General features: G+C 42.7%; 5 protein-coding genes and 1 long non-coding RNA gene across 17 annotated transcripts; 3 read left to right on the top strand and 3 right to left on the bottom strand.

The window, feature by feature from the left end:
- Positions 1-18,675: 18,675 nt before the first annotated feature.
- Positions 18,676-25,577, bottom strand: FOXD1 (forkhead box D1). The gene is made up of 2 exons (XM_085213184.1): positions 19,333-25,577; positions 18,676-19,032 (listed from the first exon to the last, which is right to left on the bottom strand). The coding sequence occupies exon 1, from the start codon at positions 24,454-24,456 to the stop codon at positions 23,152-23,154; it is 1,305 nt and encodes a 434-aa protein (XP_085069310.1). The 5' UTR covers positions 24,457-25,577; the 3' UTR covers positions 18,676-19,032; positions 19,333-23,151.
- Positions 25,578-30,524: 4,947 nt separating this feature from the next.
- Positions 30,525-35,958, bottom strand: LOC146542171 (uncharacterized). The gene is made up of 2 exons (XR_014880383.1): positions 34,139-35,958; positions 30,525-33,487 (listed from the first exon to the last, which is right to left on the bottom strand). It is a non-coding gene; the product is annotated as an uncharacterized LOC146542171 (long non-coding RNA).
- Positions 35,959-36,077: 119 nt separating this feature from the next.
- BTF3 (basic transcription factor 3) lies at positions 36,078-42,732 on the top strand. Its single transcript, XM_085213185.1, has 6 exons — positions 36,078-36,232; positions 36,427-36,495; positions 38,762-38,875; positions 39,074-39,275; positions 41,776-41,832; positions 42,368-42,732. Exons 1-6 carry the CDS (start codon positions 36,089-36,091, stop codon positions 42,412-42,414), a joined length of 633 nt encoding a protein of 210 aa, XP_085069311.1. The 5' UTR covers positions 36,078-36,088; the 3' UTR covers positions 42,415-42,732.
- Positions 42,733-54,377: 11,645 nt separating this feature from the next.
- On the bottom strand, positions 54,378-62,963 carry ANKRA2 (ankyrin repeat family A member 2). The gene is made up of 9 exons (XM_010726642.3): positions 62,623-62,963; positions 61,968-62,349; positions 60,099-60,257; positions 58,666-58,731; positions 57,240-57,337; positions 56,951-57,076; positions 56,354-56,420; positions 56,177-56,257; positions 54,378-55,168 (listed from the first exon to the last, which is right to left on the bottom strand). Exons 2-9 carry the CDS (start codon positions 62,254-62,256, stop codon positions 55,113-55,115), a joined length of 942 nt encoding a protein of 313 aa, XP_010724944.2. The 5' UTR covers positions 62,257-62,349; positions 62,623-62,963; the 3' UTR covers positions 54,378-55,112.
- Positions 62,964-63,000: 37 nt separating this feature from the next.
- Positions 63,001-72,177, top strand: UTP15 (UTP15 small subunit processome component). Its single transcript, XM_085213196.1, has 12 exons — positions 63,001-63,302; positions 63,800-63,892; positions 63,975-64,159; positions 65,218-65,396; positions 66,083-66,208; positions 66,834-66,969; positions 67,951-68,035; positions 69,728-69,877; positions 70,055-70,156; positions 70,385-70,518; positions 71,004-71,062; positions 71,574-72,177. The coding sequence occupies exons 1-12, from the start codon at positions 63,213-63,215 to the stop codon at positions 71,795-71,797; spliced, it is 1,563 nt and encodes a 520-aa protein (XP_085069322.1). The 5' UTR covers positions 63,001-63,212; the 3' UTR covers positions 71,798-72,177.
- A 5,940-nt stretch (positions 72,178-78,117) lies between these two features.
- ARHGEF28 (Rho guanine nucleotide exchange factor 28) lies at positions 78,118-216,076 on the top strand. 12 transcript variants are annotated; one of them, XM_085212830.1, is made up of 37 exons: positions 78,123-78,291; positions 86,168-86,211; positions 116,985-117,132; positions 118,901-119,194; positions 129,335-129,518; positions 132,732-132,912; positions 135,178-135,250; positions 139,621-139,667; positions 141,123-141,183; positions 161,175-161,305; positions 163,165-163,466; positions 166,914-167,097; positions 168,381-168,492; positions 169,954-170,034; positions 170,980-171,019; positions 171,611-171,734; positions 173,063-173,195; positions 173,565-173,620; positions 175,561-175,612; positions 176,201-176,348; positions 176,479-176,597; positions 177,492-177,632; positions 178,052-178,302; positions 179,106-179,228; positions 179,581-179,698; positions 180,558-180,812; positions 181,748-181,824; positions 183,158-183,336; positions 183,910-184,004; positions 188,146-188,328; positions 190,787-190,918; positions 191,624-191,718; positions 195,386-195,424; positions 195,507-195,554; positions 197,309-197,788; positions 199,008-199,308; positions 213,147-216,076. In XM_085212830.1, the coding sequence occupies exons 2-37, from the start codon at positions 86,179-86,181 to the stop codon at positions 213,305-213,307; spliced, it is 5,181 nt and encodes a 1,726-aa protein (XP_085068956.1). In that variant the 5' UTR covers positions 78,123-78,291; positions 86,168-86,178; the 3' UTR covers positions 213,308-216,076. The 12 variants fall into 12 exon arrangements, 11 of the variants coding, with proteins under 11 accessions (XP_085068964.1, XP_085068963.1, XP_085068965.1 ...); XM_085212829.1 differs by having other exon boundaries at positions 78,124-78,291; positions 176,476-176,597; XM_085212831.1 differs by lacking the exon at positions 195,386-195,424 and having other exon boundaries at positions 176,476-176,597.
- Positions 216,077-287,733: the final 71,657 nt, after the last annotated feature.

Raw genomic sequence — 287,733 nt, 5'->3', positions numbered from 1 at the left:
AGAACACCCTTTCTCTTCTTTTTCAGCTTGCTCAGAATTCAACAAAATACATCCTTCAGCCTGTATCTGCTTACATCTGGCTGAAGTCCAAATGATTTGTCCATGTGCAAGTGTAGATGTGTGTGCATAAAATGGCACATGTGCACAAAAGCTGGCAGAAGGAACACCTCCGTAAAAAAAAATAAAATAAAATAAAATAAAATAAAATAAATTATATTATCTCCATGTAGAATTAATAATCACTTCTGAATATAAAACCAACACTTTGTGACAAAAGATAAAGGTCCTATGTGATAGGACAAGGGGGAATGGTTTTAAACAAAAGGAAAGGAGATTTGGATTAGATGTAAGGGGGAAGTTTTTCACTGAGAGAGCGGGGAGGTGCTGGCACAGGCTGCCCAGAGATGCTGTGGGTGCCCCATCCCTGGAGGTGTTTAAGGCCAGGCTGGATGGGACCTGGGCAGCCTGAGCTGGTACTTGATCTAGTGGATAGCAGCCCTGCCTGTGGCAGGGGGTTTGGAACTGGATGATCCATTAAGTCCCTTACAACCCAAACCATTCTATGATTCTATGATTCTGTGATTCTGTGATTCATATAGCCCAGACTAAACTGATTGTGAAGCAATCTGTTCTGAAACTGATTGTGAAGTAATTTGTGCAGTTGTCTAAATGTAGATTTAGGTGTTCATAGTTAACCTTATCAATGGAAATGGTTGCTGTTAGCGATCTATTCTGCTGCCCAGCATTGTTTCCTGTATTTGACTTCTGACTCCTTTCTTGCAAAACTTTTACATGCAAAATGGTTCAAGTTGCATAATAACTCTGATTAGACTCCTCTTTGCAGCTAACAGCAATGCATATACAACATTCCACTAAGTCCTCACAGTATCATGCTATTTTCACAAACAAGAGGGACTTTATAATGAAAAACACTGACAGTTCTGTTTCAAAGGCAGCAGAGGAAAATACAAGGTGTGTGTGCTGACATTATAATGTATATTGTCATGTCTGAGCAGTGGAAGAATTATAACCAAGTAACCAGGATCCCTCACTGAGATCTGCTTGGCCATTGCATCCCGATCTGTGGGGAAAAAGAAAGAATGATTTCAAAAATGTGACAATTAGGAACAGAAGAGGGACTCCATCCGATGAACAGCCAAATCAATGCAAGCCTGAACAAAGATGTCCCCACATGGAAAGGAAGGTCATACAGACACTGTAACAGCTTGTAGTTACCTTAAAAAAAAGAAAAAGGGAAAGTGGAATAGGGGAGCAGAAAGAATTCCCAAGGGAAGGTAGGATACTATAGGTACTACTCTGTGTCAGGAGTGTCTTGGGACCCTGACTGCCTCTTTGGTGGTCTGATGGCCCAGTGATGACCACCTCCAAATGCTTCCCAAACTGTGACATGTTTCTGTAGATCTACAGCTCAAAATGAAAGGTTGCTTACTCACCAACAGTAACTCCAGAGAAAACAAACAGCAGCACTAGCAGTACCACTGAAACTTTTGATTTCAACCAACTGATAGGTGGGCTGTTCTTGTTATGTCCTGTTCTCCAGAAGATGACCCAACAAAACTCCAAATTTTTAAATGTTATTATTGTCAAGAGATTCTACTAAATGTAATTGCACAGACACATCTTCACATATTTACATATAGACAGATATATATATACACATCTATATTATATAATATAGATATAACATATGTACATATCATAAGGATATTATGTATAGATTATATAGATAGATACTTACTATACAATACTTCAAATGCTTTCCAAGCACAGTATACTTACTATTTATTATAATACATCTGTATATATTTATGTAAAATAAATAGATAAACAGATAAATAAAGTGTGCTTAGAAAGCACTTATAGTTAGCATAGACTCATGTAGAGTATACCAAAATAATAGCAATTTGTAACAATTGGTTACAGGATTTATAAAAACCAATTCATTCTAAGCCAGCCTCAGCATCTGTTTGGACTTGTTACTCTATCTGAAGGAACTTTGTGAGATCTCCTGCAAGACTATCAATGCAGTCTTAGCTATCCACAACTGTCTGACTGAGGGACAGCTGCTTCACACTGTACTATGTTGTTTTACCAGTCAAATGCCCCAGTCCTTGAAATGAATTCATTGTGCTCTGCATAAATTAAAAAGTAGAAAAGTAGCAAAAGTAGAAGATTTGGTTCAAAGATTTGCAGCATGTCAGATTTTTTTTTTAACAATTAAGCAATCTCATTTTGAAGTTAGTTCTGTGCCAGAAAAACAAAATAGTGATTAAATGCAGGACGGTGGGAGGAGGCTGGATCCATCCCTCTGCAATCCTTGCAGGGGAAGGAGCACCCTGAAGGCCAAGGGCTTGGGGAAATGGGGATCCTGTACTGACACATGCTCTGGATCATCACGTTTAGTTTAGCATGTTTAGCATCTGGGTTTAGTTTTACAGAGCACGAGGGAAAAGTTTTTCCCCTTTATTTTAACACAAAGTAACAGGTGGCTCAGCAGTTTGCCTGATATTTTCTTCAAATATAAACAGCCATAACTTCCTGTTACTTAAAACAAAAAGAAAGAAAATAAACAACTGAGAAAAAAAGAACATTTCTGTACACTGTGTGTCTACCATACCTATTGGTTTGCCCTTGCTGTCAATCAGAGGAGAAAAAAAGGCAGAGAAACAGATGCTGGGTACCCCACCAACCACATCTAATAGGCTCTGCTGGAAGCTTTAGAAGCTGGTGGTCTGATTCATCCCCTACTGCTCAGAGCAGAACTCAAACATGCTGCTGTGCCCTTTGCAGTGTCAGCGTGGAAAAAGGCTGATGACACACCACGATTCCCTGCTGCTGCTCTTATGCTACACCGTCTGAGGAGAGATCCCATGGAAACCAGAAGTCCCAGCAGGAATCTGTGCAGCCCCTGATGCTCCGGTTCAAGGGCTTCATCCCTACCTGCTCTGCAAACACCATCCAGGAAGCAAGCCCAGATCAGGTCTTTGACTCACAGTGCGCAATGGCACATTAGCAGTGCTCTGTGCCTCTACCCTGATGGCACAGGCCACAAGAGGAAGACATATGGAGGCCAACAGGGATGTGTTGAGGAAGCTCAGAGTTTCCTCCCATCTTCCCTAGTCCTGGAGCCTACACTAGTTCTTTTCTGTTGGCAGGTATTCAAAAAGCTTGGACACAAAGCAGATTTGAATTCAAGAGCAGAATGATTCGTGCATTCATGCATTCATGTAGCAAGCTAGAGGCAGGGAAGTAGCCAAGGCATCCCACAAGAATGAAATGAAGGATGAGTGACATTACTAGTGAATCTAGTTATGACCTCATATAAAATCACTTAATCACAAAATTAGGATGTTTTATTTCATTTTGTTTTAGTATTTAAGACTAAAAATAGTTTTTTGGAGGAAAAAATGAAACGGGTTGAATTTTAAAGTGAAGTAGCAGCTTCTTTGTAGGAAAAAGGAGTAGGCCCTGCTGATTGCTTCTGCTGTCCCAGTAACCAGATAAGGAGACACCACTCCCAGACTGCCTTGCCTACTACCTGAGGAGGCTGAGCAGAACTGGTAGATTTTCTTACTGCCTGTGCCTAGGTGTTCGGCTGAGGTAAAGCCTCATTTCTCCTTGTGTGGATAGAGTTGAATTTACTCTGACCTCTGCCACAGAAATGCTGTAGAGGCTAAGTGCTGTTCTGAACAGCACCATCCAAGATTCAAGCAGGAGCCATTAAGAGGAGCCAACAGTGAAGATAGCAGTGAGAGTCAGGCCAGACTTGCAAACTGCTGGATGCAAAAGACACTATCCCGTGAGGTTCACCACACGTATGCTCTTTCCATTTCATCTGCAGTCCCGGTGCCCTATTCCTGCAGTTTTCAGAGACTGGGATTCCTTTCAATAGTTTTAACTGGGCCACTGCTTGTTCTCAGTTTCCTGTTTCTTTGATCACTGGTTTCCAGCTCTCCTGGAGCAAGTTGTATCCTCCAAGGTGGATTTTCTCCTTTCCTGTGCTGGGCCAAAGCATCCAAGTGACCTTTGATTTTTTTTCTTTTTCTCTCCTCTTTTTTTTTCCCCTTTGGCCTTTTTTGTTTTGTTTTGTTTTGTTTTGTTTTGTTTTGTTTCTGACTTGCCATATGTGAGATAATTGTGCCCACAGGAATTCCTTTCAGAGTACCTAAGCACAAAAGAAAAACACCCGGCCAACTCTTTTTCTAGAACAGTACAAACATTTCTTTTAACCTAAGTGTCTCAGGAGAAGCATTGACAGAAGACTCCTTTCACCCAGAAAGCCCACTTCGCGCCAAGCTGCCGTTGAACCCTCAGCCACCTCTTGCATTTCCACGTCACAGTTGGAGTGAAAGTTTTGCCAATAAAAGCAGTCACATTCTTTGATTTCAGCTTTATGACAATGGAAATACGGCCAGCGCCAGTCGCTCCATGGTGGGTTTTATTAATGGAAAAGGGTGGTGGGAGCCAGTAACTGTTTGGCAGCTTTGCTCCTTCGACTGCTATTGGCCTTCATTGTGCTTGGTGGATGGAGAGCTGCAGGGTCTCTTGAGCAGTGACAGCTTTTCTGTGCTAATAAGCTCCTCAGAAAGAAGCCCTACATTAACACCAGGAACTTGCACAGCTTGGGGATGACAAAGTAGATCTTAAAATCATCATTCATGTGGTTTGATGGTTGCAAGAGGCCATGCTAAGAAGATATCCCTGCAAACAGAACTCATCTTATTAAGGGAATAAATCTGATTTTGTCTTCGAGCTCTCCTCTCCTTGCCTTGGGTTATAATGGATGAGTTACATCCCTGGACAATGAGAAACACCATTTAGTTCTACCTTCAGGAGTTTCCAACAGAATGAAGTATGCTCTCTCTTCAGCATAGGTGCACTTCAGGTTGCCACTGTCTATCACTGTGCCATAACAATAGTGATTAGGGGACACCCTCTGTATCATTGGCCAAGATGGCTTTATGAAGGAGCAAAGGAGCAAGAAATCCCGGAACTTTTCTGGTAGATGAAGAATAAGAGGGAGATGCTATCTCCTTGGGAAATGAGCTAGGAGAAGTGTTCAGTGGCTTCACCAGGTATGACAGCACAGTTTGGATGCTCAGAAGTCCTGAGAGCCTCTTCCTGCTTCACATTGGAGTGGGCAGCTCAGCATCAGGCACTCTCAGCAATCGGTCACCAAAGTGATCGGTTGCTCACAGACCTTTGGTTGTCACAGAAAGGAGGTAAACACGTAATGGATGTCCTGAGCAGCACTTACAACTCTCCCAAAGGGAGGCTGAGGCCATATGACGTTCCTGCACAGAAGACAGTAGTAGCATGCATAAGTCAATATCAATAACAACTTGAAAGAGCCCAGCTCTGCAGGAGTTGTTGCATTATTATTTGTTAATTGATAAGGTCCTGCAGCAGAACAACAATGAGAATGAGAGGGAATTTCACACAAACAACGCCAAGGGGCCAGCTTCCTAACCACTACTCTGCTCCTTTGGTCACTGCTCCAGGCTTCTCCCCACAATGATCTCCTCACACAGGAGTGCCCTGAAGCTGCTCCATCTCCAAGCCTGGTATTCATTCTGTCTAGAACGGAGCCTGCAGTCACAGTAAAGAAATCTGACTTAATTAAAAATACATATTCCTTTAATCCACTGGCACGGCACCATGAAAACAAAACAAACATGAAAGGCCTGGTAAATAAAACCAGGGTGCATCTGGTACTGTGCACAAGCACAGTAACTCTGTGAATGCTGGGGACTCTGGCTGTGTTCAAGCACCACAGCTCACCTCGAGCTCCTCGTCTTCTGCAGGGCACCACGGCACAGTAGGGCTGAGTGGCTGAGGCAGATCCAGAGCCAAGTCTCTGTTATTCTTTGACACCAAACCAAGTTAATTAAGTGATTGTAGGATTAGCAACCAGAATATTTAATTTGGCAAGATCTTTGTCAAACTGCCTAGTTGAAATTAGCCCTAGGACTTTTCTTGTTCTCAAAACTCATCTGGATTGTGTAAGAGGCCTTCCTGCCTGGCATGGTTCACAAAATTTGTAACTTGCTGTATCTACAGTAACTCCATGAGCTTTTGTACTTTCTGTATTATCTGGAGTACTATTTTACTTCAGTGACTGCACCTCTCCCCATACACTTTTATTAACAACCTATCTCTATGTGCAAAACATGAAAGATGTCGTTTGATTTCAAGGTTCCCAGTCACTGCAATTGTAGAAGGCAGATTTTAGAATAATTTGGGGCATGGGAGGGAAAGAGTACTTTCAAATAAGAAACAACAATTTACTCTTCTCTTTATCTGGGAAGGAATAAAACACCTCTTCCTGAAAGCATAGCAATTTAGATAACAAAATCTACTCCCGTAGCCCATCCCCAAAAGAAGGCAAAGAAAATCATCTGCATTAAAATATGATTTATAAATTGATATCTGTAGGAGTGAAGGGCAGCTTGCATGTCCAGAGATATGGAACTATCATGACATGGAGCCAGGTCCATACAGATAAGTTTGATGTCTTTTTTTTTTTTTTCCTAAATCTAATATCCCCAGTGTGTCATTCAAATTACGTATTGCAACTCGAGACTGGAATGTATAAAGTGCTACTAAAATGTCTGGCTTATGTAGGATCTTGATTGCAGCTGGATTCACCCTTATTTTTACATTATTTCTTATAGATGGAGAAAGAAATGTGGCTGTGCATCCCAGCTTGTGAGCAAGTTTATCAAGCAAGGGGCAGCAGCCGGAACAACAGGAAATCACATTAAAGAGTCCAACTTCTGGTTGGCAGAAGCACGTTAACCTCTCATTCATGTCACTGGGTTTAATACTCTAACTCTGTAGTAAAAGCATCTTCCCCGAGCTTGGGTTCATAAAAGTGTTAGTGGTCCTTGATGTTCTCAGCAGAGGATAGTAAGGAAAACACAGCCCTGAATAGCTCACATTGATTGCAGCAAATACAGAGCAGGAGGGTCAGCACCATTTCCCAGCCCGGAGCCAGGGTTGCAGAACTGAGCAGCTATTCATAGCCACTGGACCCTCTCCAAGTCGTGAGTGTAAATTTACTTGTATCATCTTTGCAAAGAGGAACTGCAGTCCCCAGTGCCTCTCGCTTGATTCGGATGGACTATTTATTTGTTTAGTCCTGTAATGATATTATCCACAGGACTAGAGCCACACAGGGAGGATTAGGAATTCCTGGAGGAGAAACTGTGTGTTTATTACCATGACAGCCCCATGTGACACAAGCCAACAGTTACTCCTATTTGCTCTTGCCTTTCCTGAACGCTCGGAGCCTGCGGCCGAGGGGCAGGGGTGTGGGATCGATCCTCAAAGCCTGAAGGCGAAGAGGCTGCTGGAGGGAAAGTGGTGGGATTAGAGTGCTGAAACCCCTTCCCTGGCTGTCTGCGAACAGCTCTATCTCAAGGCGCTTTCACGTGTAAATCACGGGGAGAAATAGCGGCACGGCAGTGCAGCCGCTGAAGTCCTAGTAGCAACGCTGACACCCCAAACCGCTGCCTTTAACCTGCTGTGCATGAAAGTCTAACAAGCCTCGTAGCTCAGATTTTAACCTCCCCAAAGGAAGCCCGGCCTCTTTAAATATAAGAATAAAAGCTCTTGTACAAAAAGCTCTTGTGGATGTGTGCACAAGCCCAGCAAAAGAGGAACATGGTTAAGGAGGAAGAAGCTTTTCCCTTTTTTTTTTGCCCTTCCTCCCCTTTCCCCCCCCAACCCTTTATTTCCTATTTTAATGAGTATTGAATCATAAAAAGAGACGGAAAGGCCAAAAGTAACAAAGAACTGTAGATTGTTTAGATTGCTTGGGAACTCCCTCTTTGCAGCTGACCATTGCTACATATAGGTTAATTTCCACATGGAGCTGAAGAAACTCTATCCCTGGTTTGTGAAGCATGGGTCAGCCGAAGCACGTTAATCTGTTTAGCATGTGTGCTTCGTGGAGGTGCCAGACCACCACCGTGCAAGAGCAGAAGTAGCAGCAGCCATGATCCTTGGGGGTAGTTAATAAAGACTTTAAGGGAAATAAACTTATAAAGGTTTCGGTTTGTGCACCGGGCAGGCGTTGGACATTTAAGGCTTCCAGACCAGAAAGCTGAGAAGTCTCCGGGTAGATCGCAGCAGCCCTGGAAGGCAACTGTCGGTGCCGCGGTCTTCTCGCAGGGCCGAGGGCAGCACCGGCCGAGCCCACAGAGCTTCTCCGGGGCTCCTCGGGCCACCGAGGCTCAGCAGGAGGCTTTTGGGGCCCTTGGTTTTAATCCGTGCCCTTCCCGACGCGCAGCCTCGAGCCTGAATGGAGACCGGGGCATCGTGAGATCCGCTAGTTGAGATGTCAGCAAATAAAACTTCTATTCCTGTAGCCTCACACAATGCACTCATCAGCGTCCCATTTCCCACTCAGGGATGAGCCGCGGGGCATGTGGCTCTCGGGCTGATTCTTCACTTCTTTCTCATGATCTTTTGAAACGCTTGACACTAACAAAAGCATTTTTAAATGACCGAGATATTTAATGATGAGTATTTATTTTGACAAGGGCTTTGGTTTGGCTTTCGACTTGCTGTTCAACTCTAGAGACAGCAGCATCAATTTGCTATAGAACCAAATGTGGTTGCGATTATTCTCGCTGGGCTCTGGCGATCAGTCATTCAGGGAAAGTTTATCTGATAGATGTCACTGCGCATCCCTGCCATTCCTCCGGCATGCCTCACCACGTGCTCCTCAAAGACAAGGAAGCCGAGCATCAATAGGGAGGAAGAAACGTGACGCGCTCACCCGCAGTATATAGCCATCATCCAGAAAGTGGGCACTCAGCCCTATTTCCTGCTCCTTGCCACATTTTAAGATCGAGGATCAGAAACATGTACCTCGATGTCCATCACTAGAGAAGTCCTCCTTTTAGGTCATCTGTCCTTTTGTGCGTAGGCAGCTTTTCCTTGCAGTGTATTTTGTTTGTTTTCTGTACCATTTGTATCTTTAATGAAAGAAAGAAAGGAGGAAAGGAAGGAGGAAAGGAAGGAGGAAAGGAAGGAAGGAAGGAAGGAAAGAAGGAAGGAAGGAAGGAAGGAAGGAAGGAAGAGAGAGAGAAGGAAAGGAAGAGAAGAAAGAAAAAAAAGAAAGAAAGAAAGAAAGAAAGAAAGAAAGAAAGAAGAAGAAGAAAGAAAGAAAGAAAAGAAAGAAAGAAAGAAAGAAAGAAAGAAAGAAAGAAAGAAAGAAAAAGAAAGAAAGAAAGAAAGAAGAGAAAGAAGAGAAAGAAGAAAGAAAGAAAGAAAGAAAGAAAAGAAAGAAAGAAAGAAAGAAAGAAAAGAAAGAAAGAAGAAGAGAGAGAGAAAGAAAGAAAGAAAGAAAGAAAGAAAGAAAGAAGAAAGAAGAGAAAGAAAGAAAGAAAGAAAGAAAGAAAGGAAAGAGAGAAAGAAAGGAAAAAAAGAAAGAAAGAAAAAAGAAAAGAAAGAAAGAAAAGAAAGAAGAAAGAAAGAAAGAAAGAAAGAAAGAAAGAAAGAAAGAAAGAAAGAAAGAAGAAGAAAGAAAGAAAAAGAAAGAAAGAAAGAAAGAAAGAAAAGAAAGAAAGAAGAAAGAAAGAAAGAAAGAAAGAAGAAAGAAAGAAAGAAAGAAAGAAAGAAAGAAAGAAAAGAAAGAAAGAAAGAAAAGAAAGAAAGAAAGAAGAAAGAAAGAAGAAGAAAGAAAAGAAAGAAAGAAAGAAAGAAAGAAAGAAGAAAGAAAGAAGAAAGAAAGAAAGAAAGAAAGAAGAAAGAGAAGAAAGAAAGAAAGAAGAAAGAAAGAAAGAAAGAAAGAAAAGAAAGAAAGAAAGAAAGAAAGAAAAAGAAAGAAAGAAAGAAAGAAAGAAAGAAAGAAAGAAAGAAAGAAAAGAGAAAGAGGAAGGAAGGAAGAAGGAAGGAAGGAAGGAAGGAAGGAAGGAAGGAAGGAAGGAAGGAAGGAAGGAAGAGAGAGAGAGAGAGAAAAAAAAAAAAGGAGTGGGGAATTGAGGCGGATTGCTCGTACGCTGCTGAGCACGTGCTGACGCTCATGACGCTGGATGAGGACGGGGCATAAAACGGGCGCTAGGTACCTTCTGCCACCACGAAATCACGGCCGACCGCAGCGAAACGTGCCAGGACAGCGCCCTCGGGGCGGGCTGTGTGTGGGGCAATACCAGGACGGGATCTCCCTTCCGTTGTGCTCATGAGGGGCTGCTATACGCACACCCACAAGAAAACTTTACTGGAGGGGAAAAAAAAAAAAAATGGAAAAGGAAAAGTGTGTAAGAGCTATGAAGCTCCCCACAGCGAACTTCGCTGCACTCTTCCTCGTAAGAAGCATGCAGTGTTATATGCTCGGACAGCTGTACCTCTGGTTCAGCATCGTCCCGAGGTGCGTTAAGACATTTCTCATCCCCGGGGTGTTCAGTCTTCAGAGAACAGTCCCGTGCGCTCTGTGCCGAGGAGCTGCAGAGACCCTCTGTGCTGCAGCAGTGACACTGCGCCCACTCAGAGCCCCCCGATGTCCTCGGGCAGGCATAGAGCTCCGTTGGGGCGAGACCCCGTGGGCTCGGGCAGACAGAGCCCCGCCCGGGTAGAACCTGCCTTAATGGCCTGCAGCCTGTTTTCTTTTCCAGCAGAATGCTGTCGGAGCTATTGCATTTGAAGAAACCGCCGCGTAGCCGGACCGCACGTCAAGCGAGAGAGAAGTTGGACGAGGAGCTTCGGGAAAATGCGCGTTCTTTGCCTCAGATGCGCTCCCAGTCAGAGGCCGGGGCATCCGTTACCGGCAGCTCCGCTCCCGAGTACCTCCGCTTCTTTTGGAGCAAGTCACCGTCACTTTCACTTCAGTCGGCAATGCCAAACCGGGAAAATGAGGCGTTGCCCTGTCTGCTTCGTGCATACCCGCAGCAGTTTAACTACAACTCGACCCCGTGCTGCGGTGCGGCAGGGAGGGCCCGGTGCTCCCGGCGCGGACACAGAGTCCCAGCGGCGGCTTCGGGTGTCGGCAGAAGACGCGTCGAAAGGAAAAAATATATATCTATCACACGTTTAGGATGAAATTAGGGATCGGACGTCAGGCTGAGCCTTTCACAGGCGGAGAGCTTCAGCGCCGAGGAGCGCCGAGGGACAAACCGCGTGGCTGCGGGGACACGCAAGGGGCGGGCGCCGGGCACAGCAGCACTTGCTGTGACTGCTGGGGGCAGGGAGGGCAAACGGCGTCGGGAAAAAACCCCGGGGCCAAGGCGTTCTCCCGTCAGAGCGCGGGGTTGGCTTCCCACTTCGCGAATTCTATTCATGTAAAGAGGTACTTGCGTTGCCTCCGAAATAATAAATCCCAACAGCAGACAATAAAATTTACTATCACAGGAGTAACAGAAGCCTAAAATATTCCGACCATGTTCCTTGAACAAATAACATAATCCCTGGCACACTGGAACACATGGTTTGCTTCAAACATGTTTCATTTTGTCATCGCATTGAGTGTACAGTATTTCTCTTTGGGTGCAAGAGTGATTGATATCTTTGGAAGAATTGTTTGTAAGAACATGAAAGTTGCCAAAGCAAACACGGTGGAGGGAAGTGTGCAGAAGGGGGAGCAGAAGTATTTGGAGTAGATCTGGGTTTGGGGAGTTCACACAGAGGTGAGACAGCTAGATGGAGAACAAATAAAAACATTCTGCACACTTCATCTAAATAAATTATATACAGAAATTGCCCTTTTGTAGACGGTAACAGCACAGTTACCACGCTTCCCTCATGCCCCTATAGAATGTGGGCTGAAAGCCAACTTTCTTCAGCTAATGATTTGTAACTTTTGCTCCACTTGAATGACTCTATTAATATTTAGGTCTCTCCAATTCTGCTCCATAAGAGCTGTCAACATTATTAAACAAAATAATCTGTTTACCTTCTGTTATACTTGTCCAGCAGTGGCGTGCGTGGCTCGATGATGTATGTTAATAGTTTTTTCTTACGCTCCACTGCATCGGCCCAAGGCAAAACTTCACATATTTTGATCTTTCCTTTCAAAAAATAATGTTTGACAAAACTCATTAGAAAGCGTGAACTTTCGGGCGTTAATTTAATAACTTCCATTCCTGAAGGACAAATATTTATTCTATCTCCCCTTTTGTCTTTTTCTGTTATCAACATCTGGGGAAAGTCGCTCCCGCTGTTGAGGTAGTCGGATCACACTCTGCTTCCCAGCAGATCGCGAGGGGTTCCGGACCCCTGAGGTCCCTCTTTGGGCGGAGCTCTCTGACCCTCCACATCCCACGGCGGCAGCTGTGAGGTTCTGCGCACCCCCGGCGTGGTATTTTCAGAGAAAATAGGATTTTTCCTCAACATCCTCCCCGCCAGAAAGAAAGAAAGAGAGAAAGAGAGAAGAGAGAGAAAGAGAGAAGAAAGAGAGAAAGAAAGAGAGAAAGAGAGAGAGAGAGAGAGAAGAGAAAGAGAGAGAGAAGAGAGAAAGAAAGAGAGAAGAAGAAGAAAGAAAGAAGAAAGAAAGAAAGAAAGAAAGAAAGAAAGAAAGAAAAGAAGAAAGAAAGAAAGAAAGAAAAAGAAGAAAGAAAGAAAGAAAGAAAGAAAGAAAGAAAGAAAGAAAGAAAGGAAGAAAGAAAGAAAGAAAAGCACTACTTCTCCCCCACACTCTCCCCCCACCCCCCCGCCCCCCCAAATCTTTGCCTTCCTGCCTGGCCCGACCAGCGCAAGGGACCCGTGAGACCCCCATTTGCATGATTTTAAGAGCACAGGTTTCAGCTAAATCTCTCGGCCCAGAGCGTTGACCCCTATGTTCATGCTACTTGTGGGAATTTCCCTTTCGGATAGAAGAAAATGTTCCCAGCACTAGCAAGAAAACTTCTCGTATTAACGCCCACGAGGAGAACAATGGGAAACATGTGAAATGTAGACACACTGCTCAGCTACCTGCTGACTGCGGCGACTACCAGGCACACAGCTGCAGCCGCCCCTGGGTCTGGACACGGAGCATCCTCTGTCCTCATCTACTTGTTTTGAGAAGAGAAAGGTCAGCAGAACCAAGGCTTCCCCTGGGGCTTCAGAAATGCAGATACTAGCCCTGGGAAGATCCAGAACTCTTCAAAATCAAATAAACTCTGAAACTGAGTCAACTTCTGCAAACTCACATCTAGCCCTCGCACCCTCCCTCGGTCCCGAAGGGCAGGCAATGCTCCTGAATGGCTCTGGACATCTCCGGAGGAGCTTCGCTGTGTGGGGCCGCGGCAGTCTGCGCTGGGAGTGTGCGGGCAGCAGTGCATCCTGTGAGCAGGGCCGGGGCGGCTGTACCCCTGAGTCAGCACAGTGCTGGGGGAGGAGGGGGGGAGAGGGCAGGGAGGGGAGAGTCTCTGGGAGCACTCGGCGATGGGGCAATCCATGCTCAGACATCCGGCTTCTGCAGCCGAGCAGGTCTGTCGTGTGTGCCGAGTGTGCTTTATAAGGGAAAAATGAGATGGAAAAGGAAAAGGAGAAGGAGGAGGAGGAGGAGGAGGAAGAGGAGAAGGAGAAGGAGGAGGAAAATGAAAAGGAAAAGGAAAATAAGGAAAAGGAAAATAAGGAAAAGGAAAAGGAAAAGGAAAAGGAAAAGGAAAAGGAAAAGGAAAAGGAAAAGGAAAAGGAAAAGGGAAAGGAAAAGGAAAAGGGAAAGGAAAAGGTGTGTCCCTAAGGTAAATATTTGATCGGCTTGTCCTTTGGACTCGTCCTACTGAGCTCACTGGGACCAGAGGATACGAAGCAGCACCGTGTGGCCAGGGCAGTCCGTGGAATGACCCTCCTTCTCCCACCTGCTGCCCACCCGCGGCTCAGAGCTGGTTCTTTTCCTGTCACTTTCCCCGCGGACAAAGAGCGGGTCAGCCACTAGACCACCCCAATTCTCTCCCCAAAAGAGGAGAATTGAAGGAGGGCGTTCTGTAGGTAGCAATACTAGAGAAGACCCCACGTATTTTTCTCTGCTTGCCTGTTCCCGGGCATCTCTCATCTTCCTCCCACGAGATCGCATCTGTCAGCGGCAATAAGGGGCCGCAGTGAGCCTCTTCTTAGGAAAGGCGAGAACAACGGGACGCAATTATAACTTTCCTGGCAGATACGAATGAGAAGGGATCAAATCGCTCTTTAAAGTCGAAAACTATATCACTAACCCTACCCCAGCCTCACCCTGCCCTGCTGCCGAGGGTGTGCTGTGAACACCGAACTCATGCAGCCCTGCTCACTCTTCGCCCCTCGGTGCCGGCGGTCTCTGCGGACCTCTTCGTGCCGCTGTTTGCGGGCATCGCGGGGCTGTGGCCCCCGAGAGAGCGTCCGGCTCCGATTTTCGCGGATTCGAGGCCTGCCAAGCCATGAGAACACTTGTCGGGCACTTTCGTCGTGTCTGGCCTGTAAGTCGGACCTCTGGGTGTAGCAAGACGGGTGGTAATTAAGAACTTTTTTTCTCCTCCCTTCCCCCCGTCAGTTCCAGACTTTCATTCACGTTTATGAGGACGCAATCCCCATGTAGCACGCGGAAGAGGCGGTGCTGCGGGTTTATGCGGTGCGCCGGGGCCAAGCGGCTGGGCTCGGGCTGCGCACCTCCCGCGGGCGGCGCGGCAGGAGAGCGGAGTCTGCTGCTCGGAGGGCCCTGGCCAGGTCCGCGGACCTCTCTCCAGGTCCTCCTGCCTTTTTTCTTCCAACCAGTGCCGTCCGAGTGCGCGCCGACCTCTGCACCTGTGGCAGGACCCGTCTCGGGGGCTCTCAGCGAGGGGTGAGAGGCGGCGGCTTTCCGCTTCCTCCGAGCCCCCCCGGCTGGCAGAACCAGCGGAGCAGGAGCAGGGAAGTTAATCCGGGATGCGGCACAGACCGACTGCTGCCAACTCCCTGCGGCCCCGGGGGCTCCAGCCGCCAGCCCCACGTCGAGGCCCCCGCGCACTCCACTAAGTGCGCACCTGCGCACTCAGGGGCTCGGCGCAGCGCCTAGGGAAGCTAGGGCCTCAGGTACCCACTGCCTCTCTGGGAAACCTCAGAGTCAAGGAAAGTCGGAGTCAAAAACTGTTAGGAAGGAGAAGTTCGGCCCAGCGCCATTTTCCTCCTCTCTTCAGCTTTTCTGGCGGTTATCTCTTTCTCTCCTTTTTTTTTCTTTCTCTTTTCGAGGAGGGGGCGGGGTGGAGTGAAGTAATTTTGCTGAACAGAAAGCTCAGGCTCTGGAAGGAGCTTCTTTTGACTGATCGGGGTGATCTATCTAGGCCCTCTAATTAGAGAGGGATCCAGGGTGGCATTAGTTTCCAAACATTTTAATCGAGCTTTAAGCGGAGCTCTTTTCAATGGCAGGAGATAAATGTAGCAACTGTTACTGTCCCCCTGAATGGCCACCTCCCATGGCGGGCATTCAGCCCTCCTTTCACAAGCCCTAAGCAGTTTAGTCTATGGGCCCAACAACAGTCCACACATCTTCTAATTAGTCTAATTAGAAAGGTGGATTGATAGATGCAAGGAAGACAGAGTTAAGTTAGGAAGATGCTCAATGCTGCCAATCTACTCCGGGTAGCGGCTTATTCTCTGTGAGGGAAAATGAAATAAAGGAGTAACAAAAAAAAAAAAAAAAAAAAAAAAAAAGGGGGGGGGGGAGGGAAAGAAAAAAGAAGAAAGAGAGAAAGAAAGAAAGAAAGGAAACTCCGGACTTCAGCACGAAGGACACGTCCCGAGGGATCCGAGGGACAGAAGCTGCTGTCTCCCAGCTGGGGGCTGACAGAACAACGGAGGTGGAATTGCGCTTTCTGGCCTTTTTTTTTTTTTTTTTTTTTTTCCCTCCCTCGGTGGATTTGGCCCGGGCCGCCGTTTGTCGCTCCGGCTCCGGCTCTGTAGAACCGCGCTGTGCCTCCAGCCCCTCTCCGCACCGGGCCGTGCCGTCGGCCGATCCCCGAAGTCACACCGCGCAAAGGAAAGGAAGGGGAAGAGGATGGTGGGGCAAGACGAACGACCACCTGAGTTGCCACCTGCTCCGCCCTCCTGACTGGGCTATGAAAGCAGACCCGGCCGGAGTGCGGGGCCGGGCGGGGGTCAGCGGACGGCCCTCGTCGCACATTCCGGCACGCCGCCACAGTGTTGCAGAGAGGATGGTGCGGAGGGATGCAGCGCGGGTGGCTCGAGGAACACTGAACCTTTAATTGGGCAATAAATCAGGGAAAGGAGCACGGGGCAGCGTGCGCAGGTGTCAAAACAGGGAAAGTCCGCCGGCAGCGCGGCGGGGCAGGGCCTCAAGGCTCCCTCCCCATGTCTTCCCCGCTGTGTCTCCGGCCGGGTCGGCCGGGAGGCGGCCGCCGGAGCGCCGCCGGGCGCGGGTGGGTGCGGGCAGTGCGTGAGGCCCCGGGCTGCATGCCCTCCGACGAGCTCTGCTCTCCTCTGCTTCCTTTGCTCTCTGGCGGGCTGACACAAAGGCCTCCGGGAGAAGCATGGCGGAGGGAAACCTCCCTCGTTTCGGGCCCCTCCGGTCACGAATCCCCCCTCTCCCCTTTCAGTCTCCTCTCTCCTCTCTCCCCTACCTGGTGCCTTCCCCCCGACCGCCCGCTCTCCGACAGATGGGCCTTGCAGAGATTTCAAACTTCGTGCGGGAAAGGAGGGGGAGAAAATTAGACCCACCCCGTCAAAGTCCCTAATCAAACTGCTGGCGAAAGGGGATTCGCAGACAAAGGCGAACAATGGCAGTCTAGTTAGATCATTTTTCTGGACATTGTTTATGGTCTGGAAGGGATCAATCGTTTCAAAATGTTACCAGTAAAAATGATCCCGTGTGGAATGCAGCTAATCCTTTTAGATTCCTGTCAACTGTTTCCACTCAAGGAACCCGATTTTTCAAATCAAAGGTGCAGAACTCAATTGCCGAGGGATTTATACCGCCGGGTCCGGGCTCCCCGCCCCCAGCGCCCCGCGGTGTCTCCGAACGGCCCGTGCAGATTCCGAGCTCCAGCTTCTCCGTCTGCAGCCCCCGACGAGGCTGACTCGGGGAGCGGAGCAGCCCGCACCCTGGCCCAGATCGTGGGGCCCTCCTGACGCCCCCAGTGATGAGGGCAGCCCTGGCCCGAACTTTCTCCGCTGCAGGAGTCGCAAGAGCCATTTTACAGTCCGCTTCGATGCCGAGATGGATACGGCCCTGCACAACGCCGATGGCGGTGAGCCCCAACGGGGGCTCCGGGCTCGGCTCGCATTCTTTATCTTGAATCATCCGGCATCATCCCGCATCATCCCGCACCATTACTCATCGCAAACTCTTATACGTGTTCAGCTGAATTTTGGCTCCTGTCCCACTCCCTCGACGGGAGCTCGAGCCAGCTCTGGTCCCTGGCGGACAGCCTGGCGCTGCGGCAATGTGCCCGGCCGGGAGCGGGCTTGGGGCTTCCGCCGCACCCCGTCCCCGTCCCGCCCAGCGTGGCCACGGGGCTCTGCGCGCTGCCCTCAGCCGCGCTGCCCTGCAATCACAAGTGCAGCGGAGGCAGCTCCCGGTCGGGGCTGCGTAGCTCTTGCTGGAGCGCTGGCCTTGGCTAACTTTGCGTTAGCAAGTTGTTGCGGACTTCTTCTGAGGAGGCTGCAGGGGAAAGCGTCGGCTTAAAAGCAGGCGCCTGTCCCGGCGTGCGGCTGAAGTCTGTTGCGGGCGGCCCGGGACATCCCCGCGAACCGCGTCCGTGGCTCGGGAGGACAGAGTTTTCAGAACCTGGGGAAGTGCCCTCGCGAGGGGAGTCGTGCTGAAAACGATCTGTAGGGGGTAATCCCCAGAGAAGGGCCGCATTTGGCTCCACGCGCACAGCGAGGAAGCAGCGGGAAGAGGTCTGAGCTCTGGGTTTACCGGCGCCGCAGCTGCCGAGTGCCTGCTGGACTGGGAAAGGACGCACACTCGTGTGCTCGAAGGAGGGCTTACGGACTTCCAACTGGTGGAGGGGAGCTCGGCAGAACGCACTCAGCTTCCCCCGGCGAGATTTCGTGAAATCGGTGTCAGGCTGGAAGGTGTATTATGAGTTATTTTTCATGGCCCCGTAATTTTTTTTTATCTCGTCCGGTTTCAGAGAGGACAGTCACCTGTCCTTCGCCTGCTCCTCCGCTTCTCACCTAAATTGGTTTTTCACCAATCGTTCATTTAAACATGAACTATTGATCCGAAGAGACCGCTTGGCTTCAGGCCTCCTTCGAGTGGCCGACAGGTGGAATTCCACTGTAAACACGTACATTAGAAAACGATCAATTCTGCCCGGCGATGGCTGAATAAGCAGACGTGGCAGTGTTTATTTTAAGAAGAGAAAACCTGGGGAAGACACCTCATTTATCTTGATTGTGTGTATTTAATGTCTTTGCCGCGTACAGGTGTGCGTGCGCGCTCCCGGGGGGAGCAGAGTGAGGTGCGAAGGGCCGTGGCCCCGTTGCTGCGGTACTGGCCCCCGACTACACCGCATTTCGAAGTATGCAGATGGTATTCTGTTGCCCTACGGGAGAGAAATACCTCCTGACTGATGGTGGGTAGGGTTACCCCAGCTTCAGAGGACGAGTTATCGCAACAACCGAAATCGTTATTTATCCTTTTGCTCCCAACATGAATTGCATAATTTATCATCTAAATATGGGGCCCTGCAGACTTCTGCACGCCGTTTTGCTCCGTCGGCGAAAGGGAAATTTAGAATCAATTCAACAAGTCTCTTGCGGTTTGGAGAAAGGGCTAGTTTAATAATTTTTCTTTGAAAAAAAAAAAAATTTCTTCTACGATTTTCCCAATGATTTCAGTGGTATCGTTCCTAAAATCGTATAGATCTTAAATTAAATTAAATAATAATCGATAATGCGTATAACCCAATCTATAACCCGTTCTACTTTCTGGGCATGCCGAGGCCCAGCTCCAACTCTCCGCGGGTGCGTAGGGGCCGGAGTCATCCGCGGGGCCGCAGCAAGGTTCGCCACGGGGCTACCCATCTCGCAGCGCCAGCCTTTGCCTCTCCTCTCTTTTAGGTCGAACCCGAACCTCGGCGGAGAGTCGGGCCGGGCGGCGGTTCTTCTCTTCTGTGAATGGAAAGAAACAAAACAAGACAAAAAGGAACAAGTGGTTTAGGGAGCAGAGGCTGTGCTGCAGGTTTCCTCCTCCTCCCAGACAGACGGGCGGCCATCTGTGCAGATCGCAGCTCGTTAACATCGGGAGCGCCGTTTTCCCGCAAATACGGCCACACGTCCGCGTATGCGCACACAGGCAGGGGAAGCCCCGCGCGGAGCGGGCACGGTGGGGTGGCGGAGGGGCGAGGATGTGCGGAGAAGGCAGGGAGAGGAGAGGTGAGTGGGAGCGGCGGGGATCCGACACCTACATACCTGCCGAGAGGCAGCTCCGCTGGGATGCGGACGGCACTTCTCTGCGGCCCGGGCCAGCCGAGGAGCGGATCTGCTTTGGTTAGCAAGTTCCCGTGCAGGGAGCATTTGGCCATGATCATAATTTCCACGATTTCTGTCAAATACAGTGTTATCAGAGCCTACTGAAGTACTTACTGTGAGTAATAAAGGAAAGTATTGCACACAGAGCAGAGTCTCCGGGCCGTGCCAAGGGGCTATTAAACCAGAACTGATTTCCAGCAGATCTCCCGCCCAGGCCTCCACCGCGGGGGCGGCCGTGCGCGCTCCCCTTTGACACCGGCACTGCAGCGAAGAGAGCAGCCGAGAGCAGGTGAGGCCACCGCCGCCCCAACCCGTCCCCAGGCTCAGGGACAGTGCTGCTTGAATCCTTGAATGCAAGGATGCGGGATGAGCCAGAGTACCCCCCGCTGCCGACAGTGTCTTTCGCTGCGGCAGGAAAGGGAACGGGAGAAGTGTGCGGCCCAAAGGAGACGCGGATGGGGAAGCTACGGGGCCGAGGACCGGCGTGCAGACTCCCTCCCGCCTGGCCCAGCCCCCGCGCCCACAGCGGTGCCGTCGGAGCCGTCGCGGTGTCGGCCCCGGGGGGAGCTCTCTGAGGGACGGGCGCAGCGTGCGGACGTGCAAAGTCATAAGATCCCAAACGGGGAAGGGCGGGGGAAAAGTATAGGGGATGTGGGAAGCGACCTAACGCAGTCCTGCTTGGGAGGAATGTTGTACAAGGCGGCTGAGATGAAATAATCAAAGAAAAACTAATTAAAAATATATAAATCACCCAACAGAAACAAAGAAATATGTGGAAGGAAACGTTTCTGGATAGAGTCACTGTGTGTGGCATAAAGCGCAATTGAATACATAAGGGCTTCATTAAATTCCCAATAGATAACATTTGGCTAAATCTATCCTTAGATTAAAACGCTGCATAATAGCACCATAAACCAAAAAGTTTCTTTTTGTGTGGTCCTTCAGGAGGAACTGATTGAAACATTCGCCCCCATATAGAGCAATCCCCTCCCGATTCAGCCCCAGCAATTCGTCTCTCAGTCCCGTGGAGATACGATGAGAAAAGGAGACGAGTTAATGAACCCATACTCTGTGGCTGGGAGGAGGAGGAGGCGACAGCGCCGTGTCTGTCCCACCGCCGCGTTTGTGAGGCCCGGCTGTGTCGGAGGAAGGGCTCGGCCCCGGCCTCTGCCCTGCTGCGGGGGCACCGAGGGACACTTTCACGGCAGCGGGTGACGGCGGCACCTGCTGCGAAGAACCGGGGGGGGAACAGCGCGGGGAGCCCCGTTCCCAGACCCCTTCCTTGGCGCTTGAAAAATAAATCTATAGCACCAACCGCAAGTCCTCCTGCCGGCTGCCTACGACTTCTAGATGGAGGGAGGCCCTGTCCACGCACGACGTAAAATACCGGAGGAACAGCTGGTGCAGCGGTTTCACCGCACAGACATACCCGCGAACCCGGCTTGCCGGGCCGTGCACCTCGCCGCTGCCTCCCGCCTCAGCCCGGAGCGACCCGTGAGCAGCCCGCGCAGGGTAGCGTCCCACCGGGCATATCACCACTCCAAAAACTCTCTCCTCCCGGACTCCCTCTGTGTGGTTTTGCCGCAGCCCCGAAGGACGCCGTGAATGCGGGCCCGGCCGGGTCTGGTGGCGGCGAGCTGCCGGCTCCCTCGGCAATAAGCATCGGTTCACCCCGAAGAGAACGGACGCGGCTACTCCGGGCTCTCCTCCCTTACGCTTTAAAAACTAAACGGGACAGAACGTAGCTCTCCTCCAAGGACCCGGGACCCGCAGGACGGCCTTGCAGCCGCATGCTACGAACGGAACGCCGCAGATCTCGCATCCGAACTTCCACTCATTGATAACAGGGGCTTTTACCCTGCGATGGTTACCAACAAAACAGGAAAGCACCGTTCTTCGATCCGCAAGAGTTCTGAAAACTAAGGTGACAGGGCATTTCGAGACGTAAATGCACGTAACCACGGCGGCTTTCTTTCCCCACAACAATAAATAACTTTCTTTCTTTCTTTCCTTTTTTTTTTTCCCCTAGAAAATTTACATTATCCCCCTATCTACAAAATCGTTATTGAAAATCGCTGTCCCGATTCCATAGGCTGGCGGCCAAGTCCACAACAAAACTGCACGCCTGTTCCTTTTCAATTCCTTTTTTTTCTTTTTTCTTTTTTTTTTTCTTTTTCTTTTCTTTTCTTTTTCTTTTTCTTTTTTTTTTTCTTTTTTTTCTTTTTTTTTTTTTTCACGCTAAAACTCCGAATATTGGAAGTAGGCGTTTTGGTTAAGAAGGAAACACATCTATATCTCTGTGCCCAAACCAGAGACCAAAACCAACAACGCTCGCTACGCGGCTCACTCTGAGCACCCCTTCATTCCCGTCTCAGTGGCTCACGCATTCAATCAGCTCATCACTCAGCCCTGTCCCCGCGCTCATTTTATATTATATGAATCGAAAAGTAGAAACACATGTCCGCATTATCGTCACAGAAATGTAAGAGGCTCTGACAAATCTCGGAAGCTCTGTGCGTGCCCCTCATTACTATTTTCCTTTGGGCCTCCGGGAGGCCCAGACCCGATGCCGTTCTGCTTTAGAATTCACCTCTAAGTGTAAAATAGTTTCGAACCGTCTTTTTGATCATCGCTCCGCTTGGCGCTGTGCGGAGTGGGCTCCGTTCCCCGAGAGAGACCTGCTCCTATTTATTCCCTCTTTTGTCCCGGATCTCTATTACTGCATCCCTTCATTTATTTATTTCTCTCTCCCCTCCTCCCCACCCCCTCCCGCCCCCAACTCTCTGCTGGGACCGTCGGTGGGTCTGTGAAGATAGTACTTAGACCCTCTTCTCTGCAGTCAGGTCCAGTTATAAGAAATATCAAACTAAAAATCATTTGAACACTGCGATATTTCCCCAGGAAAAAACACCAGGATTTCTCTGCACAGAGACAGGGAGAGAGATGTCCTGGGGACGGGAGAAGTACTGCGGAGGAAAGGGCTTGAAACAAATTGCCTGGCATGGCTTCTTTGGTCTTTTGCTTTAGTTCTCCAATTATTATTGTTATTGTTGTTATTATTGTCATTATTTTGAAAATTAAAAATTTTATTTTGGAAAATGTGTAAAAATTTTACATTAAAATGGTACAATAATACTTGCCAGTAATTTTTAACAATATTCCTTGTAAAGAATACGCATAAAGTACAAAATAAAAACTCCGTAAGCCTATTATAATACAAAACACAGGTTAAAATAAGAAATGATAATCTTGATTTTCTTCTGTGTAAACATGTTAATCTTTTCTTTTATAAAAGTACATGAGACAAGTGTACTAAAATGAAAAAGTATTGCTTTGCTGTCCTCCCTCAAGCCTTCTCTGTTTCTGTAAATCACTGTTTTTAAGCTCCTAGACCTGAGAATCTCTGAACTTTGACGGTTTAGAGACATTATTTATTATTATTACTTTTTTTTTTCCTTTCTTTCTCTCTCTCTCTCTCTCTCTCTCTTTTTTTTTTTTTTTTTTTTTTTTAAAGGAGTAACGAGTAACTTTCCAACAGCGTGACCGCCCGTCCGTGCAGTACACCGACCTGGCTGTGCATCGGACCAGTCCCGGGCAACCCGCCGGCCACAGAGAACGACCTCATATATCCCCAACGCGCAAACCGCGCGCAAATCCCGCGCAAATCCCGCGCAAAGCCGCTCCTCCGTGCGTCCGCCGGGCATCCGAGCGGCGAAGAAAAAGAGCCCAGATCCTACCTTCGGAAAGACTCCGAACCCCTTAACAGTTAGAGATGCGGGCCGCCAGGCCCGGCGCGGCGGGCAGCGCGGCGGCGGGTGCCAGGCCGCTCCCCAGCGAGCGGGACAGCCCCGGCGCTGCGCCCGACTGCGAGGCGCAGCTGCTGCCCGCACCGGGAGCGGGGCCGGCACCCAGGCCGGGGCCGGGCCCCCCCCCGATGATGCTCTCGATGGAGAAGGGTGAGCGGGCCACCGCCGCGCCGCTGCCGGGCTTGGCGGCGTGCAGCGAGGCCGCCAGCGCCGGGCCCAGCGGGTGCGCGTAGCCGAAGGGCGTCCGTGCCAGCTCCGCCGCCGGCAGCAAGGGGCCCGGCGGCGCGGCGGCGGCGGCGGCGGGCAGCGCCGCGGCGGGGGCGCCGGCGGGGGCGGCAGGGGGCTGCCGGGGCGGCGGGGAGGGGTGGTGGAAGGCGAAGAGGGCGGAGTGGGGGTGGTAGGGCTGCAGCTGGAGGCCGTAGCCGCAGCCGTAGGGTCCGTAGGCGCAGGGCGGCTGCTGCGGGGGCTGGGGTGGGGGCTGCGGGAGGAAGGCGGCGGGGTCCACGGCGCGCAGCAGCAGCTCCGGAGCCGGGAGCTGCTGACGCTTGAAGCGCTTTCGGCGGCGCAGGAAGCTCCCGTTGTCGAACATGTCGGCGGACTCGGGGTCTAGCGTCCAGTAGTTGCCCTTGCCCGGGTTGCCGGGCTCCCGGGGGATCTTCACGAAGCAGTCGTTGAGAGAGAGGTTGTGGCGGATGCTGTTCTGCCAGGCGGGGAACTTCTCCCGGTAGTAGGGGAAGCGCCCGCTGATGAACTCGCAGATCTCGCTCAGCGTCAGCCGCTTCTTGGGGCTCTGCAGGATGGCCATGGTGATGAGCGCGATGTATGAGTAGGGCGGCTTTACCAAGCTGTTCTTGCCTCCGCCGCCGCCGCCGCCGCCGCCGCCCGCCCCGCCGCCGCCGCCGCCGCCGCCCGCCCCGCCGCCGCCCGCCGCCACCGCCTTCTGCGGGCCGCCCCGGGAGGGGGGCCGCGAGCCGCCGGGCCCGTCCCCGCCGCCCGCCCCGCCGCCGCCGCCGCCGCCGCCGCCGCCGCCGCCCGCGTGCACTGGCGACCGCGGCAGCAGGGCGTCGTCGTGAAGGTCGCCCGCATCCTCCTCTTCCTCCTCCTCCTCCTCCTCCTCGTCCTCGGCGTAGGAGCGGCGGCGGCGGCGGTGGGGCTGCGGCTCCTCCTCGTCCTCGTCGTCGTCCTCCTCGCCCACCACATCGATGTCGGTCTCCTCAGCCAGCGCCGACGCCTCGGACATCTCCGAGCTCAGGGTCATGGCGAGGCGGCGGGACAGCGCATCGGCGGCGGGCGGCGCGGCGCGGCGGGCGGGCGGCCGCTCTCCCCGCCGGGCCCCCGCGGCGCTCCGCCGAGAGCCGCCCCGCCGCCGCCGCGGGCAGGAGGGCCGGGCCCCAGCGCCGCCGCGCTGCGAGAGCGCTGCTGCCGCCCGCTCGGAGACGGCGGTGCCTTATGGTTTGGCGTATTTTTTGCTGCTTTTTTCAAGATTTTTCTCTCTCGCTTTTTTTTTTTTTTCCCCTCTCTCCCCTCCCCCCTCTTTTTCTTTTTCTTTTTTTTTTTTTGGTCTTTTGCTTTTGTTTGGGGCTGGGGTTTGGGGGTGGGGGGCCGTGCCGCCGCGCTGGGAGCCCGTTCCCTCTTCTTTCTCCTCACCTCAGCCCCCAGACATTAATGGATGCGGGGCAGAGGGAGCGCGCCTAGTCCTGGGAGGAGGAGAGAGAGGGGAAGAAGGAGGGAGGGAGGAAGAGAGAAGAGGGCGGGCGGAGGGGGCGGCTCGCCGGCCCATTAAGAGAGACGGTGCGGAGGTCGGGGCCGAGTCCCAAAGAGGGCGGCCTTCCTCCCCTCCTTATAGCGAGGGGGCCCTCACATGGCTCTCGGCGTCAGTGCGCGGCGGGGCGAGCTACGATGCCGTGCCCTCCTTGGAGTGGAGGGCGTGGGGGGAGGGGTCTGTCCACAGTGTGGAGGGGGGACGCACTCCGAGAAAGAAAGGGAAAAAAAAGTGAGTCTGTCCCAGAGCGCTGAAGCATCTTTGCGAGAACAGTGCCGGGATCTCTGAATCCCACTGCTCTGCCCCGGGACCGCGCCCTCCTGCCTGCGGGAAGGGGGGAAAAGTGTCTTCTCTAAGGGATTCCCTTTCCCGGAGACCCGCGTGGGGGGGCGGCCCCAAGTGGGTGCTGAGGGAGATCCCCGCTGCCAAGGGACGGCCTCTGGGAGGGGGCTGCGCCGCAGCTCGGGGAGGGGAACGACCGAGAGGAGCTGACCGGAGGGGGCTGGGGGTTCTCCTTCTACGGAGGTATTCCAAACCCGTCTGGATGTGACCCTGCGCAGTGCGATCCCAATGGTCCCTTCCCACTTCAAACATCCTGTGGTTCTGTGTGACATATTTCAAAGCCCTCTAAAATAAAGTTTTCCACCCAAAGCCCCCTCCCCAACCGCTAAGCGAGAGAGGCGGTAAGCTAATAAACTTCAGATGAAGAGTTCTGTCCTTGGGATGGTTTCTGAAACTTCTGTTCCCCCTTCTTCCTCCTTCAGAGTTTAATTCATTTAAGAATGAAGTCAAACATTTCTGGATGTCGATCTCTCGAAGAATCGCTTCCAAAGCGCAACACTCATCTCGTGGTTTATTTGTGAGGCTGTTGTTTTTATGGGCAGGGAAGCAGATCCCTCCATTATGGGAAACACTAACAGAGAATTAGTTATACCCCTTTCTCCTGCAAAGGAAAGCAGTTCACCGGCCTTTAAAATGCCACTTCTGCTTTGAGAGCAGGAGCAACCCAAAGAAAGTGACACAAAGGATTGGTCCCTAATTAAATCCCTCGTTCCCAGTTTCAGGTGATAGACGATGCGAGGACAGCAGAAGAGCGGATGCCCTTTACGTGAGGACTCGCAAGGAAAAAAATAACAGAAACGCCTCAAAAATGTACAGCAGCCCCATCTCCGCCAGAACGACCCAAGGCTGAAATCCGATTAGAGTCGAAGCAGCGCGAGACCATTCCGTGCTCCAAAAGAGATGGTAGGGCGAGTGTTTGCTTCCTCTCTTCTCACTTCTCGAACGGCTCAAACGCACCATTTTCCTTCAGTGCGTTGTCTGCATATTGTTCTAATTCAAAGCTTAAAACCACCCTGTTTCAAATTCAGTTTCGTGGATTTACAGCGTAATCCTTTCTACAATTTCCGAATAATCCTATTTGCATTTCGTTCACTAGTAAGCAGGCGGCAGGAGAATGCCATCAGAAGAGAGAGAGGAAAGGAATAGAAAGTTAAAAAAAAAAAAAAAAGGAAGGAAAAGGACTTTCAAGAGCGGCGATGAAGTGTTGACAAATATTTTTTTCCTCTGTAAAAAACTGATAATGCTACTCTAGAATAGGAAATTAGATGACTTCTTTTGGAGTCACTTTTGAGGTCTCAGGACAAATTACTAGAAGGAATACAGCTAGAAAACTTTTCTTCTCGGCGAGAATTTTCCTCTTCAATTTTTTTTTTTTTTCCCTTATCCTTGCTCCTCTTTTGCTACTTGATGTGTTCAGTCCAGGTGGAAGGAAGGAAGGAAGGAAGGAAGGAAGGAAGGAAGGAAGGAAGAAGGAAGGAAAGGAAGGAAGAGAAGAAGAAGAAAGAAAGAAAGAAGAAGAAGAAAGAAAGAAGAAGAAGAAAGAAAGAAGAAGAAAGAAAGAGAGAAAGAAGAAAGAAAGAAAGAAAGAAAGAAAGAAAGAAAGAAAGGAAGAGAGAAGAAAGAAGAAAGAAGAAAAGAAGAAAAGAAAGAAAGAAAAGAAAGAAAGAAAGAAAAGAAAGAAAGAAGAAGAAAGAAAGAAGAAAGAAAGAAAGAAAGAAAGAAAGAAAAGAAAGAAGAAAAGAAAGAAAGAAAGAAAGAAAGAAGAAGAAAGAAAGAAGAGAAGAAGGAAGAAGAAGGAAGGAAGGAAGGAAGGAAGGAAGGAAGGAAGGAAGGAAGGAAGGAAGGAAGGAAGGAAGGAAGGAAGGAAGGAAGGAGAGGAAGGAAGGGAGGGAGGGAGGGAGGGAGGGAGGGAGGGAGGGAGGAAGGAACGAAGGAGAAGAAAGAGTGAAGGAAAAAAAAGAAAGAGTGAAGGAAGAAAAAGAAAGAAGGAAGGAAGGAAACCCGCGGAAGACCGCTGTGGCACCGACGCGGAGCAGGCTGCCCGACCCTGCCCGCAATGTGCCTCCAGGAGAGTGACACGGGCATCTCCGGCCGCACCGAATCCCTCCCGCACCCCGACCCCGCAGTGCCAGGGGCGCTCCGGCTTTTCCCGGATCGCGGCTCTCGCGGCGCTGGGGACCCCTCGCAGGCTGGGACAACGCTGTCAGCCCTCTCCCGTCTCCAGCGGATGTCCGAGGGGCCGGCTGTCCGGAGGGCAGCAGGCTCAGCCCTCGGGCGGACGCTTGAGGTCTGGCAGTCCCCGCGCGTCCCTGTTAGCCACGGCTTCTCCTCGTTCTGCCGCTCCTCTCGCACTTGTTTCCCTCCTAGCTTGGCAGATGCTGTTTAAAGCGGAAAGGAGGGAAGGGAAGGCGAGCGGCGGCGGCACGTCGGGGCAAGACGTGAAACCATTCTCCACATAGCTCGTCCGTCCTCGTACCGCAGGCAGCCTGGCGGCTCCCGCTCCGCTCAGTCCCGAGGCGGGCGGTGCGCTCCGCGGGCGGGGGATGCCACCTATCGGCAGCGAGAGCCGGGTCCGGGCGGCTCCGAAGCGGCGGTGCTGAGCTGGGGCAGGACGCAACGCCCTGGGACAGGGGCGACCATAAAGAACAGCAGGAGATCGGTGGGACTCGACATCCCGTAATGCAGCTTCTAAACGAGAGGTAAATAGACTTTTTTTTTTTTTTTCCCCACGGGTAGATAGCGATAGGACTAAACTAAAAGAGGGGAGATTTAGGTTAGATGTCAGGCAGAAAAATTTTCACAAGGTGGATAGTGAGGCCCTGGCACAGGCTGACCAGAGAAGCTATGGGTGTCCCATCCCTGGAGGTGTCCAAGGCCAGGCTAGATGGGGCTCTGAGTAGCCTGAGCTGGTCGGTGGCAGCCCTGCTCACGGCAGGGCATTGGAAGGGTAAGGATCTTTAAGGTTCATTCCATCTCAAGCCATTCTATGTTTCTGTGAAAATTCGGGAGAGCTGCCAGGATATCAGCTCCCACAAAGGCTGAAGCTGCTCCGACCCCTGCATGCCCTGAGCTCCACCGCCAGAGGAGAGGGGCTGCAAAAGGGTGAGCCCGGGACACCGGGAGCTGCCGTCAATGATTTCCTGCTGGTTGTGAATGACATAGCATAAAACACAACTGAGACAACAGTAGCACAGAGCCAAGATCTGAAATGCAGGCATGCAGGCAGGGTTATATTCATTGCTCGGGTTTCTTTTTTATTAAAAGAAAAAAATATATTTAAATACTACTCTTTTAATTATCAAAAGTAAGCAAAATAGCAAATGTATATAATTAATATAAATAAAAAGTAATCATAATTCAGAAAATTCCTATGTGCACGGATATGAGCACCCCCACATTTTATCAGTGTGGTGCATGTGTTGGATCAAACTGCTCCAGCAATTTGCAAAGGAAGTCTGGGTGACTCCTGCTCTTTACCTGGGCAGGGGGCCTGCATCCACAGCTCCTGCAGAAGCAGCAAGGATGGAGCATCACAGAGCCCCCCAGCCATGGTCTGGGGTGCAGTCATGCTTTGTGCTGGCTGGGGCACTCCGGGTTTTTTGCAGCAACTCCCAGTCGTGCAGCAGGATGGCAGAGCCCTCCCAAGCATTGCATGGGCAATGTCAATCCCTGGGTGCTTGCTGAGTGTTTGGCTACCTGCAGTTGAGCCAGCACAGCCTGCACATAGCGAGGCTGACTCTGGCCTCCAGCTACCCCTGCTGGAGCTGAAGAGCCCATCCTGGCACTGCTGCAACTTGCAACTCCTGCCCCAAATGTGTTGCTGTTTTGGCACATCCGTATACTTCTCCACATCCAGATTTAAGTCCTTCCTGCAGAACCCCACTTTACATTATTAAAATAAAAATTTTCCTGGAAAACATGCAATTTGTACCAACATAACCCCCTGAGCCAAAAATTGGAGTGTATACTGTGTTGCTCGCCTTATGGAAAGAAAACATTCTCCACCAGTGATGCTGCAACAGGACGGTGCTGCCTGACAGGGACTGTTGCAGATATAGCTGTGGTCTTCATTTCCCAGTGTCACAGAAACTACCAGCATGGCCCCACTTCCCCCCCCCCCCTTTTTTTTTTTTTTTTTTTTTTTTTTTTTTTTTTTTACTGCATTCTCCCACTCTTCCAATGCTGGTTTAGAGCTGTGCAGTTCTGGGTGAAAGTAATGCAACCATTAGGAGATCTGCAGGTGCTGCAATTACAGCCAGGTCTGTCTGGCCATGCAAAAAGGCAATGCATCAGACCTGAAAAGCTGAAGAAGGCTGAAGGAAAATGTGGGGCTTCCTACCATACTGGCTATTGGAAAGGAGTTTTTCACCCTTGGAGATGGCCCTACCATCCACCCCCTATCACATTCCACTTTTTTTTTTTTTCTTCTTCTTTCCTTCTTCTTGTTTTTCCTTTGCTCTATAATTCCTAGAGGGCAAGTACTTCTGCTGTGATTTGTGAAATTCATTTTTTGTAAGACTCTTTTGGGCCTTTAATTCCTGTAAAATTTGATTAAAATCTCCCAAAAATACAAGCAGAATTTGTATCAAGTTAAATGACCCATCTAACACCAAATCAGTCTGCAACAGTAGCCAACATCAGATGTTTAGGGAAGAATAAAGGACAAGAAAAATGTGTAGAATTGTTCTGTATCAGCCAGAAATCTTGGCATTATTATTTCTTTTAAGCCAAAGATGGCCCCTGAATTTAATAGCCTATGATGGGTTTTCCACTGTGAATTTGTTCAGACAGCTTATAACATCATGTACATCTGTACCACTGAGCATGTTCAGCGGTGAAATGTTTCCCAGCTTTAACCACACATGATATGAAGTGTCTCCATCAGTTTGCTTTAAGCCAGTTACCTGCTCATTTAAGCCAACAATCCCTCATTTTCTTACCAGAAGAGGCAGTGAACAATTAATTATTTTCAGCCAAACTCTCCCTGCCATTCATACTTCTTGTTATCACGTCTTGTTTGGTGGTCTCATTTTCATTCTGAAGTGTTCTGCCTCAGAAGCACTGAATTAGTGCAGAAATAACAGCACTGCTGATAACCTTGGCCATCCATCTCTCCACACCTTTTCTATCTCAGCCCATTTGGTAGCTGTTCACAAGTGTCTGTAATTGCAATAAAAACGATGTCTAAACAATCACTTAGAAGAACACAAAATGTCTAAATCTGCTTTTCCAATTTTCATTTGAATGTACTACTTAAAATAATAATAATAATAAAAAAAAATAAGCAAGAATCTATTCCCATTACTAGCAGGAGGATATTTGACATTCAGAATGGAGCACCAGTAGATCTAGTTGATACAGCAGGGTACTTATCACAGGAACTAGTTACGTTTGCTTAGATTACCTTTGATTTCACATCTCTGCTTGATACTTCTCTAACATTTTCCCTGACATTCTTTCTAACATCACCCCTGGGTTATTTGTTGCAGACAGGCAAATTAAGAGAGAGATTCCATAATTAATGGATCAGATATTTCAGGTATTTTCTATTTAATTCTGTAGTGATGCGAGTAAGCCATGAAGGAGTACAAACCCATTCATGAAATTGGTGAGTACTGGCAGGTATACTTTCCTTCCATTTACGAGTCCTTGGGGATTAGCTACACTGCAGTAAAAGATGGAGGAGATCGATTTTCCATCTAAAATTAAGGGGGTGGTGGGCTCCTGCCAGGGCTGAAGCAGAATTAACAGCTTGCTGCTGTGGAGGGAGGACAGTCCTTGTTCCCTCCCCGCCTCTGGCCACCTGCGCCCATCACTTACCTCCTGCTGAGCACCGAGCTGACCCCAGAGGCCGGACAGCCAAAGGCAAAACCCAGAATGAATCACACCCACACAGCTGTCAAGGCATTAGTATGCTGAGCACGTCCACGGCGGCATGTTGAGAGCTGCACATCTGAAAGCAGGGCAGATTTAGTCCCGATTCACCCTAGGCTAAATGTGCCATCCTTGGGAGAGGCAGTGCTGTGTTGGGGTCACGTTATACCAACTTCTCTGATGTGTAACCTGTTGTCTTACTGAGGGCCAAAGCTCTTCTGTGCCTTAAATGAATGAATTCCCTCAAATTCCGCATACAGGATGCCTACAGGATCCATCTGCTCAATTCTCTGTCACCTGTGCATAAACATTAGGTACTGTTTATTCCACATACAGCCAGTGAGGAATATAGCAACTTCTGGCTGTTCTCTATGCTGCAGCAAGATGAAACCTTTTCTAGGCAAGTCTTTGCCAGTCTGTTTAACACCAACTGTAAGCATCCATTAATGCTCTTCCTAGACAATGAAGTTCGTTACGGATTTCTCCATACAAATCAACAGCACTTAATATAGCATCTTAGTACCTGAGATGGAAACAGTGCTGTACTTAAGTTCAGATTTCCTGGGCTTCCCGTTCAGTGTTCATACCTTTAGTATCTGTACAAAACTTGTGAGCTCCTAATTCATGAACGATATCAGGGCTTTTGGAGATGGTTTATTTTTGATCCATCTCTCTCATAATACTGCTGACATGCCATGTACTTTGGCCCTCCTGAGTGCTGAGCAGAGCATTCTTTTGAACAAACACATTCTAAAGAGACATGGAATGTCAGATGGATTCCCTTTACTGTCAGAAAATGCACTTAATATGTGCTCTTTGTGTTCACTGGCAATCAGGACAAATATTACCGCATTTCAGCCTTACTACTTAAGGTTACAATGTGAGATTAATTTCCAGAATACGATACTAAATTAACACCTCTTCTCAGTATACCCTGTTATAACTTACACAGCACTGGCCACATCTTCCAGCACAACTTTCCCTCTGGCACTATGACAGGAACTTTTGCCATTCTTACGCCTTTCATCTTGCACACAAATCAGGAGACGATTTTCAGGTCCAACCATTTAACTCCCTTTTTTCATTCCTATGCTTCTGTGTAGCTAGCGAACATTTATTTAGTAATTGATACTCTTTGATGATTTTGAGATTCTAAGTTTCAGCCCTTTTTGAGAACTCATAATGTGCTCCCCAAGCTCATGCTTTGTTTCAGTACTACTGATTTTGGATCTGTTTTGGCCTTTACAGAAGTTGTTCAAGTACAAGTAAATCCAGGCTTAAGTTTATGTTTCTCATTAGGCAATTACACAAATAGGAATGGAGAAAACAAGCCAGTGCTATTTTAGACTTCTAAAATACTTTTTCTCTGATGTAAAGTTTATTTTCTGAAGGTCTGCTGTTTGCTCCAGGAAATGTAACCAAATCTAACAGAATTTCTCAAATTCAGTTCTTGAACTGCTTCAGTTGATTCCTGATATGACTCAGTGATGTGGTTTTAGGCATAATTTGTCTTCCAAATCTCTCATAGGGGACTGTGAGATCATACCTCCATCCCAGTTAATCCTAGGCTGACAGCTGGGGCTGCATTTTCTGCAGCTTCTATCTTGGAACAATCTTTCTGTGATCCATTTTCACTTCAGTATGTCAGCCTATTAATACATTCTGCATATTTGTAATCATCAATTGGCCTCGTAATTCTGAAATCTTTCTTACATATTGATGGCTGGCTGTGATAAATCTGAAGGTGCAATTCGTTGCTTTTACTTTCAATCTTCCTGCAGTCTTGCAGTTACTTTTTTTTCCCTATTTTTTTTTCTATCCCGGCTACAATCCATTTTTGCTGCAGGTACACTGTCAATGTCATCTTGCAATCAATTCATAACCTTTCTTTTCCTTTCAGAATGAACTCTGTCCTCCTGAAATTTCTCCCCAGTTCCCACTCCTCCTGAGTTCAGTTTCTTCCTTTCCTTCTGAATTAGCTCAAGGGTTTGCTTGTTCAGATCTGGTAATATGGTCTTTTTCTCATTCTTCTCCTAGAAAACTGTTTTGCTGTTCCAATTTTTAGATATCCTGCAAGGAATTTCTGTATTCCTTTCCCACAGCTGTCTCACTTTCCTCTAATTTTCAGAAGCGGTAGAAGCCTTACAGGAGGTACTGGTTGCACACCGTCAGCACCTTCGGAACAGCACAGCTTTGTCACCCCTTACCACCACTAGATGGAGCGGACGTGGGTTTTTCATTCATTCTCATTAGGGCATTGGTGTCCAAACCTCCGGCTAGCCTGGGCCATAGTAAGAGAAGAGGAATTGTCCTAGGTGGCATATAAAATATATGATATATGATATAGCTAATGCATATAAGTAACAAAACTTTATATATATACATGCATACATATATATATATATTTGATTAAAACATAAAAAGGAGGGCAGCAAAACCATAACACTAATGAGATATTTGATCATGTTTTTGTGAAACTAATTCATCGGGCTGGCTTGATGGAAGTAGTTGCAATTCTCTGTGAGTTCTCAAGGTATTTGTCTGAGATTTTTTATGAAATTTTACTTTCTGGACTTCATCCTTGAAAACAGTTGTTCACAAATGTATGTACTGCCAAAAAGTGATGACATGAATAAGGCATCATTGTGAGGCAGGGGATATTTCTCTTTGCTAAGATGATGCTTATAGAAGTCTGATAAAGAGACATGATCTTTTTTTTTTTTTTTTTTTTTTTGCTGATTGCAACTCTATACATTGCACTTGACAATTCTCAGGTAATATATTTATGTCAGCTGAAAAAGGAGTTGTAAATATATTTAAAAAAAAAGGGGGGGGGTTGGTGCAATCATGAAAACTATTATCAAATCCCTTTATCAAAACTGAAAGCATGACTGCATATTTTTCACTGTTTGCAGAACTGTGTTTACCCAGTGTATCACAATGCATACGATTATTTGCTTACCCTGAGTTTGTACTTGCACTGCACTTTGTCCTCCCCATGTCCCAGTTTCAGTCCAGACTGTGCTGACTGCACAATGAAGTTTGGTTGCTGTTGAATGATGAGGGCTGGGCCACATAGCAGGGCAGAGCTGCCACCATGATGGTGCGGGACAGGGAAGAGCTGCAGGATGGGTTGGGCTGTGCCTCATTCAGCACATGGGATGTGTGTTGGACATACCTGCTGTAGTTACAGAAGTAAGAAGTTCATTCTTTGACAACAAAAAAAGTTTTCTGTGCTTGGCAACTTGCTTCCAAATCAATACCCAGCTCTGAAACAGCAAGGAGAGATCATCAGAGCAAATTAAGTCTGCACACTCATTTGGAGCCTGGATATGGACTCACAATGGTCATTTGCTTGGTTGCACTGTACAGGTTGTGGGAAACATGGGGACTGTCCTCAGAGCCAGGCAAACCTGCCAGGTGTGTCGCACCCCAGAGGCAAGTCCAGGGAGAAGTGCGACAGGCTGAAATAAAGACATGGTCATAGGAGATAAACATATGTAAACAGGTCTGAAAGTATAACATCTAAACATTTTCAAAGAATCATAGAAATGTTTCACTTGGAAGAGACCTTTAAAGGTCATCAAGTTTAACTTCCCTGCACTGAACAAGGACACGTACAGATAGATCAGGTTGCTCAGAGCCATATTCAGTCTGACCTAGAATGCTACAGGTACAGGGCACCTATCACCTCTTCAGTGGGCAATATTCTTCAGTGCTTCGCTACCCTTACTGTAAAAAACTTCTTCATTACACCCAGCCTCAGTCTCTCCTCTTTTAGTTTGAGATCATTTCCCCTTTTCCTATCACAACAGGTCCTGCTGAAGAGTCCATCCCCTTCCTTCTTACAGTCCTCCTTTAGATACTGAAAGGCTGATTATGGTTCACCTCGGAGCCTTCTCTTGTGAAGGCTGAACAGCCCCAGCTCTCTTAGCCCATCTTTGTAGAAGAGGTGTTCCATCCCTTGGGTAACTTTTTCGGCCCTCTTTTGGACACACTGCAACAAGGCCATGCCTCTCCTGCACTGAAGACTCCACGTCTGTATGCAGTACTCCAGGTGAGGCCTCACCAGCGCAGAGCAGAGGCACAGGATTACCTTCCTCGCTCTGCTGGCCACACTTCTTCTGATGCAGCCCAGGACACAGTTGGCTTTCTGGCTGTGATAGCACATTGCTGGCTCATCTCCAGTTTCCATCCACTAGTTGCTTGAAGTCCTTTTCATCAGGGCTGTGCTCCATTCTTACATCCCTCAGTTCGTATGGATAGTTGAGGTTGCCAGGACCCAGGAGCAAGACCTTGCATTTGGCCTTGTTAAACCTCAAGAGGTCCTCCAGGACCCACTGCATGAACCTGTCTAGGTCTCCCTGGACAGTGTCCTGTCTCTCAGGTTTGCCAAGTGCACCCCACAGCGTGGAGTCTTCAGCAAACTAATCGAGGGTGCACTCTGTCGATGTCACCGATGAAAATGTTTGGGTGCATCAGACCCAGTACAGACCCCTGACCCCTGACACCACTTGTCACTGACCTCCCTCTGGCCATTGTGCCATTGACCATCAATCTCTGGGCACAGTCTTGCAACCACTTCCTTGTCCATCAAACAGTCCACCCATCAAATCCTCTCCTTTCCAATGTGGAGAGAAGGATATTATGGAGGATCGTATCAAAAGCCTTACTGAAGTCCAGACAGATGATATCAGTGGCTCTTCCCTCGTCCATTGGTGCAGTTACAACACCACTGCAGGACACTGAGCTGTTCAAGTAGTGCCCGCCCAGGCCCTTTTTCACTCCCCCTGCCGTGGCCGCGGTCCCCCGGCCGCCGCCCCGCCCTCTGAGCGGAGGGGACGGAGCCTGCCTCGCCGCTCACCCTCCCGGCCCCGCCACGCGTTAGGGCGCCCCCTGCCGGGGCCGATGGATGCTACAGCGACGCATGCGCAGCTGGCGGCGGTGTGCCTCCCTTCCGGCCGCCATCTCGCTCCCGGCCGCGTGCTGTGCCCGGACCCGCGCCCCGCCCGCTCCGATCCCTCAGCTCCGGCAGCGCTACGCCCGCCCCGGGAAGGTAATGGGGGGCGGTCAGGAGCTGCGCAGGGGGCTGCCCTCCTGCTGCGGGTAGCGGGCCGGCTGGCTGAAGGCGGGGAGGACGGGGCGGGCGGGCGGGCGGACGGGCGGGTTGACCCGTCTCCCCGACGCGGCGGAGGCGCCTGCGGTGAGCGCTCCGAGCGCCGCTTCACCGACCTCTCGTTGCTCCCTCAGATGAAAGAAACCATCATGAACCAGGAGAAGCTCGCCAAGCTCCAAGCCCAAGTGCGCATCGGCGGCAAGGTGGGTGCCGCGCCGGGCCGGCGCTGGGGGGGCAGGGCAGGGCACGGCCGGGGTGGCACAGCCCTGCTGCTGCTGCTGCTGCTGCTGCTGCTGCTGCTGCGGGGAAGGGGATCCCGCTCCCCTACTTGAGGGGAATGCTGATTGCTCGGCGCGGCTCACAGCGGCGGATTCCACGAGGCTTTGTTTGGCGTTTGCCGGAGATCGGGGCAGCGTGAAGTCAGGGTGAAATGGGGATCTGCGGTCCGGGTGGCTCCGCGTATGCGTTGTGTGGGTTACTGGGGAGCTGCTGTGCTGTTAATGGTGTGTCCGTCCTGAGGTGTGTGTGTGCTGGTCGCATAGGCGTTCGGCGTTTGGCTGAAGAGTGTGCGTTCAGCTTGCAGCTCTTTTACGTCTGCAAGCTACTCGTCCGGCAGGAACGTGGAGCTTAGGATGTGCTGGTGATGTTGTCGTTCATTGTTCAGACCGGTCTGTGAAAATAATTTGAAGGTGTGAGCCGGGCTTTTGATTTTGTTTTACTACTGGAAAGTGGAGTGGTTAGTGGAACTCATCACGACAGAATTGCAGTGTGAGTGGAGGTGGCTGATTACCGTGAGTGTGGAGGAGGCAAAGGGAAAAGTAACTTCTTGTTAGAAAGGGCTGCACATTGCCTCTGCTGGCAGGCTTTCACCACACTGTGCGGCTGTAGACCTGCGAAATCACTGAAACGTACTGTGATCCCTTATATGAAACTTACAGCTCTTCCGTGTGGTATCAGTGTGGCTGAATGCCATTTGTTCCAAACTGTTTTAGAGGCTTAGTAGGTGAATGTGTATTTGAGTGAATTGAGGGTTACTGTACCCATTCTTCTTTAATGTACAGATGGTAGAGGTACGTGTCTTGGCATGATTGTGGCAGAACTTGCTTACTGAAGACCTGTAGAAGCTTAAATCTGTGAAGATGAAAGCAACAGCTTTTAATTTAAATGATGAGATTGTCTGAAGTTTGGTGTTGGTACTTAATGCACGTAAAAGTGTGCTGGCAACATGTTCCTGCGTAGCCTTTCATTCAAGGCATAATATTTTAAGATTGACTGCAATGTCTTTTGTCCAGAGAAATGTAATATAGGCCTTATCTTATCCTGTAACTGTATCTCAGTTACAGGTTAGTTAAGGTACTAAAATGAAACCATTTCTCACGTTGCTTTTTGTTCCAGATTGACAGGAGCAGAGAATGAAGATCAGGCTTTCTAGACAAATGACCAAACTCTTGAGCTGTGTTCTTCAAAGCTGTATTTTCAGATGAATTTTTTCTATTGTCGTCTTTTATTATTTGTAATTGGATTATGCTAGAATTACTAGCATCAGCCAGATTTCTAACTTCAGCCATTTCATTCAAAAAGCAGTGCAGGAATTGATTTAGACAGAGAAGCTGCAACACATTTTCTTCTTGGATTAGTATGAAAAGGGAATGCAATTTCACACACTCTTGGTCATTTTCTGTCAGGTCTTATGGAAGCCTTGTGATGGTGCAAGGAAGTATAGATGATGCGTCCTTTCTCGTGGGTATAGGTATCTTCATATAGACTTCCCCATGGAAGTAATTGTCCCATATTACAGCTCTGTGTTTCTGGGGATTTAAACCCCGCTTTTGCTTTCTGAACTGAGGTAGTCTGAAATACCGTGTGAAAATATGTATTTTTAAATGTATCTGTAAATATTTTGACAAAATGAATGTGTTCTTTAATATATGAGTAGGCCTATCAGATGAAGGTGTTGCTTTGGAATAAAACAGTTTTGGGGCGTTTTCATTTATTAATGATACAGATAACTATGGTTTCTGACTTCATTATCAAAATTTGTCTACAACTTCAGAATAATGAACTAAAGAAGAATTCATAAGCCTTAAAAACTACTGAAGGCTGTGCTCCGTCTTCAGTATTATGCCAAAGACAACAAAGATAAGTATGCAGTTTTTCTTTAAGTGGGATACTGGAAAATCTGAGTTGTGGAGTACAGCGTCTCTGGTAATTGCTTCCTAAAACCTCACATTTCTCACAGGCATTCAAAGGTTGCCTTATCACAAGGGGAAGATGGCAGCAATGCAGTTGGAAGAGAGTGCACTGTAACTCAGGAATTGAACTTTGTGTATTAATTTGATTTATACATGACCAGAGTAATTACATGAATTAGGATTAGAGTTTGTGAAGAACTATTTAAATATTAATTTGTAACTTCTGGTTTTTTTTTTTTTTGTTTGTTTGTTTGTTTGTTTTGTTTTTTTTGGAAAGGGTACTGCCCGCAGAAAGAAGAAGGTTGTCCATAGAACAGCCACAGCAGATGATAAGAAACTTCAGTTTTCTTTAAAGAAACTTGGAGTCAACAATATTTCTGGCATTGAAGAGGTAACTGTTTCAAAGGAGGAAGTACTCTTCTAAATAGATATGTAAAATATATCAGCGTTAGAATTCTGGTAAATTACATTTTCAACTTGTCTGTAAATCAGTAAGTCTTCATCGAGCTTTAGGAACTACAGCTGTTTTCCTGCTAAATTAAAAAAAAAAAATTATGCTAAACTACTTGAATTATTTATTATCTTGCAGGTAAATATGTTTACCAACCAAGGAACAGTTATTCACTTCAATAACCCTAAAGTTCAGGCATCTCTGGCTGCTAACACTTTCACTATCACTGGCCATGCTGAAACAAAGCAGCTGACAGAAATGCTTCCTAGTATCTTAAATCAGCTTGGAGCTGACAGTCTGACCAGCCTGAGGAGATTGGCAGAAGCCTTACCCAAGCAATGTAAGTTGAAACTTTAATGCATTTGATTCTGGCAGCTAACATGGACTTACTTGTATAACTGCAGTGAAGTTCAGTGCACTCTGTGTGCAGGCGTATTATGGCAAAAAGAAACAGAGCTCTGAGGTCTTATTTATAGGTCAATTCCAGCGAAGAGCACAACCGAAATAAAGCAGAGTCATAGCTGGTCTTGGTCTAGGGTGTTGTAGCCAGACTTGATTTTGTGATGGTTTCTTTCTGTGCATGGCTACCATATTTTCACATACATAGTTCTTTAAAGCCAATGAGTTTTCCAAAACTCATTGGAAAGAGTTAGGATTTAAACAGATAAACTTCAGGTATTTATTTTGACAAATTGAATGGAAACATAAATATGGGGTGTGGGGTGGGGAGAGTCAGGTACAGATACCTTGCTACTGTTTTGTACCCTCAAGAATGTGGTGAGGATATTTTTTGGGCTTTTTGGTTGGTAAGGGGAAATCACACTACTTGGAAGAAAAGATGTTCTATTTCCTGTGTATATAGGAGGATGTAGAACTGGTTTGAACATTAAATTACATATACCAACTTCCTTCTCCATCTTTAAATTAGTGAAACAGGCTAAGCACTTGTTCCTTCTGAAATTGTGGATTAGTAGAGGAGAGACTTTAGTATTTGGTATTCAGAAAAGATTTGAAAATTTTTAGGTTTGAAAGTTTGGAAATTTTTAGGGAAAGACAAGCTTGTTGACCCTGAGAATGTTCCTCATTTTATGCTTGCATGGTCTTCCTGCTTCTCAAACAAGAATGTTAATTCCATTGCTTACAAAGTAGAGAACATGCTAAAGGGAGGAAATGAAGAAAGGTTATAATGTGTGCAGTTTCAGGCAGTAGTGAAGTTGTGTTTCTTCTTTCTGTGCTTTGCCGCAAGGAAGGAGAGGTTGTCTTTGCATTCATCAGGTCAATTTCCCAGACAAAAAATCCTGCTATGACTAGCTTTTGGGAGGAAGTAAACTGCTTATTTCCCTGTGGAGCTCAATTTCCTTCTTCCTAACATGATTTTTATCTTCTGTCTGATAGTGATGGGGCTTAGAAAAAGGAAAGCTTGAATTGAAGCTTGATGGATATGTTCTGGATAAGCTAAACTGCACAGTTTTAATACTAGAGAAGCCTGTTTTTAAACTGCTTGCTTTGCATGACTTGTTAAATGGTTGTTTCTACTTTGGGTGAATGCCAAAGTAGTTGCACAAAACTAGGTTTTGGTATTGTCTATGGGTTTGGAAACCTGACATCAAAGAGCGAAGTGTCTGCAATGACTGAATTTGCAGGTGTTGAAGTAAATTTAGTCTGGTCTCAGAGTTAAGTGAATATGAAGACAATTTAGGAGAAAATAATATGGTTTGCATTTAAAATGTCGTATTCAGCACTTGAGATGCTCTTATGTTGTATCAGCTTTCTGCTGTTAGAAACAAAAGAATTAGCATTGCCCTTGTCGCAAGCTATTTCTGACCAAATTTCAAGTACTCATCTGCTTCTCAGATATCAGTGTAAAGTGATTTCAGGTATCTGGTGTAAATGTCTTCATGCTTTTCTTGAAATCAGAAGGATTAATTAGAATAAACGGAGGTATTAAAAAGTTTTGTGCAGCTTAACCTAGGTAGTACAGCCAAGAATAGCAGTAAAAGTAGTGGCACAGGCACCTAGGGACCTTAGGTACCTATTCTTAGCATTATCACAGAATGTGGGGGTTGGAAGAGACCTCTGGAGTTCAACGAGTTCAACTCTCTGCTAAAGAAGGTTCCCTACAGTATTTTGCACAGGAAAGTATCTGGACAGATTTTGAGTGTCTCCAGAGAAGGAGACTCTGCAACATCTGGGTAGCTTGTTCCAGTACTACTGCAGTTTCACCTATGCTTGCTTATCTGTGGAGATGAGCATGGTTAAATCACAGTAGCTCTGGCAAATATAGTAGAGCTGAAGTCTGTATCGGTAGAGATGTGGGCCAGAACACATTGTTACTTTGACCTATTAGGTGTAAAATTGTGCATCTGGTTCACTGTTCCTCTGAATTCTTCAGAGAACAGCAGTATCTTTTAATGTCTCTAATTGTCTGCTCAGCGTTCCACAGGTGTGCTGTATTTTTTTTTTCTTGAATGTCTAGGATCATAAAGACTCAGATATATTTTTTTTTCCTTGTAAGTTAATAATGCTTTGAAAAAGATGAACTTTGAGAGCCACAGATTACTCTGTAGACAAAGATACTTTCAAGAGAAACTGACAGAACAGTACTATCATGCAAAAAACGTGATATCTAGATACAAGATATTGACTAATAAACTTTATATAGTATGTGGGCAATGGGAACTGCTTGGCTAGTTTTAGATTTTTATTTGGCAGGAAAGTTTTGCACAGCGCTGCAGCTTAGCTTAGACTCTTAGATAATGCTCACCAAAAAAAAAAGCACAAATTTATCAAAGTACCTGTGGTGAGCTGAAATAATGCTTTTGAACTACTTGCTTTTGCAGCTGTGGATGGAAAAGCACCTCTTGCTACTGGTGAAGATGATGATGACGAAGTTCCAGGTAAAAACAAACATGAAACCTAAGAAAGAGGAATTTTGCTTAGAGATGGCATATGTAACATAACATTTGGCTAAGGAGAGTGAGAGTCCTTGGCCTAGACTGGTCATAGACTGTTGCACAATTGCTACAGGCAGATTATTTCATTGTTTTCAGATGCCATGCTAGATTAATTGAATAATTGGTTTGAAATAGTTGTTACTCTTACACAGGTCAGAAATGCTAGGGCTAGGATAACTGTTTAATCTTCAGTAACAGGGCTGGGAAGAAACTGCATTTTCAGTATCATTTTGCATAGGTATGGTTATAGGAAAGCTGAATTATATTAGAATTCTGGTTTATAATGAACCACCTAGAACTTATTTCTTTAAACAAGGATGGTGAATTCTGAAAGCTCTTACATGTTATTCAGTCTGTGTTTCGTAAGGCTTTTTTTTTTAATGTCTTAAGCACTTGATAAGAAGTAGAACTTCAGAAAAATATACTTGGCAAAGCAGAAGTAGATCCAATTCACATTTCAATGTCTTTCTTTTTCTAGATCTTGTTGAAAACTTTGATGAAGCTTCAAAGAACGAAGCAAACTGAAATAAATGTCACTTTCTGAATAAACTTAAAACTTGAAAAAGCTACGTGGAGCTGCTATTTTATATTGTGACTGCTTTTTTTTTCTTTTTCTTCTGAGATCTTGGGATCTGTAACATTTGGAAATTCCTTAAACCTGCAGCTCCTTCTAGTTATTGCTTGTACACTATATTGTTTTTGTGGCCTGGTTGAACAAACCTCTGCTTTGAAATATGATTGCTAATAAATTTCTTCCTAGACACAATTTTTGAGTAACTTGTATACAAGCAAAACCGTATCTTTAATGAACTTTGACATACAATAAAAAATATATATAGTAAAGTTCCTGGTGTGGCTTTTTGTCAGAAAAAGCAGAAAGAATATTGGTTGTAAGTATTAAACAATTGTAAGAAGTCTTGCTTTTCTGCGGAGCATCTTCCTTTTGCAGCAACAGAAAACTGGCTTTAAGAAAAAAAATTCTCTGCACAAGTGAGCATTTTGGGTTTGAAGTGTGAATCTCCAGTGCTTACATCTCAGACTACCTGCACTGAGTTTCAGTTGCTTAATAATCTACTGAATTTAAGAAATGTATGTATTCTTGAAACACTTCCTGGTGTTTTAGTATAGTGGCACACTGTTAACATTGACATCTTGGGGGTACTCAGATTCTGTGCTTTGTCTTCAGGGAGTTTTTAACAGGTTTTCCAGAGTAGAGCTACCTAATGATGCTCATATGTCTCTGCGTTGCAGTTTAACCTAGCAGGCAACTAAGCACCATGCAGCTATTTGTACCCTCCCATGGTAGGATTGGAAAGTGAGAGGGGGGAAAATGGAATATATATGTGTATAAAAACATGAAATTTGTGGTGCATTTGCTCGCCGCCTGGCCAGTTGCTTCCTCCCCTCACTCTAACTCCTGCAGTTTTATTATTCCTCAGGGTACTGCATTAGTAGTATGTAATACTTTGAACAGTTTAGGTCATCTGTCCTGGTTCTGTCTGTTCCAGACTCCTTGTGTCCCAGCCCCTTGCAAGCAGGGCCGTGTGAGAAGCTGAAAAGTTGGCTTTTGTGAGAACTACTCAGTAACAATTAAAACTTTGGTGTGTTAATTATTTTTGTTCTAAATTGAAAACAGAGCACCATATCGGCTGCTGAGACAATTATGCTAGCCAGGTAGTATTTTCATTTTACTTATTTATGCAAGTCAATTAGGTAGGGGTGTGAGATACTGGAAGGAGCAAAAAGTGCAAAAAGCCTTTATAGAATTGATTATCATTCTTAAGTTTATGTTTAGCAAATAATGTTTGGGGTATGTTCTATAATGATAGACTGATGTTTGGGATATGTTCTTTACATTGCTTTTGTGTGTTTGGGAGAAAGAGAACTGGTTTCCTGGATACAAGGAAAACTTCTTAAGTTCCAGTGTAACTTTTGTCTTATCTGGTGCTCCCAGAGTGAGCTATTTAGATTTGTGAGTCTTTGCTGCTGATCATAGGTCAGACAGCTTCCATAATAAAACCAAAGCTTTGTATGGAGGGCTGGTGGTTGAGTGCTCTTACAAGGTTGTCTCTTTAGTGCAAATACTGCTGAAGTGAGAGTTCATCCTGTCCTGCGAAGGATAAAATCCAGGGCAAAACTTCGGTCAGGAGATAACCATAATATGAGGTTTGCTTTGTACCCAGGGAAGGGCGGGGATTGTCTGACCTGCTAGGCATGTTTGATATGATGTAAGTGAGCTATTGGGAAAGAGTGAAGGAACTTGTTCCAAGCCAGGCAGCTCCTGTGGTTTCAGGCAGTTGGACGTGTGTGTAACACCACCAAGGTCAGGTGGAAGAATTTACAGTAACAATTTCAGTTTACTTGTCTCAGTTTGCAAGTTCTTTATCAGTAGACTATTTTTTTGTTTGTTTGTTTCAAATTAATTCAAGTAAGAAGGTGTTCATTGAGTTTTGACAGCCCCACAAAAGATGAAAAACTGTTTCTGTTGGTGGTGGTGATGGTTGTTTTTGAGAAATCAGTAAATGAGCCTTGTCTGTAACTCAGAAATTCTCTATTGAGGCACTGCAGTCCATAATTCTAAAATATTTCATAGCAAGTCTTGTCTTGTGCTGTAACTTAGTGGCTTGTTTTGATATTCTAGACTGTGTTACCCTTTTTCCTACTATCTGATACACATGGTTTTAAAACAAAAAAACAGACACAGAGCTTGGTGAAACAACAACTCTTGACATGCAAAATAATACGAATCAGGTGATAAGCAGTTACATGATACATCTGTGGAAGGTACATTTCCAGCCAGGAAATACTGGTGTATCTTGAGCATCCGTAGGTTGTGAACAAGGATCAAGATTTGTTCAGAGTGTGTTCTTGATTATAGAAGATTCTAAATGGAATTAATTCGTTTCTTAATAGCAGTCTTTGTTTCTAACACTTAAATGCTCTGCTTTGTATGGCACTGTCATTATTTCCTCTCAGCAAGGACTTTGGTTAAAGTCTTCCTCATCTGTCATTAATTGCCATTACGGATTCACGTATATTCTTTCTCAAGAAAAACAGCTTCATATTGCTGTTCCAAGTATTTTGGACAACAGAAATGCAGGCCTTTGGTTTTGGGTCACTGTTGAAAATGGTTTATTTAAATATTCCTAAGGGAGCATTCAGATTCTGTCCTGTTCAACTTAGTGACAACTTGTTTTGGTGCAGTAGTGAATCTAACAAAATTCTTCATCAATTTTTTCAGTGGATATTTATGAATGACTTCATAATCTCATGCCTTAAAGGCTTTGAAGTAACACTGAAGTACTTGGGTGGATGCAGTATGTGCCGTGGTAATCAACGAAAATGATGTGATCAAACTAGGGCTAGTAGTAAGTATGTGTGTGTTAAAGGTGGAAGGTGCATGGTGGAGGCTAATATTTTTCAAGGCTGGGGGAAAAAAGCTGTCCTTGAGAAGCCAGAACATGGAAATGTTCAATCATCCCATTTGTAAGGATGGATTCCAGTATTTTATAAAACAAGAGAGTTGATGTTCAATGCAGGTAGAAAAGACATGGTACACAGTGAGGTTTATAATGACAATGGCTAGCTTGCAGCCTTCAGTAATTGGCAAGATTGTTGAATGTGTCAAGAAGAGAGATTCTTGAGAGTCTTTAAAACATTGAGAAGTACTGTAACATATCATGGGCTTGTAGAAACATGTGGAATTTGGCTCTCGATTTTCCTAAGCTAATTCATTTTCATCAAACAGTTTGTGGGTTGCTGAAAAGGTTTTCCATTTGATGTGATCCTACCACACACCAAACAGCTCTGAGGTGAACTCTCCTTACAGACAAGGAACCAACAGTGCAGTTGAGCCAATCTTGTATTGCTTAGGTGATCACAGCATGTGGGAGTGTCCTGGTTAGTTTGACTGTGAACTGACCTCCAGAACTCTAAGAACTCTGCATGAAAAATGGGTATATGCAGAAGCTCTGAGAGCCAAGAGTATGACTATTCCTCTGTATTCTAGTTATCTTTCTTAGTAGCAAAAGCCACTATCACCGTCATCACACAAGTATTAATTGCTTTGTTAATACTGTACTTTTTGTCACTTAATGCATGGATTATAGTAAAGAAAATGGTACTCTAAAGGAGAGTTTATGTAATACAGTGCTGTGTTCCTAGAATCTGTCTTTTTTGTTGAGACAGGCTTCACTGGTATAGTTCGTACATTTCCTCTACATTACTGTAAAGGTAACTTGGCAATGATAAGCCATTCTAACAAAAACAGGTATTAGTAACGCCTTTGCAGAGGGTTACAACTCAGCCTTTTGCATTACTAATGGATCTGAAAAAATCATAGGCAATTAGCAATGTAAGCAGTAATCACCAATCATGCGACACACAGTGCCTTTGCTTCACATATCCAGTAACTAATATCTGCAACACTTTTCTTACTCAGGGATTTTCTGTGCTGTGGAAGATACTAACAGATACTGGTGGAAGTATCTGCTGCACTTGAACCCCCAGTTCTGCATTTCTGTTGATTTAAGTACGAGTAATGTTGTAGGGTTTCTTAGGTACTGGCTCTATGAATTCTTAGGAGATGCCTGAAGTTGAGTTTTATTTTCTCTGGTAGAACCATGCAGTTCATGGTGCTGCACCTGGGCTAATGCTTGCTGGGCTCAAGCAGGAATCTGAACAATCTCAGCTATGTCTGACTGAGCAGAGTCCTGCTGAAAAAGCAGCGTGCAACTTGTGGCAAATGTTTGCACCTGCTTTTCTTAATGCTTTTAAATGCAGAAATTCAAATTGTTTGAAGTCACGGATTTAAGCCCAGCTCCAGGAACTGTGGCTAGTGCTGCTATACTTCTTTGCTGTTACTTCCATCAGGCAGTTGTAAAGGCCGGATACTCTCTCAGCATTTTGTTGGCTGCTGGTTTGCACTGAGCTCCACTGAGCTCCTTTTTAATACATACAAGAATGCCACCTTTAAGGACATAAATGAGGTCCAGGAGAGCATTGTGCACTCCTAGCAGCTTGGAGCTCTGTGGGACAAAGGTAATGTGAGTTTGGTGGTGTGGGCCCAAAGCAGTGTTAGCTCTGTGAAATTAGCATCTTGTCTTGGCTCTGGTGGTGGTATGTGCTTGTTCAGTGCACCTGGCAGTCACTGTACAGTGGTGCTGGCAGTACATGTGATGAATTAAGATCTTCCTTGTGTGTTGAATTAAAATCTGCCTTCTATCTCAGGTGTTGCTCAGGAGTTAAAAGCAGTGATGCCTTCTCAGAGCCACTTCTGAGTGGGTGGGAATTGTTTTTACAAGATGTATTACTATCAGCTACATTTTAATCACTTTTTATCAGTTGTGCTGTCTTTTTTCTTCTTTTGTTCCCATCTGTAGAGATCAGTCCTTTGACATTTTGTTCTGTGACTTTGGGATTTCTCAGCCCCTGCTTGATTTGAGCCTTGCATAAAAATGTGGTGAGAGACAGCGTCTGGTTCTGCAAAGGCAAGTGAGCGCAAGGACTGTGCTAACTCAAAAATGGGAAGAAATGAGAACTGCACAGCTGTGGCAGTAGAGTGGCAGGCACATCGGTTTGAGGTGTCTGTTACAAGTTTCTGTCCCTGGGACAGCTGGCATCCAGAGCAGCAGGAAGCAATTAATGTGAAAATTCATTTGCCCCTGTGGATGCATTGCACCACTTGTGTTAGGAATCAGGAGATGCTGCAGCTCTCCGTGATTTAGGGAGGTTCCTGGGTAGAGGGAAACCAGCACGGCCAGCTCATGCACCCAGTGTTAGCCTTCAGCATATGTTGGGGGCAGCGTTTGGATAAACAATCCTCATGCACATTTGCAGCATTTCATGCTCCAGTAATTTCTGTCTGGGGGTGATGATCTTCAAGAATTCTATTATTTTTACTATTGGTAGAAGTAAGAGTGTAGCCTGGAGGTTTCAGGGCTCACTGAGTCATCCTTTTCTACCAGCATACAAAATCCACGTTTGCTGAGGTGTGCAGCCCTGCACGCATCCCCACTCACATCCAAACTGACCTCTGTCAGCAGCTGCAGAACGGATGGGATGCCATAGAAATGTGTCAGCCCTCTCGTGTTCATAGAACAGGCCCTCTACTGCTATGTTATATGCCTCTCACATTTTAGCATGTTTTAAATATTTGTACCTAGAAAAGAAAGCACTGTTTCAAAGCATGCAGTTGTTTTTACCTTCCTTTTCGTTTATGTTCAATCTCTGTGGCTCTCTGGTCTCATTAGGAAATATGATGTGTTTGACAGACTGCATCAGCAGGCTCTAAGTTTAACTCCAAGGGGAATTTGAGCCTCCAAAATATAGCTACTAATGTAGAGAAACACAAGTGTAAGTTTTCTTCTATGTGAGTAGGCAAACCCTAAACCCTTTTTGAAAACAGTGGCAATGTTGCTAGGCTTATGATCTTACCCAGTATTCGTGATAGATCTTGTAACACAGATAGAGGAAAGTGAAGCAAGCTGATTTTATTATGTATTTTTGGAAGCAACTGTTTTTTGAGTCTGTAGGTTATAATGCTGAAGACAATCTAGGTGCATCCAGGTGGGAACAAATTGAGGGTGCAGATATTTATAGGGTTTAGCCAGACCTTGCCCATTTTTCAGCTGTTCTAGAAGCCTGGCTGAGGGTTGGCACATCAACTTGCCTACAGCAACATCCAGAGTTCTCTTATTGATGGCAATTCAAAAGTGTTGAGTAATTAGATGGTTTAATGAGTCTTCCTGAAGTACTTCTGAGTATTCTGATCACATACTGTGATTTGTGTGAAGATGGCACTGGACTGTTAGCTGTGTTTGCTCTTTATGAAACAAATGCTGATGGCACTAGGAAAACTTCAGGGCTATGAAGAGTCATACAGCTGTATTTGCCATGTTTTGGTTTAAGTGCTTTAAAAAGAAAGAAAAAGGGCACATGAAGTAATGAATCAAAGCAATATTACCCACTGCAAGTCAGGATATTCAATCTATTGTGTTTTTAAGGGATTATTTGGGGATTATGTGTCTGCTGCTTGCATGGAAAGGATGAACAAAGAATGAACTATGCAGTGCAGCCCCGGAGTCATAGCTCACCTTGTTGCCATGCAGTTTGCATTCTCTCTTTCTGTTGTGTTCTGAGAACTTCCTCAGTGTGCTGATGTTTGTGTGCATGGCTGGCTCCATCAGAGTGCATCTGCTGAAAACGGATGTGCTCTGCTGTGCTGCATGCTTTAAGAACTGCTGGCTTCATGTGGTGACAGATCAGCCTCATCAGAAAAATCTATTCAGACACTGTTCCTAGATCTAACCCCACACAACATCTCTGATCTTCAGAGCTCCTGGTGACCAGGTATCTCCTTCACCCTGCTGTACTTTCATTGCCAGACAGAGCTGAGTACTTCCTGAAAGCATGTGTGATGCACAGTGGGAGGTGCAAGTGAGCAGAATGGCTGTGACAGTGCTACTGATGATCTGCCTAGTGACAGCCCTGTCTGCACTGCAGTGATTTATACCATTGTTCTTAAGGAAAAAAATATGGCCCACATTGCTCAGGAAAATCTCTGCTGGTTTGCCTCTCTTGCTCAGCTTTCTCTTGCAAAACGCGCTGCAAATTTTATTCTATTACAGTGACTACGAATAAACTTTCTCCTTCCCAAATACGTATGTCTGTTGAATAAGTTCTAATTAGCATGTCAGCATTGTTAGCCCTAGCCCTAGTAGGGTACAGTTACCTCCTCATGGCTTGTGGGATGTTGAAACTGCTTTGAAGCTTCAGACATCCTGCTTTTCTGGGAGCAACAACCTTCCCTGGACAGAATGCTGTTTTGCTGAAGAGTTTGAAGTAATGACTGAAAGCTCTGCATTTAGTGCCAGGTAGCAGGAGTGTGTCCTGCAGGAGTATCCTCATAGTACCACCTGTCGTGTTCTGTCTGAAGGAGAGTGACACAGAAAAAAAGGCCCTGTATCACAGGCAGTGTTTGTCCCTGGGAGCAGAGCAGGCAATCGCTGTCACATGGTCCATCCTGCCCTGCCCTCAGCTCCTCACTGGGGCCACCAGCTCTGCAGGTATGTGAGGACAGTGTGGGATGCTGACGGCCTTTTAAACCAAGGGAGAACCTATGGGAGGAAGAAGGGAGATGAGGCCTCACTCTGGGAAGGTCTGGCAGAGGGTTGCCGCTTTCTGCAACGGTCATCTCAAAACTTCAAGTGGGGAATACAGGGGGCAAGGTGAACAAAGAGAGCAACAGCGTGGAACTGGCGACTGGTCTTGGAGAAAAACAGGGCGGGGCGGGCAAGGAGGAGCATTACAAAGTGCTCATCAAATTCACATGCAAATATTAATGCTGGTGTTGTACTCAATTAGCTGCGTGGATGGAGGTGTGTAGATCTAAATTTGTGTTCCTTTATAAATCACCTTAGAGATATAGTCTTAGCTTCTTTTAATCAAACATTAACAATTTGCTTATGTTCTTTGCTCTCTTTGTTGGTTGTTCTTCAGTATCTGTCTTGACTATTGCTTGCGAGAAAGCAGTTTCCCTGAGCTCTGATGTGTAAAGTTCTGTTTTCTCCTTGGCAGGAGAGATTCCCATTTGTAGCTCTAACAGAGCTGCTTTCTTCTTTGGCTCTCATTTACTTCCATGCCAGACAGATAAAGGTGGTCTGCCTTCACTGTGTGGTTTCCAATCTACTTGAGACAGAAGCAGCTGTAAATGAATGTTAATTGTGATAAGCATCCTACCCACTGCATTGCAGGCTGGAGTTCATCTGTTGCGTACGCTCTCTATGTAACAGACCACAGTAATCTGCAACATCACGTGTGTGAATGAGACAAGGACTTTGTGCAGCTCTGAAGTATTTGGCTATTATTACTACATTAAACCGTGCTAAGGAATTTGCTTTGGGAGGCACAATTCTTTACCTCAGTGGTCACATACTGCACATTGAATGTAGCAAAAAATAATTTCCTTACTCAGAAAAGACAACTTGTTTGTCTTTTCAGTAATTTGAAATGCAGCTCGCTATCATTCACCTTCAATTGCAGATATTTTAATATTCCCATAAGAAATCACCGTGGGGAATGAGTTTGAGCAAGAGGCTTGCAGAGAATCAGATTTAGATCTCAGAAGTTTCTAGTTCCTCAGGTATTGTGGCATGCTGCAGTGAGGAAATGCTGAGCAGCACCTGGACCCAAGGGTTCCGGTGGTTCCAAGGTAACTTCTGGTGTTCTCTCCCTGCACCATCAGCTGTGGCAATTGCTCACTGAGAACCAGCAGTCTGATACTTCAAAATTCGGTTATGAAATACTGTCAGTTGTTCTGCATAAGATCCTCACAGGGGCCCCAGGAAAAAGTTCACTTTGATGTTCACTGCTTTAGCAGCACAAGTTTATGCTATAGAAAGGGCTCTTAATGCAGGAAAAGAGCTTCTGAAGAGACAACCATCTTCACCCTTGCACCCATTTTCTGTGAGATTATCTGATACCAATGCTTGAAATTCTACATTAAAAAAAAATATATATATATTTTACTATCTTAATCCACATCCCTCTATTTTTCCATTTTATCTGAAAAAAAAAATTTCTAGGATACATTTTCAAGATATAGATAACTATTAGTCAATTTATTTCATATAAACTCAATACTGACTGAAGTTTAAGACAAAATACAAACCAGAAATTGGCTTGTTCATCATTTAGGACAATTACTTTCCCTTAACACAAATGATGAAGAAGAAGGAAGTTTTATTCCTTATGGATACTTAAATACCATGATTTTACAAAGGATGTCTTAGAAATAGGTTGAATTATGATACTTAAGAAATAGTTTGCATTTTATCATCTCAACAAATATTGAAGTTCAACATTTATTTTTACACAGACCATTAAATCTCAGTATTTCCAATGTGCAACTTTGCAATATTTGCCACTTCATATTATCTTAGAATTACTTATACAGCAAGGCTGCTCCAAAAGTAATGCTTCCTATTTTATTATGGTGGTTTCTGAAGCAAAGGTGAATTCTTCCATGCAGAAAAAGTGGCACCCACCGACATTCATTGACACTTACTGAATATTTCTGGAGACCAAACAGAGCATGTGAGCACACTGAGGTGTGGGTGGTGTGTTTCAGTAGTGATGACAGTGACAGTGGTCATCTCCACTGGTGCAGATTTTTATGAGCACAGTATGGAGGCTCTTGTTTGTCACCGGTGAAAATGCATAGCTCATGGTGGTTACTATGTTAAAAAGTAGTGTTTTATAGCTGAGAATTTATTCCGTGATAGTGTTATTGTTCTCTTTCTTGTAGTTTCTGTGGAAACGTTGCTTTCAGAGCAACCTATGTTTTTAATTTTTTTTTTCTTCTAGATTTCAATTACGAAACAATCTTTCTCTTTGCTTTCAAGCCACATCAGATTAACAGTATTTAATTTGATTAAATCATACTTTAAAGTGCAATACGATAGAACTGCTAACAACCCTACATAAAAAAGGGAAGAGTATACATGTAGCAAATGTTTCACCAACACCTCCAAGATCAGTTACATTTTCTTGCTTCAAAATATTTGTGTTTCTTTGCATTTAAGATTTCAGCTTTAGGGAAGAAATGGATCCCCTGACTGGCTCTCACAAAAAAACACAATTCAGAGGTTAATTCTGAATTATTCTCATATACACCTTATGTACACCACACAAGTCTCATTACAAAGAGAAACTAGGCCACAAATTAATTCACGTTGTTTTCCCTATATTTTCTTCTACTGTATATTCAGTCATCATAAAATCATTAAGGTTGGAAAAGACCTCTATGATCCTCCATTCCAACCATCCACCTGCCACAAATATTGCCCGCTAAGCCATGTCCCTGAGTACAACATCTACCCTTTCCTTAAACAGCTCCAGGGATGCTGACTCTTACCACCTCCCTGGACAGCCTGTTTCAGTACCTTGCTGCTCTTTCTGAGAAGAATTTTCCCTAATGTCCAACCCGAATCTCCACTGGTGCAATTTAAGGCCATTAAATCTGTCACTGTTCTACTAATGTTACCTGGGAGAAGAGACTGACCTCCACCTCATCACAACCACAACTGGGTCACTGTAGAGAGCAATAAGGTCTCCTCTGAGCCCTCTCTTCTCCAGACTAAACAATCCCTGTTTCCTCAGCCACTCCCTGTAAAACTTGTGCTCCAGACCCCTCACCAGCTTCATTGCTCTTCTCTGGACATAACTCCAGGGTGAAAACTGAACACAGTTCTCCAGGTGCAGCCTCACCAGGGGCTGAGTATAGAGGGTCGATTACCTCCCTGTTCCTGTTCCTGTTGACAATGTTATTTTTGATAGAAGCCAGGATGTGGTTGGCCTTCTTGCCATCTGGGCACACTGCTGGCTTTTGCTCAACCAAGCACTGACCAACACTCGTAGATGCTTTCCATCCATGCAATTTTCCAGCCACTCTGGCCCAAGACTGTAGCATTGCATGGAGCTGCTGTGAACAAAGTGCAGGACCCAGCACTTGGTCTTGTTTAACTTCATCCCATTGGCCTCAGCCCATCATTCCAGATCCCTTTGTAGGGCCTTCCACTCAGCTTGATGTCATCTGCAGACATGGTGAGGGTGCACTCCATTCCCTCATCCAAATTATCAAGACACTAATCAGGATGGGCTCCAATACTGGCCCCTAGGAAACATGTTGAAATAACAAATGAAATAAAAAATTCCAGCATCCAGTCCCAAAGAACCCAGCTGGACGATCCTCAGCCTTCCAGTACTTCGCTTGGGATCACAGTGCTGTAAACAGTATGGATTCCATTTGTGTATGGAATGAGTTTCAAATGGAAAAATCAAACAACACTAGAAACACAGTTAATAAATTTCCTGGATCCACTCATGTTTTTTGAGCTGCTTCTGGAAGGCAAATTTTAAATTTGGTTTATTGCAATTGACTGAAAAAGAAAGGAGGGGCTCAGAGGTGTATTTATGTGTACAGATGACAGACCTCTAGTGGACACAATTACTAAGTGCTTATGTAAACACTGCATAAGGGATGCGTACGTACCGTCAGAGGGAAAACAAACTTCTGAAGTCTATTTAAAACATTTTTTTCATTATATGTGTAAAAATATAACGTGTTCATCACTCTAGTGTAGTTCTGACTAAGTGTGGGGGGGTCTCAGGAAATCATTTAACATTGCCTACTATTTCAATTGTTCGAAACCATAGTGCTGCTCTAGCTCAAGCAGCTACATCAGGACAAGGAAAGTACCACACATCAGCTGAAGGCAGCTCGACTTCAGTAAGTTCTGGCTTCTTTTCCCACACTGTTGATATCTTCTGCTCAGCCAGTGCAGGGAGGATATTTAGGAGCTAAATATTCTGCGCTTGGACTTTCTTATACCAGGTAAGTTTATATGAAGAACACTTTGGTCCAGTTGTTTCATGAATACAAGAGGAAGGCAGAAGGACATGGAAATAAATCAGCCAAGAATCAGAACTACCACCAAGGCCATTAAATTTATTATCTTCTTAAAAATCATACAAAGACAATAGTTGACACAATAATATCAGCTGAAGATCTTGAAAACAATCACACATGGCACACATTTGGATACTACTAACAGTAAAAACATCTTTTTCTATGGTGACATACCTCAGTATCTAAACAATCATCTTCCTGTGAATATGGATCAGTGATAGGAACAAGGAGAACACTTGGCACTGTGCCATCCAGTGCACTATGTGAACACTTACACGGTGAAAACAGGTTCTATTCAGTTTTTCATGCATGACAACAGACCTTTTCTTTCAAGGTTATATAAAATACATTTAAGAAAAGGATGACATCACATATTTCTATGAAAGAGAGAGCATATTTAAAAGCTTAAGTCATGGGTGTCCAACCTGTTGGTTTGTGCTGGTCAAACTGGGTGAATAGGAATTATCTTGAGACACAAATATGTAGGCTGTTTCAAAAGTACTGTATCCTATTTATTTCCATGGAGACTACAACTGGTACATAGAGCACAGTAATACTGTTCGACAGAGCCACTGACATGACGGTGTGGGGCAGGGGGCAGGCCACAGGTTGGACATGCCTGGCTTAAGTAAAACCAGCAAATAGCTGAACTGAGGTAAACTTACAAAACAAATACCTCTTTTCAGTGATTACAGGGCTGAAATGGAGTCAAAACCTCCAAGACGAGAACTGACAGCCATGAAAGAGCCAGCCGTTATTCCTTGATACTTTGAAGTAGCTTTAATAAATGAGACTCAATAACCTGTTGAACTAAAGCCAAGAAATGATCTGGGTTAATCAGGGTTCAATGTTTTTTCAAGTCTTTAAGGTCTGTACTATTTTTTCTGGCAGATACTGACAGGCAGGAATTAATTCACTCTGAGAAGGCAGTTTACATTCCTTCAGAAAAGAAGCACCTCATATAATCAAAAACAACATAAATGGTTTGAAGGCAGATGGGATGATGATCTGTTATCTGGTTTGAATAGGCATATGCCAAGCAAATCTTAAAATGTATAAATGGCTTATTAGAAACTACATCTCTTAAGCATTTTGAGATTGAGCTCTTGAAGGAGTCCTACATCTAAATACCTCTGAAGTTACTGGCTCCCCCACATGTGTATTAGGACTCTGCTTGTAGGAGCAACATGTGCAGTTCTGGCTTGTTTTAGATTCAGTTCCAGATTCTGTAACAACAGATACTTCACACCTTTCAAACTGAAGGCAGCATGAGGGGAAAAAAACAGCAGTAAAGAATCCAATCTTTGCCTTTTTGTCCTCCAGGCCAAATAGGGTAGCCTACTTCACTAATCTCTGCATTCTTTATGTCTGCCCCCAAGGCAAACCAGAGCTAGTACAAGCAAGAAGTTTTGCCAACTGCATCACATGGCAACAAAACAGCACACTGGGTTGAGTGGTTGGAAGGGCTGGATGCACTGTTATTTTTGCCCAGTACAACTCACAGTCCTTGCACAGGGCTGGGGAGCAGCTCATCTATCCCTGCCTGGATCATGACTGCAACAGACCTACACACTCCCTTAACGTGCCCACAGATGCAGATCCATGCTAGTGCCATTTTCTCACCAGGGACTTGGCTTTCTGAACCAATAAGGAAAAATACTAATTTTGTACTGATATATTTAGGTGTGTTAAGGCTCTGAGAATAGGGATCTTCTTTCAGCTTTATAACTAATAAAACTCTACTAGGCCATTACAGCAGCTGCATGAACAAGGAGCAGCAAAAACAAAAATCAAAGAATGTACATTTGCAATACCTACCACTCCGATAGCCCAAGGCTACAGCCAAATCCATTGAATTATAGCCAGCATCTGTTTCGATAGTTGGATCAGCACCACTTTCTATGCAAAACATGAAAAGAAAATCGAGTCAGATTTTTGACAGTAAGAACTGGAAACACATCCATACAGGTAATTCATTTTGGATAGGCTGCTTACCAAGAAGAATTTTTACACATTTCACATGGTTCCCATGCACTGCATACAGTAGAGGTGTACCTCCATTCTGCAAAAGCAGTAAAAAGCCTTAGACACTTAGCAATTGAGTGGCCTGGAATTTTAAGTCCTTAGCATACCAGTATAGTTCCATATATCACACATTCATCCCTGGAGGCATTCAAGGCCAGGCTGGATGTGGCTCTGGGCAGCCTGGTCTAGTGGCTGGCAACCCTGCCCACAGCAGGGAGGTTGAAACTAGATGATCTTTGATGTCGTTTTCAACCCAGGCCATGCTATGATATCAGAACAAGACTTCATGAGTTTTACACAAAAATCAGGTTATCAGTTTTAGTTCTCTATAACTTCCATCTTTTTTCAGCTAACATTGACATTAAGTGACATATACTCTCACTTCTAAACAGACTCAGCATTAGTTTCATTTTCTTTTTTACCAAAAAGTCAGAATTAGCAGCACCAACTTTTATGTTATCACAGAACACCCTATGTAAGTTTGGGAGAACAATTTTAAAATCCTGTGCTCTGCTTCAAAGTTATGACCACGGCATACACTGATGTAAATTCAAGCTAGAGACTTACCCAGTCATACTCATTGACATCAACTCCACAGTCAAGCAGCATTTTCACAATATCTGTGTACCCTTTGCTGCAAGCCAGTGAGAGGGCACTTTCTCGCCCTTTCCCCAAAATCTGAGGATCCGCACCCTGAGATAATGGGAAAAAAAAAAAAGTAACCAATTTGTTTTGAAGTGAGATTTTACAGAGAACTTTGCAAGTTTTAAATATATAGTGGAACTGACAACACTTAGGAAAATAAACTACAAAGTAAGTTAAGAAATTTAAAATGAAGTGTGCTCTTTTTCCTTACATTCTGGAGGAGAAATTCCACTACTGCTATCTGCCCATGAGCTGCAGCCCACATCAGAGGGGTAAATCCTTCTTCATCCTTATGATTGATTACATTTTCTGTTCAAAGCAAAATATAGCACTTATTAATCCCTTTCATAATGTATGGTGTGAGCTGGTAGAATGAATGCTTAGGCATATCCATTGTGAATGAACTGAGGTAGGAGCATGTTCTAAAGTCACTCAAATTTTAACTTTAAAAATAATTTTTTTTTTAACAGTGGTGGTGAAAATAGCCTTGTCCAAGAAAAAAAAAAAAAAAAAAAAGACTAAAGTAAAATTTAGTAGCTGAGTTTTTGTTTTTAGGTTCTATAAACCCAACTCTGTTTTTACTCAGAAAAAAAGTTTTAAGTTGCCTATAATATGGGCTTTGTATTTGGAGAGAAGTCCTGCTTGAAAAGTAAAGAAATACACTCTGCATTACTCTTTAGGCACTTTTTCAACAGTGAGCCACAGACTTGTAGTATAACCCCCTAGTTCATGTAACCAACAGGTTGCTACATGGAAACAATTAAAGTCTACATAAAGAAAAAAAGGAAAACTTTTTTTTAAACAAGCAGCCAACTGAATTAGTTGGATTTTTTCTGTGATTTTGTATCTAAATCCTTTAAATTTCCATTCTTATCGTAGCACCATAATAAGCATTTTTATTGATTACTAACATTTCAAAAAACTCCGGATAGACAACTCACTGAGAAGGTATACACACTCAGATATTCACTTCTTGCTTTCTATGAAAGTTTTAACAGAAGGACTGAAAACAAGGCCGGTTATTATTAACAGCATAAGCATATACTGTGAACAGTACTCAATTCAATATAATACAGATGTACAGGTTGAAATTTTCTATATGTACCATAGACACAACTAACATGCTGAAGAATACAATACAACTTGCAATGAGTGCTCTTATATAGCAAGCATGATCCATAGCTTAAATTCCCAACATATAGTTCTCTATGATGATCAATTAAATAGAATCAGAAAGTTTCAATTAATAGTATGCATTTAAATGATAAATAACAACAGCAACAACAAAAATCAAGAAAACCAAGCCAACTTTACCTCTTTTGATAGAACTAACATTCTCTTAAAAGTTTACGGATCACCCATATAGTGCGGGAAGCAGTGAGAATAACAGATTTCCCAACCTCCATCAATATTACTGTTTCATTTTAAGTGCAAATCAAAGCACTGAGTGAATTAAGAGTCATAGAGAAAAACAATTCACCTGCAGAGAACAGGTGTCTCAAAAGTCAAAAGTTGGAAGGGACTCTCAATCATATCAGATTTGGAGATCTCTTTAATGCATCTTCAGGGAAAAAGTTGAGTGTAGCAGAATATGCACGAGATAAAGAGGGAGGTATTTAATCTTTCCTCAGACTCACCCTGTTCAATACGTGTGGCCAGATACAACATTTCTCCCTGAGCAGCCAGCTGGTGAACTGATAAAGCTGCAGAAATGAAAGCAAGAAGATGTGATACGGACATCAGTTTTCATTCTGATGTTTGGAGGAGGGCATAGAACATCCGTTGGCTTGAGCTACACAGAGTCCAGACATGACAGTGTACATATATGTCACTTTTTACTCTGAATCATTATCATAAAATGTGAGACCTTTCCAAAGAATTTCATAGGTTTCCATAGTTTTTTAATTAATGTAGAAATTATGCTAAAAGGTGCTTCTTACATCGACTTCTCAGAAGGCAACCCTTTCCCATTTTTGGTCAGCAACCCAAGAGCATATTAAGAACATTTATCAAATTAGAACAAATTTATTTTGATATTTTACAATTGTGTAATTTACAAATACTATTTATTGCGTGAAGAGATCACAAAATATCTGGAAACTCCAAATGTGACTCTTATTCACTACAAGGTGGGACAGAACAGACATTACAGAGCTATGTACAACATGACATCTACCAAGGAAGAATAAAGTGGTGAGTTTTTTTAATTTTTAATCAAAAGTACCAAGCCATAGAGACAGTAGAACTCTTTAAGGAGTTACAAAAGAGAACTCTCTGATCCCACAGTAAATACTGCACAGGTGGATGGTTCTGACAATCACAACCTGGGGCAAATCTGAAAGATGCTCAGGAAGAAATATATATAATAAACGATCTCGGATCTACACAATAAGAAAATAAGCTAACAATTACATATGTATATGTAAATATACCATGTCCACTTTTTTTTTTTTTTTTTTTTTTTTTTTTTTTGTTCAGTGCAAAGAAGCTTGATTTCTTTTTCTTAAAGACTGCCTATTTTGGTCAGGCTGAGGTCTACGTCAAGATCTACTTTTCTCAATTTATTTAACACTGGCCTTACTCAGTTTAAGAAAGATGCACACTCAAGATTTAAAAGTTATTTAAAAAGAGAGTAGTTCATAGGAGGCAAAGTAAATCTTAAAGAAGTTGTCTATAGAGAAAAAGCTTGAAACTAAGAATTAAAAAACCCTTGAATAATAGTGTCATCTTGATTTTCAAGATGCATGATAGCTATGACATTTGCAGCAGTTTGGAGCAATTAAGCTTCGTAAGTTCTGAAAATAATTACATCAAGCACAAAAGCTTAAAACTCCAAAGGATCAGAAAAATCACTGTCTCTGCTTTTTAAATCAAGAACTGGACCCTCTTCTGGAAAATACACTTCAGTCATGCACTCAAAACAGGCTGGAACACTGTGGCATTAAACAATGTTTTCTTCCTACATTAAAGTCTATTAAAGTGGGGGGAAAAAAAATGAAAAAACTCGGCAAGCCAAGTGAACTGGCAGTTCACAACAGAATTATTAGCTGAAGGGCAGAAGGATACTTACAGTTTACAAGCAGAGGTGTTGTAGAGACTTCATTTCCCCTATGTTTGTTAGTTAGAGTAGTTGATTGTTTTATTGGTGAGAAATGCTTAGTAGTTGATGGAGTATAAACATGTCTTACTTGGATACCAGGTGAAGGAGAAGTACGGATGTTGCATTCAGCTACATTAGAGAAAACAGACATAACTTTAGTATCAGGAAGAGAATTAAATCAAAGCCACAGATTCTGATCAAGTTAGAAAGCACCAATAACAGTAAGATCTTTCAAACACACACCACATGATCTGTGTAGCATGTGCTTTTTCTACTGTGTACTACATGAGTTGAACAAAGAGCTGTTTTCAACATAAAACATAAAACAATGCTAGTTGCCCACATGTTACCCAGAGACAACTTGCTGTCTAAGTGAGGAAACTCTCTGCCTAGATCTCCAATGTATCTGGCATGGATTTATCAAGTATTCCTTGGCATTCAATACTCTTGCTAGCACTCTCCAGTGCAAAGAATATGATGCAGCTCTGGTCTTCACCAGGACTTCTTCCACTCCTGTTGGATAAAATTATAACCGCATTACTGATGTCTTAGAAATGTTTATCCAGCAGGAACAGAGATATTCTAAACCAGCTTACAGAAAATGCAGCAGAAGTGGCCGTGAAGCCAATTATTAAAGCATTAAACTCCATTATTGGCTAAACTGATTTAAAACCAGGGTGCACTAGTAATTAGTGACAGGAAATTAACTGACATGCACATAGAATTCACTGTATAGAGAACCTTGTGGTCATAAATCCAAGTTCAAATTTCCTAAGAGAACCAGTAAGAACAGGGTAACAGAATGAACACAAAATTCCACTTTGTTTGGCAAACAGCTACAGCAAAAGTTATCAAATTAAGGGACCTACCAGGGATTTTTGACCCTGGACCCGCAGGATTATTTCTAAAAAGTTCACAGTTGTTATTTAAGAAAAACAACTCTATTGCTGACAGGTCTAAATTTCTCATACAAGTCTGCAGCTCCACTAAAAAGCATTCAGGGCCTTTAAACACAGATCAGGGAAATCATGAAAACCCATAGTAGGTCTGTGTATTCGTTATAGAAAAAGTGTAAAACTAAACATAATGAAATGACAAACTACTCAGAGTCCAAAATATTGAATCGAACACTGAAAAAACCCACACTTTTTAAGGATGAATAGAATTCTTAAATTATTTTTCCCATCAATACGCTCTGCCATTAAAGAGCACAGATAAATTCTTATGAAGCTGGACAGAAGTGGTTAGAGAACAGCTGCAGGGAACAATTTACAGAATGGTAGCAGCATTCACTTTCAAACTGAATCAGCAAAATGATCATTAGAGTGATTACAGGCTTTGTACAGCTGAATGGATATGACAAAGTCAACTGCACAACTGACGTTACTCTGTCATCGTAGTAGTGGAAAGATAAAACATGGTCCAGAATGCTACTGAAGTTGAAATGACCACATGATGCTTTCAGCAAGGTTTTGTAAAGACATATACATTCAACATGTTATAGCTCAACTTAGACTTTCATTTAAGAGAGCTTGCTACCAGAAATAACCTTGTTTTTAAAATCCGCATCAGCTCTTTATAAATTAAAAACTTTTTGTGCAGTTACTTTTTCAACTTTTTTGATTAAAAAAACAAACCAACAAACCTAAAAGTGAGATAAAAAAATCCTGGGGAAAATGAATTATACAGGAATAAACCATCAAGCTTATTAAAAAAATGCTAGCAGAAAATATCTCAGAAACTATTACTGATTAACACACATACATGGCACAGGCTTTTTAAAAAGCAGAGCGTGATGAGACAATCTGGTCATAACAACTTGTACCATAAAAGTTCAACCTTTAAACAAGACAGATGCCACTTCCAGGTCAGAGTTAACTTGGTCTTGGATATTTTTACTGTCCTCCTCATTCAGAGACTTCACAAATCGTGAGCAGACGTTCATATCAAACCTATTGGGTAAAATGAACTTCATGCCCATAGCCACACTCTGGGATGGGCCCTCCTCTGTGCTGGAGTCAAGCTGGTGCTCCACCTTGATGTCTGGCATGGGTAGAAGGCTGTAACTAGTGGTACACTCTTCCACAATTAGCTGGGCCCTGGAGTCTAAGTCAGCTGATAATGCCATAGCTTTGGTTGCGTGACACTTCTATGGAAAGAATTTCCTCATGGTTTCCAGCCAAGAGCAGCTCTGGTCAGCCAAGCTCCAAGGAGATTCAACCTGCAGTCAAACACAGATAAGATACTGGTGAAGTGACACATAAAAATACATAGTGCAAGCATCATTTGGGCTTATCACCTTTGTTTTAGGTAGTTAAACCCGTAAGAAATCTCAACGCTACTACAGCCAAAAGCTTTGAACCAAGTGGATGTTCCAGCCGAATTCCTCAGTGTGGGTGGTGAGAGCTTCGTTTTTGGATATCAGTCTGCCCATAATAAAAACAAGACAAAACGGGCAAAGAACAAAGCGTATCCCCCCTCCCCCCCCACTCACCCTAAGCAAAGAAAGGCGTCGAGCGGAGAACTTGGTTTTGTCTTCTCAGCGTTAGACCTGAAGGAGAACACAAACGACTGCCCCTTCGCGATACACCACCGAAGCGAACCGTAAAGAAACAAAGGCGTCCTAGCGCACGCCTCAGGAGACGACGGGCCCTTTTCGGCAGGGAAGCAGCCGACGGGCAGAGGAAAGCCCTGAGGAAAACTGCGGCAGGACCCCAGCGAGGCCGTGACCGTGCTCCCCGAGCAACCCCCCCGCGATGAGGAGAAAGCGGCGTTTTACCACCCCCAGGGAGTGTGAGGCATCACTTCCGCCTTCTTGGGTGGGGGTAAGATGTCACTTCCGCCTCACAGCGTTGCGATTGGCCAGGTGGCGGCGCCCGCTGATGACGCAGTCGCCCGCTGGAGTGCAGTCTGTCCGCGAGGTGCTGCAAGGCTATGGCGGCGTGGCGCGGCCTGCTCCTTGCGCTCTGAGGTGGCGCGTTCCACATTTCCCGGCGCGTTCCGCTCCGCTCCTCTCCTCCGTAGCACCTCGACCGTACGCTCGGAGACCTCCCTTCTTCTCCCGGCTCCTCCTCCGGCTCAGCCATGGCATCCTACAAACCCGTCACGATCCCGGCGACCCCGAAGCTCGGGGAGAAGATCACGCAGGACACGCTGTACTGGCAGGGATACAAGGTGGGAAGGGCCCCGGTGCCAGGGCAGCGCCGGTCGCGTTCCGTCGGCGCGGGGCTGCAGCTGACTCCGCCTGCCCCGCGTGCTGGCCGGGCCGCGCTCGTGGCGCAGGGGAACTCGGCGCGGCCGTGTGCGGCTGGGGCGGTCTGTATCACGGGCTGGGGCTGCGGGAGTCCTGGCTGTCCTAAAGTGTTTCCTACTGCTTCTGTTGGAGTAAGCGGGGTACTATGAGTGAATAGAACTTTTTTTTTTCTTTTTTTTTTTTCTTTTTTTTCCCCTTTGAGACAAAGTGTGTAATTAATGGCTTGGTTGTAGTGTGTGAAGAGCACGGAAGCAAAAACAGCCTGGGGAAAAAGAAACCTAACGGGACGGTGCTTCAGAGATAATTTTGTTCCAAATAGCATTTTAAGCTCAGCAGCAAGAAAAGATTTTTTTACGCTTTTGTCATTTTTGATAGTGTGCCTATGTGTATTTAATTGTCTTTATTTTGATTCTTTTAGACACCTGTTCAGATTAAGGAGTTTGGTGCAATAAATAAAATAGACTTCTCTCCAGTTCCTCCGTATAACTACGCTGTCACAGCCTCCTCAAGGGTGAGTGGCTGTTTGTGAGGTTGTTATGTTGCTGCTTTTCAACTGATACCCCTTGAGTGAAGATAATGTCTTCTTTTGCTAGGTCCACATTTATGGACACTATTCTCAGGAGCCAATTAAGACATTTTCTCGCTTCAAAGATGCCGCCTATTGTGCGACGTACAGGGATGATGGCAAATTGCTTGTTGCTGGCAGCGAGGAAGGCAGCATTCGCCTCTTTGATATTAGTGGAAGGGCACCCCTGAGGCAATTTGACGGTCATACAAAGTAAGTCTTGCTCTTTGCGTGTATAAGCTTATTTTGTGTGTTTACAAACGTCTGCTTTGCGTGTTGCAAAAAGTCTGAGCACTGTTAATCAGATGCTTGCAACTGTTGCATGTATTACTGAAAAGTAGGTTTTAAAATTGAGTTATGAATTGCAGTGACAGTGTTGTTTTTTATTCTAAGTATGACTTGAGTACATGGAAGAATAAGTGCGTATTCAAATTCAGGGCGATGTATGTTAATGTGTTGCATAGACATAGTTTCATGCCTGCATGTCCTGACAGACAAATTTTATTTGTTGCTAGGAGGAGCAGTTACAAAAAGTTCACTTTTTTCACTTAAAAGCAAAATAGCAAAAAAACAAACAAACAAACAAAAAAACCTAACACATCTGGAAGAGGAGTTCTGATGTTCCAGATAGAAAAGAGTGGTAATACTTTGATTTGAGAAATTGCTGCCTTTTCAAAACCTGTGAGTGACTTATCTTTATGGAAAGTACTATCATCCTCCCTCAGGAGAGCACCCACAGAGAACTTGAGACTGTTTTTCCATTTGAGCTCTCTGCTTTTAGATAAGGTATTACCTTATGTTGTGACTCTTAGGTTAACCTAACTATAATTAAATTTACGATATGTGTTTTATGTGTAAAAATCATTCTCTGTTGCATGTTATACTAGTAATTTCAATAGTGATTTTAAGGGCCACAAAGTGTCTAACCTTGTCTTACTTAAAGCTGAATATTGTAAATATGGTCTAAAGGATTAAGCTAGCTCACAGATCTCTAAGTAACAAATATAGGATTTACATCTCTCGAGTAAGCAGCCAGTAGTCCTCTAAAACTTTTCATGTACATCTAGTGAGATCCAAGAGGAAAGATCCTTTCTGGCTGAAACTATAAAACCTAAACTGTTAACTTCTGAAGTGAGGGTCTGTAGCTTCCAATAGCGAATGTTTTGTGCTTTCAGGCTATAGAGAATGCCTTCCTTTAACAAACTTTTGATGCAGTGTTATGGAAATGACAGAATATTTTAACTTTGGCTGTTATGGACTTTGGTTTCTAGAGCTGTGCACGTGGTGGGCTTCCTGTCTGATAAGTACCGAATATTTTCTGGTGGCGATGATTATTCATCGAGTCTGTGGGATATTCCAAGTGCTACAGAAATAGTGTCCTACAGTGAGCATAATGACTATGTGAGATGTGGCTGTGCAAGTAAAGTGAATGGAGATGTCTTTATAACAGGTTTGGTTTTCTTTTTTCAAATATGTTTCTTCTGGGTAGAACTGAAGAAAAACACAGGAAGCTTCTAATACAGTAGCATCGTGTTTATTTTATTTTAAACATGAAGAATGTGTTTTCCTGCTCAGGGCCTAGTGTGTTCTTTTGCTTGCTTTTCAAGCCAAATACTGATGTTTGTAGGGGAACTGTAGGTGTTAAACACCTTGCTATACCCTGCTAAGGTTAATGGGACTGTTCTGACTTGATTCTGAAAGTTTAAAAAAAAACTGTGAATGTGTGCTTCTACTGGATCTGGTGTTTCATGATGTTTCAGAAGAACATTAGTTCTTCTGAAGTTTTAAGTGCACCTTAAAACTTGCAGACTCAGAAATGAAATGTCCTGTGAGGAGTATTTAAAATCAGTTGCTTTTGGTTTTCCTACCAGCAACTTTTTATTATAAATTTGTACTGAAATTGTAAATTAAAGTAGTATAAAAAAATCTAGCTTTTCTGACTTTAGAGGTCACAAGGCACTAGGTTTCAGCAGTTTTTCTGGTATATTAAGTTGAGTAAACCACTAGAATTTTTAAATACATGGTTTAAAGCTGTTTCCATTTGGCAAGAGTTCCTTTAAATTGTAGCATGTGGCTGTTTTAGTTCCTGAAATAATTTAAATTATGTAACTGAAACAAGCTATGGTGTTGTTTCAGGTTCCTATGATCACATGGTGAAGGTATTTGATGCACGAACAAAGAGCAGTGTCATGACGATAGAACATGGCCATCCTGTGGAGAGTGTGCTTCTCTTCCCTTCTGGAGGTCTTCTAGTGTCTGCAGGTACTTAAATAAAATTAACTAAGTTTTCTGTGTGCTCTAACTTGAGGACTCCAGTTGGTTCCTTCTTGTGTAGTGCTTTCATTTGGGCATGTATTGCTAAGTATGTATCAGCTGGAATTCTCAGAAATCTTCCATGGGAGTCTGTATTGATCTTCAGGGTGAAGCTAGGGTCTTCTTGTCTCTGATTTGCTTTTCTTGTAATTAGTCAAAAAACAATTGTACGTCTTTAATGAAAAGGTACAGACTTAATTCATCCAGTGCTAAAGTGAAGGGATGAACATAATTAAGAAGTGTTCTGTAAAGGTGTGACAGTACTGTTCTCTTAATCACACACAGCAAGGCTTTTATTCTCTTCTTCCTGTTGCATGAGAGGTCTTATGATCCAGTGGCATATAAATCCATTTTGTAGAGAGTATGTTGAATCATTCAGTTGTGTCTGCAAAATGACCTAAAAAAAAAAAAGGCAGACATACATGTCTTGTCCCAGAGGATAGTCAGGAATGGACTGGGAGAGTGAATAGAAACCTCTGCTGCAAAGGTGGCACTGTATCACTGTGTGAAAACTTCAGACAAGCATAAATTTGTGTGTGTCTGCCTAGCTCTTCTGTGTGCTTCTTTCTTATAGGAGGTCGATACGTCAAAGTCTGGGATGTACTGAAAGGTGGACAATTACTAGTTTCACTTAAAAATCATCATAAGACCGTAACTTGCTTGTGCCTGAACAGCTCTGGGCAAAGGTTACTGTCAGGATCCCTGGACAGGTCAGTATGTTTTGTGACTTTTTTGTGATTTGAATTTTTTAGATTTTTTTTTTTCCCATTTGGAAGTAATTCTACATCAGCATGAAGCTGTGTACATGTTTAAGCTTAAACCCTTTTAGCTGCTAGGGATGCAATTTGTTTAAAAACATATATTGTGTACCCCTTGAAATGAGACTGTCAACAGGAGTGTATCCAAGGTGCAGAGGTGCATTATGTTCTTTGTTGCAAGGCTGTTTTTTTTGTTTTTTTCTTCTGTTTTTTTAAATTCTGTTGCTGAGTTCAGATACTCAACCTGTTGTCTCTGACGCATCAGAAATATGAAGTGCTCTGCAATGACAGTGGTCTGTTAGCGTGCTTCTCTACTGCACTCCCTGTTGTACTTCCTAGGTTTCCTCAAGCCATGCAGTCGCGAAGCACGAGGTATGAAGGATCACACCAGCCATGTAGCTGTTGGTCATCCAGTGATCCTAACAGCAGAGCTCATACTTATTTCAGAATCATTGTTTGTTGTTTGTCTTTTTCCCAATTTGTGGATTTCTCCTCACCGTCAACCAAATCACTAAAGGGCAGATGGATGCAAGAGTATGCATGGATTTACTTCCAGAAATTGTCAATAAATCCTAAATTTAAAATTTAAGAACATTTTGGAGGAAATATTGTCCTACTGCTCTCTAATAAACATTACTGAAGTCGGATTGTGACTACATCTCCCTTCAGTTTGTTTTTCTGTCCTTGCGTTGCTTTCATCTTTTTGGCATAAGGTAAAACTGTCTTGTCTTTTCTGGATCTTTTTTTTGGAGCCTTTCTGTCATTGCAGGAGAGATTAAAGGTAAGATGCTTTCTGGTTACGTGGAAAAAACTTTATTTATGTATTAAGTTTTCTTAAATGATCTCCTAAAAGGTGAGAATGTAAACACTTCACAGAATTTTCATCAATAAAGCATTAGTAACAAATTTTTTAATCATTACTGCTTTATATAGGCATGTGAAGATCTACAGTACAACTTCCTACAAAGTAGTCCACAGCTTTAACTATGCAACATCCATCCTTAGTCTTGCATTGTCGGTAAGTGCTTCAGAAATTGTTTTAGGCAAGGTAATTGTTAATAGCAGCTAAGTCACTGGAGTGATTTCATTTTACTTTCATTGCTATCAGATGTTTCACAGTAATACTGTACTTGAGAACTAGGATCAGCGAATATATTTCTTCTGAGTAAGATTGCATGAAAGGGTAACAGGTTAATATCCCAGATGTTACTTGATTAGATCTGTACAAAATTTTGTGTTTATCAGGGAGTGTATATAGCATGGAGGAAGTCTGTAGGGAAGTCCTTCTGATTTTTCAAGAGAGTGTTACTCATTGCTTGCTTTTCAGGACCTGTGTGTATCTTCTTCTATGGGATGATAAATTGAAAAAGTAGTTAAAATGTTGTTTGAAATGTCTAGAATAGGGTGAATCTGTCATAGAACTTGTTGGTATTAAATCCATCTGACGAAAAGGAAAAGGCCAGGGATATGAGCATAAACAAATACATTTGCTGAGGCACATGTATCTTCCTTTTGGAAAAGGAAAACAAAGATACTTATTACTCTGAAGCATTTGAGTGTTGATAGATAATCAATCAGTTTGATAAAATTGTGAAGGTGGGCACCACTTTCTAGATCAGTTTTGTCATGATGTAGCCTCTGGAAGCTATATAAGAGGAACAGTGAAGATTGTTTACTGTCTTTGCTACTTTAATGTCCTGCTTTTCTGAAACTGAGCGTAGAGGGCTGTGGAGGTCAAGGAATCTTCCTTCATGTATTTCCCACTTTGTTCTTCCTCAGAGTACTGGAGTTAATTGGGTTTTGAATGAAGACTGTCACGGGGTGTATTTTTCACAGAACCACAAAATCCATATGCTTTGGACTGGTGCTGCAGCTGCAAAATATGTGCAGTACTTGTGGTTTGGCATTTGCGTGGCTGTGTATGTATATTCTGAGACATAATTTTTTTGTTTCTGGTTGACACCTGGAAATCGTAAGATCAAATCAGAACATAGAACTGATTCTGCTAGGTCAAACCAAAGGTTGGTCTGTCCAAGATTCTGCTTTCAGCTCTAGCCGTTAGCAGATGGTTATGTTAAACTGAAAGCAAGAAAACTGTGTATGATAAATCTCCCAATGTTCTCCCAAACTGCATGGACATTTTTAAATGAAAAATTTGCTGGTTAGAATGCAGTTTCTGTGTAACTCACTCAAATAATTTCTCTTACATAAACCTATTCAGTTCAACTGTAGGATCTCATAGAAATACTTTCCAACTAGATAGATAATTGTATTATTTTTTGACTAGGGCTTTATTGTCAAGCATAAAAATTGAGAAATCTGCACAATAATATGTCGAAATACAAGAAAGACTATTCAGGGCAGAAGCTGCTGAGCAAGAGCAACATGAGAAGACAAGGCTGAGAACTAAGGGCATCTCCGTAATACACAGGAGAAAGAAACTACACTTTAGCAACAATTGTCAGGGAATTCTAACTGTTTATGTCCGACATGATTGTGAATTGCTTGCTCTGCATATGCAGCTTTGGGGTGCAAAGAATAGTGGAAAATTACCAGGTTAAGCTAGCATAGGTATGAAAGTCCGTGGATGCAGATAATAAGAGATTTCATTATGCAACTGCAGCAGAGTCCATGACCTCATGGCCACAATAATAAGGCATGCATCATCAGATAAAACACTAAGTTCCTAACTGTGATTTTTACATTTTAGCCTGAAGATGAAACTATAATTGTAGGCATGACCAATGGGGTGCTGAATGTTAAACACAGAAAACCTGAAGAAAAGAAAGAAAAGTCTCAAAAGAAGAGACAGCCAGCATATAGAACCTATGTGAAAGGAAGAAATTACATGCCAAAACAGGTACGACGTAGTGAGCAAATGTTTACTGAAGCAATCAAGATTTCTTGTTTCATATGTTAAGTTGAAGGGAGGGGAGATACAAAGACGTTTAAGCTTGTCTGTAGTAAAATGTTTGTGTTATGCTATCTAATTGTGTAGGTGCATGTGTATTACTCAGAACTTGTCTTTCAATTCCAGGACGATTTCTACGTCAGTAAGCCTGGAAGATGTATTTTGAGGAAATATGACAAGCTGCTTAAGAGCTTTCAGTCATCCAAGGCCCTAGATGCTGTACTGGAAGTAAGGCTTTGTTTTTGTCTGAGCAAATCTGTATGGTGTCATCTAAAGTAGATTTTTTTGTATCTCAAATTAACTTCAGTGTATGACTAAAATGGAATCAAATCTGTCTGGGTTCCTTGTACGTTTTTTTGTTCATTTTGGTTTTTTTTTTTTGCAAATTGATACCAACTGCTGTTTGCTGTACAAGGAAGCTGCCTTTGGTACTAAACTCTTCTCATATATGTCCAGCCACACATTAGGCTTTATACTCCTGAAGTTACGGTTGCAGTTATGCAGGAACTAAATCGCAGAGGAACACTAAGGAGCGCGATTGCAGGCCGAGATGAGAAGCAAATTAGTCTCCTCCTTACCTTCGTGACAAGGTACTATTTTGTCTTAAGTTCTCTCTGACAACTTGAGACTTGTATTTCTTAAAGGCCTTTGCCATAGAGGACATCGTGGTTGGAACTCTAGTTGCAGTCTCACTTACACTCTGCTTTCTAAAGTGAAGGTCTGGGATTTCAGCTGCAGCACTGAAATAGTTTGTATTAGCATAAAATGATTTTGCTGATGCTATGAGAGCCATAGAGATTACCTTGCCCTTTGACAGACATTTTATCCATAGCCCCTTATTTTCTGTTCCCTCAATGCAACTCATGTCTTCATCTACCTAAGGCTTTTGCCAGTCCTCTAAGCCACACTGCCCTTTTGAAAATTGAAACTTATTTGCCACAGATAACTCTTTTGACTCGTATCCCTGAGTGCAGTATCATCAAGGGGAAAAAATCTGTCTGCATTCCAGCATGATAAAACTGCTTGAAACTTGCTTTTTAAAAAACAGAAAAATATGGATGTTTTAATTTTACAGGCGTGTAATTGAACCTAGGTTTACTCCAGTACTGATAACTGTTGCAGATATGATCACTGGTAAGTACGAAAGTACAACACAAAAAAGAATCTCAGAGCCCAACAGCCAGCTTGAATATAAGATGAAAAGTGTTATGCTTTTAATAAACTAAACTTTTATAAGCTTGTGTATAAGTATAAACTCAGTGGCAAGAAAATGACCCAAAATGAAATTTTGCTAGATAACTTTGACCACAGTAAGTACCTAATTTGCATTATATAGGAAGCTTCTCATAATCTCCACATTTTTTTGATTCTTCATGTTTCTACACTTGCATAGTACAAGTGACTTCAGTTTCTCCAGTGAGATAAAAATAGCATTTGAGATAATGAAAACTTCTTTTTCTGTTAGTTTGTACTTGATGTGACTATGCATCAATAATTTATGCTGTTTTCAGAACGCCAGCAAAGTTGTCTTATTTGCACATAGGATTGGGCTAGTGCCAAATTCCTTAAATGTATGTTTAAGTAGCCAGTACAGTTATTATGTTTTTAGTAGATGTAAGGGTCCTAAATACTCTTATCTTTACAGACATTTATCAGCCTGTGGTTGGACAGTCAGCGCTTGTTGATAAACAGTTCTTGAGACTTCAGGAAACCATAGGAAGAGAAATTGACTATCAAGAGGAACTGTTAGAAGTTTTAGGAATGATGGATGCACTCTTTGCTACTTTGACTGAAAAAAGAGCTACTTACCTGGAAGAGGACAAAAGTAATGGCCTTACAAAGACTCTGGACCAGGACATAAGTATCTGAATGTCATCTGACACACAGATAATTACAAAAACTATGTGGACTGTATGCTGAAGTTCTTTCTTCCTGGGTGCAATTTTGGAAAGGCTGAAATATTTAAGACAGGAAGAAGAACTTGTTCAAGATTTTCCATGTAATATTTTTTGAAAAACAGGATTTTAAAATTTAATTCCAAAGCTATTTAACTTTTAAAACGTGCTTTGTGCATCCAGTACTAAATCATTGTTCAATTAAAAGAGCCGGTCAACAATTTTTACTTTTTATTCACCAGAAAATAATTCAGGTTTGTGTAATTTGAACATGTAATCATTCTTATTTAAGGTTAATCTCCCATGTCAGGTACTTGGAGACCAAGAAATATAAACCAAATGTGTGTTTGATAATACTTGACTGTGTTGTGTTTTTTCTTCCTGCTTTGACTCAACATCCAGAAATTCGTATGAAACAAACAAAGTATCAAACAAAAGAGTACATGTAGTCTTCTTGTTTTTTTTTAGTGCAATAGAAGAAATGGGCATTTTTGAATTTCAAATTTCAAGAAAAATCTTGCATCTAGAGGAACACAAATGCAAAACAAATTTATGTAGTGAGTAAATAGAACACCAGTGAAGATCATTTACATGAAAACCAAGAGATTTTATTTCTATGATTTTCACTGTACATTAAGAGTCTAAAGTTTTTCATAGAACAGAAACATTTCAGGTTAGAAAAGACCCCTAAGATCATAAAGTCCAACCATCAACCTAGTCACTTAAATAAGTTCACCAGTAAACCACGTCACTAAGTGCTTCATGTACACAAATCCTGTATCCCCCCTCTGAATGCTGGGGTGATTGTGTATTTTTAACTCCAGACAGCGTTGAGGTAAAATGGTATACTGTGCAAAGAAGGATGTACCAAAACCCACCAATGTGTCCATTCATAATATGGTTTTGTATTTTTACACGGAGTTGAAACTTAGTAGAGATTCAACATGAATTTCCTTCAAAAGGAGTTTATGTCATGTCTGACAGCGAAAGGTAGTTAGTGGTATAACTTAGTAGAAGATTGTTCCATCTTTGACTGATAGATATTCCTGGCTACTGAGATTTGCTAGTTATATTTTGAAGACACAAGACGATAATAGGTAATAGTGAAGAGAATGTCTGTTCAAGCATTAAACATGTATGTTCTCAATGCTTACTTCACTTTTTTTTTTAATACTTAAGAGAAAATGAAGGTTTTAGAGTGAGAAGCTCTTTCATGAGCTGCCTCATTTCATAGTTGCTCAGTAGTAGTTGTTGGAGGCGACGTTTCTGTTTGCAGCCTGGTGTTCCATGAGCTGAGGATTACATACGAAGAGTTCTTATGGATTATTTTTTGCACCTGAAGTATGCAACCACTGTACTGCCTTGAAATTTCATGTGTGCAGGAAGAAGTTACCTTAAGTTAGCAGCTTATTTTGATTTTTTAATAGTTTGTTTTATTGTGTGGTTTGCAATTGATTATACCAAGAGAACTGGCCATGGTGTGAGGTGCCGTCTACACAAACAGAAATCTGTTCAAAAGGTGAAGAAAAAAAGTGCTATTTAAGATCTTGATTTCTAAGAAATGCTACCAAAATGAATTTTTGTAGGTTTTTACCATGCTGGCCAACTGTTTTCTGCTATTTCAGTAAAAGTACCAAACTGTATAATGAATTCTGCTGGGAATTTATGATCCCTCTGATGGAAACTTGTATTTGTTCAGGTGAAAACTAATCTGCTTGTGAAACTTGTCTGTTGTTTGTGATCCTGTTCTTGTCTGTTACATAAATATTTTCATTTAGTAAGATTTTTTTTTTCAGTAGGCAAGTTTTTTTGTTACCTATGCTGTTAAGTTACAGAGGAGCCAAAATAAGGCATTACTACCACCAACAGTGAAACTGTTTTTATATTACTACTTTAATTTTGATATTAAAGTAAAACTTCAAAGAAGATAGGAAAGTTATTGCAGGTGGCTTTTTTTGCAGTGGTTTCTGTTAGCTGATGTTTAATAGAATGCATTGATGGTGCACCAATCAGGAATATTTTTGTTCTAAATATGAACTTAGGGCTTTCAGTGTAATTACTTTCCTAGCAGTGCATCACTTTATAACTCAGAATCTAATATTTTGAAGCATTAAGATTAAATGTCATTAACTGAAATGTTTGAAATAACTAATTGTTTGTTGAGTTGGAAAGAGTGTTACATTAGTTTTCCTATTCAGAAAAGGAGTTCTGCCTGTATGGAAAGCTGGGTATTGCTTGAAGACAGCATTTTCCTAGACTTCTAGATCATTTGAGAGTTGATTTGGCTTTGAAGTATGGTTAACATATTTTTTTTCCCAGAGCAGCAAATTTTAGACAGATAGCAATCTTTTACTTCTTTTAAGTCCTGGCATCTGGTTATTTGAAAGGGGGAGGCAGGAAACATGATAACTTTCCCTCCCATTTAATGTGGACAATTGCCAGAAAAAAAAAATGCTTCTTGAGTCCAATAACCAGAAATAGGTTGGTTTTCCAAAAGAAGAGTAAATTTTGCACCTTCCTATCTTTTGTCAGCTGAATTACAGGGGATTAAAGGAGAATGAGCTGGTTAGTTGTTCTTACCAAGACTTAACACTAAGCATTTCTCAGGAAAGCCATTGATCTCTCTTTCCTAGATGCCTGTGCTGCGTAGTGACACAATAAATAGCTGGGCTATTTAAGTATTCAGCCTTCCTGAAGGTGAAAACCTTTCTTTTTCAACAGATGTGCTTCAAAGTACATGCTGCTAGTTTACTAAATTGAATTACTCAAGTTGTTCAAATCTGAATAATCATGAGAATATACATAGGTTGCTCCGAAACTAATGCCTCCTGGCATTAGTTTCCAGTTTCCCTGGAAACTAAAAAAGCTACAAAAAGCACAGTAACACTATTTGATAGAGCAAATTCTCAGCTACAAAAGGCTATTTTTCAACATAGTCACCACTGTTAGTTATACATTTCTAACAGCCATGAACAAGAGCCTGCATACCACGCTCATTAAAATCTGCACCAGTGGAGGTGACCACAGTCATTGTTACCACTCCTGAGAAGCAACACTGTTTTGCCAATGAACAGGGTCAGTACAGAGGACACAGACACCAAGTAAAAGAAGTGAGTTAATCTTTACTTATGTTTAAAGCAAAGGGATAATAAGAATAAAACAGAACAGGGTAACACACCTGTTAATCTTTGGTTAATTGAAGGATGGGTTAATCCCTCTTTACAGAAAAGGTTGTTAAGCACTGGAATAGGCTCCCCAGGGAGGTGGTTGAGTCACCATCCCTGGGTGTGTTCAAAAACAGTTTGGATGTGGTGCTCAGGGACATGATTTAGTGGAGGGTTGTTAGTTAGGGCTGTATGGTTGTGTTGCGGTTGGACTCGATGATCTTTAAGGTCTTTTCCAACCTGAGCGATTCTATGATTTTATGATATGTAAGATTAATTGATGGAGACCAGTGCTTGAAGCTGCAAATGAAAACCCTCCTTGCCTTAGGTGAGGACACCACTGATTTTTTTGACAATGAATTAGCCTACATGGTATCGGGTTTGAGAGCACCACATGGGGGCTCTCCTTTCTCAAAGGGTAAGAGGGCTCATTGGGAAGGCTGTAAACTGGGTGTGAGGGGGGGAGGGGGAACAGTGAGCTGAGACAATGCAAATCAGACCACATGCTTAAATCTGTTATCAAGATTGCACACCTAAAATCTGAGGTTATGGGAGAGAATAGATTTCTCTGCACTTTCTGGTCATTTAACCTTCTGCCAGACATTTTCTGTTTTAGATTTGAAACCTCATGGGTTTGGTAACACCAAACAAGGATGGACTATATCAGGAAAAGTTTTGAGCAGAATAAAGGCTAAAATTTTGAGCAACATGAGGAAAAACTCACCTCTGTGTGGTCGCCAAAACTGTTCCTTGGCCTTGTTTTGTGGAGGTGACCTCTTTGTACTGCAGAAGTCCATCTAGATGGCAAATTTCTCACCGCTATTGCCAGCAAATAAAAGTCATTAGTCTCCAGGCTGTTTCATGTCTCTGCATTTAATCACAAAAAGCTCTTAATGGCTCTAAAAATTCGTGTGTAACACAAGCAGATCTTGCCAAATTCTTGATTTAGATTTGTATGCATACTTGAATTCGAATTGCGTGAAGGTTACGGCCGTGAAGCTGAGCAGGGATGCTTTCAGGATGCCCACCATAGTTGTCCACCATTTACTGACATTCCTTGGTTGGAACCTGTAACCCACTTTAGAGAAAAACTGCAAAATGAGTAAGTCAGAGATTTTATAAGAAAACAGCAACAACAATACCAGATCTTATCAGATATTATATTTTACTGTTTAAAACACAAGTTTCCTAGCTGCAGATCACATTTTTGGGAATGAGCTCATGCATTTTACCCTTGAAAGGCAATGCTAAAGAAACAATAGCCCTGTATTCAATCTTTTACGCTTTCTCTTTTACCATCACCCTTAAAAATGAAGAGAGAGATGTTTAGAACAATATGTTTTAAAAGGGTACTAGTCTAAGTTTTGGTTTTAATTGCCGTCTGCATAGCTTTTTATAGCTGCTATGTCACATTCTTTCAAGAAATGCTTGTGAGATCATCACACGTTTAGCTGGGGGAAAGCAAGCGGTAGGAGTATAACTGCATTAAGGCATAAAGGAAAACAAAAACTGAGAAGCTTGATTTTTTTATTATGAAACTTGAGTCTGGAGCTTTGATCGTTTGGATGCAACTTCTCAATTAGTTGGATATGCAGCATGTGGGCCTTCCAGTGTCCAGTAAGGAAAATGTCAGCCCAAATTGTGCTGCTGTGTGTGTATATGCATATATATACATATATATATATTTAAAATACCAATTTGTGTTGTCAGTTTAACGTACCTATTACTCCTATGTAAGTGCCTTAAAGGGAGGCCAAATCAATGGAGACACTCATCCGGGGGGACTCCATGGAGGTGTGTGTGTGGGGTGTGTCATTGCTTCACCCAGTGCAGAGAAGCAGGAGTCAGTCTGCGTATCTGATCAAACTTTTTCTTCAAAGGAGAGGAATGTCTTTTTGCTTCATACTTAAGAGCATCTTGGGGAACAAATCAATGTTTGCTGTTGTCTTTTCCTAGTATTCAACCTGTTGAAAGGCCTTGTTTCCTCCTCTGAAGAACAGCATATCATGTTTGTTTGTTTATTTTTAATTGTTGCTGCTTTTTATCCCTTTTTTTTTTTTTTTTTCCTTTTTATCTCTGCTCATATTTTGCATTGTTTTACTTTGGTTTTCCTTTTTTTTTTTTTTCTTTTTATTTGTGCTCACATTGCTACTTTGGGTCATAGAGAGTTCAGAAGTCAGGACCTGCAATTATCCCTGTATTTATGGGAAAAGAGAATACAGGAAACAAGAAACAAGCATACCAGGAGTGTGCTTTCATCTCAGATAATCCTCCCAGAGGACGTGGATAACTCTTTGGAGCTATTGGCCAAGTTCATTTTAACCAGTAACATTGCTCAATAAGGCAAAAATTAGAAGCTAGCTAAGCTCTACCTCTGTACTGGACAGATCCTTGTATTTTCCTCTGGTTGCCTTTGTTTCTCTTCCTTTCCCAGATACTTAACGTACTAAAGAAATACAGAGCTACACTATCTTACATATGATGCTTCTAAGTCAAGCAGTAATTCTCTCATGCACTGCTTAACAGCACTTGAATCAAAGAACCATAGAATGGTGTGGGTTGGAAAGGAAACAGAGCCCCAGTCCCCTGCCGTGCTCTGATTGCCACCTGCCAGATGTGGCTGCCCAGGGCCCCATCAACCTGGCTTCGAATGCCTCCAGGAACGGGGCATCCACTGCTTTCTCTGGAAGCTGTGCCAGCATCTCACTGTCCCCTCAGTGGAAAACTTCCCCCTGAAATCTAATCTACATCTCCTTCAGTTTAAATCCATTTCCTCTTGTCCTATCACGGTCTACCTGCGCATTAACTTTTTTTTTTTTATTCCCACACATTGTCAGAAAGAAAGTATAGTGTCTATCTACAACAAGCAGGACACAAACTATATCTGCATCCCATACCCGACCCTACATCTCCCCTCCTCCACTATCTTCGCTCATGAAATACGTTGTCCAAATGGGCTTGGGAATCAACACCATGTAATTGAGAACAGCTAAAGAAGCCGCAGCAGCCGGGAGCAGGCCCGTCGCTCCCGTCCCCGACGCACTCCGGAGCGGCGATGCAGGGCTGGGCTGCTGCCGACCCGTCCCCGCGCGCCGCGGCCGGGAGAGGGCAGCGCAGCGCTCCGAGAGCCGCCCGGGGCCGCGCGGGGCTCCCCGCGGTGCCGCCGCCCTCCTGAGATCGGGGGCGGGCTGCCTCCCGCGGCCGCCCCGTCCCGGAGGGGCAACGGCCTCCGTGCGCGGGGCAGCGGCAGCGCCGCTTCGTTCGGTCGCCCCGCGGGCAGGCGCGGCTCGGGGCGGCTCAACAGGTAAGCGCACCGCGGCACCTGCTGCCCGGCGGCACGCGGCCCGGCGGGGCTGTGCTGTGCTGCGCTGTGCTGCGCTGTGCTGCGCTGCTGCGGGGCTCCGTTGGCGGCCGCGTCTTGGGAATCACAGAATCACAGAATTGTAGGGGTTGGAAGGGACCTCTAGAGAAAGCTGCGGCGTTCGGCTTCTGGAGTCCCGCAGTGGAGCGGCAAAGAGTGTATATGTAACTGTATACTTATGTATCTATAGATATATAATTTTTATATGTAGAGAACTCTACCTATGTCTCTGTTTCTTTTTGTTGCTTATTTTGCCCTCTTATGCTGCTGTAGTCTCACTTCTCGTCTCTAACAAGGCATCTCGTTTTACAAGCGTTAGCCTTTCTGAGTCAAAAGAGATTTAAAATTGTTTCAGTTGAAGGATGTAAAAGAGAAGTTTTTTAGCGGTGCAGTTCCAAGCAAGCAGATCCTGAGTGCTTCTTTGCACTGTTTTGTTCCATGGCACTGTTGTGTGCAGCTTGGAGCTAGGCAAGTTTTCAAACTGGGACTGTGTTTTTATGCTGAAAAAGAAGACAGTGAAAGCCTTCATTTTTCTGATTTGCTCCTGCCTTTGCATTTGATGCGATGCAGGAATGGAGGCATGGCGAGACACACAGATGCGATAAGAAGCTAGCAGATGACAAATATTATTTATTTTCTCTTTTGTAATTTTCTTTCTACTGTGCTTTGAAGAAATACGATTTCAGGAGGCGTTTGAGTACAAGAGATTTTCCCACCTAGCTGGAAAATGATTTGTGTTCTGAGAATTTAGTGTGAAAACTCACACTAGGAAATCGAGTGAAAAAACCAAGTAGTTTGGAGTTTTTCTAAAGCAGGATTTGAATACTGAATGCAATGAAGAAAGAGCTCATGTAAGTAATATCTGCTGTGATACTCCTCTGGCCCTCTCAGTTGATGTCTAAATTGGACATTTCTGCCAAGATCTGGTTATGTAACGTCACACGGAAGTATTCTTTTTCTCAGTCTGAAGCTGCTGCTGTTATTCAGGAGAAGTTCCTATTGTTCCCCCAAGAATAGTTGCTTTGTGGGGCTGCTTGGGAAGGAGATGGTGTGTGAAATAGCTCACCATGCTTCCGATCTCAATAACACGCCGAACAAGAATTTGTACCAGGACATAGGAAGGATGGCCTATGAGTAACATAGTGACTCAGAGGATGCAATTTGAATCGTTGGCTCTGCCAGCTGAAAGCCTGCTCTGCACGGCCTCACACTGGGCAGACAGCACAGTTTATGGATGGGGAATATGATAAACTTGAGGCAGGTGTGTTTTCTATGTGTCCCTCCTGCAGTGCTCCAAGTGCTCACATACTGCCCAGAACGGCAGACTGCAGGTGTGTCACAGTGGAAGTTTGTGCCTGAGTTTCTCTGCTGTGTTAGCTTGAGTATCACTGCACCTGCAGCATCTTGTCACCTCTCAGGGATACTTCTTGGAATTTTCCTCAAAGCTGTCAGTGAAGTTCTTCAGAAGTTACAGATTTTTGATTAACATCCCACTGACAGCTAAGCTGTGTGTTTTGGTTGTATCTTTCAGGCTCAGCATCATTACAGTGGATGCTGTTAATAAGCAGTACTGGTCAGGGGGAAGGGGTCACCCTTCAGACTGGAAGCTGCTTCCATAAATATCAGAGTGATTTCTAATTCTTTTTAGTTTCAAAGAATATATTTCTTAACAACGGTAGAGTTTGTCGTGCCTTGCACATTCAGCAACATAACAATGGGATGCAGTTTCACTAGCAGAGTTGTTCACACACTGCTTACAATATGATCCAAGTACCAAGAAATGGTCCTGGGGAGCTCAGTCTCTGTTAGTGTGGTGGCAGCTTGAGAGGAGGCTGTGTGACAATACGTGGGGTACATTTGGCTGGAAAAGAGTCAGTGAACAGAGAGCTGAACCGTGGCAGTTCTGTGCATCATCTCTTGTGTGACTGTGCCCCAGCTGAATCAGATTCAGCATTGCTGTTGTGCTTCTGGTTTATGCACAGCTGATACTGGAGGGGGAGTGGAACTCATCTGCTGCAGCTTCAGGCTCTCACACACTTTGAAAGGTTAAAGAAGACTTTTCTACAGGCAAGCTTTGTAGGAGGAAATGAGTTACTGAAGAGTTGTGAATTTGAATAAACCCATTAAAATTTTCAGACAATGTTCTCTTTCACTTTCAATTTTCAGTTTGAACAAGGGGGAGAGAAGTGTGCAGTTTCCAGCAAATACATCTAAACAGTCTGGCAGTGTTTAGTGTTACAGAGTGCTTCAAGTAGCTGAATACATGAAGGTCACCCAAACTGCCTTAATTCTGCTCTGCTGCCACCCTTGGAATAATCAGAAACCGAGAGAGTCTTGTCTCTACAGAGCAAGCTGAGATGTACTTTGGCTGCTCCTGATTTAAATAAACAGTGCTCTCAGGGCACTAATTCTGGCTGTTGATGAATGTGGAGTGGAAATTACAGAGGTATCATTGTACACACCATATGTCCCCGAGCTCTTTTCCTTAGTTGCAGCACTGCGGTGATGGTCGGGTCTGAGCAGTGATGAAGCATCACCAGTAGCACTGGAACATGTTTAAATGCATGTGTAAAGCCCACATTTCTGGTTGACTTCGTTGCTCCCTTCCTAGTGAGTAGTGCACCTACCCCGTATAAATCCTTTAATGAGTTCCTTTTTCCTTTCAAGCATTACGGCTTCACAGCACAGAAAGGAGTGGCTTTTAAGCCATTGAAAAGCGATTTTCTCTGTCAAAACTGACATTAGAGGGAGGTGAGAGATATCTGGCAGTGGTATCAAACAGATTCTAGTTTGTTTTAGAGGCCCTACAAGTACCTTTGCTTTTCCTTTCGTATAAGACAAATATTCTAAGGCTTCTCGGGTTTCTAAAACCTGGCACTCTGTTTCGGCTTTAGCTAAAATGAAAATGCTGCATTGAGAAGTTAATAGAAGAATGCATAAAGAGCACGTTTTGCCAACCTCAGAGAGGCACTTTTATAGAGAAGTTCCTATTGTAAAATTCAAACTTTTAAAAGTTTAAAAAAACTGTGAACTTCTGCAGAGAATCTTAATATGTTTTCTGTGCTAATGGAAAATATGGTTAAAAAAAAAAAAAGGGTAGTATGACAGTCATGAATCAGGTGATGTTTTTGGAAGATTTAAGATTTTTTAAAGCCTCAAATAGTTGGAAAGGGAACTATTAAGAAAGGTGTTTAATTGCATTTCTTCCGTTCATTTGTTTCAAGAGCAACTAATGTTTGGTGAAGTAATCAACACTAATGCAAGCAGCTTCATTAAAAATGTAGTAGGCGAGGGTTTCTTTTACTTGTCAATTTGAACACTGTTAGAAGGAAGTAAAAGTGCTTGCAAAGTGCTGGCTGAGGGTTTTGCTTTGTCCCCTCCCTGTCCCCATCATGCTATAGATCTTCAATAAAGCTAAGTGTAAGATCCAGGCCAAAAAACTTGACTGTAGATGCAAATCTCTGTATTTTGGAACGTAGCTCTTAGTATGGGTACAGTTAAGCTCTCTACTTTTTTCCTTTTGTTTAAGTCTTCCAGGGCCTTTTAATCAGGCCCAGAGCAAGGATCATTCTGTACTAAATCAGATCTGATCTCCGTGCAGCAGCACATTTGTTGGTCCTTAGGAAGAAGTGGGTGAGCCTTGAGGTATACACATGCATAACATAACTCAGAAGGAACCTATAAATCTGAAAATACATTGGATTCGTTTGATTGCTGTATTTCTTGAGAGGAAGCAGTGCGAATGAATATTATTAGTGAAACTGGCTAGCTTCTTGAGCACCATACTGGAGTATCGAAAAGTATTAAGCTGTGAGATGTATAAACACATGTACAATAGTTTGTATTCATCTTAGAGGCTATCTTGGGGGATGATATAGCATCAAGGCTCCTATGAACTGCAATGGTGATGTGTGATGGACATCCAATGGAAGAGGGGTAGATGGAAACTTTCTTACAATGCTTATGCTTCCAGACTCAATAAGTTGCATGTTTTGCTTAGAAGACAATGCTGGATTGTCCAGCATTGCAGATGATCCTCAGGGAATTCCTGTTTGTCTTCCAGTGGACTCTGTGTGTCTTTTGTGTTGCTCCTGTTGATGAGAAGATGATTTGCTATCTTTGAACTCCCAGCCCTTGTAGATGTTGAAAGCCATTTTGGATGGGGTCCTGGGTAGCCTGATCTGGTAGGTGGCAGCCCTGCCATGGCAGGGGGTTGGGGTTGGATGACTTTTAAGTCTTTTCCAACCCAAGCCATTCTATGATCCTGTGATTCTGTGATAAGTGTTACATGGAAGAGAATTATGGAGTGCAAACTGCTGCTTATGCTTTGCAGCACTTCTCTATGCTTACCACAGGGTTTTCACAGCAGCAGCTGAGCCCGTAGTTCAGTGAGGTCCATACCAGAGCTGGATTACAGGGCAGCATCGAGGCCTGAGCCCAGTCTTCGCCTTCTCTGTGTATTTTTTCCACAGTTAGATGCCTTCTTTGAAGGGAAAAGAAGATGATGAAATTCCGAGTGGGAAAATATATTGCTGTAGGATCAAGAAGTGTCATCTTCTGCTTAGGAAAAAACTGATGATGATACACAGTAAGTGCCAGGACAGCCAAATAGCAGTAATGGTGGTGGCTGAAGGGTCACCTTTTCAGCAAGCAGAAATGCCTTTCCACTGAGGTTTAGATAATACTTCTCTGTATGTAATTTCTTTGATGTGTAAAAGAAAAAAAAAGAGAGTGAGCAATTTGATAATGAGAATCTTTACCATTAAAGTGCAGTTAAGTTGGAATACAGATGGAAAACAGAAATGTCAGGAACTTTTTTCTTCTAGACTTTCTAATATGTCTTGATAACTGGGAATACTGTGATCTATAATCCTGAAATTAGTAATGTGTGATATATGAGAGTCCCACAGTTAGCAGCAAATAAAGAAAATATTGGGAAAGCACAGGAGGGATTATTTATGCATTTTTGGAAAAACAAACAGATAAAATCACAAAACTTGCTGATACCCATCACAACAACCCTGTGCTTATCAGGAGACCAGAAATAGCATTTGACGCTAGACTTACGGAGAGACTGTAGATTTAAAAAATAAAATAAAATAAAAGGTTGTTAATTTTATTTTCTAGATCTTTTGTTCTGTCTTGCATACTTACTTCTACTGGGATGAAATGCACACCACAAAAAATGCTTTCATTAAATTTACTGCTAATTAGAATCAACTTGGAAGCTGACAAAGTATTGTTCTTTGTTTGGCTGAATCCTGCTTCTGCTGCAGTAGATGTGAGGCTGACATCTATGTGCAGTGCCTGAAATTGGACCTGCCTGTCGGCTCTGTCAGAGGAACAAGTCAGGTTGTGTGCTGTGCAACACTGTGTATCCAGTGTTTCCAGTTTGGCTTGGGGTCTGAGCCTGCTGCTCAGGTTCAGGCTTCTCCTCAGCACCCTGGAACAGCTGTGACACTGGTGAAAGTGCTACAGGAGGAGCTGAGCAGCCCTTCACTGTACAGGCAGGGTGCACACAAGTCCCATTCAGCTCCTCTCCTGAAATGGATTGCACAAGAGCAGCTCCATAGCCAGAGCTGAATATTTCCTCCCTACGTGCATCCTCCTCTTCTTCCTGCCCCTCCCAGCCACTTCCAGTAACCACAGCAAGTTACAGCAAGCCCCAGGCAGAGGAAAGATGTGAGGCACTTGTATAAAACCTTTTCTCAACAGCTGGCACTCTGAAGAGTGAGAGGAGAGCAGACAAATTTTGTATGGACGCAGGAAGCAAAACAAGCGTTAGGTATGCTTTTGTCTCCAGTAAAAGCCATAATAAGATGACTAGTATTAAAAACACTGATATTTATTATACTGATTATATTATATACTGATAAAATATTTCAGAGTGGTTCTTGTCAGTGTTCAGTATCTCATGTTTTCAAAGAGTGCAGTACCGATTGCATCATATGATGTAAATCTTAGGTCTGCTCATCCACTCAGTACTGAGCTACATACCTGGTGCTTCAGGATGACCTACACCCAGAGGGTTCACAGGATGACTTAAGTGAAGAATGGAGGGAACTGGAGTCAGGACGGCATCAGATCTGTGAATTCTGTTTGCAATATCCAGTAAAAAAGGAGCCTGTGGCACTGCTGATAATGGTAATACATCGAGGGAAGGGTGAAATTAAGTCTTCCCAGGCATGCTTGCAGCACAACGGGCGAACTGGACTGGGTGCTTGCCTTGCTCATCCTTTGCAGAGAAGGATGCAGTGCACATCTGTTGATGCTGTGGAGGTCCAGCAGGTCATATGAATGAAGGAACCTGCAGCAGGTCTGCTCCTGCTTTCGTGGCATAACGATTTGATTGTGTTCACGTTTTCTTAACAGAGGAGATGGTAAAGAGTAGTTTGGATGTGCGCCTTGAAAGAGGGACAGCATTACAGGTGGAGGGATTTTATACAGCATGCTGGAGCAGTGGTGTACACACAGCTGGCTAGCATATCTCCCACTTCATCCTGCCATTAAACGATGCTCTCTCTGTCTGTAATCTGTGTGTCGCAGTAGTTGTGAGTTGGTGACAGGTGTGGGATGGTAGTCAGAGAGATTCATCAGCCCTGTAACATGACACTTGAGAAAAGCTCCACCTTAAAACACTCTTTGCAGCCGTAGTGCTGTGGTTCCTTAGTTTCACTTGTAGCTGTGTTTCCTTCTGTGGAAACAGAGCTGTGCTTCCTAAGGCTGCATTCAGGATGCTGGTACTGGAAACTGCTCAGCTTTGTCTATGCCTGTTAAAGCGAGACACACTGGAGTCTGTTGCGGGGTTCCTCCTTCGGCTGCCGAACATAAGAGCCCCTCTGTCTGCAGCTTGCTGTTAGCTGGGCTGGGGTTTGTTGAGACCCTTTTTCTCGCTATATTAGAGTTTCATTTTCTCTCTCTTTTTCCTCCTTTTTCATGTATATATATTTTTTTCCTGGTGGCCAAATGTTTGTGGCCAAGCATTTCTCTTTTAAAACTATTTAATTTTTGCAGCATGTCGGAAGGGAACTTCTGAAATCCTATCTGGCTCAGAGCAGGCCGTACCTATGTGCTAACCAGCAGCGTGCTGCACAACCGTGAACCCTGCTGTTCTTAGAAACTGTTCAGCTGTGAAAACAAGGCCACATCTGAGCAGCAGCCTCCTCCTGAGTGAGACAGGAGCTTCTTGGGACCTTGAGTGGAAGAAGACTTGTGTGTAGTTGCTGGGGCCACCTTGCTGTTTTAGAGACATGGTGTTGCTTCTGGTACACTTTCGTTGTTTGCTAGGAATGCTGTGCATAGGGTATGAATGCTGAGGGTGTAGCAAGTTTGAAAACATGTCAGTATTTTGCTGTTTGGGGTATTAAAGGCAACCTGCCTTGGGGATATCTGTTGTGAAGCTGCTGAAATACCTGCCCCCGTTGCTTGGGATACTGGTGTAGAGTAAAAGACTGCTACAGCTGCAGATCAGCCTTTCAATTCCTGTCTTTACCTCTGGAGATAAGGAGTGCTGCAATCTCCCGCTCCTCACTTGCTGGCACTAGGAATATCTCCACCATCAGGCTCTGCTATCTGTGACCTGTTTTGTGTACTGTGCCCATAGTGTGAGCAGCACACTGCCTCCTCCTCCAGCATCATCCCTCTGGCCTTTCACTCTGCTGGGGAGCCTATGGCAGCAGGACATTGAGCAGAGCATTGTGCTTTCTTTCACTAACTCTGGAAAGACGTCGACTTAGTTCACAGCAGTAAATGGGATTCAGTGGTGTTGATGCCTCCTGATTTGGTGTGTAATAATTCCACTGGTTTATTCTCTTTCTAGGTGCTGTGACAATGGAGCTAAGCTGCACTGAAGTTCCTCTTTATGTAAGTCCTGCAACATCTGTCCTGGGGGGCATTTTCCTTGGCTCATTCTAACATAGCAAAAGAAACCAAAAACCGCTTTCTGGCTGTCTGCGACCTTCGGCTGCTAAACGTTGCTGACAAAAGCAAGCATGTGGGGGGATGGTGGTTTTCAATATTGCAGATACATTCTCTGAAATAAAATTATTGTCTCTCTTGGATAATATTTTCCTTCTTCGGTGTTCTCAATTGCAGTTTGCAGAAACTGTTACTGTCTGTGGAGAGTAGCACTTCCTGGTTACAGCTTACAACTTACAGATGCTTTTTCCCCTATAAAATTTCAAATTATCATTCTTTCCATTTCCTCAAAGCAGAAAAATATATATAGAAAAAAAAAACCTAATAGGTTGAAATTGGTAATAAAAAGGATTTGTTTTTCCCATGGAATGTGAAGTGACTGGACATAACAAGTGAACAAGAAGAGTTCAAAATTGTTAAAAGATGTGAGGATGTGCAGTAGTTAAACTTAATTTACTGAGATAGCATAGTGAGCATTGAAACTTGGGCAACTTAATGACTATTACTAATAAACTAAAATTTATCTTTTTTTAGCTTGATCTGCCTTACTTTCAATGAGAATGGTAGCAGGGGTACATGAAAATCCGTGTGTAGGACAGTAGTGGAAAAGTGTGAAGCAGTGGAACAGGTTGCCCAGTGTGGTTGATGCCCTATCCCTGGAGACATTCAAGGTCAGGCTGAATGAGGTTCTGAGCAGCCTAATCTAGCTGCAGGTGTCCCTATCGCAGTCCAATTCCATCGAGTTGGACTAGATGGCCTTTAAGGGTCCCTTCCAACTCAAACAGTTCTATGATGGATACTGGGTACTGACTGGGGTGGATGAAAAGTTTAGTATAAGATGAAAGACAGAAATTAAACAACTAACTGCTTATTGTGATAAGGATGGAAATGAAGCTGTGCAAATAATTTGTACCCTGCAGTACTGAAAGAACAGTTTGCTAATTCATCCTGAAGAATTTGCATTGTGTTTGGCCATTTGGGAGTGGGAACCTCAAGCTGGAGAAAATTAAGTGCAGCATCTGTAAAGGTGGGAGGGAGATTTGTGAGACCTGCTTACACATTGTCAATACTGAATTTGCACATCTAATATTTTGTGTAATCTGGTCATCTGAATGATGACTGTCTATTTTTTTTTGTTGTGTAAGACTGAATGTATCCAGAAAGCTCAAAGACTTTGCTGAATAATATGATTTTTTGGGGGTAACGTAATTTAAAAATGCTCTATGAAATTATTCCAGTTCAAAAATGCATTATTTTGATACACCTTTTCTTATATATAATTTTTGTGGCAGCAATACAGTTAAAATCTAATTAAAGCACGCATAAATGTCATGATTTAAAAAACAAATGGTAGTGAAACGGAAAATTAAATATTTCAAGCACATGTTTTTCAGTTAATTTGAGGAGCTTGCTTCCGGCTTCTAGACAGCGAAACACTAGTAAATACATCCAAAAATTACTCTTTATAAACCCATCTAATTTTCAGGATTGACTAGCCAAGCAGAAACTGATACTGATATCTCTTCTTTCAAGGCTAATAATATGTTGCTTTGAGAAGTAAAACTTAAATTTTAAATTATGTTTATCCAGTTCAGTCTGCAAGGGCAACAGCAAACTCAGTCTCTTCATTTTATAGCATAGTAAACAGAGTATATAAAATAAGACTGAATTGCCTTCAGGCAGCTGATGACTTCGTTATAGATGGCAGAAAGCATATCTGTAAACTATAAAAATATTTGATGGAATACTTTTCAGATATCACAGGTGTTAAATGTAGTTGTTGCTGCTGTTGAAAGTGATTGCTCATGAGTAAACATGAAAATCCTTCCTTCTTACTTACTGGTAGATGTCAGTTAACATTACTGCTATATTTATTTTTTTTTAAAGAAGTATTGTTGATCATCAGCACTGATCTTTGACATTGGCAAAGAAATGTTTTGCTGCCATGGGGTAAGCAGACTGTGGGAGCAGTCAACTCTGGAAAAGTTTGTGAATTACTTTTTACTAAGAGCTTGATAAATGTTTCCCTTGGGAGCAGCAGAGGCAAATAAAGAGATGCAGAGTTTTGTAGGGTAGTCACATCAGTTCCCTGTGGACGCAAAGGGGCCTCATCTCCCAAGAAGTTTCTGGAGACTGTGTTTCAATTCTGTTTTCAAAGGAGTATTTGGACGTTAATACTGCAGGAAGGAGCAGAGGCATGGTCTCCCAGCTGCAAGTCTCAAGAAAATAAAACTTCCATTTGGCTCTGTAGAGTATGTTGTTTCCTAGTTCCCAGAATTAATTTAGGTCCTAAGATATCTAGTGCTCTTGCCTACGGCCTCTGGAGTCAATTAAAAGAGCACAAGGGCAAAGCATAGTTAACTTCCCTTATGTTCTGCTGTACCCAGTTTGTCCCTCCAATTGATTCAGAATCCCAGAGTGGCTGAGGCTGTTGGGCTTCTGTGTCCCTGTGGCCCAACGCTTGCCCAAGCAGAGACACCCAGAGCAGGGTGCTGAGGGCCTCGTCCAGGCAGATTTTGAAGATCTCCAGGGAGGAGATCCCACTGTCTCTGGGCAGCCTGTGCCAGGGTTCAGTCACCTACACTGCATAGAAGTGCTGCCTGAAGTTCAGGCGGAATGTCCTGTGTTCCAGTTTGTGCCCTTTCCCTCTTGTCCTGGCACTGGGCAGGTGCCATCCTCTTTGCATCCTCCCTTCAGGCATTTATACACCTTGATGAGTTCTCCCGGAGCCTGCTCTTCACTCAGCTGAACAGTCAGCCTCTCATCATAGCAGAGCTGCTCCAGTCCCTTCATCATCTTGCTGACCCTCCATTGGACTCTTTCATGTATGTCCATGTCTCTCTTGTACTTGGGGGCCCAGAACTGGACACAGCACTCCAAGTGCGTACTGTGGCTTCACCACTGGAATCACCAGTGCTTGAGTAGAGTGGTAAGAATCAGTTTTGTTACATGTTGGCAGTGTTTTGGCTAATACAGCCCCAGATAGCATAGTCTACTTTGCAGCGTAGGCACCCCTCAGTGCTGCGTTGTACTTGTTTCTGGCTGAGGTTTCATTTTCACACTGTTAGAGCTTCTTCAATGAAGTGTACGTTGCAAGGAGAGAGGAGTGTTTATATATTCACTGATAGTGCAAAACACTCTTACAGATCTTGAGGGTCCATAGGGTTTTCCTCTGGGTGGATCAGGGATAGCTGAGGTTAGGACTTAGCACTAAACTGCTTGAAGCTACAGAGCAAATCAGTGCCTTCAGACTGTCCCACCTTAGAGTGTGTCAGTGCTTCTCATTGCCTGGCCTGTGTTTCAGAGTGCCAACTGTATGAAGCTTTCTAGGCTTCTTTCCACCCCTGATGCTTTCCTCTCTAGTGTTTTTCCTTGTCTTTAGAGTTCACACAGTCCAACCTGTTCTTTGCTTGTCCTGCTCTTTACTTGTTTGGATTGAAGATTTGCTCTGAGTGGTGTGACACCTGCTTAATTCCTTCTGTTTTAGGAGCTTATGTTCTCTATTACTGCCATAATGTCAGTAATGCCTGATGATCTTTGTAGTGCACATGGTGTAGTTCCTCACAATGCCCTTTTGTAGCCAAGAAATGTTTAAGTTCATCACCTCAGACCTCCTTTGGAAAGGCAAGTGCAGCCAAGTGCCTAAAAGCCAACACAAGTATGGTGAAGTATGCTCTGGTCCAGGTTTCTCAGACCCTCACCTAGTGCTTGGATGAGGCAGCATTTTTCCCCTGTAGCTTTCAACTTTTAGCCTTTAGAAGTTAAGTATGCCTGTAGGAAGAGCATTATTATGTGTGGTGGTTGGCTTTGTTTTGACAAGTGAAAACTGCTTTTAATGCAAATTGCACGTGGCATACCATAGCTCAGGTGCATCCCTTCTTATGTAAGGTACAAAAAACACAAGCTCAGCTGCTTTGGGTGGAGAGAGACAGGAGTACATCAAGTATCTGCTTTAGACCATGGCTTGGCAGAACTGTGTGTTGACAGCTGATCGTAAGAGAGGTCCTCAGGAGCTGTGCCTCCAGCTCTGTCCTCTGGTGTGTGTGGTTCCACAGGGGAGAGCTAGGTACCCAGGTCTTGGTGGCAGCAAGGGTGGAAAAGTGAGTAAGGTGGCTTTAACTGGTCTTCCAGCTGGGTGTGCTGTGAGCAGGAGGAGATGGTCATGTGGCTTGCTTGCCTCACAACAGCCTCCCTGCATTAACTGCTGATCTGGAGCTTGGCTTCCTTCAGAGATGAGTGCAAAACTGGAATTTAAATACTGTTCTGGGCAAGACAGAGGCTGGCTGCTCTTTTATCACATGTAAATACTTGTAACCTGTCCCTACAAAGGCACATCTGATTACAGCCTACCTCATTTGATTAGCTCTTGGATCCGTGCTGTTTTATTTCCTTGGTATTGCATCACAGTTTTAAAGCTCTTTTAATCTTACGATGCCTTTTGTGTAGGAACGTTTGTGCAAACACTTGGCCTACAGCCTGGTTTGTTAGCATCTTTATCATTCATCTGCAGTGTTTTTATTCCTCGAGGATAACCTGAGGCTCAAGTGAAATCACAGCTGCTTATTCACAGACAGCTTGGCAGTCAAAAGTATCTAAATACAGAAAAGAGAAGATAAAGTGAAGGAGGGGGCCTACTTCATATTGGGGCCCAGAGAACAGCAATGTTGAATTCCTGAACTAGATTTTAAGGTTCTTCAAAGCAAAAGCTTACATACAACAAATTAATGACTTGGTTTTGTGAGGGAAGGAAACATGGTGAGACAGAATTAATTACAAATAAGTTCATTTCATAATCCATTAAGAAAAGATGGAAACCAGCAGGTTCTGGCCAAGGAACGAAGCAGGGAAGCTCTCTCCAGCCAGCAACTGGTGTTCATCCTGCATTTCACCCCAGCTGGCTTTTTTTAAAGTAACACCAGTACCATGTGCACAGCAGTAGTGTGAAGGGGAAGAGTAATTACAGATTTTCATATTGTGTATGTAACATAAAATACTTCCAGGTCAGTTTCAGAGCATGAATGCCTGTTGTACAGAAGAGTAAATTAAAGACAAAAGTTTTAGGTTAGGAGTCAAAGTCTTCTTGAATGGTTAAAAAGCAGAGTAGTTGAAAGTACAGTTTGAAAAGAGGGTTTTAATGTAGATCTAGGAATTGGATTAATTTTGTATTCTCTCAGGAACTTCTATTTGTCTCTGCTGGTTTTACCTCAAAATTGAGATTTTTCCAAAGTGCTGGGTGTTAGATAATGTTGCCTTAGTTGAAGGCAATGGTAAAGTGCACTCCGATATTCACACAACCTGAACACATCTGAAATTTTTCAGCTCTGCAGTGAGCTCCATGCAAAAAGCAATAAAATAAAAAAGATTTTATTTGTAATCTGGTAGTTTGTCTAGGAATAATTTGAGTATATGTATCTTCTGCTGGAAAATGATCAGAAGTCCTTAGGTAGAGGGAATTTGAAAACACTTAGTAAGGCAGTTAAAAAATTGTGAATCGTCTTATTTGGCAGGAAGAAATTCCAAATAGTTTTCTAACATACAGTAATTGCATATCTAACTACAGCCAGAGGGACAGATGAGCTGTAAGCATTATCTTTACAAATGCATGGGTTTCATCTATGTGAGAACAGGGAAACAAAATTAACAGAAATAATTCAACAGTGTCTTCTGTTTTCTAAATGTGATTGGCATGAAGTTCAAACTGGTCTGGGAATCCTCTGTGGAGTTGCTTGTTGGAAGTAGAAGGTGGCTGCTGGGCCTGTAGCATTGCTTCCGAAGTGAGCAACTGATGGTCTGTTTTGCTAAACTCTGCCTTCCCTGTGCTTCCAAGCTGAACTTAGAAGAGCTGAGTGGGAAGGAGGGGTTAGTTTCCCTCAGTGGAATATAGCATTTTGGTTTTTCTGCTTTGCAATATGCTCAGTCTCTTCTGGCCAGGAATGTAGAGAAAGAAGCCAGCTTCTGCCCACCTTACTGTCCTGTCCTTTCTTTTCTGTGGGAACAGAAAAGCTTTGTGCTGCAGCAGTGTTGGCTGTATCTGGGTCACACTCTGTGTTCAGCCAGCCTGAAATCACTGTTCTACTAGACAGTGACTTTGTAACACAACAGAGAAGTGTAGTTTAAAATTTAAACGTTGGGCTTCCAGTATGTGTTTGCTTGTGCACAGGGCTGTGTTAGCTGGCCTGGTCCAGCACTGACCTGATTCAATGAGTGCTTTGCGGTTTGACCCATGTAGCATGGTCAGGTCTTCTGTGGGCAGCTTGGTTGGAATGCACACAAAAGGAGGTGCACACAGGTTGGTCTCTGCTTCGATGTGTAGCTGCTGCCACAGTGGGACTCATGAAATACATGTGAAACAATGGGGTCTATTTTCAAATGTGTGGAAGAATAGATTGGGTATTTCAAAGCATGTTCATCAGCAGTCAAGAGTGTTTTTTTGCACCCAGAGTGTATTTTTTTCCCTCTATTTTTTCGTCTATGTGCAATCCTTAGATGATGACAAAGATGTTGAGGAGAGCTGGCTACTCTTCTAGGATGCCTTTCTGAGAGCACAAGAGCTCTCCATCTCTCTGAATAAGAAAGCAGGCAGAGGAGGTAGGAGATGAGCAAGGACCTGCTGGGCATACTGAGGGCAAAGAAAGGTGCGTACAAGCTCTGGAAACAAGGGTGTGTCACCTGGGAAGAAACAGGGATGCTATCCATACTTGCAGATGTGGGATCAGGAAAGCCAAGGTGCAGGCAGAACTGAAATTGGCAAGGGACGTGAAAAACAATATGAAGATATTCTACAGGTACACTGACCAGAAGAGACAAGCCAAAATGAGTGTACCTCCTTTGATAAATGTAAAAGGAGAACTGGCTTCAATGGATGGAGAGAAGGCTGAGGTACTCAATGAGTTCTTTGCCTTGGTCTTCACTGGCAGCCAAGATTATAAGATTTCTCACATCCCCGAGCCCTGCATCCCTAATCCTCTTTGTGGGAACTGGGGCGGTAAATTCTCCCCCACTATAAGGGCAGAGCAAGTCCGAGACCACCTCATGAGACTGAATATGTACAAGTGTACGGGGCCAGATGGCGTGCATCCCAGGGTTCTGAAGGAGCTGGCTGAGGTGGTTGCTGAGCTGCTCTCCATCATATTTGGAAAGTTGTGACTGTCAGGTGAGGTCCCAGGTGACTGGAGGAAGGGTCACATCACTCCCATTTACAAGAAAGGGAGCAAGGAGGAGCCGGGGAACTATAGGCCGGTGAGTCTCATCTCTGTGCCTGGGAAGATCATGGAACAGATCATCCTAGATGACATGCTTGATCACATGAGGAATGAGCATGTGATTCGAGACAGCCAGCACGGCTTCAACGGGGAAGGCCATGCTCAACTAATCTGGTGACCTTCTATGATGCAGTGGCAGCATTGGTGGATAGGGGAAGGTGACTGATGTCATTTACCTGGACTTGAGCAAGGCCTTTGACATGGTCCCCTACCACATCCTTATCTCCAAATTGGAGGGATGTGGATTTGATGGGAGGACTATCTGATGGATAAGAAACTGGTTGAAAGGCCGCAAACAGAGAGTAGTGATTAACGGTTCTGTGTCCAGGTGGAGGTCGGTAACGAGTGCCATCCCCAGGGATCTGTCTTGGCACCAGTGCTCTTTAACATCTTTATCAATGACACTCATGACAGAATCGAGTGCACCTCAACAAGTTTGCTGATGACACCAAGTTTGCTGATGACACCAAGCTGAGTGGTGCGATTGACATGATGGAAGGAAGGGATGCCATTCAGAGTGGAAAGGTTGGAAAGGTGGACCCAGGTGAACCTAATGAAGTTCACCTTGCACCCCAAGTGCAAGGTTTTGCATTTGGGTGAGAGGAATCCCAGGCGTTTATATAGACTGGAAGGAGCAGTCCTTGAAAGCAGCCCTGCAGAAAAGGACCTAGGAGTCCTGATGAATGAAAAGCTTAACATGAGCCAGCAGTGTGCTCTTGCAGCTTGGAAAGCAAATGGTATCCTGGGCTCCATCAGAAGAGGGGTGGCCAGCAGGGACAGGGGGGTCACTGTCCCTCTCTGCCCTCATGAGGCCCCATCTGGAATATTGTGTCCAGGTCTGGAGCCCCCAGTACACAAAAGACAGAGAGCTGTTGGAAAGAGTCCAGAGGAGGGCCACAAAGATGATCAGGGGGCTGGAGCACCTCCCCTATGAAGACAGACTGAGGGAGCTGGGCTTGTTCAGCTTGGAGAAAAGAAAGCTGTGGGGTGACCTTATTGCAGCCTTTCCATGTCTAAAGGGAGCCTATAAACAGGAGGGGAGTCAACTCTTTGAAAGGGTAGGTAACAGCAGGATAAGGGGAAATGGTTTGAAGTTGAGAGAGGGAAGATTTAGGTTGAATGTCAGGGGGAAGTTCTTTACTATGAGGGTGGTAAGGTGCTGGAACAGGCTGCCCGGAGAGGTTGTGGATGCCCCATCCCTAGAGGTGTTCAGATTGGATGGGGCTCTGGGCAACCTGCTCTAGTATTAAATGTGGAGATTGGTGGCCCTGCTTATGGCAGGGGGGTTCAGGAGCTTCATGATCCCTGAAGGCCTTTCCAACACAGGCCATTCTGTGATAGCGTACAAGTACATGCTCATATAGTGTCAGCAAGAATAGAGTTCTAATGTCAAACAAAACATGAGAATATTTGTTTACTTTGAATTTAGGTTTATGTGTCTATATTTTTATATTTTAACTTATTTTATGTTAGTCATAAAATCATAGAATCATATGAATTGGAAGGCACCCTTAAAGGCCATCTAGTCCATCTCTCCTGCAGTGAACAGGGAGGCCTACAGCTAGGTCAGGTAGTTCAGAACCCTGTCCAGCCTGACCTTGAGCAGCTCCAGGGACAGGGCATCCACCACCTCTCTGTGCCACTTCTTCACCACCCTTGTTGTAAAAAACTTCTTCCTCAGATTCAATCTAAATCTTTCATCCTTCAGTTTGAAACCATTTCCCCTTGTCCTGTCACAACAGACCCTGCTAAAGAGCCTGTCCTCTTTTTACTTGCAGCCCTTCTTTAGGATTTATTTATTTTGAATTGTCAAATGAAAAAGGTGACTCCTTTATTTTAATTAATGGATGCAAGTCAGAATGAGAGTTAATTTCTTTATTAATGTACCTTGTGGAATTCTTCTGACCTCTGTATGTAAAAAAGTTCATTTCCAGGCTTCTTAATTCCTGCATGTGTTTTTATACACCAACATAAATTGTGTAGTCAGTGACAGCAAAATACTGAATGGTATCTCCAAGACAAATCAGTAAGAATGTTAATGTGTAATATGAATGGCACTGTAATTCTAGAGAAACTTTTTATTTTTCTCTTTTTTTTTTTGTACTTCCAGTAAAGGCATACAGCCTATTTTTATTTGTATCCAGCAGTTTCCAGATGATGATGCGTTCTCTACATATACTGTTTACTTTGCTGTATTGGAGGCTGTATGGGAGGCTGAAGACATTTCTCCACTTTACCTATTTGGTTGTGATGTTGCACTAAACACAACTGTAAGGTTGCTAATGACAGGTTAAAAAAATCATAGCCATATGATGCAAAGTGCCGATTTGGTATAAACTTGCTCTGCTGATTCAGATTATTTAAACATGTGTGTAGGTTAGTTCTGTGCCAGCAGTCACATTAGGTGTTGTCTCTTTTCCTGCTGCTGCTGACATACAGTGGGCATAAAAAGCAAAGTGTAAACTGTGTATTCTGTGCTCTCAGTACACAACCAAATGAGATTGTGTGCCCATGCCTGTTACTGATGTGGCGTGATGCATGGTGACTTGCAAATGGTCTTGCTGCCAACTCTGTATTTAAATAAGAGATTACTGTCCTTTCAGGCTTGTCTTTTAAATAGACTGAAAAAAGCAGCTTATCGCTCACTAAGCTACACTGAAGGAAAAATTAGTGGATGCTTTTTCTTTTGACTCATTCTGTTCATTTTTACTATTTGCAGTCATTTGGGGACTTTCTTGCTTTTGGCTGAATTTTGAGTTCCAGCAGCCAAGCCATAGGGGAAACCATCTGCTTACTTGTGATGATATAAAGTGTCTGAACTTCTCAGTTTGGCATAGAATATAGTTCTGCAGTGGATCATTGTTTGATTTATAGTTATGTGCCTCTTGATCTTCTTTTATGAGTTCAGTAACCTCATACTGAACTACCATCACTTTATAGAACAGTGCAGCAGCATAGCATGGAAGTCTTAGGAGATACCTGCACACCAGGCTTACGCATTTATGCCTGCATTTTTGCTGCATGGCATAACGCATATTGTGCTCAGCTTCTCTTCCAACCTTGTTGAAATGCAGGCTCTTACTACTTTTGTTCTTGACGTCTTTGTTTCAGATAGCACTTTGCAGCGGGGTTGAAAGCAATGCAAACAGGAGTATCTGACAAAAATGAAGAGGCTGAGGAGAGCATTTTGTTGTAATGAGATGATGTCACAGAAAATAAGGAACTGAGGAGCACCTTGGTTTTTTTTACATGAATCAAATTAATTGCACCCATAAGTCTAAAAACATGGTTTTTTTCAATGTGGAAAATGTGAGAGATCATTTAGCAGTGCAGAACAGCATAGAGATGTGCAGACAGATAAATGACATAACCTGCTACCACATTTGTTCATTTTAGTGAAATTGCAGCTTACATGTAAACTTGGGAGGAAGCAGAGGATGTGAATAATTTTGCAGCACCAGCTATAGGAAAATGCCTTTTCCTGCAGGTTCAGAGACTCCCATGACAGCCAACATACTCCAGTTTGCAATTAAGGGAGGAACATTGCAATGAGTCTGACTGAAAAGCCATGTAGTTTAAGGCTTGATCTCCTATTAAAACCTGACAGAACAAAACACTACCCTTTACCTCCTCTCCTATTCAAAATAAATAAAAAGCATCCAGCCCAAGGGGCATTAACCTCTGTTAGAGATCAACTTGTGTGTGAGAACACTGGTACAGAAGCAGAGACTGCACTGAATTATTTAGTATAGCCCTCTGGCATGTCCCTGGCCATTACATTTCGCCCTGTTATTGTGTGCCAAGGCCAAGAACTTATGAGACCAGACATTTCAGCTCCTTGAAAGGCTGAAGCACTGCCAGCTGTGGAGCAGGGAGAGACCAAGCAGGAACTGCCTTGGTCGAAAGAAGTTCCAAGGAGTGTGCATGGGGTGAGGGCCTGCAAGGAGCTGGATGGCAGGTGAGACAAAACCTTTGTTAGGGAATATCTCCAGTAGTACGCTTCCCCTGACCTTGCATTTTCCCTTGAAGGAGTAAACTTCTGTCATCTGTTAGGACATAACTGAATGCTTTATTTTTTGCAGTTTATTTGGCCAAGTGAACTAGTTGATATTCCGTATTAAAAGAGGTCTGTGTGTTGATCATCATTAAGGAATTTCTCTGTTAGGGCTTCTGTTCTCAGGGTTGTGCTGGGACCTTGCTAGAAGCATCCTACAGTCAGAGACCTCAGTCAGCCCCTTTTTTTATAGCTTTTCTGGCAAGAGCTGAGAGCAGTCAGCAGGACTCACTCCTGCTGTCCTACCCTGAGGAATGCTGCTGGGAATGAGTGAGGTTCTCATGGTGTTGCTCGAATTTTCCCACTGTATGTCAGTTGAGGATCTGGCTGTTCTCAAAGCACCAATATGTGCATATTTGCCTTGAATACAAATGCCTACAATGCCTACAATGTACACTTCTGGGCAATGCGTAACACTGTTTTAAATATTAGTGTACCATTGTGTGCTGTGTCTCCACTCTCTGTGGAGTTGCAAGTGTTGTTATTATAGATAAAAAATAAATGAATTACTTCTGTTCCTCCTTATTCTCAGTAGTTCAAGTGGGAGAAATGATTTTTCTTTTGTTTACTATGTTATTAGATATACAGATAAAGAGTTATGTTAGATATAAAGAGTTAATGCCTACAAAGAAATTTTTGGCCCTTATCTCCCATTTTATTTTCAATTTGCTCTTCCTCTGCAGCCTTGAATTCTATTGCACTGGTTTAAAATAGGTCTTAGACTTTCTCCAGTAAGTCAGTCGTATTTACAGCAGTCTGCTACAAGACCTACCTGGTGAATGTTACAGAAACACCACTGAACATTAGGAAAGGCACACTTTCTACTTTGCCCATGTGATTTATGACTTAGGTAATTTCTTCTGTGTTAAACAACCACTGTTGTATTAAGAGTTTCCCTATTGCTGCTTTGTCATCTTATCATCATCACAGAATAATAGAATGGCCAGGGTTGAAAAGGACCACAATGATCATCTAGTTTCAACCCCCCAGCTATGTGCAGGGTCACCAACCACCAGACCAGGCTGGCTTTGAATGCCTCCAGGGATGGGGCATCCACAACCTCCTTGGGCAACCTGTTCCAGTGCGTCACCACCCTCCATGTGAAAATCTTCCTTTTAATATCTAACCTCAATCTCCCCTGTCTCAGTTTAAGACTATTCCCCCTTGTCCTACCACTGCCCACCCTCATAAACAGCCATTCCCCCTCCTCTTTATACGCTCCCTTCAAGTACTGGAAGGCCACAGTGAGGGTCTCCCCCTCTTGGAGCCTTCTCTTCTCCAAGCTAAACAAGCCCATTTCCCTCAACCTTTCTTCATAGGAGAGGGGCTCCAGCCCTCTGATCATCTTAGTGGCCCTCCCCTGGACCCACTCCAAGAGGTTGACTTGTTATTAGACAGTGCTTTAACATCTACTAAAACAAAACAAAACAAAAGAAACAAAGAAAATGAAAAAAAACCCACTCAATTAGTTGTCTCTGAAATTTTGTTATGGCGAGGATCTGCCCCAGCACGGTCTTGACAAACCAAGCATAACCAAAGACTTATTATTTATTTTATTTATTTTATTTATTTTATTTATTTATTTATTTTTTATTTTGCCTCCCGGCTGGCGTCACAGCCCCAGCCTGCTGACCTTGGCTGGCTGGCTGGAGTCGTGGCCCCTGTCTGCCCATCTTGGCTGGAAGGCTGGAGTCGTGGCCCCTGCCTGCCGGCCTTGGATGGACAGCCTGAGTCGTGGCCCCTGTCTGCCTGCCTTGGCTGGCTGGCTGGCTGGAGTTGTGGCTCCTGGCTGCCCTGGATGGATGGCTGGCTGAAGTCGTGGCTCCTGCCTCCCTGCCATGGCTGGATGTCTGGAGTCGTGGCCCCTGCCTGCCCGCCCTGGCTGGCTGGCTGGAGTCGTGGCTCCTGCCTGCCTGCCCTGGCTGGCTGGCTGGAGTCATGGCTCCTGCCTGACTGCCCTGGCTGTCTGGCTGAAGTCGTGGCTCCTGCCTGCCTGCCTTGCTGGCTGGCTGGAGTCATGGCTCCTGCCTGACTGCCCTGGCTGTCTGGCTGAAGTCGTGGCTCCTGCCTGCCTGCCCTGGCTGGCTGGCTGGAGTTGTGGCCCCTGCCTGCCTGCCCTGCCTTGGCTGGCTGGAGTCGTGGCTCAAACCTCCCTGCCCTGGCTGGCTGGCTGGAGTCATGGCCCCTGCCTGCCAGCCCTGCTTGGCTGGCTGGAGTCGTGGCTCAAACCTCCCTGCCCTGCCTGGCTGGCTGGAGTCGTGGCCCCTGCCTGCCTGCCATGGAGTGCTGGCTGGTCGTGTCCCCTGCCTGCCTGCCATGGCTGGCTGGCTGGAGTCGTGTCCCCTGCCTGCCTGCCTTGGCTGGCTGGCTGAAGTCCTGGCCCCTGCCTGCCTGCCATGGCTGGCTGGCTGGAGTCATGTCCCCTGCCTGCCTGCCTTGGCTGGCTGGCTGAAGTCCTGGCCCCTGACTGCCTGCCTTGGCTGGCTGGCTGGAGTCCCGGCTCCTGCCTGCCTGCCTTGGCTGGAAGGCTGGAGTCTTGGCTCCTGCCTGCCTGCCTTGGCCGGCTGGCTGGAGTCGTGTCCCCTGCCTGCCTGCCTTGGCTGGCTGTCTGGAGTTGTGACCCCTACCTGCCTGCCTTTATTGGCTGGCTGCCTTGCATCACAGCTAGTGTTCTGTTGTCAGGGTTCCCGTTTTGATAGCTGTTGGCAGGGAGATTGCTCATGACATCGTAAAGCCATGGCAGTGTGTCCCTAAGAATGTCCCTTGAGAACCAAAACATGGCTGTATTGGGTGACTGGTTTCTTTGTCCAGACAGTTGCCGTTTGTCACCAGTGGGATTCTGCGGGGCTCCATTGTAAGGCCATTTCTCCTTACTGCTTTTACTGTTGATTCCAATAAAGATCTGGAAATAGTATCAGTCAATTTGTGGATGATGCTAAGCTGGGAGGAGTGTTGACCTCCTTGAGGATAGAGAGGCCTTGCACTGAGATCTGGACAAAATGAGGGTGGTCCCCATCTGCACAAAGAAGAGCGAGCGCTGGGTTCTGCACCTGGGATGGGGTGCCCCTGGCTCTGTGTGCAGACATTGGTGGTGAGGGGCTGGAGCGCAGCCTGGCAAAAAGGGATCTGGGTTGATGGCAAATGGAATCTGAGCCGGCAGTGCGCCCTGGCAGTCAGAAGGGTCAACCATACCCCGGGGTGCGTCAGGCCCAGCACTGCCAGGCGAGGGAAGCGGCTGTCCCGCTCTGCTCTGCGCTGTGCGGCCTCACCTCCAGCGCTGGGTGTAGGCTTGGGTGCCACTACATAAGCTGCTATTCGAGTGTCCAAAGGAGGGCTACAGAGGTGGAGAAGGATCTGAGGGCACAGTGTTTGAGGAGCAGCTGAGGTTCCTGGGTGTGCTCAGCCCAGAGCAGGGCAGGTTGAGGGCAGCACTCATGGCGGCTGCAGCTCCTCACAGGGAGCGGAGGGCAGCGCTGAGCTGTGCTGCCTGGTGACAGCGACAGGGCCCGAGGGAACGGCATGGAGCTGTGCCAGGGGAGGGGCAGCTGGGGGTTAGGGAAAGGGTCTGCACAAGAAAGAGGTGTGTATGGAAGGGCTTCCCAGAGCAGTGGGCACGGCCCCGAGCTGCTGCAGATGGAGGACTGTCTGCATTTGGGTGGTCCTCTGTGGAGCGAGGGGTTGGACTTGATAATCCTTGTGGGTCCTTCCAACTTGAGATATTCATACAATCATAGAATCATAGAATGGCCTGGGTTGAAAAGGACCACAATGATCATCTAGTTTCAACCCCCCAGCTATGTGCAGGGTCACCAACCACCAGACCAGGCTGGCTTTGAATGCCTCCAGGGATGGGGCATCCACAACCTCCTTGGGCAACCTGTTCCAGTGCGTCACCACTCTCCATGTGAAAATCTTCCTTTTAATATCTAACCTCAATCTCCCCTGTCTCAGTTTAAGACTATTCCCCCTTGTCCTACCACTGCCCACCCTCATAAACAGCCATTCCCCCTCCTCTTTATACGCTCCCTTCAAGTACTGGAAGGCCACAGTGAGGGTCTCCCCCTCTTGGAGCCTTCTCTTCTCCAAGCTAAACAAGCCCATTTCCCTCAACCTTTCTTCATAGGAGAGGGGCTCCAGCCCTCTGATCATCTTAGTGGCCCTCCCCTGGACCCACTCCAAGAGGTTGACTTGTTATTAGACAGTGCTTTAACATCTACTAAAACAAAACAAAACAAAAGAAACAAAGAAAATGAAAAAAAACCACTCAATTAGTTGTCTCTGAAATTTTGTTATGGCGAGGATCTGCCCCAGCACGGTCTTGACAAACCAAGCATAACCAAAGACTTATTTATTTATTTATTTATTTATTTATTTATTTATTTATTTATTTATTTATTTATTTAGCCTCCCGGCTGGCGTCACAGCCCCAGCCTGCTGGCCTTGGCTGGCTGGCTGGAGTCGTGGCCCCTGTCTGCCCATCTTGGCTGGAAGGCTGGAGTCGTGGCCCCTGCCTGCCGGCCTTGGATGGACAGCCTGAGTCGTGGCCCCTGTCTGCCTGCCTTGGCTGGCTGGCTGGCTGGAGTTGTGGCTCCTGGCTGCCCTGGATGGATGGCTGGCTGAAGTCGTGGCTCCTGCCTCCCTGCCATGGCTGGATGTCTGGAGTCGTGGCCCCTGCCTGCCCGCCCTGGCTGGCTGGCTGGAGTCGTGGCTCCTGCCTGCCTGCCCTGGCTGGCTGGCTGGAGTCATGGCTCCTGCCTGACTGCCCTGGCTGTCTGGCTGAAGTCGTGGCTCCTGCCTGCCTGCCTTGGCTGGCTGGCTGGAGTCATGGCTCCTGCCTGACTGCCCTGGCTGTCTGGCTGAAGTCGTGGCTCCTGCCTGCCTGCCCTGGCTGGCTGGCTGGAGTTGTGGCCCCTGCCTGCCTGCCCTGCCTTGGCTGGCTGGAGTCGTGGCTCAAACCTCCCTGCCCTGGCTGGCTGGCTGGAGTCATGGCCCCTGCCTGCCAGCCCTGCTTGGCTGGCTGGAGTCGTGGCTCAAACCTCCCTGCCCTGGCTGGCTGGCTGGAGTCGTGTCCCCTGCCTGCCTGCCATGGCTGGCTGGCTGGAGTCGTGTCCCCTGCCTGCCTGCCATGGCTGGCTGGCGCTGAGTCCTGGCCCCTGACTGCCTGCCTTGGCTGGCTGGCTGGAGTCCCGGCTCCTGCCTGCCTGCCTTGGCTGGAAGGCTGGAGTCTTTGCTCCTGCCTGCCTGCCTTGGCCGGCTGGCTGGAGTCGTGTCCCCTGCCTGCCTGCCTTGGCTGGCTGTCTGGAGTTGTGACCCCTACCTGCCTGCCTTTATTGGCTGGCTGCCTTGCATCACAGCTAGTGTTCTGTTGTCAGGGTTCCCGTTTTGATAGCTGTTGGCAGGGAGATTGCTCATGACATCGTAAAGCCATGGCAGTGTGTCCCTAAGAATGTCCCTTGAGAACCAAAACATGGCTGTATTGGGTGACTGGTTTCTTTGTCCAGACAGTTGCCGTTTGTCACCAGTGGGATTCTGCGGGGCTCCATTGTAAGGCCATTTCTCCTTACTGCTTTTACTGTTGATTCCAATAAAGATCTGGAAATAGTATCAGTCAATTTGTGGATGATGCTAAGCTGGGAGGAGTGTTGACCTCCTTGAGGATAGAGAGGCCTTGCATTGAGATCTGGACAAAATGAGGGTGGTCCCCATCTGCACAAAGAAGAGCGAGCGCTGGGTTCTGCACCTGGGATGGGGTGCCCCTGGCTCTGTGTGCAGACATTGGTGGTGAGGGGCTGGAGCGCAGCCTGGCAAAAAGGGATCTGGGTTGATGGCAAATGGAATCTGAGCCGGCAGTGCGCCCTGGCAGTCAGAAGGGTCAACCATACCCCGGGGTGCGTCAGGCCCAGCACTGCCAGGCGAGGGAAGCGGCTGTCCCGCTCTGCTCTGCGCTGTGCGGCCTCACCTCCAGCGCTGGGTGTAGGCTTGGGTGCCACTACATAAGCTGCTATTCGAGTGTCCAAAGGAGGGCTACAGAGGTGGAGAAGGATCTGAGGGCACAGTGTTTGAGGAGCAGCTGAGGTTCCTGGGTGTGCTCAGCCCAGAGCAGGGCAGGTTGAGGGCAGCACTCATGGCGGCTGCAGCTCCTCACAGGGAGCGGAGGGCAGCGCTGAGCTGTGCTGCCTGGTGACAGCGACAGGGCCCGAGGGAACGGCATGGAGCTGTGCCAGGGGAGGGGCAGCTGGGGGTTAGGGAAAGGGTCTGCACAAGAAAGAGGTGTGTATGGAAGGGCTTCCCAGAGCAGTGGGCACGGCCCCGAGCTGCTGCAGATGGAGGACTGTCTGCATTTGGGTGGTCCTCTGTGGAGCGAGGGGTTGGACTTGATAATCCTTGTGGGTCCTTCCAACTTGAGATATTCATACAATCATAGAATCATAGAATGGCCTGGGTTGAAAAGGACCACAATGATCATCTAGTTTCAACCCCCCAGCTATGTGCAGGGTCACCAACCACCAGACCAGGCTGGCTTTGAATGCCTCCAGGGATGGGGCATCCACAACCTCCTTGGGCAACCTGTTCCAGTGCGTCACCACCCTCCATGTGAAAATCTTCCTTTTAATATCTAACCTCAATCTCCCCTGTCTCAGTTTAAGACTATTCCCCCTTGTCCTACCACTGCCCACCCTCATAAACAGCCATTCCCCCTCCTCTTTATACGCTCCCTTCAAGTACTGGAAGGCCACAGTGAGGGTCTCCCCCTCTTGGAGCCTTCTCTTCTCCAAGCTAAACAAGCCCATTTCCCTCAACCTTTCTTCATAGGAGAGGGGCTCCAGCCCTCTGATCATCTTAGTGGCCCTCCCCTGGACCCACTCCAAGAGGTTGACTTGTTATTAGACAGTGCTTTAACATCTACTAAAACAAAACAAAACAAAAGAAACAAAGAAAATGAAAAAAAAACACTCAATTAGTTGTCTCTGAAATTTTGTTATGGCGAGGATCTGCCCCAGCACGGTCTTGACAAACCAAGCATAACCAAAGACTTATTTATTTTTTATTTATTTATTTATTTATTTATTTATTTATTTATTTTTTATTTAGCCTCCCGGCTGGCGTCACAGCCCCAGCCTGCTGGCCTTGGCTGGCTGGCTGGAGTCGTGGCCCCTGTCTGCCCATCTTGGCTGGAAGGCTGGAGTCGTGGCCCCTGCCTGCCGGCCTTGGATGGACAGCCTGAGTCGTGGCCCCTGTCTGCCTGCCTTGGCTGGCTGGCTGGCTGGAGTTGTGGCTCCTGGCTGCCCTGGATGGATGGCTGGCTGAAGTCGTGGCTCCTGCCTCCCTGCCATGGCTGGATGTCTGGAGTCGTGGCCCCTGCCTGCCCGCCCTGGCTGGCTGGCTGGAGTCGTGGCTCCTGCCTGCCTGCCCTGGCTGGCTGGCTGGAGTCATGGCTCCTGCCTGACTGCCCTGGCTGTCTGGCTGAAGTCGTGGCTCCTGCCTGCCTGCCTTGGCTGGCTGGCTGGAGTCATGGCTCCTGCCTGACTGCCCTGGCTGTCTGGCTGAAGTCGTGGCTCCTGCCTGCCTGCCCTGGCTGGCTGGCTGGAGTCATGGCCCCTGCCTGCCAGCCCTGCTTGGCTGGCTGGAGTCGTGGCTCAAACCTCCCTGCCCTGGCTGGCTGGCTGGAGTCGTGTCCCCTGCCTGCCTGCCATGGCTGGCTGGCTGGAGTCGTGTCCCCTGCCTGCCTGCCATGGCTGGCTGGCTGGAGTCATGTCCCCTGCCTGCCTGCCTTGGCTGGCTGGCTGAAGTCCTGGCCCCTGCCTGCCTGCCATGGCTGGCTGGCTGGAGTCCTGGCCCCTGACTGCCTGCCTTGGCTGGCTGGCTGGAGTCCCGGCTCCTGCCTGCCTGCCTTGGCTGGAAGGCTGGAGTCTTTGCTCCTGCCTGCCTGCCTTGGCCGGCTGGCTGGAGTCGTGTCCCCTGCCTGCCTGCCTTGGCTGGCTGTCTGGAGTTGTGACCCCTACCTGCCTGCCTTTATTGGCTGGCTGCCTTGCATCACAGCTAGTGTTCTGTTGTCAGGGTTCCCGTTTTGATAGCTGTTGGCAGGGAGATTGCTCATGACATCGTAAAGCCATGGCAGTGTGTCCCTAAGAATGTCCCTTGAGAACCAAAACATGGCTGTATTGGGTGACTGGTTTCTTTGTCCAGACAGTTGCCGTTTGTCACCAGTGGGATTCTGCGGGGCTCCATTGTAAGGCCATTTCTCCTTACTGCTTTTACTGTTGATTCCAATAAAGATCTGGAAATAGTATCAGTCAATTTGTGGATGATGCTAAGCTGGGAGGAGTGTTGACCTCCTTGAGGATAGAGAGGCCTTGCACTGAGATCTGGACAAAATGAGGGTGGTCCCCATCTGCACAAAGAAGAGCGAGCGCTGGGTTCTGCACCTGGGATGGGGTGCCCCTGGCTCTGTGTGCAGACATTGGTGGTGAGGGGCTGGAGCGCAGCCTGGCAAAAAGGGATCTGGGTTGATGGCAAATGGAATCTGAGCCGGCAGTGCGCCCTGGCAGTCAGAAGGGTCAACCATACCCCGGGGTGCGTCAGGCCCAGCACTGCCAGGCGAGGGAAGCGGCTGTCCCGCTCTGCTCTGCGCTGTGCGGCCTCACCTCCAGCGCTGGGTGTAGGCTTGGGTGCCACTACATAAACTGCTATTTGAGTGTCCAAAGGAGGGCTACAGAGGTGGAGAAGGATCTGAGGGCACAGTGTTTGAGGAGCAGCTGAGGTTCCTGGGTGTGCTCAGCCCAGAGCAGGGCAGGTTGAGGGCAGCACTCATGGCGGCTGCAGCTCCTCACAGGGAGCGGAGGGCAGCGCTGAGCTGTGCTGCCTGGTGACAGCGACAGGGCCCGAGGGAACGGCATGGAGCTGTGCCAGGGGAGGGGCAGCTGGGGGTTAGGGAAAGGGTCTGCACAAGAAAGAGGTGTGTATGGAAGGGCTTCCCAGAGCAGTGGGCACGGCCCCGAGCTGCTGCAGATGGAGGACTGTCTGCATTTGGGTGGTCCTCTGTGGAGCGAGGGGTTGGACTTGATAATCCTTGTGGGTCCTTCCAACTTGAGATATTCATACAATCATAGAATCATAGAATGGCCTGGGTTGAAAAGGACCACAATGATCATCTAGTTTCAACCCCCCAGCTATGTGCAGGGTCACCAACCACCAGACCAGGCTGGCTTTGAATGCCTCCAGGGATGGGGCATCCACAACCTCCTTGGGCAACCTGTTCCAGTGCGTCACCACCCTCCATGTGAAAATCTTCCTTTTAATATCTAACCTCAATCTCCCCTGTCTCAGTTTAAGACTATTCCCCCTTGTCCTACCACTGCCCACCCTCATAAACAGCCATTCCCCCTCCTCTTTATACGCTCCCTTCAAGTACTGGAAGGCCACAGTGAGGGTCTCCCCCTCTTGGAGCCTTCTCTTCTCCAAGCTAAACAAGCCCATTTCCCTCAACCTTTCTTCATAGGAGAGGGGCTCCAGCCCTCTGATCATCTTAGTGGCCCTCCCCTGGACCCACTCCAAGAGGTTGACTTGTTATTAGACAGTGCTTTAACATCTACTAAAACAAAACAAAACAAAAGAAACAAAGAAAATGAAAAAAAACCACTCAATTAGTTGTCTCTGAAATTTTGTTATGGTGAGGATCTGCCCCAGCACGGTCTTGACAAACCAAGCATAACCAAAGACTTATTTATTTATTTATTTATTTATTTATTTATTTATTTATTTATTTATTTATTTATTTTGCCTCCCGGCTGGCGTCACAGCCCCAGCCTGCTGGCCTTGGCTGGCTGGCTGGAGTCGTGGCCCCTGTCTGCCCATCTTGGCTGGAAGGCTGGAGTCGTGGCCCCTGCCTGCCGGCCTTGGATGGACAGCCTGAGTCGTGGCCCCTGTCTGCCTGCCTTGGCTGGCTGGCTGGCTGGAGTTGTGGCTCCTGGCTGCCCTGGATGGATGGCTGGCTGAAGTCGTGGCTCCTGCCTCCCTGCCATGGCTGGATGTCTGGAGTCGTGGCCCCTGCCTGCCCGCCCTGGCTGGCTGGCTGGAGTCGTGGCTCCTGCCTGCCTGCCCTGGCTGGCTGGCTGGAGTCATGGCTCCTGCCTGACTGCCCTGGCTGTCTGGCTGAAGTCGTGGCTCCTGCCTGCCTGCCTTGGCTGGCTGGCTGGAGTCATGGCTCCTGCCTGACTGCCCTGGCTGTCTGGCTGAAGTCGTGGCTCCTGCCTGCCTGCCCTGGCTGGCTGGCTGGAGTTGTGGCCCCTGCCTGCCTGCCCTGCCTTGGCTGGCTGGAGTCGTGGCTCAAACCTCCCTGCCCTGGCTGGCTGGCTGGAGTCATGGCCCCTGCCTGCCAGCCCTGCTTGGCTGGCTGGAGTCGTGGCTCAAACCTCCCTGCCCTGGCTGGCTGGCTGGAGTCGTGTCCCCTGCCTGCCTGCCATGGCTGGCTGGCTGGAGTCGTGTCCCCTGCCTGCCTGCCATGGCTGGCTGGCTGGAGTCATGTCCCCTGCCTGCCTGCCTTGGCTGGCTGGCTGAAGTCCTGGCCCCTGCCTGCCTGCCTTGGCCGGCTGGCTGGAGTCGTGTCCCCTGCCTGCCTGCCTTGGCTGGCTGTCTGGAGTTGTGACCCCTACCTGCCTGCCTTTATTGGCTGGCTGCCTTGCATCACAGCTAGTGTTCTGTTGTCAGGGTTCCCGTTTTGATAGCTGTTGGCAGGGAGATTGCTCATGACATCGTAAAGCCATGGCAGTGTGTCCCTAAGAATGTCCCTTGAGAACCAAAACATGGCTGTATTGGGTGACTGGTTTCTTTGTCCAGACAGTTGCCGTTTGTCACCAGTGGGATTCTGCGGGGCTCCATTGTAAGGCCATTTCTCCTTACTGCTTTTACTGTTGATTCCAATAAAGATCTGGAAATAGTATCAGTCAATTTGTGGATGATGCTAAGCTGGGAGGAGTGTTGACTTCCTTGAGGATAGAGAGGCCTTGCACTGAGATCTGGACAAAATGAGGGTGGTCCCCATCTGCACAAAGAAGAGCGAGCGCTGGGTTCTGCACGTGGGATGGGGTGCCCCTGGCCCTGTGTGCAGACATTGGTGGTGAGGGGCTGTAGCGCAGCCTGGCAAAAAGGGATCTGGGTTGATGGCAAATGGAATCTGAGCCGGCAGTGCGCCCTGGCAGTCAGAAGGGTCAACCATACCCGGGGTGCGTCAGGCCCAGCACTGCCAGGCAAGGGAAGCGGCTGTCCCGCTCTGCTCTGCGCTGTGCGGCCTCACCTCCAGCGCTGGGTGTAGGCTTGGGTGCCACTACATAAACTGCTATTTGAGTGTCCAAAGGAGGGCTACAGAGGTGGAGAAGGATCTGAGGGCACAGTGTTTGAGGAGCAGCTGAGGTTCCTGGGTGTGCTCAGCCCAGAGCAGGGCAGGTTGAGGGCAGCACTCATGGCGGCTGCAGCTCCTCACAGGGAGCGGAGGGCAGCGCTGAGCTGTGCTGCCTGGTGACAGCGACAGGGCCCGAGGGAACGGCATGGAGCTGTGCCAGGGGAGGGGCAGCTGGGGGTTAGGGAAAGGGTCTGCACAAGAAAGAGGTGTGTATGGAAGGGCTTCCCAGAGCAGTGGGCACGGCCCCGAGCTGCTGCAGATGGAGGACTGTCTGCATTTGGGTGGTCCTCTGTGGAGCGAGGGGTTGGACTTGATAATCCTTGTGGGTCCTTCCAACTTGAGATATTCATACAATCATAGAATCATAGAATGGCCTGGGTTGAAAAGGACCACAATGATCATCTAGTTTCAACCCCCCAGCTATGTGCAGGGTCACCAACCACCAGACCAGGCTGGCTTTGAATGCCTCCAGGGATGGGGCATCCACAACCTCCTTGGGCAACCTGTTCCAGTGCGTCACCACCCTCCATGTGAAAATCTTCCTTTTAATATCTAACCTCAATCTCCCCTGTCTCAGTTTAAGACTATTCCCCCTTGTCCTACCACTGCCCACCCTCATAAACAGCCATTCCCCCTCCTCTTTATACGCTCCCTTCAAGTACTGGAAGGCCACAGTGAGGGTCTCCCCCTCTTGGAGCCTTCTCTTCTCCAAGCTAAACAAGCCCATTTCCCTCAACCTTTCTTCATAGGAGAGGGGCTCCAGCCCTCTGATCATCTTAGTGGCCCTCCCCTGGACCCACTCCAAGAGGTTGACTTGTTATTAGACAGTGCTTTAACATCTACTAAAACAAAACAAAACAAAAGAAACAAAGAAAATGAAAAAAAAACACTCAATTAGTTGTCTCTGAAATTTTGTTATGGCGAGGATCTGCCCCAGCACGGTCTTGACAAACCAAGCATAACCAAAGACTTATTTATTTATTTATTTATTTATTTATTTATTTATTTATTTATTTATTTATTTATTTATTTTTTATTTTGCCTCCCGGCTGGCGTCACAGCCCCAGCCTGCTGGCCTTGGCTGGCTGGCTGGAGTCGTGGCCCCTGTCTGCCCATCTTGGCTGGAAGGCTGGAGTCGTGGCCCCTGCCTGCCGGCCTTGGATGGACAGCCTGAGTCGTGGCCCCTGTCTGCCTGCCTTGGCTGGCTGGCTGGCTGGAGTTGTGGCTCCTGGCTGCCCTGGATGGATGGCTGGCTGAAGTCGTGGCTCCTGCCTCCCTGCCATGGCTGGATGTCTGGAGTCGTGGCCCCTGCCTGCCCGCCCTGGCTGGCTGGCTGGTGTCGTGGCTCCTGCCTGCCTGCCTTGGCTGGCTGGCTGGAGTCATGGCTCCTGCCTGACTGCCCTGGCTGTCTGGCTGAAGTCGTGGCTCCTGCCTGCCTGCCTTGGCTGGCTGGCTGGAGTCATGGCTCCTGCCTGACTGCCCTGGCTGTCTGGCTGAAGTCGTGGCTCCTGCCTGCCTGCCCTGGCTGGCTGGCTGGAGTTGTGGCCCCTGCCTGCCTGCCCTGCCTTGGCTGGCTGGAGTCGTGGCTCAAACCTCCCTGCCCTGGCTGGCTGGCTGGAGTCATGGCCCCTGCCTGCCAGCCCTGCTTGGCTGGCTGGAGTCGTGGCTCAAACCTCCCTGCCCTGGCTGGCTGGCTGGAGTCGTGTCCCCTGCCTGCCTGCCATGGCTGGCTGGCTGGAGTCGTGTCCCCTGCCTGCCTGCCATGGCTGGCTGGCTGGAGTCGTGTCCCCTGCCTGCCTGCCTTGGCTGGCTGGCTGAAGTCCTGGCCCCTGCCTGCCTGCCATGGCTGGCTGGCTGGAGTCGTGTCCCCTGCCTGCCTGCCATGGCTGGCTGGCTGGAGTCATGTCCCCTGCCTGCCTGCCTTGGCTGGCTGGCTGAAGTCCTGGCCCCTGACTGCCTGCCTTGGCTGGCTGGCTGGAGTCCCGGCTCCTGCCTGCCTGCCTTGGCTGGAAGGCTGGAGTCTTTGCTCCTGCCTGCCTGCCTTGGCCGGCTGGCTGGAGTCGTGTCCCCTGCCTGCCTGCCTTGGCTGGCTGTCTGGAGTTGTGACCCCTACCTGCCTGCCTTTATTGGCTGGCTGCCTTGCATCACAGCTAGTGTTCTGTTGTCAGGGTTCCCGTTTTGATAGCTGTTGGCAGGGAGATTGCTCATGACATCGTAAAGCCATGGCAGTGTGTCCCTAAGAATGTCCCTTGAGAACCAAAACATGGCTGTATTGGGTGACTGGTTTCTTTGTCCAGACAGTTGCCGTTTGTCACCAGTGGGATTCTGCGGGGCTCCATTGTAAGGCCATTTCTCCTTACTGCTTTTACTGTTGATTCCAATAAAGATCTGGAAATAGTATCAGTCAATTTGTGGATGATGCTAAGCTGGGAGGAGTGTTGACCTCCTTGAGGATAGAGAGGCCTTGCACTGAGATCTGGACAAAATGAGGGTGGTCCCCATCTGCACAAAGAAGAGCGAGCGCTGGGTTCTGCACCTGGGATGGGGTGCCCCTGGCTCTGTGTGCAGACATTGGTGGTGAGGGGCTGGAGCGCAGCCTGGCAAAAAGGGATCTGGGTTGATGGCAAATGGAATCTGAGCCGGCAGTGCGCCCTGGCAGTCAGAAGGGTCAACCATACCCGGGGGTGCGTCAGGCCCAGCACTGCCAGGCAAGGGAAGCGGCTGTCCCGCTCTGCTCTGCGCTGTGCGGCCTCACCTCCAGCGCTGGGTGTAGGCTTGGGTGCCACTACATAAACTGCTATTTGAGTGTCCAAAGGAGGGCTACAGAGGTGGAGAAGGATCTGAGGGCACAGTGTTTGAGGAGCAGCTGAGGTTCCTGGGTGTGCTCAGCCCAGAGCAGGGCAGGTTGAGGGCAGCACTCATGGCGGCTGCAGCTCCTCACAGGGAGCGGAGGGCAGCGCTGAGCTGTGCTGCCTGGTGACAGCGACAGGGCCCGAGGGAACGGCATGGAGCTGTGCCAGGGGAGGGGCAGCTGGGGGTTAGGGAAAGGGTCTGCACAAGAAAGAGGTGTGTATGGAAGGGCTTCCCAGAGCAGTGGGCACGGCCCCGAGCTGCTGCAGATGGAGGACTGTCTGCATTTGGGTGGTCCTCTGTGGAGCGAGGGGTTGGACTTGATAATCCTTGTGGGTCCTTCCAACTTGAGATATTCATACAATCATAGAATCATAGAATGGCCTGGGTTGAAAAGGACCACAATGATCATCTAGTTTCAACCCCCCAGCTATGTGCAGGGTCACCAACCACCAGACCAGGCTGGCTTTGAATGCCTCCAGGGATGGGGCATCCACAACCTCCTTGGGCAACCTGTTCCAGTGCGTCACCACCCTCCATGTGAAAATCTTCCTTTTAATATCTAACCTCAATCTCCCCTGTCTCAGTTTAAGACTATTCCCCCTTGTCCTACCACTGCCCACCCTCATAAACAGCCATTCCCCCTCCTCTTTATACGCTCCCTTCAAGTACTGGAAGGCCACAGTGAGGGTCTCCCCCTCTTGGAGCCTTCTCTTCTCCAAGCTAAACAAGCCCATTTCCCTCAACCTTTCTTCATAGGAGAGGGGCTCCAGCCCTCTGATCATCTTAGTGGCCCTCCCCTGGACCCACTCCAAGAGGTTGACTTCTTATTAGACCCCAGGCCTGGAAGGAGTACTCCAGATGGGGCCTCACAGGAGCCGAGTAGAGGGGGACAATCATATTCTTTCCCCTGCTGGCCATCCCTTTTTTAGTGCTGGCCAGTATATAGCTGGCCTTCCAGTTGGTCTGCACACTAAAAATGGCTGCTCTTTGATCATACGTTACAATATAGGGTGGGAAGCACGGGCGCAAGTGCTTTTACAGAATTCAGTAGTAATGCAACTGAATGAATATTTTCCAAGAATTCTGGAGTTTCTTGTGGAGCTACTGGTGTTGTGCTGTGCTGTTGCTTACTTAGGAAAGATATTAAAGGGTAGTGTGAGGGTTCTGGGTTTTTGCTTACTTGAGCTTATGCTGTATGTGCTGCGAAGTATAAAAAAATCAAGTTGGTGCATCTCTTTGAAGCTCTTTGTATCTTTCTAGTGCTTTAACATCTACTAAAACAAAACAAAACAAAACAAAAGAAACAAAGAAAAAAAAAAAAGGCAAAAACACCAAGTAGTTGTGGCTCTGGAATTCTGTTTTACTTACAATGTATTTATATTGGTAATCCTTTCAGGTTTTTTTTTATTTGGCTTACGATACCCTATCTAAGCGTTCTTTTTTTTTTTTCTCCTGAAAAAGTTGTCTGCTAACCAGTAGCTTCCCGAGAAGTGACCAGTGCCGGTACTTGTCATCCTCGGGGGATTTTTTTTAGCACAGTTTTGTTCCTTGAGTTGATTGAAATTGTGGAAAAAAAGATTTATCTGATTCTGGTGATACTAACAGTTCTCAGTAAGGCACTGACTTGCCCTTGTATGTCTGCGTTTAAATACACTTAAACAAATGGTCAAACTTAGAAAAACTGGGCACAAAGAGCTAAATAAGTGGACAGATTATCTTCTCATCTCCTTTCTCTGAAGAGGCTGTGTGTCATTCTGTCTGGAGTTGGATGAATCCTTCTGCGCTTTCCTGTGGCAGTATGAAGGAGTTTCATCTCTCTCCCCAGGTGTTTTTACATAGGGATTTTCAGGAGTTGGCTGATGATGATCTTTGGAGGAAAGAACAGTTCTGGTAACAAAATTGGCTTCACGCAGGTGAAACAAACAGCATGCTAGTTACAGTGCTCTCTCACTGCTTAGGCACACACTCATACACCTCTTATAGTAGCAATAAAAACATCTTCAAAATTCAGTGACATTAAAGTTTGATGCTACTCTTGTTATCATGTGTGTAACTACTGAACTTCTGCCAGCAAAATCTGGGGGAAAGTGGAGGAGGAAAGTCAGACTGATCTGCAAAATAGACACAGTTGTGCCAGCATTGCATATGGACTGTGGGTGGAGTCATCTCTGTCAGGCACATGTAATACTGTCTAGCTGCATCGCAGTCCTTTTTTTTTCTTCATTGTATGTGTGAATATGCAAGGATATCGACTGTCTGCTATACATACAACATCTGGGATCATTATATTAACAATAAAATAATCGCACTAAAATATTTAAAAGATTTTTCGAAGATAGGAAAGGAGTTGATCAAACATAGTATGAACTTGTTCTTGTTGCACTCAATTCTATGGGTTCCGTTTCCACTGCAGCCTATAGATCACTGATGCTATTAACCGAACTAATGCTTTACACTCAAAACCACCATTAAGTAGACATAATTCTAAATTAAAGGAAGACTGAAGTAAAGGAAGAGGTGCTTAAGTATTAAGGTTTAAATGTGACATTAACTTCCTTTTGAAGGCTGCAGTTCAGAGGGGAGGATGAGGAGGGCTGGCATAGGAAATAGCAGGGTGGGATGAGTGCTTTGCACAGCAGTGGGAGGCTACGAAAGGGTAAGAAGGGAAGATGTAAACATAGCAAGGTGAGAATAAAAAAGAGATTTTGAAACTAAACTAAAAAACAGAGTGGCCTGAACCAACAAATCTAAAGTGAAACAGTAATGTTTTAGAAGGGACAGTAAAAACAAAGGCTATGAAATTAGCCATTTTGGTATGAGGGTGTCTAAAGGTGGGATGGATGTGATGGCAAATTGGAAGTGCTGGTGAAGATGACAGAAACTTGTATTTTGAGAAATAACTGATCCAGCATCAAGAGTTATGTTGCTTAGTATTCCACTATGAAAGTAACTTTATTTTATCTTTGAGATCTGTCTGGTAGTAGATGGTTTAATCCTCTTTTTGAATCACATGGGATTTTCCATTTCATTTGAAAAATTCATTTTTGCCTTTCTTCCCTAAGATCTTTTCTTTAATTTCTAGTAATTTCTTATTCTGGGGAGTTGTAAGGTATGGATTACGAAAAAAACATTTTTGTGTCCTCATGAGTTTTCTGCCTTATTCCCTATATTTTTTCCCTCCACACTTCGTAAGATAAGGAGTTGTGAAACTGTAAACAGTAAGCAGTGTGATTAGTGTTTCTTAAGCATTCCTCTCTCTTTATTGAGTCTAAATTGACATTTTTTATTTTAAGGATCAGTGTAAGACAACAGCTACAATTTGAGCTTGATTTTTTTTTTTTTTAATTTAAAGATTAGACTCATAAAATGAGAAATGGTGCCACAGAATATTTCCCTTATTTCTTGCAGTTGGTGCAGTGTGACAGCTGACTGGCTGGCTTTGTAGTTCTGCAAGTGGGTACAGAGGTGGTCTGTAAATGATGGTCCATATGGAAGAAAGCAGTGTGCTCCTATGCACCAGGCTGCTCACAGCAGAGCTCATACTGGAATAATCCTTGGTGCAACCCAACCCGAGCTCTGTCTGGGATTTACTCTGTTTCTGTATTCCTATAGTAGCTATCCATGGCATTATTCAACTGATAAAAAAGGTTGATTGCACCTAACATAAAAAGATGAAATTATAATAATTTTTAAAAAGGATGGTATATTACAAATATTAGTAGAAGTAAGAGAAGCAATTCTATGTATAACAGGTTAAAAACCAGAAAGAGTTAGGAGAAAATGCTTGGCAGTTATAGTAGCACTTCAGGCTGAAAAGAGATGCATGTCAGATTCTGGGATGATAGGCATGTTTGCTCTCAGCATTCAGCTCTGAAAGTGGTATGCACCGAACCTTGCAAGAACAGTCCTATTTAAGAAAGATTTTGTGTGACTGAAAGTCATTTCTGCCACTTCAGCCTCATATGCTCATTTGTCATGGAAAGGAATAAAAAATCAGGATTGGTGTTGTTTGGAGTGACAAGGGAGAATCCTTAGGAAACGTGGTTGAAGATGAGGTGTTTCAGGGGACACCACGTTCTCCCTGCAGAGAGGTGAGCATGGGAAGTACTGTGCATTGCTGCAGGATGCTGGTGGCTATGGGGATGATGAAACAGCTGAATGCTTCTTTTTCCAAAGCCGTGAGAAGTTATTCAGCATGCTTGAACAAAGAGACTCATTTGTTGTATAATGAACACGGGAAGGAGCCTGGTGCCTGTCAGAGCAGTCGGCTGTAACTGTGCCTTTCAGCCATGGAAATTTCTATGGTGCCACAGTGTGCTTTGATGCTGGCTTCTGGCACGTTGCTCTTTGCAAGCGACTGTGGTAACTGCATAGAGTAGGAGTGGCATAGGCATCATTTGGGAGAATAAAAGGGTGAAATATTCTTCTGCATTACATTTTCTGGAAAGCTCCAGTTCAGACAGTTACAGAGCAACTGTGGCAGTCAGGAGCAGTGTTGGAGCAAGCTGTCTTCTGCCTTGAGGAAATTCAGCTTCATCTGAATTTCCTCCTGTAGACATGTCAGACACTTCTTATTGTTTGGTGCTTCTCAAATCCTTTTCCTGCTTTTTTTTTTTTTTTTTTTTTTTTTTTTAAAGCCATTGTATGACAGGTTTTTCTTGTCTGGTTGCTCTATTTACTATAAAGAAAACAAAATATTGAAAAACAACACACTTGGGCAGATATCTGGGAACTACCATTGGTAGAATTACATCAGAACTGTTGTTTTGTAATTGAAGCCTAAAGTATTTCAAGCACTTCTGATTTAAATTCTTTTTTTTAACACAAAAGGTGCTTTTGTAAATAGCAAAATACTCAGATCCATTGACTTGCTTGCTCTGAGGTATTTTTAATTAAGATTCACATATATTTGCATAGATCAAGATGAAAGGAATTAAGTAAAAGACAAATTGTTTAAAGGCAAATTTTTACATCACCTTTGCTTGTACAGGCATAAAAAAACTGTTATTTTCAAAGTGGAAGTAAAAAACTGGAGGTTCTTTGTAGTACTGCTGAAAAGGTTGTGATAAGATTGGAACAGAAGAATATGTTCATGGATTTGTTGGAGATGGGAAAGTTCCTGGATGTTTATGAAAGCTTATTCATTTTTCAGGGACAGGTGACTATAAGTGCAAAATTTGACAAAGGCATTTACCTCCCAGAAGATGCCGAGTTCTACTTTGTTTATGATGGATCCACGAAGAGGCACATAATGTTTGCTGAGCGTATTGGTGACAATACTCTTCAGTCCCTTGTTCCAGGTGAGTGCTATTTGTGTTTCATATATTAGCAATACCCCAGCCCCCTTCCAAAGCTGGGTACAACTAGATATTTTGAGTAACTGTGTTTTATGGCTTTATAGTGAATGTAGGAATTGAGTGATGGCCCACTGGATGCAGGCTGTGTTTGACTGGCCATAGGTGGTGCTGCCATTCTTAGTTGTCTGCACTGACACGGTGTCAGGCAAAGATGGGAGCAAAGACAGTTGGGCGTGCATGAAAGTGCATTTTCAGGCATGGTGTAGTTTTTTAGTCTGACTTATTTAATTCTATTCAACAAATCCAGCTTATGGTTTGCCTCTAGCCATTTGCCATCACTGCAGAAGTCTGCACTTTCTCCCGAGGCAGCAGTTAGCCAGGCTCACCTGGCAACTGCCCAGGGTTCTTGAAGCTCTGTGGAGCCATGGGGAAAATTGCCCAGGGGAGCCTTGCTGCGAGATGGTGATGCAGGTTCCCTCACAGCCAGATCTGCCTTGGCATTGTCCCCATTGCTGGTGTGGTAAACCCTGGCTATTGTCTTTACTACTTGCTTTGTGTCTTGTTTGTGGGGCTTGGTGGCTATAAACGTGGCGTACTTACGTAGTAGGTTCTGCTTGTTGTTTGTCCTTGTTTTCTAAGGAAGATGCAGAGTGTGAAAGTAACTGGCACGCTAGCTAGTAACTAATACAAAAAGGAAATGTTTGCCACAGATATGTGGTGGCTGCTTGAGTTGGTAAATAGTAAATGTTATCTGATGGAAAATGCAGTGCTAGCTGCTCACGGGGTAGCAAAGCCATTTTTTTGAAAGGCCTGTAATGGCACTGCCACATGATTATTTCTCAGGTAGAAATAAAAACAGGCGGCAACAGACAATGTTTAATCCTCTGCCTGATCTCAACAGAAGCCATCAGCAGATGAAAATGAAGAGGTTAAAGTATATCTCTAGTATAGTTGGTGTTTTATAATGGCCAAATTAAACATAAGAGAATGCACAGCACTTCAGAAACAGCTGCAGATGTGGTAAGCATGTGCTGGCTTCAGCAGCTAATGGATTGCCTAAGTACTTAGAGTTCTGGGGGCCTGTTTTGTGATGTCTAAGTTTACACACGTAGTACCTCATGGTTAACTCTCCAGTGGGAGCTGTGTGTACAGTGTGCACTGCTTGTAGATGTGTGATATTTGTCCCTGATGAGATGGCAGAGAAGGAGGAAAGATGTGTGAGGTACGTAAGATTTTTGAGTGGGAGATTCCCTTGGGCTTTGAGGATCATGGTTGTAAGTTAGACAGTTGGTACAGCGTTTAATCAAGCCTGTTTGCGGTACAAGCTATGCATTATTGTTAAGAGCATCTGTATTTTGGTCCACGTGGAAATGCTGAGTGAGTACAAAATGGGTGTTAATAAATAGATAATTCCTTAGAGTTTGTATTGTGGGCTACAGTGATATATTTTATTGATATTTTGTTTCTCATAATTCTTAACCAGAAATTTTCCTGTTTTTGTTTGTGGCATTTCCCTCTGGTCACGTCACCTCATATTCTGTTGTGATGAAGAACCTTCATCTAGAAAAACTGCCTTTACAATGAACTGTCAGTAAAACCAGGGAACCTGGCTGTTCAGATCCAAGCTGATCACAAAAAAATGTTTGGTGGATGCCCTAAAACAAGTTGATGAAAGGAAGAATGAAATTGTTATTGATCCTCTGTTGTAGAGGACTGAAAAGGAGGAAAAACTAATGTATTTCCTGAACAATACTTTATGTTGTGATTTCAGGCCATGGATGCCAGGAAGCAGTCTCTGTCTCTGTATTAATGTATGCAAGGGGATCCTCACCTGTGGCCCTCGGCAGCTGTCCTGTCACTTACAGGGAGAACTTGTCTTGCAAGTTGTCTCGTTTTCTGGTCAGTCACACAGAACGTGTCAGTGCCACGAGTCACAAGGTGTTACTGGATAAATTTGGACTAACAGTAAAAGATCTGCAGTCCCTGGATACCGATTTGACGATGGCCATTGCTCATGAAGAATTGCCATCAACGTGGAGCATCCTCGGAAGCTGCTATGAAGGAGGTAATATTTTATTTATTGTTGAGTTGGAAGGCTTCTAGTGATGGCTTGCTGCAGAGGTTCCCAGCCCTTCTGCTTTATTTTGTGGTTATGATGATAAAATATTAAGTATGAGAATAGTAGTCAGAGATTTGGTTTGTGCCCAGAAGTTTGAGAAGGATAATACTAGGTATTGTAACTCAGTTTCTTTAGAAGATTTTTGTACCTTGACTCACTGTGGAAGAAGTTCTTTTTATGAATAGACATCCCCTTTACAAGATTTAAATTCTGTCAGTTTTAAAAACATAAACAAGAATTGTAGCAGTGGAGTTTCTCCACCATTATTCCTATCAAGTGATATGTTTTAATTGTGCAAACAAAAAGTAGGCAAAGTATACATCCCTAAAACAATTATGTGTTGCTGTAGGTCTTTGGATTTGTAAAGTAAATGTACTGTTTATCACAGTACTGTCAGGATCTACCCTTTATTTTACAACTCTGATCATTCTGAGGCAGAGTATCATTTAACAAATTTTGTGGCTTTTTTTTTTTTTTTATAGGAAGTGGAAGGAAACTTACATTAGAGTATGCTATTGTACTGTAACAAAATCAGGTGAAATCTGCCCAGTTTTATGTTTCATTGCAGACTTAAGGCTGCAGTTAAGTTTTGCTGAAGAGTATTTTTTTTTTTTGCAGACTGAGCTGATTTATAGCTGAGGTTGGAAACAGTGTTAAACTTGATGGCTACACATGTTTTTCATTGAAAATTTGGTACTTTTGGCTGTTTTCCTTTTAGTACTTTAAACTGCTGGAAGTTGGAGGACAGGCAGTTTCCATATGAGCCAAACTAAAAGAGAGATTGATGCAAGCTTTTGGGAACTAAAAAACACAATGCTTAGCCCATTTCTTTGGGTGAGGCATTTTTTCCTGTCTTAAATCTTCCTAATTCTTAATGATAGGTAGCTTGAAATCTGCTACTACCTTCCTCAGGAGAAGGGTGGGTTTTGGTCTGTCTGCTGTAAACAGCTCTTTCAAGAGATATAAAAACAAATACAGAGCCTCACTCAAGTATTGGCTAGACATTGACTTGTTTCATTTTGGTGTGTAGTAAATATTTGTTCACATTGTTGGAGCAGTGAAGACCTTGAGCGAAAGCCTGAAGAAATCAGATGTAGTTTTTCACATACTTTGCTAAGCTTTTCATCAAACCGACCTGAAGTCAGGCCAAGAAGTATCATCAGGATACCACAGCTAATCAGAGATGTTCAGGCAAAGCTAGCTGCCTACCTGGGAACTTTCTATGGAATGTATTGTAGGCCTGGTGTACAGCCAGTACTAGGCAGAGCTCTGCTGGGGCAACTGATACACAAATGCATGATTTTTGAGTCTTTAGTTATGCTAGTTGTTAAAAGCATGCTGACTCAGTGGTCGTTCCAGCCTCTCCTGGGGGAGTGTGTGTTTTACTGAGGGGTCACGTTGACATTCATACCTCACTCATTGCTGATAAATGAAGCAGGGATCTTTGGTCAGGATTTGTGCAGCACAGTAAATGTACTGTGGTAGGATTATGTTGGTACCACAGAAAAGACTGAGGCTGAACCAGGACAAAATGGATCCTGGCCTTTGGGATGAGTTTGCTGTCTCTGTGGTAATGCTGGTAGCTGGTGGAGAGTCTTCCAGACCCAGGGAAAATAAGTCTTAACTCTTGGCCTTTTGGGCCATGTTTCTGCAGGGTTCTTGAAGCGCATTTCTTGAAAGAGTGGCCTGGGTAGCACAAATATCTGATTATGGCCCCATAGAGAAATAAAACAAGATGCTGTCTCAGTGTGCTTACAGACAGCTTGGTAGGAGGGCATCTCACCTACAGTAATTGATTATTCAGCATTTTACTTAAAAAATCTCTGCATAGATCAAGTAATTATTAATTTTTTTTCCTGTTTGGTCATTGAGTTCATCTTTTTTGGTCTGTATAAACTTTTGTCATCTCCTGAATCCTATATTTTCTGAAAGCATATTTTTCCTTTGTTTCATAGCCAGATTCTCTTTAACCTGAGCCTTAGAAGCACTGAATCACGTTGCACATCCTCACCATCCCTGTCCCAGTGTTTTTGTCCCAAAGCCATGAGTTGCATGTGGCTGAGCAAGCCCTGTGCATGCTGGAAAAGTAGCAGGTGCCCCTACAACTTCTTGCCCTGAACGTTCCCTAGTGTCTTGGCACCTGACGATGTCTGGATATTCCTTTCAGAATCGATATTCTGATAGATTTTGGGCGGTACGGTCCATTACTGGCTCAGATCTCATGCCCATGAGACTGAATTGCTGTTGATTCTTTCAGTTTTCAAAGCTACTGGGCTATTTTTATTACAAAAAATTACTTCTGAATGACACACTGTTTGAGGAAACTGTTGTACCATCTGGTGTTTTTGGACCTCTTTCATTTTTATGAGGATTTAGAGATGTATGGAAAGATAGAAGAATGATTTATTCATAAGAGTTTTGGTATCTGGAAAAAGTGATTGTATTCCCCTAATAAGGCATAAAAAGGACCGGGTAAGAGAGACTGGATTGTCTACGGAGCATCGCAAATAATTCAGGAATTCAGTGCCATTGCACAGGTCAGGACTTGTTATCCACATTATTTAAAGTTCAACAAAGGAAACAAGAGAGCACGAACCTTCTGGTAAACTTGTCATAAGTGCCTTTTTGACAGTGGTGTCAGGAGCTACCTGCTCGTGGAAGTGGGTCTGACAGTCTTACCACCTGCCCACAGACAGCATGCTGCCAGAGAAACTGAGGAACTGATAGCAGTGTGTGCTTGGGCACTCCTTGGTGGGTTTGAGGAAAGGGGAGAGGGAGGAGGGAGGAGAAGGAGGGAGAAGCTACTTATTTGCTATTGGCACCTTCATAATGCCTATTTTCTTTCAGAAGATCGGATTACTCCATTTATGAAGCTAGTCAGAGTTAAGTCAAATAACATGTTGCAGGTCAAAAAATGAGAATCTTCTAATTTTTTTAATATTTATGAAAGAAAAAAGAATAAGATAGAGTGTTCCATCGAGATGAGAAAAAATGCTCCAGAGTGAACTTTGGAGAGTATCTCCTTGCCTCCCACAGCAGGGTCAGCTTAGCGCCATTTTTCTGAACTAGTAGTCCCTACAGTCTAGCAGGCATCCCCAGGGCACAGCATCTCCTCTGCAAATTTTGTGTCCTTGGTACACTCAGGCTTTTATCCCCTGACTTTTTTTGGGGGTGTGGGTATGCAGGGGCACAGAACCTGCAGTGGCTGAGGGTTCTCGATTTGCTTTAAGGGCATTGCTGTGAGGCCAAGTTCAGTTGTCTGGGTGTCCTAACTGTGGTGGTAGTTAAACACAAACACGCTGGCAGCTTTGTCACTATTTAAGTTATTTTCTTGAGGAAGTGTGCTCATTTAGGTTTCAGGCTTAGTGGAAGCAATAAAATTACACTCTGAATTATGAAAATTAATTGTGGCTTACAGGAAAGGGAACAGTGTCTATACTTGTTTAATCCTTTTTTTATGAACAATTTTCATTTTATTTCATAAATGAGCTGTAATTATTTTCTAGGAGTAAATTTTACAGAATGACCTGAAGCATCCAACCTTGCTGCTTCACATTTTGCCTTTCAGGAACACTGTTGTGTGTTCTGTTGCATTTTTGGCATTTTCAATTTCCTCCCCCAGCCTCTTTCTATGTAAATCTTGTTATTGTTTCTGCTTACTGCTAAACATGTTTTTAACATGGTTTTAACATGGTCCTGCTACGCTGCATGGCTAATGCATGTCCTATTTTTTGTCAAAATTAAAGACAATTGACTGTATTTTCTTCAATTGTGTATTTCAACTTTTATTTTCCTGTGGGGGAAAAAAATAAGGAAAGAGACATAAAATGTCTATTTTCCTCCATGACAAAAGGAAAATACTGGGAACAGCTGAAAAAAATTTACAGAGTTGGTGAGATTTGTGAGGGAATATATATATAAATATTTATATTGCTCAGCCAGCTTTCAGCATTAGAGGAACAGTCCCTGCAGGAGTTTTTTCCCATTAGAAACGGTGTGGCGCAGATAGATGGGAAGTTAGCACAGGCACTGGCAGGCAGAGAGGTGTCACCAGTCTCCTGCTGCTGTTCAAGAACGTGGGCACGAGGCAGGATGCTGGTAAGCATGCTTGAACCTGTTGATTTCTGGCATCCACATATCCTAGTCTCCTGGTCTGTGGTACTGTCTGCAGAGAGGTCCTGACCATGAAGGAGCTTTTCAGGGAAAGAACTGATAACATGGAGGAGATGGTGACATGCAGAATGACAATATAGTGAGTATTGGTAAACTGAAGCTTCATCTGCAGGTGTAGGTGATGGCATTATGCTCTGCCTTTACCATGTGGGGCTGGTGATGGCAGCCTCCTGTAATGGGACAGCTGATAAAGGCATCCTAAAGTCAGTTTAGGAGCTTCACCTTCCATCATCTCTTCTTTCCCTCTCTAGAGATGATGCCAGCTTGGTGGCTGCTGGTCTGGTTCAGGCAGACCAAAGGCAGAAGATATGACTGGCTGAGGTCACCCATTTCCTGGGCCCTCTCCAGCTGGCTTTGTCTCAGGTAGATCAAAGGATGTCGGAGTAGATGAGAATAGTTTCAGCTAGAAGGAACTTACACAGATGATCATTGAGTCCATATGTTTGATTGATGAAGGTACTATATGGAGGGAAAATGATGATGTGAGGAATGCGGAGGACAAAGAAAAAATGTGATGTTCCAGGAAAGTGGAAAGGGAGCTGCCACCTCAGCCCTGACATCATTCATTGAAATGCTTGCCATGTTAAGCACATACACATGCTTCTGCAGCAGTGGGGTGTTGCTGAACACCTTCTTATAAACAATCTCATACCTCTAATGGAAAATGGAAAAAATGAAGAGTAATACATAAAAGAATGAAGCCTAGAAAAACTGGAATTTGTCAGCTAGTTTTGATGTCTCTCTCTGCTTTTCAAGTCCATCTCTTGAGTTTTTAGTCTCCTTCCAGGAAGTGAATGAGATTCATAGCCCAGAAAGGGCTTAGTCATTTCTGTCAGAGAGAAATATTTGTTTTTGGTTTATTGTTTTGGACATAGGAAAGGATTCAGCTGCGAAGAAGAACAAAGGGATTTATTTAATGCTTAAAACAGATTGTGTTTGGCTCAGCTCTGTTTAACTCAAACAGAGTGTTTTGGCTGAAGGTCTGGGATGCGATGCATAACAACGTCCTGATAGTGCATATCCTTTACAGAATCACTTGCCTTTGGTATCGAACCCTGTATGAATCAGCCAGCAGTGCATCTTTCAAATGTTATTAATTGCTGTTTTTGTGTCTTGATGGAAAATGACGCTTTATAACTATTTCAATATGAATTTATTGAAGAAGTCTTATGTTTTCATTGTTTGCTGGCTTTCTTCCCTTTTCTACCACTGAGTGCATTTCAGTGAATTATTTTACTTGTTTTTCACCACATCTTTATTTTTTTCTTGATGTGGTGTTTTTCTTACTGCTTTGTTTGTATTGCCATTTTGTCACATTTAGAATCTTCCTTAAGGGAAGTGTAAATGAAAATGAAAAAATATGGGAAAATGCCATTTATTCCCTCACACTGATGAACCAGAAGAAGAGGAGTAAGAGAAAAAGGAAACTGTTCTTAAAAAAATATATGCATTATAATAAAAAAGCACACAAAAAAAAGTTGTTTCAGATTCACTTTTTTTAGTGGAAAATCTTTACTTTTTAGGCTGATCTAGCTAAAAAAACTACCACTCATCAAGTCTTTGTTTTTTTTTTTTTTTTTTCTCTCCCTCCCTTTCTTTCTTTCCCTGCTTGATATTGTGAATCATGGAGCAGAATCACAGCAGAATTTGGATGCAAAGGGTCACTGTATGTGATCTGTTCCTACCCTCTGCTCATGGCTAAAATCAGAGTTGGATCAGGTTGCTCAAGGTCATGTTTTAAGTACCTCAAAAAGATGGAGAGTCTGTAACCACCCTGGGCAGCCTGTCCTAGTGTTTGGCCATCCTTGTGGTGAAAAATGTTTTCCTTGTATTAAAGGAAATAATTTATCTTTGTCCTGAAGACTTTAAAATTTATATTTCAGATTTAGGTATCCTGAAGCTACTAATAATCAGTGTAGATCATCAGTGTTCTGCTTGCTCCTAGGCAAGCAAGGCGGGAGTAGTGAGAGGAGAGGAGCACAGCAAACAACTCTACAGTCTGTAGAGTTGTAGGCAGCAGAGGGATCCAAGTGCTATGTTTCCAGCTATGTACATGAGAGGTGAAAACAACTGTGTGAGCTGCCATGCTGGGTCTTATACAATGTGCTTTTAAGATAGCCATGGGCAAATTTAAGGTAATGTTACATATATAGGTTATTAGATAGGACAGATAAAAATTAGTTAAGAGAATGTTTGTGGTGAGGTCACAGAAGATGTTATTGTAGATTATAAGACAATAGAGATTAATAGCTATTATTTAAGTTATTTTTAAACCTACATTCTTTTGTGACAGGCTTTTTCATCCTATGTTGTTTTTAGGATTTGGCCTCCAGAAGTGTAACTTTACTTACTGCGCTGTCAAAGCGTAGGGGAGGCTATTCCTAATGCTGGAATTCTTTCTAAGGGCTCCTTTTTTGCCGAGCAGGAAAATCCTACTCCTACCACATCTTATCTATGTTCTGTTGTTGTTTTACTTTTCCTTCCTTCCTTTCTTCTTTCCTTCCTTCCTACCTTCCTTCCTTCCCTCCTTTCATTTGACCGTCTGTTCATCTGTACTTATTTACAATATTATAAAATATGTTGAAATTCAGTGGCCCGAGACCAAAGTTTTAATCATGTAATGGACTTCAGGGCAAATCTGCCCTTTTATTTCCGTGTTTTCAATCTGAGTGTTGGGGTGTGGTCAGTATATAAACAGATGCTTAGTGTGCTTAATACCTGTTAAAATATTTGCATGCAATGACTGCTTGTATAGAAAAAACAGTCTAATCAGAAACATCCAAAGAACCTACTTAGAGGTTGAATTCAGAATTCAAGTGCTTAAGAACAAGGAGCAATTCCAAAAACCCATACTTCAATGAAAATTTTAACCTGGAAATGTGTAGTATTTGCTTGGGGGCTGTGTATTAGACCACAACGTTTCCTGTGCATCTGAACCATAACTCCTTGGTGTATGCGGTGCCAGCTGTGGGAGTGCCGGTGCCTAACTTCCAACTGTGCTCTGTTTTAGAGTAAGGCTGCTTTCCTGGTGTTCTGTCGTGAGCCCCTCAGATTTGCTCCTGCTCAGGGGCTCATTTTTAATTACTCTGTAAGAAAGTGGACAGGCTTCTATCGGATAAGTAATCTGAAGAATTATGAAGATGTAAGTCCAAATCTCATCTTGTCAAGGTGGAACCAGTACTGAGGTCTGCTATTGCTATCACTGTTTGTTTCCTGTCTGGAGATCTTTCTGAGAAGCCTGAGGCATGCTCATTTAGATGGTCCTCTGTAGAAGAAGGTCTCAGATCCAGGCAGACCAAGAGTTTGATGGGTAGCAGCACTCTGTTGGGCTTCAAATCTGGAGTCACATCATTGTGTGGGTTTCTGTGAATTTCTTCTCTGAGACCCCCTCTTCATGTGTCTTTGTTGAGTCACCCAGACCCTGCAGGATCAGGTGATTCATTTTTAGGTGTATATGTCCTAGATCTTACCCTGGATTCTCAGCCAGCATCAGCTGGCTAATGCTTGCAACCATTAGACCTGTAGGCCTAGCCCAAGGCCCATAGCTCAGCACAGCTCTGTGTGCAGGCCTGGGGTCTGTGATGGCAGGGGCCATCTGTAGCAGCCATGGTTTGCTGCCCTGGGACAGGCTGCAGAGGGGATGCTATCACTGGCCTTGACTAAGTAGCAGTGCTGAAGGATGAAGCAAGAAACCTTTTTCCCAACACAGAAAGGAGAGGGAATGTTGTTTCTAATGTCAGCTTGTCCTGGCTTTCTTGAGCTCATCTGCGCAGAAGAACTTGTCTATTTCTGTTTATCTTCACTGCTGCTCTTTTGAGGAACCCTTTTACCCTGCTTTTTCTTTCTTCTGGCTTAGTTTCCCTTCCTGCAAACATAGTCCCATTCATGCTGAGTCTGCTAGACAAAGTGGATTGACAAGAAGTCAGAGGGTTTGAAAGCCTAGCTAGCACAAAATTACATCAATGTAAGGAGAAGAGGCTGGATTTGATATACTGAAAATTTCCTTTATGTATCTTAAAGTGTGGCTACTGCAAAGCGCAACTATCATGTATTTCAACCCAGTGTTAAAGATTTTCAATACTTGGGGCCAAATCAGCAACATACTGTCTTATCCACAAATATATGAACAGATACATCCCTGTTTATCAAAGCGGTTCTACAAATGGTTAAGTTGGATTCAGTGAAGTAAAAGGTAGTATGTTCTTGAAAACTTTGAAGTATATATGATATATATGCCATTTCACTTCAAACGTATGTAACTATTATAAGCCCAGCTTTATCCAAAGAGGTTAATGAGCTCCCAGGTCTGAGAGGACATTTGCAAAGACCCAGCTTTGCAGAAGGCAGTTCTCCTGTTAAGATGTCCAGAGAGGAAGTGTCTCGGTTGATACATGACTGCAGCCTTCAGTTATGTGAAAGGAAGCTGCAGAGGACTAAAGTAGCGGTTTGTGCCCATAATGGATGAGGCAAGAAGCAGCAGGCTTATCCTGAGGCAGTGAGGTAGGTTAGGCATTTCACATCTTCTTAATTGTGAGGGTGAATTAGCCCTTGCGTGGTTTGCTTACAGAGATTATGAAATCCTCTTGTCATCAGGAGGGTTTTAGAACAGATGAAACAAACATTTGTCAGAGGTGAATAGGTTGAGCTGATCCTGCCTTAGGGCAGGGAATGGACTAGAGACCTTTTGAGAATTCCTCAAGCTTGCTTTTGATGATTATATAAAAGAAATGCTCATGATACTTTTAGTGAGTACTTAAACTGAATGGGAATCAGCAATGAGCCACTATATTTACCTTTATAATACCTTTGCTCAGAATAAGAGCTTTAGCCTGTACACATTAATTCAGAGAAAATTTGATGGCACACTGATATTACTTTTGACTGTATTAATTCCACAAATCAGCATGCATACTTACATGTGCTTCGGAACTTCGTATTCCCTTGATCAACAAAACATAGAATTTTGAATAACATATGCTTAACAGTTTAGGTAACAGGGTAGAAAATCTATTGAATTGGGGTGATAGTTTTCAGAGGAGTATTGTTAGTGGAATCCTAGTAAGTTTCAGTTCTGAGAATAGTAGATTAACTGCTCTTAAATACTTTATCCTTATGAAAGTACCCTTACATTTAGCTTCCTACGAAAACATCAGTGTAAGGAACAAGCTGGGTACTGCTTAAGCTAAGTTTCTTTTATTGCCCTTCAAATGCAAAGGCTTTGTGTTTGAAAATATGTGTAGACAAATAGACCTTACATTGCATAAAGGCAAGGGAAAGGCTTGAGTGATGGAGAACCAGCATCTCAAGATTTAATCCATGTTGTCTGCTGCTTTATTTTAAGTATCAGCTCTGTTGTACTTGATGATTTTGTGTTGAAAGAGGAAAAATTGGCAGCTCAGGCCGTGTTTCTGAGGAGAGATGCAAGAATTACTGTGTGTGTGCTTTACAGTGAACTTATGGCTCACTGTACTGCTAAGCATGTCTATATGTTAAGCAGCCTTCCTTGAAAAATCATGCACTTGAAAAAATATCAAACACTTAGCTATGCTGCTGAGGCAGAACAAAGCAGCTGGAAAATAGCCTCAGTCATCTTCTGTAGTATATATGAAGACATTGCTGAATGCTTTATTATATACAAAGAAAGAAAGAAATACTGAAGTTGTATAATTCAAAATGTTTTCTTTACCTCTTGGGCTTACGTGGTGTTTGTATATCCCACTTTAACTCTGCAGACACAGCTGAGTACCTACCCCTGTTATTTTCAGTAAAAGATGGGTTTGGCCTAAATACTTTCAGAGGTCTGAACCTGAGCTGAGCTATTGCTTCAGAATAAAAGAGTTTCATTTGACGCTTCCTAGCCAACGAAATGCTGGTTTGGTACTGATTATTTTATTTGTTTATTGTGTTTTTCAGAGCCTATGCACAAAGAAACTCTTCTCCATCTTGCAATGAAATTGGGCTTGGTTAAACTTTCTGAGTTCTTAGTGGGCCAGCCTGGAGGAACATTGGCATTAGCACTACCTAACGAGGATGGAGCAACACCTTTAGACTTGGCTGAGCAAAATGGGCACTCCAAACTGGTTGAAGTCTTCTCAAAGTAAGTGTAACAGTTTGCTATTTCACAGAACCACAGAATTACAGGGGTTGGAAGGGACCTTAAGAGATCATCAAATCCAACTCCCTTGCTAAAGCAGGTATCCTACAATAGGTTGCACAGGAGTTCAGATGTGTCTTGAATATCTTCATGAAAGGAGACTCCACAGACTCTCTGGACAATGTGCTCCAGCACTCCACCCTTACCATAAAGATGTTCTTCCTCATGTGTGTATGGAACTGTGTATTTTCAAGTTTTAGACCATTTCTCCGTGTCATATTACTATGCACCGCTGAAGAGCCTGGCCTCATCCGTTTGCCTCCCACTGCCCTTTAGATATTTATAAACATTAATCAGATCCCTGCTCAGTCTTGTTTTCCCCAGGCTGAACAGACCCAGGTTACTCATACGGGAGGTACTCCATGCCCTAAATCATCTTTGTGGCCCTTTGCTAGACTCCTTCTAGGAGAGCCCTGTCTTTTTTGAACTAGGGAGCCCAGAACTGGACACGGTATTCTAAATGTGGCCTCACCAGGCCAGAGTAGAGAGGGAGGATCACTTTCCTTGACCTGCTTGCCATGCTCTTTATAATGCACCCCATGATACCACTGGCCTTCTCGGCCACAAGGGCACACTGCTGGCTCATGACCAGCCTGTTGTCCATCAGGACCCCAGGTCCTTCTCCACAGAGCTCATCTCCAATAGGTCATCCCCTAACCTGTACTGATGCATGCAGTTATTCCTCCCCAGGTGCAAGACTTCACACTTGCTCTTGTTATGCTCTTGATCTCTCAAGAGATGTAGGAAGTACTGTTTTTCTCAAAAGTCTTGCCAATTTTGTGTTAGTTTCTGTTGCTTTTTGTCATTTATTTTAAATGGTAAAATTTTATTTACAAGTAAAGCAAATTTTTGATGTATATCCTTTCGTACATTTGCAAGTGCATTAATAGTGTTAGTATCAAAATATATACCTGTGTGATTTTAAACCATTGTCATCATCCAGTTAGGGATTATTAGTTTTTTCCTTTCAAACTGACTCATAAATGTCATCTAACATTAAAGTACAGCTGGAAGACTTTTTATTCTAGCATTTCATAAAACAAACAGATAAAAGGAAATTATTAAGTAACACATATCCATGTTCCTGGGCTCTCTACAGAGCAGTTGTCCAAGGGTTGTTGTAAAACTGTTGTCTTTCTGTGAGTGATTCCCATAGTATGTTTAGAGTTACTTCTCTTACCAGTGTAAAACTAACAAAATGAGGCAATGTATAGAATCACAGAATCATAGAATGGTTTGGGTTGGAAGGAACCTTTAAGATCACCTCGTTCCAACCCCCTGTTGTAAGCAGGGACACCTCTCACCACACCAGGTTGCCCCATCCAGCCTGGCCTTGAGTGTTTCCAGGGATGGGGCAACCACAGCCTTGCTAGGCAACCTGTTCCAGTGTCTCACAGTAAAGAATTTCTTCCTAATATCTAGGCTACATCTTCCCTTTTCCAGTTTAGAGCCATTTCCCCTCATCCTGTCGCTATCTGCCCTTATAAAAGTGCCTCTCCAGCTTTCCTGTGGTCCCCTTCAGGCCTTGGCAGGCCACTATACTGTCCTCCCAGAGCCTTCTCCTCTTCAGGCTGAATAGCCCCAGCTCTCTCAGCCTATCCTTATAGGGGAATTGCTCCAGCCCTGTGATAATCTTTGTGGCTCTCCTCTGGACCTGCTCCAGCAGCTCCATGTCTGTCTTGTGTTGGGGGCTCTAGAATGAATGTCCATTATATTCCTTCTTCTGAAAAAAGGACATTTTTGCTGGATTTGAACCTGACATTTTTAAAGAGTGTATCGTGAAAGAGAAAAAATATTAAAAAGAAAGAAAAAAAGAAACATTGGTCTTTTGAGAGATCTAGCTCTGTGATATTGTCACAGTTTGTATATGCAGCTGGCTAAGTCAAACAGGAGTCTTTCCAAAGGGAAACAGAGTCATTCCTTTATGTTGTCTGAGCTTTGAAAATGCAACTAAATAATAAAGTTAAAGTTATAAGTAAAGTTTAAATGATGCAAAGCCCTGAGGAGTTTACTGGCAGAGCTCTAACTTTTGAATAACTAGAATGTAGTTGATGACAGGAGACGGCCATGGAGGCTGTGTGAGCTGTTTCCAGCCTGCTCTGCATGACTGACAGAGGACCCCTCTCAGTGTTGTTGCAGCTGACTGTTGACCTGTTGCTTACACTTAAAGGCATACCTTTAAATGTGTACAGAAATTCTTGCAGATCCAGAGACATGAATTTTACAAAACCTTGGGGAGACTTTGTTACATCTGTGTATCTTGAGATGGAATTAGAGAGGGAGAGTTGGTGGCAGGTGCATTGATGCAGCAATGACTGCTTTTGCCAGAGGGCTGCCTGGCTGACAAATGACTAAAGGACAAGTGCTTTCAGGCAAGTTCCATCTGCCCTGCATGGACCTACAGAACTGCGTGGTGTGCGTGTCTCACAGCACCAAATGTTCAGTGCCAGAACTCCTTCTCCCTGTTGATTTTCTCTGCAAATACACAGAAATAGGCCAGAAGAAGGCTCTGTGTGTGTGTGTGTATATGTGTGTATATATATATATATATATATACATACATACATACATACATAAATGTGGATCTTTCAGCCCCAGTTCCATACAGCATAGAGTTAATATTAGAGTTATGCACATGTATGCTTCAACTTGTCTGAAAACAATCAAAACACTTAACACACTAGTGCAGTACATCTTGATAGGAATTGTTTGTAACATCCGAACAATGCTGTGTTCCCTTGAGACACTTTCTGTTTTTTGTCAGCAGTGGGATAACAAAAGCTAGCTGCCAGTCATGTCCTACTGCTTGCTATATATGGCAACAGTAACAGGAAGAGGTATTATTACTAACTTACAGGAATGAGGAGAGGTAGGTATTGTCGCTGCTTACTCTTACCAACTTCTTTTACTGGTGACTAACCAGCACTTCTAGGGCAGTCACTGTTTTTTTCTACACTGAATTGCATTTTAGTTCTGAGAGGAGTTGTTGGTGGGTATTTGTTTGCCCAGCTGTGTTTTGAGTGGATATGTCAGGTTTTCTGCTGTGGACTTGCTGGGATACTGGCTGCCTGTGCTGCAGGAAGGATGACATGCTTGTGTGCACACCCTACCTGCATGCAGAGTATCTACTCTGGCTCAACAAGCATTTTGTTCCAGTTTCCAGGGCAGCTGCTTGCCTGACATTGCCAGGGTGGAGATCAGCAAGGGGGCCTGCATGCGCTTTGTGCGCTCGTCAGCAGCTCTGACACTGACGCTGGACCACACGGCCAAGCACTTACTGGAGTCAGATGTGAGGCTCTTCAGGAAGTACTTCTGGAACAGGCCGCTGCTCCATGAGGTAGGAACCAGCCTGGCCCAGCGCTGCCACAGGCTGTTGGCAGTCATTCCTTGCTGTTCTCCATGAATAGCCTCTTAGTATGAGCTGCTTCTTTAACTCCTGGTAGTGTAATGAAGGATTACTGTTGTAGGCTTCTATTCAAGTAAATACAGCTCTTTGTGTGTATGGAGCTGGAGAACGAGAGATGTGGAGACCTTTATCAAAGCCTACTTTACACCCCAAGATGTTTCTTGTTCATTATAGACTTTCTGGTGAATATCTTCCCCTGAAATCTCTGATTACATTGCCATTCTATTTGTCTTGATACTTTGAAATATTTAATTTAGTTCCATTCTTCTTTGTGCTGTTGTAACGCTTGGGAGCTTTTATCAGATACCAACCCCAGTATACTGTATGCAGCAAGAAAATACAGACTATGTACTTTTGCTGTAAAGGAGTTTAGTTATGATGCACTGGGTCTTACTTTGTTATAAACATAAGTTCTTAAGTAGGAGTGTGTTACGTTTTTGGATCAAGACTTGAAAGACTGCATGAAATATAATCTTGTGTATATCTTCTGCATAATCTTGTATATGTACTGCCAGGAGTTTGATTTGTTCCAGTACACTTCAAAATAGAGGTAGAATTTATTACTTTACTGGATCTTTCAACTTCCCTATAGCAGGCCATAAATGTCTATCTAGTTTGTTTTATCTCAGGACTGCATGAATGCTCACATTGTTATTTTAGGTTTGGCTGAGAAAAAGACATGGACTAAAGAGAGGAAACTTGTGCCAGTTAGAGTGTTGTGGAGCATTAGATTTTCACACCAGAAAACCCCAATCTAGCTCATTTATGCTTTTCAGCCCCTGATTGCAGGTACCTGTTGGTCCCTTGAGTGTTCCTTACGTGTCTAAAAGAGCAATGAAAAACTTAAAACAAAGAAGGCTAATGGTAAGCTTGAGTTACCCATGCAGGAGATTTGCCTTCACTGGAAACCTTCAAGGCCTCTGCAATTCAAAAAAGCTTAAATTCTGAAGTTTTGTGACTCTGCTAGGCTATGTGGAGAAGGAGGTTCTGAAGATGAGGAAAACTGTGACATTGCTCGAATAGTGAGCCAACTCCCCTAGGCTGACCCTAGGGGTAGCAGCATCTGCCAGTGAGGCTGCAGGGAGCACTCAAGGGTTAGAGGAGGTTGAAAGGGGAAAGCAATGGGAAGGTGAGCCCTGTGGGGTTTGTCTTGCCCCTCCAGCAGAGCTGTACCTGGCCAGCAGCGGTAGGGATCAATTTGCTGGAAGAAGAAGAAGTCAGAGTTGAAAAAAAAAAAAAGAAAAAGAAAAAGGAAAAAAGAGGACAAACCAGGATGATCATCCTAAATGAGTAGGATAATTTAAATTTGGAAAAGTAATTTTGTTGCTTGGTTTAGTGATTTCCCGAGGGAAAGTTGACTTCTATAGCTTATTTCTGCCTAGTAGCTGCAGGAGTAGGAAAGAGTCCTGCAAACCATCAGACTTATGGGAGCAGAGAAAAATGTGACTGAGCCCACCAAGAGGGAGATGTAGGATTTGTAGCCACATGTTTTTGGGTGCAAAATTCAGTAATGTCATCCCTGACTTCCTGTTTTGTGGTCTAATTACCATGCTGTTCTCTGTTTGCTGCTCTGTCAGGTGACAGATTCAGTTCTTAGTGTTCAGCTCTAAGACAGTTCAGTCTTAGCTGTAAAAGGAAGAGACTAAAAGCAATAAAACGGAGATGAACTAACTACATAAAAGAAGGCTCACTCTGCTCCATCTCCATTTCTTACACTCACTGAATGTAATTGCTAAAATCAGGGACTGGACCTGAATCCTTTTTGCCCATGGAATGATGTCTGCTGTGTGTGCCTGAGCAAGGTGTCAGCCCAGGAGGGAGCAGATCCTGCACTGAAGCTGGTTGTGCTGGGCCTGTATGTTTCCTACCAGTAAAAATCACTCACTCTGAAGGGGTGCTATCTGGCTTCTGGGCCACTCTATGTAGTGCTTTGCTGCCTTTTTCATGGAGAAGGAAATTATGAACACTGAAGTACCAGTGTTATATCTGGTGTTTTGGATCCATCATGTACTGTAAGCAGAGGATAATTTTCCTCTTCCTCTTGAGAGAGGGAAACTGCTAACGTATCCTGTGGAATCTCTTACCAGTCATTGTAGTATTACTTACACTATATTTATATATCTGATTTTGTTTCTGAGTTTTAACATAAATGTTGAGGGCATGAAATAAAATTATCATCTTCATTTTTTTTAATAGAGCATCAATTCAAACCAACTTGAGCCAGTGGAAGATCCAGAAATGCGCTGCAGCACAACGAGCTCTGTAGAAGGTACAGTTTCTTATTCCATAATGTTAAACTCCTGAAAAACTCTGGAAAGTTGGCACAAATTCTTATACTATCTATTCAGGAAGATCACATTTCATATGACATTAGAGACCTGTAAGTGGGTGACAGTGGAACACACAAATTAGGCACTATGAGAGGTGTGCAAATCTTTACAGTCCCTACAAAGCATCGATTTTTCAATACTGAACAGAAATTGTTCTTTAAAAAATGTTGTGGAATGTGTAGTGACTGGAAAGGCCTCAATAAATTTTGTTGCAAGAGCCAGAAAAATGTCAGTAGATTCCAGGAGAGGGCAGTGTTTAACTGGATCAACGCTGCAGCCTGTGAACTTCAGCGAAGTATATCCAGTTAATAAAGACAGGCTTAAAAAAAACCAGTGTTTTGTGTGATTAGTTTTTGCCTCGGATAGCGTCCTAATCAGATTGTTCTCAAGCGGGGAAGCACGACAGTACTCAATATGAGTGATCAAGCTTTACTTTATTGCTGCACATACAGGGTTTATATATATGGTTTCAATACACATGTGTTCACACACTATTGGTGCACAATGTGGGCGGCTAGGTGGGCTGCCTAGCTTCAACCAATGCTCAGCCAGTATTCACACCTGTGCTGCTGAGCTCATCCACTAATCAGCCCCCCACACATCCACAGAGCACAGCTGCGGATGTGGGCCTGCTGTTTACATGCTGCCCCAAGGATGTTGTGTCTCCCATCTTAACTCCTAATGTTTTCTCATGGGTATGCACTCTGTGCTGCCGTACAGCATGCTCGTACAGCTATGCTCGTACACAGTCTCATGGCCGCCCTGCTCTTGCAGCCATCCCCCAGCAAGTTTTGGGATTGAGTCCAGACTTCTTAATGTGGCAAAATTTCCACCTATTTCATTTAGACACTGAAATAAGCGTTAGCATTTTGCCTCCATAAAGATTGCAGAACTGTACTTTCCAATTAGAATGCTGTTTTCATTGCTGGGATGCATCCTTGTGTACCTTAAAGCAAGGATCATTTTCCAGCTGAGAAGAAAATACAACAAAAATACAACATTCTTAAGCATCAGAAGTATGACAGCTGGAATATTTATGTATGATTGTTAGGAATTAGCTAAAAGTTTGCCATTGCTTATGTGGGAGGCACTATACATTGGGATGTAGTGACTTGCTTGAGTAGCGAGCTCCATCAGAGGCTGTGCTTGTGCTGCATGCAGTCCTGAAAGCAGAATGATACAAGTACCTGTATGAGCCCTTGTCAGGATTAGGACCAGGCTGGACCACAGTTCTGGGCAGCATCAGCTAGTAGTTTTCAGTGAGTGGCTGAACAGCAGAAACAGTGGTTTGCAGTTGTTGGCAGTTGCAACTATGCAACTGTTACTACAAATACAATACAAAGTATCTGGCTCACTTTTACTATATGTGAATAACTTTGATGACGCAGCAGGCACATGACTCTGGATATTCTTCTGAGAGCCATACTCTATCCAGCATGATCTTCACACTGCACTTCATAGGTAGGAAGGTAACACTAAGTGTAGCACTAGCTTGGGCAGTGCAACTTTTAGGTGATAATTACTTCAATGTTTTCACCAAAGGTGAAGGGGATTCTAGTTCATAGAATTGTTTGAGTTAGAGGGGACCTTTAAATATCATCTAGTCCAACTCCCCTGCACTGAGCAGGGGCATCGCATCTACTGCTAGATCAGGTTGCTCAGAGCTCTTCCTGAATTTTGCAAGAGACAGGACATCCACCACCTCTGTGGGGAACCTGTTGTAGTTCCTGGTTGTGCGGATCCTCGTACACTCTTCATGCTATATCAGGATCCACGAAGATGGTGGGAACTTATCTATTCGTTTTTTCAAAGGAAGCTATATAGTTCTGTGTCTTTACAGACCAGAGCTGGTTTTTGTTTTGATTGGAAAAAAAAATAATCTCATTTTAGGCAAGAAAAGTATGCCACATTTGGATAGTAAACAATAAACCACACAGACTAGTATGAAACTGGTTTGGAAGTGTCAAAAAACAGTAACAAGCCAATCAGACTTGCACCTTTTGCCCTCTGCATTATCTACACGTACGCAATAGTAGTCCTTAGCTATTGTTAACAGGCAGCAAAGTCTTCTGAATTTCCTGTTTTCTGTTCTCTTTGTTTATCATCTTTGTATCAACCAGTCCTTCATATTTATTTATTTATTTCCTTCTTTTTTTCACTATTTACCACCAAATCCAAGTATTGCAAGTTCATTAATGATTGTTACTGACAGTCTAGTTTAATGCTCTCCAGCTTTCCACTGGCAAGCATTCAAGCAACCCGAATAGATTTTTTTTCTGTATGTAATTAATATTGCTGACTCTACAAGCAGAAATGAAAAGAAACAATTAATGGAGTACTTCTTATATACTTTGCTTATGTTCTCAGTTGCACTCAGTGAGCTTCTTTGCAAAGTGGCTGCTAAGCTTGGGACACTATTTGTTGCATTAATGTCATGAGAAGGTAGCCCTCAGATTTCAAAACTGCTGCTGTTCCAAGTGGTTCTGTTGTAGTACTGTTCCAATAGCTAATCATTTCAGGATGGGCTTGAAGTCAAGACCAACAAGCCTTCAAAATACAATGCTATCAGAAGCCTTGAGCTTCCATCCTGTAGAGACTGCTAACAGCGTACTGCTTGTTGTGTAATGCAAATCAAATTAAAGCAGGGAGTCAGTAGTGAATCTCCCAGAGCAACTTCATTAAATTAAAATACATGAGTGATACATTATCCGTTAGGATGAAGAACAAAATGTGAAGTAGATGGTGTTTTGGTTAATCCAAGTCCATTTTGTGCTTTTTCTTTGTTTCCTGACCTTGGAATTTGACTGAATGCTGTTACTTGGAAGCCTAAGCCATTTTCTGCTGAATAACTATAGCTATAAAGGAAATATAATTTACTTTGAGAGTTATTACTGTTCAGATAATAACAACAACAACAACAATAAGAAGAATAATGGTGTGTCAGTGCTGTAAAAAAATAAGTATCTGAGAAAACCTGCACATTAGTTTTCTGGAAATGAGCTTTAAAAATGCAGCTTTTTTCCTCATCTCCCAATGAAGCCTTTAAAGTAAGTCTCTGATCACAGTTAGAAAAGAAGTAGTCTATTCTCTATCACAGAGAGATGATACCTGGGATGTTTTGTTTGATGACAGCAGTGATTTTGTGGTCTGTGATGACACTATATTAGAGGAAGTTGATTTGTTGACTTATTGCTAGACCGCACATTCCTTTGGGTGTTAACATTTATTGCCACCACCCTTTATGCCACAATGTGACATTTAAGAATTTTTATTTTTCTCACTTCTATTTTTTCAGCACACCTCAGAGAAGAAAAGAATTATTATGAGGAGCTAACAAATAAGGAGTTAAAACAGAGAGACAAAATAGCCTGTATGAGGGGGGATCAACAGCCTGATACAGTCAGCAGAAGCAGCAGTGCTTCATGCTGTTGGTGGTGCATGGAGCCAAAAGCATAGTATTCCTTAAGGTGATCCGCTAAGCCACTGTATATTGAGTCATAGTTTGTTTAATGGTTTCTTGGAGATAGAGAATTGAGAGGGATTTGTGTAGCTGAGAACAGACTTGAAACTCAATTCAAAAGATTCAGTATAAAAGAAAATAAGTTTACTAGCATAGCTTTAGCTGTTATTACTGAAAATATACTTATTAAATGATACTGTTCCTGGTTGCCTGGGTGATGCTGGTGTTCATATTTGCATTCCTTTAGCCAGATTATTCATTTTTGCTGTGTCACAATAGCGCTGGAGTCTGTGTTTGGGCAAAACTTGCTAAATGTGATCCTGGTTTTGTGTATGTATGTTTCTGAGAAGAAACTGTAAAAGAGAGAATGACAGAAATGAAGTTATTTTTCCCTTTCTTTGTATGTGTTAAAATGTGAAATCTTGTTTTGGAAAATATGAAAAACCTCTTCAGGAAAAGCAGAGTCTAAGTGTTGTTCAGAGCTGTTGCAAGGCATAGCACAAGAACCAATGGCTTTTTTTGAACACTTTGGGGGTTAACCAGCAGCTGACTGACAAGTCACAGTGTTTTCCTAGCCTGTCTCTGTGTTTTCAATAGCTTGTTCATAACTGGCCCATGACAATAACATAGCACTTGTTGTGCTCCTAGCCTGCCCGCTGCCCACGGGAATGCTGCTTTGGGGGGGGATGCATGGGCTGCACTAGTCCATTGTTTTGGCTTGCCTGCATGTTTGTTTGCTTGTTGTTGTCCCTCTCCTGTTTGAGAAAGGAGAAAGAACAGCAGCAGAAACCAAAGCAAACCCAAACTGAATTTGCTTGCTCTTAAAGGCAAGGATCTTTGCTTTTACAGGTCCTGCGAGCTTGACATCTGATGACTTGTCCCAGGATGATGTGAAGGTACAGATTTCTCCTTATACAAATAGCTAAGCTCTCTTTAGGTTCAGGAACAGCAACCTCTGCTTGCCTGAGCACCTCCCAGAGCTAGTAAGTAAATGACTGCTATCTGCCAGGTAACATTTCCTGTCCATTCCTATTCTGTGGGAATAGCTGCATGTGTAAATGGCTGTCATTTAAGGATTGTGTTCTGTGGCTGTGGGCCAGAAAGCTGGGCCAGAGAAGCATGCTCAACTTTTGGACCGGAAATTTCATGTTTATAGTCATTCCTAGTGCCTTCTAGCTCTTCTGCTAGTCTGTGGGGACAAAACCTGTCTCCTGTGAGCATGTACTTCATCCCGGAGGTGGAGTGGCTTACTGCACCTAGAGCAAGCCATCTATGGTAATGTAATCCTTAAAAGGGAAAAAATGTTTGCTGTAGGAAAGGTGGAAGTTTCCATTACCTTTTAGATGGAGCCATCTAACAGCTTTTGGGAAGGAACTGCATTTTTGAGAAATATCATTCTTGTTAATCAACAGTATTTGAATCTTTTATTGTGCTTTTTTTTATATGTGTCTCTTTGTAAAACCAGAAAATCTGTCTCAGCATTATTTGTTTTGTTTGTTTTTTTTTTTTCTTAGCACATTTTGAAGCAGGAGATTGATTTTTAGCACAATGAAAATAAATTAGAATGACAAACAAAAACTGTCAAAATCTGGTAGAGATACTATCTCTTCATACTCAGTGACTATTGATTTTTTTCAGTAACATTTGAGCTTTAGAAATGTTGGACTGCCACTTCTGTTGCATCATGATTTTGAGTATGATGTCTGTAGTTATTTTTTTAAGTGCCAGCTTAAAGCAGTTTGACCATTTCTTTGGGATTCAAGTGTTGTTAATATTACCTCAAAATTGTATCTCTGCATTTTGCATGCATTTTGGAGATTATGCAGATAACTTATGTTGGGCAGACTGTGGCAGTTCAGAAGTGTTACTAGGAATTAAAAGATTCTGATATTCTATTGATTGTCTCTTATTTTGAGCTAGCAGAAAGGCTGTAGTTGACTCTACAAAAGGTGAACTACTCTATGATATTTCTTAGGCACAAGCAACTCAGGCATTGAAGATGGAGCTGTTTCAGGAATGGCTTTTTCCTCCAGACTGCTGTAGTGGCTGCTCTAGGTACAGCTAAATTTTGTAGGGTAAGAATAGGCTGAAATCTGGAGTTTGTGTGGAAAGTAGTTTGGTCTCTTCTTTGACGATGCATTTGATCCCATAAGGTCATCACTATAGTTCATTTTCATACCAGTCTGGGAGTGGCATACTGTATCTATTGCCTTTTTAAAAATGGCTAAAATGAAATAACTGCTGCTTGACTGTGCTTGAACTGAATTCTGAAAGCCTGAAGCACATCCTACAACTAAGCACAAATGTAACTATTCATCTTCAAAGATTTAGCTGATGTTTTCTCTTTCTAGCCTTTCCATGGTACTGTGGTTCCTTCTAAAGAAATTGAAGATAATGTCCTGTTAGACATTGGTAAGAAATAATTAACCATTTTGAATTCCACAGAGCTATGGATGTGTGCTGCGATACTGAACACACGCAAGGTGGTGTTTTTAAGAAGGCTGAATGTCACTGGCATTGCAACATAACTTGGCAGAATACCAAATGAATTCTATCTCTGTATGCTTCTAGTGTACATATGTAGCATATCCAAGAGTATCATGGTAACCTTGAATTTTTTCAGCAGTGTATTAACTGTTACATGAATTACAGTCTTGAAAACTATTTCTAATAGAATCGTAGAATCATTAAGGTAGGAAAAGACCTCTCAGATCATCTAGTCTGACTGTCAGCCCATCACCAACATGCCCACTAACCATGTGCCTCAGTGCCACATCTCCACAGCTCTTGAATTCCTCCAGGAATGTTGACTTCACCACCTCCCTGGGCAGCCTGTGCCAGTGCCTCACTGCTTGTTAAGAGAAATTTTTCCTTGTGTTCAACCTGAACCTCCTCTAGTGCAATTTGAGGCCATTACTTCTTTATCTGTGGCTACTTACCTGGGAGGAGAATCTGACCTCCACCTCAGTATAACCTCCAACAGAGTTAACATATGTGACTGTATATTAAATGAAGCATGTAGAAATGTGTAGACAATGCAAAGCGCATTGTAGAGCCAGAAGGGCTCTATTAGACTGTTTGTTTAGGAAATGGAACTCACAATGGAAACTTGAGTATTTTCAAGTTTGTCATAAGCTCCAAGGGTGAAGTGCATACAGGATCTCATGCAAGGCAGAGCAGGGAGGAAAAAGATGAGAACCTGAGCTCCACTTGTGGGGCTGCTGTGCCAGGCAGAGGCTTGCCTGTGATCCTGTGCTGAGCCCAGATGGTGGCATTTCAGATTACCCACCTGCAGGCTCCAGTGACTGCAAAACAAAGGGTTACTGTGTGTTCATGTGCATGAATGGAGAAATTATATGCTAGAAATGAGTTGGCATCAACCAAGAGGCATGTAAGGTAAGAACATAGGTTACTTTAACAATCTCTCATTAAAATCATCATCTAGCTCTCATATTTTCTCATTATTGTTACTCATCATTGTACTGCCTGTACTGCATCAAGTCCATCATGCTGGTCTGTTCTCCTATTGAAGGAATGTGGGAGCTGCATAAGGATATTGAGTGTAGCAGTGAAAATGTTTATCCTGCATGGTTATCCTGCCTCCAGTGCTTTTGTGCATAGCACAAGGTAGCAGTTCTTGTCTTGCACAAAAATACAGTGCATGTGCTTAAGATGGTAGTACCCATATGATCAGATTGTTTTCATCAAAGAAGACCAAAGTGTTGGACTGCATCTCAGCATAGGAGGGAGTGGAGCCATTGGGGAGTGATTATGGTTTACTAATCTGAAGCCACATCTGCTCCAATTTTAGCTCTAGTTACGCCATCTGGAAAGGGCAGAAGGTAGCTGAAAAGCTGGCAGAGTAGAAATTCTCCACCCTGAAATCTTAGCTGATAGATCTCTTTCTTACCCTTAAATGCCTTTTCCTTCTAAGGCATCATTTACACAGGGTGGGATGTGACAGCTGGAACAGGAGACAGGCCCTCTGGCATCAGATCAGCTCTCACTCTCCTCTTTGATGCTTGAATGGGAGCTGCAGGCAAATCCTGGATCCTCTGCAGAAAGCAAGCAAGAGCCTTTGGCCATGGTTCGTACAGCTAGTGAGGAGTGGAGAAATGTAGATTCTCAAAGGATCTTTTGGTTGAAAAAATAGTATGTGCACACAACTTGGATCAAGATTTATGTGCTTAAAATTTGATATATTACTTAGGTGTCTTATGTACATGTAAAATTCAATTATAAATATGGAGGTGAATGTGTTCATACATATCTCTACATATGGATGTAAACATGTAGATCTTTTGTCCTCAGCATAGGCTCAGTTTATATTAAACTCAGAAGGGCTATCTATTGTACCTCCCATCTGAAAATGAACATATCTTCTGTTTTTTTGTGTGTGGTTTTTTTTTTTTTTCTAATTTTTATTACCTTTTAGTATGCTTAAGAGATTGACTTGTATGTGGTGAACCTTCAGAGAAGTCTGTTCTCCTTGTTTTAGAAGTAAATTGGCATAAATGAAAATGTGCTCATCTCACATGGGACTGGAGCATGGCCTCATTGCTGGCTATGTCTTGTGCTTTCCTCACCTGTCTTCTATCAGAGTACTGAGCTTGACTGAAATGCTTACAGTACAGACATCTGGTGAGATTTTGCTATCGACATCAGCAGAGCCTAGAGGGCTTCCAGTCAGCATTGTATGTGAGAACTGATGAGTTTGGAGTGCAAACTGGAGAGTAAAGGGGCTGCTGGGAGTGCACTAAAAGGTGGAGGTAGAGAGGGACAAAGAAATGTGGAAGTAGGGTTTGATGACAACCAAAAATGTATAAGTTGGCTAATGCTGTTTTTATTGGTTTGTTTAAATATAAAAAACAGTATAATCCTTTAACATGACTCACATAACCATGCTGCTAAATTTTATAGTTTTATTACTCTGGATTGTTTTAAACTACTATTTAAAAACTTGTTTGCTTGGCATTGTTGTTAGAATGGCAGCATGTTTGTCAGGAAGGGCACACAGTGGGGAATAAGCAACGAAATGGAAGTGATTGTCAGTGGGGGAGAGGAAGAGGGAAAACAGCTAAGGGGGCTGAGTAAAGAAGAATGAATAGAAACAAGCACACTCTAGAATCTTACTGGGAAGTTGTATAAATCAAAGAGTACTTCTAAAAGCAAGAACACCAGCACTCTTTGAATGGATGTGAGTTTGTCTGCTGCTTCTCACTGCTTTTCCCATATGTTTTGAGAAGCGTTTTCCAAAGATCCAGGAAGGGTTCTCTGGTTCCTGCTGCCTACTTTCTTCCCCACCTTTCCCTTTCAAGCATAACTGCTGTGGCCCTTTCCCAACACCCAACAAACTTTTGGGGGCATATTTCAGGGGTGCTTGCAGAAGTTGGTAGGGTACTGATAGGGTGCCAGCTTGTTCCTTGTCTTCATCTTTGGTTTGGGACTTGGCTGCCTCAGGCAGTGTTCAAGTTTCAGAGTTCAGTTTTGATAATAGCTCCCCTTTGCCTTTTCTGCACAAGAGGGTTCAGTCATCCAGGGTGGAAGGTATATTCTGTGGTTGCATGTTGGTGGGTGCTGGGGAGGAAGGGCATATATGGGAAGCGACATGATGTTTCAGGTGGGGGAATGGGACCAAACCATGGGGCACAAGAGGATGCTAGAGCAGGGCGAACAGGGATTACACAAAGACTGTTGAATTCAATGTTAGTGTCACACTTGCCAATCTTCTTTCCTCTTTCTCTCTACTGGAAGTTGTTTGAGATCTGTTTTGTGTTTAGAAGGAAAAAAAGAAGAAGAATTTTTTTTTTTTTTCAGTGAAAGAAGACACACTGAAAAGATTGAGAGAGGAGAAACAATATCCAGTTGGGGAGAGTGAATGGAATAAACAAAAAGGGACGCAAGAAAAATAGAAGCTTTTTTCTCTTTCAATGTTAAGCATATGTGTTACTGCCAGCCATTGTCATCTTCAAGAGTAAGAAGCCCTGTTCATTTTGGAATAGACTCTAGGAGGTGGCAGCTGAATGCTGTTACTATTGGGCATGTGACGATGTTAGCAGGGCAAGTGTTTTTAAACAGTTATAATTCCTTCCTGTTTTTCATAGCCAGTTTGGAAAGAGGATGTTCATAAGGCCTTTTACAAAGCTGCAAAGATTTCTTTTTTCCAGCAAGAAAAATCTAAGCTCCTAGTTTTTCTTCCAAGAAAATATAACTTCAGGAAGGCAGGAAAATTTTTCAAAATATTTTTCTTGCTCTCGCAGTTACAGTGCCAGTGACCTAGTGGTGTCTGTCTAACCTATTCTGTTTGCTCTGCTAGCAGTGAAAAAGTTTTGCAAGCAAGCCAGGTTTTTCACTTTGAGAGATAAAAATACCGATGCCAAATTTTTGGCAGTTCTATGTATGTGGCCAGGCAGCTTCAAAACATTTTTAGTAAAATCTGTCCTTTGATTTTCATGGTTCCTCAGAAATCCCAGTTTAACCACAGACCGGTTTAAGGAACAGAACATAACGAACTTCTTCTCTGTGGAAACCAGTAGAATTGCAGTGTAATCTGCAGAGAGTCTGGTTTTAATGTTGGCTTTTTTGTTCTTTTTTAAATTAGATTTCCTTACCATGATTCTTAAGACTTAAAAGTTTGTTTGTTTTTTTTTCTTAAATACAAAGAAATCTCAGCCTTTCTATCTGGAGTCCTGCTTTTACACAGCTTTTATTAGATCTGTAAAATGATTAGTTATTCTACTGACTCAGGTTAGATATTTCAATTCTGTTTTTGTTTTTTATTTATTTGCTTGTTTGAATCTCTATCTTTTTATCGTTTGCTTTTAGGTTTTAGCATGAGATGGGGACATTGCAATACTAAACTGGTTGGAGATGTGCTGAAAAAGTTTAGGAGTATTGGTTTTCAGTAAAAGAAGACTCTATGGTAAAACTCATTCTTACTGGAAAAGTAGTTGGTTTGAAAATTGTGAAGAAAAATGCTATCTAAATAAAACTGCAGTTACTACCGCATCTGTCTTATAATGACTTTGTGGGGCTTTTTTCACTGTGCAAAACCTTTGCATAGTTCCTTGCATCTTGTGGAAGAGAGGCTTAACTTGGGGCTGGTCTATCAGTACTCTTTCAGAAACAACCTTTCAACAACAAATGGTTGGTTCTTGTTTATTTCAGTACATAAAGCATTTTCCTACTTGTTTGAACTTGAATATTGAAGATAGCTGAATAATTGAGACTTCAGAAGTTGTAGGAAGTAAAGTCTTCCTGGGATGTGAGCCTGAACTAGGCTTAATTAATAAGCTGTGGAGAAATCTGGAAGAAGCAGCACTGAACGTTAAAACAAGCTTGTTCTTGTTTCATGGAGTTTCCTCCACTCTTGACTTTCTGAGACATTGTAATTCAAGTTAGCCTCAGAAGGAAGACAAAAAGAAAAATGAACAAACTACAAACATGTGCTGTCTGGCTTCCAAGAACTGGTCCTCCTCTGCCTAAAATCGGAAACAAATTTGCTCAACAAAATAATCCCTCAAAAACAGGCTTTTTTTTTTTTTTTTTTTTTTTTTTTCCCCCCCTGATGTTTAAATAAGCTCTTTTGCCTGTCTTCTGCCCAGTCTCATTTCATGCTAACACAAATAAACAATCTGGGATTTATCTAATTCAAATCTTCACATTTGAAATAAATTCCAGAAATGCATTGCGAAGAGAACCAGTTGTAGTCTTGAAAATGCACAAATGAACACATTTTCAACTTTTTCCTCCTTGAGAATCAGTTCTTCCATTTAAATCTTTCCTGAAACATGGAAAACTGAATTTGAACAGAACGAGTCTTTGCTGACCTTTTTGGCAGCACAGCCTGCCAGCATAATTGTAGACTCAACAACCAATCACTGGCAAAACTTCATTATGAGCAAGATCCAATTCAAACTTCGGTACGCTTTCATGTATGGCCACATGCATTCTCAGTATTACCTGGGCTTGTGCAGAACCTGGGCTTGTGTAGCAGAAACCAGGAGGAGATTTCTGTTGACTCTAGCCCTTAATTATCAAATTTTTGCAAATAAACTCAGGGGACCTTTTCATCATGGTATGAGACAAACAGCAATGAGCATTTTGTCCACATTTGACTGTACATCCTTTTGGTGTGAGTTGATACTGGACAAGGAGAGCATTCAGTCAAAGTATCTCTTTATGTGCTTTGTTGGAACTGATTAGTGATTGTTTCTGGAGTCGGGGCATACTGACCGCTGTTGCATGAAAGTATATTAATGAGCTTGTTACCCTTCACTGAAATTGTTATCCTAAACCACACGAGGTGAATGGTACTGGTTTTAAAAAAAAATGGAGAAAACATCTCTGGTGAGTCATGAGCTAGACTTCAGAAAACTCTGATTCTGAGGAGTACTGTGAAACCATAGCAGCAGTACAGTAAATTGGCTGACATGCAACATTTGGGACAAAGGCAGTGTATTTGTCCAGTGGTTCTTTGGAACTGGACTCAGAGTTGGGTACAGGTGGTGCTTTGCCTTAGCTGGGTAGAATGAGCACTTCTTCATCCCAGTCTCTTGGGTGTTCTCCACAGATTTTGCAGTGTAGTTTCTGCAAACCTGCTTATTTTAAAATTTTAAAGGTTATTTGCTCCTTTAATTTAGCCAAGAAGCAACATTTAACTATCACCACTTAGGAATGGTTGCTTTTCAAAGAAAGATAAGTATTCATAATAAGTCTTTGTAGAGCAATGCAGCTTTCACTGAATATCAAAAGCATGGTGTTTTTTAACAGGAAAATGTTGTTCTTGTCATGATTGTTCTAATTGCAGCAGTCATCCTACTGTCAGAGGAAAAAAACTACTGAACAATCATAAAAATTTATTTCGTAGTTCACATTTTAATTAAAAATGTATCTTCAGTGTACAGTTTATGAGTAAAATATAAGTTTAGATGGCATGTTCTCCTCTCAGTCTGGATGGTTAACAACTCTGTGCTTCTGTGTGCACTATCTGGGGCTAGTAAAATTATTCGTCCATGTGGAAGTAAATGCAATGGAGCATTAAAGTGCTCCGACTGGCAATCTAGCTTGAAGCAATCCTAAATGCAGTGCACGCAAACTGGCTCTGCTTCTTCAGTAACCTGCCATGACTTGAGTCCTTAGTGAACTTATGTATCTATGTACAACAGCATTTTTAGAGGCAAGCTGAGAGTTCTGCTCTAACCAAGCAAGGACTGTGTAAACCTAGTGTCTTGGTTTATACTAGTGTCCAAGAAATTGTGCAGTGAAAGAAATAAGGCAGTGAAAAATCAATCTAAATTTTTAGTTCCACATATTTATTTTATTTTCCATTGATATTTCTGATGTCGGTATACACAGCATTGGTAGGAGATGCTCGTTGCAGAAAGGGGGCCTTTATATTGTGTAGGTTTTGTCACTACGTGCTTGAATAGAAAAGTGGAGAACACTCAAAAAAGATGTGAGTGGTAGATGAGGGGGCTGAGGATTCAGGACCATTTAATCTTATAACAACTTTGACAAGTGCCTTCACCCAGTGGTATTTCAGATTGCTAAATGCACTGCATTTAGGATTGCTTTTCTGTAAACTGGTGATGAGAGGAAGAGACTCTGAGATGTTAAATGCTAATGCTTTTTCATTCTTTCGAAACCACCACCCTTGCAACATCAAATGTGTTTGCAGTGGGGTGTGTGTGGAGCAGGAAAGTCTCCAGTCCCCTTTCCTCTCCTGTGGTCTTCCTTGCTCCATTGTACTCACAAGTGAGATGGGACAGGGAGCTTGAACATTGTACTAATAGAGGGATGGGATCCATCAAGTACTATCAAACTTTGGGCAGTGATGATAGCCACTGAATGCCTGCCTGTACCTTTTGGAATCCACTGCTGAGAAGTATGTATTCCAGGCTGCTATACTGCCTGTGAGCAACCTCCACAGATCTCTTTTTCTTGTGCACAGAATAAGGAAATTAATACACTGGAAATGACAGTTCTGTAAACTAAATGCATGAATCACTAACAGTAAGAAAAATCATAAAAAACAAGTTGATGAGTCCATATGTCAAGATCTTAAGGATCTCGACAATGTTTTGTGTTTTTCAATGTATTTATTGATGGTTTGGGAAAGGGAGAGGGGGATGGAACAGAGATGTGACAAAGTTTTCTGGCAGATCTAGTCTAAAGTTTCGTAAGAAAGACCAAAGTGTTTGGCAGAGAAGGGAGGTGGTAAAAATTGTGTGACCAGCTGACCTGTTTGAACTGTGATGCTGTTGCTGGAAGCAACCTGCAAAATCACCCTGTAATTGCTGTGGGCAGGTAGAAAGAGCATTTTGGTTGGAGTGTATGGGATCTGGCTGGTAGCGTTATACTTTCAGTCACTTTTATCCGCATCTACTGAATTTTTCAATACAATAATTAAGTCTCCTGTCAGGCAATGAAAATATTTTGTCCCAGTGGAATGGCAGTGTGTGGTGATGATGTTGTCATGGAAGTGACAGTAGTAAAGCCACACATGCCTGTTGATCACACAAGTTGCTATTGAGGAGCATATAGCTCTTTGTATTGTATCTTTCCCTGTTAGAGCTTTCTCCAGCACATGTGCAGGCCATGTTGGTCCTGGGGCAGAATCAAGCTGAAGGAAACCAACTTCATCCTTTAATATTGGGGAATAATGTCTAGAACAAATAAGACAGTGGGTTTCTGATAAAGCCAGCACAAGCTATTCTCATTACCCCTATCAAGGCTGGAGATGTTCAGCATTTGTTTCTGGAATTGTTAGCCCTGCATAGCTCTGCTTTCCACACTGTGTAGGTCTGTTCTCCATCACATGCAGATCTGCTTTCCATCTGCAAAAGGGGAACCTAACTTAAAGGGGTTTTCTCAGTCTGTCCTGCTGGAGTGATCTTCTTGCCATGGGCCTGATTTAGCAGTATTTCAAAAGGGGCCACACAGTACTGTGCCATGAAGCTCTGCATGCTCTGGAGCAGTGATGATGCTGTTCCATGGAAACTGCGGGTAGTGGTGACATTCCAGTACTTCCTTCCATCTTGCTGTGAGCTGATGGAGTGGTCAGACAATATACAATAGACTGTAATGACTCTGAAAAACTTTTATATCATGTGGGTGTGTTTTGGCTAGCTTTGGGTGAAAGAACTTAGAACATTACATTAGTATTTGTCAAAAGCCTTAGCCTTAGATAATGTGCACAAAAAACATTTGTTCTTTATCTTCACATCTATACCTTGATATACATAATTGTAAACATTTTTAAAGAAAGATGAGGCTAATATTTTCCATCTAGAAAGCTGCCAGATCTCTGTGCCAGCTGCATGCAAATTCCACCACTGAAATGCTGCCGCTTTGGAAATGATGAGTGGCAGGTGAGACATAGATTGGATCATCCCACAAAAGTGCATGAATAGGAAGAAAAATATTTTAATCTGTAGACTATAAGGCAAAGCCCTTCTTTATGGCAAAAAGCATCATGAGGTCTTTAATGACTGCATAAAGGAGTTCTGTGGGCCAGGAAAAAAAAATCTTTCTAGAGGCCTCAACAGCACAAATGATGTGAGTGGTATTCAATTAACCCTTCAGAAATAGGGGTTAATGCTGATAGTTTATCTGCACTTCTAAAATGTCATTGACAAATTCCCATACAAGATCCTATTCAGAGAAGATTGTAAGAAGCATGTACGACCTGCTCAAGAGAGAATATACAGAAGGAGTAAATGATCAAGTCTTTGTCACTGCAGAACTTTAACAGCTGGATTCTTCACGTGTTATGTAATAAGGTTGATGTTTAAAAATTACTTAAAAGGTCTCAATTACTCATTTGTGTTAGGAAGTTCTAAAGTAGTGGTGCTAATTTAAAAGCAGGCCATAGCTGAACAGCCAGTGGAAACTTTATTGCAACAAACAGAGACCATTCAGAAAAGTAAATGTCTTGGCATGTTAAATATTTTAATGGCATTAAACACATTAGCTGCATTTCCAAACGCTGAGAGTTTTGTTCAGTTCTGGTTATCCCTCCCCGGACTAATTTGAAGTGCAGAAAGGCCAATGGAAGTGAACAAATGTATTTTTCTTGATTGTGTAAATGAAAAAAGACAGTTGGCCAGTGTAGAGAAAAAGTTAACATTTTTCATGGACATAAGAGCTATTGCCAAAGTTGAAAGGTGAGGAATTTTAAAGCCAGTGTAAAGCATACAGTGCTCTTTGAATGTAAATTCCAGTTCTCACACAGAGCGCTGCCCCGAGTACATGTGGGGAACTGAGGCTTTTATTCGGGTTGGCATTAAACATGCCTCGTGAAAGAATGAACAAGCTTGGTTAGGGAGAACTGATGTGTGCAGGGGAAATCCTTAGTGATGAAGTAGCCAGGAGGACATTGTCTAAGCAAACAAGTTATCCAGCAAATATGCTGTGTCCTTCCCTTTTTTCTTAATCTGTGGCTACAGCTGGAGGTAGGCAGAGGCCGCAGAGTGCAGGTGTGAAGAAGTAGATCCATCCCTACATTCTCATGCATCCTGGGGACTCATCAGGAAAGCTCCAAGCTGGTATTCCAGGGAGCCAAGATATTTTAAAGTGGAGGCTCAAACCACGGGTTTATATCCTCTATGTATTCTCAGTCATGGATTGTCTGCTGTGATTCCCTGGGGATGTTAATTATATGTATAAATCAAACGGAGTCTATGAGAGTGTCTAATTTTTAAAGTGAAAGTCTAACGCTTCGAGCGTCTGGGGCAAATTACTCTTTCCAGGCCTAACAAAGCTGGCAGGACTTCAGTTAAGGGAATGGCAGAACAATGATCTGTTTCAACTTTGCTTTGTGCAATTTGTGTACTTCATATAAAGTGTTTGTATAATAATTATTTTGTCCCTGAAAATCTGATAGATACTTTTATAATGGGTTTTGAATTAAATTTGCATTTGAATCGTGTGATCTTCTTTCAGCACATACATTATCTCCAACTGCAATATGGATTGTGGAATCACTTGAAACATAATAAAAAAGTAGCGCTGCAGACCTCAGCAGCCTGAAAAATAATTGAAGTGAAGTAAGGAATGTTAACAAGCTCAAATGTCATCATCTTCCAAAAACTGATATTTAAGTTATCCACATTCCCTCTCCTCTTTTATGTGGAGCACAAAAGCGCATGCATTATGTGGTAACTAAAGAAATGTTTAGTGGAGCTAGTTAAGAAAGAGTGGATGTTATTTTTGCTTTAGGTCTTGTATAGTGCATTTGAGCCTGTTTAAAAAATGTAGTTTGTGTAGTGTAAAGATGTTGGGGGAAGGGATAATGAGTTCCTACTGAATACTAATTGCCTACAAGTTGTTCAGGGAGACTGTAAGAATGGAGGATTTGTTGTAAATTAGTCACTAGCTGTATTGTGCATTGCTATGAGGTTAGACCAGCACTGTAAGGGTGCCAGCTCTACAAAATCCTTATGATTCACAGTCTAACTCAGTGATTGTGTGAAGCAGAAAATACTATTCAGACTAAATATTATTGGAAAGAGAGCTCCCCTAATGACACTGTAATCTTTCTATATAGCACTTAGCTTTACACTCATTTGAGCTAGAAAGATGGGAGCAACAGGCTTTTGAGAGGGTTATTGCTGCTTTCCAGCTGCAGCATCCCTACATCTGCCAAAGTCATAAACACTGTGAGGGGAGGCAATGCTTGCAGTAATGTGGGGTCCAGCACATAGATTAGTGTTCTTAGCTTACTGTTAATCTTTGGCTTCTTCACTTCTAGTGTTCTGCCTATCCTCAGTTTGAGAGTTTTTGAAAATCCCAGATTTAACGTCGAAACAAAGCTTTGAAAAAGCTTGCACTGGTTTGTTTACTTTTGAGACATATTTTCTCATTCCTTACTCAGCTCTTATTGTTTTCATTTACATCAAAATGGAAAGGTGAGTTAATGATTCATTGGCACACAATGACCTCTCAAATAGCTTTGGACCACGATGCAACAGCTCTACTCAAAAAGCTCTCATACTTTAGCCTCCTTGCTTCTGCCTTAATATTTGCAGCCTGATCTGTCCACATGCCTGGACGCCTGAAGAGAGCAAACATTTACAGCTTCTCCCTCCCCTGTGTTTAGTGGGCAATTTGATCCTTCTTTGTCTGTTCCTTTATTTTACATCACTCTTAGACTTGCTATTGAGAACAGCAGAGTGCAACTTTGAGAATCTGCTTGCTGCTTACTGAGCAAAAATAATGGATTCAGATTCTGATTCACCTTTTAATTACTCTTGGCCTTCCCTACCTAAGATGCGGATTCGAAGAAGGGCATCTAAACAAGGTAGAAAAAACTGTCTTCTTTTAAATAACTTTTGCTTTCAAACTCTGCCTGTTTTTCAGCCTCTGGTTTTGTGCAGGTGACTATCAACAGCTGTAATGAGGTAGATTTTCTTCTCATCAGAAGTCTACACTGTTAGCTACACTTTTGTAAATAATGATACTGGAATTTGTTAGGTAAGAAGCGTTTCCTCCAAATTCTGTACAGTTCTTTAAAAATGCTTTTATTTCTATACTCTCTCGAAGTTTCTTTGGACTGTTTATGTTGCTCTCACTAAACAGTTCTGATGCTCCGAGTTTGCAGAAGGGTGCTGCAGCAGCTGCAGATAGCTCTGCTAGTTACAGTTGTTTTCATTTAAGGGAATTTTGTGACTCAAATATGTCTCAACAGCTAACAGGAAACCTTTTAAATTATATACAGAAATCTGATCAGGGTGAAGACGGAAGTCTTGCTTTCTGTAAAAGAAAGAGATTTCAGGGTCAGTCACCCTCTTTACAAAAATCCTGGTGCAATTAGACATTGTCCCTGGTAAAAAGCTTCTATGAGGTAAGCATTCTAAGTGTTGCCAATACGATACAGGCAGCTTTAAGGAGGTTGAAAGGCTCTGGGCAGCAAATTTATGTGAGGAAGAATTTGCACTGAAAGCTTTAATGAAGACAGATATTTTTTCCTGCATTTAGAAGTGAAGGAATGGAGTTAAATGTTAATTTAAACTTCCTTCAATAAAATTGTTTTTTTGTGTGTATTTCAGAAAAGGAAAGGAAAATAATTTTAGAAAGGGAAAAGAGCAAATAAGAGAAGCAAAATCCATCAGTGTCATTAAAGTCAGTGAGCCAGGAGAATCGTGTTGTTTATACAGGCTCAGACTTCGACCTTATCTTTTAGAGCAAAAAACATGTACAAAATGTACAGCATTTACAAACTTTTTGTTCATAGGGAAGTCAATTTTTTCCCAAGTGCAGAGGAATTTCTGGGGTGTGTATGGATTTGTACACAGTTTGTAAAAGTGCAAAGGATTGCGTGTTGTGCAGTCTTTGTGTCTCGCATGAGGAATTGTTTCATCTATAAATGTTGTAGCTATGCACCTATGGTCATGATTGTTCTTTATTCTACCTTAGGACCTTATTTTACCTTAGTGTTACTATTTTTATGTACTTAATGTTATACACTACTGTTACATATAGCATGGCATACACATCTTCTGTTTGCATCTTCTATGTTCCATCTTGGTTCCCACCCCTGTTAGTAGCACACTGACACGTGTCTTATGTGCACAGATGGTTATCGTGTGGGATTGCTGGAATGAGAAGATGCTCAGGGTGCAGGTGTGTGTGTCTGTGATAAATTCCAGTTGTGCTTAGACAGTTGAAATCCCAAGTGCCCATGGGGTGGGACCTGAAGCACCTTTGCGAGGAGATGGCAGGCTTGTGTTCTGTCCCCACTTTGCCTTAGGAAGGCTGTTGGTGGTTTCCTTCCCAAACAGAATGTGGCATGTTTTCACATGGCCGTGTGGGGCATGGAGCCTTGCAGCTGTGTCTCCTTTGAGTAGAAAGGAGTTCAGATCTCAGTGAACGAGTCCATAGAGCTGGCAGGAGATAGTGTGAGATTCTTCCTCCCCACTCCAAAAGTCTTCTATGTTCCATCTTGGTTCCCTGATATACATGTGTTGGGTGCTTCACCTTCACCCCCTAAACCTCCAGAATGGTCTGGAGTTTCTCCTCCTGAGAAATAGGAAACTTGTGCAGACCTCCAGTGGGAAAGTCCAAAGAAGAAAACTGTGCTTTCCAATTTTTAGTTTCTCACCCCTACTTCACTTTTGTCCTTGAATACCTTCTGGTTTTTGGGACAGCTGTGTGGTGGAGGCCCTGCCTTGAACTCCTGGTGCTGGTTGCCCAACTTGGGGATCTGCCTCCCACACTGCAGACTCCCTCCCTCCTGCTCAGACTGTGTGTGTAGGGCATGATTAAAGGTTACGTCAGCTCAGCAGAGAATATGGATGTGGCCTTGTATTTAGTGATTGAGATCTAAGCTTTCTTCTGTGCAGAAAGACCCTTACAATTATTTGTTATTTAATTTGAAATGGTCGTGAAAGGGATCTCTTCTCCCCTCCCCTCAGATGTAGCTGTAAGCATTAATTTCTCAAAACAAATCGACTTGCTGAGCCTTTTTGGAGGCTTTAATAACTTCAGAGACGCAGAAAGTGCCTGTTCCTTATGAATCCATTCCACTGTGCTGAGTTTTGGGAGGTATGTGCTGAGTTCTCTCAGGCTGAAATGGGAACTGAAAGTAAAAATCTTGTATTTTGGAAATGTACTTTATGCATTGCTGCATTACATAAAATGAGACACCAACTTATTTTTACCTATTTGTTCAGTCATTTACTATCAGCTTCAGGGAGGGAGGTTGAGGCTGTGAATCCTATGTGGGATGGGGATGCTTTTTCCCAGTCCAGGTTTAAGTGACAAAAGTCAGAGGTAATGATTAAGATATGCCTTTATCCTCTGTATTTCTTAGTGGCTACACTAAGGGCACATTTTGAACATTCTGGATATAATTTCTAGCATACAGCTCCCTGATTGTCTCCATGAATTGTATAGGAAACGCAATGCCTGAATTTCCACACCAGAGATTCAGACATATTAATATTCTTTGTGACAACTTTGTGGTATCGGCACCTCAAAGTCGACCTTGCTTTACCCACTGTGTAATGCTATAACATACTTGCTTAATTTTACTCTCAAGAATAGTTGTGCTGTCTGAATGCATTCTAAGACTCCCAAGCTAGGAATGAGGATTCTTTGTTGAAAATAATCAAATCACATCTCCGGACATGCTTATTGTTTCTGTCAGTGCCTTGCTAGGAATTTGTGGACTTTCTTCCCCAAATTCATATGACTACCTCTGGAATGAGAGGAGCATTTCCATAGTCCTGTGTAATCCATCCGTTGTCTGCATTTATTTTCTGACTCCATAGCTCTGTTACTTCTAGTTACACATTAACCTGTGTTTGGATTGCTGGGGGTAAATGTGATGAGCTGTCTGAAAACTATTCACAGTATCTAGAGGAGGGAATTCATAATTTCTTTCCTTGCTCTCACGTTGGTCACACTGCTATACTTCGCTTCTTCTTTCCTGTGTGCTCTCTCTGAAAATTTGAGTTCAGATTTTTCTGGGAAAAATCACTATTATGTTCATGGGGTTTTCCAGAACAGTTCATTTAAGGCTATACATCCTTGTATGCCAATTCGAAGCCTGTTTTAAATTATTGCTGTGGTGATCATGTGTTTTCTAAAGTTAATGAATTTTTATGACATTTTTTTGCCTGGTAAAATGTACAGCTGAATAACTGATGACAGCTAAATAACTTTGGCTTTCTATGGTGGAGGGATGGCATTGGTAGACAAAGGAAAGGCAGCTAATGTTCGCTATCTGGACTAGTGCAGTGCCGTTAACTTGGTTCCACTCCACATCGTTGTCTCTGAATTGGAAAGATATGCATTTGAAGGCTGGACTATTAGATGAATTAAGTATTGATTGGATGGGTTGTGAGCCAGAGAGTTGTCAGTGACTCTAAGTCCAGGTGGAGGTGGATCACAAATGGCATTCCCCAGGGGTCCATCCTGGGATCAATGCTCTTCAGCATCTTTAGCAATGATATAGACAGTGGAATTGAGCGTACTCTCGGCAAGTTTGCTGATGACACCATGCTGAGTGGTGCAATAGACACAGTGGAAGGAAGAGATGCCATCTAGAGGGACCAGGACAGACTTAAAAAGTGGGATCGTGAAAATATAATGACAACAAGGCCAAGTACAAGGTGTTGTACTTGGGTCAAGGCAATCCCAGGTATGTGTGCAGACTGGGAGAAGAATTCAGGGACCGGAGGGTCCTGATGGACAAAAAAGCTGGACGTGAGCCAGCAGTGTGCTCTTGCAGCCCAGAAAGCCAATAGTATCCTGGGCTGCATTAAAAAGGGGTGGCCAGAAGGGAGAGGGAAGTGATTGTCTCCCTCTACTCGGCTCTTGTGAGGCCCCATCTGGAGCACTGTGTCCAGGCCTGGGTTCCTGGTGCAGTAAGCATGCGGGTCCTCCGGAGCAGTTGCAGAAGAGGGCCACAGAGGTGGCCAGAGGGGTTGGAACACCTCTTTGATGAAAAAAGGCTGAGAGAGTTGGGCTTGTTTAGCTCAGAAAAGTCTCTGGGGAAATCTCATTGCAGCCTTCCAGTGCTTGAAGGGCACTGTGCTTGTTGGGTTCTTCAATAGCCGAGGGCAGAGTGAATGCTTCTGTGTCATATGTTTTCCTTACCAATCACCCTGAAATCCGTTACCAAACTCCTTGAAGTCCATTGCCATTCAGAGCTAGAACTCTTTGGGACACATTCACTGTTCACAGAGATGCCAAAGTCTTACCTGTCGGTCCATTCATTTTACTGGAGTAACTGCAATGAGAGTAACCACACTGAATGGGTAGGGGAGGCTTCTGAGACATTGCCTTTGAAAATAGATTTACTTGATTCTCATAACCTTGCTGGGTATTGATAATGGCACCTAGTGCAATGGGGTACTACTACCTGCTGCCATTTAAACTGGTGGAAGATAGGTAGTAGTCCCTGACAGATTACTGGTGACTCATACCTGCTCTTTAGATAGGCTGGAGTTGGTTAGCAGCATTGCAGTCATTCAGTGCATGATGTGGGCATTTGCTACAATTTTATTTCTTTATAAATGAAGCCGGACTTCCAGTAGAAATAAGTTACTAGCAGAGTCAATGTGTAATTAATAGTGCTGTCCCCTGCATTCAACAGAGTCTTGAAATACCTTTCCTGTTACAAAATTACTGTGATGTAGTTGGTTCCTCATGCATATTTGAAATCAAGGAAGGTGCAGGTAAGGAGATGCAATGGGATCGTACTGTGTCACGGGGTCCAAAATAGCCCTCTATCATGTGTCTTTTCACTTCAAATCCTAGTGGTTGTTTGCAGATCTCACCTTTAACAGCAGACTGATTGATGCATCACCTGAAAAGTATAGGTCATATGACAGCAATAATCCATAAAGGTTACTGACTGGAAGTACTGAAGATAGCATATTCTGTTTAAATACATCATGGTATTTGCAGCAGCTTCCTGCAGAAAATCTTACTCAGATTGTTACTCTAGTATAGGAAGTTGTGCAAAATTCAGTGTTAAAAACTGCTATATAAGCACTAGTATAATGCAGTAGTGGGCTTTTGTTGCTTCTGGCCCAGGATGTGTAAGTCACAGCATGGTCCATTAGCTGGCTGCAGAGACCCTGGCAGCAAGGACTGTGCATGGAGCAGGAGGCTGTCTCCAGAGGAGCTGCCTGGGGTTTGCAGTGTGGCTCTTTAATCCTGGGCTGATTCAGCGAATGCTTACTGAACCTTCTTCAGCTGAGCACCAAGCTGAAGTCTGCCTTTGCTAGCTGTGCCCAGCAGGCTGGTACCGAGGCAGCATTGTCTGGAAAGCAGTGGGTGCTCAGATTGGATGTAGAGCCTGGCATGCTTTTCTTTAGTGGTTGATGGTTTAAAACCTGCACTCAGAAAACTTTGCTTGTCACAAGAAAGCGCTGCCTGCTTTGCCAAATCACATTTCCATTTGATTTTAACTGCCAAAGTCTGGTGAACTGCTGTAGAATACAATAGTTTATACTATTTATAAACAAATGCTTTGAGATCTTGGCAGACATAAGGAAATGGTTTGTAACTCTAGCACATCTCAAAATGTCAGTCACTAAAATCATGTTAGAAGTCCTGAAAGAGGGAAGAGGAGAAATGAGAAGTGTAAGGATGTTTTTAATGATATCAGATCCCATAAGGCTTGCCAGGACTAGAAACCAAACAATTCATAGTATACCACTTGTAAATGGGAATTTCCGGTTTTCCATAAATATGGAGCTTGCTGTACTTGGGCTTTATGAAATAGGATCTTAAAATTAAAGAAAAACTATGGTATAGAATTGCAGTTTTGGCAGCAGTCTGAGGTTTTGTTGTTTTGTTTTGTTTTGTTTTGTTTTGTTTTGTTTTGTTTTGTTTTCTTTTCTTTTCTTTTCTTTTCTTTTCTTTTCTTTTCTTTTCTTTTCTTTTCTTTTCTTTTCTTTTCTTTTCTTTTCTTTTCTTTTCTTTTCTTTTCTTTTCTTTTCTTTTTAAGGGATAAATATACCAGGTCTTGGCAAATATAGTTTCTAATCTTTTACTTTCCACCTTTGCAGAAAATAAATTGTATTTGATACAGACTAAGAGGGAATTGTTGCATAATTTTCAATAACAGGCAAACTGGAATTAAGTTTTTTGAAAGTTTTGATTTTTGGTTATTGTGTAGAGTATGACATTTTTTATCGCATTATTATTATGCTAGTCTCACTTCACTTCCAAGGGAGTACTTGACTTCACTACCCAAGGGAGTACTTGACTTACAGCATCTTAACGTAAAAAAAGTTAAATTAAAACTTTGATTATTTTTTAACTGCATATTTTCACAAAATCTAGAACTGTATTGATTTCCCTTTGTGAAGCTTTGCTCCTTCTACAATCAGAAGATATTAGGAGGCCTTTGCTACCAGTTCAGGTTAGCATATGCTCTTCATAATCAAAAGCAGTGTGAAGAGAAACTTGCCCACAGGACAGACATGGTGTCTGTGGCACTTAGGTTTGCTGCTGCTCAGAGACATGAAACAGAGTCAGCTCATGCAGCTTTCTGTAATATCTGCAGACAGGAGCACACTATTGAAAACTAAATCCTGAATGTCTGCTAATCACAAAATCACAGAATTGTAGGTGTTTCAAGGGAGCTCAGGAGATCACTTAGTCCAAACCCCTGTTGCTGTTAAAACTGATGTCTGACCATTTCAGTAGAAAAAGCAAATCAAGTGCAGGATTCATCCTGAGCATCATATTCAGAGATCAAATCTTGATTGGTGGCTGACGTTCTGCAGAGGCATTATTGATACCATTTTATTTTTATTCTTCTTACAATTTTTTTTGTTTTGTTTTGTTTTAGAAATAGTTATGTACATTACTGATTTAGGATTAGTATTTTATTTTACTGCTTCCAGTAGGCAGAATGCCTTAGGAAAGTCATTATTTGACTGTGGATTACCTGTGTTCTGTTCATATAATATATCAGAAATTAGATAATTAGCATGGTAGCCAGAGTCATACATTTCTCATCGCAACCCATAAATCTTTTTCTATTTACTGTAGTTAAAATTCTGCAGCCACAGACCTGTACAAAGTTCTAGCTTAGTAGGAAAATAGAAGGTTTTACTTTCCAAGTGACAGGAACACTTATTTTTAATTTATCATTTAATCATTCTATGGTAACTTTTATGATTTTTTTTTTTTTTCAACTATTGGATTCTAGGAACATTTACCAAATTTTAAGCAATTAAGAAACTGTAGATTTTTGAGAGGCCTGTCCTTGTCTTGGCTGGATTATATTTCTTCCTAGTAGTTTATGTGGTGCTGTGCTTTGAATATGGGATGAGAATGTGTTGATAACAAAGTGATGTTGTAGTTGAGGCTGAGCAGTGATTGCAGGGAATCAAGGACTTTTCAGCTTCTTACAGTGCTCTGCCAGCAAGCACTGGGGGGACTCAAGGAGTTGCGAGGGGTTGGGACCTGGACTTCTGACCCAAACTGACCACAGGGATCATGCTGGCCATGTGGCATCACACTCAGGAATAAAACTATGGAAGGGCAGTTCTGCTTAGAGACTGGCTGTGCTTCATTCAGCAGGTGATGAGCAATTGTGCAATACTTGTTATGTACATTCTATTAGTATTATTATGTTCCTTATTTTATCCTACTAAACCGTCTGTAATCTCATCCTTTGATTATTATTTTTTTTCTCTCCTTATTGATTTTCTTTCCTATCCCAGTGGGGCGGTGGGGTGTGAGTAAATGACTGTGTGGTGCTGATCTGCCTGCCAGGTTAAACCACAATGCGATGCAGGCGATGCAAATATTTCTCAAATTTTAAGATTTTGTGATTAATAGTTAAACTTTTACATTTTTTATGACAGTATATAAATAAGAGTAGAAAATGGTTTCAGAAATAATTACCTTTTCCTGCATTTTCTTTTTTCCAGCACAGAGACATTCTACCCTTGATGTTTTCAAGAAGCTGAAAACTCCACCTACTTTCTTTGCTGCAGCTAGACTTTCTACCATGCTGAATGGAAGTGATGAAGTCTATGCAAACTGCATGCTAGTAGACCAGGTAAGTTTATGTTTGGACTTCTGGTAAAGGTGAAAAGGTGAAGTCAGTGTCCTTCGGTTGATAAGCAGCATTGTGCCTCTGGCTCTCCTGACCAAGGGGTTGTGCTTCTCATTCATCAGCAGCACTAGAGATTGTGTCCAGACCAATTGTATTGTAGATCACCATATTGCACCTGAAATCCATTTCCATGATCACATTTAAGTATCATAACTTGGGGAAGAGGGACTAGTCCAACCTTAGTCATTGTGTACAGTTAAACAGCTGCAAAATTTTGATGGCATGCAGCTGTGGCTTTCGTGATGGTTGAACTGATGTATTTGTTTGTTATGTTCTGTGGGCTCTCTCTGGTTAAAATCTTGAATGTAGGAATAAGAAATGATAAGATTGTAATATTAGAAGAAAGCTTCATTTGCCTGAAACACTTAAGTACTACATACACTGCAGGCCCAGGTCTTTGTTACAGCTGAGACAGAAGTTTCAGCTGGGGGACAGCATATTCAAAATACACCTAGCATTACTGAGAGATTCACAAAATAATGACCTAGCAGTGAGCAGACAGCAGGGTCTGCTCATGCATATGCATGACCCCTAATTTTAGCAATATCCTGCTGTAAGGAGAGAGCAGCACAAATGCAAATATTATCTGACTGTGTTGCTTCTGAGACTTTCAGCTTGGTTTACTGCCCTCTGACAGCTTGCATAGCCACGTTCAACATCATTAAGTTGCTGTTTGGAGTGATATTCCCTTTGAATGCTGCTCATCTAGAGCTGCTGCCCTTGTCTGCAGCTGCAGAAAGGAATCCCTCTGGTGTGAAATAGGAACAGCACTCAAAGAGAATAACTTTGAAGGGAGGAGCAGCTGCTTGAACCCCAGGAGAAAATTTTACCTTCATGCATCTCATTTGTGTAGCACCACAGAAATACCTGAGTAGAAATATGGACTACTGTAAAAATGTCAGCAGTTCTTTCTGTATTTTATGATGAGAAACACTGTTATGATCAGGATGAAAATACATCTCAAGTGGAGCTGGAGAGGAGGGAGGCAGCAGTCTGAAAAACCAGGGCTTTGAAAACATTTCCTTCATTCCTTTCTTTTTGCTTGCTTATCCAGGTGCTTTTTGGAGGTCGTTTTCACTGGCTGAGTGACAAATCATTATTATTCAGCATCTGACTAGACAGTACCAGTGTCTAAAAGACTGGCACATTCCATAGAGTTGATAGGAGATTTCAACCTATTTTTAATAAAGAGTTAACAATTTCTAACCAGAGTTTAAATCCCGATCCTTGTACCTGAGTAAGCATGATTCCTAAGTGCATTCCTGTTTTTGTGCAAGTGGAAGGATGCTTAATGCTTGCAACTGCTAATGACAAAAAAGAAGATTACTTGCCCTTCTTTCCATGGACAACCTCTGTTCCAGGTCATAATATTTATCACAAAGCTTAGGGAGCCCGTGCTGGGGGGGAAAAAAAAAGCCATAATGTGTAGGCTGAGTTTTCCAATTAAATCATACAATCTTCCCCACACTAATGTGTTATAAATATTTTTTGCTTGACCTGAAGATTTTTTTAAAATGCAAACTATAAGTTTGATTTGATATATATTTAACCAAGTCACAGATATGAGAGAGAATTCAATTAGACTTGCAAATATTAATTTGTTACTGCTGCTATTACGGAAAAAGTAATGCAAAGTCTAATAATTCTTAAGCTATATAACTTGTTTTTAGTTCACATGCTGTGAAAAGTAATAGATAAAAAAAGGCAAATCATATACCCATAATGTTCAAATAATGTGTTCCTTGCTCTTTGATGATGCATCTTGTTACTGTGTTTGATCAACATTTGCTTTTTCTCTGGAGGCTGAAGATTTAAAAATGAACTACATTCGTGGAGATGGTATTAGCAGTGAAATGTGTCTGAATCCCACCAGCTCAGTCCCAGTAGCGAAGAGCTCTTCATCTCATTCCCTTGAGGAGAATGACAAGTATAGATGTGATCCAAATGAAGGAAATCGGATGTCAGTGAAAAATGAAGGAAATGCAGACTTAAGACCTACTGTTTCACCTTCTGATCTGCATGAAGCAGATTCCTACCTTCCATTCAAGACAAATGAGTTTATTAAGGAGCAGAGCCAACTTCATGCTGTTATGAAAAAGAAAAGGTATGGAACTGACCTGATATTACAGCCAGAGTTAGAATTATTTATGATAACCTTTTATTTCAAGGAGTGAAGCTGAATCTGGAATAATAAATATTTTTATCAAGGTAAAATTACTGTTTTCAACCACAGATATTTGACTTAATGATCTGTTTTTGTATGGTAGCTATGGTTCTTTTTTAAAAAAACAAAAGGGAATACTTAAGTAAATTCATTTTAATGCAAATTTATACTCTTTTTTTTTTTAAATCTTTTTTTTCTGTGTATGTATTCTTCAAAAAACAAAAATCAGCTCTTCACTGTAAGAACTTCCATTGTGACATTTTTGCCAGAAATTGCAATTTCACCCCCACTTTTCTGCATTTATATTTACCGTTAAGGAAATGTTTCAAAATCTGTCTAATTCTCGGATATATTTTCTTTCTTAGCACTGATCTATGGAAGGGTCAACAGATTCCTGATCACACCTACATTATTTTTTTTTCTCAGAAGATACAATACACAGCACAGCTCATGTCTCCAGCAGGCTCAGACTTTTTTTCTTCTCTTCTGCTAGTATAAAACTCTGAGGCAGATCTCTGAGGACGCTCCCTCGGATGGTTTTAGATTATGATAGGAACTAAATGTCTCTAGGAGGGCAGAGAGGGTCTTGAAGGAGAGATTGTTATTTTTGTTTTTAACAAGTAGTTAATTCCTTAGGGAAAAGAAAAAGAGAGGGGGGAAAGAAAACAACAACAAGAACAACAACAAACAAGCTTTATGACTTCTTCTGAGTAGAAGAGAGCTGAAATCCATTTCTTCTTCCACAGAAGATAATTGGAAATTGTCTCCTATTGTCCAAGAGTGTTTGGGCAAACTGGAATTAGGGCACTATCTTTACATAAAAGCACTTATAAGGGAAACAGTAATGTCTGTTCATCATTGTTGATTAAAGTAATCAATAGCATTTCCTTTATCAGAGCTTTGCTTTCCTTAAGTAACTGTAAAGTCCTACCAGGAGGAATGTTTTTCCACAGATAACACAATACATATTAGACTAAAAGTGCTTGTTTCCCACCTTTTCTTTTAGCTAGCTATAATGATAATGCGTAGAATACTATAAATGATCTTCTTCTGCCTCTCTGAAGTAAACACTGCTTATTCTGTACTTTTTAAATATTCTCAACTTTTTAAGGCCTATATGAACTTTATGAGCTTATTTGAATTTTCAGAGAGATTTGATTGACCTTTATAAATCAACTGTAAGTGATCAAATATTACACATAAAATGGGAATATTAGTATTTAATTTCAATGTCTACTTCCTCGAGGTCTGAGGTAATGTGGCGGGTTAGCAGATCTTTCAAGCATCTTTTTATGTCAAAAATTGTATTGGTAGATTTGCCTTAAGCAAAGTGAATTGTAGTGGTGTGGGAAGGAATTGTGCTAATATTCCTTGTAGAAACTCTGGCTATTTGGAAATACTTCACATTATTTAAAGTTTTATGTTGCAAGGCTGGAATGTTATTGCAGACAGTCAACCAGTCATTTAATTGATACAGACCATGAACTCACGTACACATCCACTGAGACTCATCATGGGACTTGTCACAGCCTGATGCTCCTGAAAAGCATTATGGTCCTGTTCTCTACCAGAACTCTGCCACTCAGTAAATCTCTAGATATATCCCTGATGCTAGGGTTTTTTTAAGTACATTTATAAAATCAGTACATTTATAAAATTAGGGACCTTAAAGATTATCTTTTTCAGCTGCCATTGTCCACTAGCCCAGGTTGATCAAAGTCCCATGTACCTGGCCTTGAACACGTGCAGGGATGGAGCATTCACAGCTTCTCTGGGCAGTTCTGTTTCAATGTCTCACCACCTGTATATATCTATATGTTTTTATGTTTTTAAAAGTATAGGTCTTGAAATTAATCTCATAAACTATTTCATATCCTCCTTCATACATTTTAACTTTCTCTTCCATCCTCCATCTGTTCAAAGCTGTAGAAGATTCCTGTGAATTGCCACATCATATATTTTAAATAAACACACATGCACACACATATAATGAGAAAATCCGCATGTGTGTATTTATCTTTCTACTAAAATATGAATTAGTTGTCTAAGTTCTCTGTGTTGTGTATGTAGAGAGGTGGGTACTTGTGTGAAACAAAACACTTGCCTTCAAGAGTGATGCCTGCCATGGATCTGAACATTATTCCCAGAGGTGTCTGACTGTGGTGGGGTCCTACAGGGGGTTAGCAATGTAAACATCTGCACTGCAGGCCAACAGGGTCAGGACAGGTGAGTCCTGTGTAAGGTGACGGAGTGCTATGTCCCCCAGGAGTCTGTCTTGGGACCAGTGCTCTGTAACATCCTTATCAATGACATCAATGATGGAATTGAGTGTACCCTCAGCAAGTTTGCTGATGACACCAAGCTGAGAGGTGCAATTGACACGATGGAAGGAAGGGATGCCATTCAGAGGGACCTTAACAGGCTTGAAAGATGAGCCCGGGTGAGCCTAATGAGGTTCAACGCAGCAAAGTGCAAGGCCAGAGGAATCCAAGGCATTTATACAGACTGGAAGGAGCAGTCCTTGAGAGCAGCCCTGCAGAGAAGGACCTAGGAGTCCTGATGGACGAAAAGCTTAACATGAGCCAGCAGTGTGCCCTTGCAGCTCGGAAAGCAAATAGTATCCTGGGCTCCATCAGAAGAGGAGTGGCCAGCAGGGACAGGGAGGTGTTTGTCCCTCTCTACTCCGCCCTTGTGAGGCCCCATCTGGTGTACTGTGTCCAGGTCTGGAGCCCCCAGTACAAGAAAGACAGAGAGCTGTTGGAGGGAGTCCAGAGGACAGCCACAAAGATAATCAGGGGGGACTAGAGCACCTCCTCTATGAGGACAGGCTGAGGGAGCTGGGCTTGTTCAGCCTGGAGGAAAGAAGGCTGCGGGGTGACCTCACTGCAGCCTTTCAGTACCTAAAGGGAGCCTACAAACAGGAGGGGAAACAACTCTTTGAAAGGGTAGATAACAGCAGGACAAGGGGAAATGGTTTGAAGTTGAGAGAGGGAAGATTTAGGTTGGATGTCGGGGGAAAGTTCTTTACAGAGAGAATAATGAGTGCTTGCCCAGAGAGGTTGTGGATGCCCTGTCCCTGCAGGTGTTCCAGGCTGGATTGGATGGGGCAGCCTGATCTGGTATTAAATGGGAAAGTTGGTGACCCTGCCTGTGGCAGGGGGGTTGGACCTTTATGATCCTTGACATCCCTTCCAACCCAAGCCATTCTGTGATTCTGTGATTCATGGCCAGGTGACTGAAACATGAGAGGGCACTCAGAGCATGACTTGACACGGTGGTGGTGGCTTGGGTTGTCACTTCATAGCAGGGCATACAGAGTTATTGCATGTTGCACTGAGACTGATTCCTAGAGCGTATATTAATTAAATACTGTGTTGTCTGCTTCAGTTCAAGTCTCGATGACCTTGAAGTAAACAGCAGAAGTGAAAGCGTTTCGGACAGATCCAATATACCTTACCCTCTTCTTGAACATCCAGAGGTGAAGGCTTGTAGCAGGGATGGATTAGACCCTTGTGAGATGAGCATCAACCGGACAGAATCACTACCCTTGCCTATCAGTCCACAGACCAAGGTATTCAATACTGTTTTGGTTTGGGTTGTCTTCCTGTTATGTCAGTCACTGAAAATATATGAGGAAGTATTTGAATTTTAAAGGGAAAAATCATTTCCCAGGTGAAAGTCACAGGTGCTAGTCTGTCCAGAGAGTAGCATGGGTGGAGTGCTCCTGGTTATGGCCGGGCTTGGCAGCAGCCTATGGAATGAACCACTGGAGAGTTGCTTCAGCTTTGGAAAAAAGCATCATTTATTGGAAGTATTTCAGAGGAAATAGATCAGGTTTAGTGAATCAGCATTTTCTAATAAAAATAGTTAGAAAATATTTAACCAGCTGCAGTAATGTGAAAAGACAACAAGATAAAACCAATCTGCTGCTTGTTTTAAAGCAGTTCCCAGACTCTGGGAGAGTCAGCTGGGTTTTGTACAATGAACAGTGCAAATCTCTCCTCCTGATTATAATTTCCAAAATATTCTGGCTACTTTGTTTTCTTTAGACCCTGATGCCATTTCTGGGAATTCATTCACTTCAGACATGCATGCACAGTTATTTTATATTCATAGGGATTTTTTGTATTTTATTAGACAAGCATCTTACCAAAGTTTAGTTTTATCTGAACTTCAGCAAATAATTACGTTAAGGAAGAAAAAAGTCCTGCGCAGATAGTTGATTTTGTTAGGGCTACTTTCAAAGGCAGTAAGGTAAGCAGTTAAGGAGCAGCCTCTTGAAATTTAAATGATGAACTGAAAATCATGGCAAGTTCCTTTCAAGCTGTATCACTGACATGATTAGGAATCAGAATGTCTTTTCAAGCACAGTCCAAAAAAAAGCAGTGGGAAGAGAGATAGAGAAGATAACTGTTTTCTTATAACTAACTGCCCTGATAAGGTGTTAGCCTGTTTGAAATGTTCTTGTCGTATTAAAACACAAAGAATTAATGACCTCCATAGTAATAGGACATAACTTTGTCATCAGATATAATGGTGCACAAAATTAGCCGAATGCTTCTTGCCATGAAATTGGAGAAAAATGTAAGTTTTCTGTTAGTCTGACCTGCAACCAAAAATTATTTCATGAAATATACTAAAATTTTTCATGACAAAATTATGACAGGCTGTGTAAGAATTCAAGTGAAGTAGTCAGCAATTGTACTTAAATTTAAAGCTTTACTAAAAACAAAGTTATGTATAAAATCAGCTGTCTCTTCCAGAAATTCTGCCACTTCTATTTTTGATTATTTTGCTTCTACTGCTGATGAATTTCAAACCAATACAGGTTCTTATCTGCTGCATTTCTTGCAGGAATGCTCACCCTCTGGAATTCGGTCACGCTCGTATTCCTGTTCCTCCCCCAAAGATTCATTGGGAAGACCTCGCATTCCTCAGTACTTCACAGTTGCTGATTCAGGTGAAGGTCAGTGCTAGCTCTACTCTGGCTTTGAATATGTGCAGCCCCATCTCATGTTACCTGCTTCAACCCAGTGCTGACCTCTTTACTGAGGCCTACCCTCCTTCTGGTAGTTGCATGCCCAAAGTCTGTGAAAGTGCAGAATCACCAAAGTTGGAAAGATCATCCAGTCCAACCATCTACTGGTGCCTGTGCAAGAACGAGTTAGTTGCCCTTAGGTACCCCTGCCATCTTCCATTGCTCTTCTGCCATGTCTTGCTTCATCACACCACTCACAATAGCTAATCTTTGGGAAAACATAAGATTTGTGACAATGAGACTGCTTAGTCAGAAAAAGTAATGCAGATGAGAGTAATAATCTTCTTTTCCAAAGAGCCTTACCCTAACCTGCTGTGTGCCCTGTGGAAACTGCAGGAATGCTAAGGATGGACAGAAATTCCTAGGGAGAATGGGTGGTCCCAGCTTCCCTTAGATCTTGAAGAATGTCTAAAAGTGGTGGATGTGCTGTGGACTCAGTCCACTTCCGATCACTTAACTTCCTGTGTTGTAGAAAATGAATTTCTTTTACTGTGATTTTTTATGTATTGTTTCTAACATGTTTTATTTTAACAAACGTAGTAAAACTTCAAGACTTCAGATTGTCTTGTGAGGAGGATTATCTACTGCAGCATGTAGCTGCATTGTATTTTGCCATTTCACCTATGTGTTTGCAACCATTTGTATCCAGCAGGTTAGTGAGAAGTCTTTGTAAAAGCAAAGAAGTAAATAAGGAGAATCTGTCATGGAAATACAAGATGACTGATAAGCAAAGTTCTGCAACATGTGTGCTTGGACTTAAAACCAAGTTCTTTTGATCTCCTTGCCAAAAGGACTGTTGGTGTTGTAGACCATTCAATTTCATTCTGACATCGTTACCTGCTCCAACCTGATTCAGGCTTGAGTTCATGTCCCTTTCATTCTTGTCTCTCTTCCCCCTAAGTCAGTCTGTGCTAGACATTTCCCTGTATTGTGGAAATCTCCTTGCCATGCTTTTGAAACAGTTCTCTGTGCAGTACATTTGGCATGTGCTGCACCACCAGCGGCTGGCAGTGAGGGACACAGATGCCTAATACTCACCCTGACCTCTGCAGGCTGTAGCAGGGCTGTGTCTGGGTCCCTTCAGGCATCTGCTTTCGAGAAACCTGCCTCTATCCCTCTGCCCAGCTGCCAGTGCTGGGAGTGTCTCGCTCAGGGCTCAGCTGTGCCTGGGGAAAGCACAGAAAAACCCTGCACTGTAGTGAGGTAAACACCAAAGCACAATGGCAGAAGGCTGATCTTTCTCAAAATGAGTACAAGGAAAAAGTGGGAAATCACCGTCTGTTTTTGATGGAAGCTTTTCAGTACACTGAGCTTGAGAACAACTACTTGCTTTTATTTGAGAAGGTATCAGCAGGCTGTAACAGTAAAGGATTTGTCCCTGCTCTGTAGATGGTGTTCCCATGAACAGTGGCCGATCCCTCCTTCAGGCTCTCTCACTCTCTAAGTCAGTGTCCCTGCTCCACCCCTGTAGTAAGTACCAAGATGACAACTCTGTGGCGCTGTTATGCATGAGTCTGTCTTCATCTCCCTCAGGCATGTGGCCTTTGTGTTTTCAGATAGCATCCTCTTGCACAGGTTTTGTCTGGCAGTTTGGTGAAATGCTATTCTGGTCTCATGTCTTCTTTGATAAGTGTTCCAGCTCTAACTAACATGAAGTGTATGTCTGCCTGAAGACAAACTGACTCCGTGCAGTGTGTTCACATTTGTATCTAACTTTAAACATGGCACAGTCTACTGCTTCAAGTTAGATTTGTCAGTAGCTTTGTGATACTTCCAAGCAGTCTCTGCAAAAATGAAGTATGGAAATATTAGGGGGGGCTCTAATTTTTCAAAGCAACCGAGGTTACTGATCTATCTCTATCTATTACCTATTTATTGCTTTTTAGATATTTTCTTGAAAAGTGTCTCCATGAGATCTCGTCAGTCTTTCCAGGATGTAAACTTGTAATATATCACCCAGTTTTTGCAGAACATAGGCTAGTAATATTCTTCTGCATGAAAGGGGATTTAAAATAATGGCTCTAGATAAAGCTGCATTTGTGAATGTTAGAAGAATATCATTAAGATATATTATGACAGATTAGTTAAAAAACAAATGGGAGTATAAATGGTTCAAGTCTGTCTTGTCAAGTGAAACAAAATATATTTTCTGGTTCTTAAGAACAGACTGTTTGTAGAAACTGGCATTTGCAGGTATCCATTTCAGTTCTGACAAGTTCTGTCTGCTAACTGTGCCTTAATAGGCCATGGTGTAGGAAAAGCTGCTTCTAGAGTATTTATTTTTTTGCTTCTGTAATTTTCAAGTGATGTTGCAATTGGTTAATGACAAGCTTATGAACTGATGAAGGTTGTGTGTTTCCCCTGAGCATGATGACTTCCTCACGTGAGTGTTGGTTAACTGCTTGTGTCTTGCAGAACGAGCATACAGCTTGCCCGAGCACTCCCGAGAGAAAAGGTAGGGTGCTTACTGTACATGTGTGTCTCAGCTCCAGTAGCAGTCTATTTAAGTGCAGACCTGATGAGTGAAGCAGGCACCTGCCAGGCCATCTGCACGCACAGGCCTACATTCTGCACAGAGGTCAGCTCCTGGCTCCTTTTTTCTGGGCTCACTGTGATGTGCATGTCCCACAGTGCCACAGAATTTGCTCAGTGGGAACAATCTGAGGAGGCAGCCAATTACTCCAAGGAAAGCAAGGAAGTGTTTGCTGATAGTCATGACAAGCTGGTAACACATCGCACAGTCTGTGCACTACGTGGTCTGACGTGCAGTTGTGGAATGGTTTGGGTTGAAAGGGACCTTAAAGACCATCTGCTTTTAATCCTCCTGCCATGGGAAGTGTTGCCTCCCTAGTCAGTTTGCCCAGGACCCCTCCATCCTGTTTAGTAGTATTCTTTTTTATAAAAAGCATTTATAATCTTTTTAACAACGACAACAACAACAACAACAACAGAATTGAACACCGTAGTTGTAAATGTTAGGCAACCTCCATCCAGATTTTGCTTTTTTTCCATTGGGATGAGTTATTTTTGCTGGTCTGTGTTCTAGGATTCAGGAGGAAGAATGGGATAAGTATATTGTACCTTCAAAAACAGAGTCTGAAAAATACAAAGTGAGCCGGACTTTCAGCTTTCTGATGAATAGAATGACTAGCACACGGAATAAGTACAAGGTAATTTGAGATTTATGTGTGTATTATTACTTATGATGCTATGATTGTGTGATTTGTAGATGAGAATCTAGATTTTTATATAAAGATAGATCATTGTTTATTACAAAAGCACAAAATAAGGAGAACTTCAATCTTTATCTTTTAATTTTAAAATGCATGCAGAATATCCTGAAAGGGCATTCATACTAGAAGAACAGCTTTTCTTTTAAACAGTGGCTTTAGCCAAATTACATCACGGGTTACCCTTTGCCATTTTTTCATATTATGAATAATCTGATTTGACTCCTTAGCTGAAGTAGAAATATCTGAACTGTTTTTAACAAATCGTTTTACCTATTAAATAAAAGTTATGGTCTTGTTCTTGCAATTGCTCCTACAAATGCTCAATGCTATAACTTCTACATTGGCACTTAATCAGTTGAATTTTCTTAATTTGATGTTAACAAGGCTTCTTGAATGAATAAGTACTGCTTAACATTGAAGAGTTAATATTAAAGATACAAGGCCTTCACAGCTAGACACATCTACTATGAAAGGTAGATTAAAACATTTGTCGGTTAGTTTTGAGATACCTGAAATGTAGATTAATGAATGGCATCAGCAGCTTTAGAGGTGGATTTGGCCTGTTGCATTCTCCTGTGCCCCAGGATATTATGACATATGTGGATGTGAAGATGGCAAACTGTTGCTGTGGTGATACCTTTGAACGTGGCAGAGCTGGCTGTGCATATCTGTGTTCAGTCCAGCAGCCATAATAAGAGTGTGTCTGTGTGGTCTCCTAAATAATGATGCCAGAAATGCTCAGAGGAATGTGTACTCACACCAACAGAAGTGCTATAAAAATAGGCAAAAATTATTAAATTCATTAATGTTGTTAATTGTTTATTTCCCATGTCATTTAATACCTGAATATAGGTTGTATAAGGTTATGTAAATATAGCTTTAATTGCACAGGCATGAGTTTGCATGGATTTCACAAGAAGATACAAACATTGATACTTGTTTGCTTGTGGTGTGGCCAGTCAGTAAGACTTCATAAATTTTGTTTTCTGGCTCTTTAGTTTTTGCAGGCTTATAACTGCCAGTCTTCCTTGATAAGGTTTGCTGGCCTAAATGTCAGTGTAAACAATGCCATTATGATGTTAGATATGATAATATAGTATACTGTTCTATGTCTCTCAGTAGAGGAAATAAATGTTTCGAAATGTTTTGCTCTTAAAAAGAACACTGTTGTGTTTTTAAGGTTGAATCACTTTATTTCCTAATACTCCCCCTCTTTCTACTGTCCCCCTCCCCCTTTTTTTCTGCTTGTGCTACTGGTGATGAAGACAAAAAATAAAGATACCAAAGACAAAGAGAAGCTGAACAGACATAATTTTATAAATGGAACCTTCTCTGGAATTATGCCATGTATGGCCTGTGAAAAGGCCCTCCTAGGAAGAGAATCACTGCAGTGCTCTTGTAAGTAGTTAATAGTTTTCATGTGTGAATTTTCAGTGCCCTGAAACCTGCTTGGAGATCCTGGTTCAGTGTTCTGTTTTAAAACAAGCCTTGCCTGGATTTGGAAGTACCTATTTTATGTAATGGGCTGAGTTGGGCAGGGGAGGGTGGGGAAGGAATGCAGGTGGCAGCTTCAGAAGGGAGAATGGGCATCTTCCAGCCCAGTACAACAGGCTCCTTCCCAGCTGGGGCAGGAGCTTGAGAGCAACATCCAGACTATTTTAATAAGGAAGCCTGAAGGAGGAAGTGTAGTAAAATTTCGGAGTTAACATCATCTGCAGCCTGAGACCCCTGTTCTGCATCAAGCTTTGAAATTTACTTCTCTTTCAGATTGCAATGTGATTGTGCATAAGAACTGTAAGGAGTGTGTCCCTGTGTGCACTAAGGTAACTTTCTCTACCACACTGTTCTTATTAGAATTGCTTTCTATGGGTTCTAGAAAAAATGGTGAAGAGAAAAAAATGTGTAGGAAATTTCCCCAGACCCAGTGTCTATATGCAAGGCATTACAAGGGTATTGAAATATTTTATGTGAGCATCATCAAGCACTGTGCTTGAACAAGAATTTCTGGAAGAAGGTAAAGAATGAGTTTGAAGAGTCACTTGTATTTTTGAAAAAAGGACAAGGTGAGTAATGGTGTGCCTTGAAGGTACATAAAGGCTCAGCTGAGGGAGCTAGTGGAGATGATTGCCAAGCTGCTTTCCATCATCTATCAGTATTCCTGGTTCCAAAGATTGGAGGCTTGCCAGTTTGATTGCCAACTATAAGAAGGGTTGTAAGGAGGATCAGGGGTGCTGTAGGTCTGTCAGCCTGACCTTGGTGCCAGGGAAGGTTATGGAAGAGATCATCTTGAGTGAGATTGCATGGCATGTGTGGGACAGCTGAGAGATCAGGCCAAGTCAGTGTGAAAGGCAGGTCCTGCTTGACCAACCTGATCTCCTTCTATGATTAACCCACCTGGTGGGTGAGAAAGAGGCTGTTAATGCAGACTTCAGCAGAGCCTTTGACACTGTCTCCCACACTTTGACACTATCTCCCAATATTCTCCTGGTGAAGCTGTCAGCTTGTGTCTTGGACATGTACACTCTTTGCTGGGTAAAGAACTGGCTTGTGAGCCAGGCCCAGAGAGTGGTGGTAAATGGAGTTAAATCCAAGTGGTGACTGGTCATGAGTGATATTCCCTAGGGTATGATATTGGGGTCTGTCTTGTTCAGTATCTGTATTAATGACCTGGATGAGGGCACTGAGTACATCCTCAGTAATTTTGCACATGGTACCAAGTTGAGAGAAGGTGTCAGTCTGCCTGGAGGTAGGAAGGCTTTGCAGAGGGATATGGATAGTCTGCATTTTTGGGCTGAGGCCAATGGCCAAGTGCCAGGCCATCAAAGCGCACTTTGGCCACAGCAAGCTCAGGCAATGCTACAGGCTTGGGGCAGAGTTGCTGGAAGACTGGGTGGACCTGGGGGTGTTGTTTGACACTCAGCTAAACATGAGCTAGTAGTGTGCCCAGATGGCCAAGAAGGCCAATGGAATCCTGGCTTGTATAAGAAATAATATAGCTGTCAGGAGCAGAGAAGTGCTCATTCCTCTGTAGTCAGCGCTGGTGATGCCGCACCTCGAGTACTGTTTTCAGTTTTGGGCCCCTCAAAAAAAACCTGGCATTTTTATTTATTTTGGTTATATTTATTTTAGTTATATTTCTTTTAGTCATGTTATAACCTAGCACAAATATCTGGCTGAGTAGGGGACTCTAAGACAGCTGAATTGGCAGTTTAAGTACTGGAACTGGTAAGCTATTTCTCAAGAGGAGACGAGGGATCCTTTCTGACTTATCTCAGTGAGAATGAGTTACAGAAAATGTTTACTGACCCACCTCAGAGAAAATACATGTCTAAGTATGGCAAGCTTTCACTACAGGTTTTGGAAAGTACATCTTGGAAGGGGAATCAGTTCTGCCTCTGATCCTGAAGCTCCATCAGGCAGTGTGTTGCCACAAATCCTTCAAGAATGTTTGAATATAAGGCCCTGAAGATTACTTCCTTTTTTTGGAGTCTTTGTGGCAGTATTGATATAGAAATTCAGAAAGCAATAGCTCAGTGACTCTGTTTAGAGTAGACAGATTCAGTTTTGTATTGCAGTACAAATAATGTTCTACTTTGTCTTAGGTTTATTTGTCATTGGTTGAAATTAGGGCCATAGTTTAGGATCTTTTTCATGATCTTTTTCATTTTGTATGATGATACATGGAAATGAATTACTAACTTGACTGTTGAGTGCGTTGTCAGAGGTGATTTCACTGTAGTTTCATAAAATAATTCTTTTTCAGAAATCCCAGGAGAGGTACCATAGCAAAAACAAACCTCAAGTTGGCATAGGAAGTAAGTATTTAGTAGACTAGTGTGTGTGAATATGGTGTGAATAAGTTAAGTCTCTTTTATGAAGTCATGGGAATGACAACGCAAACATTCCTTCATCGTTGTTGTGTTTCATTTTCCTTTCAATATCATCAGGAAAAATAGTTGCGCTTCTCATATCTGATACAGATAAGCAGGATTTCATGAAGAAATTCAGTTACCTTATAACTTACTTAAAGGGGGGTGAATTTTACGAAATTTTGTTTTCACTGAGACTGGAAATCAAATGTAGATGTTTTTTCTGTCTTGTGCTTCTGAGTATTGTATTCACCGTATATATATACACTGAGATGTCCCTGGGCTTGGGTTGTGATGTGAGATTATTTGTAACTGAGGATTGTTTTCTTCCATATCCACATCAGAGCTATTCCACTTTGCTGTGGGTCTTGTCTTTATATTCTGTGGTAAAGCATCATGAATTTTACTGTTGAGGAGAGAAAGTTGTGCTATCAGGCATAGGTGTATATGAAAATTGATTAGCATTTTACAGTGTAAAGCTATTGATGACATACTGTACATTGTCAAAATGTTGCTTTATGCTTTGCTTCACAGATTTGTCATTTGGAGACATTTCACAGCCTGGGATTTTGTCAGTGCATCCTTCTTCCTCTGTACCTATTGGACTATCTGCTGGGAGGAGGGAAGCCTTGCAGCAGTCCCATTCCTTGTCCAAAAGTGTCCCTGGTGCCAGTTTTGAAAGGTAGAGGACAGCTACCAAATGCTAAATACATCATTGAGTATTTCTAGGAAAGTGCAACAATTAAATAAATGTCTTTTTTTTTTTTTTTTTTTTTTTTTTTTTTTTTTTTTTTACCTTTGTGCCATAGAAGATCTATGCCATTTCCTGAGCAGGACTCTGAGGCTAGCACCTGGAGGACCAAGTCAAGATCTGAAGAGATGTTACAGGCATTAGGGACATATTCTTCAATGGATTCTTTTGTGATGGAAGGTGAGAAGTATTGCATAAGTGTTGCCTTTTTTAACCCGTATTGCAAAGTGCAAAATTCGTACGTTGATGTAGGAAGCTACTTCATCTAGTAGAAGTAGAACATCTGTTTTTACTGGTTACAGCTGGGCTTTCATTAAAGTGATACAATCAGATACAAATGCCTTAAAATATAACTTTTTTGTTACAGTAAAAGTACAATTAATGTAACTCTTCAATAACTTTTGGAATATTTTTGCATGGCATTGCCACTGGAAAATGGTAGGGGAAAGATATTTGGCATCCCTTTAGAAGCAATGTACTTTATTTCTGCACTCATCAGGTCATTTGCATTAGCAATGCACACTGCAAAACATTAACCTACATCACTTCTGTTCCCTCAATAACCCCAAATCTTATCTACCTCTGGTGAACTGCCCTCCTAAAATGGCTGCGCATCATTGTGAGATAAATAGAAATAACGTTTTCTGTACTTAGTTACGAGGTTGAACCTCTAAGTCAAAAGGTATTCATCTACAAACGAATGGTGCAGATATCCCATGCTAGTCATCTGCAAAATGACCAGAAGATCTCCAGCATCACAGCTACTTTTGACAATGTTGGATTTTGTATTTAAACTGTAAAAAGTTTCTCTAAGCAAAGAAGGATAAAAGGATTTAATCTGAGAAAAGATTTTTTTTGTTCGTTCTCTTCCCTCACTGTCACATTAGCATTTCAACACTTTGGTAATGCTGTTGACATCTGTCAAGCTTTTCCTCTGTAATACCACTGCATTTGCAGAAATTGTTTGAAGTTTATCCCTATGATGTGTCCCCCTTACTTAATCAATAGATGGTCAAAGGAATGTCCCTTAATGTTTTTCTGGCTGTTACTTATGAGATTTACATTTTACCACAGTTGAGGTGGATTCGTCTCAGTGGACTGACATCAGTTCAGATGCACAGGAGTTTGAGGCTGAATCATGGAGTCTCGTTGTGGATCCGATGTTCTGTAACAAGCAAGAAAAGGATGTTGCCAAAAGGCAGGATGTCATTTTTGGTCAGTATATCAGAGCTTCATGTAGATTTAAAAGCAATTTATTGTAGAAAATAGAGGGAAGCAGGCCTATTTTATGTCTGGTAGAATGATTAGTTTGATTTATAATAATAAGAAGATTCAAAGAACATTTTTTGCCGCAGATTACAATGTTTCCTAGAGTTGAGGAAGTGTTGGAACACGTTGACTACCTAAGACACTTTTACCCTGTTCACTGGAACTCATCCCATCTCCAGTTTAAGCAGTGGCTACCCCAGTACACTCAGTGCAGGACAGTTACAAGAGCTGCACTAGAGCTAGATAAATTAAGACTTTTGACTGATATAATCTGTTAGGTTTTAGACTAATACAGAAAAAGTGATAACGACTGTATAATGAAGGTGTGTAAAATGATTAATATGCTATTTTCTTTTATACTGCAGAGCTGATGCAAACAGAAGTGCATCACATCCACACCCTCTTCATTATGTCTGAAATATTCAGGAAGGGAATGAAGGAAGAACTACAGCTGGACCACAGCACGGTGGACAGAATATTCCCCTGCTTAGATGAGCTACTGGAGATCCATAGGCAGTTCTTTTGCAGAATGAGGGAGAGACGGCAGGAATCGTGTGAGGAGGGGAATGAGCGTAATTTTGTAATCAGCAGAATCGGAGATATCCTTGTGCAACAGGTAGAGAGGCATCAGTTCTATTAATTCTTTATGTACTCTAGGTTCTCAAACAACATACAAAGTCTAAAACTTCTTTGGATGGGAAGAGGACTAAGATTGCCTTATAAAATTCAAAGTTTGGCCCCTTTATGTTGCAGGCTGAAGTAGCAATAAGAGAAAAATCATTGCTGACAGGTAACTGTTAGGAACTGGAGATAAATTCCTACATTTGTGGTACAAGTGATGAACTTGAGATACTATTCTTGGTAGGAAGCTTCTCTCATAATACCACAGATTGCTAAAAACAAAAGCAATAGATTCACTTTGTCAGCGATTAAGCAGAAGAAAGAAAGAAAACAAGAAAAAAATAGTCTGTTTTCTGTGCTCAGTCAGTTATGCCTGGCATATCAAGGATTGCTGTTCATGAGAGGAGGGGTGATCACTGTTTATATTAGCTGTACTCTTTTCTAGAATTGAAGGGATCAGATGAATGTGAATAAGCCTCAAAGGAAGTGTGTTTGCAAAAAGATGAAGCGGTGTTACAGTAGCTAGTCTACTTTATTGGCAAGAATGTAATGCTTATATTTGTCCAGCTTCCCTTCCTCTTCTTGCTCCTAAAATGGCTAGCCTGTTTTTATTCTGCATTGGTAGGACCTGATAGTGAAATTCAGAGAACTTGAGAAACAAGTAGCATATGCGTTGCTGATGCTGTATGTATGTAAAATACTATACATTTATATACATACTATAAAATATTATACATACTACAGTCTGTTAATACATGCTTTTTTTGTTGAGCACAATTCAACTTTTAATTTCTTCAGTTTTCAGAGGAAAATGCAACTAAAATGAAGAAAATATATGGAGAATTTTGCAGCCATCAGAAAGAAGCTGTTAATCTCTTCAAAGAGTTGCAACAAAACAAGAAGTTCCAGAATTTTATTAAAGTAAGCTTCTACAAGACTATGATCAGTATGGAGTTTTTACTTTAAATTTAGGATTGAAATTATATTTTTAATATAATAAAGAGGGCAAGATTTTTCCTTTTTCAAGAGAAAGCTGATAAATCACGTTTTTCTTTCAATTTTTTTAAAGCTTTGGTGTCCAGTATGTGTTACATGCATGTTCCTGTTACAGCATACCTCATCCCTTGGAGCAGCAATTGTTAGTTGGGGATAATTCAGATAACCCAACATTTTATTTTAGTTCATTCTAACATATTGAGATCATATTTGTTATTAGTCCGTTGGTGCTTTAATATGAATTTATTATTGATAGCATGTATTTGTGTCTGTGCAGCTGAGGAACAGCAATTTGTTGGCACGCCGCCGAGGAATCCCTGAGTGCATTCTGCTTGTCACTCAGCGAATCACCAAATACCCTGTTCTAGTTGAAAGAATATTGCAGTACACAAAAGGTGAATAAAAGCTGAGCATTGTTTCATGTCTGAAATTGTAGTACATTTCTAATGAAGGAATATGTACTGTTACAATTTATTCCAAGGATGAAATTCACTGTTCTGTGCAGAACCAGAGCAATGAAAGTATCTACTGTTCAGGTGGATATTGACCAAATGGTGTGTCTGGTATATGAAGTCTTTGCCATGGTTATGATATGAGAATCTACGAGATTCCATCCAGGTAGGGCCTAGAAGTCCAGAAAAACATGTTTTAATGAAAAATATTGAACAGAGGATGTGAACTAATTCAGGCATGTTCTGCATGTTTTTTGAAATGAATTACAGTCAAGTGATTTGTGAGGTTAGCAAAATGCTTCATAAATTACTGTTCAGCTTTTCAAACAAAGCATTAATTATCTTGCAGTTTTGTAGAGCATTTTATAAACGCTATTAGCTTACAGATATTGCCTCTAAAATGGGCTATAAATTAGTATTGTACAAAGCTTCATATCCAAATGTAAATGTTTTGTCCTTGAAGTCCTATTCTAAATTTAACTCTTAATCAGAAGTGTACTATACTATATGATTTATTTAGATTAAAAAAAAAAAAAGTAAATTTTATCTGCTCATAAGTAGATCAGAAGTATTGAATGTGTAGACTAGTGAATAAATCTGAGGTGCCTGTCATCTTTTAATAGGTAAATCAAAGGCAAATACCTGCAGTGCCTCTAATAAACACTGCCAGGTTCAAGGTGAAATTACAGATTTATCAATTTTAGCCTCACATTATGTTCATTAGTTCCCAGAAAGTAATGAGTAATATCTTGTCTTGAATATGTCAGTTACTGTCACATTGTTTATGTTTTGCTTCATACAGAAGGATCAGAAGAACATAAAGACCTATGCAGAGCCCTTCGTTTAATTAAGGACATTATTGCAGCAGTAGATTTGAAAGTTAATGAATATGAGAAAAGGCAAAAACTGATGGAAATTCTCAACCGAACTGAAAACAAAACATATACAAAGCTGAAAAGTGGACACATTTTTAGGAAGCAAGACTTGATGGGGAAAGAGAGAATACTTCTTCATGAAGGTTTAGTATACTGGAAAACAGCTACTGGTCGTTTCAAAGGTATTCCATCCTGGCACTGAAGTCCTCTGCAGATAACATATGGAGGTTGTTTGGTTTAAGAGTGTTTTAATACAACCTGTGTTGCAAACAAATTTCTGAGGGAATGGTATTTAGAATATTCAGCTAATAAGTAGAAGCTGGAAGAGTAGCTCTGGAAGCTGCTGCCGTATATAGATAACACCTTGTATATTTAAAATAACAAGCTTGCATACAAAGCTTGGGAAAATGTGCTTTTTACGTTTTACTCTCAGTTGCATTTCTTCTTCTAGTCTCTTTTTACAGTTTGGAGTTTCATCCCATGATGCATGTTCTTGTATTGTACATTTGTACTGTTCACAGCACTGACCGTCATCTACTGCTCTGTAGTAGTACTGGGACATAGACAGTGGTAAAGAAATCCTGAAGCTACATTTGGCTGGAGCCCAATTTTCACACTCAAGCCCAGAATCTAATTTTCACATGTTGGGATTTGTTTTTTTGAAACTCAGCTAATATTTATTTTATGGCTTTACAAGCCTGTATGCTCACTGTTATTCCATGAATGTTTTCATTAGTATAATGTTCAACTGTGAGTATATTTTACAACATGGATGAAACAAAACTTGTGTAGGGTGCTCTGTAGTAGGCTAATTTTTGAAAGCTTGGAGAAGCTGCAGGGAAGTTTGATTGAGAGTTTCTTCTTTCTGTGGGCCAGTGCTTTAGCACTGTGCTACAGGAGGGTGGATATCAGGAAGTGTGGTCTTTCCCAGCAGGATCAATGGCTTGCCATTGCTTTGTGCAATACATAGGATAATCCAAGTATTTCTTGTTTGGCTTTACTGTAGGATTATGTGAGTTACTGACCAGAGTTTCTTCTTTTTCAAAGATAAAAAAAGAAGCTAAGCAGAACAGTAATATTTTTCATTAAAAATGTATTTTTTTTTCCTCATTTTGAGATACCCTAGCTCTGCTTCTAACTGATATGCTGCTGTTCTTACAAGAAAAAGATCAGAAGTACATTTTTGCAGCTGTTGTAAGTATATTATCAGACTTGTGAATATATATGTTACTTTTTTAGTTATGTACTACTCAACAGTTAGATCCCTTTCCACATTATTCTCACATACTGTTTAATTTCTCTAATACTGATAATATATTCAGAACAGTAATATGGCAGTAGATGGAAGGTTAATATTCTTTTCAAAGTTGAGTTTTTTTATTTGAGAAGAGAGATGAAAACAATAGAAGGAGGTTTAGTGACATGCCTCATTTAATTATGAAGCTAGGAAGCAGAGCAAGCTCTTTCAGTTATCTAAAATAAATTGTAACAATAACAAAACAACAACAACAACTACAAAACAACAATAACAACAAACCAAAACAGAAGAATAATTTTGACTGCAAGTGTGGTGGTAGTAAACACATAAAATGCATTAAAGGTCATAGATTGAACTTCTCAAACTATATAAATGCTATATAAACACAGTGGCTCAGTATCACTGAGCCTCTGGTATTTGTTTTTAGCACATACCCGGTGCTTTACTTATTCATGAATACTATAAAGTATTTAACAAAATGGTTAAATAAGATGTCTGAATACTCAACTCTTACATTTGGTGGGAACACAAATAGGCTGAGTGTACCAGGATGAGAATTCACGGAATGACAGAATCACAGAATGGCCAGGGTTGGAAGGGACTTCAAGGAGCATGGATCTCCAACCCCCCTGCCACAGGCAGGGCCACCAACCTCTCCATTTAATAGTAGACCAGGCTGCCCATGGCTCCATCCAATCTGGCCTTGAACACCTGCAGGGACAGGGCATCCACAACCTCTCTGGGCAGCCTGTTCTAGTGCCTCACCATTCTCTCTGTAAGGAACTTCCCCCTGACATCTAACCTAAATCTTCCCTCCCTCAACTTCAAACCATTTCCCCTTGTCCTGCTGTTATCAACCCTTTCAAAGAGTTGTTTCCCCTCCTGTTTGTAGGCTCCCTTTAGGTACTGAAAGGCTGCAATGAGGTCACCCCACAGCTTTCTCTTCTCCAGGCTGAACAAGCCCAGCTCCCTCAGCCTGTCCTTGTAGAGGAGGTGCTCCAGCCCCTCGATCATCTTGGCTCTCCTCTGGACCCTCTCCAACAGCTCTCTGTCTTTCTTGTGCTGGGGACTCCAGACCTGGACACAGTACTCCAGATGGGGCCTCACAAGGGCAGAGTAGAGAGGGACAATCACTTCCCTGTCCCTGCTGGCCACCCCTCCTCTGTTGGAGAATTACTTCAACCAATTGAAAAATTGTCTTCTTCTGAAAGTGTAGTATTTTATGATAGAGATATTTATTTTTATGTGTATTGTGACTGTTCTTCCCAGGACCAGAAGCCTTCAGTCATCTCTCTTCAGAAGCTCATTGTAAGAGAAGTAGCCAATGAAGAAAGGGGGATGTTTCTGATTAGTGCTTCATCTGCGGGACCTGAGATGTATGAAGTTCATACAAACTCCAGAGAGGAGCGTAACAGCTGGATGAGGCATATTCAAGATGCAGTGGAAAGGTAGAGAAAAAGGCTTTTGTTTTCACTCTGGTAGTCCAAAGTGAAAAGGAGGTCATTTGGATATTTTTGGCAGTATGCTTTCCATTCTTTGTTGAGTTCAGAGACCCCAAAACCTCATCATCAATTCTGTCAGACTTACTGTGTTACTTCTTATTTCTCACTGAGCCAGTAGACCTTTCCTGTTCTTCCAAGATGTCCTTATTGTCACTTTAAGTTTCCCTTACATTTGCCTTTGGCACTGGGTGCTTTATTGAATCTTGCAAATGCCCATGCATCCATTCTGGGTAAATCCTCAGTCTCACTTTGGTATTTGTCCATTAGGCATGGCAGGGAAGACATCGCTCTTCAGATGTGAGCCTTATGCTAAGCACCATAGACTTACAGTCTTGCCAGGATTAAAAAGGAATCCTTCAGTCTTGTTTATGCCTAGTTTCTGCAAAGTGGGCAAATGGCACAGGTCTAGTCTGTACCAAAATTGGTTGATATTTTGTAGTTTCTTACGAATGCAACACTGTACTGAAAATGAGTATATGTTCACATATGACTTTAACTGTCTTTCCTTCATTTCAACAGTTGTCCAGAGGAACAAGAAGAAGGAAAAATGGGTGAATATGATGAGGACAGACGTATCGCTGAGGCTAAAGCATGCAAAATTCAGAAATGTCAAGGTACGGTACCCTTCCTGCTGCTCTGAGATCTCGTGTCCTGAGAGGTTAGGATGGATGAATAACATGCGTATATTGGCTGATGGGTTCAGAATGGCTTAATAAGCAGAGTCACAGCAGAGAAAGCCGTGGTTGTCTGATTGTATTATGTGAGTTGTCTGAAAGAGAATCATTTTTTCATCATAGAATCATAGAATGGCTTGGGTTGGAAGGGACCTCAAGGATCATCAAGCTCCAACTCCTCTGCTCCATGAAGGATCATCAGCCTCCATATCTAATACTAGACCAAGCTGACTAGAGCCCCATCCAACCTGACCTTGAACACCTCCTTGGATGGAGTGTCCACAGTCTTTTTTCAAATACTTTATATTTTTGTTCATCTTACCATTTTTCCTAGGAACTGGATTTACTGTTCATATCCCTTGAGCTATCTTTGCTTTATGGTAAAACTGGTTTTCAGACAGATTTGGATAATCTTCTTCCCCTTCTCAAAAACTTCCTTTGCTGTGTTGTCCTACATGATGATGATGTGCAGGTATTTAAGGGCCTTCCTCAGCTGCAGTGCAGTCTGCATCATTCCATGGGAAATAGTAGGACTGTTTCCACCCTGTGTCAGTTGATTCCAGGTGTAGTGGACACTTCTCTAGAAGAAAGCAAACTCTGGCCTGTACAAAGGAATTGAGAAAAACATGTTGGAAATATCAATTGTGGCTTGGCTGCCTTTGACTCCTATTGAAGTTCATATTGAAGTTCTGTCATATCTGGCATGGCAGCACTTGGTGGTGACGTGACATCATTCAGGCCACGGTAGCCCACTGCTAGCCTTCACCTTTCATGGTGACTATACGGGACTATTGAAGGGTGAGCAAGTCTTGATGATTACTCCTTTGCTCTCCAATTGACAAATCTGCTTATGGATGGAGATCAGGGAGTTTTGGTTGGTGTGATATTACCACTGACACACTATTGTGATAGCTAACAGCACCTGTTGTTCTTCTACTCTTAGCAGCCTCACAACAGGAGTCCTCTGAGAGGCTGAACAGTGTAGATAGCTGCTTAATGTCCTCCATGCCCAGGGCAGCTATACCAAAAACCCACTAGTACCCTTTTTGGTCCTTGAAATATCCTCTCCTGAGGAATCTATACCAAGGATACACAGACTTCTGGGCCAGTTGCAGTGGGGTGCTTTTGCCACTCATTTTCAGTTAGGCTCACTTCAGCCTCCAATACAATTAGCTCTTGGCATTTCCTGTCACTCCAGAAATACAGATGGGTTCTACCCCTTTATAACTTGATGGCATTGGAGTACAGTACGCTGTGTGCTGGTGTCCACTAATGCCTTTTACTCCAGTGGTTCTGATGTGCCAGGCCATCAAATCTACACGGTCCAATAAACAGAGAGAGATTGTTTTCTCTTGCAGCCTATGTGCCCGTGCCTCTTGGATTGAAGTGGATTTTCCAGCTCACTTCCTCATATTCTCTTCTTAGTCTCACAGCACATGGTGTGTATCCACTAAATTCGCTCTCTCAAGCAGAGGAACACTTCTAATAGCTGATACACTGGTTTGTACAAGTGGAGGAGAAAACTTTCTTTCTTTCTCCTCAAGCTGCTGAACCAATTTCTCCACAGCTGAGGCAGGCCCATGGGGAGGGAGTGACTTTCTTTGTATTGCTGGAGTTAGTCAGCCAATTCATCCAGTATTTGCTCATCTCCATCTTTCCAGGTAATTACTGCCAGTGAGTAAGATGATGGTGAACTCTGTACATATTTCTGCCATCTGGATTGTATGCACTTGACACTATCCAGATTTTGTGATAAATGAACATTTTTCAGGTCAATATTACACATCACTTACAGCACAGCTAATTCCGTCAGGTACTGGATACCTCTTTATATGGTGGCCCACTTGACTGGCAGACATAATCCTTGTAGGGATGGCTGACAGGATTCATATTCGGTGGGTGGGAGGGGGAAGTTTTTTCTTTCTTTGCAGTTCTCCTTTCCCATCTGTCTCACTTCCATGCCTGACTCAATTCATGCCATCAGTCCTGCTGTCCAGCATTGGAACAGCCAGGTGACAACAGCTTCACCTAGATGTCAGTTGAAATCTTTCCACATATCTCCACATATCCACTGCTCACCTGTAGTAAGGTGGTTACTGACTTATTTATAAGCTCTACCTCTTCTTCCACTTCTTGTGATGGCTGTGGTATGGAGTAGTATTCCTCTTCTTCCTTCCTTACTAAAGGAACTGACTTTCATGTCTATTGTTTCTGCTTGTGGACAGGGACAATAGATACTGGTATGGGTTGGTTCTCTAGTTCAGCTACAGGGCATGTTGCAGGAGCTGCATCAATCCAGAGGCATTTTCTTCTTTTTGATAATGCTGACAGTTTTAAATAGTGTTTGGTAGACATAGGCCAGACTGCAGCACAGTGCAGCAAGTTATAACTTTCTGGCCTACCAGGATGAGGACAAGCTTTTTTTAAAACATTCTGTCAGCTTTCTGCACTTCTTCAGAGGTGAGTTCCAGCCCGTCACAATTGTGATAAAGCCTGCCCTTATCCTCCCACGTAACTTGCCACCCACATCAACCTGCCTCAAGGTAGTGAGTGATATTTTTAAATAGTTTCTTAACCAGTAATAAAACTGGAAACACATGCAGAAGACGTAGGAATAAGATCATACTACTTTGAATATCCCAAGTATACACAAAATTTTCAACAACTCTTTCAGGTTACTGTATTTGTTGAGAGAACTGTGAGAATGATGGCACTACTGAGTACAAGTACCAAATTAAATTGAAGACTGGTATAACATGAGCACGTGCTGTATACAAACTAGCAAAATCATAAATAACCATAAAGCTCAATCCTACCTTCAGAGACAATAAACAACTTGCGAGTAATTAAGAAAAATAAGCTTGAAAGCAAATAAAACTACACACTGTGAACAAAAAGATCAGCATTGTGACCAGCAGCTGTTAAGCTGTTATACCACTTACAACTTTGTTTTAATGCACTTTGGTCAGATCTGTTGTTATCTCAACTTTTCGAGTTCCTCATTGTTCACCACAAGGACTATTGTGGTCCAACCTAGCAAGCAGCTAAGCACTATACAGCCTTTAGCTCAGTCACTTCTCCAGTGGAATGGGGCCGGGAATTGAAAAAAGAAGAGTAGAACTCATAGTTTGAGATAGATACTACCTTCTAAGACAGAAGAGGAAGAGAGAAATAATAGTAATGATAATAGTGTGTTTATATATATAAATAAATATTTACAAAACAAGTGATGCACAATTGCTCACCACCCATCACATTCAGACCCCTAGCAGTGGCTGCCCACCTCCAGCCAACTCCCCTCAGTTTTTTAACACAATGTCATATTGTATGGGACATCCCTCTGGTGAGTTTAGGTCAGCTGTCCTGGTTCTGTCCCTGCCCAGCTCCTTGTATCTCCCAGCCCCTGACTGGCAGGACAGTATGAGGTACTGTAAAACTGAAATGACCTTGGCTCTGTGCAGTACTGCTGAGCAACAGGTAAATCAGTGTGTTCTCAGCATTGTTTTTCTCCTAAAAGACAAGACAGAGCATCGTACCAATCACTAGGAAGAAAATCAACTGAAACCAGGACACATTTCATTTTTTATTGTTTTTATTTTTATTTTAAAATGTAGAATTGAATTCTGTTTCATTGGCTTCCCTCTGCACAATTTCCACATCTTTTTACTGCTGTGAGGAGAGAAATTTCAGCAGTCCTGCCTAAGGAAAGCCACAGGGGAAGGCGTCCTCTAGAGAGAGCACACGTTCTTCTTTGACACTGACACATTGAATCAGCATGTCTTCTTCTGGCCTGAGCCAAGTGGTTTTCCAGTGTTGCTTATTGTGAGTTCAGCAGAAGTGCTCCAGAGTACAGCCAAAGCCTTGTCATTGGTATAAGGCAGTTACCTACCCGGTGTCTTTTCCAGCTTTCATCAGGACAGACTATGAATGAATTCAATTCCTGGCCACTAATAAAACAACAAGTATGTTGCCTAGCTCAACTTAGCAATGTCTACGTGGTGTAAAGATTAGAAGTAATATCTGGAATCTGCTTTGCCTGCAGGATAAAAAATATTAATACAGTGTTCAATTTGGTTGACAGAATCACTGAGTAACCAGGACCAGCAAATCTGCAGTTGCTTGGAAGACAAGTTGCATATCTATGCAGAACTAGTAGATATGAGTGGATTTGAAGATGTTCATGTAGAACCTCACCTCCTTATCAAACCTGATTATGGAGAAACTCCACAGGCTGCTTCGTTGCTGGTAGCAGCACTTAGAGAAGGTGAGTTCGTGCGGGAAGTGTGCAGCGGTGTGGCTCTTCAGCTGCCATACGGGCAGATATTTCAAGGTAATAAGATATATCCATGTTGCCTTGTGCTACGGTTCTTCCAAGTCTCAAGAGGTAGCTGTGCCAAAGGTTGGCAAAGAACACAAAGAAGACTGTAAGATACGTTTAATGGGGATATGTTTAGTGAATAACATCTTATTATAAACAGTCCGGACCATGGTGTTAGATTTCATTTGAGGAATGTTTCAATATATGGTCACCTTGCAGTACAACCTTGTGAAGTACATCACTGGATACAGCATGATACAACATCTGCTCCCTTATCTTCACAGTTTGTTGATTTGACGACAGATCAGAATCCTGTAGGGTTATGTACAAACAAAACTGCAGACAGTCTTGACAGATTTTCCAAGAAATGCCTGCCATAATTACTGTAGGATAATTACTGTACCAAATTTTTCTGCACACTATCAGAGGGCGGATAGCTTTGCACTGTCTATAATGCAGTTCTCTGAAGGAATAATATTTGTGGGTGTTTTGTCTATTTTGAAGTTGAATTAAATTCCTGTTAGCTCAGTTGAAATGAGCCCTAATAAACTGAGTCATATTCGTCATAGGCCATATGCTCTTTGAGAGGTATTGCAAGATTGTAGTGTTACCTACCGTGAGAGCTAGTAACAGGAAAGGTTGGAATTCAGAGAACAATGTTACTAACAGAATTTGTCTTTGGCTGGGGAATATAAGGCAGGGATAGAATTACAGATTTCATTTTATCTGAAGTGGCAATCTGACACACCCGATTCTACCCACTCTTAATTTTCACTTTCTTTCACTCTAATGTTATTGTTGTTATCTTTTCACCTCACATTAACAAGTTTACAGCAATATATATGGAATTAGTTCCATAATACAACTCCCTAACAGTAGACTCTTAGCAGTAAAGCACAGTAGAGAGGGATAAATTTCGGGAGCACTTAAGTGAATTGGATATGCTCAAATCCATGGGACAAGACAGGATAAATCAAAGTTGTTCAGGGAGCTAGCCAGTGTTATTTTGAGGCTGCTTTCTGTCATCTTCAAAAGCTCATGGTGATCAGAAGAGGCTCCTGAGGACCTGAAGAATGCAAACATCATCACACTGTTCCTCAAGAGAGAAAATGCGGGGTACTACAAAGCAGTCGTCCTCACCTCAACCTCTGTGATGATGATAGAGCAAAGGCTCAACACATTTCCAAGAACATGAAGGACAAGATATGATTGGGAAGAGCCAACATGCATTCATCAAGGGAAATAGTGTCTGAACAAGCTGATGGCTTTCATAATGAGAAAAGAGCATCACGTTTTTTTCTGCCATGATATCTATAAGTCCTTCAACACTGCCTGCGCTGTCTGTAATATCCTTGCCGCTGAACTGGTGACATAAGGACTGCATAACTGCTTGGGAAATATTGGCTGGATTTCTGGTCTTAAGAGGATTATGATCAGCTGGCAATGTGTTATTAAGGGATTCTGTGAAGGATAGATATTGAGATCATTACTTTACAACATATGTATTAATGAAGTAACAATTGAATTGTGTAAACTCTCAGCAAATTCATGGTTGACTGCAAACTTGGAGGTGTAATCAATTGAGGAGAGACTTCAACAAATTGGGAAAATGGACTGAGTGAAACCTCAGGACGTTTGGCAAAGACAGTTGCAAAAGTCTGCATCTGGGATGGAGTAGTGTGTGTGTTGATATAGGCTGGATACTGAGTAGATCAGCTTTACAGAAGTGCACCTGGGAGTTCCAGTCTACAGCAGGTTGACTACAAGTCAGCAACATATGCTTGCCAGCAAAGGAAGCCAACATCCTAATGAGAGAAGTGTTTCTAGCAATTTGAGGGAGATGGTTCATCCTCTGTTCACCCATGGTGAGAAATATTAGTAGTGTTGTGTCCAGCACTGGACTCCTGAGCACAAGACTTATTGAAAAATGTTCAGCAAAGAGCCCCAAGATGATTAGGAGTCCAGAGAACATGGGGTTTGAGGAGGGGCGATAGAGCTCACTCCTGAAAGAAGGTGGTTTGATGGATGTTACTGTCTTCAACCACTTGAAAGGACTGTAACAGAGAAGCTGAAGCTTTTCCTGGATGTGCTTGGCGGTAAGACAAGGAAACAAGTTGGAACATGGAGAATTCCAATAAAATAAAGGGAAAAATATATACTATGAGAGTGGTCAAAAACTGAAGCATGTTGCTCAGAGGTGTTGTGAAATGGCCGTTCTTGGGCACGCTACAAGGTGGTGTGTACAGGACTTTGAGTGGCCCAGTTTTGTTGACCTAAGGGTTGGACTGTATAATCTCCGAATATTCCTTTCCAGACTAAACTATTGTACAATTCATTGTCATTGATATGTGCATAAAGGATCTATTTCCAGGGCCTCAGTAACTGTTCGTATTTTCCTTCCTAGTTGAAAGTCTCCACGTTGCTGTCATGTCATCACAAGTGAATGAAACGGACAGATTATCAGAGGAAAGTACAGAGGAATTAAGTTTGAAGCACAGACTTAGTGCCAGTGAAATCTTGGAATCTTTCCCTAATGGTGAGTAAAATTTGATGTTTTTATGTGCTCAGATTGCTAAAGTAATTGATAGAGGATTTCTTTTTGGAAAGTCTTCTCAGTCTGTGGCAGAATCAGTAGAAAATAATTTAGTAAAAATTGTCTTTGGGCAAACACTCTGAGTAAATTGTCATATAACTTAATTGAAGTGAACGAACTGTATCCATTGCAGTTTCTCCATAAGATATGTCTGCAATCAGCATTACTGAGTCCGATTTTTGAATGTTCATACATAATATTTATATGTTTTCTAGTCTTTATTGCTCAGCTTTGCAGCAAATGTATATTGCTGTGTAGGCCTTTTTTCTGGCAGCCAATTTTTGTCAGAAAGCATGAAAACCAACTTGTTAGTGGGATTGATATTCTGGTTTTTCAACTGTAAAAAGTACAACATAATGTTCTTGCAAAAAAAGGCAAATGTAGTCCTGTACACTTGTGGAGCATGTTTACTAATATGGCTATATTTTGAAATATTTCTTAATTGAAATGCTAATGATTTTTAAGATAAGATTGTCCCACTTGTGCCACCCTGGCTTTGCATATTGTTTTCTGCCAGCCTAGAATCCTTCAACATTAGATATTTTCAGCATCCCATTAGTAGCTGTAAGAAAGTATACCCTTTGTTTCTGCAATCAGAATATGCTTTGATACCTTTCTCTTGCATCCTGTTGGGGTCTTATTTATTAGATGCAGAAATGAAGGAAGTTGAAGAATCATCTGAAGTTGATCTCAGTGCTTGCCCTGTTGAAAAGGAAATTTCTGATGCCAGTGTAGACTATAAGGTATTGTAACTGATTTTTCTTTCATGTTGCACTTATCTCTCTGGGCAATGGGAATGTAAGAGCAGTACAGATTTTTATGGAATATCTGAAGATTATTCTAAAATCTAAAGTATGGGATAGGCACATTTCATCAAAGTCCAGATAATTCAGTTTAGGAGAATTCACTGTAATTAACAATGAATTTATAAAAACATAAAAACAAAACAAAACAAAAAACATAAGAACCATAATAAATTCAAGCACAGATCAATTTTCCTACTAGGCTTATAGAGCAATGAGTGTGGTGACAGCCACAGTGCTTTTCTGTGGGCTATTTAAGATCCTGGTGCTCTGCTGTCATCGTTCAATGCATCCATCCCTGTGGAGCTGATAGTATTCCCTCTACTCCCTCCTCCTATTCACAGGATGATGAAAGTCTCCTGCAATGACAGAGACTTCTGCTAATGCAAGGAAGACATATACATTGGAAGAATTTCATCCTGAAAACGAGCATATAAAATAGGATGGATTGTCCTAATGCCAGCTTGCTTCAGAATTCTGAATTAAAATAAAACAGAGCAATTAGAGATCAGAAGAGAAACTGCCCATTTTTCAAAACCCTATAGTTCTTAAACAAATCTGAAGAAAAAGCAGAATCAAAAGTCGGTTCTGAGCAGAATTATAAATGGCAAATTTAAGGGAGCAGGAAGGAGTGCTAGAGCAAAAGCAACATGGGTTAATGTGAAAGTAAATGGAAGTATAATTGTGTAAGGTTTAGATAGAACCACAAAAGCAGTAAAAGGAAGAGATAGAGGACATGAAAAGTTTGCAAGAAAAGGAGATACATAGCATTAGGGTAGTGTCTATCAGATCCAAAAGAGGGTGTGTGCCTGAAACTTTGTTTTTTCTAGGTCTTTTGATACAACTCTAACTAATATACTTATCTTCCTGTAAACCTTGCCTCATGTTCAGCTTTATGTCATCTTGCCTACCCAGACTGCTGTTCTAGAAGAGCAGCATTAAAAGTGTGCATGAAAAAATAGTGGAGTATGATTCCAAGTAAGGAGTCACTGAAGTTAAGTTAAATGAAATGAAATAAAATAACCTAATGAATGGTGGTGGTGCCGGGAAGGGTGGGGGAGGGAGGAGGGGCACGTTGGGGGGGCTAAATCTACAACTTTGAAAAGTTCTGATAGTCCCATATATTAAAAATGCCATTGGAGTTACAGAGAGAACAGAGCCACATTTTTCTCAGAGATTCACAGCAACATGGTGAGTATAAAAGATAACAAGTTGAAGCAAGGAAAATTCTGACTATGTAAGGAAAAAAGTCACCACAAGAGAAGGGTAATCAAGCAGAGTCGAGTTGCCCAGAGAGGGTGAGGAATCTCCATCTTTGGATATTTCCAGGATTTGACTGGAGAAGGCCTTGAGCAACCTCATCTAGCTTTCAAGCTAGTTTTGAGCATCAGTGGATCTAGAGGGTCTCAAGCAAGCTTTTCCATCCCAGTTTACTCTTCCGATCTCGACTGTTTGGGAAGCTGTTGTATCACATCTAACCGTGTCAAAATTAGATTGACCAGGAGGTGGCAGAGCGAGCAAACAAAACACGAAAGGTTTTCAAAGGCGGGGGATGTCCTCCAGCCCCTGCCTTCGGATGCTGTTTGTGCTGCCGTGAGGTTGCGGGATGGCAGCACTGGGCTTAGGCAGATAGCATGGGCGGAGAGCCAGAAAGCCACAGTGAAAGCCTCCAGCTCTGGGGTTAGGTGCATTATATAATAAGAAGACCGTTCAACAAGCAATACTTGGGTGCCAAGTGGGTAGAAGTGGTGGGTGGTCTCATCCCCTGCTCCTGCCTTGCATCTGCAGTGATTGCTTGAGGAACACATGCAGCTTGCACCAGGATTTGAATATCCACGTCTTTGCTGCTTGTTATTGCTCTTAACAAAGAGGGAAGAGAGGCAGAGAGGTGGTCTTAGCTTTCAACACAGGTTAAACAGCTGAATACATGGATTCTGAGTTACCTATGCTTAAAGGATTTGTGCTGAAGTGGTGTGATACTATTATATCACTATGTGACTTGGTTAAACCTTCCTTTTGCTCATACTTACATTGTATAATTGTAAAATAGTTGAGGTTGGCAGGAACATCCGGGTCCATTTGGTCCAACTTCCATTGAAGCAGGGACACCTAGAGCAGGATGCCCATACCTATATCCAGACTATGTCCAGTCCTCAAGTGCTGCCTTTAGGAGACCGTGACAGGTGCTTGAGTTAGCCACTTTCTGCCTCTTAGCCATGCAAAGCTAGCTGAACCTTTAATCCTTATGCACCCCTCCTCTGTTAAATTAGACAGGCTTTATGAAAACAAAAAAAGTATAGAGTTGATCCCACACCTTTGTTCAGTTTTTGGGTCTTCCTTCATACAGTCTTCCTCACCTCACTCGCATCTTCTCCTCGTCTTGCTTCTTCACACTCCTCCTCTTCCCTGCCTGCTGCCCATCTTAGCAATCCAGTGCAGGAGGGCCAAATTACTTTGCATCTGCCCTGGTACTATATAGCATCCCCATTATATCCTCTGTGTCTGGTGGCAAAGCAAATTGTTTGGTTCATTACTTCAATAGTAAGAGGAGGAGGAGGTGAAGATATGGGGACAGAAATATGAAGGGAGATGATGGAGAATGAAAGGGCTGGAGGAAATGTAGCACCTGGTGTTCCCTTTCCTCAACCACATCTTCATTGTGTTTTGGGGCTTGGACTTTGTTGTTTTCATTTCCAGTTATTGCAGTGAAATGGAGCAGTTTGCTGTGCTCTGTGATGGGAAATGCACTCAGAAGAGAACTTGGGAGAATCAGAGAATGATCAAATATTCTCCAAATCCTCCTCCACTCCTAAAAAAAAAAAAAAAAAAGAAAAAAAGTAACAGAAATCATACAGGAAGTCTTCCCAGTGTAGCCTCATAAAGGATTGTGTTTTATTTCTCCACTGTTTCATCTTATCTTTCTCAGAGGAGCTGTTTTCGTGCAGAAAAGATTATGGGTGGCTTCACCCCATAAATTTAAAAAGCTTCTTAAGAAAAAGGATAGGGTGGAAAGTGCAAAGTGGCTGAGCACACTGCAAGTCCAGCTGCAGTGGACAGCAGCCCTAATGCTGATAGGTTTCCCAGTGCACAGCAGGCATGCAGCCCTTGCTCAGCTCCCTGCACACCAAAGGCACTCCCTGTAACCCACTAATGTAACTGCCATCAGCTTCTTGCAGTATTCATGCCTTGATTTCTGAAGATTCATGAGCTTTTTCATCATACTAGAGGTAATCTAAACCCATTCTGCTCAATATACAGAAGTCTGGTTACTGTATTTCAAAATTGTCAAGTAAACAGAGAGTGAATGGAAATGTCTTTTTTGTGTAGCTTTAGTCACAAGAGGATTAAAATTGTGGATGAAATATTTTTGTTTTTACAGTTGTGCTTAGGATCTCTAGTGATTTCCACGGAAACTCCAGTGTTGATGAATTATTAGTCTTCAGAGGTTATTGCTTCTGTCTTTTTTCACCTACTCACAAAAAGGTTTGACTCAGCACTGCATATATTAGCAATGTGGATGTCTCCCCTAGTAAAATAAAAAAAATACCTAGATGATACAATTGCAAAATAAAGAACTAGTTTTTAAAGCAACATGTATTTATTTTAGGGAGGAAGTATGAGTTTCCCAGGATCTACAGGGACAGAGGTGAGTTTATTTAAACCCCAGACAGAGTGTAGTTAGTTAAGAATGAACAAAACTTTGAAAATCCTTCTCTTTTGTTTTCTAGATTGTACAAGCAATCCAGAATTTAACTCGTCTTTTGTACAGCATACAGGTGACTACTCCACAATCAACTTTGTAGAGTAATTGGTTTTAGTAATTTACTTCTTAAGGCTTGTTTTCATCTTGCACTATTTTAGTTGTTACGTTATTATCCCTACTGACTGTTGTACAAGATGTCTTACCATGTATTTTTGCTGTATGTCAGTGATTTGTTCCTTTAAGAACTGAATAATGCTTGCTTGGAGATCACTTTCTTCCCTAAGAGGAATTATGTACAGTCCAAATGTCTAGGGAAGAAGTAAGGTGATATTTGAACTGATAAATTGAACTGATGTTATTTCATGTACAGATTTTGAAATTTATAGTTCAAAATATTGACAGATGTAAGTATTTTGTTTAGAATATTATCCTGGTGACTTCTAAACTACACCTAGGCCACTTATGTGACCAACCAACCCTTGATAGATATTTCAACATCAAATCATTATTGTTTTATTCTGTAGAGCCTTAGTCAGAAGTGTTTGGCTCTTTTTGACAAGTTAGAACATTTTAACTTATTTTTCCTTAGGTGCAATTTTGAATATCAATTTTAAAATGTTTAATTTCAATATGTTTAACTTTTAAACCTTGATATTAGCATACTTCCTAGCAATCCTGGAAACTTGTGGATTAGCAAATTAAGTGGAAGCAGTGCAAAAGCAAAATAATAAAAAACTTGTAAATCAGGAAGAGTTTTGTAAAAATTGAAAAATAGATGGCTTAATACTGGTGACAGTAAAGTAGGCTCAGAATCATGCCTTATAGTTCTGACCATGAAAACTTGTATATGCTGGCAGTGTAGGTGCAGAGAATCAAGCAGGGAATCCTATCATTGTTCTGTTCACAAAGCAGTGACCTATTACTAGCAGACCTAGGACTGAGGAAGAGCCGATAGAAGTGGGAACTGCATATTGTGTAAAGCTAGAGACGACTTCTAGCGTGGACGGCTTGGGGCAGTGGTGCTGCAGGAATTCTCTGGGAACATCTGTGTAATTAGCTTCCTACGTCAGTTCTCAAAGACCAACTGTACACTAAGCGCATCAGTAGGCCTAGGCCTTTCTTGCTTTTCTTTTAGATACTAGGAGTTTTATTTTATTTTGATAGTGGATACTGTCACAATCTTTAGTGCAAGCGATGTCACAATATCCATGTAAAGGATGACATATAGTGCTCTTGGTTGTGAAAAATCTACTGAAACTTCAAACTAAAACCATGACTACACTGTCAATTTCTGCTGGCATGGGTCAGGTGCATGTAAGGAGTAAGATGACCAGGCTGTGTTGGAAGATGTTTGTAGAACTGTTGTTAGTAGGACTAAACTGCTGCAGATTTACAAGGAGACCCTTATGTCTTGTGTGAGCTGCACAGGAAACAGTGCACTTTTCTCTGTATGCACCAAATCTGTCTTAGGAATACTTTGCTGAGTGTTGCATTCCCTAGGCCAATTCTTTAATGCCCTCTTTAACCAAGAAAGATTGTTTTTCCTGTGTCTTAACATCATCTGGCAGAACAGGACCCCAACTGTAACTGAGGCATGCAGCTGTAGCCTAAACATTATATATTATAACACCAGCTGCAAATCAGAAGCCTCATTAAATATGCTTGAAATGTTTGCATGCTTTTAGAAACATGTCTTGGTATAGGCGTGAACACAGAGTTCTCTGCATGAAGGTGGAACATTTTTATATAATGTTTTTAAACAAAAATACAGAAATGCGTGGATGCTAATATTTAAACATTTGTGTTTGATTTCACTGTGGTGTCTAGGCAGCATTAGCTATCCAGGACAGCCACAGAGAGCTCCATAGGTTACTCCTGCAAGAGAATGAGAAGACCAGTCGTAGCCATAGTTCTTGGATACCTCTCTTCCTGGAACCAGAAAAATACCGTAATTCAGAAAAACAAAGGGAGGAGCTGGCAAACATCAACAAACTCCAGCAGCAGTTCCAGCAAGAGCAGCAGCGCTGGCTGCGTGAATGTGAGCAGTGGCAGCAAGAGCAGGAGGTGAGGGCAGGCCTGTTAGAGCAACGGGAGCAGGCCTGCAGCTGCCAGGAGGAGCTGCTGGAGAAGAGCCGCCAGGGGCTTGCACTGCAGTTGCAGGAGTTCCAACAGAGTCTGGAGAGGTTGCAGGAAGGGCAAAAAGTGTTGGAGAAAAAAAGGGACAGTATCAAAGTGCAGAAGAAACTCCTCTGGCACTGGAAGCATGGTCTCCAAAGCAACCTGCTGCTGCCCACAGGGAGCCGTGAGGTATGTTTTTCTCCACTGTAACTACATCTGTGGCTCCAGCCTGGACAGTGAAATTGCTTGGAGATGGTCATTGATAGGTGATGCATTTTAAAGCAGCTCTGAGGCTGCTTAAGCATTTCATACTGAAAATAGTTTTTCTTGCAGTTGAATATGAAGGAAGCTCTTGCTCCAGTGGGTAGAGTCTTGTTTCCATTACTGTTCTCTAAAGCACCTGAAAATCAAAATGAAGTCACCTGGATTCAAAGCCTGCTCACTCAAGCAGCTTTTTTTCCCTCAGGTTTTCATTTTCACAAGAAAAATAGTAGAGCCTTTCTTCAGGTCATCACCTCCCTACTTTTCAGCTGTCAGCTGACCCATCTCAGGCAGTGACCAATCAGTGTCTAAGCCTGTGCCTGAATGAGAAGATGAAAAATTGGCCTCTGACCTCCTCCTTTTCATCCAGCTTTTGTGACTACAGTGTGAACATTACTTTTCTATATATTGCTCACATAACTCAAACAATGAAGGCACTGTGTAGTAGTATAACGTGTGATAAAACTTTGACTTATTTGGCCATGCTGAAGAAGTGGATGATAAAATAAAAGCTGAACTTGTCCATCAGCTTTAATCAATGGGACTTTTGAACTCTTCTGAGGAGGGAAACTTGAAGGATGACAGCCAGATGCAGGGATGGCTAGGATGTCACAGACAGAGGCAAAATAATGAAATTCTCATTTTCAAAGAGCCACAGGCTTAAAATAATTCTTAATCTACTGTTTCATTTGTGACACTGTGTTACGTGTAAGACTATCTCACACGTGTTTTAATTTCAAATAAACTATGAGACCTGAATGCACTCCATGCCCTGGGTTTTTTTCTGTCCTGCATTTTCCAATACCTCAGCAGCAGAGCTGGAGCAGGGAGGCTGAGTGCCAGCCCATTTTTTTTGCCATCTCTCTGAGCCAGCTACCTCGCTGATTTTGGATGGCCAAACATCATTACTGAGAATTGCTGTGTTTTGAGAGGGACCAAGACAAAGTATACCCAATTACTGCTGTTTGTTCCTGAGTGCATGGGAAATTTAACATGTTTTGATATTAGCTTCTGGGAAACTAAATCACTATATGCTATGAATCCTCATTTCTGTCTGACAGTTAACTGAAGGTATCCTGGTATAAGGGTTCTTCTGGTGCTGGACAGAGATAAAAATACTGTTTTCTTTTTTTTTGTTGTTCTGCAGATAATGGGACACGATCAGTTGGATAGCTTACATGATGAAAATGCGTTCTACTTAAATGAAGCTGTAGTACGCGTGTCTCTAAGTGGCCTCAACAGATCAGATTCTTCTCTTATTTATGAAGATGTTGTGTATGGGCTGGGCATCTCAAACTCGGATATGGCAAGGACTTGTGAAAATCAGGTGGACTTCAGGGTGGATACTTCTTGTCAACCAGCGTTGACCAATGAACTGTGGAAATCCACTGGCCCTTACCAGCAGATGTCTTTCTCCTGCAAAAGCAACAAGGATGCTTTTAATAATGGTAATTAATACCATATTTAGTAGTATGGGCAGAAAGAATAGTCCTAGGAAGGAAAGCAGCTTGGCAGTAGTGAAAGTAATCAGTTTTGCTAAAACAGTTGCATGCCATTTACATTCTTGCTGAGTGAAATTGAGAAAATCGGTAGAACAAAGCACAAATATAGACAGCGTTTGCAAATAAATGTATCCCTATTCTTTGTTGGCATAAACCTATGCTATCTTAGCATTGCACTGCATTGAAAATTCCCTGAATTCCCTGTACTTAAAACCATATTCATGAGAAACCCTAATCTGTTTCTCTCTCTTGTCACACTGAATCTAGTTTTGATCTTTTATGGCCTCTTCATTCATTATGATGAAAGTTGTAGAAAGGCATGTAAAAACACAGTATCTAGAAATCATTAAAGACAATGGTATGCTTTTGGTGTAGTAGCTGAAATGATCTGATGGGTTTTTCATGCACAACCAAGAGATTGAGGTGGCACATGGCAAATCAAAACTGCAGCTGACTTGCCCCCATCTTTCTGAGCTGGCAGCATGGGATGACTTCTGTCCCTATGCAAGCTGCACACTAATTAGGTCACAGCAAAGATCAATGGACAGCAGAACTAAGTAGGATCAGAAGTTAAAAACATATGCAGGTGCAGTGGCTCTAGTACTCTTCGGTCAAACACACTGGAAAGTCCTTGGTAAAAGAACTTGCTCCTTAGTACTCCTTGTAAAGAATTAAGCAGGCATTCACCACAGCCTTACTATAACATCATTCTTAGTATATAGATTGCCAGAAAAGCATTTCGTATTCAAAGCTGACTATTGTCATCACCACAATCAGCAAACAAAGCTGATTAGTAAAAGAGATGAGTATTTCTAAAAATGCTTAAATAAGTAGTGTGGAGAAACTTGTTCTAGTTTGAATGAAGCTGTCATTTTAGTAACAAGTTAGCTTAGCTAGTCCAAATTTGAAAGGGAGCGCATATGTGGGTTTAAACCTCCCAAAAGTAGATTAGCTTGCACTGGCAAGTGTTCAGATGCAAGTTAACCAGGATACTCTGTACATTAAGCCCACATGAGAGTGTCTAGTTTAATTAAACTGCAGTTGCATTGGTGTAATTGCACTGATTCTCAGATTAGCTGGTGGTGCTTCTCAGCGTAAAGATGCCCTTCTGGTAACAGGGCACCAGTGTAGCCCCAGCAGCCTGGGGAGCAGTGCTGGCTACGCACCTGCCTGAAAGGGAGGAGCAGCAAGCTAGCAGAAATCTCTCTGGCAAAGTCAGGTCTGTAAAACCTGCAGCTGCTGCCTTCGCTGAGTCACAGAGAGAGCACCATTGGCAAAGCAGCACAGCAAATTCTTGTGGCATCTTGGTGGTGCAGGTTGTGTTGTGAAGCCCCGGTGCTTCAGCAGGAAAGAAGGGAGCCTGCCCACTGAGGGATGCACCATCACATTCCACATTCCACTTTTGTGACTTGGAGGTTGACAAGTATGTCATGCAGTGCATGAGTCTGCATGATTCAAACTTGCTTCTGTCATGCATCTGGAGCTGCCATATAGGGAGCAGGGAATGAGAACGCTGAGCTTCCTCCTGAATGACAGATGGCAAGCTCTGTACATGGAAGTGAAGTAAATCACTCATTTCTAAGCAATAGGAATCAAGCTGAATAGTGTAAACATTTCATACTAGGAAGCAGATTCCTTTGTGATGCTTTTTGGCCATGCTTTTTCCCCAGAGAGTTTAGCAGAGTTTAAGAAGTGCTTGTGGCTTTTCTTCCTGACTCCTCTGCAGGATAAAGTCAGCTCTGATTGCTGTGAATGGAAGCCAGTAGGGATACAATGAGGAAAAAAAACAGAAAGAATTTTAAAGTTAGTTGAAATTTTCCACGTTCTGATGTCAATAAAATGTGACATTTTATTTTTCTGCATTTTTCAGCCAGCTCTATGCATATCATATTCATCTTTCCAAAACCAGTCCTAAATAAGAAGTTAAAATAGAATTAAAAAAAAACAACAACTGAGTATATCTTACTGAAAATAGCTGTGTATGGGAGACATACATATCCAGATCTTGTATATAATAATTTTGTGTGCTCAGAACACCAATTTAATTTCTTGATTTTGATTGACTTCCATAGAATTAGTAGGCATTGTATAAGAAGTCTGATCTGCCAAAAAAATTGTAAATTATTTAATGAAAAACACCACCTGACCGTCGTGTTGAGGGGTTAATCATGATGCATTCAACTGTATGTTAAATACTATGCAGTTTAAATGGAAATAACTACATTCCTCCAGTGCATAATTTTCCATTCATATTTTCTAAGGTAAGACATGTGTCTTTACATAGCTAGCATCATGATTATGTCTGATTGCTTTATGTGTATGGGAGTGAACTTTACTGAAGACCTTGGGGCAAGTTCCCACAAAGCTGAAACTGGCACAAGTACACTCACTAGAAAAGGTGTGTCAGTCAACAGGAGGAAAATGTGATTGAAAGAAAAATGTGTTAATGCTTTACACTAATGGTTATGAAATTATCTGCATGAAAGAAGGCAAGTACTTTGGCTAATTAGGAATTGGGGAAGTATAGGTTTTGTGTCAGATCAGACTGAGAATCGAATAAATTACATCTTGCATTTAATTGACATGTCAGGTTAACTAGCTGAAGTCAGTGTCTAAACATTTACCTATGGATTCAGCTCTTTGATTTCAGGAATCAATGCAATTTTAATTCTTTTAAGCTATGAAGTGAATGACATCGTAGTAAATAGTATTGCCTTTCTTTTCTTTCTTTTTTTTTTTTTTTAATTATTCAGATCTTGTATCTACAAGAAAATGAAATAATTTGACTGTAGAAAAAGAATCCGTTTATTGAAAAAAGTGTCTTCTAGAGTTGTAAAGTATTTAATTCGCAATAGAAAAAAAAAACAAAAACCTAAGTCAGTCCCAGAAACAATGTGTAAACATCTTTGTCCTTTACAGGAAATTCCTTTCCTATTCTTAAAGGTAGATTGTGCTAATTCTGATTGCCTTAATTGGACCTGATCTTAAAACGTTGGATGAGATTAATTTATTTTCCATTGATAATATTTTAATTGAGGTTTAGAGTGACATGTTATTTTTGGCTACCTAGAAATCAGTCATGGCCTAGTGATGTAGTATAAAAGTATCTGAGTGTGTTTGCAGCAGAGAAATTGAGAATGGTGCTGCATGAATTTGGTTCTTGTTGCCTCAGTTGATGTCAGAAGTTGTATAATGTTAAGCTGATGGAAATGTGATAAAAATCTCATGAAAGATGCTTTGTACTACAGTGTTAAAAGCCATCTGAAAATGTACATGCTGTTTCCCCATGGTTCCAAGTCAGCACAGGATTTTGGCAAGGGCTGGAGCCCAGTAACTCAGGGCTTTATTCAAATAAGCATAGCTATTACTGCCAGCACTGGAGGTGGTTGATGGGTTCCCATGTTGAGGACATTGTTGAATAAGATGACTTTCATCAGTGGGAACCTGTTAAATAATGACTAACTTTTACAAAAAATATCATCAGAGTTCTGCGTATGACCATTGTCAGTTAATTTCTGTAATGTTACCACAGTATGAGCTCCTTTTGAATACATTTGATTCACTCATTCTCTACACAGTGCATGTTTTACTGGTCTCGCGTTTTAACAGCATCTTTTGTAGCCAAAATCATATCAGCCCTGTATTGCCTATGGAATGGCATGGAAAGATTTTTTTTTGGTCTATTTTGATACTGTTTTTCCACTGTATTTCACAGCATTTGCATTAGTGGCTGTTTTTTATTTTTTTTGCTCTGTCTTTTAAACTTTCTGTCTTTTAATTGAGTAAATGTAAATCTGGGAACATCCAATTAATTCCATATTAAGAAACTGCCCTTTGCGTACAACTTATTCTTTCTGCTGTTAACATGGCTGGCTGCATAGGTAAGCAAAGGACACAGCCCACTTTGTGCTCAACTTTATTATTAGAATAAAATAAAATGGAAATATGTAAGAATATGTAACTGAGTAACATCAGCACCCATATCTCCCAGGTTCTAAATCACATTGATTTAACAGAAGGAGGAAGACCTTAATGCTGCAAGTGATAACAGGAAATTTGTTTCCTCTTTGTACCACAGAATGCTGAGTTTCATACTCTGCCATTAGATATCAGTATCTGTGAGATACTTGCTGGACATGAATCTCAGGGGAAGTACTTTTTCCTCTTGGGAGTAACACTGCTATTTGTTTAAAGCGGACAGCAAAAGAGATTATATCACATGGCAGTGTGATACTAAAGTGAAAAATATGTCATTGTAAGACATTTGCAATTAGTGTATTTGAAGTAGTGCTTTTCAGCTCTGCAGTGTTCGGGTTTTGTACTTACGTTACTAGTTTTCTCATCTCTAAATACTTCTCATGTGACCAGAGTAAGTGCAGTAGTGTTGCATAACCTTTTAATTAAGTCAGTTAATGATATTCTGTTTTTATTCTGTATGCTGATTTAAGTACAGATTTTCCTCTGTAACGCCTGTCAAATTTTATTCTTTTAACATCTTCCCGTTTATAACTCATTCATTAGGAGAGAAGTTTAAAATAGTGCCATGTCTTCAAGGTGATGAAAATAGAGTGGAGGTTGTCCATCCTGTCTTTTGAGGTACCACTGGCATTGGTGTAAATGTGTACTCAGGCATGCCGTGCCTGCAGAGTTCATAAACAGCAACAGAATGATGGCCAATTTTTTCTCAGTTTGCTCCTAGTTGTGGTTCCAGCAATTCTAGTGCAGTGTTTTTTGAAGCCAGTGGAATTACTGGCATCAATGAGATTGGAATGGTTTGGACTCTCATCTCTTATAAGCAGATCTATTCTTTACTTAAATAAGGTTGCTCCAGTGAATCTGGATTTCAGGAGCCTGTGAGGGGGAAAGGAGCAAGTTTTGAAGCAGAAGATGGAGGGAGTCCTTTGCCGAGGACAGTTCCTTCTGTTTTGTAGTCAGGCAGGTCCCATTCAGGACTGTACAGAGCTGTGACTTCAGCAGTATGTCTGCAGGGAAAGGGGTGATTTCTGAGGAAAAGCCGTCGCAAAACAATAGAGTCTTGCTAATTGTTGTTTGATATCAAGAAGGTACCCTGGGAGGTCCATGTTTTCAGTAGATAATGAGATCTGTGGGTGGAGGCCTGGTTAGGTACCCTGCTTTAGTACATTAAAAATGTTTTGTATATGTTTTTGTATTGCAGTTAGAGCCTGAAATAGATGCGCAAGTATGAATAAATAATCCATCCTAATGGCTGTGAGAAGCTGTTTATAAATGATAAAATTTTGCAAGATAGTGAGTATGCAAACACACCCAGGAAAGTCATGTAGCTGAATCACCAAGTGTGTCTGGCTTATTTTGAAGAGGACAATCTCATTTTAATTATTTAGTATAGTGCTTTACATATTCCAGGAAATGGCCTGTAGCATGGTGTGTAAAAGTAATGAAGCCTTAGTAATATGAAACCTCCTTACGAGCATCTGCTGTTAAATATTTATTGAGAAACTGGGGAAGATTGTCTGTCTGTCTTCTACTGGCATTCATCACAGGAGCACTCAGTTGCCTTCCACATAAATTACATTGGCATTGCTAGAGGAGATTTCATGGAGTATCTTGTTCTGCTTCTTCAGATGCTGCAGAAAATTCTCCTTTGGGTGCAAATTTTTGGTGGAGCAGTAGAGGGGAGGAATCTAATGCTGCAATGGAAGTTGTTTTTTAATTTAATCTAATAGGAAGATCTCTGGCAGTAACCTGCTGAGATTCCTTGGGTGTCTGTCCCTGGAAGTGTGATCTAGAGCTAGAACATGAATGCTACAAAAATAAATGCAATTTGGCTTAGGGTCTGCCATGCAAAAATCAAAGAAACCCATGTACCTTTAAAAGTTGTTGAATATATTCTTTGTTAAAGAATATATGACAGAGCAAGGATGAAAAGAAAGGTGCTTTTTTTTCTTTTAATTGAGTTTGATAATGACATGATAGTTGTTGCTGACAGCAAAAACTGCAGAGGCTGTCTCTCATGCAAAGGAGCTTGCCATTACAGCACAGCAGTAGGGTTGGAAATTTTAGCCTGAATCTCAAATTGAAGGAGGAAGATATTTTAAAATGTAACATCACTTTTTCCTACAACAGGGAAATAGCCTGATTAGTGCTGGAATGAGACCAGAGCAGAGCTGCAGCATGAAGTGAGGGGATGGGAAAGCACTGGAGGGAGTGGACCAAAGCAGTATCCCAGGATAATGCTGCAGAACTACAAAAAAACTTGTAGTAAAGACAAGGTGGAAGGAGGTGGTAATGAATTGAGATGTACAGGTAGAACCAGAGCTGCCCATAGCAGTGCTAAGCAGAAGCAGAAGAAAGGCAAGTGGTCATGAGTATATTCTTTTTCCTTGAGAAAAGCACTTTGCTGGAGAAATGAAGGCACATGCTTATTTGACAATTGTGCTTTACTCTAGCTTTAATGTATGGTCTTCCCTTTAGCTTTTATGCAAACTGTTGTTGCAGCAGTTAGATGTTCACAGAGTGTTTAGCGAACAATTGAAGATGGCATCGATTTCAAAATATTTGATCACGCCCTGAAACTTCCTGTGCTTACAATGCAGAAATTTTAGAACATGCATCTGTTCAATTTTATTTTTTTTTTAATTGACTGCAAGAAACAAATGTCAGTATGTATACTTCCTACTAACTCAATTAAGAACAGATAAGAATGGCTGAATTGAATTGCACTTAAAAATTAGCGAACGTTTCTCTGACTTTTGAGCTCAGTGGAGACCAAGTATCTCTGTGACCATCTGTTAAGAGACTTCTGTCAGATGCTCACTCATTGCAATGCCTGTATTTTTTCTGCATTAATCACTAAGCAGGAGCCTCTATTAGAGGGTATGATTAGCATGTAATTGATTTGAAATAAGTGCTTTGCCTTATTTTTGCTTTTGCAGCAATTCAATATATTGGCTTAGTATTCCTTCACCACTTAGAATTTTTACATTGTCAGCCTTAAAGAGTAAAAAAAAAAAAAAAAAAAAAAAAAAAGATGGAGCTGGCTTGTTGTCAGGAAACCCTATATAAAGCCAAGGTGATTAGGTGAAGGCTTCAGAGTGTTTTATAATGGCCTCTCCCTCCAGCTTCTGTTATGAAGCGGTGCCCTTGTGTTATTTCAGGAAAATGTTACCAAATTTGAGAGCACAGTTCCTTTGTATTGCACCTGAGAAAGTGGCCAAAAGCGAGAGTCAAAACCGTGTTTTACAAGGTCTTTGATTTAATGCTTATTTCAAAGCAAACTTGAATTATCTTTTTTTTTTTTTAAAGCAAAACACAACACCATGAAATTTGAAGTGAGGTAAATCAGCACAATAATGCCTGTCAGTGGTAACAGAGAGCTCAACAGAATAGTTTTGATGTGCAAATGTCCCATCTTGCTTCAAAGGGAGTGAATTCCTGTGCCAGAGATGCTGTTTTTCTCAATGCTAATGCTAACTGTGTCTTTGGGAGGAAAGGAGAGGAAGCTTCATGGCAGCGTGTTACTTGTGGGTGCAAACTGGTGTGGGCTGGCAAAGAAAGCATGGGAATTTGCTGGCTGGTGGAAGAGAGGTGAGCTAGTTTCATCTGCTGACAAACTGTTTCTGTCTGTAACTTTCTGTAACAATTCTCCAGCAATTATCCAAGTTGGAGCTTTTACCTTCCTATCTGCAGATGTAGCTTCAGCTTGCTGGCCATGTGTCTTCTGCAGATCATGGGGTCATGCAGATCAGGGAGAGATAGCTGCAGGTCACCTGGGATGTCTGCATGAGAATCTTGAAGGAGGAGGCTCTGGGTGTTTACTTGTTGCTCTCACTTTTGTCATCAGTTGGATGGATGTCTGCTTCTGCAGAGGTGCAAACTGTGGCCATGCTAGCATAGCAGCAGCTCTGTGCAGGCAGCTGGTGCCATTCCTTGTGATCCTCTGTAGGAAGGGTGTTCTTAGGGTTTTATGGTTATTTTCTCTTGATCACTTGAGTGCAGCTGTGTTTAATGAGCTGGAAAAGAAGTAGATCAATAAAACATGTGTTCATTGTTAGCAAAATACCTGTTGGACCATGTGTGTGTCAGTAATTGACCATCTAATGCTTCAAAGCTTAGCACAAAGACAGTTTAATAGGGAATTCATACCTAAATAAATTAAGATTAAGCAGAAGCAGATAGCTGGCAGGTAATGTGCTCTGCCAAGGTGGGACTGTGAGCATTTAATGTACAAAAAAGTTACGATTTCATGTCAGACCTATTTTTAAGTCTCTCTTACTGATGTGCATTAAAAAAATAGCATGCCAAAAATGGTTTAGAAGCTGTGTGCTTTAAATCCAACACAGCTGATAACATAGCTATGTATGGAGGTTAAAACTTAAATAATTTCGACCTATGGCACGCAATGAACTTGATGTTAGAGAGGTATTATAGTGTCTGAGGCTGAGATGCTTTTAAATATTTTCTTTGATATAACCTTGCTATAGATACTGTTTTTGAGCTGTAATAAAAGAAGAGGGCTGAATTGCCACGTGACCCAAAACCTGGGGCTATCGGACAAGCATCAGAGAAAACCAGAAAAGCAAATGCCACTGTTTTACTTAACCAAGAGCTAAACAAAGAACAGAAACACGCGGAATAATGACTTCTCTAGTAACTTCAAAAATCCAAGGAATTGACATGAAGAAGAGTTATATTTCAGACCTTCATCATCACAGGCTTTGGATTCTTTTTGTTCTCTGTCTCCTAACAAAATAATGCACCAAAAGACTTTGAGACTAATTAATCTAGAATCTAGTAAAGCCTAATTGGTCATCTACTTTTTGTGAAAAGACCTCTCACTCATGAAGGTGCTCCTTTGCCTGAGAAATGCACTTGCTGCTTTTTCCTGTTAGGATTGGTTACAAGTAAATAGTGGCATTAACATTCTCAGATTGATTTCCTGCCTTACTTATTCAGTTGAGGAATGGATTAGGCTCCTCTTTCCATGGTAACTTCAAGGTCAGAATATTTTCCTGGTGTTTGCTGAGAGCCGGAGTCTTGGTCACACCGTGGCGAAAGGGTGAGATGCCCCAGCAGGTTAGATGTTGCCGCATGTTGTTCAGCAGGAAATTCATCACAAATCTGTCGACTAAAAAAGTAATCAAAACTGATCACAGTGCCGTTTGCTGGGAGGAAAGGGGAAGAGGCTGAGATGCTTAGAGTTCCCTGGGAAATCGGCTCGTGCTGAGGAATCTGGGTGGAAACCTCTGGGAGCATTCTTACAAAGAGCTGCCGTATTGCTGCTGAAGCATGCTTCCAGTGGAGCTTACAGGAGCTAGGCTGCTATTTGCTATTGAACTGCGATGGCAAATGGGGGCCTGTTTCCCTTGAATTCCTTTGAATATCCCAGTCCTGATAGACTTAGCACTGTTTTTTAGGTGTCTGCCTGTGCTTTGCATTATGCATAAGTGCCGGCGGGAGTGGGGGATTAAATACAGCAGCTCTGCCATTTCATATAGCTCTGGCCTTAAGTTGATGTGTCAGCTGTCAGTCCAGATGAACTTGGTATAAAAACTGGTCATTAGAAACAAATGGTAAAACCAAGATGTAACTCTATTCTGTTTTTTTGTGTGTTTTTTTTTTTTTTTCTTTATCCACAGATGAATAATTGTTTTAAAATTCTTTAACATATTTGTTGCTCAAAGTGGCACATCTCTTTCTTCATATAATGACATTTTGTTTTCTAAAGAGGGCCAACACGTGACACAGGTCTCTGAAAGTCATAGCAAATTCACTCAGTGTATATACTGTTTATGCAATATAGTCCATGTGATGAGTTCCCTTCTCTCTTCCCCTTTTTTTCCTTTCTTTTTTTTCCTGTCTTTTTTTTTCCCTTTGTTCTCTTTTGAAAAGCACTGAGCATCCAACCTGTGCTGACCTTAGAACTGACTCAATTTTGGGTCAGAAACTTTCTCAAATCCTTTCCGATGTGAATTATCCTGTGATGCTGAAAAATTGGGGTCAGAGCTGGAAGAGAAAGGGCTTTCTATTTAAAACACAGACACTTGAACAGGGATTGCTGCCTGAAGTGTTTTCTAGCACCTTGTTAACATCATCCCATCCTCCCCGTAACAATCACTGTGGGCACTCTAGGCTTACCTGCAGTGCTCTTGTCCTCCGAGGGGAAGAGGTGAAGGAGAAAATTTGTGGCATTTATTTGATGTGGAAATGCTTACATCCTGTGACAACGGACAGAAGGTGAGAATCAGTGTGACTAATGAGGTGTTTACTCGGCCTCCCACTACCAGCCCCTGACCCTGTGTTTGTTTTGGTATGTATTGATCTCAGCTTTGTGCAAATTACTATTGATCTCAGCTTTGTGCAAATTCCATTGCTTTGTCTTTCACTTCTAAGTGGTTTGTGCTATGCCAGTCATCCTGTCTTTTGGTGTTACAGGAAGGGTAGGATAAGGCAATTAGGAAGCAGAATGCCACATTTCTCATTTCCTGGATCATGTTTTTAGCCAGGAGCTTTTGGGTCTCCACGTTGGAGACCAGACCCTGGTCTGAGAACTGAGGTCCTCCCTGGAAATGATCTGAAAGCTGCCTCACAGGCTCGTGTTGTTATTTTTGTTGTCTAAAAATATACTTTAGGGTCATAAAGTGCTTCTTTGCAGTTGACTGGTACCTGGCCTCATTGTGCTGGAGCTATGCTCTTGGAAAAGTGAAGAGGAGGCTCACCAAAGGCAGATGGTCCTTACTGGCCCAGCTCTAAATCCGCTCCAAGCCATGGCTGCCCATCACAGCACTGCAGAGAGGCTGGGCTTTGGTTCTCTGGTGCCACTCTCTGACTGCCAGCACAGATTTTCTGGGCAGTTCCTTACCAGCAGCAGCCCCTTCACCTGTGGCTTCTCACTGACTCAAGCCATTCTCTCTGCTTGCATGACAAACCACATTGCCTCCTGCCAGGCCGGTCTCTCTGCAGGCAGCCTGCAGTGTGGCACCCATAGCAGGATGGGGCTTCAGCCTGGGAATGCCGTTCCTTGGTGAGGAAGAGCCTGGTGCCATCTGAAACTGTTCCCTTTCCTCGTTTGCTGGAAAAGCAGATCCTTTCCACCTCGCTAAAGTGTGCATCAACTGTGATGGTGGCTGGGCTGTCACATCCTGGATCACAGGATCACAGCATCACAGAATATCTGGAGGGGACCCATAATGATCATGGAGTCCAACCCCTGGCTCCACACAGGAATACCCACAAATCAGTGAGAGTGTTGTCTCAGAAAGTCTGACAAGCTTGGTGCCATGACCACTGTCCTGCAGAAGCTGTTCCAGTACCCGACCACCTTCTGGTGAAGAACATTTTCCTGATATCCAATCTGAAACTCTCCTGCTGCTCAGGTTCTTAGAGTGCAAGGGCTTCAAAATAATAATAATAAGAGAATAGAAAAGCAACTAAACTGCCAATAAATCACTTATTCCAACAGTGACAGCATGTGATTTGTTTTTCCAGAACATTGCCAGTTTTCATTGCTTAGCTTTACTGCTTAGCATTGTACCAGTTCATGAGAAATGGCTTGAAAACAGCTACTGCTTTAATTGGTGAAGCAATTACTGTTTAGTTTTGATGGTAGAAAATAACTGTGTGTAAGGTGTTTCTCTTTCTTTTCTAGGTTTCTTCAAATTTGTAATTAGGCTTCTCCAATTATGTACTTCATAAACTTTGGAAGAAGATCTTTCACATAAATGCTTACTGCCTGATATTTTTATGCATGTAACTTTGTTAAGATGAACAGACTCACAGGACTTGAAAGGAATATTAATGTGGGCAAAATTACCCTCAGTACAAGTGTTCAGAGATTGAGGACCTTTCACTCTTTTTACTAAATAAATAAAACTGAAGCATCCAGCTTGCATAAAGACAAGCAGGTGTTAGGATATTTTTGGTTTCTTGAATCTGAGTCAGCAAATTGTAATCTTTTTCTAATATGGCTACTAAAAAAAAGTGCAGATGTCAACTAACAAAGCTAAGCTGTTTGAGTAAGGGAGTCCAATCCTCCTGTGTTAGATTCTGCAAGTCTAGAGTAGTGCACCTGTAGTCAAAACTTACTGTGGATTTTTGCAGAGACTGAAACTTGATCCCTTAAATCCAGTGTAAAACAATGAAAGAAGGGGAATTTAGGCTGCACCCTGTACTGACCAACCACTGATTATATATAAATACCTTGGCCCTGGCACCTGCCCTGCAATCTCAGCAGCAGGTACTACATACGTTCCGCTTGCATTGGAGTGAAGTACTGGAGGCTGTTTGCTCTCAGGTTATCAGAGTGGAGAACATACTGAAGGCAGTGCAGCAGTATAGTATACACTGTCCCACAGCAGTGGGACTTCCTCTGCTCTGCATTCCCAGTGGCAGTGAGCAGCCTGAGTTTTGTAGGGTGCCAGCAAACTTATGTTTCCATAAATTTAATAAACGAGACTGGTGAAATCTGCATGCATCATGGGAGAGCCAGCTGTGGGCAGGTATCATTGTAAATCACGATCATTTAGAGTGACAGTGAGTAAGAAAAACAATTATCTTCTTTATAAGAGATTTCCATTGCACACAAGAGAGAAGGGATGAGGACAGAAGAGGGCACAGAATGTCTTTTATTTTCTGCATGAGTGACAGAAAGCTTAAAGGACCCAATGCTGGGTTTGCTTGCTTCTGATGTTACGTGTGATGGCTATGGCATGGGTTCCAGGCTCTGCTTCTTACTATGGAGTTGTTTTTCCAAAGCCCTTAATCCTGTGTAGTAGCAGAGGTTGGTTGGGTTGATACTGTAGTAATGAGAATGGGCCAAGTACTGCAGTTTATCTGTCGCAGGCTTTTCTTGTACCAAATATGATGATATGTGCTCCCTTCTCATACATCTTGTTTATATGGGAAATGTTGATTTGTAGAAACAAAGTTGTAGAAGAGCTAACTTCTATAATGTAGTTTCTGATGTCCTGAAATGGTACAGAAAGAGAATTCAACCATGCGGGTGTTTTTTGTTGTTGTTGTTTATTTACTTGTTAGTTAGTTAGTTAGTTAGTTAGGTTTTTTTTTAAGTAACTTACAGATGATTGCAAAAGCCTTCAGAGCTCTGCAGGAAAAAAAAGTGCCTGATTCTCTGCATTTGTAGGAGAAAATTGGGAAGATAACAAATGAAAGGTCCTGTAAAATAATTTTGTAGTGCTTGGATACTGGTAATATTTAGCTAAAGGACTGAGACAAGAATAGAGTAAGTAGTTTGCTCAAAGAAACAAAGATGAAATTGGAAGAAACTGACTAGTTACATATCTGTTACAGACTGCAAGTCAAGCAGTCTCTTAACTGGACTATGCTAACTTTAGCATCCATAAGAAAATAGTCTTGCAAATATAATTCTGTGTAATGATGGAAACTATATTAATTTTACAACTGGACTATCTTTCTAATAATGGTACTGATTATCTACAGTACGTTTCCCTCCAGCTGACAGTCTGTATACATTTTCATTAGTGTGTTTCTGGTTGGCAAAGTAAGGATGTAAATGTCTTTTATTGTAAAAATAGTGAGACCGATCCAAATTCTTTCATGGCAGTGGAGAGACTTGAACAGATTTCAGTAGTTTTGGGCATGGTACTTCTCACCAGTCTTTCATATAATTAAATAATACAGGAGTGTTTTTCCTTCTGGACAGAAGTGACTTTCTTGGAGATGGTGCTTCAGCACATTGCTAATCAAAAAGTCAAAATTTGCTCTTAGTGGTTGCATGGGCATAAAAGAAGATGTGTTGTCACATGTCCTCCTCTTGTTTCTTACAGATTTAAATGCATCACAGATCCAGGGTCCCCAGGTGGACAGTCCAAACCATGGATCCGTTCAGCCACCACGAGTGGAAGCGTTGCTGCTGAACCACCAGCCTGAAAGCCTGCAGGATGCAGAAAGTGGAGATGGAGGGGAGGAGAATATTGTTTACCTCTGATGGCTCATTGTCTTATTTCAATAGCACTTTGGAAATATAATTGTGTTTGGTTTTCTAAATGTTTGTAGTTACTCTCTGTATGACCAAGTGGCTTTAAGGATAGTATTTAATATCCAATGCAAGATTTTCTCAATGATAAATATAACAATTAAGTTATTTTGGAGCCTTTTTTATAATCTTTAATTTATGATGTGATTTCAAATGCTTTGCAAGAAGCAGTGGGTAGCAAGGGAGATGTAGCATTTTGGAATTGCAAAGATGCCACCAAGAGCGATGAATGTGACTGTTCCATTTCTCTGGAGTCTTCTTTTGAAAAGGGCAAACTAAGAGAGATGAGCCTGCTGTTTGGGATTTCAGGGTATGGATCAGTAGCCTTCTAACTATAGAGATACTATGTGAAAAGACAGCAACTCATGAATTGTAACTATAATCTCTTCTGAAATGTGCTATGTACCCTTAATTATTGGGCTGTTTTTCTTATCCCTTGGCTCAGCAACTGCTTAGAAGGGGATGTTTTTTATGGTATCAATGTAATTGCTAGTAAGTGTTTGTTCATGTCCCAGAGCTTATCACCGTTTTGGTACTATTGCCAAGCTCTGTGCAGAGATGCTGTTATGTCAGTTTGTTATTGTATTATAACTTATTTCAGTATATGCTCTCATGCATTAAAATTTAATGGATGAAACTCCGCTGGTCAAAGGAAGAAATAGGGGATAAATAGAATCACAGAATCACGTAATCATAGAATCATAGAATGATGTGGATTGGAACTTAAAAACCACCTACTTCCAACCCTCTTGCCATGGGCTGGGCTGTCACCCACTAGATCAGATTGCCCAGGGCCCCATCTGACCTGACCTTGAATGCTTTCAGAGAAGGGGCATCCACAGCTTCTCTGGGCAAAATAGTAGGCTTTCAGTTTGATCGATCCCTTTGGAAACTGCTGCTTTCCCTTCTGGGAGCCAGCTAGCTTCCTGCGTTCAGGTTTATGGGATCATCAGCATTAGGTAGTAAGAAATAAAGCCTGTTTTATATCTTTTGTCTTTCAGAAATATCTGTATAATTTCACTGAATTTAATAAATGCTCCACGCCTTTCTGCAAAACTGTAACTCTGTTGCAATGCTGGGTCTTCAAAAGAAATTTGAAAGCAGGAGGAAAAAACTTAAATCACCTTGTCCACTTCCTGTGTTTGCTGCAGTGCTGCATTCCAGGCACCTCAGCTGGTAAAACCAGGAGCAGGCATGTCCTGCAGCAACACGGAAGGAGCACAACTGTGCCGCTCTGGGTTAGCTCGTGGCTTATGGCACAGGGGAGGGCAGGGTTGTTTGCATAGATGTGAAGGCTTTCTGCAAAGCTTCACATTGTGCAAGATCTGCAAGGAGCGCAAGCTTGGATAGCAGATGTTTGTCACAAGGGTTTCTTGTTGTGGAGGCTTCTTTTTCAAGGCTGTTGTGCTGTTTGAGAACATTCAGAAGCAGTGCTTTCTGAGTCGTTTCTGTGCTATCAGAATAGCTGGTTGGTTGATGTCTTGGGCTAACAGTGGAGCAAACAACATTTCCTGTGAATAGATCTTGTTTCCCAGATGCTGTTAGCTGATGTGCCAGTCTCACTGTGGAAAGATTGGGCCTGCAAGTGTATTTTTCAGTTTCGATTTCCAGGCCCCTACTCACCCGCACTGCTTTGGCATCTCTGTATGAGAAACAAAACAAAACAAAACAACAAAGCACCATTCTAGAATTTCAGAAGGTGTCTTATGTGCTTTCCATTTTACAGCTAGACTAAAATTATACAGCCTCTTGTTAGAGATCTTGCAGACCACAAGCCTCACTTCACTGATCATCAGTGCAGATGGGGCTGCTGTCTGCACAGCTTTTTTAGCTTTCGCAAAATTTCTGAACAGCCATCTCAGTCCCTGGGATGCAGTATGTCTTGGGATAAGCACATTGCCCTGGTGGGAATTTAGGAAAAATTAAGAAGTTTCCTCCACAGTTGCTCATTCTGCTTTTTATTATGCCTTTGCTGTAGCATCTGGTGCTGGTTGCTGTCAAATCCAAGCTGCTGGATGGATAGCTGCTGTCCCAAACCAGTGTGGGAATTGCAGTGTGGCAAGGAGAGAGAGAGAAAGGGAAGATTCTGCTTCTCTCATCAGTTTTAATTGGGGGGTTGGGAGTTGAAAAGCCACTGAGCTGTTGTGCAAATTTCTCAAGTCCCCTAATATCAGGCAGCATCGTATTTTGCTCACCTGTGTTTACAGTAAAACTTAAGGCACTTGGGGAAGGCAAAGGCAGGAAACAGGTGGCTTCTAGATTTAGGTATTTTAATTGTATAAGATGTTTAAACTACAGACCAGTATGATCTCGGCAGGTGTTCTTTATAACAAGATGTATTATGAACCCCTGAACTCTGTCCATTATTCAGGCATTTGTTAATACATAGCAGAATTTAAATGAAGCCCCAGAGAGACTCAGTCATTTTAGGAGGTTGCATTTTCAGTCACTGTCAGTCATGTATTAATGATTCCTACTCTTTTCTAAATAGAAATATATATTCAGAAGTACTTTCTACCCCTCAGCTTCATTATTCTCCTTTGAAATGGGTATATTCACATGGCCTGTTGTATTTTTTTTTAACTTTTACTGCATATTGTGTTTGCTTTTTTGATATGCTTGTCAAGACATTTTGTCTGTGAAAGCTCAAAATTGAATTTAGTCATTTGTTTCTGTGTTGAAATTAAAGAAACAAGTGCTTTACTGCAAATCTCCACTACACTGGGCTGGGCTTTCTCTTTGTTCCTTTTATTAATGCTATTCCATCCTTAACAAAGAGGGCTTTCTTCACTGTGATGTCTAGACTTTGTCCAGCACTTTCTCCTCAATGTTCCTGCTACTAGTAGTGCTGCCATATTTCACAGCTTTAGAAGTTCACAGCAAACCTTTTTTCATCAAATTTTGTAAGATGATAAAGAAAAGGTCTCAAGCTTACAGCGAGCTGAATCAACAGCTTTAGAAGCATGCGCTCAGTTACTTACAAGATGAGGCCAGAATAGAGCAAGTGCTTCTCTTGGATGTTGTTTAGAGCGTTAGGGTAAACTCAGCTGCAGTTTTAGAGACTTTTCACTAAGCTAGTCCATGCACAGATGTGATTTTCAAATGTCCACAATAAATACAGATTAGGCTCTCAGCAAAACTCCTTGAAGATTATTTATAAAGATGAATTCTAATAAAAAATCTCTTAATGTTTGGCACATAAAACAACATTAATCATTTTGCTTACTGTGACCTATTGGCTGCATTGGTTTGTATGTTGTCCATAAAAAAACTAGCAAAATGTTAATCTGCATCCCAGTTAAGTTGATGCAAATCTGTAGTAACGTGCTGTAACGTTGGTAAAATCATGTTTGTGGAGTTGTCTGTTCAGAGAATATCCAAGAGGCTGTGCTGTGGTCAGTAACTTTCCTGGAAATGCCAGTGATTGAATTCTGAATGCAAGTGAAAATTGCTGATGAAGTAGTTCTCAGATACCTCCTAATTAATATTCTGTTTGAAAAGAATTGCAGACCCAAATCCTAGAGAAGAGTCCTCAATGTTCCCGTTTTATGTATGAGGTAGAAATGGCATAGGTTATGGGTCATCAGCATCCTGTAAAAGGTTGGATGACTGCTCTTTCTGTTACTGAATTGTCGTCCTCAAGACTTTCTTGCCAAAGTAATTGGTTGTGTTTGTTTTTTTTTCCTGTCAAAAACCTGTATATGGAAGCACTGCAGAAAAAGCTGTGAATATTCTCAGCAATCGTAGTCATGACAACTAGATGTTAGCCTTCAGCATGTTTCACTTTCTGCCCAGTTCTGAGTTGCAACTACAAGGATGGCTTAAATTCGGTGTCTTGAATGATTGCACAAAGGCTTCCTTTAGTTGGTATGAAACTAGATCATTCATTTCTTCAATTTAAAGGAAAAACCTCACAACATATCCTTGCTAGCAAGTTACCTAAGTAATTATCATTAATACTGTCCATTGTTCTGCAAAAATGCATCATAAAATAGGCAGCTAGGCTTTTTGTATCAGGAGATTACCAGGGATCAAGAGGATCATGGAGGAATTTAAGCACGTTCTGTAGGCCACAGCAGTGAAATACTCCATACTGTCATCTGGGAATGTCAAAGTTTTTCACGGACATGTAAAGCAGTGTTGATGGCAGCTCAATCCAAGTCAGTAGCTGTCTCCAAAATTCCTCAGGAACATTTTTTAGGATTCAGCTACATAGATGTTCCTACCTTTTCTTCAGATAACTCACTCTCAGGCCCCACTAATGACAACCCAGCCCCTCACACAGAGGGACTCAGCCTCACAGAGATCTGCAGCTCCTACTGAGTTCTGAGGTTGGGACTCAAAAGATCACAAAGGGAAGAAAAGGAAGATGAAAAAAACATTCTGGATACAGAGGATGCAGGAAGACTATATCCTATCTCTGGGATGTTTTCTAAACTCCATAATGTAACAAGCTTTTCCACTTGGGGAAAAAAACAGTAATTATTGAACTGCTTATTGTTTGTGAGTTTGATAATTTGAGAATGGTTAAGTTTGATATTTTGAAAACCAGTGCCTGACAGAGTGAGAATCAGATATCTACGAAAGTGACAGTGAATGGTGCAAGTTGAAACAAAGAATTTCTCCTCTGGAGGATGTTTATCACACTCAAGGAAACTTTCTTAACAGCTTTCTATAACATTGTCAAATCATGCCTAAAGGAGCTGTGCAGAGCTGTGAACCTTTCAGTCACCTGTGCTTATCATTGCTCACCAAAATGCTCCGCATGGATGAACTATCTCAGGAGCTGAATAGATTGTCCCCAGCCCTCCTAGGTGAGTGGAATGACAGTACCCCAGAATCAGCAGCCCTAGGTGGACATTCAGGTAAATATGCAAAAAACACGTGAAATTAGTGTCACTTCTGGCTGAAGTATGTAATATCCAACCTGCAGTGAAACAGTCCCTTTTCTACTTGCTCACAGTTGGCCTAGCAATGCTGAGAGTTAATTATAGGCCAGATGGAAAAAACTAATTAAAGCAAATAAACTAAAGTAAATTCTATGAAATATCCTCATCCAAACCCAATCTAGATACAAAGGCAGTGGAGGGTAGCCATTATCATCCTCTAGGGCCTCTCTGCCACTTTTGATGCTTTTGACTATGTGTTATTGATGCCTCACTTGTGCAAGGAGCAGGGTTTCAGGGCGAGGTGCTCTGGTTGTCAGTGAAGTGGATAACATCAGAGGGAGTCAAACTGCTGTTCTGCTGATGTTGCTTTCCTTTCAGAGTTGCAGGTGCCAGCTGTGGTCTGATTTAAAACCAGCATGGTTGATTGACAAGGTTGCCCAGACTTCATTAAATTATCTCCAAGTGCTTCATTCTTAAGTAATATTGAAACAGCTTGTATCTCAATGAAGGCTGGACAGTGGCAATGCTGCAGGCAAAGGAAGGACTCTGAGGCTACAAAGCTAAGGTGTGGCCTCCTTTGAAGTACACATCAAATCAGTCATTTACTTTGAGATCTGGGAGTGCTTCTGGACGCTGTATAGACAGAAAAGTCTTGCGCATAGCTTTATTCCTTCTTCAAGATGGCTTGGAGACTCTTTCCCACCATGGAGGTGATGTCCTGGACTCAACTGGCCTCCAGGTTGTATCTAGACAAGCGATGTATAAAATTTCTCATCAGTAAGTCATGAGTTGGAAATGCCATTGCTGCTGTTGAATGCTGTGGCATGTATCTTAAGCAAATCTGACTAACTTCAAGATGCTGCCCAAGGTTTCTGTTGGAAGGTTTATCAAGATCAGTTTTCTTTAAGTCCTCAGTATGTATGTAAAGCTTGAGGACAGAGAACAAGGTAGGTGCTTTTCTACTTCTGGAATTGCATTATTTTTTTACCATAAGGTGAAGTAAGTGGCACAGAAAGCTAACTTTGTGTATGGCCGATCCATGCATGAGTTGTAGGTGATTTATGGGGCTATATATATAATGGCTATCATGGGTCTGTCAGCAACACAGTGCATCCAAAAACCTAGCTGAGAGAGCAACAAGCTGTTTGATGCCATTGAGGCTTGGATCACCGGTGGCTTTAACAGTCCTGCTTTAACACAGGAGAGTAGCAGGGCCTCAGAGGAACCTCTGAATCACACAGACCACCCACCTATTTAGCTGTCATCCCTGTGGTGCCTACCTAGAGCTGAGTTGGTTTGTGCAGGTTGCAAAAGGTGGAACAGCACTGGGAGACTGCTCGCAGTACCCAAGGCTGAATGCTGACTGCTGAAGGGTATTTCACAGTATAAAGTAATTAGTAGTGAATGGTAAGACTCCTCAGCTGTTTCACTAGAAGTCTCAGTTTGCACACTGGCTCAATTTCTGACTCAAGCTGTTTTCATTCTATTTATAGCATAATTGTTCAGGAAGATCAGGAGAACAACTTTCAAAGACAGCATATCAGCAATGTGGGAAACCACCAAAAAGAGGAGAAACATTTTAACATATTTGCAAAGGCTTAGTCACTCCTGCTTGTCCTGCAGGCAGGACTGTGTCATAGTCCTATAACCAAATGCCCTGTGAGATGACAAGGGCTTCAAAATGCTTCTCAAATATTCTGAACATGCAACCTGAACACTCAAAATTTCCCCCATTCTGAGAAATTTGGAGAAATTCCCCAGAATGCAGTCCTTCCATCTATAATTTCAATTAAATGTAACTCAATTAGTGTTTACTGCTTAATTTCCTGATTGCTTTCTGATAAGCAGAAACATTTCCCTAAACATTGCTCAGAAGTTTCCAACCTATTATTTCTATAACTTCTGTCAGCGATTCTTGGGTAATTATAAAGATGGGCCTGAACATAAAAGAGATCCAAGGGCCTTCAGATATTTGGAGCATGCAGACCTTATTCTGAACTTGAAAGACTCAAACTGTTCCACTTCAATGCTATATTTTTCAAGCTTAGGTTATGAGCAGTCAGTCAAAGTGATACCAATTCAAAAATTATCAAGGAATACCACAGGACAACAGCTTCTATACAGTATTTAGGAATATAGTGATGAAAAAAGTCCACGTGGGAATTCTATGAAATTACACTATAACAATAATTTATTATTTGATTGGAGTTTCAGTGCTGAAAATTAAGCTTGATGTAATCACTTCAGGAATTCATGGCAGGAAGGATCATCTCTGTCTACCGCAGCCTTTGCATTGACCGAGCTGTGAAGCATGATATTGCCCTGCCTGGTCCTGCTGGACTTGCCGAACGCTCCTGGAGATGCTAGGTTTTGCCCTTAGGTCCTTCCTTATGCTGTGATCAGCCCCTAGCACAAAACCAGGGTACTCTGCATCCTTTCCAGAAGACATATACCCTAGGTTCCTGTCACTAGGAGTAGACGTGCTGACCTATGGGCCTGACCTGCTGCCACAATATTGAGGATGATTTCTCCATGCCACTGGTGTCCCCTCCGTGCTAAAATGAGAAGTTCTTGTGAACTGCAGAGTAGCTGTGAACTGCCCACATCGCACAAACAGATTTTCTGTTACTTTGCCCTCTCAGTCACTCATTAAAGGCATTTGACAGGGATATGAAGCAGTGAAATGCCTTCTGAAATGTAACATCTCTGTGAAAGCTCAAAATTCATTTCTATTTTTACAGAGCAACAGGGGTCAAATATGGTTATAATAACTAACAACATGTGTGTTATTTAATCTTCAAAGAAAGTATTACCTTTAGAGGTCCATAATTTACTCAGTAAATATTGTTCTCTTACTTCAAAAGGAAGCAATAATTAGATTATCCGTGCACTCAGAGTAACGTTTAATTTGTACATACTTTCAGAGCAACACAATTTTCTGCGTACAATAGCAAAATCATTCTTTTCAACTCTGTCTGTATGCAGTCAGTGTTTAAAGTTGTAACTTAATACCCAGAGGAAAGATACAGCAGTTTATGAGATGCAAACACACAGAGGTTTTGCAAGCCAACATGCCCTTCCTTCTAGTTGTCACTAGTGTGCAGTCGTGGCCTGAAGTCACCTGCTCCTGCCTCCTTTCTCTCACTACAGCTGGGACCCTTCTCAAATAACTTGTCCTGTTACCCTGTTATTGGTTGGTTGATTTGTTTGTTTTTCCCACATGGGGATAATACTATGGACTCATGATTGTTCTTACAGGACAAAAAATGTTGGATGTGATTGTGGCCCCATATAGCTCCCTGCCCCAGCCTACCAGTGGAGCCTGTCCCCAGAGAAGCAGAGCTTCTTGGCCTTCACAGGGTTCTGTCGTACCCCTTTCTCTCGGGAGAGAGCTTTCTGGGCATAAGCAGGGTAGAAAACAGCAGGGATGGCTCGTGCCTCCCTCTGTGATTCTCTTCTAAGAGTTTTCATCCAAATGGCCTGCTGCAGGGTGCTGTGCTGGCTATGGGAAGGGCCATGTTGTCAGTGGGTCACAGTTGACCCATGGCTATCAGGACTCTTCTCCTGGGGGGTGTAGCATTTCATTCTTGACAAGAAAAAGGTCTTGAAGTCTAGCTAGAGGAGCAGTCCAACACCATCATAGTGAGATCCAGCTCAGTGCATCATTCAATGTAGAGAGAGATGTGCATCTAGAAAAAAGCTAGAGAGGATGTGGCCAAAAATGAGAATAGGGCTTCCCTTGCTAAATGAGTCACCAAAATATATTGCTTTTCCATTAGCTATAATAGCAACAGTAAGTGTTACTCACACATTCCCCCGGGGATTTAAATAATGGGGAGCACACCTTGCTAAAACATATGCTTGGAGTCTGCTGATAAAATATGAGAACGAGAGAGATAGGAAATACACCGAAAGGAAATGCCTTTTTGCTCTTGATATTTTCATAATTGCCCTTAGGATGGTTGTTGCAAGAGCAGGGTTGAAAAATATTCCTGATCATTTTCTGAAGCTTGAGAGGTTCTTTAAAACACAAACAAAAAAGGGGTAATGGGCTTCTGCCTAGCCTTTGAAAAAGACTGAGTCTGCTTTAACGTGACTTAGCTTGAGCATTATTATACATTTTAATGAGGTAATATATGTGGAGGGGTCAAGTAGAGCAAGGACTCATTCTGTTCCCATCAACCCCACCACTACAATGCTAACACAAACATAATCTGATGGCCACAATTTGAATAAAATATGTAGTGTAAGAGTTTCTATTGAATATTCTAAGTCAGGGGAGTCTGTTAAGCATTGTTGCCATGGGAACTACATGAAGGTTGGTTAATTAAGGATTGAGCAGATGCTGTGTAGTATGTAGTGTCATTTGTGCTTTCTACTTGTAATTAATATGCATGTGTGCCTGTGCCTGCATGTGTATGAATGAAAAACAAAGGAAAAGAAAGCAAACCACCTTGATTTATGTTACGGATAAAATGAATTATTGATATACAAAAAGTGATGTCCCTCTACATGCTGAAAATACAAATAATGAAAAAAAAGAGAGACTGTTAAAATTAGCCTGTATCTGGGTCATCATATTTCACATAAAAATGCCAAAATCAAACACACAAGCTTCCCTCCCTCTTCCTTCAAAATCCAGGAATTCTGAAGAGCTGGTTCACCTGTGAAATACATCAAAATTAAAGAGTAGCACTTAATGCTGGCTGACAAAGCTCAGATATATCATAGCTTTTGGGGGCATTTATATGTATACATAAATTTAAGCGTGCAAAGAGAGAAGGGAATCTTATGCAAGTGCATATGAATGTAAAGTGTAGGGTGTAGAGCTCCTGCTGAGCTCAAAAGAAGTACTGAAAAATAATTCCCAAACCTTCTCTCTTCCCCTTTGCTCAGTGAGGTTTGCTGTATGCCTATAATAGAACCTGAGATCGCTAAGACAGCACTGAATTCTTTCCTCTTTGCCTAACAGAGTGGGAACAGTGCCCAGTCATCTGGTGCTTCAGGACATGCATTGAGCTTCACAGGGTCAGTTACTTGGGAATAAGAGGCCACCCATGGAAAAGGCTCCATCCAGAGATTAAGGCCAGTAGCGGTCATCGTTTCTTCACCACCACTCCTGTTCTCCTGCTGCCACTGCACGGGGAGATGGATTGTCTGGAATTTTTGAAGCCTCACTCAGAAGCATGGGGGAGAAAACAAAGTAAGCTGTGCAATAGAAAAAATGTTATTTGAACATGATCATTTGAGCTGTTAGAAGTGGCAGTACGGTGCTCTGGGGTAGCTGTGGCTGACTGGTGAATACCTGCTTGGACTGGGACCACAGCTGGTTGAAAAATAAATGCAAAAATTGCTCACAGTGTTTCTTTCCCAAGTGCATTTCATTGAAAAAAAGCAGTCACCTCCTCAGAACTGCACACATTACCTACAATGAAAGGAAAATCTTTGCAATGTTTCCAGTTGAAATTCTGTGAAAGCCTCAGAGCTCCATGTTTTAAGGGGACAAGCATCCAGCTTTTCTTAATTAAAATAAATAAATAAATAAAAATAAAAAAAAGTAGCTACATCTTCTAGTATTAGGACAAAATTAAGCATTTTCATCTAAAGTAGAGTGCAAGCACAAATATATTAACTTGCTGAGAGCTATTAAATAAAATATTTCCATGGCACAGTTCATTTCCTGGATCCTATTTTTAAAAATGATTTTCTAAGCACTCTTGGCTAAATTTCATACCCCAGTCTGCTGCTCATATGACAATCAGGTACTTGAAAAACTTATTTTTTTAAACAGAATTATTTGTAGTGTAAAACTCTCTGAATCATCTGTATGACCAAGGAATAAAAAATGATGGATGTTTTTTCCCAACTGCAAGAAATAACAGCCAGTCTAATGAATGCTGAAGCACGTCTCTTTTCCAGGTGCTCAATCCTCTTTCTCTTTCCAATTTGCCTGCTAAATCTGCTTCACTTTCTGCTCATTTCTTAATATTCAAGGATTATCTCAGATGCTCTCCTGGGAAATGTGGCTTCCTTAGGGTTATGGAAATAATTAGAAAAGGCTACAGCTTGCTTTTTGAATAAGTCTAGATTTATTTGTGTTTTTCTTGTTGCTAATGAGAGGCTTGCTTGTTCTCACTTTGATTTAGAAAACTTTTTTGCAGAAAGAAAAGCAGCATCTAATCCACAATATGAAGAAATAAATCTTTAAGAGAAGACTGAAAAATTAACGTGATTGAATGAATTTGATAAAATGGATAAAATTAAATTGAGCACAGATAACCTTTTTAATAGAAAGGTCTGAAATAGACTGCAGATATTGATTCAGCTACCGTGTCAGTAATACGTTCAATGAACCACTGAGCAGGAGAGTCCACAGTTTTGTGAGAAAATTCAGGTTGCAAATCTCTGCCCCAGTCCATGTGGCATTAAGTGAAAAACTTGTACCATTCTTTTGAGTATGTGTAGACTGGTCTTCATGCACTCTTTAAACAAGTAAAATAGTTTCACCCAGAGCATACTTTCATAATATCCTACGTCAGACTTTTCTTATACAGATAGTTTATGAGCATTTAGTATTTAGTATTTAGTGTATTTAGTTAACATCTACTGGATTTCAATTAGATACTTTCTTAGTTTTAGGTAGGCCTAACTACCTTCCTGTCTCACCCCTACTCCTTAATTCTAAGCATCTATATGTTGTTGGCTGATCTTACAGCTGTTTGCCATCTTTTTCTATCAGGTTTATATCAGGTCTATATTTCTCCTTTTCAATAGTAATACATAGCAAAAAACGTTGCTTGCTATGCTTTCACACTATTCACACAAAAATTCTCCTACAATTCTTCCTTAAATTATCTTCCCACATGCCCTTAGTTGTTTGTCTTCCTTACTGAAATTTGAAATTAGTCTTGAAATGGTCTTTTATATCTGAAGCTATTGTACTATGGCTGCATAAAACCAACACTATTAAGAGCCTTCACTTAGATATAAATCAAGTAGCTTGGATGCTACACAAAATGTAGCTGTGGAAACCTCAAGCTCTGCATGTGCTAAACTCTTTGGCAGGGAAAATGACCTGTAGTGATTGCCATACAGATGTTTCTAAGATGTTTGTGGTATCCAAGCCAACTTAAGGAAATAGAGCTTGGGTACTGTTAAGGAGTTCTGCATCTTCTAGGTCAAACTTAATTGAACTTAACTACATGACTGTGAAAAGGAAAGGGGCCTGGGGGTGTTGGTTGATGCTCGGCTGAACATGAGCCAACAGAGTGCCCAGGTATCCAAGAGGGCCAAAGGCATCCTGGTCTGCGTTAGAAATAGTGTGACCAGCAGGAGCAGGGAGGTAATTGTCCTTCTGTACTCAGCACTGGCCTCTGGTGAGTCCACACCTCGAGTAGTGTGTTCAGTTTTGGACCCCTCACTACAAAAAAGACATTGAGGCCCTGGAACGTGTCTAGAGAAGGGCAGGCGAAACTGGTGAGGGGTTTAGGTAAGACATAAGAAATAACTCTTTCTCTCAGAGAGTGGTCAGGCAGTGGAATGGCTGCCCAGGGAGGTGGTGGAGTTGCTGTCTCTGGAAGTGTTCAAGAGGCATCTGGATGAAGAGCTACGATATATGGTTTAGTGCTTGTGGTAGCAGTGGTAATGGCAGGGTGGTTGGACTAGATGATCTTGCAGGTCGTTTCCAATCTTGCGATTCTATGGTTCTATGATTCTATACATGACTTCTTTAGCAAAGTGTTCAATGTGGTCTCTCTTGCAGTTCTTTCTGCTGCCCTCACCTGGCTGATGGGGGACGCAGAGAACATGGAGCCAGACTTCTCTCAGAAATCCACAGTGAAAAGATAGCAAGCAGCACATGTAAACAACAGCAAGAGGAATTTCTACTACGTTTAAAGAAAAAGCTTTTCAACATGATGAGATGGGAGGGAGGATGAGTGCCAGGACACATGCAGAGATGCAGTGGCACAACTATTCAAGAACCCTAGTAGGCTGATTTAATGTGAACATAGTCCTGCTTTGAGGGAAGCGAACACTTCTAGAGATCTCTTTCAAAAAGGTCACCCACTGATTTGATAGGAATTACTAGCACATCTATTCTGCTCATCCTATCTGCCAGACTCTAAAAGCTTTATTGTCTGTATTGTTCTCCTGGTGTCTTGGCATATCATTTGTTTTTTACCACTCCTTCATTCAGGCTCTGACTAGGAAGGCATATAACATAATTAATTACTGTGAACAGAAAGTTTCTAGTCTTTTTTCAAATTCCACATTACAACATTACTCAGAGTTGTTTTTCACTTTTGTATTGGTGACTGTTCTTTACCTGGATTTTATTACACTTCTCTGCAAAGGATGATACGTAACTGTGTTACTTTGAGCACAACACTGAAAAAGAATTTTGCTTCTCTGGATTATTTTTGTTTCATCTTCAATGTAGCTGATCTTCTGCAGGCAATGGGATCAGAAGATAGGTTGGAAAACTTTTGCTTAAAATATTCTTCTTGGACTGAAGAACATAAGCCTTGGCTTCACACGATGTCTAGAAATAATACCTGAGGCAATAGAGGATCTGAAGCATGATAAACATCAGTCTGCATTGTGTCAGTTTATCAAAGCTACAGAATAAAATACTAGCTAACATGCAATTTGTTGCTGAAAACCTGTGATCTTAATAGGTATTTTTGCACACAAACATATGAAACAGTCTCAAAGTAATTTGTATCTCTTTTTTATCATTTGAATTCTGATAATTATTTTTTTTAAATGTGAAGAATTTAATTTCAAGTTCTTTCACTTGCACTGATTCAAGTGCAAGTTTAAGGTTACTTTTAAAAACTTTTCTTAAGCTTTTTAAGAAGGCCAGTTAAAGAAAAGGGAAGACCTGCATTGGCTTCAGTGGACTCAAACCAAATACCATAGGGAGCAGTTGGGAAATGTACCAGCCAGACACACACAGCTGTTCCTTTACTTACCAGGAACAGAAGCACCAGTGGAGGAAAAGCCATATGGTGTGTGGTCTGCAAGGGTGACCATGAGAGTGTGGAGGAGAAAGGTCCAAGGAGTCCATATAATAGCTTTCCAGTACCTGAGAGGGCCTTCAGGAAAGCTGGGGAGGCACATTTTGTATGGGCATGTAGCGACAGGATGAGGAGAAATGACTTTAAACTGGAAGAGGGTAGATTTAGACTGGATATCAGGAAGAAATTCTTTACTGTGAGGGTGGTGAGACACGGGAAAAGATTGCCAAGTGAGATTGTGGATGCCCCCTCCCTGGAAGCATTCAAGAGCAGGCTGATGAGGCTTTGAGCAACCTGGTCTAGTGGGAGATGTCCCTGCCTGTAGCAGGGGGTTGGCACTAGGTGATCTCTAAGGTCCCTTCCAACCCAAACCATTCTATGGTCATCTGTTTCCCTCACTGGCCTTGGTGAGATTGTCCCCCACCCAGAGCTAACAAGAGGGGTTGATATCATATTATTTAATGAGCATCCAGGTAGTGTATGGGATGTTTCTTTATTAAAGAGTGTTGAGTATTTGCCATCACTTCTGGCTATGGTGCAGAAAGGCAGAGTCTGAGAGCTGCATCTAGAATGGTGCTTCAGAATGAAAGCCAATCCTGCATGCTGAGTACTAATACTCTGAAAAATTTAGATTCCTTCTGCCACAGTCTGCACCTTCAGCTTTGGGGAATGCTGATAAGGGTTAAGGACATACTGACAAAAACTCCAGTGTTTGGGTACTGCTTTATTCATGGCTGATGGTGCAAGGACAGACTGTAAGGGCAGATATAGCTGATTTGTAAATAACAGAGAAGAGATCGTGAGCATTATGACAGACTGAGAACAATTAGGAAAATTGGAAAATCATACTACCTATGATATTCCTAGAGAATACTGCATAGAGGGCGGGATGTCAGGGCTGCAGTGACTTGAGATGACGTATTTTTTTTCAATTTTCAATATGTCTTTTTCTTATTAATTGTGAAAGTTGTTTTTTCAGCCTTGCTAAATTTTTTTCAAAGGCTGAAGGAGGCATACCTGGCAACTGTCACATTTGAGGATAATATGCCCATTTGTTCTGTTTCTTAAATGTCACTGCTTCTTTTGTTATTCCTATACCAGGATGAGTGACTTTCCCCATTGACAGCTGAGAAAAATGATTTGGAAAACAAAAGCAAATTACAAGCTTTGAAGATTCATGATAGCAATAGCTGCTCACCTGTTCCCTCCAAGCCCAAGTGGATTAAAGATGTGAGAAAGAAGGATGGGAAAATGGCTTAGTGTTGGGGTTCCATTCAACTATACACATTCTAGAGAGAACCCAGGGACCTCATGTGTTCTGTGGCTGCAGTAGGATTCCTGCCTTGTCATGGTACTTCTTATGCCATCAGCGTTTGCTGCCTGCATTCGACTGGGGCTGTGATCAATCCCCTTTCAGATGTAGATGGAGATTTTACTGCAGGGCAGCTGAGAACACAGTGATTTACCAAACCATGCAAGGACACAGTTTTCAGCAGCACCCATGACCAGCCTTGGAGGGTAGACTACGTTCATCACATGGTTGAATCACTAGTTCTTTCCAAGCACAGACCTGCTGTGAGGATGACTCAAAGAATCATAGAGTATCTTGAGTTGGAAGGGGCCCATATGTATTATCAACTCTTTGAAAGGGTAGATAACCGCAGGACAAGGGGAAATGGTTTTAAGCCGAGGGAGGGAAGATTTAGGTTGGATGTCAGGGGGAAGTTCTTTACAGAGAGAGTGGTGAAGTACTGGAACAGGCTGCCCAGAGAGGTTGTGGATGCTCTGTTCCTGGAGGTGTTCAAGGCCAGATTGGATGGGGCCCTGGGTAGCCTGGTCTAGTATTAAATGTGGAGGTTTGTGGCCCTGCCTGTGGTAGGGGGTTAGAGCTTCATGATCTTTGACATCCCTTCCAACGCTGGCCATTCTGTGATTCTGTGATCAAGTCCAACTCCTGCCTCCACACAGGACCACCCAAAAATGCTGTGCACCAGAAAACTAAGGGTCCAGGATAGCTGTAACGGAGTTACCAAGGCCAAGAAAGAGCTAACAGCCAGACATTTTTCTGGGACATTCTTGCTGTATGCATATCCCAGGATTCTCCCGTCTGCCTGGGCGCAGCTGAGCTCTTTGGCATGGAGACTACAGTTATTTTTCAGGAAAGCACCAAGATAAGGCACACTCTGAGAAACAATGAACTCAAAGTTCAGACTGAGGAAGTGCAGTTTGGTCATTTCACAAAATCAGATGCATTTTAAGCTGTGTAGAGGGAATATGTATGTCCACCAGCTGCAAGGGTTTCAAGCTGTTACTTGCAAGGGCTGACACTTCTGGCTGTGATGTTCACCGTTTTGCTGATTCAAATCAGTATTGCTTTGGGTCCACCAGTCATGCTGGCAGTGAGGGGGCAGGAAGATTCAAATGCATCACTGTCTGTCTGTCTGTCTGTCTGTCTTTTTATCTATATATTATTCAAAGTTTAACTACCTGTGTATCTTCTTGTCAGAACATATACTGAGCTGCTGTAGGACCAGAGCCTTTATCACGCTGGTGTAACTTGTATCATGCTTATAACTGTATCTGTGACCTCAAGGAATTTATCCAGAATCCCAGAATGGCTGAAGATGACAGAGATCTCTGGGTCTATTTGGCCCAGCCTCTACTCAGGCAGACACCCAGATCAGGGTGCCCAGGGCCATGTCCAGGTGACTTTTCAAGATCTCCAACGAGGAGACTCCACAGCGTCCTTGGTCAACCTGTGCCAGAGCACCCTTACGGTACATGTTTCCTGTTATCCCGGAAGAACCTCCTGTGTTCCAGTCTGTGCCCGTTGCCTCTTGTCCTGACACTGACCACCACTGAAATAAGTCAGCCTCTATCCTCTGCACCCTCTTCTCAAGTGCTGATGGACACTGATGAGATTGCTGGGAGTCTGCTCTCATCCAGGCTGAACAGTTCCAGTTCTGTCAGCCTCTCACCATAGAAAAGATGCTCCATTTTCTTTGTGGCCCTCCACTGCGCTCTCTGCCTCTCTGTACTGAGGAGCCAAGAACAGGCACAGCACTCCGGCTGTGAATGCCCATCTACATCTCTGGAGCTGAAAGTAACTTTTTTGTCTCACTAATTTGCCATTCCTCAAACTACCTCCTGTCACCCCATGGGGAAAGCACGCAAGAGCAGTCAAGTATCTGAGCAGACAGCTGTGCAACTCTCACTCAGTAGGATCTTGCTTGGGGAATTCATCCAGGCTGCAGAAAAAAAAATTAATGGTAATTGTTTCTGTTTCAGCAGTTCTCAGTTTTGTTGCCTTTGAACTGTGCCTGGAAACAAATACCTTTCTTCTTTATTTTCCTCTTGGGACAGTCAGGAGGTCTGCTTTCAGGTGGTTTAATGAGAAACAAGCCTCTGTCAACAGTATTTAGGGAACATGATTAATTGCTGGAGTAAAGAGCTGCAGCCTGCCTACATATAACATCTACACAATCAGTCTGGGACAACAGAACTATGTTCCCTCAGCAATAAGACTGTTTACCCAATACAAAAGGAAGCCTCAATTGCCCCACTCCAGAACCTAAGCCATGAGCAATGGGCAATTTTGGTCCTATTTGGTCCCATCTCACAACCCTCTTTTGTAGATTTGCCACTTGAATGTTTATTTGCCTTGCAGCCTTAGAGACGTAGCTGCATTTTTAATGGCCAAAGGAGGGTGCACCAAGTATTTTGCAGCAGCTGGAAGTGAGAAGTTGCTCACAGAGGAGACAAGGTCCTTTTTGGCAATTCCAGCTCAGCTGAGGGGCGGAAGGGGAGGATCTGATCAGGAGCAATGCATGTTTGTGTGTAAAGGGATGAGCTCACTAGTTCATGGTCCCTGATTACTGGGACACAAGGCTGTGTTTTGCTTGGGGCTGGAATCATCTCTGTCCACTGCAGCAAGGCCTGGCAAAGCCTCACAAGTAGTACAACCTAGTAAAAAAGCCTGGCACCACTTTGCCTTCCTCACCAATGTAACTTGTAAGGCTCAGAAATCCTGGAAAATTTTAACTGCAGTCTGATCATCATAGGCCTTCAGGGCATTTCTTCTGCTTTTTTTAATGCATATTTTTTCTTGATATTCCTGTGTGGCGGATATCCTGTGAGAGCTGTGGGAAGGTTCCTTGATAATTCAGAGGCCTCTTTCCTCCAGGAACCTATGGTAAATCCGTAATGACAGTTCTCTGCATGCCAGAATCTGAGCCAAATGTGCTGGGACGTGTTGGCCAGGCCTGATCTTTTTTCTGACACATCTCTTTGCAGCATGCATGTTTGTTCCGTACTTCTGAATTTTCTCTCCATATAGGTGAGCATTCTTCAAATCCACTTCCTAGTTTTACCCTCATGTGGCATCACGGCAAAAAAGCTTAGTGTTTGTGTTTGATTGCTAGTTTAGAAGATGAATGTTATGTTCTTCCTGAATACAATCTGTGGTGGCCCACAGATTGTCGGTAGAGTCCAAGTCCACACCATTGCCTAAAAGGGAATGCCCTGAGCTGGGTACGGGGTGGGCTCCTTGTTTTGCAAACCAGCTTCCAGCCCCTCAGGCTATGCCAGATTTTCTCTAGCCCAAGGAATAAAGCGCTGAAACCAAAAGTGTACTTCTCTGTACTGCTCCGGGACTGAATCAGAGCAGCACTTTCCAGACAAGAGGAACTCCCAAACAAGGCAGACAGACTGAGAAAATTGTAATATTCCCTGGTAAAACTGGAGAGAGACATGTTGAGGGCAAAACCTCTGCCCTACATATGGTTAGGTCAACATATGGGAATGGGACATGAAATTTTACACGTACCGTACTCTCATTTATTTTTACTAAGGCTGGTTAGAAGTAATTCAATTGTGACCACTACACATATCTCTGTTAAGAAAAGCAGAACAAAACAAAACAAAAAACAAACCAGTAAGTTTGAAAAGTTTCTCTGTTATTCACAATTGATTGCTGGATAAGCAGCACAAGGTGGTTCCTAAAATGAATCATCTTGGCTGGCATGAATAGGGGAAAAGCGTTGAAAAACACTTTGGGGACAAGCAGCTTCTCTCTGTAAAATATGACAGATCAGATTGGTGAGGTTTTATGTTGATTCTCTTCTTTCACTGCTCTTGCACTACAAGAAGCTCAGAGCAAAACTGTGAATATATGTATTATTTCCGTATGAATTATGCCCCTTGTAAATGCTATGGCATGCTTGCAAAGCTTTGATTACTCATCCCACCCTGAGCTAAAAAACTACTGATCCTTGCAGAAAAAAGGGAAGACTTTGAAGTCTACCAACACTGGCATGTCATAGAGTAGATGAGCTTGAAAGGGAAGTACAAGTCCTTATTTCTGATAGAGTAGAAGGCTGGCATGTTCCTACAGATTGTTTTTTTTTTCCAGATCACATCAGTTTCTGTCTGGCAACTTGCAGCTTGTGTAGCACTGCAAGGTAAATATAGCCATGCTGTGCAGCACTAGGACTGTGCTCATCATCTCTTTGAGTGTCCTCCGAGCTTCACACTCACCAGTCTGAGAAATCAGCAAACTACAGAGCAGATGAAGTATGAACCTGTAAGGGCAGATCTGCAACCAGCCTGAACTGGCACATCTCCAGCATAGTGGAGAAAGACGTTATGCTGATTTACACCCTTTCAGACTCGCCTAAGGTAATGGCATGCTCTCCTCTGACTTCAATAGGAGCAGGCACTGGTGCTGGGAGAGAGGCTTCCTTCCACTAGAGAAATAACACAGCTGTACATGAAGTCCAAGGGAGCGAAGCATCAAAAGCTGCCTCAACAGCAGTGGTTAGGTTTAAACAGTACGCACACCTTTAATGTTCCTAAGAGACAGGTTTCAGATGTGTGAGCCCATTTTTTTGTCTTATGCCAAGAGAACAGATGTGTGAGTTGTTTCCTAATTGCCACAGGCAGTGTCACATGACTAACTCAGTGTCTCCCAGCACTGGGAGTCTGCCTAGGTGTGTTATGAGCAGTGGGGGGAAATCATCTGGATACGTAGATTCCTTGTGGTAAGGCAAGTTTAGGTCTGCAAAGCCCATGACTAGCAAGTATCAAGTACTTCAGACCTCTAAATTATAAAATCACAGCGCTTGAAGTGCGTTGTTAACCTGTTACAGAGTTTGTAAGGTTTGGATGGAAAGGGAACATTGGCAAATGTGGCAGCAAATAGAGTGTACTCCTGCTCAGAGGCACTGACAATGAGCAGCTTCTGCTGTCCTAACTGGCTTAAGGAGTAATGTCAAAAATAAGTAACCAGCCTCTCTGTGCAGGTTGTTTTGTGTTTTCCAATTACTGTGAAATCAATGTGAGAGTACCTGAGGGTACTACTGCCTGCTGGCACAGAGTGGCAGAAAGAGGGTACGCTCAGAGCGAACTACCTCATAGACCATTTAACTTTTTTTTTTCATTTTAAGGAAATGTCTCAACACTAGTGTTGGAACTATAGTATTCTCCTCTTATTCTCTTCCAGTTTGTTATCCCTTAATGGCTCAGCAAGGTGCTCATCCTGCATCCTGAAATGCTGCCTTTCAGTGTTCTGTGGTATCCTGCACAACTCTGCTGTTGGCCTCCTCATTTCTCCCTGCCTCTTATCTTCGGGCAGTCCCCGCCAGGAGCATAAATCTAACCTTGTCATCTCTGTGGTGTCATCTTTTGAGCTACAGTTGTGCTGCTCAACTACCTTCTTCAGTTCGAACTGCAATTTTCATGAGACCTTTCTAAAACCCTTTTCTTTCTATGTTGTCTTACATAAACTGGTTATGTGCTGACCAGTGTATGTGATGCTGATCAGCACTACCTCATTGCTTTTCTGTATCACAGATGTTTTGTCTGTCTTTCATTTTTGTGTTTGGCTAGTTAGATCACTGGAGTGAGTCTTGTCTGTGTGAGCTGTGCCCAACAATTTCTCCCTTCAGGGTTGCAGCTTACAAGTGCTACAATAGCACAAATAAATGCACTTGCAGTGTGTGTATCTACATCCAGCAAAGTCTCTGTAAGAAGATTTGTTGATCTATATTTGCATAAGAGACAATGTACTTTTGACTCAAAATTTTTCCTGAAAATGGCTGGTTTCTACAGGGAATATTATTTGGTCAGAGGCTTATGGGCAAAAATACCTCACCTCACATCAAGAATAAAGATAAATTCCTTCCCTTTGCCTTTTTCAGAACTCAAAAAGGCCATATTTCTATCTTCAGATCAAAAAGATACCTGATATGATTGAGCAGATCATTTCTTACTTATTTTCAGTCTAATAAAACTGACTTGGGCTGTCATGCAGGATTGGAGATGTCTGACTGATGGTCCGAGGACCTCTGAGGAGACAGTAGCTGGCTGGGTAGACTTTGGGCTGTTTTTCCAATGACATCCGATCTCTTGTGCTTTATTGTGTAAGTGAATGTAGCAGTGTCTACAGTTTCTGCAAAGGCTTGCTTTATCTGCATATGTGCTTGCTCCTCTTCATCACAGGCCTCACAAGCATGTTTTGCAAGACAGAAGGAACAGCCTTTTTGGAGGGGATGTGCTTACTCAGAAGAGAGCATCAGGAGCCGGGAATGGAGTTGAGGAACAGAGAAGAGGTAGGGGGCTGCTGGACAGATGTCTAATTGTGGCCATAGACCAGAAGCCCCACATTAAAAGATTGGTACCCAGATATCCACATCCCTTTGGTACGCAGCAGCTGCATCTCCTAGGAGCTAGGCGCTGGGCATTAAAGACATCTGGGTACATGCTACCACAGCGGCATCGTTCCTTGCATAGATGACTCATTACCAGTCTTACTTATAAAACTGCTTCCTGAAGGAGCATGAACAGCCATCTTTCTTCTAAATAAGCAAAGCAGCTGCTTGTGTTCCTGGCCTGCCATACTACTGCCTCTCCAGCAGTAGATTACCATGGGCAAGTCAAGGGGCTGCTTGAGAAGAAGCAGACTACTGCTGTTCAGTGGCCGCCATCAGCTAGTGCTATCTTGAGATAGAGGGGAGACCACAAAGCAGAACTCACTGGAGGGGTGAGTGTGGTGCTAGCATCCTCTGAGAGTTCCTCTCATGGCCCTCCTGCCCTCCTCCTGTGGCCATGTGAGCACCTCCTCTGTTCTTGCATACTCTTCTCAGAGCCCTGATTAAGGAGTCAGCTCTTCCACACAGCAGCCAAACAGATGAACCACAAACTTTAGCACCTGCACACTCCTCCGTGCTCCCAGCCCTGTGATTTTGGTTTGTTCAGCTCTTTCTCCTTTAAGCCTGTTTTAAAATGTCTTTGTGATAGGAAAATAACTCTCACATATTTGTTGTAACTGATTCTGTAAAGGCATGTGCAGGGCTGACAGAGAGATGGCACAATCAGGTTGTCCCATAGGAAACTTTCAAGTGAGCAATAACTTTGATTAACAGAGAGATCACATCCCTCTGGATTTTATCAGTCAGTTCATTCTAATCTTGAAAAAAGAATAAATCCATAGAGAAGCCCAAGAAGCCTATAGGTGTAACCAGGGCTGTTTGTTGTATCTTGGTCATGTTCTTTTTAAAGGAGATGCCTTTATTTTGGGTGAAGACTTGCAGGTTTTTTTAAAAGAATATTGCAGTGCCTTTCCTTGGGTAGCAGTATTGGCTTTTTTCTCCCTTTTTTTCCTCCCTGTAGGTGTTACATGAAGGCATTACAGTTCTCACACTACATTTTTCATATCTTCCCTCATCAAATTACTAGAGCTCTTGGAGTCCTGAACAAATGAGAGTAATCACTCACTCTAATTAAATGTTTCATATTTTATTGCACACTGCCTGCAATCTGCAGTACAGAGGTCTCATACGAGGCCTACTTCATATGAGATATCTTCATATCTCTCTCACACATACCTGAGGGCAGAGATTTACTCCTTCCCAACTTTTCCATTGCAGTGGTGGCACTCACTGTCACTTGAACCAGCAGCTGCCAGGATTGGCTCCATGTGCTTCTGAGGCTGAATGAAAAGAAGATGGCATAAATTCAGTGGTGACTGCACTTCTTACCATGATGGAGGTAGTAATGCAGGGCTTGGGAGAAGCCTCTGCAGCCTACCACATATATTACTGGCAGCCCTCAGGTGGAGTTTGAATAACTCTAAAAGGGAGCTCTGTTTCCTGCCCAGGGATCTGTCAGCCAGGCTGAACAGTTAAAATTGCCCATGTAAGTCTCTGAATGCTGCTGGGAGTATGGCATTAAATTGTATCACTGGAAGGGGTTTGTGATCTCCGCTTTCAAAGCTGAAGTTCATTAGTAAATCTATTGGGGCAGTTTTTACTGTTGAAGCATAAATTATTGAGAGGCCTGAAAGAACTAGCGCAGAAAAACCTGAGTAAGTGCCCACAGCCAACAAGTTCTGAAGAAAGAAGGAAGAGTGATGTTAGCTATAACTGCCTTATCTCCTGTCTTGGTCCTGGAGGACTTTGCAGGAGTTGTTGGGAACTGATGCTGTTGATTGAGAGGAAATGAGCTCTTTCCCACATTTACTTATCTCTTTGGATATGTTCTTTGATTTCCAGGCCTGTTGCAGGAAATAAGAAAGGAGAAACAATGTAAGAGCCGCTTGAAATATATTTATTGAAACCCTGATCTCCAGAGAGAGATAGCGGAAACCATGCAAGTCACTCTGTAAAAAAATAAAAAAGAATAATTTAATAAGCAGCAGCAGAGCAGGAAGTTCACCAATATCCAAAAAAAAAAAAAAAAAGAAAAAAAGAAAAAAAGAAAAAAAAAGAAAGAAAAAAGAAAAAAAAGAGTCACAACTATAAAATTCAGAACTAAAACAAAGAAACCACATGAAATACCTATTCCAGCACAGAAGAAGAAATAAAAAAGGAAAGAACAACTGTAAAAAACGTATATTAAAAATGACCTTAAACATAACACTGAATCTATACCATCACACTTGGAGACTGCCTGGGACCTATATTTTGAGACATCAGCACATTAAAAGCCGGATATTGTCTCGGAAATCTGAGCTGGGGCTGTGTACTCGGACAACTGTGTCCACATCATTGCTCCTGAGTTTCTGTGCTCTTGAGAGTCTGAGCCCTTTCCTCTTTGTGTGCTGCCCAAGTTCCCAGTCTCTTGCAAGGCAATAGACAGTCACGATGCAATTATCATGGGAGGCTGGAGCTGCAGGTTGTCTGTCCTGTTAACAAGCTGGTTTCCCATGATACTGAATAGAATAGTCCTGAGGACAAGGCTGAACCATCCTCAGGGGGCTGTGTGACTGTGGGCAGCTTGCTGTCTCCCCCACAAGTGCTTTTATATTCCTGCACATAAAATATACACACAGACATATTTAAGCAAATATGTACATATAAATATATATATATATATAAAAAATATAAATATATATGCATGAAGTGTTATACTCCTGGCTTTTGTGATGCCTGATGCAATTTGTTTCTATTAATTGAAAAACAAATTGCACAGTTCATTTTAATTTTTGTTTGAAGTGTAGCAGCTCTCTTCAGATGAGCAATACCTTCTCAGGAGACACCACAGAGCTACTGGGCATCCCCCAGCTACTGCAGATCCCAGCAGCCATCAGATCAGACCATGCCTGGATCCCTCTCCTGCTTGTGCTAGCACTGCTCAGAAGGGCTTTCACAATGCAGAGAGATGGCAAAAAGGCCACTGGGTGCCACCACATCTGAGTCTGCAGGGAACAGAGCTCCACTACCTCCAGTGTTCACTGCTTTCTAGGAAGCAGGTTCTAAAGTCAGTTCTGAAATCAGGCAGGGGGGAAATGAGTGGTTTCACAATTGAGTTGCACACATGTCAGTGCCACTGCCAGTAACCCATCTCAGACAGAGATGGGGGTTAGTGTTGGGAAAGTTGCTGGCTCAGCAAGTAGTGACAGAATGCAAATTCTGACAGTCCATCCTCCTCTGAGGCATTCAAAAAATATGTTTTGAACAGATGTGACTTTCATGAGAAAGAGTCTTAATAAAGCCTCCAGCTTTGCAGCTCTCCTCTCTGCTTTGCTAAGCAGCCTGTGACAAAGTCTGTCACATTTCTTTCTGTGGGACAAGCACTTAAAACCAGGATATTGTATTGGAAACCTGAGCTACACATCAACCCTGTGAAATGCTTTCCAGAATAATAAAAGAATAGTGGAGGTAAGGTAGTGTAAATGGCACAATGAAAGCACAGTTATCTTTTCTCCTCTGTTTGTATCACAACACATGCACAGACAATAAGGTGTGTCAAAGCACATTATCAAATTTATGGTATCAATTAATCAAAACGTAGGAAATGCCAGAGTGCAGATTTATTTCCTGTACATTTCTGTTGAGCTTATGTTTTATGCAGCATGATTTAATTTTAAGAAACTCAGATATTAATTTACCCATGGACCTATACCTCAGTAAGTACACAGTGAAGAGTATCCTTAGCAAACAATTATTCACTGTTTTATTCTGTCCTTGCTATTTAATATGAGGCTTTATATCTTACTTATTACTCATCTCTGTAAATCCTGCTGTGAGGATGAAGATATTAACTGTTCTATGGGCTTTTCTGTGGTACTTACTGTATGAAGCCTGAATGTTTCACAGAAATAATGAGTATATCCTCCCCCTTGTTCCGCAGGATGATGGTGAGAGTTATTTCTGTCTCAGAGCTGGCAAGCTGGAACAGAGACTGACCAGGATCAAAAGTCTTCCCTAAGTTCCCTAAGCTTAGTTTTGAGTATGCAGGATAGTAGAGTATTTATAGCCTGAGTTTTTTGTGTCCCAGATCTTTTGTTCTAAGGGAGAACATTTGTTTCATCCTTGAGTTTGGTCTATCCTGCACACTTGACAATATTGAAAAAAATAGATTGTGACTGTGTACCTGAAGTTTGCACCACACTGTGATTGCTGCCTAGCTGGCAAGCTCTGGCTAAGGGTGTTACATGAAGTCCATTGATTTGAGGTTATGTTTCTCCCTTAAGAAAAAGATGAGATTACTGAGTAGCTGCTAGAGGAGGAACAGTGAGCACTTGCGGTGTAGGGCTTACGCCCTGAGCCATCTATCCCGTCTCTGCCTTGGAGTCAGGGTTATAGTTCCTCACCATAGCAATGTCTTTGCACAGCCTATGAAGACTGGAGCAGCCTACAAACATGGACAAGAAAAAATACCTAAGCAAGAAAACCACTTTTTAAGTTAAAGGATGGATTGGCATGAAAACAAATGGTTACAAACTTCCCACAAAAACTTACAGACCATAATTTAAAGGAAGAACTTCAGCATCAGAGAAATATGCAGCAGACTTCTACCCATGCAATGGTCAAAAAAAAGTACTTACTTTCAAAATGCAGTTGGGTGAGATCTTGGAAGCGCAGTCATGTATGCTGTAGCTCCTAATATATAGGGCTCTCTTTTTCCCCTGTAGACACGAGACCCTCATTCCTGCATCAGCTGAAGCATGTTTCTTGGTCTCACCTAGTCCCTCTTGTTCCATATGGGAAGATGGGAGATAGCACAGATGGAAGGGAGGTTTTTTGGCTTTTCTCTATTGTGTGGGGGTTTCTGATCTATGACTCCCTGGTCATAGCAGAAAAAGGAAGAACTGTCTTTGCTCCTCCATTAGGCATGGTCACTCAGCTTAGGTGATGGACTAGTACAGATGACCCAGGAGCTCTGCAGGTATGTGCACATCTTAGCGTGTGTGGGGCACAGGTCCTGTTTGAATAGTTCCCAAAATCTTCAGATGACAAAATCACTTAGTAGAAATCATTTTTTAAGCTAATGGTCTGGACAAATTTGGGAATACTTTCATGGGATGGCAGAAGGCAGGTGCAGGCAGTGAAGCTGTTTTATTCAGCTTGACAAATCTTTCTCAAAGTGGAATGCTTTTCAAACAAAATCAAAGCAACACATCTTCCCTACCTTGCTGTTCAAAAGTGTCTGAACTCTTTTTTTTCTCCATCTGTAGAAACCAGCAGTACAGAAACTTGATGCAAACATCTAGCACATATAAAAACAAATCCGAGTGGTCAACATTTGGTGTATAAAGAACTGCAAACATGGTCTTAAAATGAGAGGTGTCTGGTAACCTTACGAGTGGGTGGAGATACCAGCCCTCCTGGTTATGTTTAATTTCACCTGTCTGAAGCAGATTACATGAGCTCTGTGTCCTTGCTACATACCTTGTCACACTGATATACACCAGAGAGCTTCCATTTGGTGCTGAGCTGTGGATACTCTGAGAGATTTCATTTCTGGGGTGTACTCTGCCTGCTGGATTGGACCTGTATGTGCACTGAGGGAAATGTGTGTGCACATATGCTGTGCAAGTATGTGTATGCAAGTATGTGTGTGCGTGCACAGATGCTGGAGATGTTTGCTGCATGACTGATTTCACATTGGAGCCATGGCTGTGCCCTGGTCTTCAACAAGTTTCAGAACAGAGCTTGGCCCTGCAGCTCCGCTGCAGCACAGGGGACAGGAGAGCAGCATCACTTAAGGGTACAGCATTACTGCTAATCTGAAGTGAACTGTGGACATCAGCATGTGCTTGTTTGCCCAGTGGCCAGACATAAGATGAGCTGCAGTGCCCATCTGCTCAGCCCCAGCTGCTGTTTGGGTCACGGGTAGGAGCAAATGCCCTGTGCAGGTACAGGGGAGGAGCTGTGGGGCACAGCAGCTCCGGCCCTGAGAAACCAGGGAACATCTGGGCAGGGGAAGCAACGCCATGTATGAGTCCCTGCAAAGCAGTAGTGCTCCAGACTTCACATATGTCAGTAGAAGCTTTCTAAAAGGGTAATTTCCATTCTTAAATGTCAGACTCAGTGACAGCCATGTGTTGAAAATGTTAGCACAGAAAGGAAAATACTTCATATTTCCCCTACAGAGGCACAAACCCTCATCTCTGATGTCTCACAGGAGTGTCACAGCCTATGTCCACATTCCAGGTGATGCAGAAAATGGCAGCCCTCTCGTTCTCTCCCCTGAGGCTTTAGGGCAAAGAAACCAAGCTGTGCTGGGTCTGGCACAGAGCCGTGCTGCAGATTCTGACCAGGTAGCAGCCAGGAGAAGAGTCTTTGACAATATCCTCTAAATACCTTTTTAAGATAAAAATTTGTTTTTTTCCACAGGCAGAGAAAATTACTCGGCTTTATTCCTGGCACAGTGAAATAGCCTGGCCATAGTCTCAAACTATGAACCTACAGCAAAGAAGAGAAAGAATTACTCTAAAGCAGATTTTTTATTTTTAATAAAGAGTCTACTTGGGATGGCCCCAAATGAAAGGGAATTGCTTTATCTAATCTTGCCAGGAAAAGCATTTCAGCACAGAGAAGCATGAAAGTAAATATCTGACCCTCCTTGGAGGCCAGTTTCCATATGGGGTCAGGCAGAAACACAGCACCTGATGATGGCTGGAGATAAATCCTGGATAATACATGGAGGCTGACTGAGGGTTCAGGCTTTGTGGTTTATTCTTGAGCCTTATCACTGCTGAAAGAAAATTGAAGTGATTATGTAGTACTTTGAACTTAATGGAAAGAAGAAAGATAGCGAATGCCTGATTACATCTTTTTTTGAAGCCGTTCAAGTAGAGGCCATTGCCCATTACACAGCTGGCAGCTAGATAGCTCAGGATCCTCTCGCTAGTATTCCCTGGTAAAGATTAACCACATCATCTCACTTGCCTTCATACTTCTAGCAGGTTAGAACAAAAAATGCTGCATGTGCCTTCCGCACTTTTCCCATTGCCGTCAACCTGGGTCTAGACCAGGCTATAATGACAACAGTGGACTCCCAGAGAGGCTGAACATAACTCATGGAGAACATGAATCAGGAGCTGGGCAATTTGACCTTCTCACACTTCCATAAAAATTAGCTGTGTGCTGTAGCAATTCCTAAGTTCCTGAAGAGTAAATTTACCAAAAAATACCCAAATTACTGTTTGTTTTTAGGAGGCTGATGCTGTGCTGAGATCTAATTTCTGATGCTGATTACTTCTGATGGGCATGACGTGTCATGTATGGGAATAACAGAGATGTGTATGCATCGGCTGTCCTGAGAGGCTGCAGGAAGAGGTCTGCCTGGGACCTGATGTGAGGACACGGATAGGAACAACGGTAGTGAATTTTAGTCACTACTATGTATAAGAATTAAAGAAGTTGTCACGTAGGTTACATAGCTGCCACTGGTTCAGACCAGATGACAAAATCATCACGATGGAGCTTCAAAAGTAATAATGAAATTTTAGTGGAGTGGAGAGAAAGAAGATAGAGGACTGGACTATAAAGTCTTCATGATCATGATCAAATCACTTCATCTTCCCTTCTCACGTTCTTCAAGGAGGGCCAGCTCAGCACCTAGCAGCATCACCCATCAATTGCATTAATCATTTCTCTGCTGAAAATGCTACAGCTGGCCACGAGAGGTCTCCTCCACTGATCTCTTCAGCATTGTCCAACAGAAGGATGCTGCTGGAAGAAAAGCAGACCAAAGCTTGACTCCAGGTCACTAAGAGCAAATGTATGCAGGATTCAGGAAATGAAAAGTAGGACAACTTGGTGCTGGAGCATGCAGAGCATTTGTACTAAATCTGATGCCTAGGTGTATATCTTACTGCTGGCAGCAGCAGTGGAAGTTTGAACCTGTCAAAGAGAAAGTGTGAATGCACTCACTTTCACAAAAAAAAAATAAAAAAAAAACAAAAAAGATTTATCTTACTAACACTGCATTATCTTACTAACATTGCATTGTACAATTTGCAGAAGACTTGACCTGAAACTGATTTACCGGTCAGCAATGCCCTCTTGTTGTCTATTCCAAAAGGATGGCAAAAAACATCCCTGCACTACCTTCATTTATAAATAGCTGAATTCAAGGGACTAGTGAGAAATATTTCTATTCTTCAGCTGCAGAAAAATATCAAAAAGAGAGGGATTTATGGCCTGCATATAGGTTAATCACATGCTTAGCCGCAGGAATCGGTACTTTTATGTGAATCCAACCGATGAGGAAGAGGCAAAATTGTCCCTCATTCAGAAAAAGAAAAATCACTTCCAAGTGGTACATTCTTGGTCCACTCCCAATAGTACTGAGATTAATGGGAGTTTGCCTTGCTAAAGAGAAAGAGCATCTGGGAACTGCTTAAGTACATCAACACTCTCTTTGAAGAGAGTGAGATACCATTTAATTTGTATTCAGTGTGGCTGGGTTGTTGCATGTTTCTTATTGAATTCAGTATGTAGCATACTCTCAAGTGTAGTTTCAGTATGCGAGATCAGCATCAGCCCAGTGCTCCACAGTCAAGGCCCCCAGAAAAGTGCCTGCATCTTCCCCTGTCCTCCACATCCTCCACATCTTCTCTTCCACTTTCCTTCTTCCTTCTGGCTGTCCAGTGAAGTCCCTGGTGACTGAAAAAAGGGAAACATTACTCCTATTTTTAAGAAAAGGAGAAAGAAAGACCTGGGGGACTATGGGCCGGTGGGTCTCACCTTTGTGCCTGGAAAGATCATGGAGCAGATCCTCCTAGAAGCTATGTTAAGGCACACACGAGATAAAGAGGTGATTCAGATGAGACAGCCAGCATGACTTCACCAAGAGTAGATCTTGCCTGGCCAATCTGGTGGCCTTCTAAGATGGATTAATGGCTTCAGTAGATGGGAGAAGGGTGATATATGTAATCTACCTGGACTTCTGCTAGGCCTTTGACATGGTACCTTTCCACATTTTTCTCACTAAATTGGAGGGGCATGGATTTGAAGGATAGACTGTTTGATGGATTAGGAATTGGCTGGCTGGCCGCAGCCTAAGGGTTGTGATCAATGGTTCTGGGTCAGAGTGAAGGCCGGTCACAAGTGGTGTCCCTCAAGGGTCGGTCTTGGGGCTGGTGCTCTTCAACATCTTCATTTACAACATAAACGATGGCATTGAGTGCAGTCTCAGCAAGTCTGTAGATGACACCAAGCCAAGCAGTGTGCACTTGCAGCCTGGAAGGTCAACTGTGTTCTGGGCTGCATTAAAATAGGGGTGGCCAGCAGGGAGAGGGAACTGATTGTCTCCCCCTACTTAGCTCTTGTGAGGCCCCATCTGGACTACTGCATCCAGGCCCAGGGCCCCCAGTACAGGAAGGACGTGGAGCTCTTGGAGTGCGTCCAGAGGAGGGCCACTAAGATGATCAGAGGGCTGGAGAACCTCTCCTAAGAGGAAAGGCTGAGTGAACTGGGCTTGTTTAGCTTGAAAAAGCCTGGTGGTCTTAAACTGAGAAGGGGGGGAGGTAGGTTAGATATTAGGAGGAAATTTTTCACACAGAGGGTGGTGATGCACTGGAACAGGTTGCCCAAGGAGGTTGTAGATGCCCCATTCCTGGAGGCATTCAAGGCCAGGATGGATGTGGCTCTGTGCAGATTGGTCTGATGGTTGGCAACTCTGCACATAGCAGGGAGATTGAAACTAGATGACCATTATGGTCCTTTTCAACCCAGGCCATACTATGATTTTATGATTCTATGATTCTTGTGTCCTCACCTGCAAGTAGCTGGGTGCTGCTGTCCAGGTGAGACACACCAGCTGTGGACTGGAATGGGAGTCCTGAACATTGCCTTCACCAGAGAAAATAATCTTCAAGGTTTCTCGTTTCCTTAGGAAACTGTGCTAAATAGGCATAAAAATAACCATTTTGCCTGCTTTTTAGATGTGAGATCTAAGCATTCAACATGAATTTTAGTTATAAAAAGATGGAAGTTCTTTTAAAAAGGTGGAAAGGAAATCTGTATGTGCGTATGCATGTGTTTGCATAAGTGAGTAAGAATAAATGATGGAATAGCTTCAGAACTGAGTTTAGACATGAAGGCAAAGGCTTCTGGAGGTAAGCTGAAACCAAAGCCCCAGTTCCAGCTGTGCTGGATTTTGTGAAAATGTGGATGCAGATCTAGATCCAGACTCAAAAAACCCTGCTTCAATAATTAATTCACGGTTGATGACAGAGAAGCACTAAAAACTGTGAGTTCTTCCTCATGATGACTTTCTTGTTCTGAAAGTCACACTTGCACTTCCAGACAACATTCACAGATCTTGACTCCCTGCAGCCAATACTTACTAACCTTTTTGAGAAAGTCAGGTGTTTGCGAAACTGCAATGGCCCTGGGACCTTTTTGGATAAGCAATATGTTTTAAGCATGTAGAATGTTTTAGAGTATTGTTCAGTGGAGCACAAGCTACATCCCAGCTCAAGAATCAGAGGCACGAGAGCTGGTTAAAGGAACCTCACAAGTATGGTGGGATGAAAAGTTGAAGGAGAAAAGGTGAAAGAAGTTGCTTCCTTCTCTGATGGCACCTGTGCAATGCTAGATACATCTACCCACACAAGAAGGGTTGTGACCAATCTCTTCCCACTGTGCACTTTGACTCAGACTCTCCCCACAGATGCCTTTGAAGCTGGTGCCAGAATTTCCACTTGAAAAGTTGTTGAGATTATTTGCTATTCTTGTATCAAGTATTTTGAGGTGGACCATTCTTAATCAAGCTGAAAAGAAACCTATTGCCTGTATAGTCAATGAATATAAAGATGTTATAATTATGAAATAACAAGAGAGTTTAGCAGATTATAATAACAAAAAGATAATAGAATACTTACCAACATCCTGACTCCCTACAAAACTCCAGTGGAGGGATCTCCAGAAGATATCCTTTCCCACCTGTAGTCAGCTCTTAAATGGGTCTAGGAGAGGTGGAGCCAGGCTCCATCCCTTCCGGTAGCACAGGTGAATTGCCTTCACCTGTTCTCCCGTGGCTGACTCATTGCTTGCCTCACGTGATCAGTCAGAGGTTCAGGCCATGATTCAGCAATTCCCATACTGTCTTAAAAAAGCTCTTCAAATCAACCATGCTTGCTGCCCTATCCCACCCCCTTCAGTGGTAGCTTGAAAAGGATGTCCGTGAGTAGCTTGTACCAGTGGTGTGCATAAGCAATGGACTTACTTGATGGGGATATTTGAGTGCAGAGGTGCCACATGCACTGGCAACTGATTTTTGCTGTACCTTCCTCTGTGAACACTGCTTTTGTTATATCTGGTGCAGTCAAAGCAGCTCTCTGATCTCAGACTAAGTATAATCTCCTCAAAATGCTCCACCTAAGCATTTCTCTTGGTAACACGCTTCAGTTCCTATCCTACTGATGTATTAAGTGGACTCAGAACTATTTGGTAGCAAGGAGTTACCTTGGCTTACCTGTTTCTTTCTTTGTATTTGATTTATTCCCAGACATACAGGACCTTCTTTGTTTATCTATGTATGCAGAGTCCTGGAACACAAACAGGAAAACGAGTACTTTTGTGGTAAACAAACTCCTGCATCAAGCTTGTATTCCTAACTGTTGTGTCAAATCATTCCCCAACGGGAGGATAATGAAAAGTGGAGTATTAAGATTAATGAAAAAAATCAGGTTGAGAAATCAAGCCAAGAAGAGGCAAGATGATCTTTAAGAGCCACTTCCAACCTGTCCTGTGACACTATGAAGGCTGCAGACTGAAAGGCAGTGATAATTCCTGTGTTCTTGTTACATGTTGATGATAAACACTTTCCAGAGAAAGTAGGAAGATAAGAGTGACCAAATTACTTCTTACTGTAGGATTTCTGATTTGGGAGATTTCCTGTCATTTGAATGCTCTATTTTTTAGGTTATTGTTTACTTTTACTTTCCTGTCATTTTAAAGGAGCAAGGAGGGAAAGCAACATCTGAATTAATTGGCCCTTGTATGTTCTGTTGGCTTATTCTGATCACAAAGGTTACAAGTTCCACCAAGGAGCTTGCACCAGGAGAGCTTGTAAATTCTCTAAGTTAAATAGCAAGATTAGGTTTGCTGAATGTACAAAAATCTATCATCTTTGCCAACTGAGCTATTAAATACTTTGATCCACAGCTGTTTGGCCTGAAGTCTCTCACAGGCAAGCTGATCTTCATTCTCCTTCCTTCTTTTTGCCAGGTACAATCTTCAAAAGTATCTGAAGACTAAAGGAGCCTAAGTGTCTGTGACTTGAACCTTTACTCCACTTCCCTCTAAATGGAGGGATTTGTCCCACACAGTGTTAGCTTTCATTAAGGTGTGTCATGTAAGCAAGTTGTCCAGCTCTTCCTGTAACCAAAAGAGAGGCACCTGAAGGCATTTACCAGATAGGAGTGGTGAATCATCCCTTCACTTACTGTGAGGGTAGTTGCAGAACTGGCTTTCACCAGATGCCCTATGTTCATCAGGTGACACGAATTCCACACAAAAGGCTGAATCCTTAGTTGCCATTAATGCAATTTAGGTAGTATTTTTGAGGGCTTGAGTCAAGTAAGCCCACCCAAGCACTTGACATCAGAGGGGCTGCAGGCACTTACACTTCCCTAATACATAGGTGCCTTTAACTGTGTCTTTGAACGCAGCACCTTGAGGGATATGACCCAGTCTCATTTCACCATGTGATCTTATGCACAAGCATGCACGTATTTCTCTTCCAGGTTTTTAAGGCAATTCAATCTGTTTATAACGAAGGTTACACAGCAGTCTGCATTCCTGTTGTCATGACTGGGCACATTTCACTTTTGTGAATATTTATTCAAATTTCTTAAGGGAAAAAAACTCTTGTTATCTGCTCTGCCTGCCTATCTTTCTCTCAGCCAAGCCCTGTTAATAAGCAACATTCCCTTCTTTTCGTCCATCCGTAGTCTCACAAGTACTCAGTTCTCAGATGCTCAGATGCATGGCTTGAGCAAGAGAGGTGCACTGTTCCCATATCTCAGGCACACCTACAGCTTAGAGATTTGGTCACTCTCTTGTTTGAGACAAATAAAAATACAGATTTGAACTTTCCAGGTTGACCTCACCTCACTCATTGCCTGGGCAGGTCCTTTAAATGTTGAACTGTTGTATCAAAAACACCTCAGAAGTCTCTCTAACTTTTCTGAAAATGAGAATGCATACTCTTGGATCCAGGCCTTAAAGCAGAGCTGATGTCCCCTACTTTCAGCCTTCTGTAAGTCAGGCCTCTGGTTACATGCATCCAGAAGGATATTTAAGGTACCTAAATCCAGGCATGATGGCAGATTTCAAAGCAATCTCTCTAATTTACTGCATACATTTATCTTAAACATATGTCTTCATATTTCTCTGAGTTTGCCAGGTTAGGAAGGCCAAACCTGGTAGAGAAGATGCTTTACCAAAGGTGGAGATAGGTACTTGCAGTTATATGCCTTCCCAGAGCTATGTAAGGAAACTAGGATTAGAAAATGAGGGCTGATCCCTAGAGGACCTATTTGGGATTTTGAATCTCAAAGGTGCATTCTACTATGCGAAGTGCTATGCTATGCTACTATACTATGTTATGCAGTCTTCTCAGCCAAGAAGTCAGTACTTCAAGCATTCTTCATTTGCTAAGTCAGATTTTCCAGGTCTCCTGACACAGAAGAGGATTTTCATCTTAACCTTTTCTCATATGGCTGTCTCTATCTCGAATGTGAGTTACTGGTCCAATTCTCAATATTTGAAACCCCTGATTAGTGTGTTGAACAGAACTGTGAACACTTTCATACTTCTACTGGTAGTACTTTTCCCAAATAAATTCTAGGATCACATCTGCATTTTGTACAGCTATGTCACCCTGGTCACTCATTGTAACTCCTGAGAGCAGGTAAAATTCCTAGTTCTGCCTTTTTCTCTATCATTTCTCACTGATGAATCCTCAGAGTACAGCAGAAGTCCTGTTGCAGAGGACATGAAAACTGGACTTGAAAACTAGTATTGTTTCACACTCTTAATGTTACTCCAAGCTTGCAGGTTATCATTTTCTAATGGTACCATGCCAAGGAGTCTTCTGCATGTAGCTAGCAAATTCCATTGGCACGTCTTCTTTTTCAGTCACAGACCTTAATGGAAACAGCTAGAGAAGGCCTCTTTTCCCAATTCCCAGGATTCTTCTTCAGCACAACGCACTGTCATCTCCCATTAAGGCCACTTCTTACTTTCTGGCAGTAGTTTGTATGCTTTTCCATTTTTTCTCTTCAATTTGAACTGATGATTACCCGTATCACAAGCACTTTGTTGATTGTCCAGACTGCTTTGCATGATAAAGAAATCAGATCTGTTACAGAAGAAAGGTGTATAGCTGACCTGGTAACCTCTATCTGGCAGGACAAGCCTGTTGTTCCTTCTCTGAGTTTTGGTTGATTATCAACTCATTATTTATTCTTTTCCTTTAAAATTTGCCCTGTGCTCTTGTATGCTGTTACCATCAAGCTAGCATGACTTTCAATGCAAGTTCACTCACTTAATTGTTGTTACTGTATTTACTGTTCCCAAGTCATGTGGGACCCACCATGGCTTGACAAAATTACTTGGAGTTGCTGCCAGGTCTTGCGGAGTCTTGCTCTGAGGGATTGGCTCCTCATTGGCTGAGCACATCCGCATCTCAGTTTTGCCACTCCCTAGAGGAGGTATTTTCAGTTTTCTGAAACTCGTCCCATATCTGTCTCACTTTTCTCTAGATTGCAATATTCTTACAAAAAACCAAAACAGTTTCGTTATATTAACACACCTACACTAGGTCTAATCCTCCCTGTATTAAAAAAAAATCTTTCCTGCTTTAAAATCTTTCAATAGCTAAATAACTTTATTATTTCCTATTTAATTTCCTCCCCAAACTTCTAACTCAGTTTGACTTTTGGCAATGTTTACTCCAACCTTGTGCTTCCTGGTTTCAAATGAAGTTTTCTTTGCTGATTAGCTCCTTCCTCCCTTCCAAAGAGATACTTTGTCAGACTTATAATATTGTTCTCCATCTATTTTGGTCTGCAGCCTTTTCCTGCAGGCTTTTCTCTCTTCCTGTAATTCAAATTGCAGAGATTTTCTTGAAACTTTTGGTTAAAAGAAATTCCAAGTCTTCCTTAGCTGAAGCACCTTATATGTACCTTTTGCCTGAGTGGTCTCACTAACCAGTTCTCTCACCTCCTGAAACTTGTGCTTCAAAATGAAAAATCAGACTTACTTGTGTTTTCATATATACCTCTGTTTTGTCTAAAATGAATCAACTTGGTTTGGCTAATGGCTCAGTTGAGCTCTGAAATTAATGTTAGTCTTTCCACTGGCTGCAGAAACTTGGATCTGTCCTGTTTAAACGTTCTCCTGGGCTGAGGGTGTAAACACAGTATTACGGGCCATGGTTTCAGCTGGTTTAATTTGCTAAAGCTCCTCTGGACTCTGGCCAGTCAAATGGAGTCTCCCTTGTCTAAGAAGCTGAAGTTTTCATCAACGTATTTTGGAAGCAACTGCAATCTCTTAAATTACTAAGAAAAGATATATTTTTGCCATCTTTCCACAGATGAAACTGCAGTAAAACCAATACTCTCACACTGTTTAGAGTAGCCTCCAAATTAATTTACTATACCTGTCATAATATATTATCAGTGCCTTCCATGCACATTACCTCATTTGGGAGCCTCTTCTGTTGCATGAAGCAAATGGCAGGAAAAGTTTAATGTGATACAAATAATCTTTGGATTGATTTAACTCTGCATGCCCAGACTCTCCCTGTCCTCCTACTTGTGGAGATGAGAAGTTAGTGTTCAGACGCGGCAGCAGTAATGAGAGGGACAACAGCAGCAATCTTCAGAATCTCCAGTTTGTTAAGCAGAGCTGGCTACAAAGGGGCCAGAGGCTAATTATCATATCAAAGTTTGGCTTAGTGGTAGCACACTGAATTGGACAGCAAAATTACACACTTTGAGAGTGTTAGATCCTTATCACTCCTTACCCACCATTAAGCTCTATCTCATTCTCATCAGCAGGAACGTCTGAGACACACCAGAGAATGGGAGAGGAGCACTGAGGAGCCACAAGGACTGTAGTTGCACGAGCAAAACACCCATCACACCCATTGCCGCCGAGGGCATTTTGTATCTTAAGGTGCATTAAGATATATTTCTGTAAGTAAAGGGTGAAGTCATACAACACAAACTAATAATAACAAAGACCATAATTCTGCCACCCACCAGCCAGGGTTAATATGGTCTGATAGTGCGCTATTACACAGTTAGTGGTAATACAGTATTACCTGGTGCTGCATAGCTGCTCGCACTTAATTTGTTTTTAAGCATTTGCATGGATAACTGCTGTATACCAGGATTTAAACAAATGGAGGCATGAATTCCAGCATTCGCCTCTTCCTTTCCTTCCTGAATCTTGTCACTTTCACCAGCCCTAAAATACATAACAACCTTGCTGCAGGCTGCTTGGGTCATTGTAAGAGGCAGACCAGAGAACAAACATGGGTCTCAGCAATTACCTGCCTGGTGCAGGAGCATTGGTTGGCAAACACTGCCGTGAGAAAAAGCTGCTTCAATTTGACTGACATTATAAGAGAATGGAGGGGAAGAAAACAAGCTAAACAAACGGTAAATAAATCCAACCCTTTTTCTGCTTTTATCTTTCCTTCTGACAGAATGCTCACTTCAGGTTGGTGGCAAGCCCAGCTGCTGGACTCCATGTAGTGGAGGAGCACTCACACTTGGTAGGAGCTGTAGAGCAGGAGGGGGATAGCAGCAGCAGCATGGGGGCAAAACAGAGGAAGAGATGAGTCCAGCACAGGCAGTAACAGCCCTTTCATCAGTGGATGCCTGCTCATGGTATCAGAGCCTGGACAGGCTGGAGAAGTGGGCCCATGAAAACCTAATGAATACAACAAGGCCAAGTGCAAGGTGCTGCATTTGGGTCGGGGCAATCCCAAGTATTTATACAGACCAGGGGAAAATCTCCTTGAGAGCAGCCCTGTGGAGAAGGACTTGGGGGTCCTGGTGGATGAGAAGCTGGACATGAGCCAGCAGTGTGCACTTGCAGCCCGGAAGGTCAACTGTGTTCTGGGCTGCATTAAAATGGGGGTGGCCAGCAGGGAGAGGGAGGTGATTGTCCTCCCTACTTGGCTCTTGTGAGGTCCCATCTGGAGTACTGCGTCCAAGCGTGGGGTCTCCAACACAAGAACGACGTGGAGCTCTTGGAGCGGGACCAGAGGAGGGCCACTAAGATGATCAGAGGGCTGGAGAACCTCTCCTATGAGGAAAGATTGGGGGAACTGGGCTTGTTTAGCTTGGAAAAGAGAAGGCTGCAGAGAGACCTCATTGTGGCCTTCCAATATTTGAAGAGAACATATAAAAAGGAGGAGAACAGCTGTTTATGAGGGTGGATAGTGATTGGACAAGGGGGAGTGGTTTTAAACTGAGACAGGACAGATTTAGATTAGATATTAGGAGGAAGTTTTTCACACAGAGGGTGGTGACATACTGGAACAGGTTGCCCAAGGAGGTTGTGGATGCCTGGAGGCATTCAAGGCCAGGCTGGATGTGGCTCTGGGCAGCCTGGTTTGGTGGTTGATGACCCTACATATAGCAGAGAGGTTGAAACTAGATGGTCATTATGGTCCTTTTCAACCCAGGCCATTCCATGATTCCACGATTCTCTCCAGATTTCTCCTTCTTAGAGCACTGAACACATCTCAAAATTAGACTGGTAAAATCCTGATCACTTGGGCTACTCCGTGCAAAGCTAAAATCTCAGCAGTCCCATCATAGCTCATGCTGTCTCTCTGATAGGTAGGTCTCACATAGCTTTCCAAACACTGAAAAAAATCAAAACAGGTAGGAGTGTCACCAAAAGTCAAACACCTCGTAGTCCTCTACCTGCACTCATTTCTGTCATGCATCATATATTATTATCAAAAAGAAAGAGCAAACAAACAAAAAACCTCACCCTCTTTTTCTGTCTAATGTGCAGGACACTGTTTTATCTTAGGAGGAAAAACCCAACTCCCAGATGCATGCAGACGAAATGAAAAACCACCATAGCTTATATCTATTATTCTAGTTGTTTTCTTTCTTTCTTTTTTTTTTTTTTTTCAGTGAAGCTGCCTACATCTATACAACAATTATTAGCCTGCTGTCGTGGACTTGCATTCCACAGATGCTTTCTGCAGACTCTGCAGAAGTGTTAGGGTAAAAACCTACTGCGCCTTGGATATTAGGAAAAATTTCTTCTCATAAAGTGTGGTGGCACAGGCTGCCCAGGGTGGTGCTGGAGTCCCTGGAGGTGTTCAAGAACTGTGTGGATGTGGCAGTGAGGGACATGGTTAGTGGGCATGGTGAGGGTGGGTTGATGAACTGGCTGATCCTAAAGGTCTTTTCCAACCTTAATGATTCTATGATTCTGTGATTATTACTCCACAGAGTTGGGTCTCCAGAAGCACTGTGCTTCTAGAGGCTGTATTTGCAGCAGCATTAGAAAGCTGAGTTCTATGCAGCTAACATCTCCCAGCAGCATAAACCTCATTTAAAAAGTGAGATGTCTATTGTAGTTGAAAGTTGTTTTTTTTTTTCTCCCTTCCCTCAGCAGGAGACACTGTGGGAAAATGGAGAAAGTGATATCATTTGGGTTTATCTATAATTTAGACAAGTGCAAAAGTCTGGCAAAATGTAACTAATGTGTGGGTTTATGATCTTGGCTACATGAGATACTTAGAGGGCTGCTGTTGTGTTAAAAGTGGAAAAGGGGAGTTAAAACCTCTTAGCTGTTCTACACTTTCATCCATCCCTCATTCCTTTCCTGCTATGCTATATAATCTACATGTATTTGATGCATGCAGTATTTACATGCAGTTTATAGTACACATACTGTTTAATCTGATGATTTTATGCCATTTGTCTTAATCCTGTTTAGAAATACTAGCTGGAGACACGTTAGCTAGTACCACACTGTCCCACACGAATTTTTAGTCATTTTCCCTGCTGCTTTTCAAACATAACAAGTATGTTCAATTATTTTTCCCTTGTGTGTGGCAGGATCATTGTACACAATTCTGTTGTCATATTTTTGTCCCTCTGAGCTCGCTCACAGCATTTGAGGGCAAGATTAAAACCTGACATCACGGTGCTTATTGCCGTGATTGGGTCCAGCTGGTTAATCCCATTGATGCTGATGCGATGTCAGACCCTGGGAAATGAAGGGTTCATATTTACTTATTGCTGTTAACAAGCATTTGGTGAGATATCAGCCATGGAGGAGGAGGAAAAGCACAATCCTGGAGAGATTATTTCTCTGTTGGACCTTTAGAGTGTGTATGTGACTGTCTGAGATCAGTTTGTATGCATGAGGCCATACAAGGATCTCCCTCTCTTGTATATCACATCTCCTTTGAAGTCAAAGAAATCCCATTAGTGGAAAACAAGTGTGAGATCAGAATCAAGCACCAGGGAGTTGTGATCTTCTTACCGCTAAGAGGCAAGTGTAGGGATTTCATTTTTCAGAGATTGGTGTTGCATGAGCTGACATTTTTGCTTTGCATAATTACGCTTGACTCCAGCCATACAGAGGGAAGGAAGTGGTGGTGCTCAGCACAGACGCACATACAAGAGCCAAGGGGGTGCGCCTGCAGAGCACTGATAGCAGGATAACGCTTCTTGGCAGAACAGAGAATGTGCAGCTGCAAATCTCTCAATCTCACTCAGAGGCACCTTGGAAGTGATCAATACAGCAGGTTATGGAAATGCAAAGCATCATTACTATACATTTTTTTCCTTCTTTCAGACCAAATGCTGGATATGTTCCAAAGTGCCTGTATCAAGCAAAGAAATGCCATGTGAAAACAAGGATAATCTTTTCATATTTTCTTCATGCATGGATTGGGACAAAAGGGAGAAAAATGCATTGCACACTCTCACATGAGTGAGAACCAAATCCACAGGGGCAAAGTGGGGGCTAGACATGGGAGGGTTGGAGCAGCATTGCTTGTTTGAAAACCAGTACTGGGATGGTCAGAAGCCTCTGTACCCATTTACCAGCATCCAGTCTTGCATCCTCTGCGAGCTTGCTCTAGCACAGACAGCTCCTGGCAATTTTCCCTTGTCTACATGCAGTGTGGGAGGCAAGAACGCTTCGGGCCAAAGTTGCATATTTTATAGACATTGTGTAACTCTGCTCTGGGAATCCCCACTTCCTGACTGCTCTTGTCCCTCTCCTTAGCCATCATGTCAAATCTGACATCCAGGAGACTCAAGGGAGAGCTTTGTTCTGCCTGCCATATTTTTTCTCATTTCTTCTCTCCTGAAACTCAAGAAAACGCTGAGACTCTCTGCCTCTTCAGGCAAGCAGGGCCAACTCAAACACTGGTAATGGCTTCCTCAGCTGCACCTCAGTCTGGGCAGAACCATGGCTGCTACCTGACATGCTGCAGGGATGAGCCCTCTGCCTGCAAGATGCTGGTAAAATTGTTAGGAGCACTGCTCCTCTCAACCTCACTTCAGATTAGGTCATCCTTTAGATCATCCTAGGACTCTCTGGGGCTCAGGCCAGAAAAGCATGTTTCCAGAGTTACTTGACCATAAGGAGCTTCCTAAATGTCCTTTCTGTCCCCCGACTTTGCTGTCCTTCCAGCTGAAGCATCTCTTTGCACTGGGACTTGTTATGGTTTTCCAGAAGTGCACTGCAGGATTGAGTTGATTATAGTAAAAGCTGTTCATCTTTTTTTTCTTTTTTCTTTTTCTGAGACATACCTTCTGTTTTCTCACTGCTAAACAGAACTGCTGATTCCCAGCGTTCTTTGCACTTGATGTCTGCCACTGCTGCCACTTGAAGCTGTTACACCAGTGCCTTACCAGCAACCAGTGGAAGTGCTGGAGAGGCTATGGTGTGAAAAGCGAGGGCATAAAATGAGCAAGCTTTGCAGTACCTGAGCGAGCTGAGTACAAGTCTTGTGTGCAGCACAACACTGACTTTCAGTGGGGACAGAGCTCTGATGTGGCGTTGACATCTCTCCTTATTTGCTGGACAAGGACCTTGTTTATAAAAAGCTGAGTAAGGACACAACAGCTCATGTCCAGAGAGACACTGAATGAAGATGATGGGTTGCATTGGATTTGGCACTGGCTTCCAGGGCTTGCAACGAGGAGAGATGACGGGGGGCTAGCTGTCATTTTGTTTCATTTTTTTGAAGCATGGCACTGTGCAAATGATTGCAGGAGGAGGTATTGATTTACTCCTGCTGTTTCCATCCTGAAATATTAGAGCACTGAGAGAGCTCTCACTGCAATTTATGATCCCTCAGAAGAAGACCAAAATGTGATTTTTTAAAAAGCAAACAAGACAGAGGAAAAGGAAGACCTTAGCTGCAGGGTGCAAGCAGCCTCTCTGTACCCATCTCTCTCCTTACAGGCAAACAAATACCACAGTCCAGCTACAGCTCTTAGAGGAATGGTTACATTCAGATGCAGATCTCAACTTTCAATATCTGGTATTTTTGTACTTGTATAAACCCAGAAAGTTGCTTTGCCATGAGCCCAGTGAGAAAGATTTTGCCTTCTGCTGAAGGGCTTATTTTGTTGACACTAAAGGGTCTCTGTCAGCACACTCCTTCCCCATGTTTTCGCCCTCTGACATGCAGTCTGCACATCAAGAGGGAAGTCACAGCACATCCTGCTTCTCTGTCAGTTTCCTCGCTAGTCCCCAGAGCATCTCAGAGCTATTTATTTTTCTACTATCAAGGGTTTTTTCGGTTAGTGTAAGCAATAATGAAGACAACACTGGCACTTTCATAAATAGGCATACTTAAAAAAGTCAAATCCACCATCCAAGCAACTTGATCGAATATACTTTCCTCCTAGAGCTAAAACAGAAGGTGTAAAGCAGAGGATGTTCTACACACATCAAGTAGAGATGGGATTTTAATGATATCTGGGACGGTTAGCTGTAGAGATAAACAATAAACACCTGTTCCTAATGACACTTGCAATTTTCACTTCAAGAGGTATCCAGCCTTTTGTATCTGCTTTAAGATGTAAAGCACACTAAATTCTTAGCATGAGATCTGCCTCCTGTCCTAAACATGTCCTAGAAGATGTCGTCACAGACCAGTAGCAGAGCAGAGAGAAGAAACCAATTCTCTCTATTGTTTTATGATCCTGGCAACAGCAGTTGGCTGTCTTTTCTCTAAGCTCCTATTGATACAGGACAACACAAGTTTCAGAGCATCAAGTAACAGTATTAGTTACTTAAACTGCAGAAGTTGTGTTTTTTCACATCAATTGTAGACCACATAAGATAAGTTTCCTCAAGTCCATGCTTTTGCAAACACTCGTGTTAACACTAGAGCAAGCAAAAAAATCTTTGTTTCCACTTCTTTATTTGAATAAAACACGGCATTCACCCTATGTACCCATCTTCTGAGCATTATAAAGGCTCATACATTTTTATATTGTGTGGAGCTTTGGAAACAGGTGCTCTGTCCACGTATAAAATACTTGAGTACTACCTTTATTTCATACAAAGGACAGATTCAGACAACGTTTTCAATGAGAGAGCTTAATATGCATATGCTTAATATATATAGAGCAGAAGATGGATGAAAGTTCATGGCCAACTGTGCTGCTTCCTCTAAGGGGTTCGGGACAGGACAGTGGGGAATTGTAAAAAGCAGAACAAAGGAGTATAAATAGATCAAGTACAGAGCAAATGTAATTTTTGCAGACAATGTCTGCTATTGAATACAGTAGGTACTCATTTTCCACCATTATTTCAGGCAGAACGGTTTTTGCTATTTTTGAAGCACTATCTAGATTATAGACCATTTAGAGCAGCAAAGACCCTTGTGATGTACCGAGAGTGCTGTGGAGCCCAGCAAAGTTCTTTCTCCCTGTTGACTCCTGTGTTGAGCAGCAAGTCAAACTCCTTGAACTATGACAGTTGTAAGAGAATAATGCAGAAATAGCAAATGCTGTAAAATTATTTCTATCAAGCAGTTTCACTGGGGCACATTTTCTAAATTTGCTATTCAGAGTGGATAGGTACAAAATATTAACTTCCTTACTTTAATTTGAAGATTTCAAAGGAAAAGTAATTGCAGTGACACCAAAGTTGTAAATATTCCAGCATGAACTTTTCTGGAGAGGTTAAAACATATAGGCGAAGGTTCATTCCAGAAAGTAAAAAAAGGCACTTCTGTCTCCCAGATGCGACATAGATAATTGCTCTCATCAGATTGTAATCACAATGAGAATGGAACCTAAAGATTTTCCTTATGCTTTGTTTTCCCAACAATCAGCTAATCACTTATAGTCAGGATTGATTAACTTTTGTGCATATATTCAAGAGAAGGTAAACATAGGAATATTTTTATTCTTGCACGTATTTCCATAGTGATTTACATAGCTGAAGCTTTGGTATCCCCAAAGCCTGACCACTGCTGGTCTCTAAACATAAAAAACCCGCAGCGTTTCCCAGACTTTTTACCTTGGTTGTTGGATGAGGGTAGTAGAAAGGGCACTTGTAAAAGAGAGTTCAGAACCCCATCTAATTCTGAGTTAGTAATGTCATTGGGGATCTGATAAATATCTATATTTATAAATATCTAAAGGATAGTGAGAGGCAAAAGGATGAGGTCAGGTTCTTCTCAGTGGTGTGGCGATAGGACAAGGAGGAATGGCCTACAACTCGAACGTAGGAAGTTCTATACTAACACATGGAGGAATTCTTTACAGTAAGAGTGACAGAGCACTGAAACAGGTTGCCCAGAGAGGTTGTAGAGTCTATGGAGATATTCAAGACCTGGCTGGATGCCTACCTCTATGACCTATTGTAGGGTACCAGTTTTAGCAGGGGAGTTGGATTTGATGGTCTCTTGAGGTCTCTTCATCCCCTTTGATTCTGTGATTCTGTGATTGTTCTATCCTGTGGGAGTATTACAGATCCTGTGCAAACTCCTATTTTTAAGTAGGAACATGCTATTAGGGAAGGCATCAGCTTTTCATCTGATTCTGTGTTTGAATACAGTTATTCTGTTAAAGCCAGTACAAATAACATTCCAACTATTAAGTCGTATTAAGTAATGTACCTGGAAATTTTAGCTTTTAATTGCCAACTGGAATACTCAAATGAGTGCCTAAGTGGCCCAGTCTAGGATAGCGCTGAGCAACCAGCAGCTCATGTGAGGTGAATAATATGATCTGATTTGTGCTGCTAAATAAATTGCAACCTTGAAGCTGCAGCTCCAGCTGGAAAATGCACAAAGACAAACTACCAGACGTTTTTTCACCCTGTGTCAGTATTTGGGAGTTCAGAAAGGTCCTCTTCCTCATGGTGTTGGAAGTGATACTATTGCTGTCAGGGGGTAGGATCAGGAGAAGCAGCAGTTTCCAAGCTGCAGTGGTATTTTCCTATCCCCAAAGTCAGGTGACTGATACTACTAAAAAGCCAGCTTGCAGGTCAGCAATGCCATGTGAGCTTTAAGTATGTGGAGAAGTGAGACATAGGTGTGTTTTTCTTTGTTCTATTAATAAACACTGGCTGGCTTTGAATTAAGCGCTTCCTCATACCGTTTAGCAATGCAAGGAAGAAGCTATGCTGCTGGCCAGCCTTAAACATCAAAGCAAAGGTGTCTTAGCTTTAATTGGCAGGTAAAACAGACAGCAGGTGACGAGGTGTTGCCTCCTTTGAAAGCAGCAATGAAAACCATAGCTCTTTGTGTCAAGCCAACGCCCTCTGCTTTACCTCCTTGTGACTCTATTTGAGATGGCAAAAGAGAAAGGTAGAAACCTTCTGCTCTGCCAGCTGTATCTGAACAGCATCCCAGCCTCCTGCCCTGATAGACAAGGAAAGTGCTGCACATTTAGTGGTGGAACAGAACAGAGGCAGATCCAGGCTTCCTGCCTCTGGCTTAAGGTTGCTGCAAAGGAATAAGCTATTATTTGTTGCCTGAAAGAGAAGAAATGTAATTTTATACTTTATGACAGGAGGCTACTCTTAGCTTTCTCATGAACAGAGAGCTTAACTGAGAGGCAGTTTTTTAAAAACAGCTGAACAAAGCTAACCTGTCTGTATGCAATTTTCAGAAGAAATAACTAGTGACAATGAGTTATTAACATCTCTGGCAGGATTAGCCTTCAACAAGGAAATTAACTACTGACATGAAGTCGGTTAACCATGGAAAACCCATGTTCCTTGTTTACTTTGGATTTAATTTATCTCACCCCCCCCAAAATGTGATCTAAATTCTTTCTCCTGTTTAGGTATTTGATTTCAGCCTTCTGCAAGACTGTTATGACTGGCAGTTAAATACTGCAGCTTCCAAGCAGGCTCACACACATCTGAATTACTGTAATTCCCAAAGTGGACCAGTTTCAAAGAGTAGAAGAAATTATCTTCAAAGCATAAAAATGGAAAAGCGCTGTCTAAAGGCACCAAACAGCACTTTTGCTGGAAGAGTATTTTACTACTCAAGACTGCTTTGAAGAATAGCCCTACATTGTTTAGATTCTAGTTATATTTTAGAGAATAATTCAAAATGGAGGTGATAGATTTGTATTTTCAGGCGTATTTGTTCCCCAACATAATGCATTTTTGCTGCAGTGTTATTAGAGTCAATTATTGTACAGAATTTTTGGCTGGACAGCATTTTCCACTTAGTTATGTGCCTCATTAAGGATCTCATGCAGTTCTTGTGAAGAGAGGGTCAACATCTACATCAATAGCAGTTCAAGTGGAGTTTTTTACACTTACTTCTTCCACTGTATTTGTCAGCATAAGAAGTGCTAGAAAACTTGAGGAGTATTCTGGTACTTTGTTACCCTGAGGTTAACAGGAGAGAACTACCTATGAGGGCTGCTCTGAAACTTATACTTCCTATCTTACAGTGTTGACCCATGTCTTCAGAGATGGGCGTTGGTGATACGGCAGTAGAAGTTGAACCTTCCCACCAACATCCTGTTGCTTGTTAATACTGTCTGACAGATAGCAACAGAGGAGCACAATGACAAAATGGAATTGCATACGGGGCAAAGGTGTGTCACTGAATTCCTCTCTGTGGAAAAAATTGTACCCACCGACATTCAGCAGTCCTTGTTTATGGAAATCAATAGTGGATGCAAGCCCAGTGAGGCAGTGGATGGTACATTTTAGCAGTGACAGCAATGTCAAAGACAAGCCATGACCCTGATGGCCATGCGTATTTTTATGTGTGTAGCATGCAAGCTCATGTTCACTGCTAGTGAAAACACCTAGCTAATGGTGGTGATTATGCTGAGAAACTGTGTTTTGTAGCTGAGAGTGTGCTCTATCAAATAGTGTTATTGTGTTCTTGTACCTGATACAGTTTCTATGGAACTAAATTGGAAGTATTACTTTCAGAGCAACTTAAGTTTATCTGTATTAAAAACAACTCCTACAGGCAGCATATAGGTACTTCTGAAAATATTCACCAGTCTTCACTTTGCACAAACTCTCAGATCCCACCTGCAGTCTTCTCACTTATTAATGTCTTCCACGAGCTCTGGTGAGGAGGTTAGATTACAAATGTGCTCAGTTAATTTACTTGCACAGTCTGAAGTGTAGATAAATCTGCATCAGAGCCTGAAATGAGTGATGCGAATGATCACACTGTATTAGAATGTGCTGGGAAACCCAAACAAAAGTTCTCTAAAATAAGAAATGTGTATTTATTTTGCTTTCTTTTTACTTTCCATTACAAATTTGTAATCATTTGTTAATGCTGTTTATTTTAACTGCTGGCTGAGTCCTTGAGACTGAAATGCATAGAGAAAGCCTGGAATACTGAGAGCAGCAACCCAAGCCCAAATGCTGACAATGACCAGTAGTTTGCTTGATTTATATAAGCTATGTGGCATTTACAGCGCTTGTAAGAAGACAAAACTTGTTCTATGGTAACTTAAAACTGCTGCTGACTTACAACTGATCTATACGAACAGACCAAAGGTTGTTGTAGAGAAAGCTAGAGTGTAATTCCTAGTAAAACAGGTCAGAGTTTAATCTTTCAAATGCAGTAAGAGAAGACACATAAATGTAATGTCCGTACAATTACAGCTTTTGCCAGACTGGCATGTCCCATGGGTATCTTCAATGAGTATCTTCATCTCTGCTCACCTACCTGATTATTCTAACTAAAAGTGAAAGAAAAAGAAAGCTATAGGAGATCAGACCAAACCCAAACATGTAATTTCTTGATTCTTTTCAGAAATCTGCACTGCACAAAATCTTGCAATGTGCCTGAAAGTGACAATGTATAGTTGTCACCTTCAGACAGCAAGTTCCTTTTCCAGTTTTGCTGAAATGGTTTGTTACACAATGTTGGACCCTGGAGAATTACAGATGACTGCTGTACCTGATGGCTGTCCTCTGGGGACTCTTTTACAATTGGATATGTTTTTAAATGGACCCAAACAAAGAAATAAGGCAATTTGCTGATCTGCTACATTGCCTTTCTTGAAATAAATGGAACAGATGCCACCTTAGGGTCTGAGTTTTATTAATTGCTTTATAACGCATGCTTTTCTTTTAGGAATACATGCTCCACATTGGCCTGTTGACCCTGGGAATTTAAACCTTATTATTCCAGTTTAAACACTTGCCAGTGCTGAGACAGTTAACAAAGCTGAAACCTCTCCCAGCTGAACACCAGGTTCCCCAGGGAATACAATCAGGCTACTTTATTCTTGTCCTTTTAAAAGTCAGCTCAAATAGCTGCTTGAATTGTAATGACCTCCATGTGAATTCTGGTTTTGATAGCAATTGCTAATATCCACCTAGCTTCCAGACAGACATACTAATTGTGTTATTTCTGTTGTATATAGCACAATGATGCTGCTGCTTCTGATGAACTCTTGCTCTCATCCAAACTTTTAACTGGGTAAATGAAATAAATGAGCTGTGCTAGTTTGGTGAAACTGACCCCTCATCTCCTCATTCAGTCTGGAATCTTCAAGACTTGACAGATGGGTATAATGTGCTGCCCACATCCAGAAAGCTGGGGATTGGAAACACCCAGAAAAGCTCTTGTCCTAGAGGAGTTCTCAATAGTCGGTAGGGGTGAAAAGGGTGAGGAAGAGTGACAGCTTTGATGCCTTCTTTTCTTTTCTTTTCTTCTTTTCTTTTCTTTTCTTTTCTTTTCTTTTCTTTTCTTTTCTTTTCTTTTCTTTTCTTTTCTTTTCTTTTCTTTTCTTTTCTTTCCTTTCCTTTCCTTTCCTTTCCTTTCCTTTCCTTTCCTTTCCTTTCCTTTCCTTTCCTTTCCTTTCCTTTCCTTTCCTTTCCTTTCCTTTTCCTTTTCCTTTTCCTTTTCCTTTTCCTTTTCCTTTTCCTTTTCCTTTTCCTTTTCCTTTTTTCCTTTTCCTTTTCCTTTTCCTTTTCCTTTTCCTTTTCCTTTTTTCCTTTTCCTTTTCCTTTTCCTTTTCCTTTTCCTTTTCCTTTTCCTTTTCCTTTCCTTTCCTTTCCTTTCCTTTCCTTTCCTTTTTCCTTTCCTTTCCTTTCCTTTCCTTTCCTTTCCTTTCCTTTCCTTTCCTTTTCTTTCCTTTTCCTTTCCTTTTCCTTTTCCTTTCCTTTTCCTTTCCTTTTCCTTTCCTTTTCTCTTCCTTTTCTCTTCCTCTCCTCTCCTCTCCTCCCTCTCCTCTCCTCTCCTCTCCTCTCCTCTCCTCTCCTCTCCTCTCCTCTCCTCTCCTCTCCTCTCCTCTCCTCTCCTCTCCTCTCCTCTCCTCTCCTCTCCTCTCCTCTCCTCTCCTCTCCTCTCCTCTCCTCTCCTCTCCTCTCCTCTCCTCTCCTCTCCTCTCCTCTCCTCTCCTCTCATCTCATCTCATCTCGTCTTCTCTCCTCTCCTCCTCTCTATTCATTATTTTTCATATCACTGCATCCTTCCCATTCAGCCAACCAATAATGGAGGATGAGTGCTGTGTAAATAATTAGAGTGTGACACTTCTTTCACTCACTACATCGAACTTTCAGTATTGAAAAGTGAGTAATTTATTGAAGTCACTCTTTTTATGATTGTTCCTTGCAAGGTTACATTTATTCACTTTTTAAAAAACTAGATGTCTCTTATAGTATTTCCTTTAGTAGTTGTAATAGTAGTAACAATGTGCTGGAGGGGCACCTAATCACCTGCTAACAGTGGGAATAAGTTATAGACACCTTTCTTTATCCACGAAATTCTGCAAATGATCTATATTTCCAGAAATATATTTAAAGGAAGAAAATATTTTTATGTTTTTGTTTTTCCATGTTCAGTGAGTTTGTATTACAACCAAATCTTTTCTGGAAGACCAGTTCTGTCATCTGTTCAAAGACATACTTGCACTAGGCAGGTTTGGCTGATGGTTATTTGCCCCATCTTGTTAGAAACAATGGCAGTAAATGTTCGCTTTGAATTAAACAATTAGTTCCATGTTTTACTGAACCAGGTCTTAATTAACATTGATCATGCCCAGAGATCAGCTGGAGAAAAATATAGGTGTGAAATTCTCGGGTGAACTTTTTAGGAACAACGTGCCATAAGCTGGAGGACAGTTGTGCATCCCAATGAGGCCGCCACTGAGGAGAAGCTGGAATACAAAGAGTAATGTATTGGTCCTTACTGTCTGGGGGCATTCCTGATACTGCTGTGCTCACCTGCTGTGAAGAGCACTTCAGAGCACTCACAGGTTACTTTAACAATCTGTGACCAGTTGCATACAAATTCTTGAATGGCACTAACTTTACTGGTAATGAAACGCCTCATTTCAGGAGCAGGGTTACCATTTTCCATGATGTTCTGCAGAAAAAGTCTAGCTGAGGATGTAGAGACTTTCACTGAGACCATTGGAAGTGTTGATAATAAATTCACCTAGGAATGCATATGCTGAGTGTTTTCCTAACTCACGGTGCTGTGATACCTTACTTGGAGTGAATTCAGTGTAATTCAAGAAATGTGGAGACAGAGGGCAAAATATACTGTAATGCTCCATTGTTTCATTTACAGTGACCTCACTGATGTTGAATGTGCTGGAGGACCGTGAAAGCCAAAGTCCCATACAGAAGGGTATCTTGAAAGGTTTGAGTCAGTGCCTGTTAAATATCATTCCTGCTGCCTGGATGCATCAGCACCCACACTGCAGGGACCCAAGTGCTATATTCCCAGCCCACAGTGCAGTGCAGGCATAAACTACATCTCCAGCCATTGTCAGCAGGCACTGACTGATACCAAATCATTTCTTTTCCCAACATGTAGGCAGGCTGCATCTCCCCTCACAACCCCGGCCGTTACAGACAATGCTGTTCAGAAAACTCGTCTGTTCTTGGTACAGTGTAATACATGACCCAAATATGGGCAGGGTCGTAATCTCTGCTTTTCATCTGGGACTGCTGCGAGCTCTTTCTGCCCCTGCTTCTCCCTATACAAGCTCTGTGGCTCAGGATTCAGCGATAGGAGGAGTGCAGTGCATCCTGCCAGCCATCTGTGTCACAAGCTGTGCCTTGTCTCTTACGCAGCTTTACACCAGAGTTTCATTTATGGCATTGTAAAAAAAGAAAAAGAATAAAAAGAAAAAAATGGAAAGAAGGGAGAGAATTTAAGAGTCATTTGTCTTACTAGTGGTGTATAAATGAATTCTGCCTTCCAAGTTAGTCCATTCGGGGGCAGCAGTTTAGTCTGGATATTTGTTTTAGCAATCATGGATTTCTGCCCTTCTGCCCTGAAGATTTTGTTCAAATTAAGGCAACCTACTTCTCACCCAGCATTCTGTGCTGAATAATGATGGCAGATGGAGAGAAGAAAATCTGGATTTTTCTGCTTTCAAGGAACGACAAAAGCTAATGAGGTAATGTTAATTGTTCTGCGGCCGTAGCAGAAAGAGGTCCCTGCACAGCAAGCACTTTGCTTCCCCTTTCTCTTGAGAGTGAGCAGAGCAGACTATGAAAAAGAAGCAGCTGATTCATTATGTTAGGGGGTGATAAATCAGATATTCCTGTGCAAAATTATATACCAGGGTACAGGGTGAAGGTACAGGTTTAATTTTATTTGTTTTATTAGGCTGGGCAATACCGCTATGAGTGCTGCTAGAGTTAAGAAAATGGCTTAGATTAAAAATAAAATAAAATAAAGTAAAATAAAATAATATAAAATATAAAATAAAACGAGAAGCTTTTTTTAATCAGATGACATCAGCACATTTTGGGTCTTTAGAAAAAGTAATTAATACATCGTCTCAGAGCATCGGTGGCATAAAATCCAGTTCTATGCCAACTTCTCACTTGCAGCATTTATTTGCATGGTGCAGTAATCTCGCCAAGCACAGCAGTGAATGTTATTTCAGTGATAAAAGTCTTCATTCCCATAACCACGGTGCTGTTCGTGCTTTGTTCTGTGGGCATGTGAGAAGCGGGCCTTCGCTTTCTCCGAGGATCGGACAAAACTTGCGATACCGCAAATGATTACGGCTGATGGGGATGGGTGACTGAAGTTTTCCTTCTACATTCGTTTTCTGATACCCTCGGAGGCACGGAGCTTTATAATGGATGAAGCTTTCACAATTAATAAGCGTTTTCTCTGTTGTTTCCTTAAGAACCATTCATTAGATTAACAAAGCAACAGTTACCAGCTAACAAAGGTTCTCTCAGCTCAACTTGAGAGGACGACATGCTAATGCCCCCAGGCAAAAGGCCATTGAAACCGTAATGTCAGAACCGGTCACGAAGACTTTGACCCTTAATTGTGTCCAGAGAGTTCAAAAGCGTGAGAGCTTCCACGAGTGGAGCGGGAAACGGATTTCTCGGCGCGTTCAGCGCCTGTGATTAGGTTTGCAGGAGGGTGGGCGGACACCCACCCATCCACCCATCCATCCACCCATCCATCCATCCAGCCATCCAGCCATCCATCCAGCCATCCATCCAGCCATCCACCCACCCTCCCATCCACTCCCGAGTTCTCCATCCCCGTGGCCGCCCCGACGGCCGTCGCCGAGGGATAACGACGGTGCCCCCCCCCCACCCCCCGCGGCTCCCATGGGGATGCGGGGAAAGCAAATTAGGGACGGGAAAAGAAGAGTTCCTTCCTGCCTGCCTGCAGCCGCAAGGAATAATGGCCCAGCGTGTTTCGATTTCCCCAGTGCTGAAGGTTGTGCGGCATTTCTTATCAGCTGGGGATGTGAGCCCCGAGGGGTAAGGGTAACGGTTCCCATGGAATAAGTGCTGAATTTGCATCCGAAATTCTAACCGAATTGAACATCTGAAATATTTTAGCATATATTAGGCTAATGATCATGAAGTCTTCCACTGTGCACAATACATTTCAGCATCCAATTCCAGCATAAAATACACCATTACAACACTGCTATTGCAGATTTTGGGAAAAATCGGGCTCGAATGCAAAGGCACAAGGGAGGGAGAGAGGAACTGGTATTTAATTACTGTTCAGCCTGAAGCCTTCCACTCCCACTGCAGGTACCAAACAAAAGGTCTGGCAGAAAGACCCCTGTGCGACTTTTTGTGAAACCTGACATGTCCAAAAGCTATCTTAGCCCCATGCAGAGATAATGACCCAATATAAACTTCAAGAAGAGACACCTCTTAAACTACTTCCTGCAATAAGAAACCTAATCCGACCAGGTCTGCATTTTACCATTGTTCCTCATACGTACTACTTACTCTGATAAACCTTTATGACCACATCCATCCCTTAAAATCACAGTTGACATAGACACATTAACCTTCACTTCTCATGTTTATATTTCCTTTACATTATAGCTGAACGTATGCTTCCCTTGTTGAGGAATTCAATTGTTTAAACTCCAAACTATCTTCTCATCACAGAAAAAAAACAATGTTGAGTGGTTTCTTCCATCATGCTGCTTGCTTTCTCTCAGCTTACTATTATCAAGCATGGCCTCTCAGCAGCCCTAGATGCAATACGTTCTTGTCTTGCTGGTGTGTGCAGCATACAGGGTTGGAGAAATCACAGCTCATCCCAGTGGTGGACTGTTAGAGGAGCATTACAAATACTAAGCATAGTTTGTGTCATTCCCCATCTGTAGTGTGTTCAAAATGTGCCATGGAAAATGCCATTGTTCTCTCTTAGACAGATACAGCACAAAGACCACATCCAGCCACCTTCTGATCGGCTTTTGTGATTTCAGGCAGTATGGTGTCTGTTCTTTGTTCACAAGTTTGTTAGCACTGTGTTTCAAGAGCTACAGATGGGTATTTAGAATTATCATCAGCTTAATCTACTAAGATGGTAGATAAGATGGGAAGGTGTGTGTATTACTATAAAAAAATTACAGACATTTCTGAGTGTAAGATATTGCAGAATTGCAGCAAGGATTTGCATTTAATGAGGCACTCTCTAGCGTGTATCAAAATCCTTTGCATGGCTGTAAATTTTGAGGTAACCAAATTTTACTTCTTGGTGATGATGTGCTCTGAAAAGGAAGGACACATATAAAGAGGAGTCTCATATTTTTCAAGTTTGTCTTGAAAATTATAAACATAGTCATGCTCCAGCATGCTGCAGCACAGTCCATATGCAGAAGTCCTGACAATGAAAAGCTTGCATAAAACTAAAGAATTCTAAAACAAAACCAAGTTTAGATACAGGTTTCATCTTCTCCTTAGATTTTTTCTACTCTTGAAAAGTTCCAGAGTTTTTTACCTCAATCCTCTGCCCCACCAGTGCCTGACTTTAAACACGCAAGCACACATGCACACCAACAACTTCCATAAGATTTGCTTGCAATGAAAATGGAGCATATTTTCTGCAGTGTGCCAGATGGCGCTTGTGAAGACTAGACACACAGGAGGTTCCTAATTAAGGCCTGAAACCTGGGGATGTGAAGAGGCAGGCACAGTCTGGTAGATGCTCAGAGAGGATCCAGTGCAGGCTGCCTAACGACCTTTTTTGAGCACACTCTTGCACCCATCCTCAGGGAACACATAATGACAAGAGGCAGTTAATTTACAGCTAATTGAGAAATCTCTTTCCAGCCTTCACACAATAAAACAAGGTGCCAGACCTCAGCTGGCATCTGCACCCTGGCAGGAAGAAAATGGCCAGAATGGGGCTGCAAAAGCTGCCACCCCATCACCACTCCAGGCACACAGAGCCATCCAATCCTGGAAAGTTCACAGTTTCAGCAGCACCTCAGCCCATAAATAAGAGCTGCCAAGTGTGTGTGGGGTTGCTTGTTGCTAGGAATAGGGATCCTGTAGGCACATGGAAGCTGTTTCTTCAGCGGTATACTTTTAGCTTTTCTATGGAAGTGTGATACCTTAAGGGCTATGTTCTCACAGCAGGAAAGAAAATGGTTGATATCTCAGCAACCTGTGGAAACTTGGGTCCTCCATGAAAGCCCAGGGACTGGTGATGAGTCCTTTCCCCCATAAACTGAGGATATGAGCCATGACGATAAGGTTGCTTGAAAAACGTTTGGACATTTGCTTGTATCAGGGTAGTTTAGGATCCCATATGAACAGTCTGTGTCCTTAATGGATCTCTTGTCTGTCATTGCATTTCTTTCCTTGTTGGCCTTTCCTCAGCTCTGCCAACCACCGGCTCTCACCATGACAATGAACAAACGTGCAACCTTTTTTGAGAATAAAAAATTCTTAAAAGATAGCGTATGTACTAGAAAAATGTCCATATCCTGAAAGTTTCTTGGTCCCTTATCTGAAAACTGATTTGGCCAGAGGCTTCAGCCTTCAGGGACACTGCTGATTCCTAAACATATGTGCAAAATATGAAACAAAAGGGATTTTTGTTACAAGTTTTGGAAGGGATGGCATAATGTGTGCTATATCTCTGCCTCTTGCCATGGAGCTGACACAACTGCTGGACTCTGCACGTACTGGAGCTAGAGTTACCATTTGTTCCTGTAGCAGAAGATTTGCTCAGTATAAATGCCTCTCCTGTCCTGCCTGAGGGTGTAGCTCCCCATTACTCTGAAGCTGATTGAAGAGATCCCCACTTTTTCCTATGTCTGGCTATTCATTCCAACCCCCAAACAACAGTTGGTCACTGGGGCAGTACAGTGACCTCAGGGGCAGTACAACCACGGTACTAAGATCTACCAGGTCAGCAATTTGGCCAGACTTTTCAAACCCCTTCCTTTTTTGCTTCTGGAAAACACGATGCACATCAACACTTTGACAAGAGGATTTTCTGCTCTTTTGAAGGAAGCCAGTGCTTTCCAGCTTGTTAGTGGGCCTCAGCTACAGCACACAGCTAAAAGGACTGGAACTGCTTGAGTTCCATCTACTTTTGTTGGCTGCAGAGCTGCCCTTCGGCTTCCGTTGAAGCTGCAGTCTGGATACCAAGTGTTTTATAAACTGAGAAGGGTAAACCAAGAAGTAGGTGAGCATACTCCCATCCTCATTTTCCCCATTCCTTGGCTAGTATTACAGCACTGTAGAGTTATGGGTGTCCTATACGTAATATTACTGCAGCTATTCCTACAGAAGCAGAATGTAAAATATGCTATGGCAATCTGTAATCTTTGTTAAATTGAGCAAGAGAAAGAAGCAGTTTAATTTCTTGGAAGCTCAGAAATCCTTAAGAATGTGGTGAAGAGGATTTGCAATGTTGATGTATTTGTCAAATTCCTGTTCTAACAAAGGAAAGCAAATTAACCATGAAAGCAATATCGCAGACCTGAAAAAGAGCCTGTTACTTCAGAGAGCTGTAGAAATGAGCAGCAAACTAATCTGCAGGGCACAGAAAGTGTGAGATTTGTTCAGCAGAAGGGGAAGACTTAATTAAAGACATATACAAACCAAATTGCAAGGCATGTATTATTCTGCTTTTGAAGAGCTTGGGAAAGACAGCCACCAGGTGGGTAAGGAGGTATGCAGGCTGGGGAGCAATGAGGGCCGCCTGTCCGGGGCACTGTGGGGGTAAGGCTGGGGCAGGGCGGAGGCAGCTAAAGATGGAAAAGGGTAACTGAGGTAAAGGAGCCTGTTTCTACCTGAATTTTAGGTTTATCATTGTCCCTGTGGGGCCTTTCCCACTTTCTCAAGGCTGAAGTAAAAGACCCACAGGGGCGACCAGAAGGATGCAGTGGAAGAACATTTCCTGGAGCCAATACAGGTTGTATTACTTTCGTAGGTAAAGAAACACAGGCTCCCTGGGTACGGCTCTGTCAAGAGCAGTATTAGCTCCACACAGTAGAAGGAACTGATCCGTACATTCAGAGAACAAAAAGAGTAAGAACCAGATCTGTTAGACTCTGGTTGTGCAGTGCTTTGCAGCAATGCCTTTCTGGATGCAAACATGATGCTGCAGTGTTGCAGCGGTATGCATACAAGGAGCACGCAGGTGGTAGCGGTGCTTTATTTTGTATGGTTTTGTCAGTCCTATTTCACAGTTCAGCAAGCCTCCTTCGCTACAAGGAGCTCAGCTGCTTCCTGCAGTGAGCAGTATCTTTAGGCCCCACAGCTACTAGGCCCAGAGCACGCACCCAACACTGAGCATTCTGCCAAATTTCCTGTGAGTAAGGAGGCAGCAGGTGCAGGTGAGCCACATTCAGCGGCACGGTCCTCTTGTCCCCTGTCAGCTGTACTGGTTATTTAGTGTCAGGAGTGGCGTGTAGGCTGTCCTGACTGCACCTCATCCAGAGGCTCTTTAGTGGTTCAGCTGCCTGAGGATACCGCTCCTACATAGCATACAGGCAGCCTCCTGTTAATCCCTCCTGGCTTTGCAGTGAGTCATGGTGAGCCTAGGCTCACCAAATTAGCTGAAATCGTTTTTTAGATGTCATTAGATTTCAGGAAGAACAGAATATGTCATTGCAGTGTTAGTGATGAAAGAAAATGTTCAGTGGTAGCCAAGACAGAAATCTTTTTTGATTGAAAAGATGTCTTGCTTTAGAAACAAAAGCTCACAGCTATTTGCTTGGGCTGTGAAGTACAACCCATCCAGAGTGGAGTGCGGAGCATGTAAATCTGCAATCAAGAACACAATGGCTATAGAAAATGAAATGCTGTATACCTGAATCAAATTACTCAGTGTAAGTAGGTGGACTGAATAGCTCACTGATGGGGAAACCAGCTAACACTCCCTCTCCTCCCCCTCAGCCCCTCCCCTCACTCCAAGGAGCAAATTGGATTTCTGTACATTTTCATTTTCCAAATGTGTTGGTCCCTAATAATCTTGGGTTACCCAATGCATAAAAGGTTTTTTTTTTTTTTTCCCAATCTTTTACGTTATCTTGTTGTAACTGCCTTTGGTTCAATAGATTCTGCTCATTTAAGCCTGGTGGATCAAAATGGGCTGTGTTTTGTCTGGCTGCCAGAGTTCATCTTCAGCTGATGCTAACAGTGATTGTAAAATTGATGTGTCTGTGTGTATGTGCTTGAATGTAAATGAGATCGGGAAGAATAAATATCCGGTTAGATAAAAAAAATACAGTGTCTTTCTGAAAACATCTCAGAGGAAGCCAGAGCGAATTTACACTGATGATTAACAACTTGAGGTGGTACGCCATGTGTCAAGCAGAGGAGATGTGGAAAGAAAATAAAATTATGGTGTCAGTCTCTGAAAGGAGCTGGCAAATACTACGAAGAAGGAAAATTCATGCCAGCCCCGTGAGCATGGTCTGCCTAAAGGGCATCAGGAAATGCTAATTTCCTGCTGGGCAAGTCCCAGCTACTCTGCTTGAAGCTGGCACCAAGCCCAAGGGCAAGCAGTTTGTGCAGCGATGCAGCAGGCAGCAAGCTGTGCTGTGCTGTGCACGGAAACACCCACCAAGCATTCACAGAAAGAGCATGTTTTGGTGTTCTATTCATCCTCTCCCTCCTCCTCCTGCTCCTTCTTTTTCAATCTGCCTGACACAGTTACCTCCAGCCTCAGGCACATCTCACACACATCAAAACAAAGTCTTCAGCCCAATGAGTCCAGTCTTAGTGGCTCATATGCTTGAAAACTTTTGAATTTCCTGTCAGTGTGGGTGTAGCCAGAAACTTTCTTTGACTTTTTTTCTACATTGGTAACTAAGATAGCACAGTGGTTCTTTGTAAAAAGGCTGCTTTCAAGACTCTCAGCAGATGAACAATAGAAACTGTACAGACAGTGCCCTGCAGATTTCTGTTCTTTCAGTGTTCGTCAAAATATTCCAGGAATTCAAGCATATATTCCGTCTATATCTGGCCCCTTTCTGTTTTCAGATGCTCCTGTGAAAATTTACGGACAAATAACAAATTATATTTCTAATAAATATAGATATAGTCTTATTTGGTTTGTTTTTTGTTTTTGTTTTTGTTTTTGAACAATATTACATTTTTTCTTCTAAAATAGCCATTTATTTTTGTGTCACAGATGACAACTGAATCTTTTCTGATTGGAAGATCCCAGTTCAAATATGATGATTTGCTACATTTTGTCCAAAAAAGATGGGTTCAGATGCTATTCTGAAATCACAGAATCATAGAGTCATAGAATGGTTTGAGTTGGAAGGGACTTTTAAAACCACCTAGTTCCAACCCCCCTGCTGTAGGCAGGGACACCTCCCTCTACATCAGGTTACTCAAAGCCCCATCCAGCCTGGCCTTGGATGTTTCCTCTGAATGTGCATCCACAGCCTTACTGGACAACCTGTTCCAGTCTCACCACCCTCACAGGAAGAAATTTCTTCCTAATATCTACTCTAATTCTACCATCTTCCAATTTAAAGCCATTTCCGCTTGTCCTGTAACTACAAGCTCTTGTAAAAAGTTCCTTCCCAGCTTTCCCATAGGACCCCTTCAGGTACTGGATGGCTGCTGTAATGTCCCACCAGAGCCTTCTCTTCTCCAGGCTGAACAGCCCCAACTCTCTTAGCCTGTCCTTATAGGAGAGGTTCTCCAGCCCTCTGATCATCTTTGTGGCCCTCCTCTGGACCTGCTCCAACAGCTCAATGTCCTTCTTGTGTTGGGGGACCAGAACTGGATGCAGTACTGCAGGTGGGATCTCACAAGAGCAGAGGGGCAGAATCACCTCCCTGAATGTCTGAAGTAGGTGATTGGAGAAACAAATTTGTGTGCACAGCAGAAGTCTGTTCCTAAAATAGGAAAGGAAACCATTTTAGTCTCTCTTCATAAGGCAGTGTTTGGATGCATGAGCCTGATGTAGCTTAGAGCTAAGATCTGAGGCTGAACTGAGACTCGGGCTTCATCCTGTTGGAATTTCAAAATCTACTCTGTCATATTTTATTCCAAAACAAAAACACCAGGGAAACTGCTGAATCTGCAAGAATGATGCCATCTTGAGAAGCAGCAAGTCTCACACTTTCTCCTATCTTGATCTGTATCTAAATGAGAGATATACAAAAAGATTAAAGCTATGAATTCATGAATTTCTGATTTCAGTCCAGCCTTACTGTGTGTAGGAAAATAGTATGAATCTCCTTGAGGATCAAAGATTTGGTTCTTTTCATTAAGGATAGCCCATGATAATACAAAATACTATGTTGGTACAGAGGAGCATGCACTTATGCATATTACTCATATAAAGGAAAAATAATAAAATATATATGAACATTAATAGCATCTCATATAGAATATTAACTGCAAACGTAATTGCAGCATAAATTTATTTCTTGCATTGCTTAAATAAAACCTTCCTTATACAGAAATCCTAAAAAATATAATTCTTAGCTCAGGTTAGGGTGTATAACACCAGCCCAGCATTGCTGGGAGCAATGGAGAAGAGATGAGAGAAGAAGGTCTCAAAAAATTAATAATCAACTTTGGGTGGCTACACATGCATAACTGTGAAGTTACGACACACACAGACTATATTGTTGCTTATAAAAAGCTGATATCTTCACTCTTTATTTGCCACAACTTTTGATGTAGGCAGAACGATAATTTCCACACAGCTAGATAATTGCTTTTGCCAAAAGCTCTGAGGGCAAAGTCATCTCCTAATGACACTCAACTATCAGTTCATAGATGTTATCATAAAATTAATTAAGTTCCCTACGAGACGCCCATAACATTAATTTTGATAGCTGTCTTATTGATTGGCTCTTGAACTCCTTATTGTGCTGCTGTGATGAGGACTCAGCCTGGCTGCATCATGAGCTCTTTTGCCATGGGCTAGCAGCCAATCTCTGAGGCAAAGCACCTTGAGAAGGTCAGGACCACCAAAGGCTGCTGAGGACACGCTGGCCTTAGCGTACTGAAAGGATTTCATTAGGACAAAAATAGCAAGTATGCTGAATTTCTCTTCATGAGGTTGTTATCTAGCTGATGATGAGTAAGTTCAGGAGACAGGCTGTCTGTTCTTACCCCACAAACGGATTAACACTGAAATACTGTGGCCTGACACATGAAAAAAAGAAATATCTGGAGTGAGAGAGAGAAGTGGTGAGAGAATGGGGAGGCAGGAAGCTGTGAAGCTGTGTTCTCACCCACTCGGCCTCATAACCTAATTTGTTTCTCCAAGATGCAAAGTGCTTACAGCTCCTTTTTTCTTCAGTAGCAAGAGGCTCTGAAATGAAAAGAAAAGCCAGCAGAAGTTTTCTACATGTCAGGTATAGGGAACAGTTATGCTGTGAAATGTAGGATGGCAAGGCTTGGGAAGCAAGAGAGGGCAGGACAAGCACCTGGGTAGCACCAGGCAGCACAGTGTGATGCAGGCTCAGCTGCACAGGCTGGTGCTCACTCAAAGAATCACAGAATCAAGAATCATAGAATCGTAGAGTCATTAAGGTTGGAAAAGTCCACTAAGACCATCTAATGCAACCATCAACTCACAACCCACCATGTCCCTAGTGTGGTGGCTCTGGTGCTCATCACATTACAAGCCCTAGCTTTTGGGAGGCTCTACTGGTTTGGGCCATTGCTGTCTCCTCACCTGAGCTGCCATCTGAGCAGATCTGGCATCTCCACTGCTGGTGCACCACCTGGCTCCGCCCCTCTGTGCTGCCAGTGTCTCGGGGGCAGTTACCTGCTCCATGCTGAATGTTTCTGCAAATGGTCAACTACAAATAGCAGAGTGCTAGGCCTAGTTCTGGAAGGGCTTCAGGACCCAGTCTTGACAAGATTAAACTAATAGCAGAAAGCTGTCCTGTGCTTTTTATCTCAGATTTGTATAGGGCCTGGGGTGCCTTCAGATTATAATTTCAAGAAGTTTCTTCAAGTATCATTCCCACTCAAGCTTGCCACGGCACATTCCACAATCAGATTGCTTCGCAGAATGTTCCTTATGATCCTCAAACAGTTAAGAGCAGGGAAAATGTTTGCTTCTTTGTATTCTGATTATTCATTTACAGCATGTGTTGGTTTTCATAGCCTACTGAACTTTTCTGAAGGAGCAGAAGACCACAGCCAGTCTGGAAATCAAGAAGCAGATACCCGCTTGATCGTGCAGTCCGCAGGACAAAGATAACTGGTTGAGCAGTGACTCATACTGGCTGGAGGATGGTCAGTGGATAATCTCAACATTTCCAGTGTGATGTCAAGCTGCGGCAGAGCACCACTCTGCTCTGGATGCTGGTGATGCCTACTGCTGCATAGCATTTCCAGACACCCATATTTATGGCTGTTGGTAGCCATTTTCCATGGGCTGAGGGACTTGGGAAGGGCACCTTGCAATGTAGTTTGGGCCAGAAGAGTGGGTGCAGAAGGCCCTGAGTGAGAGGATGCAAGGAAAGCACAGGGGGCTGCTGCAGAAGGAGAAGGTGAATAGCAGAAGAGAATTTGCTTGAATCCAGAATTGGAAATAAGGACTGTGTTTATCTGTGTGGAAGCAAAGGTGGAAGGCTATGTCACACACATCCTGTGCCAGGAAGTAATTTCATCCTTAAACTGGAGCAACAAAATTTATCTATTTTTGGTAGCTTAGGGGCCCTCAAGACATCCCTGATACTGATGGTGCAATACAACTCAGTGACAGCTGGTTGAGAGTGAGGTCTAGCTTTGACTGTGAGACAATCAAATGTCATCTTTCCTTTATTGGTGCTACTCACACATGTCAAAGAGGTTTGTGACAGCTATTGGTAAAATAAGAGAGAGTTGGGAAATTAACTAGGTAGTGACACAAGCAAAAAAGAAGGAGGCAGGTCTGATGTGGTTGCACTTTCCTTGTATGTAGAGGTGGTAAGGAACAGCGTGGGCTCTCCAGACAGCCCGACAAACTTGACTGACTTTCATTTTATTTTGAATGAGAGAGTTGCTGCGTTTCATTTTTCCCCTTGCTATTGTGGCTTTATTTTCCTTTCTAAAATTAGAATATTAATTGAAATCTGAATTAGAATCTGATTGCAATCTAAATTGAATAGGAGAGCTGTGACTTTCCAGTTTTCTGCAATCATAAAATTACATGGCTGAGAGAGCTAAATCTAATTGTATGGTTGATTTTTTATTTTTTTTTTTTCTAATCTCTTCCTGCTTCTGCACTTGGTTTTGTATTCTAATAAGTCCAAACTCAGGAGGCATTCCTAATCAAGTAAATAGAATTTCATGTCTGATTATGGATGCATACTTCTAAGAAGAAATAATCTGGGAAACAACTGGTTTTGAAGGAGCATTTTTAAATGATATGATCTAATTTCTTCCTGCTGATAGCATTTGCAGCATTTCTTGGCTCTATTAGGCTTGTATTCAGTGCACAGCTTCAAACTTCAGTGGCCTGAGAGACAGCATTACTGCTCTTGCAGTACAGCAATAAAAATGTCAGCAATGAGTTTGATATTCAGTACTAGAAACATACTTTGTGAGGATCCCCATTGATGCTGGTCCTGTTCCAGGCACTGATTCAATGAATTGTATAGTCTCCTGTGTGGTTTTATGCACACAAGTAGTCCTACTAAGATCATGAAGAAGAATGTGCTGGAGAAAATCCACAGGAAGGCCTGCAGGAGCCTAGGCGTGAGAAGGTGTTTTTCAGCAGCTGTTGGATTTTGTAAGGTGTGAAAGACAGTCACTTTATAAAGTTCCCCCTATGTGTGATTTTGGCTCTATAGCCTGATTCTAGGTGGGGTAGTGCTGGTGATAAGTCCCTCTTGATTTAATTGACGGTGGATGAGATTTTAGGTTCTCATCTGAAGTTCTTTGAAAAAGCTTCTGTTAGCATCAGTCTGTAGAATATGATAATACCTCTTTTGCTTTGGTCATTAAACCAAGGTGCCAATTTGGGTAGTTTGGTGACTCTTGACTCTCTCTTTGAGTGGGAGAGATGGTGAGACGGGCTGTAGGCCAACTGAACCTGCAGCTGAGACAAACCCCCTCCGTCAACGTTTGTCACTCTTGCCCAGGATGGCTGGGACAGCTCTGTGCCGTGGTCTAGCTTGTCAGCTTATGGTTACAGCACTAGGATGAGTCTGCACCACACAGGGAAATCATCGTTTTCATGTGGTGTTTTGTCATTGAGAGTTTGGTGATTTAGAAGGGACGTACAGAGTTCCCCTGGAAGGAGCTGTGCCTTATTTCTATAGGGGATTTTTTTCGATAAGTTTTTCAATAATTTTTTAGCTTGCAGTCTGGCAGAGAGGTGGGAGGGAATTTTGATTTTCTACAAACAGTATGGCACTGTTAAGGAAAGTTGTCAGTTCCTTGTCATTTCTATGTGTACATTTGCTGTAGCCTGATTTTGCCACACTGCAATCTAACAAATACACAAACAAGCCAAGCTAAAGTACTAAAAATAGGTCTGTATAAAAATATTCTAAGGATGCTCTCAGTGCTCTCAGCACCAGGTGAGAGCGTCCCTCAATGCAGGACAGAGCCACAGAGCTACCTGCCAGTGAAGCAGACAGCTGCTTTGTTCCTCAGCAAACTTGGTGGTCGCAGACTCCAGCTTATCCCAGCTGCTCTTCTGTACGGCTCTAAATTGGTTGCTTTATGCAAAGGTCACATTATGGTATCAATTACGTGCTACTACCTGGAAAATTTAATTTTATGCCCTGCAGTAGGTCTGCTTTCTTCTCTGCTGTGATTGGCAACTGTTTCCTTGTTGGTAACTAGAATAGCTCATTTACTTGAAGTGATTAAACCCCAGAAGCTCACTGATCTGGAAGGGCAGCTTCAGGTTGCTAGCATAACCTGAAGATCTCTTGCATAGATACATGCAGACGAAAAGAACAAAAGCTGCTTCTTGCCTTTTACAAGACTTCATCAGGAACTGCATTGTTTGTGATGCCTGTGAATCAGTCCCTGCCTTGTTGTCCCTCTGGTATTTAGCTAACGCACTGGGGATGATTCCTGCAGGTTAATAATGCTTCCTGCTGGTACAAAATGAAAACCAGAGGAAATCAGTGGGCTAAGAAAGTGTCTAATTTTAGATAATAAGACATCAAAGTCTTGTTAATGTTACTTAATTTTTAACTTAAACACTTTTGTTTGAAGATCAATTGTCAAATCTTTTCTGTCTTTTAGAAGCCTCTAAGGAGCTTCTTAAACAGCTGGTTTGCATTTCAGCAGATCTTAGTGCTGTTTCCAAGATCCAGAAAGCCGAGTCTTCATTTATTCTCAGAAATTGCTACCTTCCCAAGGGATACATTATGTCATTGGTTTTAAAGTGGAAATACTAATCAAAGTAAAAGGAAATTTCTGCTTGAAAATTCTTTTTGTAACAAAGCCAATGACAGAGATTAAAAAATATGTGCACGGGACTGAGCCTGACCCTCCCCCATGTGTCTCAGAGATCTTGGTTTATGTTTTCCCTGTCTGTTTCCTTGAGATATGAGGAACTGTTCCAGCCTCATGAGAAATGAAGATTTGAAAGAAAACACCTCTGAAGTTGATAAGGAATATCAATTATTGATTGGATGAATTTGGCTTATTTTAGAATAATTAGTGGTTGTTATGACAATTGAGTTTCACTAATCCAAGTACTCCAGGACTGTCTCACACTTCAAATTAAGGATAGTTCATACAGCCTTGGTCTGGTGACTGCTGCAGAAACTGATGGTCCCCAGGTGCCTTGAAGGGACCATCCTTGGAGGACATGTCTTTTGGTGCAACATGAACAACTAAATATGCAGGCACAAATATTCCACTGGTGGCTTGAAGGCCAAAAGCATTTGATACGGCAGAAATTTAGAGCTTGGCTAACACAAGGATGTAGAATACTGAGTTCTTGTATCCAGTATTTCTCTACTAGCAGCCAAGATCTCTACCTTCCAGTTGGCTTTGGATTTATGCCAGTGTCAAACTGCTTCCCATGCATGCTTTGGTCCTGCCTGCATTACCACCAGCACGGTCAGTTTTGCACTGCTAGCAAAATTTGCCAAGTAGGGGGTATGTCCCCAAAGGTTACAACAGAAAGATCTGATCTAAAGCATTTGGTACTAACAATCTCAGTAACACCTAGGAGGCATGACTACATATAAAAAAAAACTTTTTCTGTGCAATGTACTACAGAGAAAGGAATAGGTAAGGACTCCAACTATACTCATTGTGTCTTTTTCTTAAAAAAAAAAAAAAACAAAAAACAAAAAACAGAAGCGTAGCTCCAGAGTGTAGCCTAGTTGCAATGGCTAGATGCTACAGCTTGCTAGTGACATGCTGTAGGCTACAGCTGCACATTTCCCACTTCGTACAACTGCACGCCTGCTTGTTTTCAGTCTCTGGAGGAAGTAGTGACACCTCTGTTTGGTGTCTATCTGTATAGGACTTTCCACTGTGTAGTGTTGGTCTAGAACCACCACCCTCCATAGCAGCCATGCAGTAGCTCTGATGTGAGGAATGCCCAGAGCACATAAAGCTTTTTATCTCCTCCCCTGCCTTTAGGCTACACGAAGCTAGTGGTCTCCTTGATGGCCGTATCCCAGCATGTCCCAGGGCTGTGCTCTGATTGTGGCCCTCTCCAGCTCGGTGTTCAGAGGGAGGGAGGGAATGCAGGCATATGTATCATCACCCTTTCTGGGTCTTCACATGGCAAAAGTGATGAATCTCAGTGTCAATCCAGAGTCTCACCAAGACAGCAAATTTTATGACTGATCATCAAGCATTTCTACAATGCTCATGATAAAAACAAATAGTAAGTCAAGTGGATATCCTAGCTGCAAAGAGATGTGCTTGTTCTTTGAAAGCAATGATGTTTCTCCTGTTTGAAAGCACAAACACATGTATGTGCTTTGCTGGATGGCAGCTCTAACCCACCTTTTGATTTCTTCATTTTTTAACTTCTTCAGAAGACCAGAAGTGGGTCAGTCACACACTTGCTACAAAGGCTTTTTCCTAGGATAATACCTTAATACTATCTACTAAAGCACTGAGTTGCCAGAGCTGGGCTTCGGTTGTAGGAGTCTTTTAGTTGCTAGCAGTTTGGCACTGCTAAATCATTGACAGCCCCCCCCCACAGACACCCCACCCCCCCACCCCCTTAAAAAAAAAAAAAATCTGAAGTCTTGGAGAAATGCCATAGCTCTGGCCCCAAGAAAGTGAGGCAATTTTCCCTTCTCTCTCCTTTCAGTGAGACTATCCTTCTGTCACTGCCAGGAGCTATCTCATCCAGTCAGGTTTGCCATTTCTTGCTACTCTGCAGAGAGCAGCTGGGAGGTACCAGCTCTGGCAATGCCAGAACACTTCCATTCACCCTACAATTTGGCAGCTTTACTGCTAATTCTCAGCCAGCTCTGAACTGTGAAGCATCTCAAGTGCTACATAAGCTGCACGTGTGCCATGACTCAGATACATTTCTTCAAAAAATAGCAGGATGGGTAACAATAGCATTTTATCACAATGCTTTAAACTGCTTTAATTCACTCTAGATGGTCAAAGAACAGAGAGATAAACCAATTCTTGGCTTTTAAATCCTTGCTGCAGCTTATGCCACATCTCAGGAAAGATGTAAAGAAACAGATGATTTTTGTTTTCTCTGTAGGACGAAATCACATAGATGTCTTGCAAAGTGTGGGCTGACACTTTGGCAATACTCAACTTCTCTAACATTTCATAAATGTCACCAAAGCAAATGCCTGCAAACCAGTGGGCATCTGCTGATTGCTCCATGATGATTTGCCTCATCTCAACTTTTGTATCAGTTATTAGGGAAATCTCCAACAAAATTCTAGTAAGCAAGACGTTATGAAAGAATCCAAACAAGAACCATAAATTCAGCACCTTTCCGCTATAGAGAATTTCTAGTATCATAAATCCAGTTCCACATCTGGAAATGGATTCTTCAGAGTTCATTGGTTATTTATCTAAGGGGAGGTTTCAGTGGCACAGAGGGGATGCAGGCCCTAAGTAGGAGGTAGGTGCCCAATTCCCCTTTGCCCGTTTGAAAGGATTTCCCACTGGTATTGCTGATGAGAAGTAGGATGGTAGACCTGGTTGCATGCACTCTGTTAGGATACTCCAGGCACTCCCAATGTTTTCAATATCCTAAGACTTACAGGTAGAAAATTATTCTTGATTTGTGCATCTTAAGTATTTAAAGAAGGATTGTACTTATTTTCAGAGGGAGGCAGCACAATAATTCAACCATTTCTTTTGATTCCAGTCTTGCTCAGGGTCTCCTATATCAAAAGCAGGTATTGACAGGCTTCCTGTGGTTTTATTTTTTCCAGCCCTTCTTTTGCCCTGTCATTCTGCCCTCTCCTTCTAACTGAAAGTCAAGACTCACAGCTGGAGGAAATAAAATGGCTATATTGCAGCACTTTAAAATTAGCATGGTTCAATTTCAGCTCAGAACTAATGGGGCTCTCTGCAGAAAGCATTGAAGCTCTTGCTCCATGTGACTGTTGCTCTTATAATGGAAAGAACATAAGCAGCTGCTGTACAAAAAAAAAAAAAAAAAAAAAAAAAAAAAAAAAAAAAAAAAAAAAAAAAAAAAATCAGAAAAATCTGCCTCTTCCCTGCTCTCAGCAGCTAGCGTTCATCCTAGTACAGTAATGAAAGGTCATTCCATCCCCTCAGCATCACATTATCAAGTAGCTTCAGATTGTGCTTTATCACTTTATTATTTTTCCCTTTCAAAGTTTAGATTAAATGATTTGAAATTCCCATGTGATTTCCCTGTAAAAAAGAACAGTGGGACTGGAGTCCATACGCTGTTAGTTAGAACACACCAGGCTGGGAAAGTTGAACATACTTGTTCCACCACAGTAATAACAACAACCTCCCTTCCTTCCACTCTTTTCCCTGCCCTCGCCAAACTCTCTTCTCCAAAACCACATAACCATATGGCCAGGGTAATAAAACATCAAGGCCTCAGTCACAATAGCAGTCCCAATAAAAAAGCCAAGGTAAAGGCCTTCTCAAGGCTTAACCTTCATTTACAGCTGATCCCTGGAGTGTCTAGCTCCGCAGCTTTTAAATGTTGCTCATACCCCCCATAAAAAATGTTTCCTATTTAAATAATAAAAGATTTACTGCATGAACATCCTTCTTCTGCATCCCTAGATTACCCCTCCCGTGGGACAAAACACTGGCTGGGCTGGGTAGAACACCTGCCTTATTAATGCCGTCCATCAAGGGGCAGTGTGTTGGAGCCTGACAGTGTGCAAAGCGCAGCCCCTCTTTGTAGGCAAAGGGCCTGCAGCCCCCCGCTAGGATGAACAGGTGCTTCTCCCCATGAATGATGCCCTTCTGCCTTAGGGTAGCAGAAGAAGCCACAGGAGCGGTGTTCCTTCTGATGCTACCCTGGTGCTGGCAATATTAGCTGAAAGCACCACCAGCTCTGAGGAGACTGGATCCTCTCTTGGAACAGCCAGTGCACCGTGTATGAAGGCCAGACCTTATGTCTGGCATGTGCTGAGCCTGGCGGAGCACGTGTGGTATCTGCCTTAGATGGTGTTTCGGGCCAGCCAGCATTTTCCTCTGCCACAGAAGCCTTCTGTTACAGGTTTGCTGATGGAGTTAAATACCTCTGCAATTAAGATGCCCAGATGGCTTATATGGCACAACCCCTTGTTTCAGGCTGCCTGCAGAGCCAAGGTGGAGAATTATATTTTCAAGGTGTATTTTGCACCAGCATCAGCTAGAAATGGATATTATATCTTAAGCCCCCATGAAAGCAAACATTATGCCCTTGTGCACCTGAAGGAATTAGGGTGCTATGAAGAGACTTAAAGCACCTTTGCTGTAATCCAGGTCTAAGACACAAAGAGGGACCTCCAAAAGTATCAGGGGTACTGTAGGAAATCTGTGTTTTTAGATGTCAGTATGAAACTCTGTCTCTACTGAGGCTTACTCACTACTGTTTTAAAAGAACAGTTCTTCACTAAAAAGGCATTTTAACCTTCCAGTGCCTTTTCTTTTTCATTGTATTGCTGACTGTATTGTTCAATCTACAAAATTCTCTGGAAATCTGAGACACTATTCACTAAAGAAAATCCAGCTTTAATTACATGTTTATTGTGAAAACTTCTGGCAACAAATCTCACCAGTAGAGCTATAATCTTCCCCCTCATTCCCTTTACTGTAGGCAGCTTTTGCTATTTCTGCACTGCAGTAGCATTTGCTGACATTTCCACTGGGATGTCATATATTAGGTAGCACTCCAGGCTTTAGTTAGCAATACACGATACATCTTGAAGCAGTTAAATTCCCCATGCCATTTTGGAGTTAAAACCCTGTTTCATTTAAAAGCTGGCCTCCTGGATGGTAACTTGTCTGGGATAGTGGGTGGCAGGTCACTGCAATTTGAAATGACCAAGACAGGGTGAGAAACCATGAAAAATGGAGCAATTACATTGCAGGTCAAGGTTTGTTATGGGGTAGCGTGGTTTCAATTTGGCACTGAAGAATGGCAACAAGACTACCAGGCATGTTCATGTATTTTTGTTATCTGCCATTTGCAAGTAATATTATGGAGGAGGAAGGGGGAAATAAGGGAAGCCAAAAGAGCTAGCTTGAAGGGCTAGCTGCTTACAAGGCCTTTTTTTTTTTTTTTTCCTTGAGGAAATCATTGTTAACCCAAAGGTTGGAATAAAAGCCTCCATATGAAACTCTGAGAACTGTGTGTCGTTTGCCGAGCTGTAGATCAAAGGTGCTTTAACTGATTTATACAATTTTTGGGGAAAATAAAAAATGCACATCTGGCTTGAGAACCAGTCTGCCAAGTTTTAGCCTAATGAACTTTGAAATCAGCCTCCTACTAGCAATCCTCAAGACCCAGGCTTCTAATAGAGGTGATGGACAGTCGTTTATGGCCAAAAGGCACTTGTATAATGACAACGTTCTGTGCTAGCACCTAATTGACAGACTCCTGCTGCAGAGTGTTTTTTTGTGCTAACAAAACTGTTTTTAATTTGTCCCCATCATTTATCAGCTGGCACATGAAGTCTGGATGTTAAAATTTTATCGCAACAGAACAAGCTTATGTAGCCATAAGTCCAGCTGTGGAACACACATCAACAGCAATCTGTTTGCACAGCACAGCTCTTCACTTATTGTCCCAGTCCTTTTGTTTTATGTTGCAGACCCAAAATTGGTTGAAAACTTAGAAAAAAGGTTTTGCTGAAGCTGGTGTTTGTTGAAAACACCCTTTTATTCTGTCTTCCTGACTGCCAGGTGGCAGGATCTCTGTCAGTTTGAAAAAAAAAACAAAAGATTTTTGCTGTGCTAAGCTCAGAGAGCTAAAACCCACGTAGCCAGACAGTCATGAATAAAGAAGAATTTCTTGCCATGACCAAACTGCAAAGTACATTAAATAAATCCCTTTTTAAAAAATCACTCACCAATTGAATCTGCTCTAGTGACTTGATTTCGTGATGAAACACAGCAGCAACCATGTCAAAAGTAGTTTGGAAAAAAATTATTGACACTAGTTAATGCTTGCAAAAGCCCAACCAGCAAAGGAAGCATTTACGTGCAAAGTTCCTCCACAACAAGGTAGACAAAGAAGTATGTACTGAATCATCTAATTGGTAAACACCCCTTGTATGCACCAGTAAGCTTATGTGGAAATATTTTTAAATCAAATCACAACTCTGTCAGACTTCAACTGTGAAGTTGCTTAAGCCTTAGCAGCACTATTTTTGGTTCCCAAGGACTGATGGCACGCACACAATTGCCATTATTTCATTAATACTTGTGTTGCTTCTCTGCAGTTATTAAGGCTGGAGATGACCAGGTTCATTGGTTATTAAACTCTCCCTATTCCCCTAGGTAATCATATTCCTGAAGTTAGAGAAGTTGAGAAAATCCCTGTTTAGGCACCTAGTTTGAGACAACGTGGCAAGCACTTGAGACTCCACTGGTGGTATCTACCAGATTTTCACCGACTCTGAAGATAAGATCACCTGAGTTCGATGCCCTAATATGTCCTAGCTCAGGTGTAGATGCCTTCATCTGGAGAAATGGGTATAAATTAATTGCATCTAAGTGATTCCCATCCTCTTCCACTTCTACAGAACCCCACAGTGAAGGCTCTTGTGTTACTGGGTATAATCCATCTGACAGAGTCCTTGAACACAGAATCATAGAATGGCTTCAGTTGAAAAAGACCTTAAAGATCATCTAGTTTCAACCCACCTGCTGTGGCAGGGTTGCCAACAACTAGACATGCCCATCCTTTATACTGTTTCAGCACCAAGGTGATAAATTCCGTTAGAAATTCCTACCTTATCCTCATTGATAGAGCCTATGTCTCAAGATGTAAAGGCTCACAAGCAGAAATGCTGCAGAATGGAGTAGTTCTGCTTTCCTAGAAGCACTGTACACTGAAATCATAGCACTTTGCTTCTGCAGACAGTCTAAGGATTGTTTATAACACAATACTTAGTTAATTCAAGAGAGAAGATGGGATGAAGATACTGCAAAGAAAGCTACAATAATGCATCATGATGGGTGTAACACAGACACACCATTCACACCTTCTTATCACAGCCTTTGCAGGCACTGGGCATTGGAGTGAGTCACAGATCTCTGCATCTGGGCATTATATTCCAGCCAGTTCCTGTCGGGGCGATGCTTTCATCTGACATTTATATCATTGAAAACAGAAAAACCAATATCCAGGCAGCCAATATATGTGGGTGGAAAGGCTGGAGGGAGGCACCTCTACTTTTTAGCAGAGATAAATCATCAGGGAATGATGCAGAGGTGCTATTTCTACTTTTATTTTTACCCCAAAGGAAAAGAGTGTTAGGAAAAGGAGTCCAAAACCTGTTAACAGTTATACAATTATATCCTGACTGTGGTAATGCATTTACGATAGTGATTTCCAGATTTTAAAAGGTTTTAGCAGAACAAATTTAGTTAATAAGATACTGAAACTTAAGCCAATGGCATTCCTGTGCGAACTCCTTCTGTTACCCTTATTGTTCTTTTCTGAAACATGCTTGCTCCCATTCACTGTTTACATACCTCATTCACATTTTAAAATTTATACTTCTGCCTTTAAATCAATTTCAAAACTTGCAACAGAGCTGAACTCGCATGCAGAGTCCTGTGAGAACATATTTTCCAAGTCTGTCTTTGAGTTGCAGATGTACAAATCTTGTTTACAAGCAGTGGGCTTTGTACTCTCATCTACACAGCGGACAATTCCTGGCAAAATATATTCAGGTTTTGTTGAGGCAAAACAACTGAGTTTTGTGATCACTCAAAATGACAACAAAGCAACAGCAGGCAGAATAATTCAAATCCTTTGTTTTCTGTCTAGAGGTTTATAATAAAAAGAAAAACTGTTGGATAGCGATGAAGCTACAAAGTTGGCTGGGTACTAGATTGCCAAAGACATGTGAAAATAAGAAAAAAAAAAAAGAGAAGATTAAAAAAAGATGTCCTAAAAAGAGAAA

Source organism: Meleagris gallopavo, chromosome Z, assembly GCF_905368555.1.
Source record: "Meleagris gallopavo chromosome Z, MGAL_WU_HG_1.1, whole genome shotgun sequence".
Taxonomy (NCBI): Eukaryota; Metazoa; Chordata; class Aves; order Galliformes; family Phasianidae; genus Meleagris; species Meleagris gallopavo.
This window is presented reverse-complemented; position numbering and strand designations above follow the sequence as displayed.

Excerpts from the sequence above, each read along its gene's own strand:
- UTP15 (XM_085213196.1), top strand. The coding sequence starts at position 63,213 with ATGGCATCCTACAAACCCGTCACGATCCCGGCGACCCCGAAGCTCGGG. Across the intron at positions 66,970-67,950 it reads CTGTCAGGATCCCTGGACAG|GCATGTGAAGATCTACAGTA; the intron begins GTCAGTATGTTT and ends TGCTTTATATAG. Across the intron at positions 71,063-71,573 it reads TGTTGCAGATATGATCACTG|ACATTTATCAGCCTGTGGTT; the intron begins GTAAGTACGAAA and ends TTATCTTTACAG.
- ARHGEF28 (XM_085212829.1), top strand. The coding sequence starts at position 86,179 with ATGGAGCTAAGCTGCACTGAAGTTCCTCTTTAT. Across the intron at positions 135,251-139,620 it reads CACAACGAGCTCTGTAGAAG|GTCCTGCGAGCTTGACATCT; the intron begins GTACAGTTTCTT and ends TTGCTTTTACAG. Across the intron at positions 167,098-168,380 it reads CTATCAGTCCACAGACCAAG|GAATGCTCACCCTCTGGAAT; the intron begins GTATTCAATACT and ends CATTTCTTGCAG.
- BTF3 (XM_085213185.1), top strand. The coding sequence starts at position 36,089 with ATGCTACAGCGACGCATGCGCAGCTGGCGGCGGTGTGCCTCCCTTCCG. Across the intron at positions 36,233-36,426 it reads GCTACGCCCGCCCCGGGAAG|ATGAAAGAAACCATCATGAA; the intron begins GTAATGGGGGGC and ends TTGCTCCCTCAG. Across the intron at positions 38,876-39,073 it reads ATATTTCTGGCATTGAAGAG|GTAAATATGTTTACCAACCA; the intron begins GTAACTGTTTCA and ends ATTATCTTGCAG.
- ANKRA2 (XM_010726642.3), bottom strand. The coding sequence starts at position 62,256 with ATGGCATTATCAGCTGACTTAGACTCCAGGGCCCAGCTAATTGTGGAA. Across the intron at positions 57,077-57,239 it reads TGGAATTTCTCCTCCAGAAT|GGTGCGGATCCTCAGATTTT; the intron begins GTAAGGAAAAAG and ends CCATTATCTCAG. Across the intron at positions 56,421-56,950 it reads ATGTCAATGAGTATGACTGG|AATGGAGGTACACCTCTACT; the intron begins GTAAGTCTCTAG and ends CTGCTTTTGCAG.
- FOXD1 (XM_085213184.1), bottom strand. The coding sequence starts at position 24,456 with ATGACCCTGAGCTCGGAGATGTCCGAGGCGTCGGCGCTGGCTGAGGAG.